Here is a 288,358-nt window from a genome sequence, read left to right on the forward strand (position 1 = left end):
TGCTTTGTCTAGTCTCACTGTTGATATTCCATCCCCTAACTAGAAATTTAATCAGGTACAAACATTTAACTATCAAACGATTTAAAGATACAGACAAATGCAGACTTTACCACATTTTCCAGTCCAGAAAAAATATTTTATGGCAAAAATAAATTAAAGTTTTTGATACAGTAAAGAAATGCAAAGTTAAATGTGACATTACCATGGAAGCCCTAGAGAAGTTTTTAAGGGTGAAAAGGATCTTTTAATTATGTTGGTGTCATGAGATTCTATGTACATTGGATTTATAGCTTGAGTACACACAATTCTAAATGCAAAGAGGTTCAAATAGCTCCATGTCCATCTTTCTGAAAGTATTGTTTTTTAAAGTCCACTTATTGTTGGGACAAGTATGAGTAATAGGAAGATGATGGTACTGCGGGTACAGTTAGATGCCCTTGATCTTAGACAAGACACTTACCAGCATTCTATTCAAAGTCATCTGAGTGGTGAGCTTCCTACTTTGGGAATAGGGAGTGACAGGCATAGCACTAGCTGTGGCACCAGATACTTTAGAAATAAGCCCCATACTACAGCCAATAAGAGTGCATCCGTCTACTCTCGAGGTGCCAATGGCATAGAGCAGGGGTCGGCAACCTACGGAACGCGTGCCAAACACGGCACGCGAGCCGATTTTGAGTGGCACGCTGCCTGCCCAGTGACAGGAGGGAGCGGAGGGGCTGGAATGCACCACGCTGTGGGAAGAAATGGGGGAGGGGGAAGCTTGGCTGCCGCAGGATCAAGCTTCTGCCCCCTGCCCCCGCAGGGGAGAGCGGTGGGGAGGGGGTCCCGGCCCCCCGCTGCACTCAGCCCCCCCGCCCACCGCTCTCCCCTGCGGGGGCAGGAGGCAGAAGCTTGGTCCTGCAGCAGCCAAGCTTCCCTCCTCCCCCGCTTCTTCGCACAACGTGGTGCATTCCGGCCCCTCCTCCTCCCAGAGGAGCAGAGCCGAGCGCAGCGTGCTCGCTGCTCCGTAGAGGACGCAAAGAGAGGTAGGGACGGGCCTGGGGGAAGGGGGTGGAACAGGGCATATCCCTCCCAGCCCCCTGCCATGAGCCGCTCAGGGCAGGGGGCTGGGAGCACCCCCACGAGCCGAGCACCCCAGCCCTCTGCCCTGCACCCCCCCCAGCCCTCTGCCCTGACCTTGAGTTGCCCCCAACACCCAGCCTTCTGCCCTGCATCTCCACACACACCCCAGCCCTCTGCTCTGAACCCCCCCACACACCCAGCCTTCTGTCCTGCACCTCCACACACACCCCAGCCCTCTGCCCTGACCTCGAGTCCCCCCCCCAACACCCAGCCTTCTGCCCTGCACCTCCACACACCCCCAGCCCTCTGCCCTGAACGCCCCCCACACCCAGCCTTGTGCCCTGCACCTCCACACACCCCAGCCCTCTGCCCTGAACCCCCCCCACACCCAGCCTTGTGCCCTGCACGTCCACACACCCCAGCCCTCTGCCCTGACCTCGAGTCCCCCCAACACCCAGCCCTCTGCCCTGAACCCCCCCACACACCCAGCCTTGTGCCCTGCACCTCCACACACCCCAGCCCTCTGACCTGACCTCGAGTCCCGCCCCACACCCAGGCCTCTGCCCTGAACCCCCCCCACCCAGCCTTGTGCCCTGCACCCCCACACACCCCAGCCCTATGCCCTGACCTCGAGTGCCCCCCCAACACCCAGCCCTCTGCCCTGAACCCCCCCACCCCCCACCCAGGGGGCAGAGCAGGCTGGCGGCGTAAGATCAGCATTTTAATTTAATTTTAAATGAAGCTTCTTAAACATTTTGAAAACCTTGTTTACTTTACATACAACAATAGTTTAGTTATATAATATAGACTTAGAGAGAGACCCCTTCTAAAAAAACGTTAAAATGTATTTACCGGCACGCGAAACCTTAAATTAAAGTGAATAAATGAAGACTCGGCACACCACTTCTGAAAGGTTGCCTACCCCTGCTGTATCTTTAAGAGCAGAAAGCACTAAAACAGGATTTGATACTAAACAAGAGTCAGTAGTTCCCTTTTAGCTGTTCAAGTTTCATCTTCGCTTATAAGAACTGTTTTAGGGGACAGTAATTTCCAAGTGCAATACTGGGTTTGTGGGGTAAAGAATTTCTAGAGATGAATATTCTTTTTCTTTCTTTTTTACTGTAAATGACCATGCTATGTAGTGCTAAAAAATTCCCCATGTGAATTCTGGTCATCCCATGTATTCACTAGGTTCCAGTATGGACTCAGGACTTGCTCTGTCAATATATAGAGGAGTTATGCTCCATCACTAGGGCCCTACCAAATTCACGGTCCATTTTGGTCAATTTCACAGTCATAGGATTTTAAAAATAATAAATTTCATGATTTCAGCTATTTAAATCTAAAATTTCACAGTGTTGTAATTGTAGGGATCCTGACCCAAAAAGGAGTTGTGGGGGGTGATTGCAAGACTATTGTAGGGGGTGTTGCAGTACTGCTATCCTTGATTTCATAAATGTTATTTATGGCTAAAGATAAGAAAGCTCTCTTTGCTTGAATGCATGCTTAGCTAGGAATATAAATATTTTCTGACGCAAGCGAGTAAAACTCAAGTCTCATTCCATTAGGGCCAAAACTTCCTTCCCTACCATTTCACCTGCACATGGTGACCACTGACAAAAGTTATGAGAATAGAGGCAAGATGCATCCAGGTACTAACAATTTCAGCAAAGATTAACGAGTGTTCTGATTAATTGGTGCTCTACAATATTCAAGTCACACTTAAGTATTGCATATGCTGATTCTGTGCAAGACATAATTATGATCAAATCAATATTGTGTTGAATTAGTCTGATTTTATGGAAAACAATTGCCATCAATATTCTTTAGAGCAGCAGATCATGAGTAAACAGCTCTTATTTGGGCATGAAAGACAGAGAAAGACACACAGCTATACCTGGGTATCTGCGTGTGTATTAGAAACATTTCACTTTCTATATGTGCCTATGTTTTCTAACCACACAAGATTATAAGATATATGACGTGCGGCAAGACCTGTGCCCAGAGAGTAAACTTAGTAGAGCGGAGGGCTGGTTTACTTCCATTTTCAGCCTTAGGATGAACATGCCAGTCTACCATTGCATTCGGCATTTTTAAGTTTAGATTAGTCACTTTTCCAGCAGACAGTAACCTAGTGGATCAGACACTCAATAGCTCTGCTAGCCTGGGCACATTGTGCCCATGATGGGCTCCTTCCATCCCCCTCATGGGCACCGTGTGCTCAGGCTACCACTGCTCTCCATTCTGTTACCCCCTCTCCCCGGTGGACAATCTGTGTGGCTCCTCCATTTCCCCCTTCCCATCTCTCTTACACAGTGACCCTGATATGGGGGTGGGGGAGTATCACCCATTTTCCATCTCATTTCACCCACCTCTGGTTCCATGCCATTCCTGGGACCCTGCTTTTCTCTATCCATCTCCACTTCCCACCCCCTTCATCTGCACCTCCCCCAACTCCAGCTCCCCACTGCTACGTCTGCCTACCCATCCACCCCTGGGGTGCCTGCTTTCTTCATCATCATCATCACCATTCCCCCTGCTCCCAGTCCTTTGCAGGTTCCAGCTCTGTTCCCTTTGGGATCCTGCTTCCACTGACAAACACTTTCCCCCTCTGGATCCCTGCTCATATTACTCTCCCTCCCAGTAAGGCTTTCCTATTTCTGTTAGAGTCTAGGCTACGGACAATATCTCCACACAGGAAGTTAAGCTGCTGCCTCTGGTATGTGTAGGCAGCAGCAGGGGGCAGCAGAAAGATTCCTCTGCTTGCAGCACAAGGCGGCCTTGGCCCCCCAATTTTCCTGTCAATCAGGCTTTTCTGTGTTCTGATTTGCACGAAAAATCAATAAGGTTGTGCCCATTGATGCCTAGAAATTTCCCTGACATTTCTGAATTGGTCAGACGCAGCATGACAGGCAAACAGGAGTCAGTGAGTTGAGTGTTAGACCACGCTTCACCTGGCTAGTAATTAAATTTCACTTGCCCAGATCAGATTTCTGTAGTCTAGGGATGTGTGGAAAAAAGGATTTTTCCTAGCTTGACCCTATCTCATGGCTAATAGAAACTTACTCTTCTCAGATGGAATGCTTATCATTAACAGCTACATTTCTGATGACAATCACCATTCATTCATTTTACCTACACAAGATCAAAACAGACATCTCATTGGCCAAGCTTGCAAAGGCCTAATATTCAATTCAATGGCATTTCAGTGTTTGTCTGCCTGTAACACCATACCTTTTGAATGCCGCAGCCAATCAGTTCCCAAATTTCAGGCAATGTTACAGGCATCAATGAGCAGAACCCTATTGATTTGGGGGGAAATGGGAGACACATGGAGTCCTTGACATCGGAGTAGTACAGCCAAGGCCTCAAGCACCTCTGCAGTTGTCTACAGAATAAACAACTGGTTGATGACCCCTATGGCTTCCAGCATAACAATATTCCTATATCATCTCGCTCTGCCTAGCCTCCCAAAGTGGACACCCTGAATGATTTCTCCCCCGGACAGAAAATATAATAATGGGTTGGAGGAGTGCACACAGCCTCTGGTATGGTGGAGAATAGGGGACCCTGCTATGGGGGGGGGGGGGGGAGAGGATAATGGGGAGCACACAAGCCATGGGAGGAGGGAAGCATGAAGGGAAAAGGGGAGAATATGGGTGCACAAAGAACCCCTGCCATGTAGGGGGAGAATGGGGAACCCTGGAATGGATGAGGGGGGTATGGGGGACACTCAGAACCCTGATGGAGGGGAGATTGGGGGAACCTGGTACAGGGGATACGGGGAACATCCCCTGCTATGGGGAGAAAGCGGTGGCATAGGGGTGCTAGTATGGGGGAGAGTTGTGGACCTCTGTATGGGAGGAAAGGGTAATGGGGGGGGGACACAGAGTCACAGACAGAGGTGAGATTGAGGGTAGTTGCAGGGAGTCCCTAGAAAAAGGGGGAGGGGGAACGAGAGATTGGCTCACAGGGAGTTTGTGGGGTAGAACAGAAGAATACAAAGAGCCCATCTTATGTGTAATAAGATCAGTCTACCCAACCCACGAAGCATGCAAACCTGCGACCCTAAGAGCACTCCAGTGCTAATTGGTACACTGTTGTCATGATATATACAAAAAAGGTCGCATGTAATAAATCACTGCTGGAAAACTAATAATTCACTGATCATTAATATTCTTGCATGATGTATGAACAGTAAACTCACAAAGGGCGTTATAGAGATGTGCTGCAAATAGGTTATTAAAACGTATTTACCAAGCCGTGCCTACCCCTGTTCCAAACAAAGGAATGTGTCTCTGATGTGAATTAAGCAAGATGTGACCAAAGAGAAAGAAAAGCGCATTTACATGCAAGATAAATAAAGTCATCAAGAGAGCAAGTGGGGAAAAATGACTAACTATCTTGATGGGGGAGGGAGACTGCATCTTCCAGAAGCCTTCCTGCCTCTTGAAGCAGGGCCACTAAACTTTGGGAAGATATAAGGAGAGAGAAAAAGCCATTTTGGCATCCATCACTTGAGGGACTAAAGGGGCCAGGGCTGTTCAAATCACAGAATGATTGATCCTTCAACTAAGGGGACTGAATATAGGTGAAAAACCTGTTTAGGAAAAGATTGTAACTTGCTGAAATTCAGTTTTAGTGTTAGATGCATATTTTTGCTTTTGTTTGTAACCTTTTCTATCCTTATACTTGTTGTCACTTAAACCTACAACATTCTGTTTAATAAACTTGTTTTACTTTTACTGTAAGCCAGTTCAGTACTTTGATTGAAATAAGAGCGTTTGACAAACCCCAGCTAAATTAATGAGTTGCTGTTTACTGTCTCTTTAAAGGAGCAGTAAATTTAACTTCTAAGAGTGTTCAAGGAGAGGGCTGGACACAACAGGGCAGATGGTTTTGGGGAAACTCAGGACTCGGGGATGGGGTCATGCTGCAAAAAGTAACTGGATGGTGGAAGCCAGGATGTGACCTACGTCCTTGTAAGGCTGACTGTTGGTGTCCGGGCTGTGAGCCACAGTAGCATAGCATTTAAGATATCCAGAATTGCAGGGCAGGTGGTGAAAAACCCTTAGTGGTCTGGTTGAACCCCAAAGCATCACAGACCCCCTCTCTAAACTTGAATAAAGACTGTTAATCTTGTTTTTTTAGCATATGGTTATGGAATTAATACTTTCTCTAGTCTAAAGAAAGACTGAGGGCTCCCCTGTTGGCTTCATATTGCCCTTCTATAGGACAGATGGGAGGGGTTAAACAGTTAGGTGTGAAGTAGCACTTAATATATTAAGAGCTGTTCAGGATTTTATCCCACGTGCATTTTATCTAAGTAGCCTCTTTCCCGAAGAGTGAAATTTACTATATGTCATCAATGACTAAAGTGTAACTCAGATATTTTTCAGATCTTCATTATTATTATTTCTACAAAATATCTCAAATATATTTTAGTCAAACTGATTAAAGTGAAATATTTAGCTTTTATAATAAAGTTTCCTCACTCCTCAGATATTTAATCGTTCATTTTGCATAACTCCATGTAATTTCAAAGCTGTGTCAGAGACAGCAAGCTAAAGTAAAAATAGCATTAACTGTCTTCCCAATTAGCATCTACAGTCACACCCTTTTCAGGTTACTATAACCACAAAATTTAGAATGTGCATCCATAAAATTCTGTTCCAATTCTAGTCAAGAGACAATGTTAAATTGTAAGTGACAAAGGAATTAGAAGTGTATTAATTTACAGACTTCATGAGAAAGATCATTTAAGAGGGCAAACTATTAGAACCGAAAAGCGTCCAAAGCTTAAAAATAAGTTATGAAATATTTTACTTACTGCTGAAGAGGGATTCTGTCATGCAACTTTTTGATAATAAGCACTTAACATCTTCAAAGTGTTACACATGCAGTAGTAATTAATGCTTAGTGCTGAAATGCTTAAAAAATTATTATAATCTTGTTGGAAATAGCCTTCTTAATCTACTCTTATGCTGCAAACTGAAAATTATCTGTTCATATAGGACTTAGCCAAAAAAGTGCTTTTACTCCCACTTATAGGTGCAGCAAAAGTTAAACGCTATTACCAAAGAACAGCGGACATTCTAAAAACTGGTCCCAGGCAAGCAAGTCACACTAAATGTTAGAAATCCTATACGTTCACTGAACTAGAGAATAATAGCAGTTGCTAAACCAAATGAATGCTATTGATCAATTCAAAGAGAGATCTCTGTATTTTATTATTTTTGCATTTTATTGAAATGACCACTAAATTTAATGTTCAACAATATTAACAACTCAGATGTCTGATTAACTCTACAACCTTATCACAGTTTTAAGGGTTTGGCGGAAAAGGAGTGCATACTACTCAGACCTACAGTTAACATATGAGAAACATTACTGAGAGTCATTCAGCAGCCTCCTCATGGGAAAGGGTAACATTATGAGAACTGTAAGTGTTTGCATATGTTGTTTTAGCTTTGTTCTTTTATTGTCTTATTTCTCACCTCTTACAAGTTAAGAGTTTTGGGAACTACTAATTTGACTGCCTTCTCTTTCTTCCTGGGGCCCTCTGGGATCACCCCCTTCATTTCACTCTCTTTTGTTCCTGCTACAGTGACCCTCCCACCAGTCAAGGAGAGCCAGACATGCCATTCTCTGGGGACATTGATAGCCACCAAAGAGCTGGTCATGGCAGGGGTTTGGAAAGGACAAGGTGAAAGAAGAGAAAGAGAGGGCAACGAAAACAGATACATAGTTCAATTTCCCTCCCCACACCAACAGGCTCCCAACTCACACTCAATCATCCAGGGAGCAGAAGCATAACCTTGATATTGAAATCACATTTCTTGTATACCTCTACCCCAATATAACGCTGTCCTCGGGAGCCAAAAAAAAAAAAAAAAAAAAAAATCTTACTGCGTTATAGGTGAAACCGCGTTATAACTAACTTGCTTTGATCCGCCGGAGTGCGCAGCCCCGCCCCGCTGGAGCGCTTCTTTTACCGTGTTATATCCGAATTCAGGTTATATCGGGTCGCATTATATTGGGGTAGAGGTGTATTATGTAGAGCTGGCCAAAATTTAGGGGGTTTTATTCGCAGGAGATTTTGATACTTACAAATTTGCTTTCCTTCTGATTTAGAATGAAACCAAATTTACCAAAATTTCCCATCAAAACCAAAGATCCCCAAAAATTTTATTTTAGAAACATTGAAATATGGTGTTCTTGAAACAAAACATGAAATTTATTTCTTGTCAATTTCACAGCTGCTATTCAGGCTCCCAGGGCTGCTTGCTGGAGTGAGGGGAGTCTGCCAGCACCCAGAGTCCCAGCTCTAGACAGGGCTCCAGGAGTTGGCAGGTTTTCTGCCATTGCTGCAGACCCTGAAACCTGCCTTTGTTTCAGCAAAAGTTTAGTAAAGTCTGTAGTAGATTCATCAAAACATTTCTCTACAATGAATTGGCATTTTCTGAATAAATGTTTTGCTGGAAAATTTCTGATCAGCTCTAGTATTAAGAGAGCTAAAAAAAAAAACCCCACTCACACCTTTTACATAAGTAATGGCTGCTGCTATGCTACAACAAAAATTTGAGCGTTTAAGGTAGAAATTAACAGCTAGCGGAGGAGAGGCATACATTCAAATACAATCACAGCTCATAGTCTTTTAATTATCACATTGCAAAATGCAAAACCAAACTTAACTCTGCTCCCATAGCCACATCCAATCTCAAAACTACAGATAAGAAACCCTGGCATCTTATTCTCCATATAGAAACAATATTTTCATCCCATCCATCAGAAAGTAGAAAGATTTCATATCATTCTCTTCATATACTCTCAAAGTCCCATTATATGATCCATATTTCACACCCTTATTGTATAGGACCTCACTTTCCACCTGTCCATCCACCTCCAACCAGCTCCTAGTCACCCGCCTCAGTGTAACATCATCCAGAGTCAGGACAACCTAAAGGGGATGTAGAGGTGATTATCTATCTCGCCCCAGATTCACCCCACTAACCCCTCCAAAACCACATAAGCACATCCAAGGCACAGCAAAGCCAGACCAGGAACATACTTTCCAACTCCATCCCTGCCCCAGCCACACAGCATATGAAGCATAGACAACAAACCCACAGCACACACCACTTACCCAGTCTCGGGGAATCCTCAGGACGGAAGAATCTCAAGGAGGTAAAGGCAGAAATGCATGTAAAAAAAAGTTATCAGAGCCTCCCTAGACTAGGAACAATAACTGCCTTTTTTTTTTTTTTTTAAATATATAATGTCCCCACAGCAATGACACCTGCATGGGACAGACTCAAGGACAGGGCCCTTATCAACAGCAGAATGGCTGGCAAACCTGAGGGGGAGAAAGCTTATGATAAAATGTTTGTGGCATCATTACAGAGGCCCCCCCCAAAAAAGCCCAAAATGCAGAGAGTTGGAAGCAGTATCTGAGGACTGAGAGATTGTTGCAGTGGCAAAGGACAGCATGGCCGTTGCCAGGGAAAGCACTGCCATGTCCAAAAATAGCATAGAAAGAGGGAGGTGCAGAGGCAACTCCAGGGGGCAATACAAAGCCAAAATGCCCTACTGCAGTGCTCCCAGGCCATTCCCCTCTCAGACCCAAGCTGAGGGCACTGAGAACAATGGCAATTGGGATCCCAGCTCATTTGAGCCCTCTATTGCCCCTTGTAACTTCAAACATCAGCATGCCACACCAGAAGGCCCACAAACCAGAAGAGGTTGAGCAAAGACATATACTCGCCTGTAAATTTAACCCTTGCCCCTTTGTGTTGTGCCTGCATTGCACTGTTGCACTTGACTGTTTTGTTTCACTGGTGATATAATGAAAGGGTTCTTTGTAGTTAGATAATAGATTGCTGTTTAATATATTGTGTCATAATTAAAAGCTGTTTTTCAGCTTTGTTTCAGTTGAATGTTCAGTTCTGCTTGTTATATAATAGATTAATAAAAACCTTCATCTGGAGTTGACGACAGTTCCTTTTACACAGAAAATTATGTTGGCATTAATTTATAGGGCTTTACAAACATGTAGGCAAAGACAGTAGGTGCAATAGGGGCTGCTGGCTCTGTTGCACTTCCACCACCCATAAACTACACTGAACTGAACAAAAGACTTCAACCCCCCCCCTCCTCTCCAGGATTTAGTAGCTGGATGTACAAGCTGCACAATTCAGGCCCGAGCCTCCAAATAAGAGCAACAGGCATCCCTGATAACACTGTCCCGGCTGTTTGCATTTTGTATTGGATGCTTTGCTGGTTGCTCAAATCACGGAGCAAGTCTCTGCACCTCAGCCTCCCACCCATCATTATGGCTTTCTCCTTTATTCTCACAAATATTGTGCAAAATACAACATGATGCTATAATCGCTGATGTGTTTTTCTGTTGCTTCCAACCTATTCAACAAATAGCACTAACTCCCTTTGAAACAATGTAAAACTTTAGAGCCTACAAGTCCAATCAGTCCTACTTCTTGTTTAGTCAATCACTCAGATAAACACATTTGTTTACATTTCCAGAACATAATGCTGCCTGCTTCTTGTTTAGAATGTCACCTGAAAGTGAGAACAGGCGTTCGCATGGCACTGTTGTAGCCAGCGTCGCAAGATATTTACATGCCAGATACGCTAAAGATTCATATGTCCCTTTATGCTTCAACCACCATTCCAGAGGACGTGTACATGTTGATGACAGGTTCTGCTCGATAACAATCGAGAGCAGTGCGGACCAATGCATGTTCATTTTCATCATCGAGTCAGATGCCAGAAGCAAAAGGTTGATTTTCTTTTTATTGGTGGCTTGGGTTCTGTAGTTTCCACATCAGAGTGTGGCTCTTTTAAGACTTCCGAAAGCATGCTCCACACCTCATCCCTCTCAGATTTTGGAAGGCACTTCAGATTCTTAAGTCTTGGGTCGAGTGCTGTAGCTAACTTTAGAAATTTCATATTGGTATCTTCTTTGCATTTTGTCAAATTTGCAGTGAAAGTGTTCTTAAAATGAACAACATGCTGGGTCATCACCCGAAACTGCTATAACATGAAATATATGGCAGAATGAGGGTAAAACAGAGCAGGAGACACACAATTTTCCTCCAAGGAGTTCAAATACAAATTTAATTAACACATTTTTTTAACGAGTGTCATCAGCATGGAAGCATGTTCTCTGGAATGATGGCCGAAGCATGAAGAGGCATATGAATCTTTAGCACGTCTGGCACGTAAATATCTTGCAACACCAGCTATAACGGTGCCATGTGAATGCCTGTTCTCACTTTCAGGTGCATTGTAATTAAGAAGTGGGCAGCATTATCTCCCATAAATATAAACAAGCTTGTTTCTCTTAGCGATTGGCTGATCAAGAAGTAGGACTGAGTGGACTTATAGACTAGACTAAAGTTTTACACTGTTTTGTTTTTGAGTGCAGTTACATAATAAAAAAACCTACATTTGTAAGTTGCGCTTTCATGATAAAGAGATTGCACTACAGTACTTGTATGAGGTGAATTGAAAAATACTATTTCTTTTGTTTACAAATATTTGCACTGTAAAAATGATAAAAATAATACAAGTGAGCACTGTACACTTTGTATTCTGTGTTGTAATTGAAACTGATTATATTTGAAAATGTAGAAGAACATCCCAAAATATTTAATAAATTTCAATTGGTATTCTATTGTTTAACAGGGCAATCAATCGCGATTAATTTTTTTGAGTTAATCGCATGAGTTAACTGCGATTAATTGACAGCCCTAATTTAAAGTGAAGCATGTGTGAGAGTACTGTAGTCCCATTGACCGCCCAGGTGCTTAGAGTGTTAGCATTTGCTGGTCTAGTGCTTGTAGCAGTATTTTTGCCATAACTAAAGATGTTAACCTGCTTTACAACCTGTATCTAGAACAGCAGTGCAGTGTTTTAGAGAAAAATGACTTATATACCTAAAGGCTAATATAAGATTCCCGCCAAGAGTCCAGGAACAATAGGAATCCTAGCACCCTTTCCCTTCCTCTTCTCAGCAGAGGACGGAAGGGAGAACAGGTTGTTCTTTCCATCAGGACATCATCCTTTAACACTGCCCCTACTCCATCTTTCATGTTTGCTCCTAACTAGCAGGTGCCTGAAGTTTTTCAAGCCCTGCTTTTACACATGAGAAGGATGTCATGAGAAACTATTACACAAGAGAAGAAATATGATGTGCCCCTAAATGAAGCAGCCTGCCAAATTATACACAGTTTCTAATTCCTTCATGCGGCCTCACAACCACATTGTCTCCTGGAATATAAACTGGGGGAAAAGGATCAGGAGGTAGCCGTGTTAGTCTGTATCCACAACTTGTTTTGGGGGGAAAGGAGAGTAACTTTTCAAAATATAACCAGCATCCAAAAGCATGTTCAAGTCTCATCAGATTTCAGTACTATCCACGTTATATGAATGCTAAAGACTAAATTCTAAATGTACACACATATTTAGGAATGAATGCAAAAATCAAGTCACTTCTTACGCATGGCTTTTTAGATAAGGGACAGCCTTGGTTCTTTCTTCTATTCATTTAACACTGCTTTAAACATAGTAATATTTGCTGTGTCCTATCTTAGGCCCAGGTGGTTGTCAGGTAAGTTCCCCCCTCCCCATCACCTGACAAGCACTAAGTATTCAGTACTTCACACATACACAAGAGGTCTCCATCGCTCCCATCAGTGACTAACTTGATGCTAGAATCACTGCAATGATAGAAATATTACTTTTCCTACAGCAGTGACAGCTCCAATTAAAGTATCATTCAGAGGCATTGCTAATGTCTTCCCAAGCTAGAATTTCAACCTATTTGGGAAGAGGGTTACAAAAGGACGAGGAGACTAGGCAAACGAATGGAAAATCTTATCAATGGGATTACTATCCACAGAAAATCTCTCTCAGAAGTACTTCTAAATCCATGACAAACCCAAGTATCCTAGTATTATTACCGGTACGGAGATGGGGGAGAAAGGGAGAAGAGATCTGATAAGGCCAAGGCCACACCTATTGCTACCCCAAGTCTAGAGGCACTTGCACCGACACATGAAACAGATACTCCAGCACACACAGTGAAGGAGCCATGAAGCCAACAAAACACCACATATGCCGGTTTCAAGACACATCCACACACGTTGCTTACACGCCGTTGCTACAAGAAACACCTGGGGTTGTGTCCGGGTTCCTGACCCGGGACCAGCGCAGGGGGACGCTCTCAAACCCAGCTCGGAGCCGAACTCGCGGTCACGGGACGGGGTGACCGGGGACGGCACAGCCACCCCCCTCCCCTCGGCCCGGCTGTCCCCACGCAGGGCGGTGCAGGGACCGGGGCGGGGCACATCCCACAACCGGGCAGCGAGTCACGCGCGGCGGAATAAGCCCACGAAACAGGAGCCGGGGGACCGGGCGGCTCGGCCAGGCCTACGCCGGGCAGGGCTCAGGGCCAGGGACCAGCCCGCCCCCGACCCGCCGCAGCGGGGCACACGGCTCGGGCAGCCCTGGCCCCACCACACCGAGGAGGCGCGGGCAGCCCCGCGAGACCCCCCCATCCCGCCCGAGAGGAGCCCCCAGGGTGGGAGTGAGGGGGTGACACACGCCCCCCCAGCCGGGCAATGCAGCTAGGGGGCGTCTCGCTCTCAGCCCCGCCGGGCGGGGGCGGGGTGCACCTGGCATCTGCCCGGGGCGGGGCCCCCCGGGGGGGGCGGGGGCCCTCCTTTCTCTCTCTTACCCCCGCCCCGCTCCGTGGTTGTCTCTGTGCGGCAGGAAGCGTGTGAGCGGCCCCGGTAGCGTCCCCAGCGCGGCGCAGTTACCATGGGACGGGCGCCCGCTCTCTCTCCGGAAGTCACTGCCGGGAACGGGGAGGGAGAGATGCGGGGCGAGCCGCCATCTTGAGTGTGGCGCAGCGGGGCCTCTCGGCTCTGGCAGGCCCGGCCCGCCAGGGGCGTGAAGGGATTTGATGGCGCAGCCCGCCCGCCGGTCCTGCCCTGCGCTCGGGGAAGGGGCCCAGCAGCGCGGATCCACAGGCCCCGGGGCCCTAAGCCTGAGCTCCAGGCGCCCCTGTCCGCATGCCCAGGAGGCTGGGGAGCCGAAGGCCACAGGGCTGCGCTGCAGCAAAGGGCCATTGGCTGCAGGGGGCTGGTGAGGATGGAGGCTCAGCCCCACCCGCGCTAGCTGTGGCACAGGGCACAAGCCAGAGAGAGCAGCGTAGCCCCTGATCCTTAACTCCCACCCTGCCTGAGCCTGGGCAACTGCAGACAGGCTCTTCTCACCCCTTCAGCCACCCTCCCCACCCGTGAGAGTTGCTGACCCTAACAGCATCCCCCTGCAAGCGGCTCCCTGGCATCTGGTTAGGGTGACCAGAGAGCAAGCGTGAAAAATCAGGACACGGGGTGGGGGGTAATAGGCATTCATAGAAGACAAAGCCTCAAATATCAGGACTGTCCCTATAAAATCGGGATTTCTGGTCACCCTACATCGGGTAGTGAGTTTCAGCTGGCCTGCTGCTTTCTGTGCACTCAAGTTGATTAATGTCATCAACTGCATCTGATGTGTGTCATCATTGGAAAGCTGATAACATACTCATCAATATTTTGCATAGTGCATGTATCGTAAATACCCAAGGGGACCATACACAGGAAATACGGTACTAAAAGGTGTTTGTGAGACAAATCTGGGGAGTGGGAAAACAGGTTTCTCCCAGAGAAAAGGTAAGTCAATAGTTCCAGTCCGGTGCTTCTATATCCTGGGAAATTTCCCCAAAGCTAGGAATTTGTGAGTAAAATGTTTCAACTTGGGAAATTGGGAATTTTCATTCAAAACATTTTACTCAAAAATTCCCAGATTTTGGGAAATTTCCCAGGATATAGAAGCACTGTAAAAGAACTTTATCTGGGAATTTTTCACCAGATTTGGGAAATTTTTAGCACTAGGTTGGGAAAAGTTGGCATCACGCTATAGAAGCACTGTTCCAGTCCGGTGTTCATCAGAATCAATCAGCAATTACATGTCAAGCAGTAATTCGTTTGAATCAGAGGGCAGAAACAGCTCAATTTGCATTTTAGCAAACAGGAGGCAGGAAGAAGCCACCCCCACAGAATTTCCTTCAGCCCCAGCCTCTGTCCTTACAGCTTGAATGAACTTTCCTTTGGAGGGTAATCTTCAGAAGGATCCATTTCAAAGGTTCACTGGACTATAAAAGACAAATGGCAAAGAGCCCCATGTTATCTTTTCACCTAAGATGACAAAGAAACTGAGAACTTTAGTCTTTGAGGAGAGATCTTCACCATAGGGGCAGTCAGCTGTCTTGCTGTAAGAAGTTTGTGGTAAAAATCTTACCTGATACCTAGACAATTCTTGTTAAAGTTTTAGCATCAGAAAATGTATTTTTACTTTTGTTTGTAACCCTTTCTAACTTAATTCCTTCTACATGGTATCACTTAAAATCTGGTCTCCTTTTGTTAATAAGCTTGCTTTACTTTTTATCTGAACCAACCCAGTGCTATGTTTGAATGGTAGGCCACTTGAAATGATAAAGCTGGGCATTTTGTCTCTTCAGAGGACCAAACAAACGATTGTTCCTCTGCATGGTCCAAGAAAGGGCTGGAAACGGCAAACCACACAGTTTTGTGAAAATGAGAGACTGGGGCATGTTGTGGTCCTCTTGCTGGGTGTAACCAAAGCTGGTGGATACTGGAGTGTAACAAGGAGGCTGCCAGAATCAGAATTGCTGAACCACAGCTGGTTAACTCAGTCCTTGCTGGTCTACTGGTATTCAGGCTGTGAGCTACAGCAGCAGAGCATTTATGGCACCCAGGTTTACAGGCACTAACACAACCACTTACTGGTGTGGATTGCACCCCACAATGTGAGTATACATATCCCTGCAACTAGAGTCTCTGGAAACAAGAGTGTTTTGTCAGAGTTTTTTAATTGTTAGTTTCCCCAAGAGCGCTTCCTTGTTTGCTTTTTGAGTTTGGGCACTAGAAGAGAAGGAGATTAGGATTATTTGAAGGACAGCAGGGTAGTCCGCTGGTTAGAAAAGATAAGGAATCAGGACTCTTGAGTTAATTTACTTTGATCATAGGGAAGTCAAATAAACTCTTTATGCTTCTGTTTCACAAACAGTCAAATAAGGCCTCAAAGAAATCCTGTGAGGATTAACACATTCAACAAGCAGGTTTGTAAGGCTCTTTGAGATCCTTCAATGAAGGGCGCTACTTAGAGTATTGGTGATCAGGCCCACTGCCTCCCAACCACCCTCTCCTTGCCTGGGGTCACCCTACAGCCAGTCTGCCTCATTTCCCTCACCTTCCCCCAAAGGACTTCTTAACAAATTCCACATCCTTTTGTCCACTCACAACATCCCTTCTTGAGGTCTGGGTTTATTCAGATAAAATATACTAAAAAAAAATTCAAATTGCTGAAGCAATCTATTCATTTTATCTTCTTGTCAGATCACTCCCCAGCCTTTCCCACCTGTAGCCTCAGCCCCACACCCCAGGACTCTATGCTGGAGCCTGATCACTCCTAGCAGTCTCTGATCATTGTGCTCCCAGGCCTTCCCTGCTTTAGTAGGCTACTCCCAGACCCTACCTGGCTGAGTTCAGCTTCCTGGCCCAAACCCAGTCAGGATTTCCTACTAGACCCTCATACTCACTAGGTTCTAGCCTCAAAACTCCACTGACATCAGGATCTTTGCTACAGGAGCCTCTCTCTTTCTTTGCAATTTCCTGCTGATCAATAAAGGAAACCACCTGATCCAACCCAGGTGTGCCTTTTGAGTAATCAGGGTTGGCTAGCCCCAGTACCTCTAGCCTTTAAGAGTCAAGCTACCCTGTTGTTCAATGGTATTGTTGGCTTTGCTGATGGTGTTTCTCTTCTTTGCACTTGCTGACATACTACTGGTCAGTTATTTCAAGATTGCATGTGCCTGAGATAATTCAGTCTGGGTAACAAGTTTTTCATAGTACTCACACTTATCGTAAAGATAGCAAATAGCACTGGATGTATGTCGCTATGTCAAATTACAAACAGCAGTTGACTTTGAGGGATTTTAGACATTTTAAGTTCAAACAGTGAAATGGGAAGAGGAGTGTGGGGCTCTGTTCTTTAATGGCTTTTGGAGGCTGTTAATCGAGTTGCGCTTCAAGAGGGTCTCTTTAGTTAGCACCCCAGCAACACTAGGCATGACAGCAACATTTACAGAAGTAATAATGCTAGTTTCTAAACCAAGATTGGGCCTTAACCTACAGATAGTGTAAGTAGGATACCTAGGAGTACACTTTTTTAGACTTGTTTCATGGATCTAAACTGGTGATTTATGGGCTTAAATGGGTGAATAAACCAGAAGAAACCATTGCTATAATTTTCTGCAATAGACACTCAAGCGCAGTGCAGTTCAAACTACATCTTTCAAAAAGTAAGGCATGCAGGACATGATTTGTAGGTTGAGCACGTAATTGACATTTTCTGTCATTTAATCTTAGGAGCAATTGCTGTAACCAGATGCCACAGTTAAGTCACTTACTGTTTATATTCATGTAATTGTCTGACAGCTATACAAACAAAGATCTGGAAAAAGGTTTGTTTCTTTAGATTCTGGACTGCAAGTCTGAAACAAGAGCTGAATTTTCCTTGGCCAAGAGGCAAGTGTAAATCCAAAAATATTGTCAATTTATATTTTGAGATGCTGGAAAGAGATATGGTGCAATTATGCAGCCCATAGAATACACAGAAGTGGATCCTGTTTTCTTTAACTCTGTAAAGAACAAGTATTTCTGCGATACATGTTAGAGATAAACAGACATTTATAGCTGTGTGTGGAATTAAAGGGGGGAATTAGAGTCACATAAACAGAAGTTATACCACATCTGGTATTAAAATTACTGTTTTCAATTTAAAGATTTTTAAAAGTACAGCGATGTTTTAAAAAGAAAATATCTCAGGGGTGGAGGGGGGGGGGCTCTGCACTGGGAACGGTAGGGAGCTGTTAGAGGAGTTGTTGCAAGGGTGGTGGTAGGGGGAGAGAAATAGGCTGGGCTCCCCATGACCACTCCACCAACAACCACGCTGGAATGGTTCATGGCCCCAATGGTCTAACCACATGGGGCAGGAACTACTCCATCCTAGGGGGCTGAGGAAACAGCAGGAAGAGAGAGAACCATACTGGGCTCCCTCCAGTCACCCCTCTTGGCCATTGTACATGGCTCCAGCAGCCCATCCCTCCAATTGGAGCACCACATGGGGTAGACACCCCACACTCCTGGAAGGGGGGAGAAAGAGAGACAGATCAGTCTCCCCCATCCACCTCTGGACCCAGTACACAGTCTCTGGGCCAACAGCCTTCTCTGGCTGCCTGCTAATGTGAGTTCTGGAGCTAAACTTGTTCTGCAATACTGAAGATTCAGTGTGCATTATGTGGGGGTTGTTTCATCGCACAGAATAGAAATTGTTTTAAAACTTTTTCCAATTAAAAAAATACATAAAATTACACACAAAAACTACACTAGAAGAACATGACTTAGATTGCAAAGTCAAACACTAAAAATGTTAAGCAATGCCAGATTTGCAGTTGTCCATGCAACCTTAGTTCAGCCTCCTTGTACATATGCCTTATGACAGTCTTTAATTACATGGTCACATACTGTTTTTTCCATAGGACCCCTCCTTCATTCAGTGCACACAATGGTCACACAAGAGGGCAGAGCTTAGATTGCACTGACCTCTATTAATCCGACTACATTTCCCAGACCTGAAGAAGAGCTCGGTGTAAGCTCAAAAGCTTATCTCTCACTCACCAACAGAAATTGGTCCAATAAAAGGTATTGCCTCACCCACCTTGTCTCTCTAATATCCATAAATCTGGCATTTCCAAATTAAGTACTTGACTTTATAACTTAAAGTTCTTTTGACATATTTTTGTATGTTATATATTAATAGATGGTATGCAGTGTTGTAGCCATGTCAGTCCCAGGATATTAGAGAGACAAGGCGGGTGAGGCAATATCTTTTATTGGGCCAGCTTCTGTTGGAGAGAAAGACATGCTTTCAAACTACACAGAGTTCTTCTTCAGGTCTGGGAAAGGCACTAAGGCCATGTCTACACTAGCGAGCTTACAGTGGCACAGCTGTGATGCAGCTGCGCTGCTGTAAGATCACTTGTGTAGCCGCTCTATGCCGATGGGCGAGAGCTTCTCCTGTTGATATAGCGCTGTGCACACTACCACTTATGCCGGCGAAACTTACGTTTTTTTCATACCCTGGAGTGAAATAAATTTTGCCGACATAAGTGGTAGTGTAGACATAATCCAAGAGTGGCACGCTAAACTATCTGTTCCATCTTGTATTTAGCTGTAAGTAGTTAGCACATATTCTAAGGGACCATTCAAGGTGAAGTGGCCCATTAACATGTGACTACAGGGTGGTCAATGGGCCACTTCACCTTGAATGATCCCTTAGAATATACACTATCTGTTCCATCTTGTGTTTTAGTGGTGGGCATGGCTACACTAGAGAGTTTACAGTATCATGCAGCTGCGCCGCTGTAAGCTCTCTGCCAATGGGAGAGAGCTCTCCCGTCAGCTTAATTAATCCACCCCCAACGAGAGGCAGTAGCTATGACAGTGGGAGAAGCTCTCCCACCACCACAGAGCTGTCCACACCGGGGCTTAGGTTGGTGTAACATATGTCGCTCGGGTTGGTTTATTCACACCCTTAAGCAATATAAGTTATGCCGACATAAGCTGTAGTGTAGACATAACATCAGTATCTTTCCCAGACCTGAAGAATTGCTGTGTGTAGCTCGAAAGCTTGTCTCTCTCACCAACAGAAGTTGGTCCAATAAAATATATTAACTCACCCACCTTGTCTCATATATTCATAGAGTTTAAGGCCAGAAGGGACCATCAGATCATCTAGCCTGACCTGTATATAACAGGCTGTTAAATTTCACCCTGTTGCACCTGTTGTTGAGCCCAGTAACTTGTGTTTGACATACTAGTCATTAAGTTAGGCAAATAAGACTTTGAATACATCCAGGAAGTAGAATTGCTGCAGAAGAAAGTTACATTTTAATGTAGTCACTTTTTGGGGTGGAGCTACACTTGAAGAGTGTGGAGGTAAATTAGAAAAAGCAAGTGAATTTAGAAAGCCATAATTCAATTAATTTGAGGTGAATAAGGAGAATTCCAGTTTTGTCTGGTTCTACAGAAACTTTGCCCACCAAAGTTTCTCAGAAGGATAACCAGTTACATCATGAGAACAATGTTTCATTGGCTAATTACAGCCAGAGGGTGGGATGCTGTTACTCTCCGATCTTCCTAGATATCTCCAGCTGTTCTTACAGATTGGAGTCTGTTTCCCCCTACCTATCACAATCATTTTAATAGATTATGTAATTCTCATTGCCTTTTCACTAAATTTAATTAAGTGTATCTAGTGAATATAACTTGGGCTTCAGTGTCTTTCTTTTGCTAACTCTTTGTGGCAGAACACGTCACATTTTTGGAAATTTAAAATGGTCTGTTAAGAAATATTTATCTCCTATCAGACAGTGCCATCTAGTGACTAGATGTAGAAACGGATATAAGTATAATGAACAGGAGTACTTGTGGCACCTTAGGCCTGGTCCACACTAACCCCCCACTTCGGACTAAGGTACGCAAATTCAGCTACGTTAATAACGTAGCTGAATTCGAAGTACCTTAGTCCGAATTTACCGCGGGTCCAGACGCGGCAGGCAGGCTCCCCCGTCGATGCCGCGTCCTCCTCTCGCCGAGCTGGAGTACCGGCGTCGACGGCGAGCACTTCCGGGATCGATTTATCGCGTCTAGACAAGACGCGATAAATCGATCCCAGAAGATCGATCGCTTACATCCGGACCAGAAAGTAAGTATAGACGTACCCTTAGAGACTAACAAATTTATTAGAGCATAAGCTTTCGTGGGCTACAGCCCACTTCTTCGGATGCATCCGAAGAAGTGGGCTGTAGCCCACAAAAGCTTATGCTCTAATAAATTTGTTAGTCTCTAAGGTGCCACAAGTACTCCTGTTCTTTTTGCGGATACAGACTAACACGGCTGCTACTCTGAAACCTATAAGTATAATGTAACTAATGGAGCTTCTTGTCAGATAAAGAAGTAGTTTCAGGATAAATAAGTAACATTTTGGAAATGAATGAGTTTTACAAATTGAGTTTATCATTGTAAGTTAATAGCGTTTTGGCAGACGCAAAAATGTTATGCTTGTGCATACAGTGTTGCTCGTATGGGGATCATCAATGGGTAGTAACATTTACTTATTTAGATTTTTATGGCACTAATTTCTGACACTGACACTTTGCAATATTTGAAATCAATTCTAGTAATGTATCAAATGTGTATATCGATAATTTGCTTCTGGCTCCACCATTATCAGTAGTTAAGCAACCTGTTCCATAGCAGAGGCAACGATCACAAAAGAAACCCACCACCTCAAGCCTGTCACCAAACTTCACCCTGAAGCCCCTGAAAAGATTGGGGTCATCAAGGTCAAAGGCCCAACCCAAGGCTTTATTGCACATATAGGCCCTAAACTAGTATAGAAGAAGTTGATTGTAAATGTTAATGTCTTCATAATGATCTCATTTCATCTGGCCATGCTCTGCCTATCCCTCCTTCTGCACTACTTCTATTGTTGTGCCACACCCCAGGCTGCCCTTTCATGCCTGACACAAAATGCTGCCATTCTCTCTTCATTCAAATCCCTCCGTAAAATACAATGCTTCCTCCATTCCCACCCCGAGTTAGCACACCCAACTTGTATGTGCTGCTACACACACAATACCAGGGGTTCTCAAACTGGGGGTCGGGATCCCTCAAGGGGTTGTGAGGCTATTACATGGGGGGTTGTGAGCTGTCAGCCTCTACCCCAAACCCCGCTTTGCCTCCAGCATTTACAATGGTGTTAAATATATTTAAAAAGTGTTTTTAATTTATAAAGGGGGGGGAGGTGTCACACTCCGACGCTTGCTATGGGAAAGGAGTCACCAGTACAAAAGTTTGAGAACCACTGCACAATACTTTTTATTTTCCAGTTAAACCACTCTGATAAAATTCCACTGGTGATCCAAGGGAATTTGTATTGTTCTGCTTATCCATTTAGATGCTGATCTCCATAAGTAGGGACCGTGTCTTCCCGTGGCTTTTATGGCACCACACATGGAATAAGAATTTAACAAATATTAATATTTGTATTTAAAAGCGACAATAAAGGGACATTATTTCTCCTGTACCTTATAGTTGCATTCAGCATTAATCAATGGGAAAAGATGCTCCCCTTTAGGCCCAAAGCTATTTCTGCTTTTTTCCCCCTTCTTTCTTCACCACGTTCCTTTCTTGTTTCTCTCTGCACCTTAGCTGAGGCTATGTCTACACTACCACTTATGTCGGGATAACTTATGTCGCTCAGGGCTATGAATAAGCCACCCCCTGAGCAATATAAGTGACACCGACCTAAGCGCCAATGTGGGCAGCGCTATGTCAGCGGGAGAGCTTCTCTTGTGTACACAGCTACTGCCGCTCATTGGGGGAGGATTAATTCAGTTGACGGAAGAGAGCTCTCCCATCAGCTTAGAGTGGCTACACTTGAGAGCTTGCAGCGGCACAGCTGCATCAGTGCAGCCATTGTGCTGCTGTAGTGCTTCAGTATAGCCACTCACTGCAGAGATGGGAGGGGTCCTCCCATTGCTCTAATTAATCCACCTCCCCACAAGTCAGGAGCTAGGTTGACAGCAGAATTCTCCCGCTGACCTAGTGCTGTCTACACCGGGGGGTGGGGTGGGGGAGGTTAGATCAGCTTAACTACGTCACTCAGGGGTGTGGTTTTGTCACACCCCTACGCGATGTAGATGGGTATACTTAACTTTTTATTGGCCTTAGTTTTCTCTATTTCCTTCCCTGCAGCAACTCCCAGCTCCTGTCCCCATCCCCAGTCCTATTTCATCCACTAAATGACCAGCAATGAAATAGTTCATGCTTACATTAAAGTGTCCTTGTTGGACCTTAACATTAACACTTCATCGAGATTACTTGGTGCGGAGAATCTGAAGATGTTCATACCTCCCAGCCTCATTGTTTCAAGCTGGCTGCAGACTCGGGAAGACAACACTACTTTGTTTACCCTTATATTTAGAAAGAAGGTTCTCTCTCTGACCATAAGGCCTAGTAACATCTTTTTTGTTTTATTTAAAACTTAAATTCCAAACATTATATGGGTCCCATCTAGCCTGCACACCAAGCGTTTGACACCACTGACACAGAGGGAGAGTCCCTACCCTGAAGAGTTTGTAACCTTGATTAAGATATAAAACATGAATGTATTAAATAAATGAAGAGAAAGAGAGGATGAAAGTAAAAGTGAAAGGAACACTTGGCTCCATCAGTAGCTTTGTGAACAATTAGATCATCTCAACACAAAAAAAATTAATTATAAGGAATAAACAAAAACCAAAATAGATTTCACTAATGGCTGCTGGCCCCCTGCCTAGCCATGGAAGAAAAAGTCATTATCATTTGAGTTATTCTGGTTACAAAAAATAGACTACAAGGTGCACAGCTACTCTCATTCCAGTGGGAATTTAATTTAATTAGTGTCTAATTTCAGATCACATTTCTGGCAGCTGTGTTTATTGCACATTCTTTAAAGCCAGAAATTAGCATGCATTGAAGTTACCATCAAAGCTCATTTATCCGTATGTCTACATCCTGCCGGCTTGTAGCAATCTGGGCTTGTGTGTTTATTTAGCACTTTATTAAAGTTACAGTAAATAAGATTTCAGTAGATATTCTGGGTTTGTCACAGTATTTTATGGACTTGTTACACTGTCATGTTACAGCCTTTATTGGAAGTTTGATCAGTGAAATGCTGTTCAGTATAGTAGATGGTATATTAATATGGTGGCATATTGGCAACAAGAATATGCTCCAATCTTGATAACAGCGTGCTCGCTCTCTCACACACCCCTCTCCTGCTCTCTCATTAACAATAAAAGCTCTAGTTGACCTTTCACTCCTAAAGCTACTGAAAACTTTATGAAACTGTAAGTTGATCACGTTGTTGGTCTTTTTAACTTCTTAAGGTTTAGGAGAAAGATGTGCTCTGTAGTGAACTCAGCAGTCCCTGTCATAGCTGCTTGGTCTATATGCCAGCACTTGCAGAGGCACTATCTGATGAAACAAGGCAGTGTGACAGACAAGGAACTGATATATATTAATTTATGAATATTGATATGGAATAATGGTTTGAATATTGTAAATGACCTAGTCAATCAGGTAAAATTATTGTATAACTATGTTGGGTTATTAGAATTACCTGTATGGATCTAACTTAATAGGGGGTAGTGGGAAAAGCAAACAAGAAAGCAACACAATATATCTAGATAAGAACACACCACCAGCACACATTTTAAACTCTGCGACAAACTATCATCTCCAAGGATGCTGTCTCCATCAAGTTGCAAGCCTTTTTTTGCCAAAGCTAGGAGCCTTGAAATGAAATAAACACTAAAGAGTTTAAAAGCACTTCTCAAGGGAAGAAAGGAGTGTCAGCAGCTGTTTAGGAAGACAGGTAGAGAGAGAAAGATGCTGTAGAGGGAGCCTAAAGAAGTTTTCCTTCCCAGATCCAGGGAACGGTAAGACTTAGGGAAAAGCCAGAAATGCTTTCAGTATATTTGTTGTTTTAAGACCCATTTTCTCTTAAATGTTTTTGTTCAAAATAAATAATACTTTGCTCTAAGGAGGCTGTTCACTCCCAGTCACTGCTGTCATTGCTCGTGGAGAGAACAAAACTGCAGAGTCTGAGCCTAAGTCAGACCTGCTGAGGTCTGGTTAATGCCTGGGGACTGCAGCCAAGGCCCAGTCTCGGAGTGGGGGAATTGCATGACTCCACTCAAAGCCAGGTGACAGCTGGAGGCCTAAAAGCATGAAGGGGATGCACTCGACAAGACAAGAGGTCAGGGATGCAGTTTGCCTGGGAACTGTGACAGACAGCGTAAGCTGTATTAGGCTAGCAGGGTTAGGGAGAAATATAGCTTTCTGTCTGCTGTAAACAGTAATCTTCATTGAGGTAGTAAAGAACTCCCCATAGCTTCATTACAGCTGAGTCCTGTCTCTTCTTTTACAAGAGGGATGCTCCAGGCCCAAATAGAAACACCAAATCCAGTTCTCCTTGAATCCTGAGGAAGTCCCAATTTGGGTCTACATCTGAAAATAACTGTTCTAGCCAGGAATGGCGCTAATGGAGGAACATGAGAGTGTCCAACAACCCAATCCCAAATATGTATCTATAGGGGGATGTGACAGGGAGGCATCACACCCTCCACATTATAAAGTTTGCTGGCACATCAGTGATTGTGTTGGTACACAGAGAAATCCTCCAGAGGGAAACAAAATCAGTTACCAGTATTGTGCATTCCAGATTTTTGTATAGATTTATATTTGTTGTATTGTCCAGAACCACTGTTCGACAAACAAGGCTCAGGACCTTGTGTTTATTTGTGGCCTGCTCCTCTCTGCATAGTAGGCCCCTGTTGACACACAAACATTCCAGTGAAAAGAGGGGGGGAAATGAAGATGTTCTGTGTTATCAAGGGGCTTATAAAGGGGATGGGTGGAGAAGAGGAAATCAGTACTTTTACAGATGAAGTCTGCATCTGACCCACTAACCTCCTGTCTCACCACACTCAGCACCTTGTTTAACTTGCAATCCTGGATTAAGCTCTTACCCTCTGTAACACACTGCTGGGGATACGCAGAACTGTGAGTCACTGTGTTACCTCTCTGCCTCAGCAAGAATGAGTTTTGCTGGCAACTAGAGTGCGTGTCAGCTCCCTGCCACACCAGCCTGTCTTCCTCAGTAGCAAACTCCTCAAGGTTCGCCCAGCCCAGACCTTGCCTAGCAGATAACAATCAGTGAACTCCAGCCCCCCAAGCTCCTCAAAGATGTTTCTCTGCAATGCACAGCCCCTGCTGCTGTTCATTCACAGAAGAGATTGTTTGCTGCTCAGTTAAAGAGTCAGTACGTCACAGCTTATTAATTTAACTGAGGTAAATACTCCCTTCCCTTCAAACACAGCACTGAATTGGTTTATAGTAAAAGTGAAAAGTTTATTAACAGAAGAGCATGGATTAAGTGATATCAAGTAAAAGAGATAAAGGTAGAAATGGTTACAAGCAAATAAAAGTGAAAACACACATCTAAAAGTCAAAAACTTAATCTAGCAAGATAGTTTCTCTTACCCCCAGTCTCCTTTCCAGCTTTTTACTGGTTGGCCTGGCCAGGACCCATCACAGAGATCAAATCACTTTGTTTAATTGTCTCCTTAAGGCGCAGGATCAAGATGGAGAGTCTCTCCGTTCTTTCTATTCCCAAAGGGACGTCTTCGTTTTACAGGTCAGAAAGGTGTCCTAGGGACTCAGTCACCTGTGTCCCTCTGGGGTGCAAGAGCCAGGTTCATTCTCTGTCTTTCAAGTTCAGGCTCAAGATAACCCCCACTGCTTTAGCTGGGTAGTTTTGTTTATAGCTAATATGTAAAAACTGAGATAAACCCACATTCATTTGTCCAGGATGCACCTGTTTATCACCTTTACCTAGGCTAACCTGTCTTTGTCTTAAACGTCTAGTAACATTATACAGATGGAATTCTAACTTCACACAAGGTTAACACGCATTTTACGATGATATTGATAACCAGTGTGGCTTTAGCTTTCAGATGAGATCTCACAAGGCATATTTTGTTCAAATATTATTGCAGTGGTGTGTAGGGTGAATACAGGGTGCCTTTGCTCACACTCTCCACTGCTGAACTCCCTTGTCTGATATCACATTGTCTCTGGTATTGCTCACTTGCTCCTTCTTTCTCCTCTCACCATCCAGTCCTTCTGTGATTTCTAGTCCATCAATGTCCATGACTTCTCCTCTGCTCTCCCCTCCTTCCTGCACTGTTGCCAGTTCTCACATTTTATCATGAATCTGGCAATATTTGGTGTTTTTCTTAAAGCTTCAGCTCCTGGAGTCAGGTGATTAGTACCTCAGCTTTCTAGCCTTCATGGTTGTGGGGGGAAATCTGAAAACTTAAAGGCTCAAAAACCAGAAGGCAAATAAAAACAAGATTTTATTTTTTTACCATTTCAAGATTGTAATGCATGGGATTGGTAATAGAGCTGGCCACTCTTCTCCATTGTCTGTCGTTGACCCTGTCTCCCATGGCAAGGTCTTCCACATCCCCAGCTCACCCCCCTCTATCCCTTGCTTATTTACATTAACATGAATGTTTTACTGGTACCTTCTGTCACAGTTCAGGGCAACTGCACCTATGTTTCTCCTCAGTGGTCTAGCACAACACCAACTCTTGGCTTTCAGCTCCCCAGCTGTTGTCTCTCTTGGGTGTAGACCTGTGTCTTTTTCCCTTCTGACCAGGGGATTTCCAAACTACACAATTCCTTGCTTTCATAGGTTGCCCAAGGACACGTGCTTGCTTTCTCTTTAGAGACCGTTAAAATAGGTGTAATTGCTAATTATAGGTACCACACAATTCTTTCTATATAAGCCTACTTTATATCTTAGGTTTCTTAAGGTAAAAAGCACTACAGAGAAAACATATTAAAAATAATAAAGAATCTACATGCATGCTATTAAGCCTACCAAAATTAACCCCATCCCTAATATGGATTCCGGCTGGCCCAGTCCTTCCAACCATACTCTAAGGCTTGGGGCCCTCCATGGATCAGGGGTCCTTTCCACTTGCTGGATCAGAAAGGCGGCCTTAAGCCAGTTTAAAACAAGGCTATTTATCCAAAAACCCTTTCTTTGTCTGTTGGTCCTTGGACTAATAAATGTGCCACCTATCTAGGGGGGTAGTTTCTCTGGAGATGTTACAACCTGAGTGAATTTGCCTAATCATCCCCTGCTGTTCTCCTACTTACTCTTCCCAGGGAAATACATACAATTCCAAAACAACACATACACAATTGCATTTTTAATACAATGAACTCCAGAGAAGTTAAAACTAATTCAATAGATTTAACTTAATTCAGTAAAGTTTATTCAGGATATAATTGTCAGTCTGTCACACCTTGTCCTCCGCCTCTTCATTTGTTTGCTGTACATACTTGTTTTTCAACATATGCTAAGATGTAAACTCTGGAGCAGGGACTGCCTTTTTAAATGACATGTGTAACAGTATCTAGCACAACTGGGGCATTATTCTTCAGAAAGGTCCCAATAATTCAGCCTGGAGTAAGTCTGACATAATTAGATGCAGTTCTCATGAGTCTTCAGGTCAAATTCAGCAGTGAGAGAAGTGGTGCCTTTAACACTAAATGGAGGCTTAAAGATGAGGTGTAGGATAAAGCCACTGTTTACATCACTGTTTGCTCTACACAGGATAGAATCCTGTGCATACCAGGAAGAAGTACCTTGAAAGGGCAGCAGAGCCTCTCTGAAGGGAGACAGATCTAATCACAGCCACAGCAGACGTTCCTTTTTGCTTCCTTGCAAGTCTCTAGGGAGGAATGTAGGAAGCCCCCCAGTACTAATAAAACACCTACTGCTTGAGGGCTGAATGGTGTGGAAAATAAGCTGCTTTGTGTAAAAGAGTTCCGCACTCCTGTTGAGGTTTCCTGTTCAATCTACTACTTCTCCAGTTCTCTACCCACAGACAAAGCAGTGCCAAACCCATTCTATGTTCTGCTATTCCCATCCTTCATTCATTCCCACCCCTTCCCGCGGACATGGCATTGGAGCATGGGTCTCACAGGGCAGGGGGAAGAAGAGCTGAAATCATGTAATTATACATGTGTGTATCTTGGCAAGTGATACCCAACTCACAGTGTGAAATTAGAGACTGGCCCATTCCCTGGAATTCTGATCCAATTGGGAACTACCTTAGAATGCAGGGAGGTGTTCATACCTGGTTCAGGCTCATGTCTCCACACAAACATTAACTCTATAGATACTAGGACATGCACCAAAATAAGACCATGACAAGATACCACACAAATGAAATCAATCAACTAGGCTTGGGGTGAAGTAACTTTTGTTTTTACTAGGGCTGTCAAGTGATTAAAAAAATGAATCGTGATTAATTGTGCTGTTAAACTATAATAAAATACCATTTCTTTAAATACTTTGGATGTTTTCTACATTTTCAAATATATTGATTTCAATTACAATAGAGAATACAAAGTGTACAGTGCTCACTTTATATTTATTTTTATTACAAATATTTGCACTGTAAAAAACTAAAGAAATAGTATTTTTCAGTTCACCTAATACAAGTACTGTAGTGCAATCTCTTTGTCATGAAAGTTGAACTTACAAATGTAAAGTTATGTAATAATAATAATAATTTTTTTTTAATTAATGGAGATATCCTATCTCCTAGAACTGGAAGGGACCTTGAAAGGTCATCAAGTCCAGCCCCCTGCCTTCACTAGCAGGACCAAGTACTGATTTTGCCCCAGATCCCTAAGTGGCCCCCCCAAGGATTGAACTCACAACCCTGGGTTTAGCAGGCCAATGCTCAAACCACTGAGCTATCCCTCCCCCCCAAAATACAAAAATACCTGCATTCACAAATAAAACAATGTGAAACTGTAGAGCCTACAAGACCACTCAGTCCTACTTCTTGTTCAGCCAATTGCTCAGACAAACAAGTTTGTTTACATTTGCACCTGAAAGTAAGAATAGACATTTGCATGGCACTGTTGTAGCTGGCGTCGCAAGATACTTACATGCCAGATGCGCTGAAGATTCATATGTCCCTTATTGCTTCGGCCACCATTCCAGGGGCCATCATGCATCCATGCTGATGACGGGTTCTGCTCGATAACGATCCAAAGCAGTGCAGACCGACACATGTTCATTTTCATCATCTGAGTCAGATGCCACCAGCAGAAGGTTGATTTTCTCTTTTGGTGATTTGGGTTCTGCAGTTTCCACATCAGAGTTTTGCTCTTTTAAGACTTCTCAAAGCATGTTCCACACCTCGTCCCTCTCAGATTTTGGACGGCACTTCAGATTCTTAAACCTTGGGTCGAGTGCTGTAGCTATCTTTAGAAATTTCACATTGGTACCGTCTTTGCATTTTGTCAAATTTTCAGTGAAAGTGTTCTTAAAATGAACAACATGTGCTGGGTCATCATCCAAGACTGCTATCACAGAAATATATGGCAGAATGTGGGTAAAACAGAGCAGGAGACATACAATTCTCCCCCAAGGAGTTCAGTCACAAATTTAATTAACGCATTATTTTTTTAATGAGCGTCATCAGCATGGAAGCATGTCCTCTGGAATGGTGGCCGAAGCATGAAGAGGCATACGAATCTTTAGCGCATCTGGCACAAATATCTTGTGACACCAGCTACAACAGTGCCATGCGAATGCCTGTTCTCACTTTGAGATGACATTGTAAGTGGGCAGCATTATTTCCCATAAGTGTAAACAAACTTGTTTCTCTTAGCAATTGGCTGAACAAGAAGTAGGACTGAGTGGACTTGTAGCCTCTGAAGTTTTACATTGTTTTGTTTTTGAGTGCAGTTATGTAACAAAAAAAATCTACATTTTTAAGTTGCACTTTCACGATAAAGAGATTGCATTATGATACTTGTATGAGGTGAATTGAAAAATACTATTTCTTTTGTTTATCATTTTTACTGTGCAAATATTTGTAATAAAAATAATATAAAGTGAGCACTGTACACTTTGTATTCTGTGTTGTAATTGAAATTGATATATTTGAAAATGTAGAAAAATATCCAAAATATTTAATAAATTCCAGTTAGTATTCTATTGTTTAACAGTGCGATTAATCACGATTAATTTTTGAGTTAATCACATGAGTTAACTGCGATTAATCGACAGCCCTAGTTTTTATACAAAAGGATCCATTCCTTTAGCAACTTACGGTCTAGGAATAGAACAATAAAAACTAAAAATACAAGAACATGGGAATCCATAAAGTGACTATTAGTTTTCTTAGTGTTCACTTATTCACTTAAAACAAAAAGGCAAGTTTTACATCATTCTTATTTTGATTAGGAAGCATCTGTAGCTACCCAGAATAGACTATGATTCAGCAGGCTGCTTTAGATATCCTAGCATATCAAATTCCATTGCATAGTCCCAAACGGATGTTTTCCACTTTCAAAAGTAACCATCTAATGTCAAGTCCATGATTCATACATCAGAATGTAAGGGCTCCAGTTCATTGCTCATAAAAACATAGGGAACCAGGTGGCAGATGCGCCATCAACCTACTTAGCTCAAATAGTAAAGAGTCAGATGTTACAGAAGGCAGCATTAAATCTTCACCATCTCCTTTCTCCATCACAGAGCTATTTTGGCTCTATCTAGCTGGCTATTAGACACTTGAATAACACTTCTGGACAAAGGAATGTGATATGTTAGGCCCAGAGCATGGTAATGATATATTCATGTCCTATTATAGAGTTATTTCAGTATCAGAAGAGACCACACTGACAATGTTGCCATCATTTCTTAACAGCTGAGATACAGTTTGGACTTTGTAGGTCATGTTTTGAAGCCTCATTAATGTTTGCAAAAGTGCTTCTTTGAGAAAACTCCATAGCATCCTTGAGTCTAATAGATCCGTATTCTACACTCTGTACCTCAAGGTGGTGTTTTTCATTCAGAGATTCTGCCTCATTTGTCTCAGAGATCTTTTCACCATCTTCATCATCTTCACTTTCCTGCAATGAAGACAAGACAATAAGAAAAATTAACTGGACAAAATGAAACCTATTCTGATATCTCCTATAAGGAGACACTGACACTGATAGCAATGCGAGTTTTCTGTTACCTTGGGCTGAGTAGCTCCATTACATAAGGTTGGGTTACTGTCTAACTGGCTGTAACTGTTATACACAGAAGTAACAGGAACTCTGAGAAAGGCCAGCACTATAGCTTGGAACTTGTTTTAAGTAAAATCACCACCCTCTTACTGCTCTGCTCCATGAGTTTATTCAGAAATAGGGTTACCAGATAGCAACTGTGAAAAAACGGGACAGAAGGGTGGAGGGTAATAGGCACCATATAAGAAAAAGTCCCAAAAAACAGGACTGTCCCTTTAAAAACAGGACATCTGGTCATCCTATTCAGAAAGGGATCTATTTGCTTTAGTGAAAAAAAAGTAATTTTTACTACGTTTTTTTTTTAGCTGTGCCAGTTCTGCAGAACATACAGCTCTGGCAAGGTGAGCTGGATTTTTTGGAGGGGTTGGGAGGGCACCCTCATGGGTCAGAATTGTTATGTTCCAGTTGCAAAGCCTCCTATGCAATCCTATTGTCCTCAAATTATGCCCTCAGTTTCCCTTATCAAGCTCACTAATAGGAATTAAATAGGTCTGCAGAGATGTACCTGAGGGCTTAAATTTGAGGACAAATGGGGTTGCACAGATGGAAAGCACAGTGTTTGACTAGTGAAGAGCCAGAAAGAACCAACTTGAATGGAAGATCTCAGGCTGAATTTGCAGAGCTGGAGATGAGATTTTTATATTTTTAACACCTGTAAAAACATATTTAATATGGAAATTATTGGTCTACAAACTGAAAACCCACAATGCCATTTTCACACAAAGTAGGAGTGTAGCCTATAGGGATAGGTATTTGCTAGGTAAGGCATAGACATAAGTTAAGGCAGTAAAGCAAGGAGTTTATGGGCCACAGCCCGTAAGACAATAGCTTAGCTAAACAAGGAATAAGGCACCAAATCCTTAGCCTATGCAGTTAACCAGGAGTAACCCCAGATCATAAGAGAATGCTGTAATGACTAAACTGCTAACAGGTAACCATAAGATTCTAGTTTATACTGGTTTGGGATATTTTAAATTAGGAACATTCGCAGATGTCTGATCACAAGAGTGCCATGGTAACCAATTGATGTATATTCTAATTAAGCTTGAGGTAAAAGGCCTACTGACTTGTGGGACAAGGGCCCCCCAACATTAGTAGGGTGAGGAAATACAAATAAGGACAAGGAAAGAAATCCCTACTGAATATGTGTTAGGCATAGTGGTGTCAGTGTAACACATTATAAAAGTTGTCTCCCAGCCTGTGTGCTTAGGAGGGGAGAGATGTAGCTCTTGGGCGGTGCCAGGATGATGACCACTGGAAATGGTGATGAGGAAGAAGATGATGGTGAGGCAGATAATGACTAACATTTCAGGTTGTTCTGCAACGGATGATGTGAGTATATGGATGCTCAGATGCACATTCTGTATTATCTCTATCTTGCTGGGTTGGAATGTTTGTGACTTTGCTTACTGTATTAATAAAACTATCACATATACAGAAGATTTTCCATAAGTGTGAGTGTTGCAACCGTGTACATCAGGGTTCCCAACTGAACAGTAATTCTAATACTACTGGCCTTGATCTTGAGACAAGAACCTATCAAAGCTTGGGGTGCTAACTAGGAATTCTTAAGTAATCAAATTAATACACAATCCATAGATCAGGCAACAGGACCATCTTTTAAAGAATAAAGCTGACCCCAAGCAAGTATTTCAGATTTGTGGGGGTCTGTGGTGGGTTTAGAATAAAAAAAAATTGTGACTAGTCCTTCTCTCTAAAAGGACCAAACTCAAATTCTATATAAGGAAATCTCTGAAATTTGGGGGAGATTCAAAATACAGACCCAGGTCAAAATTTTGCAGCTTGGGCTCATCTCTGTTTACAAGCAGCCTTCAACCATGCAAAATTGTCTGAAAATGTGGTGGTGTCCTTATACATCCATTTCCACCATAATTCGAAAGGTTGTTTCTTGTAAAACTTTGTTGCCAGAACTCATCCAATTTCTGTGTCCTTAGCTGAATATAACATTTCATCTGCATGCTCGTTTGTACACAGCAGTTTCCTCAAGAAACAGACATGCCTTTGATCAATTTAACCTACAACAAAACAGCCATATATCACGGTGATCAGTAACCAGTTTTTCAACATATCAGGGCAGGGCAGGTCCTTTTGTTCCAAGTTTTGGAAGGAATGAGTAAGAGAACAATTGGAATTACACCACATTATTCAGTTGGAACAGTCTTCTGGACCACAAGCCAGCAATGCTAAGAGAAATATTTCAGTAGAGTAGACCTCTAGTGCCTTGTAAATAGCTGAGGACAGAAAAAATAATACTAAAAATAGGAAGTTTTTGAAGGAGTTTGTGTTGTTCACACCCCAAGGCTTCTCCATGGTTTTGCTGAGTCCTCATGGAATTTTCATTTACTTCTCTATTCTAGGACCACCATTCAAACTTCTTCTGTTTAGGTGTTGCCAATACAGCACCTTGACTCAGTCCAGACAGGTGTGGCAACATTTTTCTCCAACACCCATCCCAACAGTGGTTTCTGAATCCGCTAACATGGAGTGATGTTAGAATGAATGACCAAACTTTCCTGCCACTACCAGGAAACATATCCAGATTGTCTTCGCAATGGAGCTCAACCGTGTCAACTCACAGAGTAAGACTCCGAAAGTCACTCTGGAAGAGAACTAATCCACAATACAAACGTTTAAAATCAAAACCCTGCAGCCTGAAAGTTTAATCACAGCCACTTCAATGTATATAGTTCATTCTGATGCCAGCACATCTCAAAGCTTTTCATAGGACCTGTATAGATCTAGTGACCTTAGTAAAGCTTCGAGGATCCCACAAGTGATCCACTGAAAAGATTTTAAATTACATATACAGAGAGAAAAAAAGAGAACACACATACACACAGGTTTGCTTAGATTGTAAATTCTGGGGGGGGGGGGAGAGTCTTTGTTTTCTGTCTTGTTTGGAAGGAAGACTGTTGGTTCTTAATAATAAAACATGATAAATTAAGTGCCATATTTTTTGTTCTCCACTTGTTAAAAAGCTATGTATGCATTTCATTTACCTTCTTCTGTGTTCTGTAGTATTCATCTATTGCATATTGATATTTAGGTTCATTGAGTCCAAAGAGCATGGCAAGCTTCCCACCGAGGAATTCGCAAGCTGAAAAGACAGGGAGGAGAAAGAATAACAGCAATTCTATCCCTTACATAAGAAAGAAGCTTGTATAGAGAGACACTTTATGTGGTGGGAGAAAAGAAATAGTTGTACACACTGACGTATATATGAACAAAAGGACAAGGGCTGTCTTCATCAGCTCAGGAAATACAAGTCCACTTTCAGTATGTCTAGTCCTCACTCCAGAAAACTACTTAATGGCTACCCATTTCAATCCTTTTCCAAAGAGCTGGCCAGCATTCCTGGAAATGATGTATGTCACTTATACCAGTTGCAGTCTGAGGCAGTTTCTTCCATACTGTATTTCAACTACACTTTGTGTAAACAAATTCAGCCTGGGTTGTTTTACATGTCAATTCACTCTCAAATAGTAACGAGGTCATGTCTTCTTTCCTTTCAGGATCTTCTTTCGACTTACGAAAGTCTCCCTTCCTCTTTATCAGAGAGAAGAGATGGACTTTATACCTCTTGTGTTTAGGAGGCTATTGATTTTTGAAGGGAAAAAAAAAGTCATTGTGACTGCTTTCAGGTTCCACTTTTTCAGACTTAGCACTGGCTGCCTGGAGAATCACAATTTATCAAAATTGTATGTAATAATGTCAGTTGGCAGAGCTAGATTGTCCTAATCCAGCTTTCTGCAGTATTATGCTTGTTAACCTGTCTTCACTCTGACCCATTTCTTTTCCTGATGGCTTCAGTTTCTTGTCCCTCTGACAATTTCTAATCTGCTTCAGTAGTTCTACCTTTATTTGTGCCCTGATTTTCAGTTGGTTATATCAGTCTGATCTGGAACGCTTAAGTATTTTTCTAAAGCCCAGGTAGATTTTGTCCACCCATTCTTTTACCTCCTGCCTTAAACTTAAACTGCTGGGGCTGAAATTTTCCATGCCTGGTATCTGTCTCAAGCTGAAATTTTTGCAGAAGTTTCAACTAACATTATTGTCATTTCCAAGAATAAGGTTAGGAAAAAAATGGTTACAGCTGTTTTATTGAGGAAGCTGTAGCACCTCCATGATTTAGAGCAGGGACTTGAGATTTGGCTTTGCCCTGGTGTCAGGATGCACCTTTTGCCAACCCTATGAAAATTTGCCCAGATTTGGTCAAGTTATAAGCCATAGTATAAGAACATAAGAATGGCCATACTGAGTCAGACATCAGTGGTCCATCTAGTCCAATAACCTGTCTTTTGACATCTATCAATGCCATATGCTTCAAAGGGAATGAACAGAACAGGGCAATCATCAAGTAATCCATCCCACCGTCCAGTCTAGCCATCTGGCAGTCAAAGGCCTAGAGACACCCAGAACATGGGGTTGCACCCCTGATCATCTTGGCTAATAGCCATTGATGAACCTATTCTCCATGAATTTATGTAATTCTCCTTTGAATCCAGTTCTAGTTTTGGTCTTTACAACATCCCTGAAAAAAATCTGTTAGCATGTGCTCAGTAGAGATTTGTTAAAAGCTGGAAGCCACGTGCTCAGAAGATTCCAGCTGCACTGAGCATGCTCCATCCCTCACCGCTCCTATATGCTGACCAGACTGTGCATGCACCATCCCCAAAGAGCGGCTGAGCATACATCATCCCTAGCTGAGCAGCTCTTTCCCTTCAACTGTTTTGGCCAGTTCCCAGGAGCCACTGTAACCGAGACCAGGGAGACTGTATCTCCTGTACCCTCAATGCTCCCCTTGCTGGTACCCAGAAAGCACAGAGGAGCAAGCAGCATGACTAGAATGTAGAGGTATGAGCAGGAGAGACAGGAAAGAGAAGTGCAGGGCAGGGCAACTGGAACAGAGAATGTGATGGATAGGAGCAGAAGGGGACAGGGCCAGTGGTTATAAACCACTAGAGTACACATTCCTCCACAACCCGGAACTGAACCCATTATTCCCAAGACTCACTATTCCTTTGCTGTGTAGCAAATAGCTGTGAAACCCATGCCCAAAGTTTGCATCTTATCTTTTATGTTGACCTGCCACTAGAAGGGGTAACAGCATTCTACTGCTACTGGTTAATCTTTTAACTCAAGTGGCAGAGGAGTCAACTGTGCTGTGGATCTAAATATCCAAAACCTGGTGACAGGGGCGGCTCTATGTATTTTGCCACCCCAAGCACGGCAGTCAGGCAGCTTTCGGCGGCGCACCTGAGGGAGGTCCGCTGGTAATGCGGATTCGGCGGCATGCCTGCGGGAGGTCCCACGGTCCCGTGCCTTTGGCGTACCTGCCGCCGAATTGCCGCTGAAACCGCAGGACCGGCGGACCTCCCGCAGGCATGCCGCTGAAGGCTGCCTGACTGCTGTTGTCACGGCGGCCGGCAGGCCGCCCCCCGTGGCTTGCCGCCCCAGGCACACACTTGGAGCGCTGGTGCCTGGAGCCACCCCTGCCTGGTGATGACCCGGGTATGTATGTGTAGGTCAATATAGTTTCACATGATTGTTTTTTCCTTTTTTTAAATATGCAGGAAATTACATTTTTTTAAAACTAAGTTAAAAGAACATTAAGGTGCCAAAGTCAAGCGATGCCAGAATTAAGATTGCCTTGTATATATGCATTGTGGTAGTCTTTAATTATCACTTTTTTCCACAGGACCTCTGCCTAATTCAGGACACAGGACAGACTGTAAATGGATCCTGGGAATGGATCGTGATTGTGCAGTGAAGGAGATTGTTGTCTGCAGGATCCCTTCCTCATTTGTTGCACATTTTGGAAAGTGTGCAGTGAATGAGGCAAGGATTGCAGGAACAGAAAGGACGGTGTCATGATTAAGATAGTTGAATGCTGCCCCGGAGTAAAGGATTCAATCCCAGCCTCTGCTGCAAAGTTCCTATGTGGCGTCGGGCAATAACAAAAGTTTTCACAGTTGGTCACTGTGTGCGCGCATCTCATTTTCTGAGTCCCAGATTGACACACATGGGATCTGAACTGTAGAAATGCTGACCTCACAGCTGCAATAGAAGTCAACACGAGCTTTGCTTAGAGCATTAAGCACCTTAATATGCTATGTAGTAACAAAAAACGCATCTCAAATAGGGCACCCAAAATTAGTTGACACTTGACAATTTTGGCTCTAATTTCTGTGCCAAACATCAGTTCTCAGTGTGTAAAAGGGAGGTAATATCCCCATACCATAGAACAGTGTTGTGAAAATAACTCCATTGTGTTTGTGAAACACTCCAATGACAGCACTATGATGACAGCATCATAGAGACACTCAAGAGGAAAGTAATAATTCTAGAGTTTTGATGGTGTGCAGTAAATAACACATGGGGCACACATGGAATGGCGGATAAAATCAGATACTGAATAGCTAACCATTCAGTGAGCACCATCCCTTGTGTGTACTGAATGAGGCAAGGGTTTTGTGGGGCAAAGTAGTACACCTCTACCCCAATATAACGCGGTCCTCGGGAGCCAAAAAATCTTACCACGTTATAGGTGAAACCGCATTATATCAAACTTGCTTTGGCCTTCGATTGGCAGACATCAATCCCCAGCTCTCTGGTCCCCAGCTAGTTTTCAGAGCTCTTACAACCCCTACTCTAGACTGAGGGGTCAGCGTGGCGGCAGCTGTGACCACAGCGGCTCTGAGTTACACAGCGGCTACCCCCCGGGCTGTTTGCTGCAATCTCGCTCTAGGCAGGGAACAGGGAAGTCCTGTTTTCCCGCCCCTGGCGATCCCCCCACACAAGGTATCGGTCTCTGTCCTCTCTCCTCTCCCTGCTGGGTGAGGTGTCTCCTCAGTCCTGCCTCTCTGCTGAGGGCCGTGCCGGCTGGCTGCAGCCTTTGCTATGTGGGCAGCAGGGACCGTGTAGCCTGACTCCTCGATGGGGGAGTTGGGCCCTGTGGGGTGGGGTGAGGCTCGGGCAGGGCGCTGCGCAGGTGGCTCCCACTTCTCTCCTCTATGCCCTTCTGCTGCGCCCTGCCGCCGCCGCCGCGGATCGCCAGTAGATGCGGCAGCCGGGTGAGGCTGGCCCTGTGGGTGGCCGCTCCGGAAGCGTGTCTGATGTGGTGGCAAAATAACGCGCTCTGTGCAGGTAGAGACAGGTCCGCTCGCGTGTGCCAGAGCCTTGCCAAGGGGGGCTGATGGGCTGTTACCTAGAGGACTCCTCTCCCGGCCGTCTCGGGCTGGCCGGTGTGTCCTGTACCTGTTCCCGCCTCTGATCGCTCACTGGGGGGGATAGAGGGGGGTTGTTGGTTTGCGCACTGGGAGTTGTTAGCTGAACTGTGCTGCCAAGCAGTGCGGTTGTCTTTCTCTTAGCCAACAGTGGCGCAGCCCGGCCCCCCAGAGCGCTGCTTTACCGCGTTATATCCTAATTCGTGTTATATCAGGTCGCATTATATCGGGGTAGAGGTGTATGTGATCATGTAATTAAGAAGATTATATAATTCCTATGCACAAGGGGGCTAAATTAAAATTGCTCAGGCACCCTTAATGCTGGATTTCCTAGCTTTTGAGTGCTTGACTTTGAAACTTTAATGTTCTTTTAAGGTAGTTATTTTGGATGCAGTATTTGATATACTGTCACCCTAGAAATGAAAAGGATACCTAGCATCTGCCAACTAAAATGACATACACAGAGGCTAGTGTTGGTTAAAACCATCACTGTGACAATGAAAAGCTGATTTAGTATTAGAGGGCTGAATGAAAGTGAGACCAGCTTCCTGGCAGCAGACGCACAGGAAATCATCTGCCGTGGAGGTCATTTCCAATGAAACCTGCTCTTCTTCAGTAGCTGCAGCATGGCACATGGTGCTAGACATGTGGGTAGTACAAAAGTCAGAGTCCCCGAGGCTGCATAGCCAGATCATGACATACTGGTACAGCCACCAGGCTCCTGCCACTGAATTCAGGTTGCTCCATTAAGCATGCTGAGGCTGTCCCCACACTGGTGGGAGCTTCTTTCTTGTTGCTGTAAGAAACTTATTTTTTAAAACGACAATGGCCTGATCCCAAATAATCTAACCTAAAGTATTTCATATTTAACAGTGTTACCTGGATGTCTATCTCCTTGAAAGAAAATACCGATATATCGAGAGAGAGAGAGAGAGATTTTTTATAGCATAGCAACACCCAGTTTTGAGAGAATACATGAAACAAATAAGATGGAGGAAAATGTTCTGGTTGTGGTCTTATATTTTAATAATATTTAACGGTAATTATATTCAACTCATCTAAAATAACCCTCCCATTGATGCCAAAAAATATACCTACTAAAAAGTGAAGTTGTTGCGATTCGAACTGCCCACAGCCGCAGATAGAGCCCCCAGGAGAGTTTGGACTACAAAACAAGAACAAAAGAAAAACTTTAATTTTAGACATACAGAGCTGAACTAATCCATGGGGTCGTATCAGAGATTAATTTGGTCCATAATATTTGCCATATGCAAGGGCTCTCCCATTGTGTAGGGGAGAAAGCTAATTGTTTTCTTCAGTCTTTACAAAGGGTGCTGTTCAAGCTAGCTAGTCTCAGCTGATTTACAGCAAGTCTCTGTCTATTTACACTAGGGATACCAGTCTCATTTACCAAGCCAACAAGAATCATCAGTACAATGAACATGAGGAACATCTATACAATAGAACACAAAGGGTCCAATCCTGCAAAATACATAAACCTCTGAGGAACTTTGAACTCAATGGGACTTCCTCATGTGAATAAAGTTGTTCACAGGTTTAAGTATTTGCAGGATGAGACCAAAATACTAAAAATATTTAGAGATTTTTGACAGAAATAGACACATATGTAAATGTCAATACTTAGCCTAATACATAATACATTACATTTTCAGAGATGTTTACAAACATTACTTATCCTCACTGTATCCCTGGGAGGTCAGTAACTTAAGGCTTGTCTACATGGGGATGAATTAAAACAAATTAACTAAGGCCTTGTGTACATTCAGAAATTAGGTCCGTATAACTTCATTGGTCTGGGGTATGAAAAATCAACCTCCCTGAATGACACAATTAAACCGACCTAACCCCTGGTGTAAGTGCCCTACTACACCAACATAACTCCACCTCCACGAGAGGGGTAGGGCTTATGTCGGTATAATTAGGGCGATGTAGTGTCCGTGTAGACAGCGTGTTCCTTACATGGGCTGTTCGCTGGCTTTCTTATCAATTTCATGGCTCCTTGCTGGAGCCGTGAAATTGACCAGAAAGTCCTCCCTGCTCCCACATAGGCTGCTGCCTGCTGGCGCTGCCAAGGCCCCCACTCCAAGCCAGGCTGCTCCTGGGGTCCCAGTTCACAGCTGGGAGGCAAGAGCCTGGGCGGGCTCCTGCCAGGGAGGTGAAAGCTGGGGGAACAGGGGAGCAGCCAGGCTCCCAGCAGGGAGCAGGGAACAGAGAGCTGGGTGGGAGGGGGGCAGCTGCAGGGAGTCTGTGGGGCAGCCGGGCTCCCGGCAGGGAGCTGCGAGCAGAGAATGATTCTTGGTCAGTGGACGTAGTGTGGACATGAACCACCACAGTAATATATATATATATATATATATAAGTTGACTTCAGAATTTTTAGTGTAGACATGCCCTAAGGCTACTTTTCTTCTGAAGTAGTGTGCAAACAAGGGTTTAATATGCTTTAACTTCATATCTTTATTTAATTAGTCTTAACTTTCCCCAAGTGTCCACATGTAGACTAGCCCTCAGTCTTGTTCTCATTTTAGAGATGAGGAAATAGATGTATGGCATTTAGGAATGGGTCACGGAGTGCCAGGAGACATGCTCCTGCATGTTTTTGCTTGGGGACATGAATTCCTTTTGGGTAAGTTTCTTCTCATCTCCTTGCTGCATCGTCACCACAAGATGCAGCTATCATTAGGTAGGGGTATAGCATAAGAGCCATGAATTTTTCCTCCTATTTTGATCTGCTTAACCACTACTCTCACATCAGCAGTCAGTCCCATGGGCATCGGGAATAAAGCACGTTAGCAGGAGAACTTGAAGAAGCTTGTACTGTTGCTATCCAAATTGTACTAAATCTGTTCTGTGACTGGTTAGAGAAGTCACAATATTTACAGAGAAAAAAAAAAAGAGGTAAGTGATTATCTACAGAGCTAGCTATTATGGCTGTGAAGGGTGCAGTGTTCTCTAACGTGCATAGAGCAGAAACACTCTTCCCCTCTTCCAGTCACCCCAGAGTTTCCTAAAAGCCAATAACGGGGCTCACTGTGTCAAGTGGCTGCTGCTCCTCCTCCTCCTCTTCTTCCGTACTGTACTCTTCCATGGTTTCACCATTTGCAAAGTAAATGATCCTCCTTGGAGACTTTGTTTCTCCCCTGTCTTTATCCTCCATCTCATTGTGCTGGAAGCCATCCTCCTCCTGCTCATCAGAAAACACCCACCAGGAGTGCCCTCTTAGTACACTGAATGGACAATGGACTGCATAGTGTTCAGCTTCACCTTAACTCTTAGGCTAAGGAATGTCAGGACTGGGTTTGAGAATCTTATTTAAGCCCTCAAAAGGTATAAAGAGTCCGGCATATTTCAGTTTGGGGAAGAAGAAAGAGGTCCAGGGCATAGGCGGAGCTACAGCAACATGGCCTGTGTCATGACTGCTTCCAGCTCTTACAAGAACAGGTACAATTGTTGGTGTCTCAAACAGCTCTTCCATGGGTCTTCAAATGTCTGTACATGTTTTCTGTCATTGACTCAGAGTATACTACTACGATCTAATATGAGACACACTTCACCACAGCAAAACAAACAAAAAGTGTCAGAAGGGCCAAATCATGGGACATGAATGGCGCTCAGCACCTTGCAAGATCACAGCCTAAATCAGAGGTGGGCAAACTACAGCCCCTGGGACCGTCTTGCCCGATCCTTGCACTCCCGGCCGGGGAGGCTAGCCCCTGGCCCCTCCCCCACAGCCTCAGCTCGCTGTGCCGCCAGTGCTCTGGGTGGCGGGGCTGCGAGAGCCGCTGGCTGTAGTGTATTAAATTGCTCCCCGTAGGAATGTGCTACTTATGGAGCACCAGACCCGCAGCCATTAGTAGCACATTCCTATGGGGAGCAATTTAATACACTACACCCACCCTCCATACACTTTTGGAACCTTGATACGGCCCTCAGGCCAAAAAGTTTGCCCACCCCTGGCCTAAATGAACAATTTGCAACTTACTACTGTGCAATTGAATAACAAGGCAATACTATTTATATAGCACCAAAAAGTGCACTGAGGGCTTCAAAAATAGGGATGACAGGTCCCCCCCCCCTCTCCAAAGAGCATCACAGATCCAATGGGGGAGAATCATGATTTCCTTTTTCCACAATTCCTATCCTTTTTTTCTTTCCTTTCCCCTTCTGCCCAATTTTTATTCGCGTTTGCCTTTTAAATTGCTTAACTTGGGCCCATTTGGGTTTTGTCTGGGTAAGGACTACAGCAAAACGGACAATGCATACATCTTTTTAAAGTTTATCCTTTCATAATTTCAAATTTCAACAACAGCCATATAAAATATAATCTAGAGTTAAGAAGGCAAATAAGTATGAAGTAACTATGGAGAAACCCTTAAGATAATAAATTTCTTAAACTACTTATGCTCTTAGCCCAATGGTGTACCATAATTTTATTTTTAATTTCTTTGATATTTTCTCTTCCAATATATAGCATTCTTCAAAATAAATATCTTACTTCAAGTCAGACAGGAAAAGTTAGTTATATATGCTACCTGCTACTATGTTTTCCCCATTCCATTCCACTAATCAATTTCAAATCAGTCATAACCAACAAGACAATAAGATCATTACTTTAACATTCCAAAGACAGAATAAATATTAGTTTACAGTGTTCTCCTTATGCTTGAAGGAGAACACTGGTGGGATCAAATACTGTAAATACATTGCTGAAATATATAAATGTGTGAAATCTCTAGCCAACAATAGATCAAAAGCAAATTCACCTGTAGAATCTCTCTGGTATCTTCCATCACTTGAAGTTGTAGTGCAAAAGCTGATTAAGTTGTTTCCAAGACACGTAAGGAAAAAAACCTAGAACCATGACACTTAGTGATCATGTATGTAATTTGTGCATGGAAAAAAACCCCACTCTGTAGCATTGGCAGCAGCTCAGGTCTAGAGGCAAGTCAAGGAAGGTAAACTCAGTGCTCCAGGATGCAACTATCTGAAAGGACTGGGCTGTGTTTGAATTGTGGGCAGGACCTTTTTATTTGCATGTTCAGCAGAGTTAAGATGACTGGTTGGGGTGGCAAAAGGAATGTGGGCAAGGACATGGACATTTGCTCGTAGATACCCCGGAGGGGGGGCAGGGGGTGTTGAAAACCCTGCAAGCTGGTTGTTTTTAAAGCATATCACATTTCTTGAGGACATTTTCAGCATTCTGCTTCCCTTGGGTTTTGCTTAATTTATGAAATGAACTTTGACTTTACTAAGGCTAAGTCACAGGTGTAATATTTACTTTTTCCAGCGAAGTGAAGGAACCAAACACGCACCCGCAAACACAAATATTTCCTGCAACTGGTATGACACCTACTGGCAGTTTGGAGGAATAGGTCCATACATCAGCAACTACTAAACAACTTCTTAGCAGAACTAGCCAATCATCAAAGGAAAGCTAATAAACCAGATCAATGCAACTTATCTGGCATCTTTGGTATTGGAACAACAGAGGAGGCTGCAGATGTGGGTGAAACTGGTCCTACTACTAGTTAGGAAGTACAATTTCTTCCCCTGCTCCAGGTACCTACTGACGTAACCTGCCCAATAGCAATACTGAAGTACCAAATCACCTTATCAGTTAGGCGTATGCACGTGGCATTCTTTATCTTCTCAGAGTGTTAAGAATGTTCTGTATGTTTTCAATTTAGTGCAAATGCAATAACAATACTCATTTTAATTTATTCAAAGAGAAATATTCCCTACTACTATAATTATTTGAAATGCAAAGTCAAAAAAGGGACAAGTCTTAGATGGACAAAAGTTAGAATACAAATTAGAACATTGAGTAGTTTATCGAGTGTGCAGTCACAATTTTCAGACCAAATATGTGGTTGGTAAGTGTCTTTTTTTTTTTTTTTTTTTTTTTTAAAGTGAAGTACCCAACTCTTTCCTCAATTTACTCTATTCAGAGATCAACCAGTGAGTCTCACCTCAAATATTAGGCCATAGCCCCTGAAGGTACTAATATCAAGCAGGGGAGAGATTGTGCACATGAAAGACCACAGTCCTGGGTCCCTCAGATGCCCAGTGGAATCCGCAGACAGACATTCTCAAGAGCATGATTGGCACTGAGAGGGAATACGTGAAATCAGAATATACCCTAGAGGCTATTGTGAGCTACTTACACCAAAAATGGCATGAATAGTCTCAAGATGAGTACTGAAAGATAGGGACTTTGCACAGCAACTGTAGGCTAACGGTCATCTTGAATTTATGTTCCATAAGTTTCTCATCCTATTCTCTCAATGCCAAAAACACCTCATGTTGGCATTTCGCCCCAGCAATGCAAATCATTAGGGACAGAGTAGAAATGCAAGGAATAAGCATTAGCAGGATCTATGTTAACTCTTCAGCTTCAGAGACTTTAGATTCCTTCTATCCCCATGTTTGGTATCACCACAAATATCCTCCAGCCTAGAGGGGCAGAATAAGTCTTCCTCCAGATCCCCCCTGAGCCGCATTAAGATAGGTCAGGAGTAGCAGGTAATAATGTTAAAAGCATATGAACCTCTGCTCTCTCCCCTGCTCCCAACTCAGAATTGAAAAGGGAAAACAAGACAAGAAAATTTGGGTAGTAACGGAACTGGGTCTTTGTGATCTTGCAAGAAGGCTCTAGATAGGACCACATCAAGAGCAGAGACTCCATTTGGACGCAGACCAGGACCTGGCTGAGATTACATCTTCAAAGCACCTAGCTAGAATGGTTCCCAATAACCTATTACGTAAAGCAGAGGCAGGCAAACTTTTTGGCCTGAGGGCCGCATTGGGTTTCAGAAATTGTATGGAGGGCTGGTTAGGAGAGGCTGTGCCTCCCCAAACAGCCAGGCGTGGCCCGGCCTCCGACCCCTATCCGACCCCCCCCCCGCTTCTTGCCCCCTGAAAGCCCCCCCGGACTCCTGCCCCATCCAACCCCCCCGTTCCCTGACGGCACCACGGGACCCCTGCCCCATCCAACCACCCCTTTTCCCTGTCCCCTGACTGCCCCCCGCCAGCCCATCCAACCCCCCCTCTCCTTCCTGACTGCCCCCTCCGGGACCCTGCCCCCATTCAACCCCTGTGGTCCCCGCCCTCTGACCACCCCGACCCCTATCCACAGGGCTGACGAGAGGGGGGGGAAGCCAGTACAAATTACCGGGGCCCGGCGGTCCGGAAGGGGGCCCGGCTTCCCCCCCCCCCCGTCACCTTACCTGCACCCGGCGGTCCAGAAGGGGGCCCGGTTCCCCCTCCCCCCCCCATCAGCCCTGTTTAGCCGGTCCGCCCTTGCTGGGGGGCCCAACATTTTTTTCTCACCGGGGCCCGAACCCACTCTCGGCGGCCCTGCCTATCCACACTCCCACCCCTGACCACAACCCCGAACTCCTCTGCCCTCTCTCCAACACCCCCTGCTCCCTGCCCCCTTACCGCGCTACCTGGAGCACCAGGACAGGCAGCCACGCCACCACGTAGCACAGAGCACCGGGTCAGGCCGGGCTCTGCAGCTGCGCTGCCCGGCAAGAGCTCGCAGCCCTGGCGCCCAGAGCATTGCACCAGCGGCGGAGCGAGCTGAGGCTACAGGGGAGGGGGAACAGTAGGGGAGGGGCCGGGGGCTCGCCTCCCGGGGCAGGAGCTCAGGGGCCGGGCAGGAGGGTCCCGCGGGCTGGATGTGGCCCGCGGGCAGTAGTTTGCCCACCTCTGGTGTAAAGGATCAGAACAGTCCATGTCATAGACATTACTGCCATGATTAATAAAAGGCAACCTGGAACCTTGTCTGCTTCTGAGGGTACGTCTATACTTACCTCCGGGTTTGGCAGTAAGCAATCGATCTTCTGGGATCGATTTATCGCGTCTTGTCTTGACACGATAAATCGATCCCGTAAGTGCTCGCCATCGACGCCGGTACTCCTGCTCCACGAGAGGAGTACGCGGAGTCGACGGGGGAGCCTGCCTGCCGCGTGTGGACCCGCGGTAAGTACCTTGTAGTTCGAACTAAGGTACTTCGACTTCAGCTACGTTATTCACGTAGTTGCGTATCTTAGTTCGAACTGGGGGGTTAGTGTGGACCAGCCCTTAGAGACAATTAGGTATCAGTATGTAAGAACCTGAGAGCCTAATCAGGAACTTTAACATCCTAGTCCAAATGCTAAGTTAAAGCCTTACAACTTTTCTGCTTTTGCCACTGCTGGCACCAGAAGTGGGGGAAAAAATCAAGTGTGGAATTTGGAAAGCATGCAATGTACATTTATGCCTGTTAAGAAATGAAGCAGCATATCAAGAATTGCATTAACAGTTTATTTTATACATACAGTGGACAATACATTTTAATTTTAATGTTTTCCCATGAAATCTCACTAGTATCAGACTGCAGCAATCAGTACAACAGAAACAAAAATAAAGGAGTATTTACAAGCACATTGTACAGTACTGAAAATGAATGACTAGAGTTTCTAAAGTGCAAAGTTGGCTATACAATACTGTACATAAACAAGTGTCTGCTTTCTTTCTTAGATTATGCACAGGTATTGTATTGTCATGGTATATCAGCCAATTAGTCATACTAAATACATAAATGGACCAAATCCTGCACTTGGATGCACATACAAGACTCCAATAGAAGCCCATGAGAGATGGGCATGCACATTCAAGGACCTGATTTAGTCCTTTGGATGTGAAGAGTGTTACGTGCTAAATCATTACATTTCATATTAACCTAGTAACGTGGACCATGGAGTGAGACACACATCATAAGTGTATTAATTGCATTTAGAATTATTTTTCTATAAAGGACATGTTTTGCTTTAATTATTAAGCTATTATGAGCCCTCGTGTTAAATATTTTAAAAGGACAAAAACACCAAGAGCTAGTTCAGCTAGTACTCTAGTGTCTGCCTTCTTTGTGGCTGCAAATTTTGCCTCCACTGTGAAGTGCAAGCACACGTATCAAGTCAGATATCAGACGTTTACATCAACTTTTTTTTCTGGGTGTAATTAAATGTAAAATTGCACCCACAGACGGAGGCCATCACTAAACCATGTCCTCACTGTAAGAAGGGAGAGGCCTACTAATGCTGATGTTAATAAATATTAAAAAGTCACCTTATGAAATACATTATCTTTTAAAAAATTACTAAAGGAAACCTTAGCAGAAGGAAATTTATTATATACACATATATGTGCAGATCGACTGAAGCCCCCCAATTAGGCTTTCTAAATGCTTAAGCAAATGGAATAGTTAACTCAAAGAATGGAGTGTCTGTATTTAAATACCTTAACAAAATCGCCCGCTTCATAAGAACTCAAAAGGGAATCACCCGTTACAGAATAGCATCCTCTACTTATTTTCAGACTAAAATGTCTATATTCCTTGCCAAGGTAGGCGAGCTAATATCTTTTATTGGACCAACTTCCGTTGGTGAGAGAGACAAGCTTTCAAGCTACACAGAGCTCTTCAGGCTGGTAAAGGTACTAAGAGCGTCACAGTATTTAGCTATGACACTCTTACTTTCTGAAGAAGAGCTCTGTGTAAGCTCAAAAGCTTTGTCTCTCTCACCAATGGAAGTTGGTCCAATAAACGATATTACCTCACCCACCTTGTCTCATTATCCCGGGACCGACATGGCTATAACAATATTCCTTGCCCACAAGCAAGACTAATTGTATTTTAAAGCCTATGGTATGTAGTGAGTAAACAAAAGTAAATCCTGAGAAGCAACAAAGTTTAAGAGCACAAACTCATTCTTTTAATCAGTTTTTAAAGCAACTATCTTGTGGTTACTGAAAACAGCTACAGCCTGGGACCAGCACAAGGTTACAACCTGGCTTACGTAATGCCATTATTTAACACTTGAGTTGTACACAGCCAGCAAACATTTACAGTGAATTTAAATCAAACAAGCCACTTAGTTCCAGAAAGTAGGGGATAATACAATGCCAGGGTCCAAATGCCAGTAAATATGCAAGTTCATAAAATAAGCTTTTGGAAGGTTTTTTGGGGAAGATCTGGTCAATGGTTACACAAAAACTAGAGATTTGGATTTTAGGAAGAAACTTATATGCTACAGTATACACAGGTCAAATGCACCAATGCAGGTGCATGAACACACATGTGCAAGAAAATAAAAACAGTTAGGCGAATCTGTGCAATAGTCAGCAGCAGGGATTAAGAGAAAACTGTGTTTTATTAAATCTTAACTTTAATTAGAGGAGATAAAATTGTCAGTCAGTAGAAAAATGCCTCCGTACAGGTTATTAAGAATAAAAGAGTAAGAGTACATACTGCAAATTTAGGACTGGGAGCATGGAGCTACATCAGCTTCTTATCCTTTAGTAAAATGAAAGCCACGTAACTGCAAGGATAGAATATACTTTAAAAGAACAGGATTTTGTGGCAACAATACATACTTCCTACCTCCATTCTCCACCTTCAACTCCTTCACCACTACCAGTGTGGGAAATCCTAAAATGGCCCCTATAATTATTCAGGAGGCCAGAAGTTTCTCATCAGTAAATCAACACTTGGTGAAACCTTGGCCAAATCAACACTTGGTGAAACCTTGGCCAAACATACTCAGTTCCCTTCCTTCAAAACGTGGGATGCAACAAGAAAAAAGTGGAGAAGTTGTGAGAGAGAAATATCTATCCAGGTACTTACAGCCCTGCCCCCCACCCCAAAACATCTAAACACCTCAAATAGTTAAAAACATAAATGATCTTGTCCTTTACAACCTGTAAGAGAAATAGTTTGATTAGTTTATAGGGACGTGTGTATAGAACTGATTAGGAGAAAGGTAAATTGAAGAAACGAGTTTTGCATCTGATCTGTCCATAGTGGTTAGCACCACAATCATTCCTATCTCTTGTGGCAATGAGTTGCCTGGTCCAGTCCAGTTTCTGTGAAAGTTCGGTTTCCCAACTTCATAAATTGCCTCTTATTGGCCAACAGCTTCTTTGTTCCAGCTGTTGTGGAAAGTCACGATCTGCCAGGTAGCTACATCCAGTCTCACAGAAGATTCTGAATATCAAGACAGAGTCATTGAACCGGTCTCTGTACTGAATGGAGACAGCAGAGCACTGGAGCATACTTTCCTTGTAACCTGCGATGCTAACCACATGGGTTGCTGTGCTTATTATCAGCTGATGCTTTTTCAAGGTGTGTAGCTTTATTCTTAGGTGTAATGACTTGCAAAGCTCAAGCCTAGAAGACATACATACAACACGTGGATCACTGTGACTAGTTGTTTGCCAGACAATCTTCTGACCAGTTACAAATGAAAATAGATGTTTTTGTTGTCACAGTTCTATTGAACTCATTACTGCTGAATGCCCATAGGACACCAAGGCTGCAAACTAACTTGTCTGAGAGTGTAAGTCCTCAATAGTGGGGAAAGTTATAGAAACACCAAGTTCTTCAGAGCACTTCCCTCTTCCAATCAGCCTCAGTCTTGCCTGGGGTCATTTTTTCCACAGCTGCTCTTTATCAAGGTGCTGTTTTCAGCTAGCAATTAAGGAAGCTGGGAGAAGATGCCATTTATGTTTGAGGTAAAGGAGACCTAGAGCTGGGTCTCCTTTGTGCTGAAACGCCAGCAATACTCATTGTCTTAGTTATATGATGCCATTGACAGAGCAGGTATTACCCAACTGAAAATACAGCACATTAATTACAGCTAAATGCATTCATCTGAGTTCTACGAAGCCACTGAATTTTAAGTACCCATAATTCACTCATTCTGGACCCTGCACAGTATTAAACTCTGAAAAAGTCTGGAAGTCTGATACCATGATATATTCATTTTAAGATCTTTTCCACTTACTTGCTTACTCACACTCCCATGCCACCACCAGACTCCCAGTTTGAGATTAAAAGGCTTCAAAGTAAGCAGATGGATAAAATAAAAAAAGCTACAGAGGAAGCAGGTTACTATGAATTTGGGTATAGGGAAACCTGATTTAAAGTGAAGTAGAATGGAGTGTCCAGTTGTTTCAACTGAGTATAAACTGCATTCTGATTATGGAGAAATTCTGCTTCTGAAGAAGTATAGTGAATTGACTTCACTATAGAAGTTTCCACATGGATAAAGCCCAGCTGAGAATTACTTTTCTCATTTATCAGAAACAGAATGGGAATGAGACAGGGTTTTAAGCCTTTGTGACAAACATGACTAAAAGATTGCTTCTGGCAAATTTCCATTTGTATCTTTTTTGTTCTGGGCACTTAACACTATAAGTAGTATGTAAAGAATTAAAATCTCATGGAAAGAAACCGTATCTTTAACTTTACCACCCTTTCCTATGGTGGGAAATACTAACTTCAGTATGCTATTCTCGGTATAGAAGCTAACCTGAGAACCACCACCTAAACTTAAAACACTTTCTATAAGCATGTGGACATTTGAGCTCATTCTGAGGTCCCAACTAAAACAACAAAAAGCATGGCTATAAATAATTTCATTTATAAATCCAGCCACATTCTCAATGAAGAGACTTCTACTAAACATAAATCAGTAAATTAATCTTTAGGATTAAGAAGAATTAGAAAAGGGGATCTGAAATGAAAGCCCCAGAGTTCATTAAATACAACTTGTAAAAGGAATTCAAAGCACTTATGGTGTTTAAGAGATCTGGCATCCACTGTCTTTTTGAGGCTTTATATCTGGTTCTTTCAGAGGTTTCACTTCTTCCTCTGGTTTTGGCTTAGCCTGCAGACAAAAAAAGAGTTTGAAAAAGATGAATTAAAAGAATCATGGGGTCCACACAATGTTCATATTATAGGTTTCAGCAGCGAGGCCATGCAGAGTTTAGATATACTTGTCCACTAGTCTTCTCTATTCTGCCAGCTCAGGGCTTTCTGGCTTCTCTAACACAAAAATGTTAAATCTGCTGTATTTCATGATGGCTTGAAATGGACAGCAGAGAATGGACTAAACTAAGTTCATCCAATTTACTGCACCTACTTTAGAAGTACAGCTGCAGTGAGTTTGAAGGCCATTGCCTTCTTAACGACATGACCCTTAAATTCTATCTTAAGAAATGCAGACAGGCAGATTAATACTACCACCTAACTCCTATATTGCACTTTTCATTCAGAGACATCAAAGTACTTTACAAAGAAGGTCAATGTCATTATATGAGCCAAAGACAACCAGGAAACAATGTGGCTTCTAGGCTCTGGACTAACAGAAGTTGTTCAATGAGGAGAGCAGGTAGCTGGGAGCTTGGATTGTTGACCTATGACTGATTCACGGTGTGCCTTTTTTGAAGTGGGAATTCCACCATCTACCTCACAGGGGTGTGGCAAGCCTCAAATGAAGAGTACTATAAAAATGCAAAATAGTAAGGACTGGCGGAAGGGTATGTTAGATAGTTGGTACCATCCTGTCCTATGATGCTCTTTAGCAATACCTCAAGCTACTAAAAGCAGATGCATTAACATTCTGTGCCCACATATACAATTTTTATTTATTTAATTACATTAGACTGTCCCATGGCATTAGCTCCTAAAGTACCTCAGTACCTCACCAACTTCACTGAATTTAACCTCAACACTCCTGAGGTGTCCCAGCATTACTCCAGATTTACTGATGGGGACGCTATGGCACAGTGATTTGCCTAGTCACATAGTAGAACCAGGAATAGAACCCAGGTTTCCCAATTCCCCTGCACAGAGCCTACACCTCAAGACCATCTGTGTTTGCTCTATTGAGCAGGATATGGCAGAAGGCACTGGTGGAAAAGAAGAGTGCCAACTCTCTACTACGTGTGGGATAAAGCTGATGGGAGGGAGAGGAGGAAAAATGTTAAGTAAAATATTCTTACACTGTCATCCTTTGGCCTCTTGGTGAGATCAAATGCAGCAAGTGTTTCAGGGGTCCAGTGTGCATGCAAGGCAGGAAATTCAAAAAGGATGGGTTCGACCAGGCCATAGTTCGCCTTCAGCTCCAGCTGAGGAGCCTCAGGTGGCACTTTCTGAAAGTAACTAAGACAGAATTTAATATTTTAAAAACACAGTAAACAAAGATTTGCAGTTAGTTTATTTTTCTTCACTTTTGGGAGTAATCTGGCCACTCCCAAAGGCACCACACTATTACTGCTGAAGTAGTCCCATTTTATTTAAGGGTCTTAATGCTGGTATTATGAAAACGTGTTCAGTGCAGCAGGTTTCCGTGATGCTTCACAAGAACAGACAATTTCCTATTTGTGCTTCCTCCCATCTCATAGAACTGGAAGGGACCATTGGCTACCTTCGTCATTTCCATCTGATAACAGATTGGTTTTCTTCCCTTTGTTTTGGCGGAAGCAGAGATAAATGCTGTTGTTTCAATTTACAGATACTTAAAATAAAAATCCAGATTAGGGTTAGCAACGCTTTAGGAGAAAAGGGAAGAGGCAGAGGCAACAATTTTCCTCAATCTCCCTGTCAGATGCTTGGCATGTCAGCATGCACTGATGCTGGCAACACTGCAACCACCAGAGAGCCCTGCTAGATCACAAAACCTGAAACACAATATTTTTATATATATCTTTTGCAAAGTCACACCACGCAATAGAAACTGCCACTTACCTTATGCTCAACACATATCGTGTTTATGCTCGAGCAGAGTTCTGTGACTATTTCTCTGTCATCAGTATGGCATGAACAACATCTCAGGGAACAGACCCTGGGCATCTGACTTTGGGTTTTGTTGTTTTTTTAAAGGGACATGCCATCAGACTTCTATGAATCTTTTTATATACTACTGTTACAAGTCAGAAATACAATTCATGTAATTGAAGTTGATTAGCAAAAAACATTTCTCTATTTTTAGTTTACTGTGTTATTTGACAGTACTTGTGTTCTATGATTGGCAAGGGGATTCAGGGGCTGGTGTAGTTCTTGTAACTATTCTGAACTCACTAGATTCAAAGTTGATGTCCCTTCAAGAGTAAGTTTATAAATCAGTTAACTGAATGCCCTATTTACCATAGTTACTTGGGGCACTTAGCAATTAACAGGCCACACAGCTCAGGCAATATTACTGATTTACTTTAGAAAAGCCAGCAAAGGAAGTACAAATATAGATTTTTATGTAGGTCCTACAAAAACAATGGCTAAGTTTAAGAAAGTCACAAGCAAAGACAAGATTCAAAGTTTACTTATATTACAGACACATGAAGAAAGTAGACACTCTTCCAGTTTCTTTAACACACTGAAGCAAATTCTTTATTAAGGGAAAAATTGTTCTTTGTAAAGTTTACAATCTAACCTTAAAAGTAATAATAAATGAAGGATTTAAAAAAAAACAAAAAACCCCACATCTGTGTAAAGTAGTGTACCAAGTAAGGAATATATACTTACATGAATCCATTTTCTCTCTGGCATTTTTCTAGGGTATTCTTAACCAGACTTCCCAGTTTCCTAAAGAAGAGGTGGCCAGAGGGTTTGGCAGTAGTCCCAGGCCCTTTTGTTTCACCATATTCTTTGCATAATGCTTCAGCCTTGACAAAAACTTCACAAGAAAGCAATGTGAAAGTTACAATTGTCATAAAACTGCACTTATCTCTTACTTTAATTGTAACAGACCCAGTAATCCCTCCAGGATTCTGATTAGATAAAGCAGAAGCAGCTGGTTTCAGGGTGACTCCTCCAACCATGGCCAAACATCGGTATAGTCAGTAAAAGAGGTAGACAACTTTTTGGGTGGGGAGGACAGAGAAGTATTCTTATTTGCAGAAACAAGTAGAAGTGGGACTGTAAAACAAGAACTGGAACTACATAGCCACGGAACTGAACATAGTCCTGAAAGAATTCAGGGACAGACTAAGGGGAACACCACTGTGGGTGTCTGGTATCATAATAAGCCAAGCACATTAAAGAAGCCTGAAATGTACAGTTGTGCCCTGAGGGACCAAGGGAAAATTCCAAGAAGGATGCTTTTCTATGACTCTCTTGTCTGCTTAGCCTGTCAGAGGGGAAGAAAGTGCTCTCTAGAAATGCAAGACTCACTTTAATAAAGCTAATCCAAAGTGAAATTGCTCTCTCCAGCTTAAATAAGCTTAAATAATGCCTTCATTTATATGACTGAGTATTAACTCACATTTTTATAATATTACCATTAGTCCCTTGATACAAATATTTAAGATCATAGAATCATAGAAGTGTAAGGCTGGAAGGGACCTTGGGAAGTCATCAAATCCAGCCCCCTACGCTGTGGAAGGACTTAGTAAACCTAGACCATCCCTGACAGGTACTTGTCCAACCTGTTCTTAAAAACCTCTAGTGATGGGGATACCACAACCTCCCTTGGAAGCCTCGTTCAGAGCTGAACTACCCTTATAGTTAGAATTTTTTTCCTAATATCTAACCTAAGTCTCTCTTGATACAAATTAAGCCCATTACAGTTCTTGTCCTAGCTTCTGTGGACATGGAGAACAATTGCTCACAGTCCTCTTTAGAATAGTCAACATATTTGAAGACAATTATCAGGTCCCCCCCTGCCCTCAGCCTTCCTTTCTGAAGACTAAACCAGTTTAACCCTTCCTAAACCTTTTATCATTTTTGTTGCTTTCCTTTAGAGTCTCTCCAATTTGTTCCCATCTTTCCTTAAGTGTGGTGCCCAGAGCTGGACACAGTACTCCAGCTGAGGCTGCACCAGTGCTGAGTAGAGCAGGATAATTACCTCCTGTGTCTTACAAAAGACACTCCTGTTAATTCACCCCAGAATGATATTAGTCTTTTTCACAGCTGCATCACACTGTGGACTCATATTCAAATTGTGATCCACTATGCCACCCCTCCTAAACGATCCTTTTCAGCAGTACCATGACCTAGCCAGTTACTTCCCATGGTGTAACTGTGCATTTCCTTCCTAAGTAAAGTACTTTGCAATTGTCTTTGTTAAATTTCATCTTGTTGATTTCAGACCAATTCTCTACTTTGTCAAGGTCATTTCGAATTCTAATCCTGTCCTCCAAAATTCTAACAACTCCTCCCAGTTTGATGTCATCTTCAAATTTTATATGTGGATTCTCCTCTCCATTGTCCAAGTCATTAATGAAAATATTAAATAGTACTAAACCCAGGCCTCGCCCCTGCAGGACCCCTCTAGATACACCCTCCCAGCTTGACAGCAAACCATTGATAACTACACTTTGTGTATGGTCTTTCAGCCAGCTGTGCACCCACCTCATAGTAATGTCATCTAGACCACATTTCCCTACTTCCCTTATGAGATTGTCATGTGGGACTGTGACAGAAGCCTTACTAAAAATCAAGATATATCCCATCTACTGCTTCCCCCATCCGCTAGGCCAGTAACCCTGCCAAAGAAGAAAATTAGGTTGGTTTGAAATGATTTGTTCTTTACAAATCTATGCTGGATATTTCTTATAATCCTATTATCCTTCAGGTGCTTACAAACTGATTGTTTAATAATTTGTTCCAGTATCTTTCCAGATATCTAAGTTAGGCTGACTGGTCTATAATTCCCTGGATCCTCTTTGTTCCCTTTTAAAGATAGGTATTATGTTTGCCCTTCTCCAGTCCTCTGGGACCTCAACTGTCCTCCATTCTGAGATTGCTTCAGCTAGTTCCTTAACGACCCTAAGATGAATTTTATCAGGCCCTGACAACTTGAATACATCTAACTCAGTGGTTCTCAACCTGTGGCCCATGGGCCGCTTGCAGCCCAATCGGCACACAGCTGCAGCCCATATGACATCCTCAGGGCCATATAGGTAGTATTGGATGTAGCCCACAATGGTAAATAGGTTGAGAACCACTGATCTAACTTATCTAAATGTTCTTTACCGTGTTCTTCCCCTATTTTGCTTTGTGTTCCTTCCCCCTTGTTCTTAATATTAACTGTGTGAGGATCCGGTCACCATTAACCTTTTTAGTGAAGACTAAAGCAAAATAGGTATTAAACACCTCAGCCTTCTTGATGTCATCAGTTATTAGCTCTTTTTCCCCACCAAGTAGAGGACCTATACAGTAACTCCTCAGTTTAAGTCGTCCCGGTTAACGTTGTTTCGTTGTTACGTTGCTGATCAATTAGGGAACATGCTCATTTAAAGTTGTGCAATGCTCCACTCTTACGTTGTTTGGCTGCCTGCTTTCTCCACAGCTGGCAGCCTCCCTACGCCCCCCCCCCCCCCAGCGCTCCCCACCCACTGGCAGACCCTGCGGATCAGCGCCTTCCCCCTCCTCTGCAAGCACCAGGGGCGGGCTCAACCCTCAGCCCGCCCCCTCCCCTCAAACCCCCATCCTTGACCTGCCTCTTCTCCCCCCCACCTCCTCCCCCTTTACTTCCCACGCTGCGTCCTCGCTCCTCCCCTCCCCTTTAAATGCCGCAAGCCAGCTGATTGCCCTGGGCAGAAGGGAGGGGGGAGGAGCGAGGACTCGGTGTGCAGATTCCCCCTCCTTCCCCTGGCAGGAGGCAATCAACTGGCTTGCGGTGTTTAGAAGGGGAGGGGAGGAGCGAGGACGCAGCATGGGAAGTAAAGGGGGAGGAGGTGGGGGGGAGAAGAGGCAGGTCAAGGATGGGGGCTTAGGGGAAGGGGGGAGTGAGCGGGCTGAGGGTTGAGCCTCCCCTACCCACCCCGACCCTGGTGCTTGCAGAGTAGGGGAAGCTGCCGCTGCTGCGCAACGTGCTTCTCCTAGCCTACAGCACCTTCAGCCTCTTTGCCTGCCTCATCTCCAGTGCCAGTGGGCTGTGCCTGTGTAGGGTAAGGCAGGGGCACCTCCCAACTATAGTACTGTATTGTATGTACACTATGTTGGTAAACACACAGCACGTGCACACTACTCCCCCCCCAGCGTAGTATTAAATTGCTTGTTTAAAAATTGTTTAAAATGTATATAATGCCTTTTGTCTGGCAAAAAAAAAATTCCATGGAACCTAATCCTCCCCCCCCCCCCATTTACATTAATTCTTATGGGGAAATTGGATTCGCTTAACATCCCGTTTCACTTAAAGTCACATTTTTCAGGAACATAACTACAACGTTAAGTACTTTCCTTCATCTTTCTCTTGCTCCTAATGTATTTAAAGAACCTCTTCTTAATGCCTTTTATGTCCCTTGCTAGGTGTAACTCATTTTGTTCTTTCACCTTTCTGATTTTGTCCCTACATGCTTGTGCTATTCTTTTGTTACTCTTTCTTAGCAATTAATCCATGCTTCCACTTTTTGTGCGATTCCCTTATGATTTTCAGGTAATTAAAGAGCTCCTGATGGTGTCATCTTTAAGACACACTTTTTTAAAGCCTGCCAAAAGCTTCCATTTATCTGGTGTTTTTAGGCTAATGGGACAAAGTACATTATAATAAAATGGAATATTGCATTACCAGATGTAACAAGGAGTTGGACCCTGCCTCTGTTTCCCTTTCTTGGGCTTTCCAATAACTGCACCCAGACTGTCATGCAAGTCACACAACATCCCTTTTTGAGGTCAGGTTTATTAAAAGATCAGAATACAAATGTCAACTTAAAACAAGTCTTCCCAACACCAAAGTTCTTCAGACCTTTAATGGGCTCAGAGTTTGTTTCAAACCCAGGTCCTGCCTGGCATTTCCTCAAGTCCCTTCCCTCTTAAGGCTTCTGCCCCCCAGTGCAGGTTGCTCCATCCAGGCCTTTTTACCTGGCTAGCATGGACAGTTCATTCCACAGTCCTCTGTGATCCTGGTCCTCTAAAGATCTCTTTCCTCTCTGGATCCCCTGACAGAGTCTTCCTGCAGATCCCTCTCCTTCCCCAAACTGACAGAACTCCCTCTCATAGGAACTCCAGTCTTTAACTGCATCTTATTAAGACATTCAATACCACCATGCACACTCAGTCTGCCCAGGCCAAAATGTGGGTGCAGAACCTGTAATATTAGGTAAGTCTGAACTAAAGAAAGTAAGTTTTCTACACCCTGATTTTTGAGTCAGAAATTCTAATACAAGTTTACAACACCATCAAGAAGAGAGCCACAGGTTCACAGAAGACAACATTAGAAGTAGGATCAAATAAGTGCAAAGAAATACATTTAAACTGCTCTTGAACTCACTAGAACCCAAGTACTGTACCTTTCAATATGGGTATTCATATCTCTACTTTATCCTTTATCGCAAGTAACTCATGTAATATTAAATAGACCCATTCGTTCTATCACCGGACCACAGCAGTTGGAAATGGAAGAGTTTTAGAATGTGGAAAACAAACTGTCTTCAGCCTCACTAAGCAACATCTAGTAGCCCAGCACTTGTAACACCTACAGGTTTAGTAAGAACGTGCCTAATTCTGCTTCAGTACAATGTGCAGCCAATCCATCAGGAACATGACTTACCACAGTGTTTATATCCTCCTCCCAAAATAGGGGTGTAGCAGATTAAGTGGACATTGGTCTCCTTGTTGCATATTTTCTTTGTATCACACATTTGTGGACTTTGGACACACTAAGGACTCTAAAGGTCTTCTAGAGAGCTAGTATGCATTGATTGCCTACTCTAATACAACCTTGATAATGTGTTTGTTTGGCTTTAATACAAATATTTGGATATTTTGTGAGCTACTCTGAAGTATGAAAACTAAAGATTTTTAAATATTCTCTAAACAGTACAACAGCAGATGTTCCATGAGGGATTTGAGAATGTGGCAACCGCACTTACATTTTTCTGATTCCTGCAGAGATCTGATTGCTTCTCCACATTTATCGCTGGCCAGCAGAGTTTGACCATGGTAGCAGTATGACTGATGAGAGAGAATGATATAGGTACAGGCATCAATTGCACATTTCCTGTCAACACATCAGTTTTGCTATATTTCCTCCTCACTGGATGGGGATCGTGTACAGCTGAACACAATCCAAAATGGCAAGATCTGCATCTCTCTGAGGCTGCTGTCAGTTGCACAGTCAACCAGCAGGGGGTCCAGGGAAGTAACAGGAAGCAGCACTAACTGGTGCACAAGTCCCTTCAGCAGGGAAGAAACCCAGTTGTTTTCATGGTGAGAATCAGGTACCACGTGTGTTTAGGTTTTTTAAATATATGAAAAAACTTCACTCAATTCAGAAAGGCAACAAACATTCCAGCTTTTCTGAATTGTTATGGCAAGGTCTAAGTGGGACTTCACCACACTCCCATTTTCTCCCTTTCATAAGACTATTTTGGGCTCTTATGCTCAAATAGGGCTCCTACTGAAGTGCAATATCAAATGCTCCCTTTCATTTATAAAAGCCCACTCCACTTAGATTAGGCCCAATATAAATATTCTCAAGATGCAACATATATATTCCCTGCTGTACTGTGAAACCAAATCCGACAGCATTACCTTATTCCATCATTGTCCATATTACAAGAATTACACACAGATGGTCTTAACAAATAGCACAAATCAAACCCAGCCCAGCCTTAATTTTCTCACCCATTCACGAGATAAACAGCCTCTGGCTACAGACCCAAACTAAGAGAAAGTCAAAGTATTTTTCTTTTTAAAACTAAAATATGGTCTGACTGCAAGCAGCAACTAATTACAGAGCTGCTGATCGTTGATGGAGAATGTTATGCCAGGAGATCAACCAGGCTCTAGCAGAACACGCATCCTACAAGAAGGCTTGGGGGTGGCAACTGATATTATCAGGTCCTATCTCATCCATAAATTCAGAGATGTGATCAACTCTGAATTACACCTGGAAGTAGATTGGGAATCAGTGCAGAGAATAGAGCACAAGTATTAAATGCTCAAACTGACCTGTCCCACTTGTGGAGGTGAGTAACTACACTAAATTCTACAGGACACAAATTGCATCTTATTCTAGAACAGCGTATTTTTAAGTACTACAGGGACTGCAATATCTCATTTTGTTATGTGGTGACAAGGACAAATGATAATTGACTCCCATTCCCCATCTAACTCCTAGATAACCTTTAGAAACCCTTTTTAAGTGTTCACAGATTGGTTAGAGAGTACTCACATAAGCCATATAGAAACATGCCTTCAACTGTAAGTACTTTCTCCATTTAATAGTGTACGCTGGATCCAAACTGGATAACATTTGATCTAGAATTACATAAACAATTTTTTTTTCTAAATCATTAAAAAAAAACATTCAAAGCAGCACTCTGGTCTAGTTAAGTGTATCTATAGATCATAAGTATGAAATAGCTATAATCTCAATGAAGTGCACCAATTATACCTGCAGCTGCAAAGAAACTTAAGCTGCATGAAAGCATCAAGTTCAAAAACAACTAAAAAACCCATTTTAAAAAAAAATCTGGGAATTCCCTTTTGTTTGCTAAACAAACATGTAATTTCATTGCTAAACAAAGGGTACGTCTACACTTACCTCCGGGTCCGACGGCAGGCAATCGATGTTCTGGGATCGACCCAGGAAGGGCTCGCCGTCGACGCCAGTACTCCAGCTCAGCGAGAGGAGTACGCGGCATCGCCGGGGAGCCTGCCTGCCGCGTCTGGACCCGCGGTAAGTTCGGACTAAGGTACTTCGAATTCAGCTACGTTATTAACGTAGCTGAATTTGCATACCTTAGTCCGAAGTGGGGGTGTAGTGTGGACCAGGCCAAAGACTAGGAATTCCCAGATTCAAAAGTTTCAGTTTGAGGTAGCCAAGGCAAAAGAATACAGCTTTAGGTTGAAGCTTTTCTCTATTTCCTTTAATTAAAATTAAACAGACCATATTACTGCAAAACTATTATAAAACTTTTAAATATTTTTCAGTAATTTTCATTAGTATATTCTAATACTAATTTTATTTTTCCCAATTTAAACCAGTATTTACCAGTGCCCTATCAGAAACTAATTTTTCCTCGGAAATAGTCAGCCCTGCCCTGAGGAGCTCCATCCACCCCCTTGTCTACTAACTTACTATCCTAGCTAGCTGAAGAACAGAACCAGAACAAAATCACCCACAGAGCTAGTAGGACACTGCCTCTAGACCCACCCACTATAAATCTGTTATATTGAGAAGTGACACTTGATGATTGTCTGTTAGAACATGATTTCAAATTACTGACTGGAAGCACAGACATGCTGTTAACGCTGTCCACAGAGAAATTGCAGCAGGGTTACCGCTCGATTGCAATGTTAGTGGTTTGTTTGTTTTTCTGCAAGACATGCAAACTAAATCACTAAGGACTCAAATGACATTGTAATTTAACTTACCAGCTTTTTGGTAGAAATTGGCTGTTTCATAGGCTAGAGCAGCTATCAGACCAGGATTGTGTTTCAGCTCAATAGCTCGGGCAATTGTCACTAAAACCATTAATAAAATGTAATTGCAGACAGTCACATCAAACCTAATTAGGGATTTAGCAGTTTGAATACTTGAGTTCTATTAGCATAGAAATAACGGTGTGCTCTGACAATTGATGCAAGCCTTATAGACAAAATTAAGGCATAACTACTGTCGGAATAGAATAGCTCGAAATGAGTACAAAAGAAAACTTGACAAAATGGGCAATGGTACGCTGCAGTGAGATTAGTTTTCAATTTTTTTATTTCAAAATATTTGGACCTTTAGTTTATTAGACGTTTTCATATTGTATTAAGCAAGGGTGCCTGAGAAGGGTGGAAACGAGAATCTCCTAGAGAACGTCTCTAAAACCGATCAACAAATATTTGTAATGTTTTATTGCTATTTGTTTAACAAAAGTGAAGAGTTTGATTCTGGTTATGCAATCAACCCCAAACCACAGTACTTTGGGAGAACACTGGCTGTCACTATCCAGGAGACATTATGAACCACAAAAGAAATCCACAGATGAATACCCCCATTATTTTTTTACCTTCTTGAGCTTCAGCTTGGCATTGGATGATGTAGGAGTCTATAAGTCGAGCTTCTAAATCCCTTCCCTTTTCTACAGGTGTAATCAGTTTGGGGATATGGCTGTCCTAAGGGTAGAGAGACAGTCAGTTTCAAGGTTAGTTCAAATCTAAGACACCACTACTAAATGTCAGGGTTTTTTCCAAGATACATTTTCTATTACTAAATGGGTATAAATTACAAGTGAAGGAGTCAAGGTGATGGCTGGCCATGTCACTATAATACACTATTGCCATTGCCTTTCTACCTTGATTAACGGCCAGCCATAGCAACTGACTAGTAGCATGACTCATTGATGGTACATTATTTTCCGCAGCATTCAAAAGCTCCACTATGACTGCATAAATCCTCTGCATATGAACCAAAAAAGTCTCTTAAAAGTCTTTTGTAATGCACTGACAATTCACTGAGTGTTGTACAGGACAAGGAGTAGACAAAGTCTCTGTACAGAGAAACTTACAACTTAAGAAATAGGAATAAAGGTATGTTTTCTACCTTCAAATGTTTAAAAATCCCAGCTGCTATCTTCAAGCTTCTGTGAACATCTTTTGCTTCATCTTCTGTTATACTGAAAGATTGTTAATGAAATATGTAATTCTGCATTCAAGTTAATATTACACAGCTGAGTTATGTACCAGCTCATAATCTTACAAAACTCACTACTCATACATTGGTTAATCGCCTTATATCTAAAAGCCCAAAGACCTGGGATTTTGTCCATACATTACTCTTGTAGAGTAGTTCTACTTGTTCACTATTCTTAGTTTTATTGCCTGACCTTTATCAGCATTGCTTGGCTGTACTTTTTCCTCAGCAAAATGCTACTTATGAGGACACTGTAGTGGCTGTGTTTATATCTGCACTTAAACCAGAATTACAATCCCTCTATTTCACACTTAAATTTCAAAACTAAATCCAGTCATTAAACACGCTCATTGTAGGAGAACTGAATTTTCTATATTTTCAGTCCAATATTTAATAGTTTGCATAGAAAACGCTAAGATTTCCCTTCACATTAATGTTTTTCAGGCTTCTCCAAGTGAAGAGCCACAGTAACTAGAAACTTCCCACACACATTCATTTAGAGAATGTCTCAGCCAGGGACGGCTCCAGGCACCAGTGCAGCAAGCGCGTGCCTGGGGCAGCAAGCCGCTGGGGGCGGCGTGCTGGCCGCCGTGAGGGCAGCAGTCAGGCAGCCTTCGGTGGCATGCCTGCGGGAGGTCCGCCGGTCCTGCGGCTTCGGTGGCAATTCGGTGGCAGGTACGCGTGTGACCGGCAGATCACTCGCAGAAATGCCGCCGAATCTGTGTAACCAGTGGACCGAAGGCTGCCTGACTGCCGTGCTTGGGGCGGCAAAAAACATAGAGCTGCCCCTGGTCTCAGCCAGGCTACTTTTCAATCTTGAGTTGCAAAAAGTTATTTCCTTTGTTTGCTATAACTTATTTTACCTCTGTAAAGAAAAGCCAATAAATTGTCAAGTTCTGAAAGTTACTTTTGTTCATCGATGCTGCTAGCCCAATTCCCTTATGTTCACCTCTGCCCAGTCAACAGACCTTGGGGAGCCAGGGAGGCAGACTTGGCAGCAAGAGGTGTTGGAGGAGCTATGTGAGCATGGGGAAAACTAGCCTCCACGCCAATGTGACTTATCTATGCAGAAATAAAATATTCTAGATTTCAGTGGAGAATAGGTTTATAAAAATATGTTAGATCTAGGTATGGCTGAAGTTTAACTTGTACATCTGAGTGTGATGTAGAGAAATTTGGTGTGTGCATTGTGGTTGGTTACATTTTGCAAGTGCAAGGAAGTTTCTTGGGGAGGCAAGGAGCCAGAGTGCATCTGAATGTTAAAGCACGTGAATGAAGTCTGCTTTAACTGAGGATTTCCTTTTTGTTGGGATATTATTGCAATAGAGTTGCTAAAGGAGGAAAAAACACTTACTCTTCTTTCCCGGCCAGTCTCGATGCATATTTTGTGTACCAGAGAGCCACGTTAAATCCCATGGAAACCAGTTCGAACACAGCATCCTGCTGGGCACTAAAAATAAACAAATATATATATATATATATATATATATATAAAAAGGCAAAACAAGCAATTTCATGCTTTCCAATTTGTTTAGACAAGTTCTCTAATTTGTACTTCTGCAACATAACAAATGGCAGCTACCTGCATAAAGTAGGTTTGGTTTTCATTTAAAATGTCAGAAACGTCCAATTTATAGCTTTTCTATTTCTTGGATTTTCTAATAATGATTTAATCTTTTGCTTATCCCCCAAGAAGTCAGGTGAACAAATCCCACAGGGTGTTCAAATATGTGCCTTTCACATGGATTTTTTCTGGGGTTGGGAAGAGAGTTTAGTAGTAGAATTTTTATATTAACAGGGTAACATACTTTATTGAGCTTTCAGTGAGGTTAACATTTCTCTTTCATTTATTTTTAAAATGCTTGTTTTGTGGAAAACCTAGGTCTGGGATAACTAGTTTAAATAAACAAAAAGATGTAGTCTTAGACCTGTTAACTTGGCAGCTATTTTGAAGTGCTTTCTACAGCATGCAGTTACTAACTACAAATAAGAGAATAGAATGTAAGAATAGAAAGTTGCATAGATGTTAAAATGCTCTTATGATAAGTTCATCCCACTTAAAGGGTAACTTATTCAGCTTGGTTTAAGGATGTGGCAATAGGAAAACACAGAAAAAACATCTTCCTATTAAAGTCTCTGTTTACAGTTTATCTACAACACCCAAAAGAGTGCTATATGCTTCAGAAGACAGGGAGAGAGAAAGACCCTGACCAGAACAGTTTTGTCTACATTTCAGGTGAGACACAATAGGGGAGGGAGGATATCACCAGAAAGTAAGACTTAATTTCAGATTTCCAGCACCAGAAACCACTACAATTATATACATGCTAATTCTTATTTTATATTATTAATTGTGTATGGTTATTTCCCATTTTGCACTATAATAGTTATTCTGTCTTCAGTTGTAAATAGAGGCTGTAGAAAGCCCCAACAGACTGGATCCACCATTTCAATGTAGTGTCTTAACCTCAAATAAATGAAAGAGAGGCAATTTGGCATCTCCAGAACAACACTGTAATAGCTATAAAGCAGAAGAGCAAGGCAATTATTAGAACACTAATGTAATCAGCCTCTTGGAAACTACTTAATGATCAGCATGGTGCAACATTTACTATAGTGACAGATCTATACTATAATCTAAAGAACCTGGTCACAGACATTGCAGACTCCATATAACATATACCTTGGAACTTGTCCTTGTAATGTGTCTGTCCACTTAAAATTCTGAATATATCGCAACTTGCAGTCTTGAGAAGAGTTATCCAGTGAGACTATAAAGCCTGTCCAAAAAAAAAAAAAAAAAAAACCAAAAAACAAAACACTCCAACAGGCAATTTAAACATTAGAAGGCAGCAATGTAAAGATGCAAGTAGAGATGTAGGCAGGTGGAACAGCAAAAAGAGTCTCTCAGGCCATTCATGTTACTCCTTAAAGCTTTTGTTCTTCAGAATGTTCAGAGAACAAGATTTACAACAGACAAGACCAACTGGTCTTATCAGACACTCCCTGCTCAGACAAGCTATTGCTTCAGCCCTGTGAGCCGCTGCTGAAGATTTCACTGTTGCGAAGCATGATTCGGCCCCAGCTCCTGGTGTAAATGGACTGCTGGTAGTTTAAACACCTTGTCATCTAACTATACTCAGGAGAGGTCCAATCAACATGGTGCTTGAAAGAGTCATCATCTACAGTAGGGTTCTTAATACTGGTAGGAAATATTTGAAAAATGTATTTGACGCAGAAAAGGTTTTAGGCCTCGTCTTCACTGCAGTGTTAGCTCAATTTATAATTTGAATTTTGCCCCTAACCTGATTCCTGTCCACATACACAAATCTCTTAGACGGTGCTTTAAGCTTGAGTTAGTTGGCCTGTCAGGGGAGTGGTTGAAGCTTCAGTACTGCCAACACTTGTTCACATTAGTAATGTAGTGGGGAAGCAACAACTCAGATGCGAACCCAATCACCCTAGGTAGCTTGAGTGTTGTTTTCACGCTCACTCAGAGTAGGCTAACTTGAGTGGAATAAACCAAGTGAACTAACTCAAACTAACTGTGAAGACAAGCCCCAGTGAATGGGTATGGATTCCTCTTTATTGAAGGCATCCTCCTCCACCTGTCTTCTCTGCAACAGCTCGGACAGTACCCGCTCCTCTATCCGGGGAACCTGATTTGTCTGCAGTCTCAAGACCCTTGTGTGACACAGAGGAATATTTACTATAGATAATAATTTTTTTTAAAATGAGTGATTAAACACACGGGGGGGGGGGGGGAGGGTTTAAGGCTGATAGAGAGAATAAGCAATTGTCATTTAAGCCAAAGTTAACTTGATTTGAAAGATTCACACGTCAGGCTGGGACACAGAAGGCTATAAGCATACTAATGAATCATCACGACAGACAGCAAATCATTGTTTGTGGAAAAGGCAAGCTATTATGTATGTAATTTCAAAACTGTTTCAAATCAATGTAGGAAAGAACTGAATGGAGGTGGACAAGGAAGCAGAGGTTCATATAATATTGAATAAACTTATAAGGTACAATAGAGCTGGAAGGGGGGCAGATTTCAAATGAAGACAGCTGCAAAAAAAGGGTAATTGTCCATAGGCCAATCTAGCCTAGACATCCATAAGTAATGTGTTTCATTTAAGCTCAGCTCTGCCCATTGCACAGAATTCAAGGATGTTACTTGACGGGCCTGTAGAGCAATTTGGACACAGAGAAAATGCTGACTCAGAGTGGGTTACTGAGCTCTTGGCATGCTGAGGGGCGAGAAAGAGCCTGAGGAAGCATGACAGACATCTGAGCCATAAAATGTAAGTGAATATCTACTGAAAACTCAGATACCAAAGTGATGAAAGCCATATCAGCACCTGGATAACTGTAGTTGCAAGACTGCTTTATTTAGCTAAACTATTACCTAATGTTAGACCTGAGACTATTTTACACTTTCGATTTGGTATCCTCTCCATTCTGAGAGAAGTCATAGACCTGTTTTTAGGAGTAACGCAGTCTATTCTCAGAGACAAGGAAAATCAACTTCTCTCCTCCCCAGAAAGCAGAAGGCGGCTGAGATACCTAACCTGGAACACTTGGTTAAAAGGCAGAGAGCAAAGGACTGTCCATGCTCCGAGTACTGCCAGGATGCTGACTGAGGCTTCTAAGGCTATGGGTGACAGGAACAGGAGACACCGTATTTCCTGGTGATCAGATAATGCCCCTACAGAAATTGGTATAACAAATTATTATGAGTTTTATTAAACCTAAGATTATTATACAAAATCTTTTATTTGCAGCTTGCAAAGTTCTTACCTTGCAAGAGTGAAAAGTACAAATCAGTTGCATTCTTCATCATTTCTGGATTACAACTCAAATCAGTAAACAGCTCCAAGAGTCGTACCCTGGATGATCTTAAGTCACTATGTTTAAAAAAAATATATATATATACAAAAGGTGATCCTTTTATACACCCTCACACTATTTCTTATCCTTCTAGCTAAGTGCAGTATCAATTTAATATCTGAGATAACCACTGGAAAAAAGACACATCAAACACTTCTCAGGGAGGGATCAGATTTAAGAAGTCTTTTAATCTCTTATAGGACCCAACATTCACTTCAGCATTGGTATTTTCAGTTTAAAGTATGGCTCATTTTGGACACATTATATGTAGTAGTTATCAATGTCAGTAAATGAACAATTTTAACTGCTTTTTAATCCAAATTTTAACCCAACTAACAGAAATATTTGTTATCCACCCAAAACTTCAGAGGTAGATCACTGCATCAGTGGTGCACTACTAGAGTACATTATAATTAAAAGAAAATCCATAATAGCGTGTTCCAATAGTCACTTTTTATAATTGCGTTTATGCAATGATCTCAAATTACATCACTGACATGAATTAAGCCTCACAATACACATGAAATAGAACAGTGTTGTACTCATTTCAGATCCATAAACGGAGGCAAAGAAGGTAAGTATCTTGCTGTGTGGCCTTGGGCAAGTGTGTGACAGAAGTTAAGGATAATACCCAGGAGCCCTGACTCAAAGTCTCTTAATCAAAGATATATGCACACACTGTGTAATTGATTCTCATGCTTTTGTAAACGAAGCCATGTGTTTGTATACTAGAATGCATAGGAACTGCTGTTCATCCTCTCCAGAGAAGTTAACATGGCGGGAGCAATATCAGCATTGAGATTTTACACTACGTGAATAGATAGAATTGTAATCATGTCTCTGTATTTATAAGCTTGACTTAAATGCTTTTTCAGAGCCACTCTTATCTCTACAATAGAACACTTTTGGTTTATTAATTTATGTACATTACTTACACTAATCCTTCCGCAATAGGATACACACACACAGCAAAAAAGTGATGGAACGTCTAGTCCTTTTAGCCTCTGTTTTGTTACAATAGGTTTTGCTATGTAGCATCAGATTTGTAAGATTAGATTAATCATTCTCTAGAACTGGACGCTGAAAATGCTATCAGTGCTTTATTGTCTCCCAGCCTACAAATCTCTAGTCTCTTCAAACAATACTAAAAAGATGTCCATGGTACACCCTGAACACTGGAAAAGAAGTTAGTGTTAGTCTGAAACACACTTACTTGCAAATCTTTGTTGCAGCAGGACTGCTGGCTACCCCATAGAAATTGAATGTGACAGGAGCTGTAGCCTTTAAAGGGTTGCGATGAAACCAGTGGGTCATTTCTCTCAAGTACTGTTTGTGATTCTATTTATTGGAAACCTAAAGTTTGGAAGAAATCAGTTACATGAGGGTAACTGGGGTGCTCCTCTTTCTCTAGTGCATTTGATGCTCCACTTGGGTCTATAAAGTGCATGTGAGCTACATTTTTCTTTTATGAAATGAATTTGCAAAGCTCTATAAGTAATTTTAAGGGGGTGGGGGAGAGAGACTTGTTGGAGATCCTAGACCTGTTACAGATATATTGATATGTACTTACGTACTTTTTGAAACTCTGAACTCACCACTGTAGGGCACTATTCTACAGCTCCTTTACAGGCTTAGCTCACAGTGAAGAAATGGGAGATTGCACAGGAAGGCTCACAACAGCAAGCCCTTACTACACCTCTACCCCGCTATAACGCGGTCGTAGGGAGCCAAAAATCCCTACCACGTTATAGCTGAAACCCTGTCATATCGGGGTAGGGGCGGCAGGGCTCCGGCGGTGATTTAAAGAGCTCCGGGCTCCAGCCACTGCGGGGAGCCTGGGCCCTTTAAATCGTCGGCCGAGCCCTGCTGCCACAGCTCTGCGGTAGGGGCAGCAGGGCTCCAGCGGTGATTTAAAGGGCCCAGGGCTCCCCGCAGCAGCCGGAGCCCCGGACCCCTTAAAGCACCGCTGGAGCCCCGCTGCTACCTCGCTATACGGGAACCCGTGTTATATCGGATCGCGTTATAGCGGGGTAGAGGTGTATAGTACAAGAGAAACTGTTTAAGGTGGTAGGCCATAAAGCCTCCTCAGCACCAAGAGGTCTTCCACTCTTCACAATGACTTTCCCTTTAACAGAGGGCTGGATGCTCAACCACAAAGAATGCTCAACCACAATCAAGGCAGTTTGCAATCTGATTGGTGTTTACATACAGCAACATACTTTTAGGAGACATCAGTAGTTAGAAGTGCCTTTTTTCACCTATGTCTGGTAAGGCAATAGTTTGTCTGATGTGGCCTGTGGCACAATTATCCATGCCTTTTTGATATCCATACTTGATTATTCCAATGCCTGCTACTTGAACCTACATTTGGAGACTGGAAGACTGCCTTCCTATAGCATCAGCAGAAAGAGATTCTTCTGAAGACTGTCCTGACTTCTGGGTAGGGTGCATCACTGATTTAGAAAGCTCTTTTATGGAGAGGATCCTGACTACATGAGAGACCTTCTTTTCATTTTTCTATGTGTACAGTGCCTAGCACAGTGGCTCCTGGTCCATGACTAGGGCTCCTAAGCAATTCAGTAATACAAATAATAATAATCATTCTAACAGTCCTTAGAGTGAACTGTCCGGGGTCTAACAGAACAGAATATGCAGCACAGGCCCCTTGACATCAGAATTTGTTTCTTCCAGACAGTTCTAAAGTCAATTACTGTTTAGAGCCATGGTGTGTGGCTGTTCTATTTTTCCAGATCTTTCTGGAGTAGAGGTGGAGAGAGGCAAAAGAACAGATTGTGGGCCTAGATAATTAGTCAACTTTCTCCTGGCGTGTGGAAGAGAGGAGAATCTTTCTGTGGACAGCAAATGCCTCATTGTATTTTTCCCCAAGGCATAATGCACCTAGTAACATTTGCAAGAGGGAAGATTTTAGAGGCTTCAAAATAAGATGAACTAGAGGAAGATATCAGACTATATCTAGAGAGCTCTCTTTCTTGTTCTGAACCCCGTCCTCAATATGGCAGCACATTGACAACCATGGTGATCAAGTGTCTGAACAAACTGTCATTTTAACAACGTTGGATAACGCAATCTCTTGTTTGGGCATTACAAGGAAGCAGTTGGCCAAAGCAAGTACTCAGAGCAATTATGAATAACTATGTCTTTTTACAAGTATGTACAATCCCTGTACAATAATTCTTGTATTAGATTACTCTGCTAAGCAGGGACCCTGAATATTTAAAGAACTGGGACTAGTCACCTGGACAATTTTAAAGATCTTGTAAATCCGCCAAGTCAAGAGCTGGGTGAGTCTGTCCTGCACTTGGTAGCATCACTATCACGTTTGGTGGTGTATTGCATATAATACACACACGAACGCGGAGAGCTACTGGGAGAGTTAGGGCGCCTCCTGCTCGTGCATCACCAGCTGCTTGGGGAACGCGAGGGGCTGCGGGCCGCCTGCCACTGCTACAACAGTGGGGCGCAGCTTTGTCTAGACCCCGGAGACCCCTCTCCCAACGCGCTCCCGACCCCATCCCCCCATCTCTGGTCCCCAGCTTGGGAGCCAGGATTTAGCCCACCCAGCGAGCCAAGGCAGGAGGGCCGCACTTCTCAGCACCCTCAAAGGCCAAGAAACCCAGCGCGACCGTCAGGCCAAGCTCACAGCAACGGAGTCCCGTCCCGTCCCGTCCCACCCACCCCCGGCCAGGCTCACTCACGAGCGGACAGGCCCGCACCACCCAGCCGCCACCTCGCTCTCTTACACTGTGGGCGGGGGCTGCTGTTTACCTCCGCGGACGAGCCTGCTGCTGATGCGGAAACCGCCCCTCTACCCGCTGGCGGAGCAGCCTCAGCTCACAGCGGAACCGCTTCCGCCCTCACTGTCCCCAGATTCCCCCTCCAGGCAGCCCTGCTTCCGCCCGCATCGCTTGCGCCGGCGCAGTACGGAGCCCACACCAGTCCGTGCGCAAAATGGCCGCTGCCACGCAGGCACGGGTAGAAGAGAGCCGATCTCATTGAGAGCCTGCTGGCTGCAGACGACCGGGTGCATTGATCCCTGCCAGCTGTCCTAGAGAACTGGTTCCCCCAAATCTCTGGCAACTAAGCGTGCAGACCTGCTTCTCCCGCACCCCAAGGAAGGTGGTGGAGTGGAGGCTGCTGCTCCCCCCACCACCCCCCCGGGCTCTAGATCTCTGTGGATCTGCTCATACAGAGAGGTGGCGAGTGTCTGGCTGAAATATCCAGCCAGGCCCACCCTTCCCGAGGCTGCGTGTATCACACTCTGCCCGCAGCCAGCCCGCCCCTCTCTCTCTCACACACACACACAAAATCTCGGCACCTTTGACAGGGCAAGTCGTGTCTTTCCTCCGCTACCCCACCCGCAGCGAGTGACATATGGAGCCAGCTCTATGCTGCAGGCGATGTAGAGGTTACAAACTGGTCCCTCCACTCGAGCCCCAGAGGATGCTGTTAGGAGACTGATTTGATGACAAGTTGAAGTCCTGACTTGAGCCTCCCATTACGGCTAATGCGCAGCCAGTCCGAAGGAAAAGAAAGCAGATCTCATTGTTTCCCAAAACTGCTGCTCCCTTCAAACAGGATACACCTTATTAACGTAACCCCCATCAAATTCAGAAATCCTGAATCCACCCACATCCTTAACATCTATCCAGGCACAATGTTCCGAGTTTTAGTCCCCGTGTAGGTGATATTTATACTCGGTTAGTACTCCCACCAGGTGTATGCGCCTGGAATGCTCCTCCTCCTCCACACAGATGGCCTCCTATTATCATTACAATTGCACTAGTTCCAAGCAAGACTTGACAAGTACAACACCTTCACCCAGACCAGCTAGTCTGAACCGTTCCCTCTCTAGCACTACAGATAAGAAGCGCATAAAACACGGCTCGATTGGTTCTCCAAGTCAGTCCCACCCTTCAGGGACCACTTAAGGGAAGACTCCTTAGCACGTAGTGTTTGCTCCTCATGACATCCTGGGGGAGCAACTGTATCGGCCTATGGGGGCAGTCTGATTGAGACCTTTAACAACTAAAATATACATAGCAACAGAGAGTCCTGTGGCACCTTTAAGACTAACAGATGTATTGGAGCATAAGCTTTTGTGGGTGAATACATGCATCCGACAAAGTGGGCATTCACCCACGAAAGCTTATGCTCCAATACATCTGTTAGTCTTAAAGGTGCCACAGGACTCTCTGTGCTTTTTACAGAACCAGACTAACTCGGCTACCCCTCTGATACTAAAATATACATAGATCTGGGAAAGCCTAGTGGGTCTCCGAAATGCAGGCAGGGAAACACACCTGTCTCAAGAGAGGAGTCTAAACACAGCCTGAAAATAGACCCCAGTGAGGAAAGGGGAGTGCGTGAAACGAGGGTTATTAAATACATTCCTCTGTAGCGTGGAAACAAAGGAAGATGAAAGGGAAAAAATGACAGCGAGGAGACTGGTTTCCTACTGCAAGGAGACTCGCCCTCTAATAGCAACGAACAGCCCCCTACTCACATACACAGGACACTTCCCCCCATAACCACCACAACGCAACCCTTGCTCTGAGCAGCACTGGGAGCTGGGGTGGCTCGTTACTGCCTAAAGGCGCAGGCCAACCCCAGCGAAGGCTGCGGGAGATGTGGGGAGGCACCGGCCGCTCACCTGGCACTGGGGAGTTCCCGCACAGGAACAGCTGGAGCAGCCCCGCTCAGAAGAACGGTGCAGGACGCTGCTACCAGCAACCAGACACCAAACTTGAGGCCGGCCAGGACGAGCAGAGTTGCCTACTGACCCCGTGACCTCCCGTCCCATGACACGCACCGAGGCGGAAGGGTCTGCGCCGTCTTCCTGGAGCCGTGGACTAGGGCGAGGTTGCTTCGCTAGCAACGGCACCCGCCCGTTGGGGCCGAGGGTGTGGCCGGCGCAGACTAGCTCGCTGGGAGGGGGCGGGGCTGAGTGGAGGCGGCCGCCAGGTTCGGTTGAAGCCGCAAATGGGCTTGGTCGGCGGCTGGTGCTGCTGCTGGGCTGGAGGGAGCGGCTCGCCCGTGTGATGGCCGGCCCCGGGCTGAGCATGCTGCCCTAGTGCGGGGGCCATGTCGGAGGCGGCTCGGAGCCTCCTGCAGCGCTGGGGCGCCAGCTTCAGGAAGGGAACGGACTTCGACTCGTGGGGGCAGCTGGTGGAGGCGATAGACGAGTATCAGATGTGAGTGCGGGGCGGCGCCGGGACACGGGCGGGGGGCCAGGAGCGGAGCCGGGCAGGGATGGAAGGGGAGAGGGGGCTGGGATACTGGCTGGGGGTTGAGAACGGGGAGGGGCCGGGCCGGGACACCGGCTGGGAGTCGGGCGGCGGGACGTTGGCTGGGGCTGGGGCCGGCATGGGCTGGGGGCGGGAAGGGGCCTTGGGCGCGGGCACTGGGGCTGGAGAAGGGACTGGTTCAGTAGTGCCCGGCCCCGGCGTGCCAGGCGCTGTACACCCCAAGCAAGGTCTTGTCGCTCGCAGTCCAAGAAGTCAGGTGCCCTGTGAGGGACGTGGGCAGAGAGACAGCTCCCATCTGAGCAGCGCCCCTCCCTGCCCTGGCAATGGATAACATACCCACCTGATGCTGTCTGCTGACCCTGCTGTCTCGGGGGCTGGCACTTGCGGCTGGTCTCTCCCAGTTGTGGTGGCAGAGGTGGGGCTGTGGTCAGGCTGGGTGGCTGCTGGGGACAGTGATTACCTCAGTGGTTCTCAAACTTTTGTACTGGTGACCCCTTTCAGCTAGCAAGCCTCTGAGTGCCCCTTATAAATTAAAAACACTTTTTTAATATATATTTAACACCTTAATAAATGCTGGAGGCACAGTGGGGTTTGGGGTGGAGGCTGACAGCTCATGACCCCCCATGTAATAACCTAGTGATCCCTTGAGGGGTCCTGACCTCCAGTTTGAGAACCTGGGGATTAGAGTATGGGTGGTGTGTGGGATTTTTGGGGGGGGGGGGAGTTAAGGGTCTGTCTTCTGGAGTTGGGGATCTGGGGAAGTTAGGGAGGCTGTCGACTTGCTTTGGATGTTAGTCTGTTAATATGGTGGAGTCTCTGGATATGGTGGAGTCTGTGTGGGCAGCTGAAGGTGACACCTGAGCATGGGACTTGGGGATGGCCTGGAGCAGCTGTTGGAAGCAATAGTTAAGTATGAGATGTGGGTACCAGGCCTGGGAGGAAGCAGATGGGGCATCTCTGGGCCTAGTCCCTGCTCTTTGGCAGGTCTGAGCCACTGTTGACTTGGCAGGGGACAGAGCCCAATCTTCATGGGCAAAGGGCTTACTGTCCAATTTGCATCATGGAGGCTCCCCCATAAAAGAAGAGGAACTACCCTTGGGGTGGGAGACAGATACTGGCTGCAGTTGTTAATGCCTCTCTTGAGAGGGCAAGCTGCCAAGCACACACAGCAACACTGGTTAGACCTTTGATCATCGTGTGTGTGTGTATATATGTATGTCAAACAAACAAACAAAAACCCCCAAAAATAATCTTTGCCAAATACTGCTCTGTCTCTAACTTCCTTTTGGGGGATGGAGGTGGATAGAAAGGTTATCAAGGTAATTATGAGACAATTCCAGCTATATTCTGAGTCTGTAGATTTCCTTGATCCCTTTTTCTGGGTATAGAACAGACTGCAGTGACATCAGTTGTTGATCTCCTCCTACTGATGGAAAAAACTCAACTGGTTGTTAATATTGGTTCCATCAGCAACTTTTTGATGCACCATTGATCTAATGGTGGTGACTGCCTGTGAAATCCTGCAGGGGTGGACAACAGCGACTCTTCGATGAGTTAATTCCTTAAACTTGGAGAGGTCTCAGTGCTGGGCAAGTTCATCCTGCCACTAAAAGCCCCCCTCTCTTTTGCTCTATATTGTATTTTAAAGCACTCCATACAGTAACAGTATCTGGACAGTTGATTGGTTGGGCTGCACCACAGTTTGGCTGTTAGGAAAATGCCTACCAAAAGAGAAGAATCTTGCACTGTGATTTGAAGGTTGGAGACCTTGGGCTCAGTTTGATCATGGGATGGTGAATTTCCTAAGAGGCCTGTTGCCTAGAAAATCCTTCAGGTTCACATTTGTGCTCCATCATTCATAGTATTCTCAGAGAAAGATCACAAAAGAGGTGGTTTCTGAGATAGCCTGATCAAAATCCTAAATGAGTTAGGAAGACAAGGGCCAAGACTCTGAATCTGAAATTAGGCTTGTAAATCAGAATAAGTTATAAAACACTGATGTTTTGTGCTGTCATCACCTCTCTCCACTTAGCAATTGGGGTGACACAAGTTGAACTGTTTGGTTTGCTGTTGGCCTTCTGAATAATGACAGGGTATTGTAATAATCAAACCTTGGGATGGGAAGGAAAATAAGGAGCTCTGGGGCTAGCGCAGTACTTGAAAAGGGGTAGAGTTCCTTCACCTGGTGAAAGTAAAAGAAGGTGTTTCTAATAGTTATTGTTATGTGGACATCCATAAGGAAAAAAGAGTCAACCATAACCTGAAAGTTTGAAATCATCTTGGCAATCTGAGAACAGAAAATCTCAGTAGAGGGTGGTATCACACTTCCTATCAGTTTCCCTAAGTGAAGGTTTCTCCAGGCTTTTTCACTCTGAGGTCGCTTTATGAGGGTGCAGGGTCTGAGAGTACCTATCTTCCTACTGCTTGGGTTGTAAAATAATTAATTCTGCAGACCAATCCAGTTTGAGAACCTCACCTCTAATTACTACTCCCTTCTCACCAGCTTCACTTTTTGATCAGGACTGAGCTGAAGCAGGTGTCTTCCACATGCACTCTTATTTCTTTCTGATTTGTAACAGGAGACTCATTTTCTAACACAAGTGTACAAACATACAGCTGGGTGTCATCAACATGTTGGTGACAGTGCAGTCCACATCTGCGGATGATCTCTCAGTGCTTTTATGTGCTGAATAAGAGAAGTGACAGGCATGAGCCTTGAAGAACCCCAAAGAGGGGACCTTTCATGAGGAGGAAAAGGGTCCCATTGCAGTCCTCTGATCTTTCATAGGAAAGATCAAAGCCAGTTTAACAAGAGACTTCACCTCTTCTAGGCACTACAGGCAGGTTAGTAGCATCTCTTGATCAGTCCCATGCAGGCTGCTAATAAATAACAGCACTAGATGGATATTTGGACCTGTTTTTAGCCTAAGGAGATATCAGCATGGTTTAATGCTGTTGCATGTCAAACCCTAGTCTGAAGCCAGATTAGAAGGGGTCTATCTAAGTTGTCGCAGTTGGCTGAAGTTGACTAGCTCCGATGGTATCAATTTACCCAGGAAGTGGAGGTTGGAGATGGGGTGGTCACTGGCAAGCTTTCTGGCATTGCATAATGGCTTCCTGAGTACAAGCTGGCTCATAGCATGGTTTTAGTGCTGTTGGTGGGTTCAGAAAAGAACTAGAGAAGTTCATGGACTTGTTAATGACTATTAGCCAACATGGTCAGGGACACAGCCCTATGCTCAGGGTGTCCCTAAACCTCCAACTGCCAGAAGTTGGGAGTGGACAACAGGGGATGGATCCCTTGAAATTGCCCTGTTCTGTTCATTCCCTCTGAAGCATTTGGCACTGGCTGCGTTTGGAAGACAGGATACTGGGTTAGGTGGTCCATTGGTCTGATCCAGTATGGCCATTCTTATGGGGCAAAACAACTGCTTGCCTCCTGCAAGTGTCTGTGAACATGTGGTCAGGTCTTTGCGTGGACTTCCTGCACTTCCAAAAGCAATGCAAAGTGTTGGTAGGGCCCTGAATGGACAAGGACAGGCTGTCTGAGTGACCATCTCTTGAACCATCCCAGCAGTTCAGGTAGGCTGGAAGACCTGTGCATTGTCATCAGGGCCTTCTCAATTAAAGACCCCTTATCCTTGGAATCCTCTTCCCTGGGCAGCTCAAATAGAGCAAACTTTAGAGTATGATGCAAGATGCTTTTACTTATTTTCTTTCTTAAATTTCTGACAAATGGAAAGATGGTTGTGCTGATACTTCTATAATCAACAGCAGTGGTTCTACAATGCTGCCTGTTGTGGGTGGCTTAGTGCCTAGCAGCTATGGGGATAAATTCTTTATAAATCATTACAATTAGTACTACAGTGCATCTTCACACTGGTTAAAGCACAGCACGGGGACAGTAGATCTGGGCTCTATTTCTGCCATGTGTGACCTTGAGTAAGTCACATGACTTCTCTTTGCCTCCATTTCCTTGTCTATAAAAGGGGGATTAAAACCACTGTGTTGTGTGGCTGTGCTATTTTTCCCTCCTCTAGTTGGAAGGTGCTATAAGAACTTAATAACTACTCCAACTCCACATGTCCTCTTGCTGGGTTTTTGATTTGTAGCATCTTGAGCCTAAGACACAGAACTGGGAGTTCAGACTTCCAGTGGCAAGTTACCTAATTTCTGTGCCTCTGTTTCTACCTCTGTAGAATGGCATAATGTATATCTCACAAGTGCTGTAAAGCTGGATTCATTCAATAGTGTAAGTTATGGGAAAATCCCAGATGGAAGGAGCTGGAAAAATGTTGAGTACTGTTGTTGTTTTGGTGCCCTTTTATTTATAGGGAATCACAACAATTGACACCGAAGCTCCATTTGTTTAATTTTTTCCTTCCTTACTGGAAGGAAATTGTAGCTCTTCCCATGGATTCTCTTCAAAATGCCCTTTAGTTTCCTTTCACTTTCTTGGGCTGTTTGCTTACTGTAACTTTCCAATCCAACCCCTTGATGCTCCTCTCTCTTTGATTATGGGTGGAGTCTCCACTCAGCATGTGATGATGAGAGGAGCAAATGTCAACTAAGCTATCCAATACAGTTTCAGCCCATCCTTGCCTGCATTTAATCTCCAACATCAGAGAACATGTAGTTACTACTTACTGCACCAGCTGCTACTCTCCTCCTAGCCCCATCACCTTTGCGGGGGAGGGAGGGGGTCTGATTGCTGCTATAAAGCCTGCATTGACTTTCATTAAGCCAGGTTTCCTCTACTGGCAGTATAGCCTAGAGCTAGTTTTTGTTGTTTTTTTTGTTTTGTTTTTTTAAACACAAAAGTTTAGTACTGGTTTGTGAAAGTGGCTCCAGGTTGTGAAGGGCATTAATTTCCCAGTTTGCTTAGAGCAAAAATTAAAGCCCCATGTACCTTGCTTGCTTCATTTTTAAAAAAGAGGTTAATATGTTTGGTGCTGCTCTGAGTATATTTTGCCCCTCCACCTCCCCATCCAACTTGAGTGAGCATCTCTGTGAATCCCTGTTCCAGTGACGTTTGTATAATGATTAAGGATCTGGTAGTCTACCCCTTATGCATGGTGGTGCCTAGGGGTCAGCCCAACCCGTGTCACCTGAAATGGCCCATTAAGATTTTGGAAGGTTTTGATGATTGCAAAGACCTAGGAAAGAAGAGGGTGTTGGTAGAGAGGAAGCAGTCCCGGGAATTAAGTGTTTTGGAGAAAATCAGTTATTTCTTTAAGGACCCAAGGCCAGGAGCATTGGAGTGTGTGTGGGGGGGGGGGGGGAGGGAGGAAGGGGACAAGGCTCCCCTCACCAATTGGGGATAAGCTGGAAGAAGGAAGATAGTGTATATGCTGCCTCTTCCTTCACAGCATGGCACATACCAGCAGGAGAAGGCTGGTGCTGAATTCTCTGAGAACTGAGGACTAATTGAGGAAAAGAAGGCAGCTGAAGAAGAAACTTGCTAATGCCCTACAGCTGACCTAAGTTACACCTCACCTCCAGGGAGGAAAGCAGGGGATTCCTGGCATAAGAGAGTAACTGTTTAGAGTACAACCCCAACTCCATAAAGGGGCCTCCTGAACAGGGGCAAGAAAGCTGACCAGGACTGTTATATGGACCTGGAATGGGTGTGAACTGGGTCGACTACTAAACTGAGTTACACTTTGTAGAAAGACTTAATTAATCGGACCCCACAAGGGATTCTGTGGCATTACCCAAGGTATAATCTGGATTGTTGAACAGCTGTCCCCTCAATTCTCTAACCCGGGGTGCCTTTTACACTGCTTCACTGTGAGAGCAACCACTCCTGGTCCACTCATACACAACCTACAGCATGTAAGTACTCCCAGCTATACTATGAGATATGGCCAGCCACTCTTTAATTACATTGCAGAGCAAACCAGCAAATTCTCAGTCCCAGACTTGCCCCTAGAAATGTGTCTCTTGTACTGCCCGGCCCTCTCCTGGACGACAACAGGCTCATATAAAGTCCATCATTTTATCAATAGAAAATGATATGCACAAATCCCGTTATGTCAAATGGAGTTTCGCAAACCCTTCAATCCAAGCACATTGGTTTAGATAAACAAAGTTTAGCTACAGAAAGATAGATTTTAAGTGATTACAAGTAATGAGGCATAAAAGTCACAATTGGTTACAAAGAAATTAAAGGTAAATTAATCTCACTTAGAAAGCAAAAGGTCTCTCTCACCACATGCTTCAGTAGTCCTACTGGCAGAATTCCTTTCAGACAGGATCCCTCCATGAGTCCAAAGCTGTTACTTTTCCCCCTCAGATGTTGTGGCTGCTGTGGATTGAGAAAGGGAGGAAATTTTGGGGCATCTGTTCCCCATTCTTATACCTCTTCCTCTTCTTTGAGAATCGTCTCCAGATGGGGTTCAGGAGACAGTCTGTGGGAATGGGAAAGATGTAAATTTTTTGCTCACCCCCTTTTTCCTGCCAAAGAATGGCCACTTAACCAGGTGATGGTCCATTTGATTTCATTGACACCTGGCTGAGGCGTCAGTTTGCTTTTTGTCTCTGAGGAACTGGTTTGTGGCTGCTTCCCCAGATTTGGAATATGTCTTAGGGCTTGTCTACACTTGCAAGTTTTGTCGCCAAAAACTGGCTTTTGGCGACAAAACAGTGATAGCGTACACACTGCAAGGTCACTTTTTTTCGAAAAAACCCCCTACTTTTGGCAACAAAAAACTTCCACCCCTGCGAGAGACTTGTCTTTTCCCCTCCCTTTGTTGACAAACAGCCAGTGTAGACATGATTTTATTGGCCTCCAGAAAGTATCCCACAATTCCCATGATGCCGCTCTGGTCAGCGGTTTGAATTCCACTGCCCTGCAGCCAACCTGCCCCTCCCCCTTGCAAGGCCCGGGCCTTTTAAATCTCATTTCCTGCTTGCTGGCTTCCCAGAGGAGCTTCCCAGGTGAGCATGGCTGGCTATCACACCAACGTGCTCCCGCTTGGACCACCGCTGAGTTGTTGGATCTGATCAGTATATGGGGAGAGGAGTCTGTTCAGTAGCAGCTGCGAGTGACCCGCAGGAATTGGGACACATGGGCAAATTTCTTGAGGCTTGTGTGAAAAGGGCTATGATCGGGACATGCAGCAGTGCAGAGCGAACATAAAGGAGCTGAGGCAGGTGTACCATAAGACGCAGGAAGCAAACCATTGCTCCGGTGGTGCACGTAAGACGTGCCGTTTCTATAAGGAGCTGAATGCCATCCTCGTTGGTGACCCCCACCTCCATCACGGATTGCCCTGTGGATACTTTGCATGCAGCTGAAAGAGGGAGTAACCCGGAGGCTGAAATTGTGATTGAAGATGTGGTGCTCCCAGTGGGGTCGCCTGGTGGGCCAGGCAGCCAGGAACTTTTCTCCACTCCAGAAGTGCTCAGCGGGGAGCGAGAAGCAGATGAGACTCCGGGTAAGTTGCTGTGGCTTGTGTAGGGAATTTAAAAGTGGGAGGCAGGTAATGTTTTCTGTGAGCTGGACATTGCCCTGTGTACCTAATCTGCATGGCCAATCAGGATGTCGATGGACATCGAGACCTGCAGGGAATCCTCCAGAGAGAGGCTCTGGAAAGTTTCCAAGAGGTACTTGCTAATCCTTTGCCGCAGATTCCAAGGGATTGCAGCCTTGTTAATTCCCCCATTGTAGGAAACTATACCATGCCATTTAGCAATCACTGGAGCTGGGACCAACGTGGTGCACAGCTGAGCTGCGTATAGACCGGGGTGAAAGCCGCAACCATTCAGCAGCTGAGTCCTGGTTTCTCTGGTCAGCCTCAGCAGGGAGATGTCAGCCAGCAGGTTGGCCGCTTGCGAAAAAGTGTGGGATAACTTTAGGATGAGTTCCCTGCAAAGCTGCCCTGCAAGCTGTGACCTTTTTGTCCGTACGCACAACCGCCTTCCCCCCATTCCCGAAACTCATCATGATTGGGGTGCTCGCGGAGCTGTGTTCCTGCATAGAGTCTCAGAGAGAAAGTGATTTCTATTAGCAAAATGCCCTTTTTACTAAAATGTTTCAGTCGTTTGCCTGAATGTAACAATCCCTCTTCTGTTCAGCACAGACCTTGAAGAACACATCACGCACCCCTGTGGACTGGCTGCGGCAGATAAGAAAAAAACCTAGGCTCAGCAAAGAACACATGTTCCGCGAGGTTCTACAGCGCGATGACAGACAGACCAGGGAACGGAAAGGGTGTTGGGAAGCCGAAAGGCAGGACAGAAAAGAGAGTGCTGCTTTTGCTAGGCAAGTGACAGAGCGGATGATAAAAGTTATGGCGGATCAGACAGAGATGCTCAAGTCATTGATACAGCTGCAGACTGAGCAGATCCGAGTTGGAGCGCCACTGCAGCAGATGCACAATTCTTTCCCACCCCCCTCTATGCCCACACATTCCTTTTCACTTCACAGCACTCCTGAGTTTCCCCATCACTCCACCCCCTCAGAGCTTGCACAATGATAGCTGGAGCTACACACAGTTGTGTGGTTTTATCCTTTAACAATAAATAAAGGCTAAGGTATTTAAAGGTACAGTGTTTTTATTCTGTGTTCTACAAAAGTGTATCCCAATAAATTCACTCTCGGGAACAGGCTTCTAAAGCATTGTGTTGCACGGATCTTGGGCCCCAAAATTGTACATGGATGCAACAGGGAGGTAACTCCAAAGCAGACGTGTTACTGCCCCTCATTGTCAAAGTGGTTCCTCAAAGCCTCTCTGATGTTAATAGCAGCCCTCTGGGTTCCTCTGACAACCCTAGCATCTGGCTGTTCAAACTGTGCAGCCAAGCGCTCTGCCTCAGTGCTCCACACCTGAGCAGACATTTCACTCTTAGATTCACACAGATTATGCAAAGTGCAGCATGTGGCTATGACCACAGGAATATTATCCTCAGTAAGGTCTAGCCTGCCATTGAGACCCCTCCAGCGAGCTTTCAAACAGTCAAAGGCACATTTGACTACCATGTGGCACTTGCTCAGCCTGTTGTTAAAACGCTCCTTGCTGCTGTCCAGGTGCCCTGTGTAACGTTTCATGAGCCAGGGCTGTAAGGGATAAGCCGGGTCTCCCCATATTACTATGGGCATTTCCACATCCCCCCCACTGTGAACTCGTGGTCTGGAAAGAAAGTCCCCACCTGCAGCTTTCTGTACAGGCCATTGTTCCTGAAGATGCGTGTGTCATGCACCTTTCCAGACCAGCCTGCATTTATGTCTGTGAAATGCCCCTGGTGATCCACAAGCGCCTGCAACACCATGGAGAAGTATCCCTTCCTATTGATGTATTCAGAGGCAAGGTGGTCTGGTGCTAAAATTGGAATGTGTTGATTTGCAACTGACTGGTAGCAGTCTGGATTCACAAGCTTCCACACAGCAATTGCAACACGCTTCTCTACCGGAAGGGCAGCTCTCAATCTGGTGTCCTTGCACTGCAGGTCTGGAGACAGCTCAGCACAACTCCATGAAGGCTGCTTTGCGCATCCTAAAGTTCTGTACCCACTGGTCGTCATTCCACACCTGCATGACAGTGCAATCCCACCAATCAGTGCTTGTTTCCCTAGCCCAAAAGCGACTGTCTACCATATGTAGCTGCTCTGTGAATGCACAAAGCACGGATAAGTTGCTGCCGTCCATATTGCACTCGGGTGCCTGCAATTCATCCTCTGCTAACCCTAACTGTGCTGCCATGCGCGATGTCCTCACGACAGCTAACAGCGCATAGGAGAGAAGTGCGGGATCCATCCTCTCATATTGTAGATGCTGGCGCGCACTACAAAAAAATGACAGTTGGAAAAACGCCGCGAAAGGAAGACAGAGGGGTGGGACAAAGCGGTGCATGATGGTACATTTTGCACATCCCAGGATGCGCCGCGCTCTGTTTCCGCATTCCCATAACACCTAGCGACGGATGGTGTCGCCAGGCACTGTGGGATACATACCCACAGTCCATTGCTCTCGCTGTCGACAAAGGTGCCTCAAATACGGACACGATATGTCGACAGAGGGAGCAAATGTAGACCTGGTTTGGCGACTTCGCTTTTGTCGATTTCCTCCCCCCCCCCCCCCCTTGGCAATATTAGTTTCATCAAAAAAACTTGCAAGTGTAGACAAGCCCTTAATAACATCATACAGTAGACATCTTAACTTTACATACAATGTTGCCACACATTTTACCAGGACAATAAAGATTAGCAAATTATGAGTTTTCAGATTAGTTTACAAGGCACAGATTTCATTGTACAAAATTTATCATACCCTTGAAAAAGGAGTGGATATAGGGATAAAGACTGTTATAGGTACATGTTTTGAACCACTTTAGTCTGGGTGATTGAAACAATGCACCTCAAGGGCCACAAGGATGTGTGTTGCAGGCCAGTGTCCCATAGCAAGATCTGAAGGTGCTTTGTAACAATGCAATCTTTAGGAGTTGTACCTTAATTCTCATCGTTCCTCATGAGCTGAAATGTGGTGTAGAATCATTGAACAAATAGGTTTTTTCCATCTCTAGCTTCTATCAGTCCATCTCCCGATGCAGAATCATTCCCTAGAGCACACCTTCAAATTGTAAGGGGTTGGACTTACCCCTGCGGCGCCTCCTGCTGGTCGTCCTCAGGGAATTAGCTCTCCCAGCATCTGGAGCGCCCTCTGCAGGCCGGTGATCCACTTACTGCTGGCCCCGTGTCCCCCCCCCCGGGGTCCCCGTTTACCTGGGGTGCTGCCCCTCTGGCAGTAACCCCTCACAGCCTCAGGGTCTTCCCCCTCCCGGGGAACCCCCACCCACTATCCCCACTTCGCCTCAGTGTTCGGCTACTGCCATTCCCCATCTAGCCTCCCCACTCACTGGGGCGGATTGCAGTGTAAGCCACTCATCATAGGCAAAGGGGGTTCGGACCTGCTGCCTCTGCCTACCCATGGGCTGCCCCCTGCAACCCAATACCTAATGGGCCTTACCAGGCCTGCAGCCTGGGGCTTTCCTAGGCTGGAGCTCCCCGGCTCCCTAGGCCTTTCCCCAGCCCTGCTCCAATCTAGGTTTCCTTCTTGGCACCTTGCAGCCAGGCCCTTCTCTCTCTACAGGCAGAGGGAGACTGCCTGGGCCTCTGGCTCACAGCCTTTTATAGGGGCCAGCTGGGCCTGATTGGGGCATGGCCCCAGCTGAGCTTTCCCCCAATCAGGCTTCTTACCCCAGCCACAGCCCTCTCCTAGGCAGTTTCAAGCCCCACAGGGCAGGAGCGGGTAACCACCCCGCTACAAAATGCTTTGTCAAATTTCCATGATCTAATTGTCAGGACTCTTTTCCTCCTGCTATGCAACAAGGGAAAACGTGTAGTGTTCCTCTTTAAAATTTCATCCCACTACATTTAGTTATACCTCAAGTAGTACCCTTAAATAAATACTCTGCCTCTGTAACATTTACATCCCTCACATATTTGTGGAATCCTTATTTCCTCCTTTGTTTTTATTTTGTCAATGAGCAGTGTAAATTAAATTACCTTCTGACTGCTGGAAAATGGCCCCTTCTGGGTGACCTGGGCTTGGGAAAATCTGCGTTTCCACAGTTCATGTTATCAGTCAGACACCTTACATGAGCACTACATTAACATCCTAAAAACAAAAAATTGGGGTGGTAAGAAAATGCCCAGTTTTTTCTACTGGAATGCTCTTGCTGTCATCAAATGCTGAAGTCTGGCATGTGACCATTGCATTATTTTTCATTTATAAAGGTCCACTGGGACACTCAATGCTACACAGAGGACATCAGTCCCCGCCTCAAGAAGCTTATACTCCTAAATTAAATACTCTGCATCCAATCTCTCTCTCAAATTGTATGTTCTTGATTCAGGAAAGTAGATGCTGAATGGGGGAGAAGGACAATGTGGCTTATAGACCTATTCCTTTCTTTTTGGCAATTAAAATTTTAAAGGTAATCCAAGAATAACTAACAAACCACATTTGCAGTGTTCAGGTATGTTCCGTGTGTGTTAGTGTTTGGACTAACAGCCCAAGTCTCTATTCCTAGAACAGGACCAATACAATAAGCAAAAGTGCAAGCTTCGTCCACACATTCTCCTGCCAATGTATCTCAACCCTGTTCTGAAAGGACCATGTCTAGGAGTGTGAGGATCCAGGGCCCATTCAGTCCTTGGATATTTTTTTACTGAGACTGCCAACAAGAGTGTCTTGGTATAAATTGCAGGGTGTTTTGTGTTAAACTGATTCACTGGGAGTCTGACTGAGATGATCAGACTCTTTGCTGAACAGCCATTTAATGCTGGCAATTTTTGGTCACAAATGACCTAAGCCAAGGTTGGAAGGACAATGAAAGTCACTACATCCCAATTCTAATCTCCTGAGTCATCCATTCTCCCCCTCCTCCCAAATACAGTTTTTAAATTGGAACTTGTAGAAGGATTGGTGTTTACCCTAAAAACTAGGTTTTGCCTTTTCAATATTATGTTTCTTACTGAGGAAGATACACTTTACAAAAACTAAGGTTTTTGGAATCTGGTACCAATGAAGTCTTCCTTACTAGCAAGTACAGTATGCATGTGAGAGATGAATCAAGAATGAGCTTTTGAATTTCTCTAGGTTTTTCTCCTCCAAAAAGTTTCCTAAATGACCTTTCAGAATGATAAGCAGTTGTGGGGAGATATTTCTTTCCCTTTCATATACCCAATTCTGTAATTCTACTTCTACAGAAACTTCAGAAGAGCTGATATATTGGATTTTTTTAAAAGAAAGTTTGTGATTCTATTTCAAGTTCACGTGGAATGCAATCCCAATAATTCCTTGTCAGTAACTTATTGCAAATTTGTAATGAGTTTTTGTTCTCCCATAGATCTTTGAGGAAACTGCCTCTAAAAGCTTTTTCATGCATCTTGTTTCCAAATTGAAATTATAAACCTGTGCTCTAATACCTCTTACCTCATTAGAATGGAGGGATGTCAGTTGCTGTGTTAGAACAGGATTAAAAGTTTAACCTCTGAAAAGATTTTGGAAAGTAACAGTTCATCCATATAAAAATAATACTTCGCTCTTATAGAGTTTTTCATCCATAGATTTCAGTGTTTTATAAAGGAGGGTAGGTATCATTGTCCCCATTTCACAGATGAGAAAACTGAGCTGCAGAGAGAGTAAGGGTCTTGTTAACATGTGACATCTGTAAAAACAGCCACATTAGAAAAGCATTAAGTTAAACAAAAAGACCATTAGGATTAATGTTGGCACCCTCTCTCCAATAGTAAATGAATAGAGCTGTGCAAATAATAGATTTTTAAGTTTTCTGGCTGAACTGGAAAAAAAAATCATTCCAGATTGACCCAAAACAAAAATATTTTGATTTTCCTAGCAAAAAGAAATGCCCCCCCCCCCCTCCCCTCCAACCACCTTGTTTCGGGTCAAACAGAATGTTTTGTTCTCACTTTGGGTATCTTTAACTTTTTTTTTTTTTTTAAATTAACAAAGGAAATTTAGAAATGCCACTCACAAAACTGGAGAGGGAACAAGTTCAAAATGTGCTCCCTTGTTCAAAGAATCAAGTCCTCCTGTGTATGGTATTGTCAGGGCTATACCCCAGATTCCTAGAAGTTCTCTTCTATATAAGTAACAATGCTTTTTTTCTTCCTTGGCTTAATTAAATTCCATGACTCTCATGCTTTATGATAGCGGATAGACCTGTTAATGTTTCTTGCCCATTAGCAGATGGCATTGGCTTTTATGAGCCTTACTCTATCAGTTTTATCAAGAAAATTAGCATTTTAAACAATATCCAATTTGTTAAAATATGATGAAATCAAATAAATGCATATTTTGCACTTGGTGCTTTCCAACCAAGGGTCAAAGTGCTTTACAGAGACTGGTAATTACCGCCCTTGCTTGATAAATGGGGAAACTGAGGTCCAGAGAAGTTAAATGACTTAGCCAATGTGTCACAATGAGTCAGTCGTCAATTCAAGAGAAGAACTCTGGTCTCCTAATTTCTGATAGTGCATTCTGAGGGGCTACACAGTTGTATCTGCACTGAAGTGTGACAGTCTTTTGATTGTATGATAGATATTAATATTAAACTTGTTTTAATACTTGATATTTAAAGTACAATGAAACCTATCCAAGTGACCACCTTCATTGGAGGGCTCTCAAGGCAGGAGTTTGTCTAAAGTATCCCCAAATGTAACCAGTCCAGTTCTGCTCCAGCTTCATGAGAAGACCACTTCTGTTAAGCAAGTGATTTTGCCAGTCCCTTCTACTATGACATGCACAAATCCTCATTTTGCTCCTTTATTATATATAGGAGGCCTGAAAGGTGCTTCTGAAAAGTGTTTGCTTGTTTTTACTTTAGACCTCTCAGGGATGTAAAATCTGCTTTTTCTGGAAGACCTCTTGTGTCTTGATAATCAGTCATCTTAACTGAGGGAGTTGGCATATTGAATCTTCAACAGACATCTCTTCTCCAGAATGTCTGTAATTAGAGTTAAATAGGTGTTAATAAAGTTAGAGTAAAAATTGTTACTTTGACTCTTGTGATGCTTTAGTTTCAGGAGTTTTCTAGTCATTACAGAATTATCCAGGGTAAACAAAACCTGTATTTCTAAATAAAAGTTGTGCTTGTTTTTCATATTAGAAAGTTTTAGGTGGTCCTTATACATCATAAAAAGATGCAATCCCACTCTTACCTTTTGTAGATCTCCTGTACGTCTTGTTTAACTGTCTGGTGTGATCATGTGTTTGTCAATACAATGTCCACAGTTAAGGGTTTTGAATATTAGGAATATGCAAGCACAACAGTCTACAAAACTTCTAGCTAACATGTTTTCTGAAGACAGCACCATGGGATTCAGTATGTTGTTCCCAATCTACAGAAAATATTTAATACTCCTCCCCCCTCTTTCCCCATCCAGATTAGCAAGACATCTCCAGAAAGAGGCCCAGTCTCAACACAACAACTCGGAGTTCACAGAAGATCAAAAGGTACGTTACTGTTCGTTCAGTCCATGGGGGCTTGATCCTGCAAGGTCCTGGTCGCCTGAGTCCTCTTGAAGGCTCTCAGAGGACTGAGCCCTCTGTTTTTCTTCTCCCTTGAAGTATAAGGTATTGTGAAAACAGAAAATAGCATGGCTGAAATGTTTATCGTTAGATGTGACAGATATTCTGATGTGCATATTCATGTCTTACAGTCTGTCCAGAATCCTTCATAACCAGAGTTTTTCTTTTTGGGTGACCTTTTAATAACTTATAGAACTTTGGCAAGGAATTAATTTAATTTTGTAAAGTCCAAATGTAAAATGTCTTGAACTGCAGATGTGTCTAGTGCGTGGGGGAGGATGTTAATTTAACATGTAACACCTGATGGGAAGTCAGACTGCCAAAGTCTTCTAGAGCCGGGGTTCTCAAACTTTTTCTTTCTGAGGCCCTCCCAACATGCTATAAAAACTCCCCGGCCCATGTGTGCCACAACTACTGTTTTTCTGCATATAAAAGCCAGGATGAGCGTTGGGGGCTAGCAAGCAGGACAACTGCCCGGTCTCCATGCCACAGGGCGCCCCATGAAGCTAAGTTGTTCAGGCTTTAGCCCTGGGTGACAAGGCTCGCGGCCCTGGGCTTCAGCCCCCTGCGGCAAGTCAATGCTGGCCCTGCTTAGTGGACCCCCTGAAACCTGCTCGTGGCCCCCCAGGGGGGCCCCGGACCCCTGGTTGAGAACCACTGATCTAGAGTCTTCAATCTTTGCAGTCTTTCGACTGAACAAGGTTGTAGTGTGTATTTGGTGTGTGTTCTGTTGTTTTTTGTCGGCATCATGTTGGTGTAATTCTGGAAGGGGGTTTGTTAAAAAGGGAAACTCCAACAGACTTTCTCAGCACTGAAAACCAATTTTAGTGAGGTGTATTCAGTATAATAAACCTCCCCAACCCTGCTGCTGGTAATACATGTGACTTTGCTACCCTTGTGATATTTTGTGAAGGGACAGGGTTTTATTAGGAGTGATGGCCATGTGGAGAAGACTTGTGATTACAGGTATTGTTTATGGGAGCAATAGCTTATTTAGGAATGGAATTTTCTAGTACACAACTCAATTCAGTATACAAGTTACAGAATTATGTGTGGATTAGAGAAAAAGAACCTAGTAAGAGATGCTTTATGATCTGCTGTGGACTGAGAACTTCAAGGTGGATAAATAATCTGAGAAATGAATGTGCTGCCGTGGCTGCCGTTTTAAAAAGTCAGCATTTGCCTTCAGTTACTACATGGAGAGACATGCCAGGACAGTGGTTCTCAACCTTTTCCATACCACGTATTAAAACAAAAAAGCTTCAGGACTCTTCTCCCCTTTATCTAGTCATAAAGACAGGGTGTTCATGACCTCCCCTTAACTTGTTTTGGGCCCCCATGGGGATTGTGACCATCATCTTCCTACCCCCCACCCTCCCAACATCCCCGCGCCACACACAGAACCCATGGACTAAGGAGATCTCTTTGGTAAGTCAGCAAATTTTGATTCTTTATTGGCTTCTGTTGTCATTGCAGATAGTTTTTAGTTTTTTGTTATAGTTTCACTCCCCCCCCCCCCCCCAATTTTGATTGTATATCCCCCCCATTGTTGGAAGTAGAGTTGGAAGGTGTGGTTGGTTAGCAGGTGGTGTTAATCTCACTTATGGCAGGCTGTGATTAACAGCGTGCTGTCCTTTATGCTGTGTGTCAGTATGAACTTCACTGTTTCAAGATGATTGCAAAATTGGGTTCTTTGAACTTTGTGGATAGTGCCTTGCCCCAGATAAGGGGCGGGGTGTGTGTGTGTGTGTCATGGGGAGGGGAAGGCTGCTCCCTGTGGAGCATCTCTCTTGGAGGGCCTGGTACGGTTGCCAGGTGTCTGGTTTTTGACTGGAACAGGGACCCTGGTGGCTCCGGTCAGCACTGCCGACCGGGCCGTTAAAAATCTGGTTGGCAGTGCTACGGGGCTAAGGCAAGCTAGTCCCTACCTATCCTGGCACCGCGCTGCACCCCAGAAGTGGCCAGCAGGTCCGGTTCCTAGGTGGGGGAGCCATGGGGCTCTGTGTGCTGCCCCCGCCCCGTGCACCGGCTCCACACTCCCATTGGTTAGGGTTATGTCTACATTGCAAAAGAACAAAGCAAAACAAAAAAGGGCAGGGGGTGGTAACTCAGGTTAAAATAGCAGTGAAGAGACAGCAACTCTGCCTTTAACTCAGTTTAGCAGCTTGAGTTAAAGCCTGTTAGGGGATTGAATTTGAGCTGCTAACCTGAGTTAAGAGCAGAGTTGCTGTGTCTTCACTGCTATTTTAATGTGAGTTAGCCAACAAGCTAACTCACATTAAGATCCCACCTTTCTTTGCAGTGCAGACATACCTATAGTGAGCAAGCATAGCTTATTACTATACGTATATACACCTCTACCCCGATATAACACGAATTCGGATATAACGCGGTAAAGCAGCGCTCCAGGGGGGCAGGGCTGCGTGCACTGGCGGATCAAAGCAAGTTCGATATAATGCGGTTTCACCTATAACGCGGTAAGATTTTTTTTTGGCTCCCAAGGACAGCGTTATATCAGGGTAGAGGTGTACATTCTATCTATCTATCTATCTATATCACACACACACACACACACACACACACACACACACACACACACTGATGGAGTCTAAATTAGCTGTTACCACTCAAAAAAGAGATCTTGGAGTCATGGTGGATAGTTCTCATCCACTCAATGTGCAGCGGCAGTCAAAAAAGCGAACAGAATGTTGGGAATCATTAAGAAACTGATAGATGAGAAGACAGAAAATATCTTATTGCCTCTGTATAAATCCATGGTACACCCACATCTTGAATACTGTGTGCAGATGTGGTCGCCCCATCTCAAAAAAAGATATATTGCAATTGGAAAAAGTTCAGAAAAGGGCAACAAAAATGATTAGGGCTATGGAACGGCTTCCGTATGAGGAGAGATTAATAAGACTGGAACTTTTCAGCTTGGAAAAGAGACAACTAAGGGGGGATATGACAGAGGTCTATAAAATCATGACTGGTGTGGAGAGAGTAAATAAGGAAGTGTTGTTTACTCCTTCTCATAACACAAGAACTAGGGGTCACCAAATGAAATTAATAGGCAGCAGGTTTAAAACAAACAAAAGGAAGTATTTTTTCACACAGTGCACAGTCAGTCTGTGGAACTCCTTGTCAGAGGATGTTGTGAAGGCCAAGACTATAATAAGGTTCAAAAAAGAACTAGATAAATAAATGAAGGATAGGTCCATCAATGGCTATTAGCCAGGGTGGGCAGCGATGATGTCCCTAGCCTCTGTTTGCCAGAAGCTGAGAATGGGCGACAAGGAATGGAACACTTGATGATTACCTGTTCTGTTCATTCCCTCTGGGGCACTTGGCATTGGCCACTGTCAGAAGACAGGATACTGGGCTAGATGGACCTTTAGTCTGACCCAGTATGGCCGTTCTTATTACATTAATTGATCTCTTTAGTTTTGGCCATGTCTGTCAGCCTGCCCTTCTGCACAGGGTGCACCCAGATCTCCACACAATGCATGTGACCTTTCAAGTTTCTGACTAAAAAGTGTTTGCATGAGCCTTTTAAAAAATTATTCTTGGCTTTATTCAGTGTTGAAAAATCTTATTTTTTGTGTGCTGATAACTTGCTGAAACACTTGCACAGCTGTATAATCTTAGCATGCCTCATTAAACTACTGGTCTGCTAACAACTTGGACCTTTCTTGAAAACCAAACTTCACTTAGGCTCTCTATTTATGCAAACATCTCAAACTGCATTACAGTTAGCACAGTCATTACTCACACAACAGTACAGAAGAAGCCTTGACTACTAGATCAACTGACTTTTTCCCTTCTAAACACTAGTTTACATTGAAACTGGATCTTTAATAGCTCTAACTAGCAGAGTTTGTTGCAGCTTCAGTACTGCTAATAAGATATTAAGTGTTTTCATTGCTGTAAAAGAAGCCCCTGCATGGGATAGTTGCAGCTGAAAACGATAGTGTTTAGCTGCATTTTGTACTTTCGGGTTGGGTGTGGTCCCTTAAAAATAGTTATGAATAATGGCTGCTGGTATCTTGCCATAATTCAATAGATTCCATATAAAACCTGTTCTTTTCTATTTTAAACTCCAAATCTCTCCAAAGTTAATCTGTTCCTAGTGCTGTGTTATCATTCTTCAACTCCCAAGAGCCTAATGACACACACTTTGCAGTTTCATCTGCCCCACTGCAAGGAGTTAGCTGGTTAGTCCAGGCAGCTGTAAGAATCTAACTTCTGGATGGGCTCTGCTAAGCATATCAGTAGGGTGGGGAGAAGGAATTAAAACTGTGTGTGTGAGACTGAGGAAGAGCAGAAGTTAAATTACGTTTACATGTCTTGCCTACCTCACACAGTGCTGGAGATTCTTAGTGTACCAATCCTCTTGATAATTGGGAGAGCAATTGCTCTCAGTCTCTAGAAGCATAATTGGGGGATCTGTTCTATCTGTTGCATTTTCTTAACACTCAGTTGGCATGTTCACTGCTCCTTTGCACTGATATTAGAATTACATTTTATATGTAGAGATTCTGCCTCCCTAGGGGAGCTCTGTCCTCTGTCTTCCTCCTCCACTTCAGACCTCCCCATCCCTGGAGGTCCTCTTTCCAGTTGTTTTCAACAATAAAGAACTCCCAGTGCTGTTGCTTAACTGGCTAGAGAAAATACCAGACATTCCCTTCTGGGGGTTGAGCATGCTGCATCTGTAGCACTACTATCTTTGATTTCCCCCCCTTCCCAACCCTGACCGTGGGACTAGGCCATGCATTAATGAATGTGTGGAACGTGGGTACTCAGTCTTTTTAACTCTAAGGTATTCAAATGTACTCCAGAGCAGGAGGTACATGATTTCTAATGTGTATTGGTTGAGGGCAGAGAAGCATAGTTTTCCAATCTGTTTACCCTCTTACATGAGGCAGATGTCATTCAAGCACAAAAGAGAGAGAGCTTTCTCAGGGGCCAGCCCAAGACTGGAATGAACTCCCATAAGAACTAAGGACCATCACAAACCTCACCAGCTTCCAGTGGAAGTGCAAGGCACGCGTCTTTGATTTTGCCTTCTCTAATGTAATCACGTAGCAATGTGTTTGTATATATGTTATAAACAAAAAAATCCAAAACATAACACTCCCCTGCACACACTTCTCTGCCAGGGAGAGAAGACAACGAACAAACGTGACAGATGTTAGGCCAGAGGTTCCCAAACTGCTGGTCCACCCTGGTTCCAAGCCCCCACCAGCTAGTTGCAACGGGCTGCTCTTCCAGCAAGCAGTGGACAAAGCAGGCAGCTGCCAAACAACATTATAAGGGAGCATTGCGCAACTTTAAACGAGCATGTTCCCTAATTGATCAGCAACGAAACAACGTTAACCAGGATGACTTTAAGTGAGGAGTTACTGTATAAATTACAAGGAAGATATGCCTAGATTAGCATGATCTCATGAGGCAATGTTTAAAACCAAGAAGGCAGGATCACTGTGTAGTAGGTATTGGCTTTTGGCTGACATGCATGGCTTGGGAATTGACCTAAATACTGTTGGACTCAGTAGTAGATCAGCCCATTACCTCTTTTCTGTTTTTAGGTAGTAGAATTGCTATATCAGGAACCCAAACTATTTTTTTTTTTTAACTAGGCAATAACAGATGCATTTATTGGACTTTCACCTGAGAAGCTTTATCACCCATTATATTTAACTTGCTTTTCTCTATAGTTTTATCATAGTCACCATTTTTGTCCTATTGGCCATATTGCACTTTTCTGTTTGTCTTTTGTTAACCTATTGCTAGTTAGTTTATCCCCATCATTACCAAGACATTCTCTTCTAGGTGCTGAATAATCTTGTGATTTTCAAAACTGTAGCCCTTGCACCAAAATGCTTCTAATGGGTAGTCTTGACTATTAGTGCCTACCTGAGTGGAAGCTTCGTTCTTCATGAAAGCTTTTATACTGGTGGCACTGAAGATTATCTGCATCATTGCTTGTAAGCCTTCTACCGTTGTCAGTTTCTCTAGCTGGCCACTTGAAAGGCCTTTATGCGAGCTGTAATATATTGAAAGACTCCTCTTTGCTGATGGTGTCTTGTCTAGGGCTCCGGCTCTCTCCTCCACAACTAGATGAACTGAGGTCTTTTAGGGATTCCACCTGCGGTAATCTCGCCACAGCATCTCGCGCATCACTTCTGTATATGAAGGGAGAAATTACAACCTACCCTTGATCAATGGCAATCTTACATGGCTAACGAGCTTTAACTGAAGAGTTCTCTCCTATTTGGGTGAAATTGTTAACCCATTTGAAATTGTTAACAATGTTTAAGTACCCTAAAAAGTTTTACAAGACTTGCTTCGAATTCATATCGACTGCTATTCCTAGAATATGTTAGCTGTTGCAATTATATTGACCAGTATGTTGTTGTTGTTTTTGTTGTTCAAGGGAGTCCTCTTCTATTCTTCCCCACAACACACAGAGCAAAACACAGCCAAACCTATGCTTAGGTACAATAGGACCTGCTTCTGAGAGATTCTGAGCATCCACAACTTCCATTGAAGGGTGATCAGTATACATCTCTGGATCGGGTCCTCATTTAGTTTTGTAATCGAGAGGGGGGGATCTACAAATGGGAACAAGTAATTTCACATTCTCAAAGTAATTGATCTTATTCTCAGGCATGTCCCCCATCACTCCCAGAGTAATCATCAGGTTTATAAGCAATTTATGGTGTGGGAGGCAGTGCCCCGGTCTGCAGTTCATTCACTGACACATTTGTACCGATGAGCTATGTGGAAGGAGTTCAATTGCCAATGGTTATGTAATATTGTCCATTGCACTTTCAATCTCTGACTTGTATATATTGTTTCTAGATGCAAATATTAAAATAATGTTTGATATTAATATTGCTGTGCAATCAAATGTTGGGGTGTGTGAAAAAGTGTTTGTAAGCTTTTTTAAAGAAGGCGGCTCTTTTCTTGAATGTAGTTGTAGGCAGCTTTAATTGGCAAACAAATGAAATAATTTCCTTCTCTTCCTTACAGAAAACCATAGCTAAAATTGCAACATGCCTAGAATTGCGGAGTGCAGCTTTGCAGGTATAGTGACTTAATGTATTCCCCTACCATATCCTGTTCTGCTCTCTTTTTCTTTTGAGTTTTAATGAGTGTCCACCAAAAACATGGGAAGACGATTCTATATGGAAATCTGATTTGTGCAGTCAGGGAAGTGACTTTGCTTCTATTCCTCTCTCTGTTAAGTTTCAATGGAATGAAGTGGGGAAGCAGGTAATGTGTAAGTCTTTCCAGATGTAGACATGATTTCTGGCTGACAAAGTTAGCAATCTCTTTGAATGCTGGGACTTCTACCACCAGGTAGTTGCCTGAAAGCCTCTGAATGCTTAAGGGCATTTGCGTGCAATGGGGTTTAAATGGGCACGAAACTGCAGGCTTCCTGTTTCCTGTTCCTTGTCACTTCAGATTCCTTCCACAGAAAATGACAGTGCTGGTGGTTTGCACAGAGGCTATACAGACAGGAGCAGAATAGCACTGGAGTGAACTTTACACAAGCCTAGCTGTTTTCACGCTGTCCCTGCTAGACCTCAAGGAAGCACTTCAGCAATTTTCACTCTGCATAGATTCATGTCCTCACTCCTCCTCCTCCTCCAATGGAAGCTGTGCAGATACAAATGTTGGGGGGCGAAGGGAAGAGAGTTAACTTTAAAAATGAGATGAGGGGGACTTCTAAAAATGGGAGACGGGGTGACAGAAAATGAATTTAGGCGCTGAGCTGCGGTGTAGGTTTTATTTCTTCCATTATTCATCTAAATAAGGTCTTGTAGAAATCAATTTAAGATGTTTCTTCCTGCATTTTGACCTTGGCTTTTATTCTGTATACCTTTTCACCCCTTTTAGTAGCTAATGAGCAAGTTATTTAAAATCCCCTTCTGTTATCCTGGCTGCTTGTGAAACAATAATTAATAGTTACAGTCACAGAAAATACAGGTAGGGGCTGTACTTCATGATGGTTTATGGACTGTGTGTTTTAAATATGATTTGGTTTATAAGAAATTCCTCAAACTCAGTCTTGCCAGGAAAGTAGCTCTGGCCTTTGTCAAAATTACAGCAGAAAAATCTTGCTTTTAAAATTTTAAAATATAAGCTCTGTTTGCTTTTTGTGACTTTAAACATAATCTAGTGTCCAATATGTGTTAAGACTACAAGGTTTTGATTTAATTTCTGCCTGTGTTAATGCCACATACTTTTTAAGATGGCTGAAGATCTGGGAAGTCTCTTATCTACCTAATCAACAGTGAAGGCTAGCTGTATTGATATCCAAAAGAGAGCGCATCCCCACCAATTGAGGAGGAGGCAGGCTCCATGGTACACTTGACCGCACAAGTCTGGGAGTCAGGAGCCCTGGGTTTTGTTCCCAGCTCTCCGTTGATTTTCTGTGTTACCTTAACCTCTCTGTTCCTCAGTTTACCAGTCTGTAAACTGAGGGAAATACATACTCACCACTCAAGTGCTTTGAGATCTGTTGATGAAAAGTCCTAAGTATTTTCCTCATCCTCCATTGGCTGAAGAGCCAAGTGGAAGCAGAGCTGACATTTTATTTTTCCATAGCTGCAGGGAGCTGAGGGTGAAGTGGAATCAGAAACCACTCCCACCCTCTGACCATCTAGTGGATAAGCTCAACGAGTGCAGGTCCTTTCTCCCAGCAGCCATTCCAGTAGGACAGAGGGTGAATTCAGAAGCTGCATGCCTGACCCTGAACTGCAGCTGGCCAAAGAGCTAAGTGAGGAGCACAGCACAGACTGCAACCAGCCTATTCTCCCGGGGTGCAACTTCCTTACAGGGGAAGGGAAATAGCAAGGAGCATCCCAAAGCTGCGTGATCTGATGTGTGCTTTCAGCTTAGAATGGGTTTTGTAATGGTGTTGGCTGCTATTTATAATCTGCAACATTAGCTGCTTCATGTTACTCTGCAATTTACCACAGTTCCAATGTGTCTTCCTTGTAACTGCTTATATGGGTGGTAAAGGGAGATCTTCGAACACTAGTCAGAGCCAAATGCAGCATGGGCAGGGACTGAGCTGTTTGGGGTAGTTAGCAGTATTCAGGCACTTGGGTCTTGGTTGGCTCATCTTTATTTTTTAACCTAGTCACAGGCCTTTGAACAGAAACTGCCACTTGTCCCAAATCGTGTGATCACCAGCCAACCCACTCATTTGTGACCCATACCAGGTTAAATGTAGAGTGAGACCTGAATGACAAGTGCCTGAACCCACTCTGTGGCCAAACTCAGAACATAACTAGTCTATCGAGAGAACTGATAATCCCTGCTGGCTTTAGCTCTGTAACCTTAGTTCAGAGGGTTATAACCTCATCATTAAAATCTACACCAACATGAAATTTGAAGCCCCTTTAAACAAATACAAATTTTAGTTGTTTTGTGATGCTGTCCTCCAGCCTCCAAACACTGGTGTTTCCCGACTCATCCTTTCCTGAGCTACAGCTTATGCCAAGCAAGCCACACTTCTCTAGTCAGTAACTCAGGGATTTTATAGTGTTTTAGGTTAGGGTCATGGGATTTTTCATCCATTTTCTCATTTTGGGAAGCCATACACACACTACAGTTACATTGTGGCATCCTGTCTGGGACCAAAGTGGCTGATCAGCCTGGTCAGCCCATCCCTTCTGCTGGCATGGTATATAACCCCACTACACTAGCCTCTCTCCTGTGACATGCCCAGTCGCTGTTGACACTTGCACAGCAACAAGTGGATCCTTAAACTTGGGCCCCATTTGGCCTTATGGAAGGTTTAAGAACAGTGGGTGACCTGGCATTCTGTGGGCGCTCTCCTGCAAGGTGTTGAGTATTTTCCACTCCCCGACTGTAAGTGGAATTGAAGGTACATGCAGGAGCACTCCATACTGTGCAGGACCAAACCCCATCTGAGCCACAGTTCCTAACCCTAGACCTGATCCTTGCTTCAGAACACCTAGAGTTTGGAGGGTTTAAGACAGACCTCCCTTGTCGTCTTAGCACTCATGTCTGAAAGTATAAATGAGTATAATTAGGCTGTTTTGAAATTTTCTCATTTCCAGGTTCACAATATGGAATAAACTTGTTCTCTTCAGGATCATTAAAATGACATTGAAATAATAGGGACAAAATTAATGAAAGGTTTGTACTAAAAACCCTCTCGCATAGAGACCCCATAGAGAAAACAGCTCAGAACAGATGGACAAAAGCTAGAACAACGCTGCATGCCCATTTTGAAATAGCAATAGCAACAGACGGTGCATAATGAAACCTAATACTATCTTCCTTTGTGACCTCCTAGTCCACACAGTCGCAGGAGGAATTTAAGCTGGAGGATCTGAAGAAGCTAGAACCAAGTAAGTAGTATCTGACATTTTAAGTGGGTGATTTTTATAATTACAGTGGAAAGTCTGATAGTCGCAGTAATGCTGACTGGCCTAAATGTGGGTAGACAGCAATGCTGTTAAGATTATTCCTCCAAATGTTTGCTACCACATACATTCTTTAATAACCAGGCTTTAGTGTAGTGCTGGAAGATTTAAATATGGATGTCCTTACACTTCAGTAGTCTAGGAATTTGTCTTCCCTTGAATGGACAGTGCTCTTTAGGGTCAATAATAGTATTATAGCACAGCAGAATCCATCCAGTATAGCAGTGGTTTTCAAACTTTTTTTTCTGGCGACACAGTTGAAGAAAATTGTTGATGCCCGCGACCCAACGGAGCTGGAGATAAGGGATTTGGGGTGCGGGAGGGGGCTCTGGGCTGGGGCAGGGGTGCGGGAGGGGGTCAGGGCTCTGGGCTGGGGGTGCAGGCTCTGGGATGAGGGATTTGGGGTGCAGGAGGGGGCTCTGGGTTTTGGGGGGGCTCGGAGCTGGGCAGGGGATTGGGGCACAGGCTTACCTCGGGCGGCTCCGTGTCAGCGGCGCAGTAGGGGTACTAAGGCAGGCTTCCTACCTGTCCTAGCACCGCAGACCACGCTGCATCCTGGAAGTGGCCAGCAGCTGGTCTGGCTCTTGTCTGCAGGCACTGCCCTACTCAGCTCCCATTGGCTTCCCTGCCAATGGGAGTGCAGAGCCAGTGCTCGGGGCGGGGGCAGGGCATGGCCTAGGAGTCAGACCTGTTGCTGGCAACTTCCGGGGCGCAGCACGGTGTCAGAACTGGTAGGAACTAGCCTGCCTTAGCTGGGCAGCACCGCCGATGGGACTTTTAATGGCCCGGTCAGTGGTGCTGACCAGCGCCGCTGCGACCCAGTTCCTTACATTCTGCGGCCCAGTACTGGGTCACGACCCGCAGTCTGAAAACCATTGCAGTATAGAATACATGTATTTTAAAAATTCTACACTGCTTAGTTGATTCTTCAACCTGTATGTATCATTTTGAACATTATTGTATTTGAACTGTAAGTTCAGTGGGGTAGGAAACACGTCTTTCTCTGTACTGTGCCAAGTACACCAGGCCTCAGCAAATGATTCAGAATATATCCTGATACCAAATTAACTATTACCCAACACACTGATGGTATTGTTGTAATGTTGTCAAATCCTGCTGAGGAAAATAGAAGGAAGATAAACTCTGGCAAGTCAAGTGTAAAAGTATAGTTAGGCAAGCCTAGTTGCTCTTCAAATTCTAACAGCAAACTTTTTTTTAAGCACATCAGAAGCAGGAAGCCTGCCAAACAATCAGTGGGGCCACTGGACGATCGAGGTGCTAAAGGAGCACTGAAGGAAAACAAGTCTGTTGTAAAGAAGCTAAATGAATTCTTTAGATTGGTCTTCTCTGTAGAGGATGTGAGGGAGATTCCCACACCTGAGACGTTCTTTTTAGGTGGCAAATCTGAGGAACTGTCCTAGATTGAAGTGTCAGTTGAGGAGGTTTTAGAATTAATTTATCAATTTAACAGTAATAAGACACCAGGACTTTGATATTCAACCAAGGATTCTGAAGGACCTCAGATATGAAATTGCAGAACTATTGATTAAATCAGCCTCTGTACTAGTTGACTGGTGGTTAGCTAATGCTCCAGAGGTGATCCTGGTAAGTACAGGTCAGGAAATCTAACTTCTTTACTATAGTTACAGTTTACCTGGTAATAAACAGAATTATCAGACACCTAAATGAACACTATGTTGGGGAAGAGTCAACACAACTTTTGTAAAGGGAAAACATGTCTCACTAATCTAGTAGAATTCTTTGAGGGGGTCGTCAAACATGCACAAGCATGATCTTGTTGATATAGTGTACTTGGACTTTCAGAAAGCCTTTGAGAAGGTCCCTCACCAAAGGCTCTTAAGCAAAGTGGGCCATCATAGAGTAAGAGGGAAGGTCCTCTCATGGATCAGTAATTGGTTAAAATATAGGAAACAAAGAGTAGGAATAAATGGTCAGTTTTCAGAAGGAAGAGAGGTAAATAGTGGGATCCCTCAAAGATCTGTACTGGTACCAGTGGTGTTCAATGTGTTCGTAAATATTCTGAAAAAAAGGGATAAACAGTGAGGAGACTAAGTTTGCAGATGATACAAAATTACTCAAGACAGTTAAGTCCGAAGCCGAATGTGAAGATTTACAGAGAGATCTCAAAAAATGGGCGATTGGTCAACAAAATGGAAGATGCAATGTTGATAAATGCAAAGTAATGCAGGTTGAAAAACATAATTCCAACAATATATACATACCAAATGATGGGGTCTAAATTAGCTGTTACCACTCAAGAAAGAGATCGTGGAATCATTGTGGATAGTTCTCTGAAAACATCCACTCAATGTGCAATGACAGTCAAAAAAGCTAACAGAATTTTAGGAAACATTAGGAAAGGGGTAGATAATACGACAGAAAATGTCATAATGCCGCCATATAAATCCATTGTACACCTACCCCTTGAATACTGCATGCAGTTCTGGTTGCCCCATCTCAAAAAAGATATGTAAAAATTGGAAAAAGTACAGAGAAGGGGTATGGAAAAGCTTCCGTATGAGGAGAGATTAAAAAGACTGAGACTGTTCAACTTAGATGACCAAGCAGGGATATGTAGAGGTCTATAAAATCATGAATAGTGTGGAGAAGGTGAATAAGGAAGTTTTATTTAGCTTGTCACATAACACAAGAACCAGAGGTCACCCAATGAAATTAAGTCAGCAGATTTAAAACAAACATAAGGAAGTATTTCTTCACACAGTGAACAGACCGCTCATGGAAATCATTGCCATGTGGCAGTGTGAAGGCCAAAAGTATAAATGAGTTCCAAAAAGAATTAGATAAGTTAATGGAGGATAGGTCCATCAGTGGTTGTTAGCCAAAATGGGATGTAACCACATGCTCTAGTGTCCTTAAATCTCTTGACCATCAGGCTTGGACTGAATGGTAGGATGTATCCACTCGATAAATTGCCCTGTTCTGTCCTTTCCCTCTGAAGCATCTGGCACGGGCCAAAGTCGGAAGACAGGATACTGTGCTAGATGGACCATTGGTCTGACCCAGTATGGCCATGCCTGTGTTCTTATGATGTCAGGTAAATCTCAAACCCTTATGTCCTTAGTCTAATTCAGTAATTACCTGGATCAAATGTTGATATCTCTCAATTCAGAAGTCATTTTTCCATTTCAGAAATAAGCCAAATTTGTGTGCTCCATTCTCCCTCTGGTAATATTAGCTATTGACTTAACACCATATATGTCTTTGAAGTCACAGGATCTGCAGCCATGCAAAGTACCATGAATGTCTACAAGATTGTCAGCTTCTAACACTTCCTTCATAAACAAATACATTTTTCCTTTTCCCCAAAAGAGCGAAAACTAGCAAGACCAGGCCACTTACTCTAACATGCCTGTCAGTCATATCTCCTACTGGACCGATCTGATATTTCATTATTATCATGTGATGTCATTGGCATGAGACTAAGCCGAGGTGATACATTGTCACATGGTTGTCTGACGTTCTGCTCAGATGTCAGACTGTGCATCACTTGAATTATTGCTTTGGCCAGCCAAAGAACCATTTCATACTTTCGCTGATGAAAATATGGAGTCTGGATATTTCAGGGTGTTTCCTTGAGACCAAGAAGGGTATAAAAGCATGCTCTCCTGCTGAGGAGAAACAGCAATTTCTCTCTATCATATGACCCCCATTCCTGTAGTGTGTGAGCACCTCAGAATCTTTAATGTGTTTGTCCTTGCAACACCACTGTGAGACAGGGAAAGATATTTGGGTGTTGCCCTGCTCAGCGTTAAGGTGCCAAAGTCTCATTTGAAAAGTGACATAGGTGTCTAAGTCTAAGTGACTTGCCCAAGGCCATGTATGAAGTCTGTGGCAGAGCAGGGAATTGAACCCAGGTCTCAAGTCCTGGCCAAAAGCCCTAACCACTGGGCCATCCTGCCTCCATCTCTGTGCGCACAATTTGCAGCAGTCACAATGCATTTGAAGTCCCTGTGCTTCGGTGGAGATAGGTTATTAAGACCTTAATTGAGAAAAGCATCCTTACTGAGGAATACTTAAGTACTTAAGCATGTGCTTAAAGTTATGCTTTAAAGAGCTTTCCTGAATTGGGGCCTAAATGCCATTCTTAGAAATGGAAGGCCATATTTTGATCTCTGCTACTCCACCTCCCCTGTCTGGCATCCTGGCATCCACAACAGTAGATTTGGGATTAGACTGTGGTCTGAAATATATATTTCTCCCAGTTATTTACAAAAATAATAAATGTTTCATCAACTACTGATTATAACCTCCATTGTACTTTCAGTGTTTGAGTCTGTAGCAGGCTGTAGTCCTTCAGGCAGCTTCTCTGAGCTGGCCCCTTTAAATTGCCTTCAGCTGGTTCCACCCAGGCGGCCTTTCAAAAAAACAAACTGAACACAAACCTTCATAGCAAAAGTCCTTTCCTCCCAGGCATCTCTGTTGGGTTCAGTCTTCCAGCCTTGCTCTGCCACTTGGAGGCCAGGTCACACCACCTCTGTCCCTTCTCCCGTGGGTGGGAAGAGTCAGCAGGCAGACAGTCCTTCCCTGAGAGTGTCCCTGTGTAAGGAAAGAGGCAGGTTATATGTTGACCTCTTTTGCAGAATTTATCCTGGGTGGCTGAGAGAGGGGAGCTTTGTCTGACCCTATGCTGCAAGGCTCTCCATCCTGAGCCTGTAAAGAACAATAGCCTGGGTTTTCCCAGACATTATCACCCCAGGACCACATCCTCTCTTCTGTCACCTTCCTCTGCCATTTCCTAGGCCCTCCTCTGCTTCAGAATTCCTGGAACAGGGTATCCTGGCCTCTCAGACTTCCCCCTCTGGCCGTAAAGGAAAAGTATTCTCCCTTCAAGTCTTTCGTTGTCAGTGTGATCATTTGTGAAGTTAGTGTATTAATATTTTGTTTAGCTTTCTGCTCAGCATATTCTATAAATCAGAAGTTCTCAAAGTGAAGGATGGGTCCTGGGGGGGGAGGGAAGCACGGAATGTATTTTGGGAAGAATACATGAGGAGCTTCAGGGGAGGGGAGGGGTACGTACTGCTCACATTTTACCTACAGCAATGAATGAGCAAAGCTGATTCCTCCAGACATATCAGGTCCTCAGATAGCGCTGTGCATTTGACTCTAGAAGGCACTATGTGTTTTGATGGATTTCTGTTAAGCTTGCATAGCATTAAACAAAGTTGTTGCCATCTGTACGTTAATCTATTTGCTATGATGCGATCTGCACATTTAATTGTAAGCATGGACCAATAGTGAGGTTTTCAAACGCATTCAGCATTGGCAAGTAGTTAGACCAATGCTGAATGTCTCTGAAAATCCCCTCCTCAGCATTCTACAGTGGTCCAAAAGAATGCTGTGTAAAAGATTTATAGTGGAATTTTCAAAATTACACCTCTACCCCAATATAACGCGACCCGATATAACATGAATTCGGATATAACGCGGTAAAGCCGCGCTCCGGGGGGGCAGGGCTGCGCACTCTGGCGGATCAAAGCAAGTTCAATATAATGCGGTTTCACCTATAACGTGGTAAGATTTTTTGGCTCCCGAGGACAGCGTTATATCGGGGTAGAGGTGTACCTGTTAGGAAAATAAATCCATTGACTTTCAATGGGCTATGTGTTCCTAACTTCCTTGGATGCTTTCAAAAATCCCACCATTAGCGGGTGTGTGACACAGCTGATGTAAATCAGTATAGTTCAAATCAATGGAGCAACGTTAGGTAAGAATCTCACCTGAAATGTAGAACAGAAGTCACTTAGTAATTTAATTTAAAGATAGACAATATTGTGGTATCTTGTTAAAAAGGCTCTGTCATGAGAAACATGTTTAAGATATTAAATTACATATTTTGCCTGTGAAGCCATATGCTGTTTCTAACTTTAATTCAGTTATTTTACTTACATTTTACTCATATAGCATAGTACTTTACAATATCTGAAATTGTGATCGTCAGAGCTATAATTTTTTCTATTTACAACTGATAACTGTTGTCTGTCCTCCAGTGGCAGTAGAGGTGAATTACTAAATAATTCTTTCGGAGTGTTGTGTATTCATAGTAACAAGTCTGTTTCTCTCTGAGAACAGAGAAGAATCTAATGCTGCTTATACATGAAAAATTAAGTGTAAACATTTTTTTTTTTTTTTTTTTTGGATACTGGGTTAATATAAAAGTCTCATCTAGTTTCTTTCTGTCTTTAGGCTGTGTTCCCTCTTGCAATTCACTAAGTTTGGATGGTTTCACTTTCAGTGTCTCATACACATTACTGCTTAGCTATGTTTTCCAGCACTGTAGGGGAATTTTGAAATTCATAAAAACCTCTTCTGTTCCTCACCCAAACTGTTTGTACTGTTTGTGTGCTATTAAAAACTGCTTTCCTCCCAAGAAGCAATAGCTATATCTCCCTTATTGACCTTTCAGGGATTAAGGCACTGGAGTGAGGCTCCAGAGATCTAGGTACACTTCTCAGCCTGCCATAGATTCCCTGTGGGACTGTGGGCAAATCTCTTAATCTCACTGTGCCTCAGTTCCTTATCTGAAAAATGGTGATACCCACTTTACTCACAAAGATGAGTGAGTTAAGATGAATTCATTAGTGTTTGAGGTACTCAGCTACTGTGATGATGAGGGGGTTATCCTCACCTAGGTAGATAATATCTGTAAAGTGATGAGAGTCTCAGATTAAATATACAAAATCCAAATTATTCTTTCCATTGAACATTTAAGAGTATTAAACAATTATCAGGTTTTGCAAAAATTTTATACTACAAAACTTAGTTCTGGGCCTAAGCTTAGGTGTACAATGTTTTTAAAGCGCTCTATGCTGTTAGTATTGAAAGCAAAATGTTTGGGGGTTTTTAATAGTTCAGTACCAGACCTCCTAAAAAAGGCTGGAACAATACTAGCCCTAATTTTCAAATGGGCAAGTCCTCAGCGATTGTAGAATATCCCTTTTTAAAAGAATTCCAGGCAAATATGAATCATTACAGAAGAACCTCACTCACTTACATCAGTGACTGGGAAACTGGTTGTAAATGGTTGGTTGAATTTTCAAATTGGTGAATGAGTGAGCAGACTTCAAAAAGAGAGGCTAATGTGTCATAGAAGGTACTTTTGGTCACTTACAGTAACACTCATTGGATACTTTATAAAATACTTACTAATAAAGTGTTCTGTAGTACATTTGGTAAAAATAATTAAGTCTTTGTAATACAAGCCCTCCCTACAGTCCTCTGTTATGTAAATCTAAGCTGGGAAGTGGAGAATGTCTCACTTTCTATATTACAAGTCATATTAGATTAGTGAGGTTTTTTTCTGTAGCAAAAATTGTAAGGGAAAGATTTTTATATGCTGTGCTCTGTAACATACATACATTTGAGAGGATATACCCTCAGATGCTTTCAGGTGTCATATGGCAGAGTTAATAACTAAAAGATGTACTTGCAATGGACTGGGAGCCTGACTCCTCTATGCTAAACAGCCATCATCAGGCTTTTGTCTTTGAAAAGGAAGGATAACACATCCATTGCTAATTTAGATGCATTCTGGGTGATAGGGGAATTTTCCACACACTGCTTTGATGATGATCCTAGCCAACAAAAGTTAATGGATAATTATAGGTGATGCAGGTAGTAATGTCTATAGTTAAGGAAGCCTAATGGTTTTCCATCATTAGACTTTTTCTGTTGCTTTATAATTTTGTCAGACTTAAACCATTAGGGCTGAAATTCTCCATGCTATGTGTCTGCCACAGGTTGAATTTTTTTTTTTTTTTTTAAAGGAAATTTCAGCTAACACAGTTAAGGTTCTCAGCAACATTGGCTACTGGGAACACATCAAACTTGTTCTATCTTACGGATTTGTACTGCCACTCATTACCATAGTATCTGAGACCCTCCCACGTAAAATCAATAGAAAGAATAAAGTATCTAGTGGACATCATGGAGTCACTGGGGTAGAACTTTTTGGTGGGGGCAAAGAGGCAGTTGGGAAGTTTGTAGGGGTCAGGGCTGGCTCCAGGCACCAGCTGAGCAAGCTTGTGCTTGGGGCGGCAGATTGTTGGAGGCGGCATTCCGCCCAATCCTAGGGCGGCACGGCCGCTTTTTTTTTTTTTTTTTTTTTTTTGGTTCTTCTTGTTCCGGCCGCCCTGTAGGGGGTGGCGGCGCGGAGAACCAGAGCGCCCTGCAGGGCAGTCCTCTTCCTTCCCTCCCCGCCGACCAGAGCGGAGCCCTGGAGGCAGCGCAGCGGGAGGGGCCGCGTGGCAGTGCCCCTGCTGTAGCCCTGGCCGCCCCCTTCTCTCTCTCTCTCCCGCCTGCTCCCACTCCCTCCCCCTCTCCCCCCCCCCCCCCCCAGACGGTCCCCCTGCACCTGCACTCCGGCTGCGCTGCAGTTTTTTGGTTTTTTTTTTGCTTTGCTGTTCTGGCCGCTCCGGGTTGTGGTTTTTTTTTTTTTTTTTTTTTTTTTTTTGCTTGGGGCGGCCAAAAAGCCAGAGCCGGCCCTGGTAGGGGTTTGAAAATAAAAGGGGTATTCAACGTGAGTATCACATATGGTCAGTGCTTAATTTGTAATGAAAGATGTGCCGGGGCTCAAGCAATTTTTTTACATTCATAACTGATGCAGCGCTAGAGGTGCTGGGGCTATGAACTGCCAAGTCCAGAGGTGCTAGGGCCCAGCCCTAGCAAGCCCTGCCACAAATTAAGCACTGCATATGGTGGAAAGGCTTTCTCAAAGAAGAAAGCTTTGCACCACTTTCTAAAGAGGGTCAGACTTGGGATTCACTGGGTCTCCTCTGGAAGGTTGTCCCAGAGCTGGGTCCCCTTCATAGAGAATGCTTCTCTGAACTCTCATGATTCATCCTGGTCTTAGTGATCTGAATGGTCCTGGAGGAGCGCAGCTGTCATGGAGGTTCACAGATCAAAGTTCGGTCATTGATGTAGCTGGGGCTTGATCCATTCATTGCCTTGAAAATTAGGACCAAGGCCCTAAACTGGCATTGGATGCCAACTGGGAGCCAGGGCAGGGAGCTTAGCCCAAGCATGATGTGCTTACGGAAGCCTGAGTCATGGAGAATGGGGGCAGCTGCATTCTGTACCAGATGGATGCTGTGAGTCAGTTTCACATTCAGCTTCAGATAAAATGATTTACAATAATCCAGCTTGAGCCAGCTGCTCTTCAGCCAAGAGTTAATTTCCTGTAGGCAATCTGACATTTTAGAAGTGGCAGTGGCTGCATCAGTGAATGCCAGAGAATGTCAAATCAGGTTCAAGGTTTCAGTCCTTATCTTCAAGGCCTTAGTGGCCTGGGCCCAGGGTATCTAAAATATCACCTAAAGATCCAGGATACATACACAGACTCTGGTCATCAGCTCTTATCTTTGGTACAGTGGAACTTCCTACCATAAGAATTAAGCTCACTTCCAGGAGATGGAGCTTTCCTGGGGGATGGAGACTGTGGCGTGAACTCCAGGAGCTAAGGACCATGACACACCTCACCACCTTCCACTCTAAGGTGAAAGGTGCACTTTGATCTAGTCTTCTCTAGTAAATCCATAGCAATATGTGCATTTAAAAAAAATTCCCCAAATCAAAACGCTCCCCTGCAGCCACACTTCTCTTCCTGGGGGGAGGATGAGAGAATGCATGAACAACGCACACAACAGATGTTAATTATGTTGCTGAAGGCATTCAGATACTGTGGTGAATAGGTTCTTCTACTGCGATTATGTAGAATAGTGTAGGTTTGAGAAAAATGTTATGTCAGAGTAAAATTCTTACAGCTGTTTAGTTGGGAAACTCTGTTACTTCCATTCTTTGGTTGGTGAAGGGATGTTACCCTAGTGTCAGAGATGTGCCCTCTGTGGTTCCCATGAAAATTTATCCAAATCTGGGCAAGTTATGAGCTTCTGAAATCTTGGAGTTAGCACATGCTCATTAGACTTATTGGAATTTGGCAGCTAAGTTCTCTGAAGATTTGGTCTGTACTCTGGGCCTTCTCCATCCTCTCACCATTCATATCTGTCATATCGCCACATGTGCCATCCACTCAGAAGGACCAAGCAGCACATTCCTGGCATTTTTCTCCCCACAGCCATAGGCTGATGTGGTATCAGGCAAAAGAGCTGAGAGCAGGAGCATCCTGCCTGTGCTCCCTCCTACCAGTACCCAGGCAGCATGGAGGAGGAAGCTGCCTGACCCTGATCAAATGATATGTGGTGGACGATGGGCACAGGAACTCAGCAGGGGCTGCAGCTGGGGAGTGGGTGTGGAGGAAGGGAACTGGGGATGTAGTAAGGGGTTTTCTGGGTATCTATCTTGAGATACCTGGGGTCTGATTTGCAGACATGCTGAGTAGTGTCAGCTGCAAATGAGGTCAATGGGAGCTGTGCTCTGGACATATAAAGTGTGTTAAAATGCCAAATGCTCTTAAAAATCAAGCCCTAGGCTTCTCAAATTGGTTTTAAGTTCTGTGCTTCAGTTGCCCAAGTGTAAAATTGGTATAATAAATACCACCTCACAGGGGTGTTGTGAAGATTAAATCATTGATATTTATGAAGAACAAAGATGTGACAAATCATAGAAAACCCCATGAGTAATTAATAGGTCTTTATTTACTGTAGGGTTTGGATGGTGTGCACAGTGACAGATAGGGATAAAAAGTATTGACTAGCTACCCTTTCCATGAGCACCATCCATTCTGTGCACAGAATGAGGCAGGGGTGCTGTGGAAGGAAATAGTATGTGGCCATGTAAGTAAAGACCGTATCATAATGCATACGGTCACAAGGCCAGGCTTCTCCCCAGCTTCCGAAGGATTCACTGCCACTCCCACAGTCCGAGTCTTTTCATACTTAACCAGTCTACCAGAAAACAATTCCTCAGCTCATCCTTCACATCTCTGGTCTCACGGCCTTCTCTCTCAGGGGACACTGGCAGCCCTGCTGCTCCTGCTTTGTAACTCTCAGCCAGTTCTGTTCTCACAGCCAGTCCTCCCTCACTGGAATTCCCTCTGTAGTCCCAGGTGCTGCCCCACCCTCTTAAGTGACCAAATGCTCTGACACACGGGAGGTGGACTGACTTCAGTTACCGGGGCCGGTTACTCTGTGACCTATACAGTCAAGTAGGCCAAACTAAGGTTGCATATGCAACCGTAACTCTGGCACCTCCTAATTTTTGAGTGCTTGACTTTACAACCTTAACATAGTTTTTTGGCTGGAATGTAGATTTAGGGGGAGAATTTCAGAAGCACAAAGAGCAGTTAGGCACCCAAGACCCATGGGGAGTCATTAGCTGTTAGGCACCTAACTGCCATTTGTGCCTTTGAAACTGACTTGGCTGGATCTTGAACTGGACCCCCGCCATACAAACTGACAGATTTAAATTGGAGAGTTTCATCTGGGTTTTCTGTTGATAATATCGGAGGGTGGGTGATGAAGGGAGGTAGGTTCCCAGTTGAGGTGCTTCTGAAAATCCCACTTTCAGTTTTTGAATCCACTGATTTTAAAAAAAATGCATGAGAGAGAGAGAATAAGACCCCCATAATTGAAATGGGTAAGTTTCCTGTACTAAGCGCAGAGCTGCAAATTTGCTGCTACTTTCCTGGGAGCAGCTACAGCCTTCAGTATCCACTGGTTTCCTAAGGATCTCATATTAATCTTTGTTCTGCTTTGAATTTTCCTGGCTCTTCATGTTAGCCTGCCTCGTATGCCTACGTGGGTTAGCAAGTCTCAACCATATTACACTTCAACAGCAGCATAGTAAGACTTTAATATAGTACCTGTTCTAGATGTACTTAATCTGTATTTGCTGTAAATGTACCCTAGGTGTTTGTTAAGGAATGTCAGTTCTGGGGAATTGTCAGTCTGATTGGAGCTGATGCCCGTAATGCTAACATTCCTTTTGAGAACTCCTGCCAAGTATTGCCAGTACCAAAGTTATTGTCCCTGGATTGCTCCCACTACACTTAGGCCCATTGTTTCTCTTCATACTCCTTTTGTTATGAACATGGCTTTGCTGACAATGTAAATGTGGCTAAACCCTCTCCTTTCTGGGTAGCTGTATCATTTTGAGCTAAGCTATTACGTGGAAGTGACCATTATTGTGATGATGTAATTCTAGTTGTACTGTCACTGGCTCTTTGGTGCATTTTGATGTATCTGTCACGAGTGCACCATGATAATGGACACAGCACTATTAAGTTGTGCAGGGTGTTTTTTTTGGAGGGGGGGGGTAAACTTGGTTTTCTTAGCAAATAAAGTCTGCTTTTTTTTCTTTATAGTCTTAAAGAATATCCTCACCTATAATAAAGAATTCCCCTTTGATGTTCAGCCTGTCCCACTGAGGTAAGGAAAATTGTGGATTTGTACATGTAAAAACTGAATTGGTATGAAAGGCAGCATGGTCTAGTAGTTAGAGCAAAAAAGTGGGCGGCATGAACTCCTTGGATCACATACTTGCCATGTTGCCTTGGTAAGACAATTTTTTTAAAAGCAGCCTCTAATTTTGGGGTACCTAAACTGTAGATGCCCATAGCCTTTTTTCGTGCCTCAGATTTGCTAAACATTCAATGTCACTTGAAATTAGTGGAAAAATCAGGCCCTTGGTATCCAAATTTAGAGTCCACTGAAATTTGGCACATAATCTCTGTCTGTCTGTCTAATTTGATTGCTAGCTTTGCAGGCTCAATTTGGTTAGTGCGTATAGCATTCAGATGATCAAAAGTACTAAGTGTGTTTTGGGACAATGTGTTTGTTCTGCACTAAACCTGGGGATGGTGACTTTTTTTCCATTGATAAACTTTATTTTAAGACAAGTCACTAGGTTTTGTGTGTTTGTCTTACAGGAAGATTTTAGCACCTGGAGAAGAGGAGAACTTGGAATTTGAGGAAGATGATGAGGAAGGTGGAGCTGGAGCAGGGTCTCCAGATTCTTTTCCTGCTAGAGTTCCAGGTAGGGTGACCAGCTTCATCATCTGAAATATTTCATACACCAAGGAAGGGGCATGAGACTTGTTTAGAAGCTGTTATAAGGGGAAGCCATTTCCAGTCACTCCTTGATCACCTTCAACAGTACTTCTCGAATGGTTAGACACGAAAGCAATAAATATCTGATAGGAATCTTGGACTAGCGGCTGAACCAGATGGAGTTAATCAGTGAGAGCAATATTCCTCCCTTCAGTGAGGAGATGGAAATTATAGCTGGGTATTTTCTGTCTTGCTTTCATGGTGCATCATTTGTGTGAGAGACTAGTTTGAATTAAACCATTGTGGGGGTGTTGCTTTGGTTTTGCTATCCAAAGGATAAATCACTATCCATATGAAAGCATGTGGAGCAGTTGATACATCTACAGGTCCTAGTGAGGACACAGCTTGTTAATTACATTTTTGTCTGCTGAAGATTCATGGGGATAAGAGAGTGGAAAATTAGAATCAGAGGGACGTTGTTCTCCTTATTGTTTCTCATTTCTTCAGAGCAAATTACCAAATTTAAGTTCTGGGAAGGGGGAAAAATTTTGGTACTAGAATTGTAGGCAGCATAATTGGGGCAGGGACTCTCTTCATCTGTGCAGATAGTGCCAAGCATGATAGGTCCCTGATATTGATTTATTTGGGCCTCTGGATGCCACTAGAATATAAATGATTCATATATGCAACTGCTGATTTTAGTGTAAGTATGAAAGCTTAATGCTAGTGTGCAGACTACACACGACTAGCTTTGTGGTACAGTATATAACTGCAGTTTCTGAATGCTGTTGTCTTGCTGTACATCTGTTATCATGAGAAACTGTAAATATGAGTTCTGTCAGTTTCAAACAAGCATCTCCCAGGGTATTGCTTTTGTCTTCCCCTCTGCGTGGCTGTGTTGTCTTTGTTGTTTGTCACCTCTGACGTTCTATTAATGAGAAGTAACATGAAAAATTGTAGTTGAAGATATCCTTAGCGAATCTAAGGATTAAATTCTACACATAGTAAGGGGACTTCTTTTGTAGCCAAATGATCTTACCTTAGTAAGAAGCAAAATGGCCACAGTGGTTTGGGGTAGAGGGAGATGCTTAAATAAAACAGGATGTCTAACATTCAACACACTGGCTACTTAGAATACTTAAAGTAGGTAAAGAGCTGGAAGGGGCCCTGGGCAACTCGGAGAAATGTGCAACTCTATTGCATTTAGGTCACCCGTTTTGAGTCCTGCCCATATTGGCAGCAGTTGAAAGATACCACCATTTAGTGGGTGATGCTCACTAAGAATTGAGCTGAGGCCTCCAGTTCAATTCACAGGTGTTTCCAGTGCAAAACTACCACAATTAAAAATACACCGATGCCAATTTTAGACACCAAGAATGAACCACAGAGACTGAATTAACATCTCATTCCAAGAGGTGGCATCTTCATTTTAGAGTTGGTGAAGGTACAATGGCAGAGCAGTGTGGAGAAGCTTATACTGGCCTCCCAGTGATGCACCTGTTCTGAAGGTAAATAGATAGAGCTCTGAACCCTCTAGCTCTCTGAACCCACCACCTCTTAAAGAAGTGTTCAGTTCACATGACCAGAACACAGCTCTGTTCTGAAAAGTAATGAGGTACAAATGGTACCTTCTTATTTAGCAGATGTGCTCTCGGGGTGTGGTCACATCTGCTGATTGTTGTTACAGAAATGTGTTTACTGCTTTTGGTCCTCCTTGCGCATCATGAACAGCACTGTTACTAAGCTGCAAACAAATACACCTTTGCAACCCCACTGAAGGCAATGGAGCTGTGCAGGTGCCACTAATTAGAAACCTGTAGAACCTTTAGTTCAAGTGATGTGCAAGAAGGGAAGAACCTAGCTTGACATTGAAGCCAAATTGGGTTTGCAGGGTTGACTGTTAGAAAAGACAAATGTTTATTGGTAAACCCAATTGGTAAACCCAGCACACTAGATGTAAAATCAGAGTGAGATAATACACATTAGGCCCCACAGAGCCATTCGTACCGAATCACTTTTCAGGATAGGACCACACTTCAAGAGTAGGTAAGGGCACCCTATAAACTTAGTATTAACACATTTAGTTTGTTGCCCAACTTGCAGCATGAATTGCACGCCCTGCTTTCACTTAGTTTGAAGTTGCCTTCAAAAAGGAAGTCAGCCTTAATGCAAACAATCTAACAGCCTTGAATTGTCTTGCCACTTGGTACAATCTGGGTTTCTTTTGCCTTCTGTACAGGAATATTTGTGTGGCATGATGTTTGACGATTCGGTGACCTAATTACTTAACCTTGGATGGTGGACAATAAGGCTCAAACTAAAATAAACTATTCACAGAACCTTCTGATCTGAGGCTTATAAATCTAAGCAACAGACTGACCCAGTTGATTCAGTAGGTTACATTGTACTTTCCTCACTTATAGACTTTGCTTCTGTATGCTTTTAATTCACATTAGATTACTATATTGTCTAATTGTCCATGGTCTTGTCTTCTACATGCATGGCTTCATCATGTTAACACATGCTAAACCATTCTAACATCTGCTAACTCAGGAGTCATTGAAGGTATGATAACATTTTAATGTGTATAGTCATTGCTGTGGCATCTTTCATTTATATCTTAATTCCAAGTGTCAAAGTATAATTGTTTTCATAATGAAAGAATTGGGGGCTTCTCTGTGTATAAGTAACCGGTGAGCTGACTTGCAGCTACAGAGAAAAGAAGGATCATGTTTTAGTGTAGCACCTTAGATGGCTCTCTAGAAATTTGCTTGTCTTGATTTCTCTTGCTCTCTGTCTTGCAGGATTGCTGGTTGCATGTATAGCTGGGTTTCTTTCAATGGGGTGCATGCCTAGCTGGCTTTGCATTGCTAACCGGAAATGCTTTGGGACAGAAGTTGGGCTACAGAGTGACCTAGCAAATACACTATTTCATTCTTGCATGTTACCCCAATCTGTTCTATGTCCTGCATGGAAATAAGTAGGGCTCCCTGTTGCTTAGGCTAAAGTGACTGAAGTTTATCTCCTGGGTAGCTTCACTCACTGTTAAAACTAACAGGCCCATTCTGATGTCTAGTCTTCTCCACTAGGCCGCAGGTTCTAATTCTTTTCAAAGGTTGCTACCAACTGATTGGTGCCTGTGTGAGATGGATCCAGTAGTCTCAATCCAAATCCTGACTGTCATACATGGTGGCTTGTATGACACGGACATACATAACTGCCACATTCTTAAGCGGTCTTAGAAGTGCTAGGGATTAAAATGGTAAGGAGACCTGGGCTGCCTTAGAGATCCAGGAGGGGGAGAGGACCATTTGATGGAAGCTTGAATCGCTACTCCTTATCTACCCGATGGGCAAATAAGGGACTTCACACAGTCAATCCGGCACTCTCCAGGAGCAGTAAATTAACATGGGGAAAAAATAAAATTCTTAAAACAAACCCAAGGAAAAGGCCCAAGTCTGCCCCCTTCCTAAAGTGCCTTTTTTTTTTTTTTTTTACTTATTAAATATCCCACTGATAACAAAAACCCTCTGTCCTCCCAAGCAATAGCTGGCGAAGACTTGAAATCACAGGTTTTATATTATGCCCCTGGCCGGATTCCCTGCTCTTTGGAGATGGCTTTGGCATGCCTCCTTCATTTTTGTGTTTGATATAGGATAGGCAGGGCGCATCTACAAGCCCATAGGGAGCACAGGAAAGGGCTGGTTGAGGTACAAGCCCTCATTTTAAGCACATGTCTAATAAACTTGGCAGGAAAACTCATGGCAAACCACAGTGCCAGAGAAATGGCTCCGTGTTGAAGCAGGATGTGTCAGCAATTTCCCCCAACATGAAAAGTACCCGTTTTCATTGATATTGTGGACTATCCAATTCAATCTTTAGTTTTTATTCATCTGTTCCCAACTCTACAGTTAGCAGTCTTTGTCCCATCAACATTAAATGCTGGGGGCCAAATCCTGTCTTTAGGTATCTGAGTGCAGCTATGACCCACTCTACTGTGAGATGTGGTCCCCTGTGGTGGCTGGTGCATAGAGGCCATGAGTCTATTACAGCTGTCAGCTAAGGCCATAGAGACTCATGCTTCTGTTACTGAAGGTTCTGGGTTCCAATCTTGTTAACGACCCCAATGAGGTGGTGGGAATAGTCATACAACCCCTATAGAAGTCCTGGTTGCTGGGGGTGCAGTTCTATGGGCAGAATATTTGGTCCTTTATTTTGAAGCCTGTCTCTCTGTCATAATATAGTGAAGAAAACTTAAATCTGTGGAGGGGATGACTGACTCCATTTGCCAAGGGAAATTATGTCTTTTCACTTCTGGAGTCATAAAACTTGCAATCAAAAAGAAGGCTTTACATCAGACTTGCTCATGAGTTTACTTTCTCTTACACCGTTTGTGAATCTAGCACCACTAACACCAGATTCTGTCTTAAAACCTCCCAGCTTTCTCTAAAATCAGCCTGGAGGAAATATCCTATAGTTGATTTCAAGGGTATTTGACTTATTGGACAACAGGGGATGAATCACTCGATAATTGCCCTGTTCTGTTCCTTCCCCCTGAAGCACCTGGCATTGGTCATTGTCAGAAGACAGGATACTGGGCTAGATGGACCATTGGTCTGACCCATATTGCCATTCGTATGTTTCTTACATGCTACTGATATCTCAAACTACCAGCTGTGCTACAGTGTACCTCAATGTTCCAGGGATTCTCCTACATTAACATCAGTCTGTGTCTGAGCGTAAGAACATCTTTGATTTTCTTGATTTTCTTTAATTTAGCTACAACGAGTCAGGAAAAAGATCTTGGCGTCATCGTGGATAGTTCTCTAAAGATGTCCACGCAGTGTGCAGAGGCGGTCAAAAAAGCAAACAGGATGTTAGGAATCATTAAAAAGGGGATAGAGAATAAGACTGAGAATATATTATTGCCCTTATATAAATCCATGGTACGCCCACATCTCGAATACTGTGTACAGATGTGGTCTCCTCACCTCAAAAAAGATATTCTAGCACTAGAAAAGGTTCAGAAAAGAGCAACTAAAATGATTAAGGGTTTAGAGAGGGTCCCATATGAGGAAAGATTAAAGAGGCTAGGACTCTTCAGTTTGGAAAAGAGAAGACTAAGGGGGGACATGATAGAGGTATATAAAATCATGAGTGATGTTGAGAAAGTGGATAAGGAAAAGTTATTTACTTATTCCCATAATACAAGAACTAGGGGTCACCAAATGAAATTAATAGGCAGCAGGTTTAAAACAAATAAAAGGAAGTTCTTCTTCACGCAGCGCACAGTCAACTTGTGGAACTCCTTACCTGAGGAGGTTGTGAAGGCTAGGACTATAACAATGTTTAAAAGGGGACTGGATAAATTCATGGTGGCTAAGTCCATAAATGGCTATTAGCCAGGATGGGTAAGAATGGTGTCCCTAGCCTCTGTTCGTCAGAGGATGGAGATGGATGGCAGGAGAGAGATCACTTGATCATTGCCTGTTAGGTTCACTCCCTCTGGGGCACCTGGCATTGGCCACTGTCGGTAGACAGATACTGGGCTAGATGGACCTTTGGTCTGACCCAGTACGGCCTTTCTTATGTTCTTATGTTTAGTTGGAAATGACTTGGCGTCCCTCACGTTCTCTCAGTTCTGGCAAATACTTTTTTATTTTTTTATACTGCTGCCTTTTGATGTCTAATGCCAATAGATGCTAAACACTCTAGACCAGTGTTTCTCAACCTTTTTGATACCAGGAACCGGCTTGCTGCCTTCCTAAACTGTCAGGGAGATCTCAGGGACCAGCACTCGTCCACAGACTGGTCGTTGAGAAACACTGCTCTAGAAGAACCCTGCTGATCTGGTATTTCTCTTACCTCCCCAGGAGTGGGGTTCATACCAATGGAACATTCCCTTCTCTATTGCTCCCATCTCTTTTACTAGTTGTAAATGATCAGCATGAAGCTGGTGGATGGATGCCTGGACTCCCTGCAACCACAAGTTCTAATCCTAGCAGGGTGATCTCTGCCCTTAAGAGCTATAGAAATGGAATTCTATTGCAATTTACAATGCGTGCATATCCGAGACCTGAAAACCAAAGGTCCTGTCTGCTCTGCTTGACGTTAAAGATCCCACAGCACTTCCTGTAAATAGATGCTTACCCCTATGTCTCTCAATGTTGTTCAATATGTTATGCACTGACTTGCCACTCTTCACTCCAGAGCTGGTGACTGCATTTCTTTGCACCTATAAATGTGTAAGCCACTTTGAGATTCGTTGGTGTTAGATGACTCTATGTGTCGTGAGGCTGCAAATCCTGGGCCTTAGGACTAATCCCTATCCCTTCTCATTATCCACTATAGTTTGTGGTGAACAAAGGCTTCCATGAGCAATGACGATGGGGGAAGGACTGAAGTAGGGCCCTAGCTGTAAGAGTCCCAAAGGGTTAATGTTTTGGTTTGCTCTCTGTTGCCAGGTACTTTATTACCCAGGTTGCCGTCGGAACCCGGGATGACGTTACTCACTATCAAAATAGAGAAAATTGGTCTGAAAGATGCTGGGCAGTGCATTGATCCTTATATCACAGTTAGTGTAAAGGGTAAGTATTGCTCTTTCTGCTGTGTTCTGACTTCTACTCTCTGTGAAGGGACGTGTGTGTTTTAGGGAAATAGAATCCCTCTTCCCCATATAGGGAAGCACTCTTGTTGGCACTCAGAGCCCCTCTCTCTCTCTCTGTACAATCATTTTGTGGCTTTACGAGGTGCTATCTTAGTCAAGGATGAGAAGATTCTGATTGTGCTTCTGAGTAGGGTCCTGCATCTCCTCCACTATCCCTCAGCCAAAACAAGTGGATATGAACCTTCCTCCACTCTCTTGATTCCTGTGACTATATTCAACGTTCAGACCCCTGCTTCTCTGGATATGTCTACTGTACAATTAGACACCCGTGGCTGGCCCTTGCCAGCTGACTCAGCCTTGCGGGGCTGTTTAATTGCAATGTCGATGTTCAAACTCGGGCTGGGATCCAGGCTGTAGGACCCTGCAAGGTTGGGGGGTCCCAGAGCTTGGGTTCCAGCCTGAGCTTGAATGACTACACCACAATTAAACAGCCCCTTAGCCTGAGCCCGAGTCAGCTAGCATGGCCAGCCGCGGGTTTTTAAGTGCGGTGTTAGATGTACCCTGTGTCTCTGAGCTTGTCTACATGAACATTTAGTTTGTGGCAAGCTGGGGTGTGAATCTCCCCTCACGAGCCTGCTGCACTCGCTGTGCGTGTCTGTGTGGACCCTGCTGACTTGTGTTAACAGTTTGTTAAGAGTGTTTTGATCTAGTCTTGCCTCAGAGAGAGTACTAGACCAAAGTGCATTAACAAACTGCTAGTGCATGTCAGCGGGGCGCACATGGACACTAGGTCCACGTCAGTCTAGTGCGGCGCAGATTCACACCCCAGCTTGCAGCAAAGTCATTGTTTGTATAGAGAAGCCCTCAGTCTGAAGCCTCTTCCCTCTGATGGAAAACTGGAGCCTGAATCCTGCTCTCTCGGGACCTACACATTCACCTTGCATTTCTCTCAGTGAGACACTGAAGATGCAAAAGGTTTATTTTTAATAATGTTGCTGTGGTTCTTCAGCATTGTTTTTAGACTCTTTAATTACACATCATTCCTCGCATCCCTCCCAAGTATTCCTTGTCAGTCATTTGGCTTTTTTTGTTCTGTTCTTTTGCCCCCCAGCTGGCTTAGAGATCTAAATTTGTGGGACCAGGGGTTACAATTCTCGTTGGAGTCCAACATCCGATCTGGGTCAAGTCAAGCATGAAGGAATGCATTTCATTTTTGGCTATTAGTAAAGTACCAATTTTTAACACCATTCTAATATTGGGTACTGAAATTTCAGAGTTCAAAAGCAAATATCCTATAAACTGCTACGCTGTTCTGTTGTTTGAAATGTGTTAAATTTTCCCTTTGCTAGTTATATATTGTAAAAACACAAATGCTAGTAGCTGCAGGCAGGAGGCAGGGTAGTGTGCGCAAGTGCTATGCAAGCTTTCCCCATACATCCCTGCCCTTCAGTCCTGACCTACAGTACATGTGGTATTCTTCTGAGAAGCAGAAGTTACCAAGCAATGCTGTTATTAAATTGTATGATAGTCTGACTCAGCTTTCCACTTACCTATTAAACTCTTAACTCCCCAGTGGGAGACTGCACAACCTATTTGAAATGAGAAGGGGTGTACTTTAATTCCCCTCCCAAGTTTTTAAAGTGAGTCTACTCAGAAAAGTGACTGTTTAATTTTTTTTTAAAAGGCATTGTGAGACCGTGTTCATTGTCTCAGTGACTCCATACCAAACCTGTGTGGGATTTTTTTCTTCTTTTAAACTTACTATCCTTAAAATCTGTCTGGAATCTGAACGTTGGTGGCTAACTCTTCAACCATAATAGTTCTGCCACTATTTGTTAATGTATTTCAGCAGCCCCCAGATGCCTTCATCGGGGTCCACGTGCTAGGCCCTGCCAGACACATGCCCACACCATAAAAAAGACAGCCTCTGCCCCAAAGAGCTCATGATCTTACCATATGCTGAGGCACAACAGATGGATGAAACAAACTGGTGAGGGGAGGAGGGCGGAAGTGGGAGAGGACAAAGTAACAGTCAAACCACCATAAGTAGAATAAGCAGCAATCTTGCTTGTTCTGGCTTATGCTGGAGCAAAACAGTTGTTAATCTGTGCTCGCATAACTGAATCCAGTTCCCTCCCCCATACCTGTGCTGGCTCTAGAGTGAAAAGTAGTGAGCACTGTTTCTAGCCAGGAAAGCAAGCATATCTGCATCTGGACATTCAGAGGTAATGGGTTACGACTGTATTTTTCCATAGCCTTTTCTCAGAATAGACCTTTAAGCTCTATGTGAAAACTTCCCTCAAAAGGGAATTTGATACTTCACTGGCAAGCATAAAAATCACCCTTTTTGAAAATAAAATTGACTAGTTCTGGCCTGTCGCTAATAGGAAGGTGACAGAGCAGTGACTCTGACATTTCAGGGGGTTCTCTTTGGAGCAGAAGAAAGAGGATGCAGTGCTGGTTTTGGAATTTGAACCCAATGAACTGATGATAGGATGTAATAAATATGGATTATGGATAAGATTTGTTAATACTAGGATGGAAAGTGCATGTATGCTAATGATAAAATGACAAGTTTCTTTAAAAGATGTTTGACCTTAAAAGGGGCTAATTTTTTATATCCTCCAGATGTGAATGGGGTAGACCTGACCCCTGTGCAGGATACTCCAGTGGCTTCAAGGAAAGAGGACACCTATGTTCATTTTAATGTGGACATTGAGATTCAGAAACATGTTGAAAAACTAACAAAAGGTGGGTAATTTTAGCCTTCTGAAATGGGGTCCATGAATCTTCAGGGCAGTAGTCTTGACACTGCTCCTACTCTGAGGCAGCTTGGGCCTGGCTGCTCCTCAGAGTAGGAGCAGTGTCAAAACTACTGCCATGAAGATTCTTGGGGCTCAAGACCCCAGGGTTGTCTGCGTGGCAAGCCTGGGTGTGAATCTACAGTGCAGTAGCAACTTTGAGGACACTGCGACAGCTCACTGCAAGTCCTAGAGTAGTGGCTTGGCATATTTTGCTTTCAAGTAGTACACTCTCTGTTACACTTGTTTGGACCAGTCACACTGTCCTGCTGTGGTTCTGTCATTCATGAGTAATAGAGTGGGGCTACAAGCTCAGGGGGGAGTAATTCTAACATTTCAAGAAACATGATTTTTCTTATTGATTCAGGAGATTTAGAGAAATAATAGAAGCCATTGTCTCTGATATATGTAGAACAGGTTATGATGACAGTCATATTTCCATGTCAAGGAATCTGTTTTAGGCAACATTTGACTGGTTTTTCTCTAACTTCCCCCCCTTTAGGTGCAGCTATTTTCTTTGAATTCAAACACTATAAGCCCAAGAAGAGATTTACCAGCACCAAGTGCTTTGCTTTCATGGAGATGGATGAAATTAAACCTGGGACAATTGTTATAGAACTGTAAGTGGCCTAGCATATAATCTTATATATAGATGATATATAAATATACACGGTAGATTCCAGTGACATGATACAAAGGAACTAATCTAGAGCTTGGTATTGTCTGCTGATGCTTTGTGTTAGATATAGGAAACTGTTTACTGTCAAACTTACCACTTTGTCGTCTCCTGGTTTTCTTGCTACTTTATTCCTATGATCCTGAAAATACAATTACAAACCACAGCATTTGGTTTGGAAGGAACTTTGAACAGACCAGCATAAAGGTGTCAGGTTATATAGGAGTTCTGCATTTTGATCCTTAACTAAAGTAATCAGATCTGCTACTAAAAAAAAACAAACATCTTCCTGACTACCAAGCAGGCTTTCTTTTAGAATGAAACCCCTGTGGCTTGCCACACACTCAAGGGACACGATCAGGTCAAAAATAGCTTTCAAAAACAAATTACGTACTACAGTAAGTTGGAATATTAAAACTGAAAATGTTAAACCCCTTCAGAGTTATAGGCTCACTACTTGTACGGTCTTCTGATTGGAAAAAGACAAACCAGCCAGTTTACTTTCATTCTTTAATCGGTATGGATTTCTGACTCTCTTGGTGCCACTATTGTAGTGCTGTAATATGAGTTGCAAACATTGAGGGGCATGACAATTTGTCTCATCTCCTTAACTTTATTTTCTTTCTTATTGCTATTTATCAGCTGGAAGAGAAGGGCTGGGAGTTGTGAGCTGTCAGTTGCAAAATGGCCATTTTAGGGCTGCAGCTATTTGACTCTCCCAAATTTAAAGGGCCAGTCCCAGAAAGGCATGCAGGTAGTCCCAACTACTTTGTCATATGGGGACGTGTTTTAATCCAAAGTAACTTTAGTGGGAAACATCTAATGAAAAAGGCTCCTGATAATAGTAACAATTTTGTAAGATCTGGTGGGGTTTTTTTTTTTTTTTTTTTTAACAAATCTAAATATTGTCAGAATTACACCTGCAGTAATAGGTTGCAAGTGTGTGTGAGGCAAAGCAAGATAACCTGAATGTCTTGCAACTGAATTCTCTTCTACTCAGGCTGGTATGCGTTTGAAAGTTTAACTTGCCATGCCTTGAAAATAATATTCCAAAGAAAAGAAAATAACAGTTTTTCCTGTGTAACCTACTTTTCATTATTGTTCCCTTGTACGAATCCTAAATTCATACCTGAAGCACTTTCATAGATAGTGTCAATGGGGTCTGGGTACTGTCGGAACACAAGCATTTGAGCCTGGGTTTATTCAGATGCATTTAGTCATCCTTAGCATTCGCCTTCAATTTTATTTCTTGTGGTTACAGATACAAAAAACCCACTGACTTTAAAAGGAAGAAACTGCAATTGTTGACCAAGAAACCACTTTATCTTCACCTCCATCAAACATTGCACAAGGAATGACCCTTTTGTGAGACTTCTGTGAACTAAACCACTTGTCACAAATCATGGTAGCTGCGTGTGTAGCACCCCCATCCTTCAACAGGCAGGAAAATGGCTGTACTCATGCCAGTAGGTCAGATGAGACCATCACACACTGCACAGCAATATCACAGGGTCAGAGGTTAAGCCTACCATTCAGGTGCAAGTTTCTTCCAGTACCTTTTGGATACCAGTTTTATCACAAGCGGGCTGAAGTATTTTGTGACAATTTCTCTTCATAATTGAGCTGTTTCTAAAATTTCAATTTTGTAACTTACCTCTTGTTTTTACCCTTGCTTCAAAAACCCTGCTAGAGGGTGGGAAGTGCCCCATTCACCAAGCCTGATGCAGCAAAATGTCGTGGCAGGTTTGCTAGCTTGTTTACTCTTGCTATGCTTGCTATTGCAGTCCCTCACATTTTAGAATCCTTCACTCTGTCTTGTTGGGAGGGTGGGGGAAGGTGATAGAAAAGGGATTTTACAGAAAGAAAGTGTCTGTGAGTGGTTTAAGAAGCAGTAGGAGGATGGTGGTTAGAGAGAGAGAGATTCAATCCAAAGTTGAAATGCTGCTCTAGAACATCTTGTCAGCCTGCTCTTTTGTCTTATCTGGCTAAGTGGCAGAGGAAAGGAGGGAGGAGTGTTGAGGGTAAAAGGGAAGGTGCTGATGAGACAACCAAATTGTCAATTGTTTATCTCAATCCCATTCGGATAGTTCCCAGACTTGCAGCATCTAGTGTATCGTGTGATTTCAGGTAGAACTCGTCTATTATTACAAGTGTTGGAATCCCTTAAAAATCATGAATACTTAAGGGAACAACCTTCTTACATTCTTTTTTCTATACTTTGTATTTCCTACCCACTTTCCCAGACAGTGGTGTACAAAGGGGCATGTGTGGGACAGCTTTGGGGGCCCATCCTACTGCCTTTGCTGTCAGTGGGAGTTTTACCATTGATTTCACAGGTGGTAGGATCGGGCCCTTACTACTCAATGTTTTTGGTGGGGGCTTTATGCTAACAGCTTGGAAATGCTCTGGCTATCTCAGGCTGTCGACTGAAGACAGACGCCTGCCCATGAAAAACTGTTTTCATAAAATCTGATTGTGGATCTTTGCATACCTCTATTTGTATGCAAGTCTGGAAACTTAATCTAAAATAACCTGGTTTTTATGTAGGTAGATAGGATTATCATTTATTTTCTATATTATTGAGATGCATAGTGGGTAATAAGCTGCAGGGCATTGGCTTATTATAACATGAATATTTGCATCCACCTTTTAACTTAATAAAGGGACCGAAGTAGAACCCATTCGAACTTTTCATATATTCAATGAGTGGAATATTTAATACAGTTCTTCAAGGTCTGATGTGCTTCATGTGTATCTTAAATAGTGCCTACATACACACTGCTATGCTAACAAGGACCAGCTCCAGGAGAATGCAGTGTCAAGTGTTAGCTTTTCTAATAGCTTGGATGTAAATGTACCATTAACGCCTTTCTTTCTGCACCATGTAATAGTAACGCACTCCAGAACACTGTTTAAAAAAGTGAGGGAAAAGGATTTTTTCACTTTTCACAGCAGTCTGTTTATGGAGTGTATCAGGGGTGTTCCTTTCTGCCTCTCGTACAGTGATTTGAAGGGAACTGTAATGGGGATAAAATGAGGCCTTTTGGAAGTTGGAAGCTGAATTTATTCTCCCCTTCTTTCCTCTCCTCGGGCTTAATTGTGGATGAGTTCACCTCTGTGAGCAATTATTTGGCTAATGGCTGAAGAACTGTATTTTCCTGTTAACAGTTCTAAAAGGGATCCAATTACATTATAACCTTTTACAACAATGTCATGCCTGAAACAAACACTAAATATCTTGATTAGTTTTGTTAAAATAAATGTAAATAGAATCGGCCATCGTGTTCCTCCATTGTGTCTGCTGGTGTTGTACAAAGGAAGGAAACATTCATTAAATAAACTGACAATATCTTATAGGTACAAAACCACAATTTTTCACCACTGCAAAAGGTGTAGTGTATGACCTTGATCATCCAAAGCACTTGCTTAAAGTTAAAGTCAGTGGGTCTCTCTGTATGCACCAGTGCTTTGCTGAATAAGGTTCTAGGCCTCACGTAGCCTTTTTAAAGTTCATTCTAAGAGGCTTCCATGTTTTCTGATGTGTACATTTGTCCTACTAAATAAATAAATATTTTGTGGCTATGTACTTGTCTACATATGAAGTACTCAAATACATCTCCATATAAACTGTCCTGTTAGGTGATCAGGAGTCAGTAATGGGGAAAGTTAAAACCTACTCGTACCCTCTGTATGTTATACTGACTCCTAGGGATAATCCTTTCAAAGTTAAGAACTATTTAAGATGTTAATTTAGGGGAGTTAAATGAAATGGAATACACTTGCTTTGGGGGGGGAATATAATAGGTTAAACTTTAACTTGAGGGATCTGATTTTCAAAGATGGGTGTCCTTAAAATGCATATGTAATAGATGTATACAATTAACCAGTTACATGTCTACTGGTGAATGTTTATGAGCCAATGTGTACACTAGTGCCTACAAATTAAACATGTTTTCATGTGAAACAGATCCAGGTGTTTTAAACTATCACCCTCAACGTCCTTCCTTAGCTCTTGAAGTCCCTATTAACTGCAATTGTATGGAATGTCAAGTGCAGTACAGTTTGAAACCTTGTTTGTTTCAATATACAAGTAGAGCTTTGTATTTAACTAATTGTAGATGAATGTTTGTAGAATGTTTTTTAAAGTCCATTCTCTCTACATTTTTTCATCCTTCATGATGTAGCGATCCCTGAAAGACTTTCCCAAGAGTGAAACATAGGGTGCTGCTTGTATAGCTATGCACAGTGGCGATCTACAATTCTGCTATATCAGTCAGAGCTTGAGTTTAGCTAAAAGGTCATTTCTTATAGTATTTGAATAACCTACCTACAGTTACAAATCAAATAAATGGCTGCTTGTATGTGGAAGTAAAGATGTTGTTTCTGAAATTGGCCCTGCACTAGATTTTTTTTTGCTATCCCTCTCCCCAAAAGAGAAACTATTCAAAGCTTTATATGGCAGAGGGTTCAACTTTGCTCCCCAGAACAGTAGAACCTCAGAATTATGAACAAGGAATGGAGGTTGTTCGTAACTTTAAACAAAAGTTCACAACTGAATATTGACTTAAGCTTGGAAACTTTACTATACAGAAGAAAAATGCTGCTTTATTTTTTAGTAGTTTAAGACAATACAGTATTTTTGTCTCTAGTGCTGCCTGATTGTTTATTTCTGGTTCCAAATGAGGTGTGGGGTTGACTGGTCTGTTTAACTCTGAGGTTCTACTATTCATACCTCTATTTTAAGAGTATGAGGATTTCACTTGAGCTATTTCCTATCTTCCCTTGTAGCTGTTTAACCACCTCACCCAAAGCCCAGTAGAGGCTACTGATGCTTGCAGACTAGCACCCCTTCAGCCTACAGGAAACTTACTTTTTCCCTCCCAAACCATTTGCCAGGGGGAAATCCTGTAAGCTTAAAATATACCTTCCCTGAAGTTTCATTTTGTAGAGTATAGTTCCATGTGTTTAAACAATTTGCTAAACTCCATGATTACATAAGATAGATGTAGGTGCTTTGTAAAGGGCACTTTACTTACTATTCATAATCTGAATTCAGCCCACTAATTGAAGTTCTAGCCTTTATTATATTTTTGAAACTCCCAGGTAGACCGGTGATGCAACACTGAAGAGCTCAAACTATACAAACTTTGAGATACAGAGTTGTGCTTTTGGGAGATTTTTTTTTTTTTAAACTGCATTGGACCCAAACTTCTCTGTACTGCAGTTAAGCAAATGGGTCACAGGCTAGCCTGGCTTTCACTGCAATATATATGTCAGTTTAAGGCTGCCTACATGGGCAGAAGTGATGTAAGATCCAATTACAGTTCCATAAAACCCAAGTGACTTACATCTCTTAATCAGGGGTTTGCTAGAGCCTCATCTTAAAAAGGTTGTACTACTGCTTGTCTGAGTAGCTCAAGTCTTACACAAGGAGTGTAGAGCATTTAAGGTTACTGTTAACTTCTCACAAGTGGCTTATATTAACTCCAATCACAATGATTAAGTGTCTTTTTAAAGAACCAACTGGCTCAAGTTGCTTCCATGATAGATTCACTTGCATGCTCAAACAAGATCTAGCAAATTGATTTTGCTCTTTATTAGTAGAATTTTCCTTCAAGTACAGGGTAGCTTGTGTTTGATCTTTTTGACCAGACATCTTAAAAAGGTAAATAATTTTACAGTCTTTCTGTAGACCCTTGGTCTACAATAACTGCAGGTTAATGTAAGGGAGAAGACAAGTTGGGTAACATTTTACTTACAAAAATATTTCCACAGGAAATGTTTTGATTACATTTTTCATGAAATTTTAAGTCATTCAACAACTGGTTACATAGGCTACATTAATTAAAACCAACCACACAGGTACTTTTGTATTGCACATTTAAAGAGCTGCAGGTAGCCCACAGCTGTAAGAAGCAGGCTTCAAGTCCATCATAGCATATGATTTTTGCATCCCCAGTGGGTGAGTGTTCTTTAAGGTGATCTCAAATGCACATGGCTAGGGAAATTTGAAGGAAAAGTAATTCTGCAAAAACTAATATACTGAAACCAAACCTAAGAATAAAATTGAAAGATGGTTGTCTTTTGAAGCCATTTAAAGTCCTAACTGCATGAAATGTGCTAGAGTCCATTCCACAGAGCTGCCATCCAACAGCTGAAGTTATGGTTTTTGTTCAGGAGGATGTGTGTAGTCCCTGGGGCCTGCTGGTGATGGTGGACAAGGAGGGGCTGGTGGGTAGTCTCTAGATCCTGGTGGAGGCAAGTCTCTACTTGGAGGAGCTGGATAGTCCCTTAAACCTTGTGGGGGTAGCCGTGGACCAGGAGGATAATCTCGTGGGCCAAGAGGGCCTCCAGGTCGAAAAGGAGGGGGGAAACGTACATATCCTCTTGGATCAGGAGGCGGTAATGGGCCAGGAGGCACATCTCTCATTCCTAATGGTGGGCCAGGTAAATAGTCTCTTGCAGCTGGAGGTGGTGGCGGAGGACCACGAACTGAAAGGAAAGCGGGGAAAGACTGAGTGATGATGGAAGTGCCACCTACATTGAAGTAGTGACTACACCCATTTAAGGAAAATGATACAGAAGTTTCCCAATGTCAGCCTGTTCACAGCCTGGCCCAAAGCATTTCAGCTAAAGAAAGATATGCACCAGTCAGAAAGAGGTGCCCATAGAAACTGCAACCACACACTGAAACGTTCAAGGCCACAAATGCCTGCCAGGGAGATTTTTGGGAGCTAGAGTTTTTTTTCCACACTATTACTACTGTACAATAAACAAAGGAGCCATATTCAATGATGCTCAGCAAAGTGATACCCTGTGAGTTCCTGTATGTCTACATAATTCAAGTGTAGACATTGAGGGCTGGGCTCTTGGACCCTCCCCCGTTACATTTAATTGCAGTGTAGACATGCCCACAAGGTGTTTAAAGGAGAGACTCTTACTGCTTCAATGGGATATGGAGGAGCTACTGGAAGGTAAAGAGGCATAGCTGAAAAAAGTTAAGTTAAACTCAAGCATAAGGTAATCATACCTAAGGGTAGAGGAAGGGGCCGAGACCCATAGTGCCCACGCAGTGGAGGTGGCAGTGCTCCAAATCGAATTGGAGGTGGCGGCGGTCCGGTCACTGGAGAGGTCATTATGGGTGTCCCAGGAAAAGATGGAGGACCTTTAGGACCTAGGTTCACCTGTTCAAGACATTGGTTTGAAACTTTAGTGAAGAATATGATTTGTGACAATAGGCAAATATACTGATGCTAAAACACCAGAACTAACCCGAGTGCCAAGAGGTAAGAAAACACAAGTAAGGGCAAAACAGCCAAAGAGCAGCAAGTTGTCAAACCTTTGCAGAGCATGGAGTGTGCTGCCTTTTGAAGAATCCGGTTTAGGCCACTCAAATGCATACAAATTAAACATACCTTTGGGATGACCGCTCCTCTGGTACAGCACAGTCATGAGTAACCCCAGCTCCCAGATGCTTACCCCTTTAAAATGCCAGTAGGCCCATACAACATTGCTGGATGTTAAATGCTAAAAAACAACTCCTTTCTTCCTGTAGTACGGGGTTGAGAGATAATCTAAATCCTTCTGTACTACACATATTTAGAGGCAACAAATATCACATTTCATTGGATTACTCTTACAAGTTCTCCTCAAAGACAAATGTTTGCATGCAGTCTTTGACAAAAGCAATAGGGTTTTCATCATATTGCAATAAAAATCAGACATAGTTACGCTAACTGAGCCATCAACAGGAGTAAAGAAACCTTTAAAAACAGAGCACCCATGGTTAGTTTTGCAGAGCATTTAGCTATTCAGCAATTTGAAACACCATGCCCTTGATTCCTCGCCATCAAAGCAAGGAGTGCACCAGCACCATATCCAGCTGCCAAATACTCACTGCTGCTGCTTCAGAAGATGAAGGCGGAACAGTAGATACACACGGGGCTTCAGAGTCTTTGGGAGGGTTTTGCTTTTGTTTTTGGCAGTAAATGACGGACAAGGGATACAGACAAGATAGAACATGATACACAATTAAGAAGAGAAGCAGCAGGTACAGTGGGTCACAAGAAATGCTGCCTAAAGTGTTCTTGTGGCAGAAGAAAAGTTTTCCGCTTACCACTCCGTCCATGGATGTGGAAGGTGAGGAGGTTCTTGGCCCACTATTGACCAGGGCTGCTACAGCAGGGCCGAGATCTGTAAGAAAAGCAGAAGTTTCATATGACTTTACTCAGCTTTGGAAGAGGAACCTGGGCCTTCAATTACACGTTTCCAGTCAATAAACAGCTTACTGAAGGGGTTGGAGGCTACAGCTCACGTAACTCACCTGGGACAGATGATCTTCCAGACAGCTCAGGTGGCCTCCTTGGAGCTGAAGGGCCATCCACTACTGTACATTAAAAGAAATATAAAACACAGAGCTCAGACACAGACTTGTTAATTCAGCTAGCTACTTCTATAACAAATCCATATCTTCTGTACACTAGCCCCTACACATCACTAATTGCATACAGGTTCAGTGGCACCACTAGGGGTAGAGAGAGAAAACTAAACTTTGGGAGCAGTTTCCTTTTGAACCCTTTGATAGAGACAGAATTTCCCAGCACTATCCCCCTATGAGCCAGCAGTGGAAGTGCAGGAAATCCTTCCTTAGGCAAGGGGTTGACACTTCAGCACCTCCAGAAATAAAACAGCATAGATTTCGAAGCATTTTCATAAGGTGTAGCATTTTGGATTACTTGAGTAAGAAATGGATTTATTTTTTTTAAACAAATGAACCCTTACAGTGAAGGTAAGCTCATTACTTAATCTAATGTGGACCGATGCAGTCTCTCCAACCACTCTTTTGCATGTGAAAAACTCAGAGGTGTAAATGCATCTATGTACAAGTATAACTGATGGAATCTCTAGCTGAAACCAAGCTGATTAAAAACAAAAACAAAAAAGTCAAATGCTCTACCAGGCCCCCCCTTGATCTCAGTAGTACTGAGACTTTCAGACTACAGTTTCTTTTCAACAATTTGAACTTGCATTTGGACTAACCCATACGTTAAACAATAAGCTTCAAAGCTAAAATGAAAATTAACATGCACCCGTAAACTTGTGCTGAATGAGTTTCTGACCCTTTCTGGTTTGCCAGGGACATCCCAGAATGCACTGTTCTGCAACAACACAGATACGATTAACCCTATCCAGAGAATTTCACAAGACGAAAAAAATAATTTCAAGAACGTGAGTCACACAATGCCTTTTTGTGCTGACTGCCCCTCTCAACGTGGTTAAAGTGAGGGCATTCAGTGTATATGCCAGCTTTACTCAAGTTCTCTCTTGCAGTTCACTGGTAATACTGTCTAGGAACAATAAGCACTAGTAAAAGGCAATATTTAGCATTTGAGTATTTCTCCAAGAGCTCCACCAACGATAATACATTCTCAACACCTCTCTCAAATAAGGATAGACAGGCACAGAAGTCAATTGACTTGTTCAAGGGCACAAGTGGGAACTGAGATTAGACCTCTGAATTCTTGTGTTCATTGCTTCCTCCCATAAATGTCTATGGCTGCAGGAGAAGTTTCACTCCTTACCAAATTCACTTCTTGAACCTTCCCTTCGTGTGGCAGAGAGGGGCTGACCAGGAGCTTCCATCATCAATGGCGGGGAAGGACCTCCTCCACTCACAGGCGATGGCCCAAAAGAGCCATCACGGCTCAGTGGACCTGTGTAAAGGGTGCAACAGTACTTCATTAATCCAGCAGTTATTTCACTCTAAATATTTAGAGCAAATACACCCAGGACTTCACAATCTTTAGAAGAAGGGTGCAGGCGAAGGAGGGAAGAGCAGTATTTACCTCTCCGTGCTGGGACTTGACGGTCAGGTCTGCCTGCAGTCGGTTTTACAATTAATGGTCTTTGAAGCATTGCAATTTTTTGGTTCACTTCTATTAATCTAAAAAATAAGCACGAATTAAAAAATAATTATTTTGAGTATGCTTTGTCTGTTATTCAGGCCACCTGCATTGTAAAAGCTTACTAATGTCTTTCAGCATGAAGATATATTTAATAGTCAAGTGAATTTTAAAAAGGTGCATCACTGACTCAAATTAATGGTATGGCTGACCTGCTTGTTTAATCTAGAAAGTGTAAGCTACTTGGGACAGGACTGCGGCTTCCTTTCGTTTGTGCCCAAATAGTGCAGAGCACACTTGACTGAGCTCCACGAATAGCTTGTCACATGCTTACTTTTGCCTCAGGTTGGCAGCTTCTCTCTTTTCTTCAGCCAAAGCTCTCTCTGCAGAGCGGGCAATGAGCTGTTCAGGGAAAGAGAAAAACAGGTACTGTGGAAACTGAATGCACTTGGGACCAAAAAATAAGCCACCAAAGTTTCAATCTGTTTTGCCAACTGCATGAACTGCTCCATTCAGGAAGCTAAATGCAAATTAAATAAATCTAACATTGCAGACTATTTAGAAACTGTAGTACAAGGGTCAGAAAAAGGAACACGCTCTTACCCAATTGTCATGGGCCTTCTTCTCATGACCAGCAATCTTAGATTTAAGAAAAAGGAAAAAAAGTGGTTTTAGCTTGGTTTATCCAATATTTACTCTATCCCACACTCATCACCATATATCAGAATATATAATAATAATTAATAATAAAAAGATGTAATACAATATAGAAAAGCCAACTTAACCAATGAGCAGGAATATCTTTTACCTGGTTTTTATAAGACCTCTCTGTTTTTTTCAGTTCTTCCTCCATTTCCAGAATTCTTTGCCTATAAAACATGAAAGATTAAAAAGAAAAATTCCCCCAATATCCAAAGTTAGAACACTCTGAACCTCCAGTAACTGAAATTACTTGTAAACTTTCACTTCCTCAACAGCCAACACTGCTTTTTCATCTGCAGCAGACAATTTCTGCTCCTTCTCTTGACGCTCGTACTCCTCCTGGGTCAGCTTTCTGGACGGAAGAGAGAGAAAGTTACTTCACTATGCTACACATCTAAGATCTTACAGTTGAAAACTAGAAACCCAGCTGGCTGTATCTCATGCCTTCTACCTACAAGAAGAAAGGAGACACTAGAGAAGTGGTGGGCAACCTGCGGCCCACCAGGGTAATCTGCTGGTGGGCTGCGAGACAGTTTGTTTACATTTGCACCGCTGCCTGCAGCTCCCATTGGCCGGGAACAGCAAACCAAGGCCACTGGGAGCTGCGGGCGGCTGTGCAAATGTAAACAAACTGCCTGGCGGCCCGCCAGCGGATTAACCTGACATTTGCCCACCACTGCACTAGAGAAATGTGTACAAAAGAGGAGAAAAATGTTCAGGACCCAGAATATTCACAGCCTTCTGAGCCAGACAAGCAAACCAAATCTATATCCTGAGAACCCAAAATCTCAGGTGCAGAGCTGACCAGGAGTGAGAGCGCCTCAGAGGTCTGTTACTAGTAGGTAGCTCAGCTCTACAACTCCCAATTTCTCTGTTTGTGGGAGAGTTTTCCCTATCTAGAGCTGTGCAGATGACAGATGTTAATTCAACTCTATAGAAAGACACTGATAAGGAGATGGACAGATTCTACACTTGACATCCAAATGGCTCAAGAAGTGCAAGAGTGTGTGTAAGTACAAGCAAACGGGGATTTGGGGGGTCTGGGAACAGAGCAGAGAGAAAACATCCTCTCTCTGCAACAGTTATTGAAGGGAACTGAAGCCTCTGGTAAACAGTCTCCCTGCCAATTACTATTATTATGTGACCAATTACCAGCGCCCCTTGTTCACCTTGTGTTTAGTTCCCACTCGCCTTCTTTCTGACTCCTTTGCAATCAGTCTGAAGTATCCAAGTTACAGGCAACTCTAAAAGTAACTCTCTCAAAAAAGCAGCATTAGCATTTAAACTGACAGTAACTCTAAACCTAATTACTACTAGCAGCTGCTTTCGGGTGGGTGATTTACTTATTAGTAAGGCTAAGATGTTATCACAGAGGTCATGGAAATCACAGAATCAGTGACTTCCCAAGACCTCGGTGACATTTTCACTTCAGCCCCGGGGCAGCGGGACTGGAGCTGTCAGCCAGCAGGGCCCCCCCACACACACACATCTCCCAGCTGCTGCAGGCAGTGGGCCCCTCCCACATTCCCCAGGGGGGATGCCGCCCCCAGCGGCAGCAGGAGGCCCCCACGGCTCCCAGCCAGCGTGGGCAACTTCCTGCAGCTCCTAGCCATCACAGGCAGATCCCACAGCTCCAAGCTGCTGGTGGTGGGGGGGAACCCTATGCTCTGAGCCACCATAGGTGGGGGGAACCTTGGAGCCCCCAGCAGCAGTGGGGGCTGGACCCTCCTCCCTTCCCGTTTTGTCATAGTTATTTTTATGAAGGGACAGGTCACAGGCTTCCGTGAATTTCTGGTTATTGCGGTCGTGACTTTTACTAAAAATAACCACGATAAAATCTTTGCCTTACTTATTAGCTATATTTGGAAAGACTTCCCAGAGGATGAGCATTGTCCACTGGAAGTGTTTCATTCAAATCAGTTTTGCAAAGAGAGTATTAAATGGATGAGAGGATTATCCTGAGTTAACAGTAAATTCATTTTAAAAAATCAGTTTTGGAAAGGATCTGAATCCTCATGCTTCAGGGCACGAGCCAACCTTGAACTACTGGGGGCTAGAAGGAAACTTTCCCTGAGGGCAAGCTGTCCCATAACTGCCTCCTGCAGGGTTTCCTACACCCTCCTCTGAAAGAACTGATGTTGGCCATTGTCAGTTACAGGACTCTGGACCAGGGTCCATCTACTCCAATCAGGTAAGGCAATTTCTTTGGTACTATGTCCTGTTTGTGACGGCCTTATAGTACCTTAAGCTTCCATCCCTTACTGATTTTCTTCCACATAAACAGAGTTTTAAACATTTGTCTCTTCCAGAACCGGGTTATTCTTAGTCACATTTGCCCTTTAGCTGAAAGTGTGGCTCAGAGTCCAGCTCATGTCCCCCTACCAAAGAAGCAGGTTTGTACTTTTAACAACATTTCTGCAACTTTAAAACAAATCCAAACATTAACAAATGGGGAATGAACAGTTAAGGGATCTAACTAACTTCCCAGTGCTGCTTAAGGGCATATCTACACTGTAGCACTTCAGCGAAGACGCTACTACACTGACAGGAGAGCTTCTCCTTTTGGAGTAGTTAATCCATCTCTGCAAGAAGTGGAAGCTATGTCAATGAGAGAAGCCCTCCGATTGACAAAGAACTGTCTACACCGGGGGGCTAGGTTGGAGTAACTGCGTTGCTCAGGAGTGTGGATTTTTCACATCCCTCGGTGACGTAATAACACCGATGTACGTTTATAGTGTAGACCTGGTCTAATCCTTCACCACTCACTCTACCAGACATTGCCTACCCATCTTAACTTTCCCCCTAGAACTGCAAAAATAGATGCAAAAGGCAAAATGCAATGTTGAAAAGTTATTGGAAAAACTGATCCCCTGATTATGAATAGAAATGTATTTACTTTTCTCTCTGCAAGATACTAAAAAGGAAGTTCTCAGTAAGAACACCATCACAAATAAGGAGTTTGTAAGACAAACTGTTTAGAGATAAGGTAAATCAAAAGTTTTCAGCAAAACTTCCCCCCCAAAAGCTTCTACTCTAGGAGCAGATATGTGAAAATTTCAAGAAAGTCAAGTTTCTGGGGAAGCTGTGGTCATATACTGGGCTTACAACCAGAAGCTAGCTTCAACCTTATCTAAGCAGTGTCTATCACCACTCCATGAGAGTTTTGTATATAAAAATTTAACCAAGCAACTCAAAGTGAGGATAGAACAGAGAAGAAACAGTTAGATGGTGCACTTATATAGGCAGATGGGAAAGAGTAACTACTCCACCTTTAGGAAAGGAAACAAAGCTTACTTTTGAAGCGCCATCTCCTTCTGCTGATAGAGCTCATTGAGAATTTCCACCTTCTGTTGCAGAGTTTTACATTCATTTTCAAATCGAGCTTTGGCTGTCTGTAGTGAACAGGAATCATGTTCCAGCTTTTTTATTTGCTCTGCAGGAGACAAAGAGGCACATAAGGCAGTGACAGGAACTGCTATCAAGCAAATTTATAAATCACACAAAGAGTATTTCACACTAAGTGGCTCTTTTGCAGAGCTCACCTTCTAGCTCATGCCTTGCTGCTATTTCATCACTCAGTTTGGACTGCAAAAGATCTCTATCTTCTTCAACTATAGATAATGTTGTTTTTACCTGTAAAGAGGGAAACGAGTATTTTATAAACTTAAATAGTTCCCACATAACTTTTAATTCTATTTGTTAAACAACATAATGGGGTATACCCTTGAGACATCCATCATCTGCTTAATCTGACTCTTCATCTTCTCACTCCGGTTATCTAGAAGAGAAAAGGAAAACAACTACTTGCTTTGTAGTCTCTTCTCTCTAATATTGTTTAGAAAATACAGAGTTTTAAAAAAATTATCTGACAAATATTTTAATACTGAAACAAGAACAGAATCAAGACTTTAAATCTCTCATATCACTGTTCCAGGACCATCATTTGGGACAAGTTATTAGTCCTTAAAGACATTTTACTGATCCAAAGAGTGAGTTCTGATTACAATTCCCCTCACCCCCAACACCCTTTAGTTCTAACATGAATTTGGTAGCTGTTCTTGTGGACAGATTTTTTTTTTTCCCCCTAGCACCTGAAAACCTGGTATTCCAGCCTCCAAATTGCATAGGATGCCCAGGTTAAGATTTCAATGACACACTGGGGATTTGGAAACCAGTGGGGCATCCAAATCCCCAATGCTGCTTTGAACAATCTCAGTCTAAATCTCTAAATTGAAGTTGCAAGATCTCAGCTGCTAAACAGTTGGAAGTGAACAGATTAAAATAACTCATTTCAATTAACATCTTGATTTTTTTTAAAAAGGTCTACTATCTTGAAGTACTCACATTAGAAATAAATGCAGCATACTATTACAAAGCTGAGATCTTAGTTTTCTGAAAGTTATTAATTGATAGTCTTGTTACACTAGCCTTTAAACATGCCCCTCACTCAGGCAACTCCTCTTAGTGATTATAAGAAATCCTATACTCTGACCAGTGACCATTTTAGTCCTGAAATTAGGAGACAGATTTAATCTCAAAGCAGAACATAAAACAGATGCTCATAACACATTATCTATTACCTAAACATATTCTGTAACTCTCCCCTGATATGATTTGAGAGCACTACCTCATCATCTATATATGTTTAATTACTGCATGCACAAGCCAGCCATTATTTAAGATCTCTATACCTGGCAGTTCTCCATTGGCCAGATCGTCTCCTGTGTCCCATCCATTTCCTTCTCCATCCTTCTTGCCCTCAGAATCTGCATCAAATTGCTTTAGCTGCATAATGCAGTTAGTCAAAACCTAATGAAGAAATCAAACGAACAATAAATAGAAGCCACTCTACTTTTGCAGAGTAGTTCAGCCATTTAACATATGGAATATTTAAGATGGTTGCTCTTTAACAAGAACATACTTCGATTTCATTTTCCTTGTAGGCGAGTGCTTCTTCTATGTCCTTCTGAGACTTCTGATACAGTTTGATCTGTTCACTGAGCTCAGTGTGTCTCTCACTCCAGCCTTCTGCTTCTTGTAGCAGCTAAAAAAGCAACAAGTCAGCATGATTTTTGGCTTTATTTTTTAGTACTATGTATGTAGAGTGTATTGCCAACTTTGAAATGGTAACTGATCACCAGTGACTATGGAGAGTGTGTGCTTAAATTAACTTGACATTTAACTTGAGAGGATAGATCATCCTCGGACTACTTGAAAATCTGGGTGCTAGAAAATTTTCTTCAACTTGTATTGTTACATAGTTCTACGAATTTTAGTTTTCTTCACACATCTAATATTCAACACTAGAGTCAAAGTGCTCATTTGCTTCTAAATAGTAGAAATTAACTGAAGGTTACCAGCATCCCAGCCACACCCCTAACATAGTAATCAATCTAAAGAGGGGCAGAAGACAGACACACAACACAAGAGGTAGCTTTTGCTACAAAGATGGGTCACTGTACAAAATGGGTCATGTTTCAGTACCAAGGAAAAGACATAGCTTCAGAATGGCCTCTTGCATTCCAATATCTAGCAAGAGTAGCAATTCTTCACAATGGCTTCACTCGGCCCTGACTGTAAGTGGTAACATTAGCGTCTGAAATATTGCTTCTGATCAGACACCGGCCATCACATCAACATAGCAACAATTTCATAGAAGGGTTAGCAGCTGGCTCACTGGAACTGGTGAAGCTTTCACAACATACAAATGGGAATCAACCTGCCTGCAAAGCTTTGTAAGACATCTGTCAATCAGGGCTAACTCTGAAATAGTGGACTTGAGTTTTATCACACCTCTGACTCATACCAGGATGATCCAATCAACATAAGATACTAGTATTAGGATGATAGGAAGGAATGTGCTAAGACCACAAAGTGTGGAAAGGCTTGGTGTATCAGTGTATAAATACTTGAAAAGCAACCATTTAAGATCTGCATGTGCTGTGGAAACCTCCTTAAAAATCCCATAGGTTTATTTATTCTAGTATTTGACAACAAGAATTAATTGCAGGAGAAATAATTGTGGGACAATTTTTTTTTTTTTTTTAAACAAAATACTCAGTTTTCCAACAGACCTAGTGCACAGTGTAAAATATTACAGAATTCAAGGAAGAAACACAGGTAATGTCAAAAGACTAGTGATGCTTACTTGCTCCTTTCTCTTTTTGAGTCTAGCATTCTCTTCCTGTACATGACGAAGCTCAGACTTCACCTTTTCTTCACTTAGTTTAGCTTCATTGAGGACTATTTGAACCTAAAAAATTTCAAGATGTCATTTAAGAATTGTATGTTACGGATTATAGTATATAAAAAAAAAATGTTAAAAGCAACCCACCCCCCTCCAAAAAATCTGGTAGGTTAAGGTTTGTTATCAGATATTTGTGACGGTGCAATCGAGTGGGGGTGCAATTGAGACTGGTGAGGGGTCGTGTCACTGCTTGCCCTGCAACCCTGGGTGCCTCACAATGCTTTGCTGTTGTAGTTCCCAACCTGGGATGCTTACAACCAAACTACAAGCATTCAGTTTAAAGTGTCCGTGTGGTAGACAGCCCTGGTTCAGCAGCTCTGACCCCAAGAGCCTGTCTACGGTCCCACTCTGGCTTCCACCCACCTTTTTTTTTTTTTTTTTTTAAATAACCAGCAAGGTGACACCAACACACTCAATATCCTGAATTTTCCCCAAACCATTTGCTCTGTAATGTCCAGTCACTTCCTGGATAGTTCAGAGAAATAATAAAGGTTTGTTTGTTCCTCTAAAGACACAAAGCACATCACACTTAACTGGGATAAATACACCCTTCCATTTAAACACAGCACTGAGTTGGTTTATAGTAAGAATAAAACACATTTATTAGCATTAGAACATAGTTTAAGTGATGCCATGTAAAAGAATAAAGTTAAAAAGGGTTACAAGTAAAACAAAAGTGAACACATGCATCTAAAAGTCTAAAGCTTAATCTAGCAAGGTACAATCTTTGCCTAAGCAAGTTTCTCACCTATATTTAGTTCCCAGAGATGTCAAACACCCGCCTCCTCCAAGGACTCCTTTTTCTCAGCTTGCAAAAGCTGTGTTCCCTTATGTCTGTCTAGTGATAGATGCCAAAGATGGCTTCTCTCCTTACTTATCTTCCAAAGTTCAATTACTTTGTTTGAAGAGGAATGGTAACCTCATGCAGTTCTTCCCTTCCTGTGGGTTTCCCATCCCCCTGCATGTAAATGGGGCATCTACTGTTTTGTTTCCACTATGCTTAATTTACACAGAAGACAGGTAAATAGCTGCCTTCTCTCTGGTCTAGTAAAGGGAACCTGTTTCTTCCTGTTTTGCCACAGTCTTTAAAACATCAAGTATCCATATTTCCTCATATAGTGTTAATATATATATATATTTCACAATTCTATCACCCACCAGTGTCTCATTAGCATCTAGAAAAGACCTCACTCTATGCACTTTGTATACATTACTGTATTATAAATCAGTTGATTTAATTGTTTATCACTTGCGGTTCAACCCCCACCTTTATACCCCAGAAAAACTTTGAAATGAATTCTTCTGAGGGTTACTCTTCAAAGTAAAGTTTATTCAAGCTGTGAGAAAGATGACATGGAGCCTGGTGGTAAAGGAAGCTCCATGCTCTTTCTTCCCCACTTGTTAGCTTAATAGCTATGTTTACTTAATATGTAAAAATGGACCTTCATTGTCTTTACCTGAAGACTGGACTGGTCAGAAAATCAAATACACATTTCTTTGTCTGAGGTTGACTTGTTTACTATCTCTCCCTGACTGGCCTGGTTTAAACACACTTTAATCATAATTCCAGTATATATCCATAACTCTTAATAACCACTGTGTACATACATCACACCAGAACATTAACCATCAGCGAGTTACTAGATTTGAAAAGGATATTTCAGAAAGCATATTCTGTACAAAGATTATTAAAACAATGTGTAAGATGCAGTGTTCCCTCTAATCTTTCCCACCCATGTGGGGAATGAATTTTGATATGTGCACCAATGTGGAGGTGATGTGTGACATCTCCATATTGGTGCACGTAACAAAGTTATTTTGGCGGGGTGGGGGCAGAGGGGTTCAGATTGTGAGAGGGGGCTCAGGGCTGGGGCAGAGAGTTGGGGTGCAGCGGGGGTGAGGGCTCCAGCTGGGGGTGAGGGCTCCGGGATGAGAGGCTCAGGGCTGAGGCAGAGGCTTGGGGTGTGGGGGGGTGATGGCTCCGGCTGGGGGTGCAGGCTCTGGGGATGAGGGGCTTAGGGTGCAGTGGGGCTCCTGGGGGCTACGGTGGGGAGAGAGGATTCCCCCACAGCTCTCTCCCCCAGCAGTAGCACCTGGGCTGGGAGGGAAAGGCGCCTCTTCCCCGGTCGCGGCAGGTCCAGGGCTTGAGGAGGGGCATCTCTCCCCACCACAACCCTAAGCATCTGTGCGGTGCTTATTAGGCAGCTGCGCAGCTTAGAGGGAATTTAGGTAAGGTGTGAATACAGGAGTGCTTAAGGTCACAATCTTAATACATGAAGATAGCTGGTACAAAAACCAGCTTCTGTGAATGACTCTGAAGGAAGATCTAGAAAGTGCTTTACCTCCGAAAGCTCTGCAGAATGCAGCATGATAACTTCTTGGAGTTTCTCCAAAGACTTCTGCATTTCAAATATCTGCATAAGAAAGAATTAAAGGCGACTCCATTTTAGCTTCACAATTGAAATTTAATTTCAGTTACCATTAAAGAATATATTTTCGAGGTATTTGAACATACCTGAAACTCCAACCAAACTAGAATTTCAGAGCCAGCCCTCAGACTAATTGGAGCACAAGACGTTGCCACACCAGGGGCAGGGGAATTAAAAAAAAGTATCAGTTTGGGTTCCAAGCTATGCCCCTTGCTTTCTAGACTAATAGTGTTTCAGGATCAGTTTCTCCAGCCTGAAGTAAAAGGTGCAGTTTGCTGCTGCCACCTAGCAACAACTTTTGACCAAATGAAAAAGTAACACTGAAACTCAATGAAATCTGAGTTTAGTCATCGTTGGGTACGTCTACATTGCAGCTGGGGGCATGCCTCCCAGGAGGCACCGAGACACACTAGCTCTGCTCAAGCTAGCACGCTAAAAATAGCGATGCGGATATTGAGAAACAGGCTAGCTGCTGAGTACATGCCCACCCTACTCCCACGGTTCGTACTCAGGTGGGTAGCTCATGCTGCAACATCCAGGCTGCTGCTTTGAATATGCTAGTTCAGGGGTTCTCAAACTTCATTGCACTGCAACCCCCTTCTGACAACAAAAATTACTACATGACGGGGGGGGACGGGACTGAAGCCTGAGCCCGATCACCCCGGGGGGTGGGGAGGCAAAGCCAAGCCTGAAGACCTGGGTGGTGGGGCTCGGGCTTTGGCCCGAGCACGTGTAATGCCAGCCCTGGCAACCCCAAGACCAGAGCTAGGGCACGTCTGTCTCCCCAGGCATGGAGACATATCCTTTGTGTTAGGAGGATCAACATGAAAAGACTTGGATAAGGGCAAGGGAGACCTTAGAAAACTTCATCCTCGGAACAAAATTGAGGTTCCTAGGGAGGTGGTGAAATTTCAGATCAATAGTTAGGATAACTATTGGAACATAGTCCGAAACCAATATTGCCAGGAAATCCCAGAAAGCAATCTTTCTCTTTGGATTTCAGTGTTTCTACTTTTGGTTGAGACAAGGAAGTGCAGAATCATGTGAATAAAAAGTCAGACAAAACTCTACTTTGAATTTTGGGAGAAGGTTTACCTCAGTTCTTTTTCTGAACTAGTTCACTCAGCCCTCCTCACCTTGACAATTCAGGCACAGTGACCCCGAGCTAAACCCCTTTAGGGCACCACCAGCCATTATTGATATCTTACTTTGTCCTCTTTCTTCACATTCTGCTGTCTCTCTGTTTCTAGCATTGTGTGCAGATTTCTCAATCTGTCATCTAGGAGATGGTTTGTTTCTTCAAGCCCCTTGATAACGTCCTGTAATAGAAACAATTCCCAACCAACTAAAGAACGGTATTTGTATATTTTCAGGCACATCATAGAAAGCATGAGCTGCTCTTTACCTTAAGTCCTGCAGCTTCATCTGAGAGACTAGTGTTCTGTTTCTGGGCCACCTTCACAGATTCCTTGGCTTCCTTAATCTAGGTGCACAGAAAGAATAAGATTATAACACAGGAGGTACAAACAACAAATAGTAATACAATACAAGTTTTCTGCATGTTATTTGCAAACTGTGTCCCAAATGCCAAACAGAGAAACATGACAGAAGACAATATGCCATGTAGGTTACAGAAATAATGCTAAGACATTAGCTGTTTATTCACTGTACAGTAAACCAACAACAGAAAATTAAGAGGCATGAAGTAGGCAAATAGTGCAATACCTTTTGGTCATATTCTGACATCTTCTCTAAGATTTCTGTTTTTTCTTGTAGGAGATTTTTAATCTTTTCAGCAAGTTGCTTTTCAGTCACTAAGGGAAAAAGAATAAATCTAATAATTGTACTCCACGTCCTGAGAGAAAACTCAAAGCAGCTAGCACCACTTTGTAGACTGTTTTCAAGTGAGGACTATATCACAAAGCAGGGTCTTGTGCATGCCGCCTTTCCATAGCACTCACTCCTTCCTGCACAACTGTGCTATAGAACTTAAGCTTTCATTTACATAAAAGGGTTGGAAAGCAACTGGACACAGAGTTAAGAATTCCCCTGCCATGGGGAAACTTCAGTTGGTGCAGAGCTGGTGTACCTGGCTCCTGTGCATCCTTCCTCACAGAGCACAGGAAGCCTGGTCAGAGAGGGACACATTCTGCTTATGCCCAGACAGCGCATGTTTCCTTGGGAACCACTGCAACCTCAGACAGCTCTAGCTTATGTGGGGGTTGAGGTGGGGGCACAGATCTGCCCTGAGACTCAGGGAGCTGCAACTGGCTCCCTGATAGCTGGCTCTCTCTACTGCACCAAAAGTAAAATCTGTGCAGCAGAGAATCTAGGCCAAGGTTTCTACCTCTCATGGCTGTGAAGGAAACACTGAGAACATGAGCAGATCCTAAACTGGTGAGCCGTGCTGATGAGCTTGATGGAGCTGTGTTTAGTTCTCATAGGGAGTATTTCTCTGATGAAGCAATAGCCTGGAGAGGTGTGAACTTGCTCTTCCATCTAAATAGCTTGCTAAAATTATCATCTTGAGGTTTCAGTGTCAATATTATTTTGATGTTAACCTTTGTCACAGAAACATCCAGCTAGTATGCTTATCCAAGTCCCAAATTGCCTCCCACATCTCCCTAGGTGTCATAAGCGCCAATTCTCCCGTTTCCAGTTTTCAAAACCTCCAGCTTCCTCCGTGACAATTTCTGCAAGGAAGTTATGCATCCTACCCCTCCATGGCATGGGGCACCAGTTATTGCTCCAGTAACCCATAAACTGCAGTGCAACTGCTGCCTCTCTCCTCCCCACTACACATAGGGTTTTGACAGCCAACCTCCGCCCTACTGAGGGTGGTATTTGAAGTGTTGCTTGTGGCTGCCGCCTTTATCCTTAACTTGGAGGTGTGGGCTGTAGCAATCAGAAGCCCTAGTATCCAATGTTTCATCTTAATCCAGGCAGCCAATCCACGCGGCACCTTAATATTAAAAGCTAAGCACTGCCACAGCACAGCACACATGGCTCATGCTGGCTTCCCCTAGCATATACAATGATCTTAGCTATGTGTTCTCTTGAAAAGGAAAAGAAGACTAATACTTAGCCCTCATAACATGTGTTCAAAGTGTTTAAACAACAGTAAGAACACTGAAAAGCATAAAGCATCTTACCTTGATACATTCTACTCTTTACCTACAGGAGAAAACAAGAATAAAAGGAACTGGTCACAAAGAGTTATTCAAAGGCTTCTATGAATCCCTCCCCAAAGGGGGGAAAACAACTGTGAGAGGGAGATAGTTAGCCTTAAGTGTATGTGGCCTGAATTAGCATATTGAAAGATCTACATATCTATCTCTGTCAATTAAAGTGTCAAGTAACATTGAATAAACAAGCTTAGCTAATAAAAGCTTCTAGGCTAATGCCCTATTTCAGAGCCTGGATAAAGGACTGTTTATTCAACCATTAGGAGGGCACAAATAACCCAAATTAGAATAAATTAATAAAAAATTAGCCAACTGTACATCAAATGATCATCCCGAATTTGCAGATGTTGGGGGGGGGGGGGGGGCACACAAACCTAGCTGCAATCAACTAGTTAAAATGAACTACATTTGTATGGAAATTACTATTTTCCAAGCAACTACTACTAAAAAAAACAGACATAAAACTCTCCTTCTTATGCCCTTATAAATTAAGACGACTTTGCGTGAGATCCAGAATCAGTGCATTAAGCAACAAAGCTAGAGTGATGAAAAAAATCAATGCTGTCCCAAAACATGTTTGTTTTCCATATTATTCTACTTTACACAGTAAGAGGCGTAGCCAAATGTATAGAATTTTTAAGTGTTTATTCTCATTTAATTTAAAGGTTGCAAAATAAATTGTCACTTTAGCAATCTAACTTTAAATACTAATTCCCAAATGGATGACACTGGAAAAGAAAGTACATCTGAAGGCTGGTCAGGGATAAATACATTGCCCAGGCATTTGTTTGTGGAAAAGGGAAATGTGAAACATTCTGTGTGGAGTGGGCAAGAAGTGGGTTATGGAGGGGCTCTGCAGCTGCAATGAAGACTAGATCTCCTACCAGGGAACTGAAAATGGTCAGCTGAGTGGTCAAATGCTTGTTATGTAGTTGGTTGGGGATTGGATCAGGCACTTAGGAGGCACAATTACCATAGACAATTTTACTCTTCCTCAACATTCTAAGGTTTCCATAACAACTCCCTGCAATCTTGGAACTATACATTGACTGTTACTGAAATTTTCACTGTGATAGTTTGATAGACTCACTCCACAAATTAAAGAATATTGGTTTCAGTTTTAAAAGAAACTGTTAAACACTAAATTAATGTTAATGATCTAAATGGGAAAGGAAAGAAAAATATTGCTTTGATACTCGTAGCATTACAAGTATTCAGCCATAAGGGCCCAACATCACAAAATACTAAACATCAGTATGCTCATAAACTTAAAGTGTACTCACTGAAAGGCAGGTTCTCCAGAACAGTATACCTAGAGTAGCAATTCCCACCAAGGCAGTGATAATGATGGGCTCCCATGGAAGTCCATGGAAGTCAGGCCCAGGCCGAATGTCCTCAGGCAGTGTGGCAACCAACTAAAACAACAGGGTTGACAACCATGAACAATTTTTTTTTTTAAAAAGACCTTTTAATAAAATACACAGGAAGAGCAAAAGAAGGAAAACTCCATCTTCTAGTCATAAAACCAGAGAGGACTATCCAAAACCTTCTAGGGTAGTCATAACTGTCTCAAATGGCCTGCAAAGAGCTCAGTGCTAGAACATGCCAAGGAAATGTAATTAGCCTAAAGAAGCATCTGTGGAGCCATGAAGAAGCTTGATGGTTGAGTTTGGCAACACAGATGCAAGCAATCCGATCACATTTCTACTTGAAAAAAAATTTCTGAATATCTGAAGAACCTGGAAGTTAGGGGCTTCTATACAATTTAACCAACAAACACTCCCTAGAAGCCACCAACTTCTTTTTAAAAACAAGGCCAAGTGGATCACATTTATAGTTATAGATAACTAATCAATTAGCTCTTCAGCACATGAAGTCATTCCTTTTTACATTTCCTGTCATTAGCACAATACTGAACCCATAAGAAAATATAAGCTTGATAGTCTGAACATTTTCTCACTCCCCTAGCTTCATCCTTGCCAAATGGTCTCTTCCCATCCCTGATATAAGTTAGGTTGGATAAGACAATTTTATTTTAACACATTTAGCCACTGAGTCCTCTTTTTAGCCACACAACTAAAACATGCAATCTTCCATAACCTTTGAAAAATTAAATGTTAAAGGCCAAAGATCCAGCTCATCCAGAGATCTGTCTTGTTTCAACAGTCTTTTTGAATATACAATGCACTTATGTGCAAAAAAATCATACCACCAACCCACAAGCCCAAACGAAAGACAATATATCCCAAAATAGTCCATCTAATGTTACAGCGACAAAAACCTCTACCGATTTTCCTACTTTGTTTCTCATACCTACAAGCTTTAGGTAAAAGTAATTTGTGAAATTCTGGGAGAACAGGAGTGACCTAACAGAAAGCGGAAATCCATGACAGCATTATAATGGGATATATGTAGCCAACGGTGATAACATAAACCGCAGTAAAATGGAAAGAACAAGTAATCGCAAGAGAATTTATTCCCTGGCTGGGAAGTTACTGAATATTGAGGAAACGAAGATTCTCTTACTCCCCCAAGGCACCCAAGGCCTAGCTCTCAATAACCAGCCATCTTCTCCTTCCCACCCCCCAGCGACAACGGACCCACCGCCCCCACGCGAGGAGGGGCCAGCCCCACTCCGTGCCCCACCCCAGGCCAGGCTTCCGTGCCGGCTCGCTGCCCCGCCGCGTCAGTGGGTTATGACGGGAAAGGGGAGGGGAACAGGCCGGCGGGTGTAGCGGTGACTACGGCCCAAGCTCACAGCGCTCGCTACCCCGGCGGCCCCCGCAGCGCGGGACAGGCTCCCGCCCCCTGGGAGGCGCCGTGCAAAGGGGGGGGGGGGGGGGTCGGGCCCCGGCTCGCGTTCAGGGGAATCCACGCGAGCCGCCCGGGGAAGGGGAGGTGCCAGGAGGCCGGGGGCTCCCACCCCGGCGCCCCCCTCCCCGGCTGCCCGCAAGCCCGCACCCCGCTCCCACCTGCAGCAGCCGGCCCGTGAGGGCGGCGTATCCGCGGGACATGGGCCCCAGCAGGAGCGCGGCGGGGCCGGTGGCGGCTGCCCCGGGCGGGCTGGAGGGGGCCGCGGGCTCCATGGGGAGGGGGGCCGCGGGTCGGCGGCGCTGAGCGAACTTCGCCTCCTTCGCTCGCCTACAATAACACGTCACCTCACGGTGACCCCGGCGCCGGCCTCTCGCGTCATCGCCCGGCGCCGGCAGGGGAGGCGCGGGAACCCGGAAGCGGCCCCGAATCTACGCCGCCTTCCCCCCCCGGGCGGAGCGGGGCCGTGCGCGAGCCGCGATCCATTGTGCTCCGCGCGCAGCCGGGCCTGGGGCCGCCATTCCCCAGCCGTCGCCCGGGCCCGTCAGATGCTGCGCCGGAGGAGAGACGGCTCCGTGTCCTGAGCTGCCGGGCGTGTCTGCAATCACAGTCCGCTCCCGCTGCCTAGCCTACGCAGGTGCGAGAGAGCCCCAGCCAGCTCTTCGACCGGGCTGACCTGTCCCGCTATCCCCGGCTACCCCCAGCGGGCACCGAGCACTAAGGGGGATGATTTTATATCATTTTAATTACCCGGTACAACTTGCGTGGGGGCACATGCCAAGTTTAGCTTGTGCCAGTAGATATACAAATCCAAGCTAAATAGAGACAGTTTTCAAGCGATGTGAGACCATACCCAAAAGTAGTTGGCATAACTAAACCCATTCAAGCTAAAGTGGTGCAACTTCTCTGTTTATACGAGCCCTCAGAACTCTCACACCGAATTTAATTTCATGTATTCCTACAATACAATCATCTTTATAAACAATTTTCAATTTGGATTGGGTCATTTTAATGCCGCAGGTATCTGTTTTTCTGAAGCCAGTCTATAGTCCCCCGCTCCCTAAACAGCTTTCTTTGCAACCAACCCAATTTTCATTTTATACATTTTTCATACGTTTCACAAAATTGTTTTGGAGATGCCTCAGTAGGCCAACTATGAATGCTCATTTTTTAAAAAAATCAACATAAAATTAAATAAATTTTAAAAAGTACATTCCATACTGTACTTACAATATCTGTGAATGGTCGCATGTTTTCTTTAGCTAAAACAGCCACATCATTGAGAGTTATATGCGGTACAGCAGGATCTGCTTCTAAGTGAGGACTTTCAATCTTCACAGTATCATCCGCAGTAGTAACTATACCTTAATTAAAAGGAGGAAAATGTTAATTTCAGAAATATTTTAAGTAAACCTACAGTACCGCCTACAGTACACCTTAGTATTTATTCCTAGGCCCTGTCTACAATATGGAAGTTTTCTAAAATTAGTGTTCATGTGGTTGTGACCAAGGATTGTACCTCAGAAGTACCTGGCTCATAGACTTCTAATCTAACAATGCTTCACCATGGAATTGTTGCTGTGGCAAGAGATGCATGTGCAAATTCTTTCTCCACCATTACCCGGAATTCCTACTAATAGCACTTGAAAGTGATGTTTGACCACTCCTGATTTAAAATTAGGCTATCATGCATATATACTCACATTCAGCTTTATGTCAGCCAAAAACTCGGGCTGATTTTTTTGGAGTGGTTGTCTTATATCAAAGTCAGATTGGAAAGAGCGGATGATAGAAATTAACGCTGCAGAAGTTGAATGGCAGAGTACTGGGTAGACTGGATAGCGATCTGCGGTTGATTTGGCGGGTCTTCACTAGACCTGCTAAATCGAGCCGAGTGCATCGATCCCCGGAGGGTGGATGGGGGGGGTAGTGTAAACAGAGGCTCAGGGTTGGTGATCTCAGGCAGGACTTGCTGCCAGCCCTACTACTGTATATACTCATTTCTAAGCTTACTTTGCTTACAAGCAAATAAATGATTTTTAACTTAATTTTACATGGAAGAGAGTTGAGGAGAAATCTCTGCTAAGTTCTTTCAGAAAATGGTGATACTTCTGTAGGTGAAAAAGCAGGATTCCGAGGGATTTAGTGTTCTTAGAAGGCAATGTTAATATACTAAATTTAGATGAGTCTGGCCTGAATCTGCTTTAGTTTTAGGACCTTTCACTCTGGATCCAAACTTAACGATTCTGACCCATCTCATAGAAATATGGGAATTTTCAGACTAGCAATCTGGTACATCTAGTCCAGTACCAGAGGCTTCAGAGGAAGGTGCAAGAAACCCATATAGCAGACAACTATGGAATCAGCAGGCCATTAGCACATTTTTTTCCTAACCCCTTTAAATAAGAGGTTAGTTTATGCCCTAAAGCATAAGCATTTATATTTTTACATTTTTCTCTCCAACATACCTCTGGCTGATCTTTAACTAAAATACCTAACATGATTTTTTTACTCTTACTGTCATTACATCATATATATCATTAGGCCCTAAGCAAAATAAGCAGTCATGAGATAAGAGGAAAGGTCCTCTCATGGATCATCAGTAACTGGTTAAAAGATAGGAAACAAAGGGTAGGAATAAATGCTCAGATTTCACAATGGAGAGAGGTAAATAGTGAGGTTCCCCAGAAATCTGCACTAGGACTGTGCTGTTCAACATATTCAGAAATGATCTGGAAAAGGGAGTGAACATGAGGTAGCAAAATTTGCAGATGATACAAAAATCACTGAACATAGTTAAGACCAAAGCGGAATGCAAAGAGTTACAAAGAGATTTCACAGAACGGGGTGACTGGGCAACAAAAAAAATGGCAGATGAAATTCAATACTGATAAGTGCAAAGTAATGCACACTGGAAAACATATAATCCCAACAATACATACAAAGTGATGGGGTCTAAATTAGCCATTACCACTCAAGAAACAGATCTCTTGAGTCATTGTGGATAGTTCTCTGAAATTTCTGGCCCAGCAGACTGAAATTTCTGGCCCTCTGTCTAGCCACAAATAAGATAAAGGCACAGATGGTACTATTGCAATTTACTCTACAGTGCTCAGCCATTGTGACTCAGTTCTAACCTGGACTCACTTGTAGGAGTAAAAAGACAGCTCCAGGCCTATTCAAGCCTTAGCCTCTCCACTGAGACTGCAAACAACAGGCTTGGGAATGTGGACATTTTGTCCACTGGGAATTGAATAGTTGCCACCACATTTCACATATGCCAAACAGTCATTGGACGGTCCTGTGAGCCTGGGCTGAATTCAGAAAAGGACAGGCTCCATTCCCTAATGTGAAAATTTTATTGTATGCAGGACTGGGTAGATTTTTACAGCGCTGTATACATTTTTTTTAAAACAACCAGCTACCAACCCTCTGAGTCATATCGTTCCCATTGCCTCTTTTTTGTTAGCTTGTGACTATTTGAAATTCCTATAGTGTGTTGATATATCATAGAAGTTTTATACTGGGTAACTGGAGATTAATGTGAATCACTTTCTCTCAATCATGTGTAATAGTAAAGTGAGAAGAAAGGATGGTCTAGTGCAGGGGTGGGCAAACTATGGCCCAGGGGTCACATCCGGCCCTCCAGACGTTTTAATATGGCCCTCGAGCTCCCGCCGGTGTTGTGAGGATAAATACATTAAAGATTGGGAGGTACTCTCAAATACATGGTAATGGGAGCCATATAGGTACCTAAGATAGAAAGTTAGATTGTCCATCAGGTTCGGCACACCATTCTGAGTATTAATATTAGAAACTGCGTTTGTGCTATTTTTGTAGTGCACAAACACAGCAGAAGACTCTTTCCATTGACTTCAACAGGAGCTGAATTGTGCAATTATCAGAATCATTGAAAGATTTAGGCAGGATTTGCAAGGCATAGCATATTAATGTCAATTCAACCATACTCCTCTTTAAAAAAAATTTAAACATCAAGAAAATTACCTGCAGCCAAATCTTCTCTGTTACTTTGAATTGGCCCAAGGGACGTATCCGCCAGTGGCAATCCCTTCTCAGTATCAAGGATTTCCTGGGTTTCCTTTTTATCCAAGAGCCCCACCTCTTCCAAAATATTCATATCTGGCTCAGGCTCCCTGAGTTTAAGAGCCTCCTCCTCCTCTTCAGTATGCTGTACTGGCCTCTCATCTTCAACTTGTGGGAACTTCTGACCAATTTCTTCAGCTGAACTTGGGCTTCCCACAAGATGGCTGTCATATTCAGTTTCTTTTACAGTATCTATAGTAGAGAGAAAAGCATAGATGTGGCATAATTGGCTTGTCTTTCTCACTGGCAGCTGTATTGAGTGAAAGTTATTCAAAGACTGTGATTGACAAAGCCTTACCGATATCCTCCAGTAAATATATTCTTCCAGATGGCTATTTTTTTGTTCCAGCATATTTTTAGGCAAATTTCAGTGACACCCAATTAAATATTTGCATGGAAATTATGCAAGGTAAAAACACCGACCAGATGGAAGTTTTACGGAATCTCAGTAACAAGAATGTATCAGAAAATAAATGGCTAACTATTTGCTTCTGTTAAAAGTGCCCTATTTATACTAGGGTTTTGTACTGCCCTTCATCTTTGTCCCCATCACTATTATCTGACTAATCAGGCAGGCATCAGCAAGTCTCTGGTGGACTTCATGAAGCCTATGGCTCATCTTCCTTGCCAAGGTTGGCATGCTCAGTATTTCCTCCACTCATTCACTGTGTTTTGATGATATTGTGGTGATGGGATTCTTATCTAGATATTTTTTCAGTGCCTAAGTTTAATATAAAATCATTGCACATATCAGATAAAGGCACACTAGTTACAGGCAGCTGCTGTGGAAGTTCAGCACCTACTACATATTTCTAAAAATTCACTGCATGCCTGTAATTTTTTTTTCAAAACGAGGCCCTGTGTGGATGGGTCTTTCCTGACACATCCAATCACTTCAGTCTCATATGCAGGAGGCCTGTTCATCAGAATGAAGCAGATGGTTGCGGCTCAATAGCCGTCATCTCTCTCTCTCAGGGTTTATACGGCCAACCATCAGCACAATATCTGAGCCCTTCAACATAAAAATTGATTAGCAATAGTGAAGTCCCAAATGTAGTCTGGGTTTCTTTCCTCCCCCCGCCCCGCCCCACCCAATTATGCTATAAAAACTCTACTCGGAGTAGGGTTATATGTTTGTTTTAGGGGTTTTTTTCCTCCATAGGCAAGCAAAAACAACCCTCAACTTCCTCTGAGCAATTGTCAAACTTAAGATCCTACCTGTACCATGCATGCTATAATCCTTCTCATGTTCTGGAACGGACACAAGAGGTTCACTCTCACTAACAGATGAGTATTTGTGCCTTAACGAATATATTAATTCCTGAACATCATCCATCAGTGCAGCTTCTTCATCCCACAAATCTATTTCTTTCACCACCTCTTCTTTATTTTCTGCTTGCCTTGCATCTAAAACATGTTCCACAATTTCCATTATCCTAGATTCTGAAAATGTAAGGATCTGGTCCAAAGCTTGTTCAATATCCTCATAATCACGATTACCCTTTTGAGCAAGATCCAGCTTCAACTTCATGTTGTGAAACATGGCTTCTACCCTGACAATGTGCTGGGGCCCAAGATACTTTTGTAAACGTGCCACTCGCTTTTCATCAAGAAATTCTTTTATTATAGTGAGCTGCTTCACAGCCTCTCTGTATCCTGGCTCCACAGCTTCATTTGTGGTTACAGAAGTATCAGCAGGCCCTGTCTGCTCTATTACGTTCTGAATATCTTTCAGGTCTTTCTGCACAAGATCCTCTAGGAGAGGATCTTCCGTTTGATTAAAGTCATTTTTGCTGTCCACTGTTTCAAGGGACTTGTCATTTGGCAAAGTCCTTTCATCCTCTTCTTCCACTTCAGGTGCTACTAATCTTTCTTCTGTTTCTGGAGACTCCTCGTCTTCTTCCATCTCATTCAGTTTAGCTCCACTGAATTGTATATCCTCCTCTTCATTCTTGGTCTCACTCAAATCTTGCATGCTGTTCTTTCTGGCATGCTTAAATGTTGTGTTTGCTTCCTCTCCTGATTCATCGATTTCATAAACAGGATTAGCAGTTCCTGAAATAGCTCCATCTGGTATTTCCAATTCTGGGTTTGTACTTTCTCCATCTAATTTATTACCCTGTCTATTTGCAAGCCTCTCTTTTGACAATTTTGCACTCGCAGCATTGTCATCTTCTAATAGTTCTTCCTCTGCTTGACTTAGGAGGTCATCATCTTCTTCAGCTTCCAACTCTTCAGACTGAAATTCTGGTTTTACTGTTTTTTCTCCAACTATATCGGTTCCAAGAGCTTTGTCTTTATTTTCATCCCCACTATGAGCAGTGTCTTGTTGGGTCAGCCTCTCTATCTCAACATCCTGTGTAGTGTCTGTGGATATTTCTTCAGTTGCTATTTCACCAATACTTTTTTCTAATGTCTTCTTGCCTGTGTTTCTGGAAAACTCTTGTTCTGCATCTTCCTCTGAATACCTGGTCTTGTTTTCTTGTTGCTTAGATTGCTCAACAGCTGCTTTACTTGTATGCTGATTGTTCAGGTCTTCTTCCTTTTTTCCCCTTAGTATTTCAGTTTCTTCCTTAATAGCAACATTTGTTTGATTCTCATTCTCAGGCACCCTTGTTTGTTCAAAATCCTCTCCATTTTGTTGAATATCTTGTTTCTCTGTAGCAGATGTTTCATGCTCTCTTTTGCCTTCTAAGAGGTCAATATCCCCCAGGTCACTTTGGGATGCACTTTTTCGCTCCTCCAGTGGTTCTGGTAGAAAATTGATGGATTGCTGGTCCCCAGATGCTTTTTTTCCCTTTATTTTCTTCCATAATGTTTTGGGTTTTGTATCATTTTCCAAGCTGTCCTCCAAAATCTCCTCCTCTGCCTTTTCTTTATCTTTCAATATTTTATGAAGAGTAATTCCTTCTGGATCATCTTTGATGTTGTCTACAGGTGGTTTTAAAGCTTCTTGCTTTTCTTCAATGGATAGTTTAGACTCCAGGCTAAGAATAGCGCTAGGATCATGCACAGATGTGCTGTGCAGTTCTTCAGTAAATGATTCTGTCTTATCATCCATGAACTCTTCCTCATACTGTTTAGTTTTGTTTGTTTTTTCCTTTGGATCTTGGCCATCTACAACATGTTTTTCCTTTTTGAGAAGGTCTTCTTCTGTTAGATCTTCAAGCTGAACTGTTGCTGCTGTTTTATCCTCCTTACTAACTGGGATCACCTCATCCTCTTCCTCTTTTTCTTCCGTTGAATCAGACTTGCCCACATCTGTATCATCATTTGTTCTTGCACCCCCTCTGCGAGTTGGAAAGATAGTGTCCTCTACAGTTGTTAATAAACCCGGATAGTCTTTTTTCTCATTATTTCTTTGGGTAATTAACTCTGCAGCATCCTCAATGGTTTCATAGGGTTTATTCTTTTCTGACTCACGGTCAGCATATTTACCAGCTTCTGAGTCCACTGGAGTTTCTTCTTTTGTAAATGACAGCAAAGGAATTTCTTCAGATTGTTCCTTAAGATCTTCTAGCAACTCTGTGTCATGAGAATCAGTATTCAAATCTTCATTAAAATCATCCTCCAGTGATGTCACAAGGCTAGTCATCTCATCATCAGACACAAGGGCATCTGCAGTTGAGCCAAATTTTGTTTTCAAGTCCATAGATAGTTCTCTGTTTAAAAGTGTATAGGCATCAATCTCTTCACTCTCCTTATCTGATTCTTTGGCTGTACCCTGAGGATTATTAGAATTTTTGGCATTTTCACTTTCTAGCACTTTTAATTTTTCTTGTAGCATTCCTTCTGAGTGAGGATGTGCAATTTGGTCTCCCTGAGACTTTTTTTCATGGCTATATATGTTGAGGTCATCCCTCTCAGATTTGAAGAGTCCCTGTACATTCTCAGTATTTTCAGAAAGAAAACTGCCTTTTTCTTCTGTTTTGGTGAAGACTTTCTTGTTTTCTTCTGGACCTGGCTCAAGAACATCAGTCTCAGAAACATCAAGGGGCTTTACAGTATTGGACCCTTCTGTCTCCTCCTCCTCTTTGGTTTCTTCAACAACTTCTGTCCCTGGAGCATTCAATTCAGCTTTGCCCCTGTTCACCACAGTTTCTTCCGAAGATTTTAAAAGCTCATCCACATTATAGTTATCAAAATCATCTTTTCCTCCATCAAAACAAACAAAATCAGTTTCCTGGAGCAAAGGGGGAAAAAGCATTGTCAGTTGTCAGAGAGTTTTTTCTATTACACTGATGTAAAAGGTTCAAACAATTTTCTTTACCATTACACATGTCTACACTTTTCCATTAACTGGGGACTAAATCTTGAAGTCTGTAATCAAAACTTCCATTGACTCAATGGGAGTTTTCTTGAGTAAGGACTGAGTAGAAAAACCAAGTAAGGACCTTAGGATTCCAAGCAGTGGGCTAAATCCTAAGAAGTCATGAACAGATAGGGAGTCAATGGCAGAGTTGGATATATTTTAAATAATCTATCATGTGCATCTTTGAAATTGGAGCTATTGTCAGTAAAATGGCAAGGACAAGTTCTTCTTTATCAAGTGGTTAGCATATAGCGGGTGCCACCATAAATAAATAGTGATACAAACTAAAGGTTTGTACTTACACGATACACATGGGCCAAAATTCAGTCTGATCCTGCAACCTTACTCACATATGTATTTCCAGTATTCCTTACTCACATATGTATTTCCAGTAATTACAGTGGCGTTACCCATGTGAATAAGAGTTGCCGAATCAGACTGATAACCTATATGCTAATAGAGTTAAGCAAACAAAGAGGCTTACACAGTTTCAAAGTTTTTCTCTACGTTCCAGAAGTTCTGGGAAACAAACCTATTCATTCAGAGTTTGTATGAAACAGCCTCCATACAACCCAGCCAGTAACATTTCTTTGGGGATTTTGAGACCATTCTATGTATAGTTATTTAGTCACTTTTTGTCAGAAGAAAGAATGTTCATTTAAGACAAGTCCAGTGTTCAAATTATGGTGGATATAGACATATATACACACAATATTAGTTCACTGACTGAAAAGTAATTACAGTTTTTTCCTCCTAGGGTTATTGAGGTCCCAGTTCCCTCTCTCTCTCTCACTGATTTCACTCACAGTTCAGGAATGAGCCCTAAGTGTAATAAAGCCAGTCAAAAAAGTCACAATCAAAACTTACATCTGTTGGTAGTTCTAGCTCATCACTGGTATTATAAATATAATTTATTTCAAGTAAATCCTTTGGAAAATATCCAAATTCACTGCCAACCTGCCAGAAAAAAACCAACAAAACAAAAAGAAAAGTTTCAGTGTAAAGAAGCTTGTAAAGCCACATTAGAAAAAAAGTGACTTTAAAAATTACAATTAGTAGTTAAGAATACATCAAGTTAGATATTAAATCTAAATATTTCTAGATATACAGGTTGTTACCACAATAAATTGGAGAAACGGAACAGTAATACATTACACTTGAATGTTTAATTTGAGATTCTAAACCAGGGATCGGCAACCTTTGGCACGCGGCTCGCCAGGGTAAGCCCCCTGGTGGGCCAGGCCACCTGCCGTATCCGCAGGTTCGGCCAATCGCGGCTCCCACTGGCCACGGTTCGCTGCTCCAGGCCAATGGGGGCTGCGGGAAGCTTACCCTGGCGAGCCGTGTGCCAAAGGTTGCCGATCCCTGTTCTAAACATTAATTAAGCCTCACCACACCTTTGTGAAGTAGGGAAGTATTTCTACTCCCCTTTCAAAGACAGGGCCAACTAAGGCATAGGGCCACATAGCAAGTTATAGGAAGAGTTTGGAATGAAACCCAGGAGTCATGGCTCATAGCACACTCTCACTGACTTCACAAATGCTCCGACCCCTTTCTTGTGCACAATTAGCAAAAATATCTTTTTGTGATAAGGCCTGCAAAAATGTCACATTTTTAAAGCAGACAACCAACCTCCTCCATAACTTTATACTTCTCCCCTCACATTTTGAAAAGATTTCTTAAAGCCAGCTTTTAGAAAACACAAAATTGCACCTGAGTTATTGTAAATTGCTGAACAGTAGCCTTTTATCACACTAATATTATCTACCTTAGTATCAGTGTGTAAAATGTGACCCTCTTTGCAAACACACTTGTTCTTCAGTAGCTACTGTTTCCAGGTGAGCAATAGCTGCAGGTGGTCAGTAAAGAGTAAGGTGATGTGGTGATCAAATGCAAACAGTAGGAGACAAAAGCTCTCTTATCACTCACTAGTTAAAGATCCACAGAATAATGCTCTCACTTGGGAGCTCTGATAACTGCTGTCAGGAAGCCAATATGAATAGCACAGTATTGCTTCAAAGATTAGATAGCCAAAGCAATGAGAAACTGGCAGACACCCTATTAAGAGTACAGAGTCCCTAGAAAGCCAAAATATGTTCAAGAATAAAACACTGCTCATTTCCTTGATATCTTGATGTTTTTATTGTAGGAGCAAGAAGGCAATTGCCAATATTCTTGGAGAGTCTGAGTGAAGATCGTTCAATTAAGGATCAAAATAAAAAAAGAACATAGTTCACTCTATCAAAATAATTAGATGGGACACATTCTGATATCAATTACACTGGTTTATAAATCCAGAGTAGTTTCCAACAGTTCAGTGAAGCTCTCTGGATTTGCCACAGTGCAAATAATAATTAGAACTTGGTCTAGGTGTGTAATACATAGATATAGTAATACACACATAAATGAATAAAATTCTGAAGGGATATGGAGTTTCCTTTGTTAAATATTTACCATTCAAATCCTAAATTAAATAGCTGTGGAAACTAGTTACATAACAGTAATGTTTACAGAATTGATATCATTTTTTTGTATACGCTACAGGGAGAAGTAACTGCTACTATATTTAAAAAAATCCTGTGTATTATATTTGCGATAGGAGCAAGCCAAGCAATTAGCCTAGAAAAGCTAGTTCTAAATCCCTTCCCCTTTATTCCCATAGAATAATACTATCTTTTTCTTCACCAGTTAATATTCCATTTTTCAAAGACTCTTTCAAGTGCAAAAGCCGAAGCCTCAAAGTAGCTTCCTTATAGACTAATCTTAATGACAACAATTAGGCATCACAATTTCACACTACTTTATTATAATCCAAGCTTCCAAGCATACAAGTCCCTTGCCATGACCCAGTTTGCAATTTAACTTGGCCTATGACAGAAAAACTTACTCCTATATATTGCCATGCATGCAAAGAAAAATATTCTTTATTCTATTCAGTAGTGATTGAGGCTTGAAAGGAAAATAGAATGTCACGGCAGAGAATGGAGGAGAAAAAATGTATCCTGCAGCCTATCTGGGAGATGCTCCCAATTAATTGGCAGCTGAACTGATCTGCAAATGAGACATGGGTTTAAACACACTTGCATCTAGAATTAAAGAACTGGCAGTCTCTGAAGTCTGTATATGTCTGAGGTAATTGTGCTTGTAGTGTCTCCCTATGACAGCAACCTCCAGTAGCTGATTCACAAAATGATACTGACATCTTTATACCACAGAAAGCAATCGCTTCACACCACCTGCTGAATACCACAATGACAGAAGCCAGAAAGAGGAAATATTCTCCTGCTATGTCTGAGTTACAAGGTTCAGCTATTATTTAAAAATAAAATCCACAAAAGCACAAACATCATCAGGAATATTCTCACTTACAAGGATCCAATACAGCAGGAGAGTTGGTGCAAAGAGACGGTTAGATTGCTCTACCTTTTTGTGTAGCCTTTGTATATCATTCAGAAAGATCAGAATCAAATGTTAAGAGCAATTCCTGAACTCCATCTGGATCTTCCAGAAATCAATTCTCTCTCACACACTTTGTTTTTAAAGTAACTCCATCCACAACCATGAGTCCAGAGAAAGGTGGCCACAAGCCAAGTCCTTTTTTTGGTGTGAGGCATGGAAACAGAAGGAAACATTTATCTGGTGCAGGACTGAATAATGTTCCATCCTGCACCTCAGAGTACCGTATATACTCGATCATAAGCCGGTTCGTTTATAAGCCGACCTTCCCCCCCCACCCCCCAAGATGGATAAGTAAAAATGGAAAATTTTTACAACCCTTTCATAAGCCAACCCTATAATTCAGGGGTCAGCAAACGTTGGCTCCCGGGCCATCAGGATAAGCAGCTGGTGGGCCGAGATGGTTTGTTTACCTCAAGCGTCCGCAGGCATGGAGGTAAATCTAAGTAAACAAAGTGTTCCGGTGAGCCAGCTCCTTACCCTGACGGGCCAGAACAGCAACTGGTGGGGAAATTTTTTTGGGGGGAGAAGCTAGGAGTCAGGGGAGTAACCCCTGTGACCACCTCCCACATGACCCCACCCCTAGCCCGGGACCCCCACACTCTCCCCATCCCATCCCTTACCATCTTATCTGGGGAGGGCCAGAGGAGGCAGTCTCTGGCGTGGCTGGAGCTGCTCCAGCAGGCGGGGCAGCGTGGCCGCAGCCTGCTCCGGCAGGCCAGACCAGGCGGCATGGCCGCAGCATGGTCCAGCGGGCTGGGCTGGGCGGCACAGCTGCAGCATGCTCCGGCAGGCCGGGCGGCATGGCAACAGCCTGCTCTGGGGGGTGGGGCCGAGCGGCACGGCTACAGCCTACCAGCCCCGGAGCTGCAGCTGCTTCGGAGGCTGGGGGGAGAGCAGCATAGCCAAAAGCAGAGAGACTCTGGCCCCGCCTCTTCCCTTCTGGCTTTGCTGCCTCTCCTTGCTCCCTCTGTTGGGGGAGGGGCTGTGTCCCACCTCTCCCTCTCTATACCCGTTCATAAGCCGACCCCCTTCTCTGGTGCTTCCCTTTTTTACTAAAAAAATTCGGCTTATGAACGAGTATATACGGTAATATATATTTTTGTGGGGTAGAAATCAGAAGTCTAACACTGAAAAACTGTTATTTTAAAAAGTGGCAGCTATTTGAAGCTGCTCAGAGATTTGGGATATTAGAGATTCTGATAAAAATGTGGGCATGATTATAAATGTGGGGTGTTTTTTATTTTGGTGATATGGACTGTTCATGGGGCAGGGGGAGTGGTAGAGGATACCTTACAGAGACAGTAATATATAGAGTTAAAAAAGTATGACATATGAAGTATGACATGGCCATCAACTCTTCGTGCTTTGAGGAAAACCTGGCAGCAATATTTTCTCTGAACTGATGTTTCAATGGAATTAAAAACAGAATTATTCTTTAACACTCTGAGCATCTTCCATTGTACTAACAACAGAGTAGATCCTGCAAACCCTCCGCATGCAGAATTCCCCTTGACTTCAATGAGAAATCCGCGTACAGAGGGCATCCAAGAATGAACTCAAGACTAAGATGCTATTCTTGCAACAGCTTGAAGGATTTTTGCAATCATCAACAACAGCTTGAATAGAGGGATGAATTAATAGGCAAGTAAAGGAGCATGTAAAGCAGTGAAAAACTGCTTTAGATTTTCCAACCTGCATTAACCCTTGCTCATCTGATCATGGTCCTTCAAGTCACCCATATTTATTATGGCCCTGATCTTACAAATGACTCCACTTGGGCACAGTCACTTGCAGGATGGGGACTATATGTATAAATTTTGTTTTGGAACGAGCCCAGTTCTTTAGTAATTCTGATCCTTAAATACAGTTTCATCTGGTGGCCCAAAGCAAGGACAGAATAACTATAAGTGGGTTAGAAATAGCTATAAATTCTTCTAACAAATCAAATTCCCCATATTTAAGAGCCAATAAAATTAAAGTTTATGGTGGAAATGTGTAGTAATACATTTCAGATGATAAACTGTTTATGCAGGTTGCAATATAATCAGCTTAACTCCTTGTATGATAAATAAGTACAGTATCCCTGTAGTTACTTCTTGGTTTTATAACTCCCTCTTATCCCTACATAAAAGGGCACTGAAATCAAATTTGTCCCAAAATTTAGTAGTTGTTTTTGAAGGCACATTTACAAAGCCCTAATATGAACAGAAAAGGTTCTATTTACATATATTAATTGACATTTTAAAAACATATATAAATAAGTATCCCTCTGAAAAGCTTGCAACCTAATTATTGCAGCATTGTGTTATCAGGAGAAGCTGAAAGTGAAACTGACTAGAAACTAAAAATACAAAAATTAAACTGATTAGTCTTTTTTCATTGTTGGCTAGACATGCAGAAAGTCGCCTAAATAGTGAAAAATAAATTGGATTTTTAAAATTCTTTCAAATCTAATAATGTAAGGTGTTATTTTTTAAACACAAATTAGGACTTTTGATTTGGGTTTTTTAAAATATATTACCTTAAGCTTGACAATGTGCCTTTAAGATACTGGTGCTAGCTCTGTTAATGAATATAGTTAAAATGTTGATTCTGCAATTTCTTGTCTGTTGAATAATCTGTGTGCCTGATCTTGCAACCCTTGCTAGCTTGTGAGTAGGAGCTGCAGGATTGGGCCCATGTGTTAGCTTTTTGTGTTTGTGGAGAGCTGGCAGCCCTGGAAACTGGTGCCATCTAATTATCCAGGTTATTTATGGCACAGTACGTGTCAGAAGGGAATTGCCAGCATGATATAATTATAAATTCTGCTTCTTTCACCACATGGCACAGCTTTCCACTTTCTTCTATGCTATTTTAATTGGATCCTACTATTACTATGAGGCTGCCTGTCCCCACCCTAAGCAACACCTCCTGCCAGTGCATGAAGCCAGTAGTCACACAATAAGAGCAGGCATGGCTTTGTTAAGGTCCAGTCCAGCTCACTGAGGCACAAGGACTTAGTTGTCAACAGCAGCATTCATCTTTGGGAGCAAAACAGTAAAGACATGAAGAAGAGCAGGGGAAAGACAGGAATAAAGAATTTAAGGGCATAACCCCGCAAGATGCTGAGCATCATTAACTGCCAGAGATACTAGTGAAATCTGAGGCTGATCAGCACCTTGCAAGGTTAGACTTTTTGTATTTTTTAATAATCTTCTTTCCTCCTCCCTGTGAGTGCCCCCATTCCGCAGATCTCATGTAAGCAAAACTATTTCCCACTGAAGTCAACAGGAGTTTGCCATGTAATGACTTCAGGATCAGGGTCTGAGAGGGTTTGCTGAAGGGGTCTTCTTTTCCTACTCAAGTGACCTATCATCTTTCAACAGAATAAAACAAGACGACAGCCTTGTCTAAAGGTCTGTCACAGTCTGATTATGAAAAAATTACTATCGTGAGTAGTCCCCCGGAGGACCCTAAGTTTTACAAACACTTCCTTATTAAAACTGAAATAATTTTCAAAGTCCAATTTACTTTTCACTCTTTATGCCTTTTTTTTTCTTTACTTAATTTGGACAATAACAATACCTAGTCAATTGAACGATAGGATGAGGAGTACATAAAAAGCCATAGGCCACCGTCCTGCAAAGATTTAGTCACTTGCTTAAGTTTATGCAGTGTGTGTTGTGTCACTGAAGCCAATGAGACCACACACAGCGTGCAAAGTTAAACAGATGCTTTGCAGGACTGGGACCTTAGTTTCTAGTCACTTTCAGGTTCTCGTGTACTAGCACAATGTTCAGTCCGCAAAAACTGCAGGGGAATTTTAAAAAAATGGAAAAATAGTTCTCTTGCTTTATTTAATATATGAAAAGTTAATTCTTACAAAACCTAATGTATGATCCAAATATGACCCAATAGCATCCCTTCAAAATAAAAGTGTGTGTTAAAATCTTGTCTCAAGTGAAAATTACATCTGTTACACTATCTCTTCTATGTAAAAAAGTGAAGTGTTTTCAGATTTTTGAAAAGGAGCAAAAGAAATAAAGATGATTGAAATGTACAGTGCTAAAATGGCCAATACAACTGAAATAAAATATGTGTTTTGCAGTACTTACACTTCCAGCCCAAAGCTCAGTTGATTTTCCTATTAATTTGTAATACACATACACTGCTTCTCCTTCTTTCAAATTTATAAATCGACAGTCTGGACCTTTAAAATCCTGCTTTGCTTTCCCTCGATACATCAACACTGTACAAAGAAAACAAAAACAAAATATAGCATTTTAAATAAAGCACAGTTCCCTGAGCAGTAGCTGTATTAATTAGCAGGAAAGAAGGCCTTGTTGTATGCAGAATATGGCTAATATATTTATGGGCATCTGGTCAAGGGATAAGAATATATGACTGATTTAAGGGACAAAAACTTATATGGTAATATTAAGATTGTTTCATGATGTGATGTTAAAAGTTACAACCTTTATAAAGAACTTTTGAAAATGTTAAAAGCACAATAAAAAAGAAGTATTATTATTAATAATAATTTTAAATTAGATGGATCCAAAGATGCCACGTGCTTCATGACTAATCAGCTTTCATGTTATTCAGTTCAGAAATTATACCTGTAGAGGGTGGAGGTTTGTTTTGTTTTTGAAGAGGGTTTTTGCAGGAGGAAGAGAGCTGGGGAAGCTAAAAAAACTGGTCAAGATCATCAATTTATGAAATGCAAGTTCATCAAGGTAAGTCTTTAGGAAGTCTGTGCAGCAAGGCAAAGACTTTTTGTGGTACAATTATTTAAAATTGTATGATTATTTTTTGTATAAAAGTAAAAAAAAATCAGATTCTTGCAGCTTATGCCACAACAATTCATTTTCTAAGTATTTTGGAATGCTTATTCTTGCAAATCTGTGTCAAAGATGATGGAAAATTATTTCTGCTGGACTGTCAATATGCCAAGTGTCAGGTACCTTTTCAGACTGAACTCTGGAGCATAGCATTCTCTGTCAGACAAAAGAAATACAGTAAGTCCCCTAGGGAGACAGGAAATGCCTGAATATTTGTATATTTCCAAGAATTCAGGTTGCTCTGGGTTTACTTGATGTAGGGAAAGAAATAACAAACACACACATAAAGAGGATGAGTTCAAGTGTTGCTTGTTCCTGTGAAATCCATTTTCTTTGCTCTTTGTTTAAAAAAATATTAAGAAAAAGAATGGATCCTCTCTGCCTGGAAGACACGGTTTTGTTTACATGGAAGGGGAATTCAAACATTTGATGTTTACTAAAAATCTAAAACACAAACAATGTAATACACCAGGAAACTGGGAGGGAGACTTGGCCACCCTCAGACCAACAAGGTTAGCAAACCACTAGAAAGGGTAATAACCCGAACGCAGGAGCTTTTTACCAGCACCGAGCTCCGCTTTGACACCGGGCCTCCAAAAACCGGAGTAGTTTTTAAACACATTTCTTCCCATAAGAAGAGGCAAAAGCTTAGACAGAAAACAAGAGAATGTCTCCCTCCCTAGCCAGATCCCCCAATAACCAGCCAGGGTCCTTGTCCCTCTCCCTTTACACGACACACCAGGCGGGGAAGGCAGGCGGCGTACTTGCAAACAACTATTTGTAATAAACTAAGCAACAAGTTTCCAAGCAATCTTTAGGAAGCCGTGGGCAGAGGGAAGGGCACCAGGCATCCCTCTCTCCCTCGACAAGAGAGAGGCAGCGCCGGGAGAGAGGTAACCTCAGCATCTCCCTCCCCACAAGAGGGCGCTTGGGGTAGAGCAGTGGTGTGGGGGCGCAGGGTGGTAAACCCAGCATCTCCCCCTCCCCGCAGCAGGGGTGACCCCAGCGGGCCCCCAATCACTGCCCCGTACTGGGAGAGGCCCCTGGAGATGCCAACAGGTCCTGGCCGCCGCCGAGCAGTCTCACCGGGACCGGACCCCCCGCGGGGACCCCAGCGCCCCGCACCCACTTACTACTGCACTCCGGGTCGGCGCAGCGCTTGCGCTCGGCGAAGCGCCGGTCCAGGTGCTTGGCGGCCAAGCAGAGGGGCTGCTGCGCGGGCAGGAGCAGGGCGACTAGGGCGAGGAGCAGGAGGGAGAAGCGCGGCCGCGCTGCAGCCATGTTAGCAGGGCTGGCGGCGGGGGGAGGAGGGAGCGGGGCCGACACGTCAGCAGAGCCGGGATGGAGGAGGATGTGGAGGGAGGAGGGACCCGGGTGGGAGGGGGAAGAGGAAGAAATCCACCGCCTGTCCCAGAGTAGAGGCGAGAAACCCCTCCCCTGCCATCCCAGCCCCAGAGGACAAGGACCCCTCCCCTGGCACCCTAACCCCAGAGGAATTTAGGGACCCCCTGGTGCCCCATCCAAGAGACTGGCTGCTTTCACGAGACTCCTACCACGTCCATCTAACCTCAGCCACGTCCCACCCCATTTCCCCTCCCTCCTTCCTACGAACACTTACCAGCCCATCTTGGAGAGCCTCCTGGCATGACGCACGATCCCTACATAGCTCCTACATGCAGATTTTAATAAGAAGGGAGCAGAGATATCATGGATATTGCATGGCAGAGAAGCTCCTTGCAGAACTTTTTTTCACTTTTGAAAGAGGTGGCAAGACGTTGCTTTTGTTCAGTGCCTGGGAGTTGGAGTGCAGTCATTACTTTTCCACTTTAAGGGCTGAATCTTTTCCACTTATGGAAAAAGTGAAGTCTTGGGGGTGGAGAACTTGTATACAGAAGTACAGAGTCCTGCTCGATTCCGAAGGGAAATTTGGTTGAAAGTACATGTAGTCTAATGCATTCCAAAAGCAAAATATTTTCTGTTCAGAAGTAGTATTGGGCTAAAGTCACTGTCTGGAGCAAGGCTGCGTTAACAGGATAAGAGGCCTGGAAGTGGGGAATTAACTCTTTCAGAAGTAGAGAGGTCTCCTTTAACCTTTCCCCTCCTTTTCAGTTCACTGTAAGAAGTAATCCTGCCTCCCTTGGCCAGGGGGACTGGATAACTTAACAGGTACTTTCCCTCTTTGAGTGTAAAGGTGAAATAGGTTCTATCTGTTGTACACATTTCTGGTGGGTAGTGATGCTCAAAATGAGGCAAGAAGTCAAGCAAAAATAATAGTAACTCTTCATATTATCGTTAAGTACATTGTATCTATATGCAAGATAGGTGTACCTATATAACTGTAACAAGAACACATTAACATTGGGAATATGGTATAGTAATGAAATGTAATTCTGAAAGGTTAACAGTAGCAATGGGGCTGAACCAAACACTGGATCTTAATACTCTCCCCATCAATCCTTGCGGAAGTTCAGATCTAGATCTGAGCTTCATAACTCCATCATTGGAAAAAAGCAGTATTATGCATTCTGTCCTCACCCAACTCCGGCTGATTAGGCTCCAATCTCACAAATGCTTAAGCACATAAATGTATGTGAGTAGTCCCATTGAACTAAATGCAGCTACTCATGGTAGAAGTTACTCAGGTAAGTGCTGGTAGGATTGAGCCCTGAAGGTGCTTATTATAACTGTTCTGTAAATTCTATTTGCATTTGCTACTACATATTAACGTGAATTACATTAGAGATGTTTTGTAAATAAAATACATGCTCCTTACATTTGTACCTGTACCTTGTATGCATTCTTACATTACATTATAGTTATTTAACAGTCTAGGGCAAGAGGGCTGCAAAGAAAGCCACGGGAATTGTCTGAAGGGTAAAGGTGGCTATGGAATGTCTTTTCCTCCCTCCATATACTTAGTTTATCTGTAAACATTCAACCTGGCTCCTAGGCTGCTAGCAGACAAAAGGATATAGTTCAGGGGGAATAGGTGATGGACAATAGATGCTTGTTGCTGATTCTATTGAAGTCAATGGCAAAACTCCCCTTAGCTTCAGTGGGAACAAATGGGGGGCAGGATTTAAAATCAGGGAGGGCAAATTCTGAACTGGATCCTGAAATGAGGGGGGCTACTGACCAAGTGGGGGGAAGTAGTAGATGTGATATCGCTTCATTTTAGTAAAGGTTCCGACAGTTTCACATGACATTTTCATAAGCAAACTAGGGAAATGGGGTCTAGATGAAATTACTATAAGGTGAGTGCACAACTGATTGAAACACTACACGCAGAGTAGTTATGAATGGTTTGCTGTCAAACTGGGAGGGCGTATCTAGTGATGTACTGCAGGAGTCAGTCCTGAGTCCAATATTTTCATTAATGACTTGGATAATGGAATGGAGAGTATGCTTATAAAATGTGCTAATGACAACAAGCTGGGAGGGATTGCAAATACTGTGGAGGACATGATCAGAATTCAAAATGACCTTGACAAATTGGAGAATTGGTCTGAATACAAAAAGATTAAATTCAGTAAAGACAAGTGCAGAGCAACTTATTCAGGAAGAAAAAATCAAATGCACAACTACAAATTGGAAAATAAGTGGCTAGGCAATACTGCTGAAAAGGATATGGGGGTTATAGTGGAACACAAATTGAATAAGTCAACCATGTGATGCAGCTGTGAAAAAGGCTAATATAATTCTGGGGTGTATTAAGTGGAGTGTCGTATGTGAGACATGAGAGGTAATTGTCCTACTGTACTTGGCATCAGTTAGGCCTTAGCTGCAATACTGTGTCCTGTTCTGGGCGCCACACTTTAGGAAAGATGGGGACAAATTGGAGAGAGTTCAGAGGAGAGCAACAAAAATGATAAAAACTTTAGAAAACCTGACCTATGAGGAAAGGTTAAAAAAATGGGTATGTTTAATCTTGAGAAAAGAAGACTGAGGGGGGACTTGATAACAGTCTTTAAATATATTAAGGGCTGCTATAAAGAGGATGGTGATCAATTGTTCTCTATGGCTACCACAATTAGGACAAGAAGTAATGGGCTTAATCTGTAGTAAGGGATATTTATATTTAGGTTAGATCATTATGAAAAACTGTAAGGGTAGTTAAGCTCTGGAATTGGCTCCCAAGGGAGGTTATGGAATCCCCATAATTGGAAATCTTTAAAAACAGGTTAGCTAAATACTTGTCAGGGATGGTCAAGTTTTACCTGGTCCTGCCACAACACAGATGTCTAGACTTGAGGACTTTTTAAAGTTCCCTCCAGCCCTACATTTCTATGATTCTATGAATGGGGATGCCTAGTGTCTGATGATCAAGGTGAAAGAGTTTTGTTTTTTTGTACATGTGGGAAAATGGAGTTGGCAAGCTGTGATTTAGAGTCCTTTTAAACTAATTAACATTTGCAAAACACTTTGAGATCATCACTGAAGCACAAAGGATTATTAATAATTAAATGCTCGGGGGGTTACTCTGTGACCACAGAAAGTGCAGTCCTTCGTGCTCTTCCATTTATTATCAGCTCTTATCTCAAACTATTAGCAATCACCAGTACTAATCACATTAGAATTACTGTTCATGTTCTTATCATATGCTCATGGTTATTGATTTTTGCTTTATATACCCATTTCTACATTCCCTTAGGAGGAGAACTGAGAGCACAAAGGATGTAGCAAAGTTAATACTACATATCCTTGGAAAAAAAATATCGATTCTATATTTTGCCCCACCCAAAAAAAAAAAAAAATCAGTTTGTTTTCATACCCCCAGACAACAGCAAGGTAAGAGAATTTAAAGTAGTTTATATTATATAAACTAACAATGCTAAGAAAAAATCTCTGATAAGTTTGGGTACAGGTATCTTTGAGCATCCTGTTAGTTCTCTGTACTTGGCGTGGAGATGATCAAAAAACACTCAGCTGCTGCAGGATGTATCAGTAGCTGGGGCCCTTCTCTCTAAGCAAGTACTTCCCAAGCATAGTGCCTGGACTGTACAACACAGTGCTGCTGATGGTGCCATGCAGTGTAAGTATCTCTGGAAATCAGTTCATTAACCTCTCTACTTCAGGTCCCTCATCTGTAGACTGCGGATACTGATACTCACCATCGTAAAGTGCTCGGAGTTCTATGGATGAAAACCCTAATAGGTTCTAAGTAGTATGAAGTTTACAAATGGATTTAGCCACACAACAGTTCTGATATTCAACTTGAATTTAAATTGTTATAGTCTGAAATTCTCTTTTGAAATATATCAGGGAGTAGCCGTGTTAGTCTGTATCCACAAAAACAACAAGGAGTCCGGTGGCACCTTAAAAACTAACAGATTTATTTGGAAATAAGCTTTCGTGGGTAAAAAAACTCACTTCTTCAGATGCATGGAGTGAAAGTTTGAAATATAGTTTTCCAAGATTTATATTTAAGTGACTGAAGACCCTGCCAAGAGTGAGTTAGCCATAAAATTAGATTTTATGGAAGAGCAAACAATATACATGTGAACGCTCTAAAATTAGAAGACATATACATATGTATAAAATATTTTAATATTAATGTGCTGCAATGTACATGGAGCTCACAAGTTCTACAATGTCAAAACAAAAGAATGAAGTTTAGCTGACTTTAGTTTGTCAGAATTTCTTGTAGCGTAATTCCCATTCTGATTTTTAGGTGTTCATTTCTGAAGACATAGCTGTTTGATAATGACCTCTCACTACTGGCTTCTAAAACAGAACAAAACAAAACAGGTAATGGTGACAGTTTAATGGACAAAAGCAAGGGGGAAATGAAACATGCCACTTTGACAAGTCTTTGCCATGGACAAAGAGAAGCAAGATCCCTTTTTTCTAGTAATCACCATCTCTCAAAGCCTCATGGCTTTTTGTTGGTTTACAAACATGGATTTACCACAAGTTCTCTCTGTTCATTACAGTTTAAAGTATTTACGGATACCTGTGTAACTTTTTTTCTCCTCTAAAGAAAGTTTTGCCCAAGTTACCCTGTAACTTCAGTTATCCATCCAGAGAATAGAAATGTTCTAGGTCATGGGTGGCCAATCTGCGCCTGAGAAGGAGCCAGAATTTACCAATGTACATTGTCAAAGAGCCACAGTAATACGTCAGCAGCCCCCCATCAGCTCTCCTCCCTCCCCCATTCCCAGCACCTCCCAACCACCAGCAGCCCCACAGATCAGTGCCTCCCCCTCCCTCCTGATCAGCTGGTTTGTGGCATGCAAGAGGCTCGGGGGGGGGGGGGGGGAGAAAGGGAGGAATGAGGGCACGGCAGGCTCAGGGGAGGGCATGGGAAGAGGTGGAGTGGGGACAGGGCCTCTGTCAGAGCCAGGGGTTGAACAGTAAGCACCCCCTGGCACACTGGAAAGTTGGCACCTGTAGCTCCAGCCCCGGAGTCGGTGCCTGTACAAGGAGCTGCATATTAACTTCTGAAGAGCCGCATTTGGCTCTGGAGCCACAGGTTGGCCACCCCTGTTCTAGGTAATTGAACTTACTGGATGGCTTGGGCAAAAGTTCCTTGAGAGAAAATATCTCTGGTCCTGTGCTTAATTTTTATATACACAAGTAGCCCCATGAAGTTAATGGGACTTTTTGCATACTAAAATTAGATACATGAGTACATCTTTGCAAGATTAGGGACTGTATTATAATAACCTGTTTGTTTCGGTCCTCCTGAGCAGGGGACTATACCAGATCAAATACTTACTAGTATGATTACTAAGCTATATTTTCATATTTATATTATTTGAGTGTATGAATACAGTAGAAAATCTGCAAACTATTCTTCAGGAAAAAAACCCATAAAAAATATGCAAACATTGCAAGCAACACTGGATCAAGCCCAACACTTTTGAAAGTGGTTTAGTGAAACAAGTTCCTTGATAGTTTATATCAGGGGTGGGCAAACTACGGCCTGGGGGCCGCATCCAGCCCTCGAGCTTCTGCAAGGGGAGCGGGGTCTGAGGCTTACCCTGCTCCGGCGCTCCAGCCGGGGAGCAGTATCAAGGGCTTGCCCCGCTCCGCGCGGCTTCCGCAAGCAGCAGCATGTCCCCCCTCCAGCTCCTACGTGTAGGGGCAGCCGAGGGACTCCGCACACTGCCCCTGCCCCAAGAGCTGCCCCCGCAGCTCCCATTGGCCAGGAACCGCAGCCAATGGGGGCTGCAGGGGCGGTGCCTGCAGATGGGGCAGCACGCAGAGCCACCTGGCTGTGGCTCCGTGTAGGAGCTGGAAGGGGGACATGCTGCTGTTTCCGGGAGCTGCTTGAGGTAAGCACCGCCTGGAGCCTGCACCCCGACTCCCCCTATGCCCCTGCCCCAGCCCTGATCCCCTTTCTGCCCTCCAAACCCCTTAGTCCCAGCCCGGAGCACCCTCCTGCATCCCCAACCCCTCATGCCCAGTCCCACCCCAGAGCCCACACCCCCAGCCGGAGCCCTCACTCCATCCCACACCCCAACACCCAATTTCGTGAGCATTCATGGCCCGCCATACAATTTCCATACCCCGATGTGGCCCTCGGGCCAAAAAGTTTGCCCACCCCTGGTTTACATACTCCTCATTGTTGCTTATTGTGTTCGGACCTCAAGAAACTGGCTATTGCTGCTATGGAATACTGTAGTGTATATGTAGTCCTTTACTGCCAGCTCAGATAAACTGAGATTTTATTTCAATCCAGGCTACTGGTTCAGATATCTCATTGTCAACTGGAACCCACAGGGTGTATTCCTAGTTCTGATATAGTCAGGGCCGTAGCAACAAAGAACGTTGCCCCCTCCGAACATATGTCCGGGCAGGGCCCTTTACAATGCAAAAACTGGAATGCGGTATTTATTTTGCCACTTTTAGGGGCCCCCTTCCTTGCGGGGCCCCCTCCGGTCGGAGGGTACGGAGGGCGCTCGCTACGCCTCTGGATGTTGTTTTCTATTCTCTGGTCAGCAAAAAGTTGCTGCTTCAGAAGTTCTTTACTGAAATCTACAAGATCAACTGTGCCTCTAACCCAGAAGTCTTCTTCCTTCTCTGTGCCTCTCTTTTTTCATGGCTTTAGGTTTACCATAAAGTGTATATAACTGAGATCCAAGTATTTAAACTTATTTGTGTTATGGATACGAATATCCAGAGTCACACTACTAAAAAAAAAAAAAAAGTCAGAAGGAATATATAACCACATTTCAGGTTTTAAGACAATCTCTAACTATTATGAGGTTAGGGAGATACTCTTTTGGGAGGTAGATTATCTTACATCTGCTTATTGTGGCATTTCTTACACCTTCCTCTGAAGCATGTGGTGCTGGCCATTGTCAGAGATGGGATTCTGGATTAGATGAACCAGGTGTCTGATCCAGTATGGCATTTGCTATGCGTCCAGAGCTTCAAATTTTTCATCAGTGATGTTTTGTATTTTATCTGATTTTGCTGTTAGTTCCTCCAACATGTTTGGACTTCTCTGGAAGTATTGGAAAAGCCATTATGACACATTCCTCCAGCTTCTTCACTACGGTGGCATGCATACAGAAGTCTGATTTTGCCAGCCTCTTCCCTTTTGGCATTTTGTACACAAGCACATTGGCCAGTGTCAAATATTTCTGGGATAAAAAATGTTTTAGGATTTGGACAAACACACAGCCCAGCAGAGCTGTTTAGCAAATGGGTTATAGTAGCTTTCGAGCACTGCTTTCTGTTTCAATTCTCAGACCTCCTCCAATATTTCAAGTAAACTCAAATCAACAAGTATCAAAACAAGACTTGTTAACCGGACTAAGTACGTCATCCATTTTATGAGATCTTGTAGTCAACTTTTCTTTTACTTGGGAAAAAAAAATCTACAAAAAATATAACAGTAGTCATCTTCACATGGCCACAAGAAACACATATGTAATTATCAATCAATTGGTTAAGTTAATCAGGCAATAAACCAAACATACAGATAGCAGCGAGAAAGTCCAGCTCTAAGAGCTCAAGTTCATTGTGGTACATCATTTTGTTATGAACTGATCAAATTGTACTATAGTCTCACAATAAAAGATCAGCATCATTTCAAAATAAAAAATTATTAGTTTTTCAAAAGGTGGGGATTAACACCTGACTGTATCCTCCACACACTGTGTGACTGTTCACAGGGTGCCCAGGACTGCGAGTCACCTTGTTACCCTCCTGTCTCCAGTGAGAGGGAGACTTGCTTGTGCTTAACTGGGTGTCGTGTCAGCACCCTGACACTACCAGCCTATTATACCACCCAAACAATCTCTGGGCTTTGCCAGCCCTTACGTTGCCTTGCAGGTTAACAACAGATGCACCCCAGTCACCGAGCCCTTTGAAGCATTCCCCTGTAGCGTTCAGCTCCTCATACACTGAACACTCAGAGTAATACCAGGTATGCTGCCCCAAGGGAATACTGTACACATTAGCTTGAATAATTCAGCTCCAGTTTAGCTCCTTGTACTATACCACAGCACTTAGGTATATTTTTAGTGAAAACAAGAATAGGTTTATTAACAAAGAACAGAGATTCAAAGATTCAAGTGAACAGTGATTAAGGATAATGGAAACAGAAGGGTTACATATACAACAAAATCAATACATGCTTTCTAGGGACCACACCTTAATAGGCTAACCTCCTGTCTAGAGCAGTCTTATCTCACACATAGCCCTTTTTGCAATGCTTCCAACCAAGACTGCCTGGAGTCCTGTTTTTGTAAAGGTAAACATACTGTCCATTTACTTCCTAGGTGCAGGATTACAGGGTGCTTTCGTTGTCCCCCAGGTATAGTCCCGTAAATCTTTGAGGTGCACCTCCGATTATGCTCTTTTCTCCCTGCTGTTCTTCTGTTAAATTTCACAATTCTTCACCTGCATTTAGCTCAAACTGCTGATCGTGAATGAGACATTACTCAATTTTCATTTCATCAGCTAGATAAACATCTCTGGTCTGGCAGGAAGCCAGTTTTTCACCTCTGCTGGGGATTAACACCTTGATACAAACTGTAGGAACATTTTCAGTAAATATACATCACTCCTTACATAGTAGCAATACATATTTTACAACAACATTTATAACTAGGGTGACACTGGTTTTCCTTTGATTCCTTATACAATATTCTTTGGTGAACCAGAATGTACATACCAGAATCACGATATTCTTGTAACCCCCTTTACCGGTTGCCATTCAGGAGTTCTTAGGGTCACAATCACTTACCTACAAACTCTGCTTCCCTGCCTGTCCCCATATACAGACACCTGTTCCTACAACCAAAGGCCCTCTGTTTCCAACCCTCAGCTGCATTACTAATCCCTACAAATCCATGGACTCACTTCACCCAACCCTCTTTCCTTAAACTGTGCACAGACCTATCCCTGACTTTAACATCCTCTGCTGTATCCCTGAACAGACTATCTTCCCCTCTGCCTCTTCCCTACTGATCCATGCTTCAGAGAGCTCCCCCATTCCAGTCTGCTGCACTCCTGTTATACTCCCTACATATATACAGAAACTGTTCTCTTTCCCCTACCTGCATCCCCCTATGCACTACCCCCACCCCATTCCAATCATACACAGACCTTCTCCCCTGATCATTTCAGTCCTCCACAGTATTCATACAAAAGCCCACTTTCACTATCATTCTTATCCACTTCTGCTTCCTTGTCTGTCCCCCACGCTGCCTCTTCCCCATCTTCACCTCCTAACAAGGACAAACACATTTAATCTGCAGCAGCAGGCACTAACAAAACTCTCTGTCTAGCAAACAGCCCCACTCACTTCCTGTGGGACGGACAATGAAACTCTGAAAGTTTTTAGTGTTGTACTCTGTAGTAATAGAACGAACCTTTAAACCTGCTCACCCCCCCCCCTTTTTTTTTAAACTACTATTCCTGTCTTTAAAAAGGACTATTGGACCCCTCAAGGTAAAATGTTACATTTGTAGAATTTGCTTTTTACTGAAATATGATAGACACCTTTAAAAGGAAGCCCATGCCATCTACACACTTGTATCATCCCATTAAAATCCTGACCTGTCCCCCCAATTCAGCCCTGTCCAATGCTCTCAAATAAAGCTGAATTTTGTTAAAATCTTTAACTAATCTGATCTTCTCAAGAGTTTGTAATCCCAATTTTGTCAACCATTCTGTTTATCATATAATACACTTGCAGAAACTTATCCATATGTAATACTAGATCAGGGGTGGGCAAACTATGGCCCAGGGGCCGCATCCAGCGCTCCAGACATTTTAATCTGGCCCTCGAGCTCCCGCCGGGGAGCAGGGTCCAGGCCTTGCCCTGCTCCGGTGCTCCAGCCAGGGAATGGGGTCGGGGGCTTGCCCCATTCTGCGCAGCTCCTGGAAGCAGCAGCATGTCCCCCCTCCGGCTCCTACGCATAGGGGCAGCCAGGGGGCTCCACATGCTGCCCCCACCCTAAGCGCCGCCCCCGCAGCTCCCATTGGCTGGAAACTGTGGCCAATGGGAGCTGCAGGGGCGGCGCCTGCGGATGGGGCAGTGCGTAGAGCTGCCTGACTACGCCTCCACATAGGAGCTGGATGGTGGACAAGCCGTTGCTTCTGGGAGCTGCTTGAGGTAAGCGTCGCCTGGAGCCTGCACCCATGACCCCCTCCCGGACCCCAACCCCCTGCCCCAGCCCTGATCTTCCTCCTGCCCTCTAACCCTTCGGTCCCAGCCCAGAGCACCCTCCTGCACACCCAACCCCTCATCTCCAGCCCCGTCCCAGAGCTCACCCCCCCAGCTGGAGCCCTCACCCCCTCCCACACCCCAACCCCCAATTTTGTGAGCATTCATGGCCCACTATACAATTTCCACACCCAGATGTGGCCCTTGGGTCAAAAAGTTTGCCCACCCCTGTACTAGATACTCTATATCAAGCTATTCCAACGCAGTGGAAAGGTAAGAAGAGCCACAGGAGGCCAACGTGGTTGCATGAGGAGCTTTTTAGCGATCTAAAAAACAAAAGCGACACATACAGGAAATGGAAGGAGGGTCACATCACCAAGGAAGTATATATGGGGATAGTGTGAGTGTGTGGGGACAAAAAAATCAGGAAAGTCAAGGTAAAGAATGAGTTACAGCTGACAAGAAACATTAGAGACAACAAGAAGGGGTTCTTCAAATATGTCAGACAAAAAAAGAAAGATCAGGGACAGTGTGGGTCCGTTCCTCAATGGAGAAGGTGAGCTGGTAACAGAAGATGATAGAAAGGCAGAGCTGCTCAATGCCTACTTTGCTTCAGTCTTCTCACAAAAAATAAAATGACCGGACGACTAGTGAAGATATCAGAGACAATGAAGGGGAAGGGATGCAGATCAGGATAAGTAAAGAACACATCAGAGAGCTTTTGACCAAGTTGAAAGAATTCAAATCAGCAGGGCCTGATTCTATTCTCCCAAGCATACTAACGGAATTGGCTGAATAAATCTTGGAGTCACTGGCAATAATATTTACAAACTCATGGATGACAGGAGAGGTCCCAGAAGACTGGAGAAGGGCTAACCTAGTGCCCATCTTTAAAAAGAGGAGCTGGGGAACTATAGTCAGTCTGACTTCAGTACCTGGGAAGCTACTAGAGCAATGTATAAAATATTAAATTAGCAAATACCTGGAGAGTGAAGGGGTAATCACTAGCAGCCAGCATGCATTTACAAAGTACAAATCATGCTAAACCATTCTGATTTCCTTCTTGACAGGGTAACTGGTTTGGTGGATGAGGGAATACAGTGGACATAATATACCTGGACTTTGTCAAGGCTTTTAACACAGTCCTACATCACATTCTCATAAGCAAGCTGAAGCAATGTGGGCTCGGCAGAACTACCATTAAGCAGATACATCATTGGTTAAATAACCGCAAACAAAGAGTAACTACTAATGGAATTATGTCAGATTGGAAGGAGGTCTCAGGTGGTGTTCCACAAGGATCTGTTCTGTGTCCGGTGTTGTTTAACATCTTTATTAATTACCTGGATGTAAGAAGACAGCGCATACTGATCAGATTTGCAGATGACATAAAGCTGGGGGGAGAGGGGGCTGCCAACACTTTGGAGGATACAGCTAAAATTCAGAGGGATCTTGATAAATTGGAGAACAAAATGAAATTCAACAAAGACAAATATAACGTGCTACAGTTAGGCAAAAAACCAATGCACAAATACAGAATGGCGGATAACTGGCACGGCAGCGGCACTGCTGAGAAGGATCTGGGAGTTGTGGTGTATTACAACCTCAACATGAATCAGCAATGCGATGCTGTTGCAAAAAAAGCAAATGCAATTTTAGGTTGCATTAACAGAGGCATAGCATGCAAGTCAGGGGAGGGAATAGTACCACTCTGCTTGGCGTTGGCATTGATTAGACCTCAGCTGGAGTACTGCATCCAATTTTGGTCACCAATGTATAGAAAGGATATGAAGAAACTGGGAAGGATCCAGAGGCGAGCAACAAAGATGGGCAAAGGGATAGAATGCAAGCCATAGGAATAAAGGCTGAAGGAACTGGGTATATTTAGTTTGGAAAAGAGGAGATTAAGGGTCGGGGGACATGATAACAGTGTTCAGTACATGAAAGGCTGCCATAAAAAAGATGGAGAAAAATTGTTCTCTCTTGCCACAGAGGGCAGGACAAGAAGCAATGGGTCCAAACTACAGCATATAGCAGATTTAGATTAACTCTCAGAAAAAACTTCCTAACCGTAAGAGCAGTAGAACAATGGAACAGACTGCCTAGGGAGATTGTGGAGGCTCCTTATACAGAGGTTTTCAAAAGGTGGCCGGACAGCCATCTGTCTTGGATGGTTTAGACGAGGGGTTCTCAAACGTCTTTGCACGACAACCCCCTTCTGACAACAAAAATTACTACACGACCCCAGGAGGGGGAAACTGAAGCCTGAGCCTGCCCGAGCCCTGCCGCCCCAAGCAGGGGGGCCAGGGCCAAAGCCCCACTGCTCTTGGCGGTGGGAAAGCCGAATCCCAAGGGCTTCAGCCCCAGGCGGGGAGCCTGTAAGCTGAGCCTCCCCACCCCCTACACTCAGGGCTGAAGTCCTTGGGCTTTGGCTCTGGGCAGTGGGGCTCGGGCTTCGGCCTTGGGCCCCAGCAAGGCTAATGCCAGCCCTTGGCAATCCCATTAAAATGGAGTCCTGACCCAGAGTTTGAGAACTGCTGGTTTATACACAACAAATCCTGCATCTTGGAAGGGGGTTAGACTAGATCAGTGATTCTCAAACTTTTGTACTGGTGACCCCTTTCACATAGCAAGCTTCTGAGCGTGACACCTCCCCCTTATAAATTAAAAACACTTTTTTACATATTTAACACCATTATAAATGCTGGAAGCAAAGCAGGATTTGGAGTAGAGGCTGACAGCTCACAACCCCCCATGTAATAAGCTCACAACCCCCTGAGAGGTCCTGACCCCGAGTCTGAGAACCACTGGATTATATGACCCTTGCAGTCTCTTTTAACTCTATGATTCTATACTGAATGCATCTATTTCCACAGTTAATGAAATTATTCACATGTGTAAAGTTAAGTGCATGTACATTTTCAGTATTGGGGCCTCACTTAGGCCATGTCTACACTAGCACTTATGTCAGCAAACCTTTTGTCGCTCAGGGGTGTGAAAAACACCCCCCCCCTCCCCAAGCAACACAAGTTTTGCTAGCATAAGCACTCAATTCCACAGCACTATGTCGCTGGGAGATGCTCTCCCACCACCAAAGCTACTGCCACTCATTGAGCTGTTTTTATTATGTCCATGGAAGAGATCTCTCCCATCGACATGGTCTCAGGGTAAGTCTACACTTTGGACTTATCCACACTTAAAATGCCACAGCTAAGCTGCAGTGCTTCAGTATAGACACTACCTACAACACCAACAGGAGAATCCGCGTAGGTAATCCACCTCCCTGAGAGGCAGTAGCTAGGTTGAGGGACGAATTCTTCAGTTGACCTACTACTGGCTACAGAAGGTTAGTCAGCTTAGCTATATGTCACAGGGGTATGGACTGCTGATAGACTAAGGCTAGGTCTACACTACTGCGGGGGGGTCGACCTAAGATACGCAACTTCAGCTACGTGAATAGCATAGCTGAAGTTGCGTATTTTAGGTCGACTTACCTGGCTGTGAGGATGGCGGCAAGTCGACTGCTGCTGCGCCACCGTCGACTCTGCTGCCGCCTCTTGCCGCGGTGGATTTCCGGAGTTGACGGCAGAGTGATCAGGGATCGATTTTATCACGTCTTCACTAGACGCAATAAGTCAATCCCCAATAGACCGATTGCTATCCGCCGATCCGGCGGGTAGTGAAGACGTGCCCTTAGCTATGCCAATATAAGTTCTCAATGTAGACCAGCCCTTACCCTGTACTGTACACACTCCAGTTTAACTACATGCTGCTACTGTATTTTGGCTTTTTACCATTTAATTTGGTTTTATATTACTTATTATCATACTTATAGGACAATCACTTATCGTAGGCCAGGTCTACACTACCGCGGTAGTTCGACAGCTGGCAATCGAACTTCCGGGTTCGATTTATCGCGTCTGGTCTGGACGCGATATATCGATCCCGGAAGCGCTCGCCGTCGACTGCGGTACTCCAGCTCGGCGAGAGGAGTACCGCGGAGTCGACGGGGAGCCTGCCTGCCGCGTGTGGACCGCGTCTGAACCGCGGTAAGTTCGAACTAAGGTATGTCGACTTCAGCTACGTTATTCACGTAGCTGAAGTTGCGTACCTTAGTTCGAATTTGGGGGTTAGTGTAGACCAGGCCTAAGTGAGCTGAGTAATCCTACTTTGCAAATCCAAGCCACTAGGTTCCTGAATAGCTCCCTGCTAATAAATAAAGGATGTTTATACCTGTTTTTAAAGAAATTACAGAGTTATATCATAGCACATGAAAACAGCCGCCTAACCTGAAGAAGAGCTCTGTGTAGCTCGAAAGCTTGTCTCTCTCACCAACAGCAGTGGGTCCAATAAAAGCTATAACCTCACCCACTTTGCCTCTCTCATATCCTGGGACGGACATGGCTACAAACAACGCCACATACAACCTTGCGGTAACCCTTGTTCCCTCTCTCCCCCAGGGTCAGCTCTGGCATTAGCTCCCCTTTCTCGTAGACTCTCCATAACGCGAAGTGGGTTTTTTCCTTATCTCACAAACCAGACCCTGGCCCTAGCTCTGTACGAGGCAATAGATCCAGGCTCAGGTAGGAGTCCAGGGCTGGCTCTGTGTTACCCAGTGCGAGCGTCTGCGGTCACAGCCGGCTCCGCAACACACCGCCCCGCAGCGCGGAGCCGCAGGGCGGGGTTGTCCGGCGCCAGCCACACCGGAGCCCAGTTCCGCGTCCTCTCGGCAGAGGGCGGCGGCGCCCGCAGAGCAGCGTTCAGCGGGGATGCGCTTGACACACACCACACGGCAGCTAGGACCGGACCGGCCCCGCCCCGCTTCACCCTGCGGGAGCGACCACGCAGCCTGGCTCTTGTGGCGGGGGCTCCTTGGGCCCCGCGCAGGGCGCCGAGGTCGGACTGACCCCTCCCCCATTCACTGAGGGAGCAGGCCCCGCCACAAGGGAGGCAGCAGGAGGGGCCCTTACGCACCGGCCGCTCCTCTCCGCGCGCGAACATCCAGGCGCACGCGCCGAACTATCCGTCAATCACGGGCAGATTCACCACTCCTGACTCAGCCGTCGGACCCAACAATGCGCATGCGCATCAACTCGGTTGCTCCGCCCTGTGGGTCAAAGGTCACGCCTGAGCAAGTGTTCAGACTATCCTTTCGGAACCCAATTTTAAACCGCGATTCAGCCGAAACAGCGCACGGTCATGTGAGTAACCCCCAGCTAGACTCGGTTGCCCACACAATATATGGCTGCCTCCCTGGAGCAGTGCGGAAACGTCCGTTGGGAGCGTACCAACGTCCGGCACGTGCCGCGTGTGTAGGAGCTGGGTTCGTTCACCCCTGGCGGGGCCTGGCCTTGGGCTGGCCCACGTGACAGGTGGGCGGGGGACCTCCAGCACCGGCTCATGCAGGTGGGGGGGGGGGGCTTGGGTCGGTTAGGGAGCGGGGACGCCTGGCGTCAGGGCCAGGCTGGGTGCAGCCCGGGCCGGGCTAGCTCTGCAGGGCTCGTGGGGGGCGCTGCCCCGGGGCCCCGGGAGGGTGATGGGGCGTCTCGTGCCCTTTGCCCTGTGGGGCCAGGGGTGAAAGGGCCGGGCTTGGGCGAATCCCTGGCTCTGGTTTAGTGGGCTCAGCGGCAGTGGCTCTGCACAGCCCCAGGCTGAAAGTGGAGCTGGGGAGTTAAGACCAGTGAAAAAACCACGAGTTGGCAACAGTGGGGTGGCCTTGGGCATTAGGCACTGGCCTGGGACTCAGGAGATCTGGATTCAGCTACTGGCTCTGACGTGAACCCCCTGGTGTGGTTGGGATAAGGCAGTCTCTGTGCCTCAGTTTCCTATCTGTAAAATGGTGCCACTGTAATAAAACTACTCTGCCTTCCCATCCTACAGCCTTCTCCATCCCCTCTCCTATGGGACTTTAAAGAAACAGTACACATCTTCATTTCATGTGTGTTAATTTTTTTTCAGGTGTAAAAGTTTTCCTCTCACTTTAAAGACATGGACAGTTTTGTTGAACAACTGAAAAGGGGGACAGAGGAAGAGTTTACAGAAGAGTCTGCGTGGGATGGGTCTGTGGTAAACACCACAAGCAGTTCACTTCCAGCTATCTATTTACCTTTACTCCCACGGTACCTTCGGCATCCAAGTAATTGTATTTCTCTGTTGACTGCTTATCCTTACTAGCACATGCTGGTAACTAACCTAGTAGCATTAGAGATGTCACTGCCACTGAACTCACTGAGAGTTGAGGGCTCTCCCACAGTACTGGATGGGGGGGAGTGCCATAAAGATGCTATCACTGCTTTCTGTGTCTTGACACAGACCTCACTGTACCCAATTAAAAAAAAAAAAGCCCTATTGCAAACTTCTAACATCTCTAATGCTATTATGTTAATGTATATCTGTATATACAGTATCTGGCTCCATTGGGCCCCAGTCTTGGTTGAGGCTTTTGTTAGCTTCTAATACAAATGCTTAGTAAAAATAGAGAATGGGTCAAAAACAAAACTTTAGTACAGAAATCCTCTATATTTTGAGAGAGCCTGGATCTAAATTTTGTAGCATGGACCCATCTCAAGGGCGGTAGTGTACAGTGAATGACCCTTGTATAATTCCCAAATTTCCTTAACTCTAATTGCCCCACAGGTGATAATGCCATTTAACTTTGCATTTATAGCCCTTGCTATGGTCTTTTGCTCCTCTGCTGTTTTTCAGACAATACGTTTCTCTGGGTAACTTCAGATCCACACAGGTGAAGATCACTTTCCATAGCTTCCAAGGCAGGTATAGTTTGTTAAGAACAAAACATAAGGTTGGCCGTACTGGGTCAGACCAATGGTTCATTCAACCCAGTAGCCTGTCTTCTGACAGTGGCTGGTGCCAGATAGTTCAGAGGGAGTGAACAGAACAGGTGAATCCTGTTAAATTGAGTGAGCCATCCCCTGTCATCCAGTCAAAGGTATCGGGACACCTAGATCATGGGGTTCAGTCCCTGATCATCTTGGCAAATAGGCATTGATGGACCTATCCTCCATGAACTTTTTTTGAACCCAGTTATGCTTCTGGCCTTCACAGTGCTCCCTGGCAACGAGTTCCACAGGTTGATTGTGCATTCCTTATTTTTGTTTTAAACCTGCTGCATATTGATTTCAGTGGTTGGCTGCTGGTTCTTGTATTATGGGCAGGGGTAAATAACACTTCCCTATTCACTTTCTCCACTCCATTCATGATTTTACAGACCTCTACTGTATCCCCTTTAGTTATTTCTTTTCTAAGATGAATAGTGCCAGTCATTTTAATCTCTCTTGACATAAAAGCTATTCCATACCCCTAGTCATTTTTTTTATTGCCCTTCTCTGCACTTTTTCCAATTCTAATATATCTTTTTTGAGATAGGGCAACCAGAACTGAATGCAGTATTCCAGGTGTGGATGACTGACAGATTTTTGTAGTTGCATTATAATATTTTCTGCCTTATCTATCCCTTTCTTAATGATTTCTAACATTCTGTTTGCTTTTTTTAACTGCTGCTGCATATTGAGCAGATGTTTTCAGAGAACTATCTACGATGCCTCCAAGATCTCTTTCTTGAGTGGTAACAGCTAATTTAGACCCCTTCATTTTGTGTGTGTAGTTGGGATTATATTTTTCCAATGTGCATTACTTTGCACTTATCAACATTGAATTTTATCTGCCGTTTTGTTGCCCGGTCACCCAGTTTTGTGAGATCCCTTTTGTAACACTTCACAGTCAGCTTTGGACTTTAACTATCTTTAGTAATTTTGAATCATTGGAAAATTTGCCACCTCACTGTTTACCCCCTTTTCCAGATAATTTATGAGTATGTTGAACAGCACTGGTCACAATACAAATCTTTTGGGATCCTGCTGTTTACCTCTCTCCATTGTTAAAACTGACAATTTATTCCTACCCTTTGTTTCCTGTCTTTTAACTAGTTACTGATCCATGAGAGGATCTTTCATCTTATCGCACGGCTGCTTACTTTGCTTATGAGCCTTTGGTGTGGGACCTTGTCAAAGGCTTTCTGAAAGTCCAAGTACACTGGCTTTACATGTTTGTTGACCCACTGAAAGAATTCTAATAGATTGATGAGGCATGATTTCCCTTACAAAAGCTGTATTGACTCTTCCCCAGCATATGAGTTCATCTATGTGTCTGATAATTCTGTTCTTTACCATACTTTTAACAAATTTGCATGGTTCTAAAGCTAGGCATGCTGACTGTAATTTCCAGGATTGCCTCTGGAGCCTTTTTTAAAAATCATTATTACATTAGCTCACCACCAGGCAGCAGGTATAGCGGCTTATTTAAGCCATATGTTACATACTACAGTTAGTAGTTCTTAAATTTCATATTTGAGTTCCTTCGGAACTCTTGGGTGAATACCATCTGGTCCTGGCGACTTATTACAGTTTAATTTATCAATTTGTTCCAAAACCTCCTCTACTGATGCCTCAATCTGGATCAATTCCTCAGATTTGTCACCTAACAAGAATGGCTCAGGTGTGGGAATCTCCCTCGCATTCTCTGCAGTGAAGACCAATGCAAAGAATTTGTTTAGCTTCTTTGCAACAGCCTTGTTTTCCTTGACTGCTCCCTTAGCACCTTGATCATCCAATGGCCCTACTGATTGTTTGGCAGGCTTCTGATGGACTTAAAACAAATTTTGCTGTTAGTTTTTGTCTTTTCCTAGTTGCTCTTCAAATGTTTATTTTTTTTGGCCTGCCTAATTATATTTTTATACTTGACTTGCCAGCGTTTATGCTCCTTTCTATCTTCCTCAGTAGGATTTGATTTCCAATTTTTAAAGGATGTCTTTTTGCCTCTAACTGCCTTTTTTATTTTGTTGTTTAGCCATGGTGACTTTTTTTTTATTTTTTTTATTTGGGATATACATTTAGTTTGAGCCTTTATTATGGTGTTTTTAAATAGTTTCCATGCAACTTGCAGGCATTTCATTCTTGTGACCATTCCTTTTAATTTCCGTTTAACTAGCTTCCTTATTTTTGTGTCATTTCCCTTTTTGAAGTTACTTGCTACTGTGATGGGTTTCTTTGGTATTTTCCCCTCTACCAGCATGTAAATTTAACTTCATTTTGGTTGCTATTATTGATCGGTTCAGTACCAGATCCTGTGCTCCACTTAGGACTTTCCCCTTGTGGGTTCCAGGACTAGCTGCTCCAAGAAGCAGTCGTTAATGGTGTCTAGAAATTTGATCTCACATCTTTTTATCTTGCATCCCATCCTGAGGTGACATATATCCAGTCAGTAGGGGATAGTTGAAATCCCCCATTACTATTGGTTTTTCTGTTTTTGTAGCCTCTCTAATCTCCCTGAGCATTTCACAATGCTCAATAACGATCAGATGGTGAGTAGTATGTTCCTACTGTACTCTCATTATTTAAGCATGGAATTGTTATCCACAGAGATTCTATGGTACTGTTTGATTCATTTAAGATTTTTACTGTATTTGAGTCTATGCTTTATTTCATAGATAGTGCCACTCCCACACCAGTATGATCTACTATGTCATTCCCATATGTTTTGTACCCTGGTATTACCATGTCCCATTGATTATCATCATTCCACCAAGTTTCCTTGATGCCTTATATCAATATCTTTCTTTACAGCCGGGCATTCAGTTTCACCCAGCCTAATATTTAGACTTCTAGCATTTGTATACAAGCACTTATAAAATTTGTCAATATTTAGTTGTCTGCCTTCATGTGACATAATTGAAGGGGACGCTGTTTTTGACTGTTTCTCTTCATTTCCCACCTGTACTTTATCAACTTCTATTCTCTCCTCTTTATTAGGATACAGAGCATCCCCTTTAATAAATCCTCCCCTAAGGTATGTCTCTGTCCAAACCTGGTGCTCCATACCTCCGCACCTGTTGGTTTCCCCCCAGCCCTTCATTTAAAAACTCCTTCACAACCTTTTTAATTTTACATGCCAGCAATCTGGTTCCATTTTAGTTTAGATGGAGCCCATCCTTCCTGTATAGGCTCCTCCTTTCCCCAAAAGTTCTCCTGTTCCTAATAAACCTAAATCCCTCCTCTGAACACCATTGTCTCATCCACGCATAGAGACCCTGCAGTTCTGCATGTCTAACTGGCCTTGCATATGGAACTGGAAGCATTTCAGAGAATACTACCTTTAAGGTCTTGGACTTCAATCTCTTACCTAGCAGACTAAATTTGGCCTCTAGGACCTCTGTCCTACCTTTCCTTATGTCAGTGGTACCTACATGTACAATGACCACTGGCTCCTCCCCAGCGCTGCTCATATATCTATCTAGAGGTCTCCAGAGGTCCACAACCTCCGCCCCTGGCAGGCATTTCACCATGCAGTTCTCCTGGTGCATCACAAAGCCATCTATGTTTCTAATAATTGAATCCCCCATGACTGTTATCTGCCTCTCCTTATAACTGAGGTTCCCTGCCCTTGAAGGGGTATCCTCAGTGTGAGAGGATAACATTACATCATCTGGAAGGAGGATCCCAACTATGGGATCATTTCTCTCCACTCCAGCTTGATGTTCTCCTTCCTCAAGACTTTCATCCTCAGCACAGAGGCTGTCAGACTAGGAGTGGGACTGCTTTATTGGGTCCCTGAAATTCTCACCTGTGTATCTCCCTGTCTCCCTTAGCTCCTTCAGTTCAGCCACACTAGTCTCAAGAGCCCGTACTCCGTCTCTGAGGGCCATGAGCTGCTTGCTCTGAATGCACATATATGCCACCAGTCCATAAGGCAGGTAATCATACATGCTGCATTCAGTGCAGTATAGTGGATAGCCCTCACTGTGCTGCTGGACTTCTGTCTGCATTATTTCTACTCTTGCAGGGTTTTTGTTTGTTCTGTGTCATTTTAAAAAAAAAAATTGGGGGGGGGGGGGGTTATTAACCTCAGTTTAGCAAATGTTAGGTGTATCTGGCTTTCATGCTCCTTCTCTAAACTCCTTTGTTTGCTGCTTCTGTTCACTAGCTTCTCTATTCGTTTAGGAGCTGTTTTTTTTTTTTTTTTTTTTTTTAAACCCCTGTTCTCCCTGAGTTCGTCCTACCCCCTTGTCAAGGGATACTAAAGGGATTAAGGATCAAAGGATGGAAGACTAGAGCCTTGTTATTGGCAAAGATATAGATACTAAAGTAACAGCTGTGTTTTTGTTTTGTTTTTTTAAGAAGATCACAGTCAGTAGTTATCCACTAACCTTATTTTTCAGCAACCAGAGGTCGAAAGGCAACAGAATTTCAGGAGACTAAGAAAGCTTGTTTAAATTACATTCAGGATGCCCTGCTACAACACCAGTGGCAGAGGGCTGCAGAATTCATGACTAACTATTTGGAGACATTAGAGAATACTTCTGCTGAAAAACGGATGGCTGCCCCAGAGGTAAGTAGAAAGGAAAAATCAGTACTCTCTCCCTCAGTTGATGGAAATAATTTAAAGAGGCATCTGAGATAATTCAGGACCCATACTTATGCTTTGTTTATGTAAAATATAAATCCCTAAAACTTCACAAAAATCTAATTGTGTTAGATGTTTTCATAATTTTCAGGTGTCACCTCTCATCTGTTTGCACAACAGATAAGAACGTGGCCCAAATATGAATAAATATGCCACAAATCACACCAGTAGCATGTTCTACTTAAAATATAGGTTTTCATAATCTCAGTCTGAAACAGAGAAATAAGCACATTTGCCACTGGTTCCCTTACATGTTGGTGTCCATTTGAAAACTGCATCTTGTTTTTAGTTCTCCACCATCTTTCTCCAGTACTGCATGAACTTTCTTGCTAGTCCCTTCCCTGCTTCCTCTATGCATCTCAACAGATGGAAAGGGTAGTAAACTACATTGACAAACAGCCGTTTAAAAAAATAAATTCAGTGCAGAGAACATTGGCTACTGCCAGTTAGTTGGAATTGCTGATCTAACTGTGTAGACAAATCTTGATCACAAAGATATTTGGGGGCGGGGTAGGATGCCTCTGGACAGAGGGGATGTATTTCAGTTTGCAATTTCATCTAATTATCCTCACCTTTGTATTAAGGTAACGTGAGCTACCTATACCCTACATTTTAGTGGGGTAACATGAAAGGAAAATTTCTTGTTTGCTTGAGTTATCAGTCCATGGTAGGCACCTTCTGGCTTCTATATACGGTTTTGGTGCGTTTTGTTGAAGTATGAGATTTTGATGACCACTTGTGAAGTTTCCATTGCATTTAAGCTTTATTTTCACTTATACTACATGCTGGTATATTTTACTATAGCAGCAAATAATACACAATAGTTTTCTATTTGCAATTTAAGCCACACATAATATGGTTAAATATAACAGCCATAGTTTAGTGATGAGAGACTAATGCTGTTCTGGCTGCTGTGTGCAGAGTTTTCACTTCTGACATTTTAATTCTTTTGGGATTTTTTTTTTTTTTTCTCCATTGGCAGATGATTTGGAGAATAGGAACTGAAATTTTGTGCCATCATTCCAAGAGCAGCATTGAAGAGTTCAACTATTTTGCTGAGCGGATGAAAAATCTAGGAGTAAAAAGGTATTTAAAGGTGAGGATACCCTTAAAGGGATACTTCGGAAAGAAGTATGATTTAAGTCTGTAAATTTTACCTACTGGTGTTACAAGCAACACTTAAGAAACTCTTAAGAATATTATCTCTGATAGTTAGTATCACTGATTATAGAATCAAGAGACTGCACCTTAGACTTATGTAATGGCATCATTATTTTTCCATCCCATTCCCTATATAGCCTATCGTCTTGTTTGCTTTTTTGACTGTAGCTGCACATTCTGCTGAAGTCTTCATTGAGCTGTCCACAGGTCCCTTTCCTAAGTTGATAGTTAATTTAGAACCATGTCATGTATATGGATAGCCTGTATTTTTTTTTTTTCTCTTCCAATGTGTATTACTTTGCAGTTACCAATATTGAGCTTCCGTTATCATCATGTTGCCTGTTCACCTGGCTTGGTCAGGTCTCATTGTAGCTCCTCACAGTCTGCTGTGATCCTGGTTAATCTACATAACTTTGTCATCTACAAATTTTGCTGCCTAACTCCTTTCCCCCCTTTCCAGATTCATAATACTTATACAAAACACTAGACTAGTCAGGAACTTTGATGTACTCTTCTGTAAATCTTTTGGCATGATTACATTTTTCCATTTAATCCTACTCTTTGCTTTCTGTCTCTTTGCCAATTTTTGATTCACGACAATATTATTTTTTATTATTTGTATTGCCATACCACTGAGGAGCCCTAGTCATAGAACAGGACCCAATTATGTTAAGTGCTGTATAAACACAGAACTTCAAGAGAATCCCTGCCGCCAAAGGTTTACTTTGACTCCCATCCCATTTCTAATTAGTTTCTTTACTAGACTTTTGTTAAGGACTTTTAAAAGTCTAAATAAACTAGCATCTGATTCTCCTCTATATACTACTTTATCAACCTGTTAAAAGAATTGTAATAGATTAGTGAGACATGATTTTCCTTTGTTGAATCTGTGCTGGTTAGGCCCCCATCATATTGTGATCTTACAGATGTTTTCTTGTTTTAGTTTATCGTTTTAAACCAATTTGCCAATTTACTGGTACGATTCACCAGATCGCCACCATTTCCTTTTTTAAAAAAAAACTATATATTTTTTAAATTACAGCACTTGCAATCTCCTGCATTTTCAGGTTTTTATTTTGTTTATCATTTCCCAAGAATTTATCAGAGTTTATTACAGAAATTAAAAAGTGGGTGAAAATCAGTGCAAAAATTAACCTCAGTTTTCTGGGGAAATACAGGGTTAATATTGGGACGGAGGACAGAAAAAAATCAACTAATAGAGAAACATCAGGATATTGTAAGTAAAAGCAGTTTAATGCTGTGGCTTATTTTGTGAACTGTACATTACCAGTACATAAACACATGCATGCACGTGTGTGTGTCTCTCTGTCTGTATCTTCCCCAACATTGCCTTACTTTAACAGACAGCTTCTCATTTACATGTAGACAAATTTATTAACAAAAACACATTGACCTAATGTAATGTATTGGATTTGCTTAACATAATTAGTATTTTCATGTATTTGGTCAAAATTCAGGTGAAAAGCAATTTACAAAAAAAAATAGCATTTATAAAACCTGGGAAACTTTTTTGGTAAAAATCGGTAAACTGAAAATGAAGGGCCTTATATACTTGCTATCTTCTAATTCTCTGGAATAGTGGCTGTTTTTAGTGAGGGACTGCATATTTTTGCTAGCAGCTCAGCCACTTCATATTTAAGCTCCTTCAGAAGTGTTGGATGTATACCATCTCGCTTGTGACTTATTGCTTTATAAACTGCTTGTACTAGCATTACTTCTTTTGACACCGCCATCGCTGATAGTACCTCATATTTATTACCACAAAAGAGCAGGTCTGGGATATGTATCTTCCACAGCATCATCTATGGTGAAGACTGATGCAAAAAATCATTTAGCTTCTCAGCAATGTCCACACTTACCTATATCCATGCATTTTTCTTTCTCCTTTTCCTAATATTGTATGCATCTCAAACACTTTCTGCAGATACATCATTTGAATGAAAGAATCTATGCAAAATAACTAGGGCTGTCAATCGCAGTTAATTCACGTGATAACTCAAAAAAATTAATCACAATTTAATCGCGATTAATTTTTTAATCCCACTTATAACAATAGAATACCATTTGAAATTTACTAAATATTTTTGGATGTTTTTCTACATTCTCAATTGATTTCAATTACAACACAGAATATAAAGTGTACAGTGCTCACTTTATATTATTAGTTTTGATTACAAATATTTGCACTGTAAAAATGATAAGACATAGTATTTTTCAATTCACCTCATACAAGTACTGTAGAGCAATCTCTTTATTGTGAAAGTGTAACTTACAAATGCAGATTTTTTTGGGTTACATAACTGCACTCAAAAACAAAACAGTGTAAAACTTCAGAGCCTACAAGTCCACTCAGTCCTATGTCTTATTCTGCCAATCGCTAAGACAAACAAGTTTGTTTACATTGACAGTAGATACTGCTGCCTGCTTCTTATTTACAATGTCACCTGAAAATTAGCATGGCACTTTTGTAGCCGGCGTTGCAAGGTATTTACATGCCAGATATGCTAAACATTTGTGTGCCCCTTCCATGCTTCGGCCACCATTCCAGAGAACATGCTTCCATGCTGATGAGGCTCCTTTTTGGGGTGGGGGGGGGGAAGTGTCAATTAAATTGGTGACTGTACTCTTTGGGGGGAGAATTGTATGTCTCCTGCTCTCTTTTACCCACATTCTGCATATATTTCATGTTATAGCAGTCTCTGATGATGACCCAGCAAATGTTTGTTTTAAGAACACTCTCACAGCACATTTGACGAAACGCAAAGAAGGTACCAATGTGAGATTTCTAAAAATAGTTACAGCACTCGACCCAAGGTTTAAGAATCTGAAGTGCCGTCCAAAATCTGAGAGGGACGAGGTGTGGAGCATGCTTTTAGAAGTCTTAAAATAGCAACACTCTGATGCGGAAACTACAGAACCGAAACCATCAAAAAAGAAAATGAACGTTTGCTGGTGGCATCTGACTCAGATGATGAAAATGAACATGCATCAGTCCGCGCTACTTTGGATCGTTATCAAGCAGAACCCATCATCAGCATGGAAGCACGTCCTCTGGAATGGTGGTTGAAGCATGAAGGGACATATGAATCTTTAGCGCATCTGGCACGTAAATATCTTGCAACGCCAGCTACAACAGTGCCATGTGAACGCCTGTTCTCGCTTTCAGGTGACGTAAACAAGAAGCAGGCAGCATTATCTCCTGCAAATTGTAACCAACCTTGTTTGTCTGAGTGATTGGCTGACCAAGAAGTAGGACTGAGTGGACTTGTAGGCTCTAAAATTTTACATTGTTTTCTTTTTGAATGCAGTTTTTTTGTACATAATTCTACATTTGTAAGTTCAACTTTCATGATAAAGAGATTGCACTACAGTACTTGTATGAGGTGAATTGAAAAATACATTTTTTGTTTGTTTTTTACAGTGCAAATATTTGTAATAAAAATAAATATAAAGTGAGCACTGCACACTTCGTATTCTGTGTTGTAATTGAAATTAATATATTTGAAAATGTAGTAAACATACAAAAATATTTAAAATAAATGGTATTCTATTGTTGAGTAAAAGCGCTATTAATTGCAATTAATTATTTGAATCGCTTGACAGCCCTAAAAATAACCTAATTAAAATATTCCAGTTCTGTCACAGTTCTAATTAAAATGTATTTAGGCTATGTTGTATTGATGCCAATAATGTGGCTCTTTTTTTGCAGGTGTATAGTAGGAGGTAAAATTGCAGTGTGCTGTCAGGATAGTCTGATCTGTATGACATAAAATTAAGTATTGTAAATTGTGTAAATTGTTGTAGGTCTGTTTAGAGCATGTCTTTCACCTCCTGTGTAATGGACTGATAGATGATGCATACCAAAACCTGTCCCTGGCAGAAGGCTGGAGGTATGGAGAACAAACAGCTGCTCAGGATAAAGAATTGAAACTCATTCAAGCTTACAAGGGGCTGCTGGACTACTATAACTGGGACAAAAAAAGAAAAGCTATGTTGGAGCTTGGTGAGTACCAGTGCTGCCTTCTTTAGATAAGAGGAGCTGTTCAGCTCAGTCATTCTCATAAGTCACCATGGCTTGTAGCTGATTCTTGAAGGAGGGAACATGGACATAGGTTAGAATATTGGTGGTGAAAGCTGCATTCAGTCTGATTACTTGCAGCACAGAGAACTTCTAAAATTCTGATGCATGCTTTTTATTTTTAAAAAAAAAAGTGTTTATCCATTGGATCTGCAAGGTCTCCTCCAAAAGAACTGTTCTGAGTGGAGGACAAGAACCTGACTGCCTTCTCAGTGAGAGAAATCTGAATGTCTGGGTGTAATTTTCGCTCTACTTCATGATAAACGCGATCTGATTGAGGCCAGGTTTATAGTGGCAGTGTCTTGGCTTCCTGAGAAATCACCTCCATGTACCACCATAGCCGTGGAGATCAGTTGGGACATAGGAGCTAACAGTCCCCACGTTTAAATGAAGAAGAGGGGAAGGTGGCTCTTGTTCTCAAGGGCAAGCCCTTGACTCTGGAATTCCTTTCTCATGCTTTTTCATGCCAGATAGTTGCAGGAGGAGGTGGAAAGTCACACTGGAATCTTGTTTGACATTTGTTTAAGAAGTCATTTGTTATATCTATGTGCCCTGAAACTTTTGCAAGAAGGCATATTTATTATAAGCCAAATAAAAATAAAGGTAGAAAATCCCAGCTCAGGATCCTTGTCATTTAAAAAAGTTGTTTGAACCCTTAATTCCTCTTACATTCAGCAACCAAGAGTTTTATATGAATGAAAATTATAAGTATTACCTATAAGAAACACCATTTATTTTAGATTTTTTACCAGTAGACATTAAAAATCACCTACTTGAAGCTCTGTGTCCTTGAAAATATTCTAAAACTATACTACTAAAGAGACTTGTCAATTAGCCTGAGTTCAGATAATCTGGCAACAGCATAAATGATTTTTGGTTCCTATTGGAGAATGCTTAATCAAAGGAGTTCCATCAGAGAACTTTTGTTTATAGGTAGTCTTTTCAGCTGCCTGCCATATATGCATATTTAGAAACTGACTTTAATATTTAATTGTTAATTCTTTAGTTTACCTTTGTAGAGTTGATGGGATTAAATATATTATTTGAATAAAATGGACATTTCTTTAGATTTATTTTATTTACCTATTTTGCTGTAACAGAAAATGAAGCCTCAGATAATTTAGTCAGAATGTGATGTCTATAAGGCAAGATCCGTAAGATTCAGATATAATTTGATAATTAACTTAATTGCCAGAAAACCCACACCACAAGACTAGTTAGCTCTACGGTTCATTTAACTGTTGGTGGGTGGGGGGAGGTGAGGCAGGAAGATGGTTACTAGTATTTTTCAGCTAAGATCTAATCCTCCCACACCTAGCTCCTTAAATCTCTATACAGTATAAAAATATTTCTTATCTTCTGCACTTGTTTTATAAAGCTACTAACTCTTCCTTTGTCCCTCTCATTTTTAGCTCTCACTGAGCTCCATTCTCTTGTGTTAAGGTGCTTTTTGAAATGGGATTCAAGGTGTTGACTTTTTTTCTGTAAAGCCCACTATGGCTTGAGTCCTGACTTTGTGAGACTATCACTCATGTAAATTTAAAAAAAAACCCTTCTATCTTTTGGCAGATGGTAATTTTGCAGACTCTGTTGAACAGGAAATGCACAGTTTCTTTCGGCAGGCAGCAGTGAATCTCAAGGAGATAATTAAAATACCTGGAGTTTGGGACCCTTTTGTGAAGTGCTATGTGGACGTAAGAGCCCTTTTTTTTGCAAATATTACTTAAATGCTCCTTTGTCTAATCTTAGACAAAATGGTTAGATGAAAGTAGGGTTACCATATTTCAGCAAGCAAAAAAGAGGACGGGAGGAGCCCCGCCCCATCCTGCCCTAGCCCCGCCCCATCCTGCCCTAGCCCTGCCCCTCCCACTCCCCCCCTCAGAACCCCCAACCTTCCCCCCCGCTCCTTGTCCCCTGACTGCCCCCTCCTGGGACCCCTGCCCCTAACTGCCCCCCAGGACTCCGCCCCCTCCCTGCCTTTTGTCCCCCTGCCTGAGACCCTCCCCCATCCTAACTGGCCCCCTAGGACCCTACCCCCTACCTGTACCCTGACTTCCCCAACCCTTATCCACACCCCCAGACAGACCCCTGGGACTCCTACGCCCCATCCAACCACTCTCCACCCCCTGACAGCCCCCCCCCCGAACTCCCGACCCATCTAAACCCCTCTGCTCCCTGTCCCCTGACTGCTCCGATCCCTCTCCCCACCCCTGCCACCTGACAGCCCCCCCCCCAGAACTCCCAAACACCCCCTAACTGCCCCCTCCTAAGACCCCCCCCCAACTGCCCCCCAGGACCCTACCCCTTACCTGTACCCTGACTGCCCAAAATCTTATCCACGCCTCCCCCAGAAAGCCCCCCCCAAACTCCCGCCCCGCCCCCCCGTCTCTTGACTGCCCCCTCCAAAACCTCCCTGCCCCTTCTCCGACCCCCTGGCCCTCTTGTTGGCCTTCGCCTAATGTCTCTGTGAACTTGCTCAGGAACGGCCTGAGCCGCTCGTCCCGGCACGCTGGGCAGCGGGGGAGGAGCTCCAGACTGCCGGAGGCGATCTGCGAATGCAGGGAGGGAGGGAGTGATCTCTGCTGCAGGGGAGAGGAGGAGGGGCTCTCTCTGGCTGTCGGAGCCCCATGTAAGTGGCACCATCCGGCCGGCTGCCCTGTTAGCCGTGCGCGCTCTGCATGGGGGGGGGGGGGGGGAAGTCCGGACATTTACAAATTCTCCCCGGAAGCTATTTTTAGCTCAAAAAGCCGGACATGTCCGGGGGAATCCGGACGAATGGTAACCCTAAAAAGTGAAAGGTTTTCTGATGTTTGACCACTTGCAATTAAGTTATAGTTAGGAAAGGGACACTGTGAAAATGCTACCTTTTTAAAACAATATATGTAGTGTCTTCATGTCATATCTGCTTACATGACTTATGAAAGCAAGTTTTTATTCCTGGTGGCACTGCGAGACCAACATAACTATGAGAATACAAGCAGGAGTCTACTAGTAAAATCACTAGGTACACTGATTGCAGACTTTTTTGTTACTGGTGATGGTGCCAAAATTAGAGCATGGCTTGATATTTTTTTTTTTTTTCAGATCACAGGTTGTATTTGCTGCACAAACGGATCAATCCTCTTTTAATTATCAGCTGATTGTAGTTGGATACTGAAGTCACAGAACAAATATGGAATCTCACAGTCTGATTTTCTGATTATAACTGCTAAATCAACTAATTTTTAAAATTGAATTAAACTTAAAATAGCTTTGAAACCGTTTGATTTTTCTAGAGTTGCTAATGGCACTTGATTTTCTTTGGTGCTTGCCTGCTCACATGATTCTACCTCCTCCTGGGGTCTTCTATGCTGTCTCATTAAGTTGACCACTCTCATGGAGAGACAGCAGTCCTGTTCACTGAAAAGAAGTACTGAAACAGTGACAGCAATTACACCTCTACCTCGATATAACGCTGTCCTCGGGAGCCGAAAAATCTTACCGCGTTATATCGAACTTGCTTTGATCCACCGGAGTGCGCAGCTCCTCCCCCCCCCCCCCCGGAGCACGGCTTTGCCGCATTATATCCAAATTCGTGTTATATCTGGTCGCGTTATATCGGGGTAGACGTGTATTTAATATATAAATATTTAGCTGTTTAATGTATCTGTAGTGCTTTTAATGACTTCTAGATATGAATATTTTTATGTGTCGTGGAAAGTGAATTGCATGTAAGAGGAGCATTATTAAGAGACATTAGATTTAAATGGAAATCTATTAGCATTGTTAAGTACTAGTCCAGAAGCATCTAGTGTTGCTGGGCTTACTGTATTGTGCACTGTAAAATCAAAAATTTGGTGCCTCACACAGTTACAGAAAAGCGTCACCGCATTTTTCCTTAATTTTCGCTAGTCTCAGTCCAATTCCTATTTAAATCTAAGAGAGTATTTCCTTTGCCTCCAGTAGGATTTGGATCGGAGTCTTTGTTTTCAGAGGTGCAAAGACGTCAAGGATAGAATTAGTCATTGGGAGAACTAACTTCATGCTTAGAGAGGATCTCTCCAGGTTAAAGTTGGGATGCATTAGGGGTTGTGTGGGGCAAGAGTATGGGGAAGCTTGCAGTGGAGTTACTTCTATCTGACCTGTAGAGGACTTAATTCTTCAGGGTTGTAAAACAAGGACCTTTCAGAAACACTAAAATGGATTTAAGAGTAACATTTTGAACTACTTTGTGTAATGATAGCAAAAGGCTCCTTTCCATCCTAGTGGTGTTACTTACAGGATTGTTATAACAGTACAGTTTGTGACAATCGAAAACTAGTTGTGGATATTTCTGATCGTTATTACGCTGACAGGCACCAACAATGTGCTCACATTTTCTTTTCCATAGCTATTGGAATTCTATGAGGATTATGATGAAGTCCGGCAGGTGTTAAGCGAGTATGCTTACAATTCGAAGTTTCCTCCCAATCCCAATGCTCATGTTTATTACTATCAGTTCCTAAAGAGACAGGGTGAATCAAAGAAGACACGGATGTCTGTGCTCAAGGTACAAATTTTGGACTGTTTTAATATTTTTGTAACTATATTTACTGAACATAAATTAATTAAATTAAAAATTGTTTTTTAAAGTCTATCTCAGCTTTATTCTTGATAACCTGTATCAGCTGTTACAGATTTTGTCCAACATTTTTAACACACTTGTACAGAAATTCTACCCTCAAAATATTGTGAGCCTCCTACCACCACATAGCAAATGGTGGAAAAAGTTTAAAATAAACCCTTAAATTTCCCCCCCCACACACGTTTGGTATCACCTTCTACAGCCCTGTAAGTCTTATATTTGTGTTTAACTGAAATGTCAGGAAATTTCTGGATCAACCTGTTCCAGGGAAGGAGATGTTGATGTTTCATTTAATGTATGTCATAGTTATGGTCTGCTTTGTTAGTTTTAAAAAGCACACGGGCAATTACTTAGGCAGCATGCTGGATTGAGAATTTGTCTCACGGTAGTTCTCCTTTTAGATTATTTGTATTTACCATATAACAATAACAGAGGTATTCCTTTGAGATTAAACATACAAATTATTTCTGAAGAGCAGAGTACCTGCCATTGTAAACACAGAGAGTTGTTGGGGAAAGAAACTCTCTACATCTCTAGAACTAACATTGATCTGCCTGTAACTTAACAAAGGTTGTCAGAAAAAAAAGGGGGGGGGGCATTGTGTCTGTGTTTGCAAGGCATTTGAGGGTGAAAGATAGGTATCTGTCTGCAGACAGATACCTGAGGGTTGATGGGACGTACTTGCACACAATAAGTTCAACACATACACATTCTTTTCCCTTTGTTAATACCCTTACAGATCTCTCATAGTGAAGAGGTGTATACTGCAGCTGGTGGTGTAATTTTCAGCTCCGGTAGATGTATGTACGCTAGCTCTGATCGAGTTAGTGTGCTAAAAATAGCAGTGTAGCTGTGGCTGGCAGCTCAGGCTAACTGCCCGAGTACATATCTGGAATCCTGGGTGTGATTATACTCAGGCAGCTAGCCTACGCCGCTGCTCGTGCCAGGGCAGCTACGCTGCAATTTTTAGTGTGCTAGCCCAAGCTAGAAATTACACCTCCAGCTGCAGTCTAGACATGCCCTGATGCAGTAAAACACTCAAGCATGTGCTCAACTTTACATATATGCTTAAGGGCTTTGCAGGATCACAATCTTAGTCTCTGAAAAAATTAATCCTTTTTTTTTTTGGTTTTTACAGCCCAGAGCATCATCTGCTTCTGGTTCTGTTCTTTCTCTCAACTGTTTCACTCCATTATGTTCAACCGATCACACCGTTCTCACATGAGAACTCTTGACTATCTTGTTTTATTTCTTTGTATAGTGTGCACATGCTGCTGTTGCAAAGTAGAACTTATCCAATCATTTTGGTAAGTTTGTATTTTGCAGTCTGCACTGATCATAAAGGAAGTGGGATGCCACTTTGACAGGACACCAAAATGCAGACTCAAACTTGGAATTGATAGAGTGCAGAGCAAATAATGTCTTCTACTGTCTTACTTTCACACAACATGTCTAAATTCAAATCTGTGTGTTTAGTCTTGATCAGTTTTGGGACTGATTCTCCATTTTATATGTTAACCGTTTCCAGTTAGTTCAGAAAAGGTGTTGGTATAGCTTTCTGGAGCTACGTAAATAGGCTTGTATACAACATACATTGCTTTTGTCCTAGTTTTATCTTTAAATTTAATTTACTGAAGAAAACAGTTTGGTGTTTGCTCTGTTTCTGCACACTGATTTCAGTCATCCTGCCTAGCAGTTGGTTTCTCTGACATTTTCAGTGAACTGTGGAACTAAGATACAGTAAAACTTGCTATTACTGCTGTCCATTGGTAGTTGTGCCCTCTCTACACTAAGCTAATTTTGTTCCCTTTGGGTAATTATGAATTGATTTGCCCTTGCTCCCCAAACTTCAGTAAATTTTTTTGCTTACCATGTTTATAATATTTTTAACCACTTGGTGGCACCGAAACACTTTCATTAGTGTTCAGAGTGGTAGCCGTGTTAGTCTGTATCGGCAAAAACAACAAGGAGTCCTTGTGGCACCTTAGAGCAGAGGTGGGCAAACTTCGGCCCGTGGGCCACATCTGGCCTGCGGGACCCTCCTGCCTGGCCCCTGAGCTCCTGCCCCGGGAGGCTCGCCCCGGCCCCTCCCCTGCTGTTTTCCCTCCCCCGCAGCCTCAGCTCACTCCACCGCCGGCGCAATGCTCTGGGCGGCAGGGCTGGGAGCTCCTGGGGCAGCGCCGCTGCAGAGCCCAGCCTGACCCGGTGCTCTGTGGTGCGTGGCTGGCTCCAGCCGGGTGGCACAGCTGTAGTGCCGCCAGCCACTGGTGCTCCAGGCAGCATGGTAAGGGAGCGGGGAAGGGGGGTTGGATAGAGGGCAGGGGAGTTTGGGGAGTTGTCAGGGGCCGGGGGTGTGGATAGGGGTTGGGGCGGTCAGAGTGTGGGGAACAGGGGGGTTGAATGGGGGCATGCGTTCCGGGGGCAGTCAGGAAGAAGGGGGGGGGTGGATGGGGCAGGAGTCCCGGGGGAGGGGGCAGTCAGGAAGGAGAGGAGGGGTTGGATGGGTCGGCAGTTAGGGGTGGGGAGTCCGGGGCGGTCAGGGAGAAGGGGTGGTTGGATGAGGCAGGGGTCCTGGGGGGCAGTCAGGAAGGAGGGGGAGTTGGATGGGGTGGCGGGGGGCAGTTAGGGGCAGGAGGTCCGGGGGCGGTCAGGGGACAGAGAGTGGGGGGGTGGATGGGGGAGGGGGGGGTGCTGTCACGGGGTTAGAAGCGGGGGGGGCAGGTAAGGGGGCGGGTCCCGCCTGGCTGTTTGGGGAGGCACAGCCTCCCCTAACCGGCCCTCCATACAATTTCTGAAACCTGATGTGGCCCTCAGGCCAAAAAGTTTGCCCGCCCCTGCCTTAGAGACTAACAAATTTATTTGGGCATAAGCTTTCGTGGGCTAGAACCCACTTTATCAGATGCATGAAGTGAAAAATACAGGAGCAGATATAAATACATGTAAGGATGGGGGTTGCTTTACCAAGTGTGAGGTCAATCTAATGAGATAAATTAATTAACAGCAGGATACCAAGGGAGGAAAAATAACTTTTGAAGTGGTAAGAGAGTGGCCCATTACAGACAGTTGACAAGAAGGTGTGAGTAACAGTAGGGAGAAATTAGTATTGGGGAAATTAAGTTTAGGTTCTGTAATAACCCAACCACTCCCAGTCTTTATTCAGGCCTAATCTGATGGTATCCAGTTTGCAAATTAATTCCAGTTCTGCAGCTTCACATTGGAGTCTGTTTTTGAAGTTTTTTTGTTGAAGAATTGCCACTTTGAAGTCTCTTATTGAGTGACCAGAGAGATTGAAGTGTTCTTCTACTGGTTTTTGAATGTTCTGATTCCTGATGTCAGATTTTTGTCCATTTATTCTACACAAGAGCCCACAGTCAGTGACTGGTTAGGAAATAGAAAACAGATATCTCTTTCCAGTCCCTCACTAACTAAAAGGCAATGTGGTCTAGTAATCACAATGCCCCTTTGAGGACAATGGTTTATAGACACTTTTATAGCTAGTAAGATGAAGTTACTTGTCCTGAATTCCCCAATTAGTCAATGGCCATTTTTAGTCTTTGTTATGCATTTTGAAGTTTATTTCTGTTCACCATGTGTTTGAGATGCTGAGATACTATGGTACCGAGGGCCATAAAAGTACCTAATGAGGGGAAAGCTGTTTACCACTGTACCTGAAGTCTTTGATTTAGACTATTTCCATATACTATTCTTTCTATTAACAATGCATTTTTCTGTAGTCGAATGATCAAATATCAGATAAGTACAAGATATACCTCTTAAAGCTCACCATCTGGATAAACGTTTAAAGAATCTAGTTCTCTCCGGCTGTTGGATGATGTCTTTTCTGGTCCTAGTAGATTTCTTTACTTCAGTCATTAAAATAAATGCATTTTGCTTTTCTCTCCATTCCTTTCTGATTGCTGATTGGTTCCACTCCTTGTGCTATTGGAGGTGGGAGGGTGGGGTCATTGTCACTGGTTAATAATGAATCTTGTGGAACATCTGACTGGGTCAATCATAATGGAGAAGACTGTGCAGAGCTAGTGTACTAAGGAAACCCTGAGGGAAGAGTGAAATTAATGCAAAAGAGGGAAGTAATGAACACTATGAGCTAGGTTGTGCCGAGTCCTATGTGGGTGCATAAAAGGGAGGGCAGCAGGCACAAGGAACACATCTTGCCCATCTGCAGCAAATTCTCAGTCCGTGCGCTCCTGCTATGCAAGGATTGTGGACTAGCACCAACTGTTGCATTAGAAACTCCAGAGAGAATGAGTGTGGGAGAAAATGGGACGATCGCCCAGCACTAGTGCACCACCAGCCAGTGGAATTGGGTCTGTCCAAGAGGAGCGCACACAGCACTTTGCTAAAGGATGTATTGGATGCTTCCTCAGGCGGCTCCTGATAAATGTTGTGCCTGCATTGGACACAACGCCTCTGTGAACTGCCTGCCACCAAGATACTGCGCCTCCCCGTCATAGGAAGTATCTTAAAACTGCAATCTAGCCCTAAGTGTTATTTGTTGAAGTTGTTCTGTATGACCGAATTAAAGGACCAAATTGTTTATTTTAATAAAAAACAGATATCGTGGTGAAGCAGAAATGTAGACTCTGCAAATCTTTTTGAAGATTCTATAACAGAAACATTTTTTTTTCCAGATTTTGCACGAGATTGTTCCCTCTCATGAATTAATGTTAGAATATAATGCCATGCTTCAAAAATCAAGTAAGTCTTTGGATACCCGTGTTCTTTTCCTTAAAGTTATTCTAAGTACAAGTTTCCTAGAATGGCTGTTGGCTTTTCCCTGTTTAAAGTAGTTTTAGTATATTTTAAAGGGGGGGGGGGGGGGGAAAAAGGTGCAAGGAGAACAGGAATCTAGAAGACAGATGCATTGCCAGATAGTTACAAACCTCTGCAAACAAATGCTTGTCTACATAAAAATGTGCAGACACTAATTGTCAGAGTATGTAGGCAACACAGCCCAGATTTCAATATTAACTAGTGATTTGGGGTACCTCAGTGTCAGGTGCCCAACGTGATAATGAGGCCTCTGACTTTCAGAAAGGATTGATGTGCAGCACTCTGCCTGAATTCAGTATGTATTATTCATTAGCTCCAAGAACAAAACCCACATCTCCTCCAAATGGATCTTATCTTTGTCTATCTGAAAATAATCTCCAGAATTGGCATAGCCCCCATCTTGATGTGCTAGTCACTTACAATGTAAGTCAGACTCTACTCTTGAATTAATCCTCTGAAATGTAGTATATTGTAGAATGTAGGCAGTGTAGTGACAGTTCTTTAATTCCAAGTTCTTTTCTTCCCTTTCCCCTGGCCTCACTTGTCTTCCTGAAAAAGTTCCCCTTTAGGCTGAAGTATCTCTTGTGTTATCAGCACACACGTGATATTTTTGGAAAATCCATTTAGCTGTTTTGAATGATCAGAGTTTGGCAGGGAACATCTCGTATATTAGGATAATTTTTCAGATCCTTTTTTCTGCTCTGATAACTCAGATAGCCTTGTTTAAAAATCCAAACTTGGCAAATATGTTGTTTTCAGTGAGGAATGCCTGCTATATCAAGCCTGGGAACAAAATAAATACATTGTTCCTTTCCAATTCAAGTGAGCATTAAGGACCTGATCCTGTGTAGTTCTAAGCATGCTCAACCCTAGCCTGGACTTAAATTAAAGGAGATGGGGGGACAGCAATGAGGATACACTGCACTTTTCAGGGGGTGTGCCACATCAATCAGGAGGAAGCCTATAAAGTGAACTCCTGGTTCTGCTGAAGTTCAATTCCAAAACTGTCATTGGCTTTTGGGACCAGGATTTGGGCTCAGTGTTTATCAGAGCAGAAAGGTTGGTGCTTTTAAATTAGTGTGCTACCTAGCCTCCATGTGTGCTAAGATTTATTGTTCATTATTGTATTTTACCGTGAGTAGTGGTGAGTCACTTTAAATGAGGAACAAACATTGCTTCCTAGATCGTTTACTCTGACATGCTGCAAGTGAAATTTAAGAACTGTATTAATAGCATGGGTCTGACTGTAAGAGAAAAGTATCATATCTAGTAAACAGTAGTAAATGTTGTCTTGTTGGACTAGCCTGGAGGTCTGTGGGTTATTGTGGGGATTTGTGATTGAGTCAGTTTTTTCTCTATGGGCTTGTGGGAACTTGGAACAAACCAGAAGCAGTGTGTTCAGTCCCCTCGAGAAGGGCAGATGATCTTTGGTAGCAACCACTACTGACCAGTCAGGAGCATCATTAGTGAGCTCTAGGGATCTGCTGACCAGAGGCAGCAGCCACACTGTAAGACAGTCAGTCTAGGATGAGTGAGTGAACTTGGTTCTGCTGGATGGTTGCTCTTGAAGCCTCTTCAATCAACAGTCATTAAGCAGGATTAAAAGGACAGAGAGCAGCTCCAATATAAGCTGTGTTCCAAAAACGAAGCAGCTGTTCTTGAGTACAGATATACCTTGCCAGGTTTCCAGTAGGAGGAGGAAGAACCGGGTCTGGAATTGTGAAGAGGGCATCACCACGGCCAGCAGAATGAAGGCAATCTAGATCTTGTTGCTGCTTGTCTTATGAATGAATGCAGGATTGTTCATTAACTTGACCTATTCTAATTCCAGAAAAAAGGAAAAACCATAGACTGGGGCTGGAGATTATTTTCACACTCCTGGATTTTGCTGGGTGGAAGGAGCATGTAAAAGCTTGGAGCTGTTTAGCAAAACAGATTAAACAGATCCTGGAGAAGTAAGTATAGTATATCTGGTATTGCCATACTAGGGGAATTAAACATTACATTGGGTCAGTCCACATGGAAACTAGGATATATGCACTTTGGTAACAAGAACATTGTCCTCTTATGTCCTCTCACATGCTTGCTGTGTTACTGAACAGAAGAGTAAACTGGCAAGTCCTGTAGTCTGGGCACTGTCAGTGAACTACATCAGGGTGCTCTTTTAATAAAATGTCCTATAGCACTCTGCATTCCCAAACACTGCATCTTTCAGTGGCGATACTACAGTGTTTGGTCTGCTACTGTTAGAATACTGCAAGAATTTTATTTTTAAAAGGTGATCATTGTGTGGATAGTGAGTTTCTGAGCCAGCACTGAGTGACATTAACTACAACTCCAAAGGAAGCCATCTCCAAGCAGCCCACCCTGGTTAGAAGTTTACTGTGATGAGTAGACTTCAGAGGAGTGGTGAATGAAGGCGTTCAAAGGGGTGATCTTGGAGGCTTCTCTACTTCCTCAAAGGCAAACTGTGCACCTGAACCATTCATAATATTGGCTGAGTGTGTCAGTGGTGCCCTTTAACATAGTATGCACGTTTTGTATGTAGAAGGTGCTCCAGGTTGTTTTCTAGCTCCACTTTTAAAAAACACTTCTCAAATAGTAAGCTCTATGAGACCAGGATTATATCTTACTATGTAAAATACCCTGTAAATGTAATGCTTTTTTACGAATAGATCTGGTGTTGAGTAAAAGTAGTGTTTGAAAAGCATGTAGGCCCATGTTCAATGATTTTAGGAGGCCTTTATTTAAAGATCAACCAATGTTGCTAGTCTCGTGGATGAACAATTAAGGTATTTTCACTGTTGACTTATTAAACCAGAAGTGTCTTGGTGGTGTTTCTGTTTAGTGAAATCTGTTCAAAAGACCAGGCTTATCTGCAATCTCCTGGCCTGTGAGCCAACCCCAGAGTATAACCAAATGATCTGGGAACAGTTCTTATATTTATTGAAAAATTACCTCCATAAAACAGCCAGTTTGTCAGTCCCTTAAGTGGCAACTGGGACAAATTCATCCCTGGCGTCACTTCAAATTTACACACCCCTTTAAATTGAAACAACTTCACTATCAGATTTCTCGCAAATGTAGTTATTAAATTTTCTTACTACTATTGTACTAAACTGGCGCACAAGCTAAAATGTCACTCCATTTTCTGTATAAAATTTAGTTTAGTTCTCATTTCAAACCCTAACTAGTGCCAGCATGCAGACTTTAAATGAGATGGTGCTGCATTCTGTAGTGTAACTCTTTCTTTTCAGCTGGCAGTGCCACTCAGCCCTACGGTGGCCACTACCACTTTTTTCTATCAAATGTGTGTTGGATTGAATACCACATGCATTCCAGGTCCCTGTAAGCAACATATGAAATGTGCAGCACTCAGAGCAATGCTTTGGTAACTTCCACTTTATTTAAAAAAAAAAAAAAAAAAAAAAGATTCCTCCCACCCAACTCAAGTTTAGCTGTAACCTATTAACTCTCTCCAGCTCTAGCAAGCATCTTGACTGGGTCACGGAGGAGTGGAACTCCAGAAAGGACTGGTGGCCAGCCTTCCACTTTAGCCACTACTTGGCGAAAAGAAATTGGCAGGAAAATGAAAGTCTTGCTTGTGAAAAAGCATTGGTGGCTGGAATCTTGTTGGGAAAAGGTAATTTTAAATCTTCTTCTTTACTCCGTGGAATAGAAATATTGGCTAGTTCAAGCTTTAATGGCAGGGGACGTGTCTGATTTGTGTTCTGGAAGAATTTTCAGCCTCATGATTTCAAGAAAGAGGCTGGCTTGATCCTGCAAGGGTGAATACAAGAGAGGCTCTAAAATGCTTGGTATTTGCCACTGAGGTGTAGTTCACATCTCACAGGTCTTGCTGCAGCCATCGTTCCCTTGAAATGACACTGAGCTACATTCATCGTGGTTTGAATGATTGATTTATCTGCCCCTTGTTGAGTCGTTGACAGTCAAAATAAGAACGAGCTAATAAACAGAATAAAATTAGAAGATTAGGAACACAAGAAGAAATATTAGCAGGTGACGCATTAGTGTTAGTACCCCTGAAGCCGTCATTCCAGAAATACTATGAGGAAGCAACTTCCTGAGTGAGTGTTGTCTATTATTAGTGTCTAGGGAGCTACTCAGTACTTAAGAACTATATTCTTATCTCAATAGGACCCCAAGGAAGCTAGGCCTGTGTTGGGTGTGGTTTGCCTGGAAACTGTCTTCAGGGGCATGGTTGTTTAGTTGGATGTCTGACTCTCATAACAGAACAGATCTGTGGTGACCACTAGGATATCAGTAAGGTCTCCAGTATAGAAAGATGTGTATGCTTGAGAGATACCATCCTGTCATTATTCAAACAAACTTCCTAGTGCTTGAAAATAAGCTGTGCATTTAGTGCTTTCCTGCTTAATGTTGTATGTCCAAACTTGCATATAAGGAGAATGATTTGATTTATAAGCCTTGACGCTGGAGTATAGTAGTCCTCTGTCTATTGAGCCAAGGCAAGCAGAGCTATGTGAGGTGGGTAGCTTGATGGCAGTTCATGGGGCACACATGGGAGAAGGGGAATTGAAACAGGGAGGATGGAGAAGTGGAATGGAGTGGAGCTGTGTTTGGGTGAATCACTTGTGGCTCATCAGAGCACAGCTCTGATTTGCTTCACTAGCCCTAGGTTCTTCCAGTTCAAGTCCCACTTCTCCCCATCGTCCCCACAAATAGGCCTGTATTCAAGAGGCGCAGAGTCCTCGTGGCTGTGAGGAGCTGCAGACAGCATAAGCTCCTAATCAGACTTCCAGGTAAAAATCCATGCTGTCAGGAGGGGGGATGACTGTAGTGGAAATGGCTGGTCCCTTGCTCCCGCAGAGCACTCTCACTCTGGAACTCTGGCAGAGGACCTTCTGTGGATTCCCAAGGAGGGCTGCACAATGCCATGGAGGCAGCACTGCACTTTCTTCCCTGCCCCCCAGAGTGCGACCTGTCTGAGTAAGGTCCCTCCTGCCCATAGTAGTAGAGTAGATGATTGAGGCATTAGTCTGAAGTTTGTGAAGTAGCTGGGATTTTCCAGTGAAAGGCAATGTCATTCATCCTTTAGTGGGTCAGCTTTTCCATTACTAACACCTTCCAGACTTACTTTTAATATCAGGAGCCCACTTTTACGTCCAACAAGCGGCCACTGAACACTTGGCTGTTACCAGTAAGTGGGCAGTTAACTAATTTAGTTCCAGATGTAGGATGACTTTCTTGAAGCCCTTTAAGCTAAGGAAACAATATGCACATGTTGAAGAGAGACTAGGGCACGTTAGTTTTACTAAATATTTGGACTTGTGTATATATACTTACTTTCTGGGGGTAAATAAACTTTTTTTGCACTCTTAAGTCCTAATATATCCGAAGGGTATTACAAAATTAGACTTGCCAGAAAAACCCAATGAAATGTACAATTACCTACACCTAACTTATCACTGTCTTTGAGGACGTGTGGGAGACTTTCTTGGTCTAAATATTATAACTGCTTATTTGGTAGTGGTGATATACCTTATGCATGCACATCTTATACCAGTGACTTCTATTATAGAAACTTTTCTTTTAAGGGAACATTTGTGCTCAGGGAAATGCCTCTTGTGTAAATTAAAAGCATTTTGTGTTCTTCAGTTTGTATCACAGTGTGGTTTATAACGTCTGTGACGGGTTGGATCACAGAAACCCCCTTGAGAGCTGCCACCTGATGTGCAAAGACTACCCCTGCTTCTGTTTTCTCTGCCAGCTCAGGACTCTAGCACCCTGTCTTGCTGAGCCAGACACTCCCGTCTGCTCCAACACAGACCCAGGGTCTGAATCACTTGTCCCAAAGCTGCAAGTTTACCTGAAAACAGCTCACAAAAGTGTGCTTGTTCTTAGCACTCAGATGCCCAACTCCCAATGGGGTCTAAACCCAAATAAATCCATTTTACCCTGTATAAAGCTTATACAGGGTAAACTCATAAATTGTTCGCCCTCTATAACACTGATAGAGAGAGATGCACAGTTGTTTGCTCCCCCAGGTATTAATACATACTCTGAGTTAATTACTAAGTAGAAAGTGATTTTATTAAATACAGAAAGTAGGATTTAAGTGGTCCCAAGTAGCAACAGACAGAACAAAGTAAGTCACCAAGCAAAATAAAATAAAATGCGCAAATCTATGTCTAATCAAACTAAATACAGATAAGATCCTCACCAGTTCCAGAATGCTCCCTTTTACAGGCTAATCTCCTTTTAGCCTGGGTCCAGCAATCACTCACACCCCCTGAAGGAAACTGGAACAAAGGACAGTAACTACAAGTATACTGGGGGGGTGGAGAGGCTCCTCCTTTAGCCAGCTGAAGACAAAATGGAGGGGTCTCCCCCGGGTTTAAATAGACTTTCTCTTGTGGGTGGAGACCCCCCTCCTCTCTCCTATGCAAGTGCAGCTCCAAGATGGAGTTCTGGAGTCACCTGGGCAAGTCACATGTCCCTGCATGACTCAGTCTTTACAGGCCAAAGCCATTGTCCACATGGTATCTTGTATGTCTCCAGGAAGACTTCTTATGTGGATTGGAGCATTCCAAGATGCATTGTTCCCCAAGTGCTTCCTGATCAGGTACTTAACCTTGCAAATTCCTTCCTAAAGAAACTGATCAAATGCCTCACAAAGCTTACTTAGAAACCAAGCAAGTATACAGCCCATATTCTTAACCTCAAGTAGAAAATGATATATGTGTACAGATAGGATGAATAGATTTAGTAGACCATAACCTTTACGGAGATATGTTACATGGCACAGGCAGCAAAAAACATATTCCAGTTATGTCATACATACATTTATAAGCACACCGCCCCCATAAAGCCTTATGGGGTACACTGTCACAACGTCATTTCATTTTTGTTTTAGATTGCAAATATTTTAAATATGTTTCACACCGAGGCTGCAAAGCCAAGAAGGAAAAGTTTCAGACAATGAAGAAATTTGTGAAGAAACACAGCTCTACCCATTTGAGAGCATCTGGTGTTTTGGATTCCTGCACGCCCCTATGATGTTTACAAGATGTCTTTAAGGTCCTCCTATTAAAAATGCTAAATTATTTTCCCAGCTTTTCTGTGAGGCTTTTCTTTACAGGTTCTCACTACAAAGAAATTTGAGAGTAGATTGCTAGCTCAGTACTAGACTCAGTATATTGCTGGCCATATTCTTTGGTTTGTATTCTTATTTATAATAAAAGGGGAGTAAATCCATTGGTAAGAGAATCTGCTTTCTTTAATATTTTAGTCCATATTTGTTTGTGTGAGACTTAATAAGCAGAGCTGATGCCTCAAGAACATATTTTAAAGGTATTTAGTTGTGGAAAAGTAATGGTGGAGCACTGTACCTATGGCTTGCTGATATTGAGACTGATTCTCCTCCCATTTAAGTCAAAACGAGTTTTGACATTGCCTTAATTGGGAGCGGAGCAAGGCCATGTTTCAAATCCAGTCAAATTGACAGTGACACAAAATAGTTAATGTCTGGCTGCAGCTGGAGTTTTCCAAGTCATGTGTTCCCATAGGGGAACTTCCCACCCTCTCACTTGTTATGCTGCAAGAAATGCAGTCTGAGAAATACTTAAACAACTAACCAAGACATGTTGCTAGTTGACACCATCTAGGGATTATCGTCTAGACTGAGAAATCTGTGGAATCAATTACTAGGAAAAAAGTGTGTGGAGTACATAGGCTTAATTAATAGTGGCTTATGGTTAGGCTTGGCAGAATTGGTGTGTGTCCTTTTTTTTTTTTTTTTTAATAATGTCACAGGCTAATATCTATTTTGAAGCATATTTTTTCCTATTTTTATTGATTTAAATTTTCACAGTTGCAGGAAATTTGGGGCGGGGGGGTTGGACTTGAATAATAGGAGACAGGTCAGACTATTATTTAATAACTAGACACTGATTTAAAAAGTTAAAGCTTTATAACAATGAAAATACAAATAGTCAAAATATACAAAATAAATAACCATAAATCAAACTCTAATAGGTTTTCAAGTAGCATTTTTCTTACTTTGCACATCTGTAAGTTTCCATTATCATTAAGGCTAAGATTTTGTCGGTTATTTTTAGTAAAAGTCATGGACAGGTCACGGGGAGTAAACAAAAATTCACAGAGCCTGTGACCTGTCCGTGACTTTACTAAAAATAATTGGGGGGGGGGGGGGGGAGGGGAGAGGAATGGAGTCTCATGAGGGGAGGGAGGATTGACAGGCTGAGCCCCCCACCATGGCGGGGGCACAGCATGGTCCCCGCTGCAGCCCCCAGCTGAGTTGTGGGGCTGGGGCGCAGCCACTGTATTGAGGACCCAGCGGTCTGAAGTTATAGCTATCAATGCGGGGAGGAAAAAAGAAAGGCGGTTGGAGAACAGCAGGACAGACGGATCTGGGGTAAAGTCTGGTAGGTTGCCCTTGAGCGCACCCTCAAAACGCTTGCTTGCCCCTCTGCTTATTGTGGGTTGAGCCCGACTGGGCAGAGGGAGGAGGTGGGTGGCTCGGGCAGCGCTTGTAGCCCCTACTCTTCTTTTGGGGGGGCTCCTGGTGGGGTTGACTCCCTTGGCCCTGAGTTTGCTGCGGTTTGAACCGCTTACGGGCTGGACCTGGAACATACAGCCCCAGAGTTTTCAGGATAGTGTGGGAGTCCTTAAGGCCATGCAGTTTACTGTCCGTCTGTTCTGCAAACAGGGCCTGGCTGTCGAAGGGGAGGTCCTGCATCAATTGCTGAGCCTCCATTTACAGACCCGAGAGGAGCAGCCAGGACGCCCTTCGCATGGAGATGGCCGAGGCCATGGGGTGAGCCGCGGAGTCTGCTGCATCCAAGGCTGCTTGGAGGGTCGCGCTCACTGCAGCCATGCCCTCTTCAAGGATCACCTGGAATTCCTTCTTGGACCCTTCAGGCAGCGAGACCTCGAATTTGGCCATAAACTGCCAAGTATTGTAGTCATAGCGGCCAAGGAGGGCTTTGGTGGTTGGCCACTCTCAAATGAAGACTGGAAGACGAATAAATTTTTCGCCCAAACAGATCCAGTCTCTTAGAGTCTTTATTCTTGGGTGTAGCCCCGGGCTGACCCTGCCTCTCCCTCTGGTTAACGGCCTCAACTATGAGGGAGTTTGGGGCTGGGTGAGTATAGAGATACTCATGGCCTTTAGCTGGCACAAAATATTTGCGCTCAGCCCTTTTTGAGATGGGTGGCAGGGAGGAGGGGTTTGTCATAGGGCACTAATTATTTTCGATACCCCCTCGTGTAGGGGTAAAGCCACTCTAGTGGGTGCTGTGGAGCAAAGGATGTTGAACAAGTTCCTCTGCCTGGAGCCCCAGGTTAGAGGCGACCCTCTTCAAAAGCTCCTGATGACCCTTGACGTCATCTGGCGGAACTGGGTGAGGGGGACCTGTAATCGCTTTATCCAGTGATGCTGAGGACGAAGCCAGTGCCGAGGGATCCACCACATCCCCTGGTGGTCCAACTGGCTGCTCCCCTAGGTCCTCATGGGCCTGGGAGGGGGGTGTCTTCCCCTGTGGGGCCTCCACCTCCGGCGGAGGGCGAGATGCTGTGGCCGATGGCCTATCTGAGGCCCCCACCACTGATTGGGCAGCCTGGGAAGGCTGAGTGAACCCCCATGGATTCCAGGGGTACCACGCTGCTGGCCATTGGCCCGGAGGCCATGAGGTCAGTTGCAGTGCCAATGAGGTCGACAGTACCACTGGTATTGGGGCCTGTCCTGCTACCAGGGACTTCTGATCAGCACCGGAGTTGTAAGAGGAACAGACGCTGCAGAGTGACCTCACTGCGGTGCTGGCCACTGTGCTTCGACGCTGACCTGTCCGACCCGACAAGTTCCTTCCTTGGGACCCCAGGGATCTTTGGCGTTCGGTGGATCTGCATTGGTAGACCGACGATCTATGCCTTGCGCTGCTTGACCTGTACCGGGATCTAGAGCGGGCTCATTGTCTATAGAATCTCCCCGATTGAGGGGATTTGTGTCTCGGTGCCAGTGGCCGGGTGACCGGTGACCCCGTTCTGTCGATTAGTCGCAGGACCAGTGCCGAGACGTTGGAGACGCGATGGGTCTGTCTCGACGCTCATGCCAGGGGCCGCATGGCTCCGCAGGTCTGTGCCAGGTTACCGGCGAGCCGCACCTCAAATCCCGCTGTCGGTGCCCAGGATCCGGAGTCCGAAGAGGGCATCTCTGAGCCTACCTCCCAAAGTCCGAGGCATGACTGCTCCGTGCAGGTGAGTGCTGGCGGGATGTCCCCCGCAATGGGGAGCAGCACTGCTGAGGCGGGGACACTAGAAAAGGTCACAAGGTGGGTTTACCCCGGGGCTTGGGTACCGCCGGAGCCGGCGTGGGCGGCACCGGTAGCGTCAGGATCTCCTGCGCTGCCTGCAGGGCTTCGGGCGTCGATGGGACTTCGCGTTGACAGAGGCCCTCGTCACTATCCAGTGTGGCAGGCATAGTATGGGAGGGGGTCGACCACTCAACATGAGTTGGGGCCCAACTCCCTGACAGAGGTGTTGAGCTGCCCAGTATCGGTCTTGGCTCTCCTCCGGCCCTCTCCTTTCTCTTATGGGAAGTGGGAGATCTTCCCCTCGCGGACCTCGTGGACTTCTTGGCCAGGGAGGGGGATCAGTGCTGGCTCGTAGACAGCACAGGTGGGGCGCACCGTACCAACGCTATGGTGCTCGGCGCCAAGTCGGACCTCTGCTCCAGGGCCGGGGTCAGCGCCGACTCGATCAGGAGTGCCCTGAGATGGATGTCTTTCTCCTTTTTCGTTCTGGGTTTGAACGACTTACACATGCGACACTTGTCACTTATGTGTCCTTCTCCTAGAGACCTTAAACTGCCACATGTCACTGATGGCAAGAAGGAACTGAGGGTGGGGGGAGCCAGTGGCGCCCCTTATATCGCAACATGTGCGCGCCACTCTAGAGGGCTCCAGAGCTGGTCCCCTACGGATACTGCTAAGGGGACCAGCAGTAATCTTCTGGCACCAGTACATGTGGCGAGCACACATACCCACCTCATATGGAATGGACATGAGCAAGCACTTGAAGAAGAACCCCCATATTCCTCATTTTTATATAATCGTGATCTTACCTTACAAGGCATGCTTTATATGTATCGGGGAAAGATTATGTTCTGCTGAAAGTCATTTCTCTATCCATATATGTATATCCTTAATGCATATGAAGTTATGAGAATTGTATTGTATGGTTGTCACTGTGGGGAAATAGAGCAGGGGGGCCTTCTTTTTGATAGCCAGAGCTTTGAATCTGTGGGCCCCTAAATAATACTCTCCAACAGAGATCTGTTATGCTAACTACCCTTACACAAAGCAGGGCCTAGGCCAGGGCCTGAACTAGACTAAAAAACACAGTTTTCTGCCAAACTCGGTCAAGTGTCATGTCCAGAGGAGGGGGGAGGGGCAAGGAGGGAAAGAATAAAAAGCCCCAGCAGCAGCACTAATGAAATATGTTCATGACTAATGAAATATAATAACCACTTGTGTGAAGCAATAGGTAACTTTAGCTAAATGCAATTTCTTAACTCATGCAGCTTCTCCTATAGGTGATCTGTGACCCACTCCGTGATTCCAGCTATCTGCAAAAATAGCCAATCATAGATCTTCTTTAAGCGTCCCATGGTAACCCGCCTTAACCCTTCACCGAAAACCCCCGGAAAATGTGTCTTGAGAAATGTACCCAAACTGGTGCCAAGCGCCACCCCTGAGGAAAACCGCCAAGCGCCCCTCCACCGAAATAAACACCCACTTCTCGGAAAATGATGAGGAAGGTGCCGGGGGGGCTGACCCCAACCCCAGTTTCTTAACTCATGACCGACTCATGACTAACCCCAACCCCAGTTCCTCAACTCATGACTGACCCCAACCCTAATTTCTTAACTCATGACTATTGTTTGTACTTTGCTTGCGGTTTGACGAAATAAAGTAGCCTGCGAGCTGCTGCTCGGGGTGTCAGTCTTCGGACTGCACCCCAGTGCACTGGTATGTATGTCAATAAACTGGCCTCAGGCTTGAGTCTTTGAACTAAAATGACTGCGTGGGGGTCTTTGACCACAACATCACTAAAGCATGCTGTAAGTTGGGGAATCAGACAGATATTCGCTCCCCAGAGGCAACAGCAAGGAAAGTAACCAACGCCCAGCAGGGTGTCAAACAACCACCAACAGCCATTGTCCAGCAAGGAGCTACAATTCAATGACTCACCTGCATGAGGCCACACCAGGGGAATTGCTCAACCTTGCCTGGAGACTCAGCAATGCCCCCAGACATGCCTGGACTTGTGTGTTCCCCAAGCACATAGGACTGAGGGTATAAAACAGACACAGGGGCCACATGCTGGGCCTTTCTTCTTCACCCACCTACGCTGCAAGCAACAAGGACACTGAAGACTCCAACTGAAGGGACTTGCCCAGATTTCAAGGGTAAAATCTGTGTACTATGAACAGCAATATCCAGTGGGGTGAAAAAATTGCTTAATCTAGTTGTTGCCCAGTCTAATAGAGTTGAGAGTTTAGACTGCGTGCTCATATTTTATTTCTTTTGGTAACTAACTCTGACTCTTTGTCTATCACTGAAAATCTATCTTTTGTAGTCAATAACATTTTTAAACTGTTTATCTTTACCAGTGAGTTTGTATGAAGTGCGTGGCAAATCTGCTCAGGTTTTGCAAAGGCTGGTGTATATCTACTTTCCATTGATGAAGTGGTGAACCTATTAATAAATCTGCATTGCTTGTCTTGAGCAGTGCAAGACAATATATTCCTGAGGTGCAAGGCTGGGAGCTGGGGGGATTTGGCTGGTGCCTTTCTCTGTGTGATTCATGAGTGGCTCTGGGAGCATTCATGCAGTCTAGCTGGGTGTGGGGCTCCACATGCAGTTGTGCTGAGTGATAACAGCGCATGGAGGGGTTTGCTGATGGTCACTAGCAAGGCATTGTGAGAGACAGCGCAAGCTGGGGAAAGTTCAGGGGGCACCACGGTCCCACAGTCCCAGGCTGCACCCCGGGGATTCCTTCACAGACCCCTGTTAGGACCCAAGTAGTAATAGCATATGGTCTTGAACTATATGTGAAATCCGCCATGATACAACCTTGTTACAACTTGGTAAAGGTGTTATATTCACATATTGTTTATATTAAGATAAAACTCATACAATTACCTTTCACACAGTAGTTACTTAGAACTGTTATTGCTAACAACCAGTTCTTACAACTTACAGGAGTATAGGGTCTTTCCTCTATATATAACTTGTAAAGCGTTTTTTGGTGAATCGCCTCCCCCACCCCTGGGGTGGAAGGAAGAAGTTCTTTAACAATGCAATAGCAAGTGAATAATGATAGAACAGTATGTCCAACTGAAACTGCATGGTGAGTGTAGATAGGCAGAATGTAATTATCCAAGTGAGAATTTGGCCAGGAGTAATATTGGCTCGTGGGAAATGTACTAGCTGATCTTTAATAACATCAAATGGTCAGGACCTTAGCTTTACATTTCAACTGAAAGACATTCCATCCCTGCCAAATCCAGCACTAAAGTGGACATTAATTCAATTGTGACTTAGCAGTAAGAATGCTAACACCACTTTTTGCAATACCCTGGGTTTTTGTTTTTTCTTATATCAGAGGGGTAGCCGTGTTAGTCTGAATCTGTAAAAAGCAACAGAGGGTCCTGTGGCACCTTTAAGACTAACAGAAGTATTGGGAGCATAAGCTTTCGTGGGTAAGAACCTCACTTCTTCAGATGTTTTTTCTTGGCAGTCTCCAAATCAAGATTTGATCAGGCCTTATTTGTGAAATCTGACAAGATTACAGGTCAAGGTTATATGCATTGCTAGCATTAGACTTTCATCAGAAGAGCAGAACTTCTGAAAGACAAAGTTTAGGTTCATTCTACATATCCTAGCTAGGGTGAACTTCTTAATGTACAAGATTCATAGAAGTTATGCTTGATTTTTTTCTTTAGAAATCACAGGTAACAGTAGTCAAACTGGATAGACTTGAAGAGAGGATTTGCAAAATTCCCTGGGGTTAGGCTCCATTTCTCCCTCAGGATCTCATCAGCATTGTCTTTCAGGGTTAGCATGCTTCTGGAATGGTCCACACAAAGGTACTTGCTTCCCTTAAGGCTAGTTTGTCAGCCTGTTCTTTTTCTGGTCTGTGCTTTCTTCTGGGGTCTTGCACATCAGGATGGCTCCATCTTTCTTTGGCTCAACAAGAATTGAGAGGTGCATATCACCCTTTGGAAGAGACTGGGTTTCCTATAATCTTTCTGACTAGTAATTGTCTCCTGAAATGAAAAGTGGGGGGAGGAGGGTTTAAAGAGCTGAGATGTTAAACAACTTAAGCCCAGTAATTTCCAAAGAAAAGGAAAAATGGCATTTGATTTTAGGCTAATCTTTAAAAAAAAAAAAAAAAAAAAAAGGCTAAACCTTTCTAGAATATTTTTAAAAAAGTCAATTCTTGTAGAACCTGCTGTCTGACCTGTTTGGCGAGTGATGGAGTTCTTAACTAACAACCACAAACCCTTCAAAGCTCTAGCATCAGCCACCTGGGGGGAAATATGTGCGCTACATGGTCTACTAATTTAGGAAAATGAAACAAAGCATCAAGGAGTGGGGTGGAGGTGAGGGAAATAAGAGGGTAGAGAACAGCTTGATGGCTTTGAAGTATCTCTGCACTAAAGTCATTAGTTACACCAGTGTGAAACCAGGCTAACTGAGAGGAGAATTTGGCCCTACCTCTGTCCTCATTATTTAGGCCTGATTTTCATCTCAATTACAACAATGCAAATCCAGAGTAACTCATAATGGCCATACTGGGTCACACCAATGGTCCATTTAGCCCAACATCCTGTCTTTGGACAGTGGCCAATGCCAGATGCTTCAGAAGGAATGAGCAGAACAGGGCAATTATCGAGTGATCCATCCCAGCATCTGGCTAATAGCCATTGATGGACTTATCCTCCATGAACTTACCTAATTCTTTTTTTGAACCCAATTATACTTTTGGCATCCACAACATCTGCTGGCAACAAGTTCCACAGGTTGACTCTGCGTTGTGTGAAGTACTTTCTTTTGTTTGTTTTAAACCTGCTGCCTATTAAGTTAATCAGGTGACCCTTGGTTCTTGTGTTAGGGGAAAAGGTAAATAATACCTTTTCTCCACACCATTCATGATTTTATAGACCTTTATCAAAGCTCTTTCTCCCCCTCCTCCCCCCCCCCCCCACTCGTCTCTTTTCCAAGCTGAACAGTCCCAGTCTTTTTAACCTTTCCTCGTACGGAAGCTGTTCCATATCCCTAATCACTTTTGTTGCCCTTCTCTGTAGCTTTTCCAATCCTAATATATCTCTTTTTTTGAGATGGGGCGTGCATATAGTGGCATTGTGATACTTACTATCTTATTATCTGTCGTTTTCCTAACAGTTCCTAACATTGTTAGCTTTGGCTGCCCCTGCACATTGAGCAGATGTTTTCAAGGAATTATCCATGATGAGTCCAAGATCTTTCTTGAGTGGTAACAGCTAATTTAGACCCCTTCATTTTGTATGTATAGTTGGGATTACATTTTTCAATGTGCATTACTTTGCATTTATCAACACGGAATTGCATCTGCCGTTTTGTTGCCCAGTTTTGTGAGATCTTTGTAACTCTTCACAGTCCCCTTTGGACTTAACTATCTTGAGTAATTTTGTATCATCTGCAAACGTTGGCACCTCACTTTTTACCCATTTTTCTAGATCATTTATTAATATGTTGAACAGCACAGGTCCCTGTGCAGATCCTTGGGGGACCTCACTATTTGCCTCTGTTCACTCTGAAAACTGACCATTTATTCCTACACTTCATTTCCTGTCTTTTAAGCAGGTATTGATAAATGAGAAGACCTTTCCTCTTATCCCATGACTGCTTATTTTGCTTAAGAGCCTTTGGTGAGGGATTGTCAAAGGCTTTCTGAAAGTCCAAATACAATTTACTTCAGCGAATATACCTTTTGTAAATGAAATCAGAATTCATCCTTTTTGCTTTCAGTAATAACTCACTGTTGCAACAATCACCCTTGTATCTGTTTGTTCTCAGATTTTCTAAGGTGCTTAGAATAATGTTTTTTTCCTAATAAAAGTTTCTCTAATCACTAGCTGCTCCTAGCTCAAGTTTTGGAAAGATTGCATTTTTTGAGGGGTGGGAGAGAGGGCAGAATTTTCTTTTAGAAGAGAGCTTGCTGTTTTTGAACGTTGGAGTAGAAAGAATCAGAGGGGTAGCTGTGTTAGTCTGGATCCGTAAAAGCAGCAAAGAGTCCTGTGGCACCTTATAGACTAACAGACGTATTGGAGTATGAGCTTTCGTGGGTGAATACCCACTTCGTCGAATGCATGCACCCACGAAAGCTCATGCTCCAATACGTCTGTTAGTCTATACGGTGCCACAGGACTCTCTACTCTGTAAAAGCAGCAAAAAGAGGGCCTGAAGCATGGGCCTGGTGCAAGACCTAAGGCCTGAACCAACGTTAGCAAAAGTTAGGCTATGAGCAAGACTTAGGCCTTGTCATAAAACAGATGCTTGCCTGCAAGTTCACTGTCCGGTACATGAACTTGGCACTGGTATTGCTAACATTGCTAAAACACACTGAATGTGTAAACACATTCCAGCAAGCTAGGACAAGAACACCCCAACCTAGCAGATGATCAGATGGTTTGATAGAAGTGATGAATAGTGATGTTTTGCCTGAAACAGCAGGAGTAAAAGTACAAAGACAGGTGCCGAATAGGGATGGTTAGTCTGAAGCATCAGGAGAGAGTTACAAGGGGAGGTAACAAATATGTCATGGAACACGTAAGGTGATACATAAATTGTTTCATCTCAATCCATAAATGGTGGGATGCCTCAACTTAACCCTTGGTCCGGCCTGGGGAGGATTGGAAAGTCCTGCCACTTACTGAGCTGAGTCCATTGTCACGGGCATACATGTATTAAGTGTACCTGTAGCACTTATAGGGCACTAATACCGTGCCTTGTCGGTAATAAACCGGGCCGAGGACCTTTGCCGCCACTGAACTGAATCTTGTGGTTGTCTGGGGCAGTTTGATCGACGTTTGCTGCCTCAGCTATCTGCACGGAGCTGGTTCGGGCCAAAGTGAGAACACACACATGCAGCCAACAACTGACACGTGGTGTGAAGAAATCTCTATGTTCTGAGAAGAAAATATGGTGATATCTCTTCCTTGCATCATGTTTTATCTGGCCTTTTCTTCTAGGAATCTTATACCATTGTCAAAATATCATAATTAGAATAATTACAGATAAGACCAAGCTGCCAATTTCAGATCTGGAGCAGCCCTTACCGAATGATGGGGGTATTCAGATCAATGATATACTGAATAAATTGTGAATCTGAACACTGTGTTGAAGAACACAGGGGAAGTGTTGAAAATTTGCAACCTGGACCTGTGATGGGTTTCCCCTAGGATGCCACCTGGAACTCTGGGTACCACTGAGCCTCCCCAACCCACCAACCTGGGATCCCTTTACCCTGTACTGCCGTGACGAGCTGCCCAGCCCACATACAGATAGGGACACACCCAGCTGCAGTTACACGCAGATGCTGTGACTAGCCCTGCGTGGGAAGGTTCCAGCTAGGGAACTTCCCAGCTACTCAGGCGCGCACCTACTCTGGAGTATAAACCCAAAGTTATACTGTCTTGCACTGCACAGGGAACTGTACAGCATAAGCTCGTGAAATGTGCCCCCTCCCTTAATGTGGAGAGGAATACACAACAGCTTTCTGCCCCAAGTTATGACTCCCACACACACTGGTTTTAAACAAAGCAAAAACAAGTTTATAAACTACAAAAGAGGGATTTTAAGTGATTATAAGGGATAGCAAACAAATCAAAGCAGATTACCTAGCAAATAAACAAAAACATAATGTAAGCTTACTATACTAAAGAGATTGGATATGAACAGCAGATCCTCACCCTAAGAGATGATACAAGCAGGCTACAGATTCTTAAGGGGCTAGCTGCACTTGCTTACCGCTTAGAATCCCCCAGGTGTTCCATTCACAGGCTAAAAATCCCTTTAGCCGGGGTCCAGCACTTCCCCCAGTTCAGTCTTTGTTTCCAGGAGTCCCTTTGGGTGAGGAGTCAGTGAAGAACCATGATGATATCACTCCTCTGCCTTATATAGCTTTTGCATATGGCAGGAACCCTTTGTTTCAAAGTTTGGTTCCCACGCCAGCCAGTGGAAAAATACTGCTGTCCCAAGATGGAGTCCAGCACCAGGTGACCTGGTCACATATCCCTGTAGTGTCATAGCAGCCATTTCTCAGAGGTTGTCTGCAGAGTCCTCAGGAAGGCTCCCCTGGTGGGAAATAAGCTTCTTCTAAGGCCTATTGTTCTCCCTAATAGTTCATTAACTTGCTGAGAGCCGTTTGCCTAGTGGGCATTCCCCATTTGTAAACACATTTGTAATACAGATACATAGTCAATATTCCTAACTCAGATACAAAAATGATACATGCAGACAAACAGGATAATCATATTCAGTAAATCATAACCTTTCCAATTATATCTCATATTACCTATATTGCATAAAATACATCATAATTATACCATGATCATATAATAATATCTCTAGGAAGAATATGGGGTGCAGTGTCACAGGACCTATCCAATTTTTCTTCTGTATGATAATACATTTATGAAGTGTTCCCGCCAAGGTACTTCCAGTGTTGCAAAATGAGCTAAAATGAAACGACAGTAAAATAGATCCTGTAAAACTCAGTTGCTCTGAAGAAGCCCTTCCTTCACAAATAGGCCATATAATAGCAAAACCAACTCGGCCAGGGAATCCCCATCTTCTGAACAACTCCTTTGCAGCCAGAGATCCAGTACATGTCAACAAATATTCCATTTTCCTTCCCATATTTTTAAAATGGTAATCTGATAAACCTGATCACTATCTAAGTAGAGATTTAAATTTGTGACGTTTAGCTGCAGTCTCTGCATTTTTCTGCTCTGCATGATGTTATCCCATCCCCATGTGCCAAGCCACTGCCCTCACTTCTGAGTCCCTCATAAAAATCCATCTCCTCTTCTATAAAGCCCACGAGCAATGAGCTTATAGTAAGTTAACATATTATTAAGTACATTAAGCCTCCTCCACTTGCCCCTCCTTCACTTCTACACTTTCTAAGGGCACGTCTACACCGGCAAAGTTACAGCGCTGCTCAGAGAGCACAGAAGGAAAACCGCTGTTGTGTGTTCACACTGACAGCTGCCTGCACAATAGCGTGTTCACACTTGCGGCACTTGCAGCGCTACTTGGAGCGGTGCACTCTGGGCAGCTATCCCACAGAGCACCTCTTTCTCTTTTGCTGCTAAGAGTTGTGGGAAGGCGGAGGAGGTCGCGGGGCATCCTGGGTGCAGTCCCAATGCCCCGTGATGCATTGCTTCACATCCCAGCAATCCCTGTGCTTCCATCCACATTTGGCACCGTCTTTCAATGGTTTGTGTACTGCGCACCCTGCCTCTTTCAGGCTGCAGGAATGGATCCCGAACTGCTGATGATAATGCTGCTCACTCTGACCAACACGTCACGAGTGGCAGTGGAGTTATTCCTTAAACTACAAAGTCAAGAGGAGTGCAACATTTATCTCGCCACGCGTAGTAGCTACAACACGAGATTGCTTGTGGCTTTCACGGAGGTGCTGACCACAGTGAAACGCCGCTTTTGGGCTCTGGAAACAAGCACTGAGTGGTGGGATCACATCGTCATGCACGTCTGGGATGACGAGCAGTGGCTGCAGAACTTTCGCATGAGGAAAGCCACATTCATGGGACTGTGTGATGAGCTCACCCCAGCCCTGCGGCGCAAGGACATGAGAATGAGAGCTGCCCTGTCATTGGAGAAGTGTGTGGCAATTGAACTGTGGAAGCTGGCTACTTCAGACTGCTACCAATCGGTCGCTAATCAGTTCAGAGTGGGAAAGTTGACCATTGAACTTGTGTTGATGGAAGCGTGCAGGACCATTAATCGCATCCTACTTCGAAAGACCGTGACTCTGAGCAATGTACGTGCTATTGTGGATGGCTTTGCACAAATGGGCTTCCCTAACTGCGGAGGGGCAATAGATGGCACGCACATTCCAATTCTGGCACCAGACCACCTAGCCACCGAGTACATTAATTGCAAGGGGTATTTCTCTATGGTTCTCCAGGCGCTTGTGGATCACCATGGGCGTTTCACGGACATTAATGCAGGCTGGTCCGGAAAGGTGCATGACGCACGCATCTTTCAGAACACTGGCCTCTTCAAGAAGCTGCAAGCAGGGACTTTCTTCCCAGACCAGAAGATCACCGTAGGGGAAGTCAAAATGCCCATTGTGATCCCGGGAGACCCCGCCTACCCTTTAAAGCCGTGGCTTATGAAGCCGTACATGGGGCAACTTGACAACAGCAAGGAACGGTTCAACAACAGGCTGAGCAAATGCAGAATGACTGTTGAGTGTGCATTTGGCCGTTTAAAAGCCTGCTGGCGATGCCTGTGTGGGAAGCTGGACATGGCTGATGACCATATTCCTATGCTTATAGCTGCATGCTGTACGCTCCATAGCAGGGCCGGCTTTAGGCCAATTCCCCGGAATCGGGCCCCGTGCCTAAGAGGGCCCCGCTCCCCTGGCCAGAGCACGGCAAGCCCCGCGGCCCCGCTCCCCCGGCCGGAGCACTGGCCCGAGCCCGGCAAGCCCCACGGCCCCACTCCCCCGGCCGGAGTGCCGGCCCAAGCTGGGCAAGCCCCGCTCCCCTGGCCGGAGCGCCGGCCGGAGCACCAGCCCAAGCCCGGCAAGCCCCGCGGCCCCACTCCCCCGGCCGGAGCGCCAGCCCGAGCCCTGCAAGTCCCGCGGCGCCGCTCCCCGGTCAGAGCGCCGTCCGGAGCCCAGCAACCCCGTGGCCCCACAACCCCGGCCGGAGCACGGCAATCCAAAGTGCCGCTGAAGACTCGGAGCGCCGCCCAGTGAGTACAAGCCCCACGAATCGGGCCCCGCACTTGCTAAAGCCGGCCCTGCTCCATAGTATTTGTGTAGGGAAGGGTGAAAGATTCACTCAGGGCTGGACCACAGAGGCTCAGCGCCTGGAGGCTGAGTTTGAACAGTCAGAGATCAGGGCTATTAGCGGGGCACAGCATGGGGCCATAAGGATCAGGGATGCCTTGAGGCAGCAATTTGAGGCTGAAAGCCACTAATATTTGTTGCTATGCTTGGGATTGCAGTGCTTGTAATGCTAGGAGGTGGTGGTTCACATGATGCAAGAAGGGGCCTTAACATAATTGTATGTTGCTTTGCTGTGCTCTTTTTGCTTTCACTTAATAGAATAAAGATTGCTTTCAAACCAACACAATTCTTTTATTAAAAGATAACAACTGGAGGAGAGAGTCAAACGACAAAAATACATCAGCAGGGAGGGGAATGGGGAAAGGGAAGGTCTCCAGAGGAGGAGGGGTCCCAGGATCGCTACAGATATGTGTATGTCCAGGGATCATATCCAACCTTCTCCTTTGGAGTACAATGCAGCGGGTGATGTACTTCAGCAGGGCCAAACTGCAGAGGGATGGGTGTGTTGAGTGCAGTGGGTATTGGGAGTCCACAGTGTTGGACTGTGAGGAGGGAGGAGTGGAATGCTGCGGGTAGAAACTGGAGCCAGGAGGTTGATAAGAGTGTGTTGGTGGTGTGTAGGATGACCAGACGTCCCAATAAAATCGGGACTGTCCCGATTTTGAGGAGTTTGTCCCGCGTCCCAACCGAAGTACGGTCGGGACGCCATTTGTCCCGATATTTTGTTTCGGGCGTTTTTTTTTTTTTTTAACTCACCCATCCAGGTCTTTGGCGGCATTTCGGCGGCGGGTAATAAACCTTGCCACCAAAGGAAGCACCCGCCGCCGAAATGCCGCCAAAGACCATCAGCGACTGAAGGACCCTCCACCGAATTGCCGCCGAAGACCCGGATGGGTGACTGTAACAATTAAAAAGGCACCCCCCCCTGCGGCGGTCCCGATATTTTCCACTTAGCATCTGGTCACCCTAGTGGTGTGTGTGTGTGCGGGGGCGCATGGGCAAGAGTTTTGTGAAAGTGACTGCAGGGAAGGGCGGGTGTGAAGCCGCTCGGTTTGAAGAGCTAGTATCGCCTGGCGCGTGTCCACTTGGCGCTCCATAACGTTTAAGAGCCGCTCTGTGGCTTTATTTTGGCGTGCCGCATTCTCCTTTCAGTCCCTCTTTTTGCAGTCTCGCCACTCCAATTTCTGTTTCTCAGCGGCGGAGTGCATCATAACCTCACGCATAAAGTCCTCCTTAGTTCTTCTTGGACACTTTCTAATTCTGCTCAGCCATTCTGCTGCCGATAAGAGAGGCTGGCCTCCCAAGGTCATCTCTGTAAAGTTTAAATGCAACATTTTACAGAAGCAGTATTGTTTGCAACACAGACAACACGGATTCACTACTTTAAAACACAGTCAGTACTCACACACCCGTCACTAACTGGCTGACCCCAGGCAAGCACACATGAGCCACAAGACCCTCAAAATGGTGAGTAGCCACAGGGGCAGGGTAAATCACTGTTCCTGGACCCTGCTGTACACTGGGCATGTGGCTCTTGTGGAGAGCCAGCACTGTAGGGGGGGCCTGATAATTATTCCTGTCCCCACACTTTCCACAGGATGTGATATCATTATGGAAGATATCTCGCTGCTGAGGGTGAGCAGGGAATCAAGGGAGGGTCTTCTCCAAGCCTGCATCTTCTGCCCTGGCCTCTATGTGGCTCGCCTGTGTGCAGCAATGGTCCCCCTCCTTCCCCCGACGGCACAGTGGCGCGTGAAAGTTACCGTTAATGGGGCAAGAAACAAAGCAGCTCTGCCGAGGAACATGTGATAGCGGATTACCCAGTATCTCCACGAGAGTTTCCTGGAGATCTCTGAGGGAGATTCCTGTGAAGTGAGGGAGTCTATCAACATCCTGTTCCGCCGCTCAGAATAGGCATGCAGTGGGAGACAAGCCTGCTTTCTGCAACCCTCCTACCCCCAACAAATCGCTTCAGCAATTCCCAAAATCAGATCCACTTACCAGGGGCCTCCTCTCCTGTTTGTGCTTCGCCAACATCCAACTGCTGTGACTGGCTAGGCTCCTTCGGGGTAGAAAAGAGCTCCTGACTGCATGCATCTCTGCCTCTGGGTCCCCGCCCCCTCTTCGTCCAAGATTTCCTCCTCCTGGCTTGGTCCACTCTTGACTGGCACGTGAGCCAACAAAGTATCCACAGGGGCCTTCACAGTGGAGGTGGGGTCGTCACTGAGTATTGCGTCCAGCTCTTTGTAGAACCGGCAGCTCGTGGGCGCAGCACCAGAGCGGCAGTTTGCCTCCCGCGCCTTATGGTAGGCATTCTGCAGCTCCTTCACTTTTACCCTACACTGCAATGTGTCCTGGTCATGGTCCCTTTCTATCATGCATCATGAAATCTGTCCGTAGGTATAATTCCTACAGCTGGAGCGCAGCTAGGACTGGACAGCTTCCTCTCCCCTAATGCCGATGAGGTCCAGCAGCTTGGCATCGCTCCAAGCAGGGGATCGCCTGGTGCATAGAGCAGGCATGGCCACCTGGAAAGATGCGCTGAGACCACTGCACGCAGCAGCGAGCAAACGGGAAGCGGAATTTCAAATTTGCAAAGGAATGTACGGGGTGGGGATGATGGTGGGTCACCTGAGGGCAGGGCAGTAGAGTTCAAACCGATGACCAGATAAGTGAGAACAGGCATTGTGGGACACCTCCTGGAGGCCAATTGCAGCACTGTAATCGACCACGGTGTCTACACTGGCACCGCAGCGCTGTAGCCCCGGCACAGAAAGCTGTACGCCTCTCATCGGCGTGGTTGTTTTAGAGCAGGGGTAGACAACCTTTCAGAAGTGGTGTGCCAAGTCTTCATTTATTCACTCTAATTTAAGGTTTCGCGTGCTGGTAATACATTTTAACGTTTTTAGAAGGTCTCTTTCTATAAGTCTATATTATATAACTAAACTATTGTATGTAAAGTAAACAAGGTTTTCAAAATGTTTAAGAAGCGTCATTTAAAATTAAATTAAAATGCTGATCTTATGCCACCAGCCTGCTCAGCTCGCTGCCGGCCTGGGGTTCTGTTCACCTAGGCTGGCAGCGGGCTGAGCAGGGCCTATGGCCGGGACCCCAGACCTGGGGGAGGGGGGGGTGTTTCAGGGGTCAGGGCAGAGGGCTGGGGGAGGGGGTTCAGGGCAGAAGGCTGGTGTGTGTGTGGGGGGGGGGTTCAGGGATCAGGGCAGAGGGCTGGGGTGTGTGTGGGGGGGTTCAGGGATCAGGGCAGAGGGCTGGGGTGTGTGGGGGTGTAGGGCAGAAGGCTGGGTGTGCGGGGGTTCAAGGGTCAGGGCAGAGGGCTGGGGGTGTGGGGGGGGTACAGGGCAGAAGGCTGTGTGTGTGTGGGGTTCAAGGGTCAGGGCAGAGGGCTGGGGGTTTGGAGGGTGCAGGGCAGAAGGCTGAGTGTGTGTGGGGATGGGGGGGTTCAGGGCAGAGGGCTGGGTGTGTGTTGGGGTGTGGGGGTTCAGGGCAGAGGGCTGGGGGGAGTGGGGGGTGCAGGGCAGAAGGCTGAGTGGGGGTGGGGGTGGGGGGGTGCAGGGCAGAAGGCTGGGGGTGTGGGGGTTCAGGGCAGAGGGCTGGGGGGAGTGGTGGGTGCAGGGCAGAAGGCTGGGTGTGTGGGGGGGTTCAAGGGTCAGGGCAGAGGACTGAGGGTTTGGGGGGTGCAGGGCAGAAGGCTGAGTGTGTGTGGAGGGTTCAGGGCAGAGGGATGGGGCTGTGGGGGTGCAGGGCAGAAGGCTGGGTGTGTGTTGGGGTGGGGGGGTTCAAGGCAGAGGGCTGGGTGTGTGTTGGGGTGGGGGGGTTCAGGGCAGAAGGCTGGGGTGCTCGGCTCGTGGGGGTGCTCCCAGCCCCCTTCCCTGACCGGCTCATGGCAGGGGGCTTGAAGGGATATGCCCTGTTCCACCCCCTTTCCCCAGGCTCCGTCCCTACCTCTCTCTGCCTCCTCTACGGAGCTGTGTGCACGCTGCCGCTCTTCCCCCTCCCCCTCGCTAGGGCCTTCAGCTGATTGGAGCAGGGACGGAGAGGAGGAGGGGCAGGAAAGCACCACGCTGGGGGAAGAAGCGGGGGGGGGGGGGGGGGGAAGCTTGGCTGCCGCAGAACCAAGCTTCTGCCTCCTACCCCCGCAGGGGAGAGCGGTGGGCTGGGGGGCTGAGTGGGGCCGGGACCACGGCAGGGAGCTGCGTGCCACTCAGAATCGGCTCGCGTGCCGTGTTTGGCACGCATGCCGTAGGTTGCCGATCCCTGTTTTAGAGTGTTACAACTGCACAGCTTCTGCGCACTAAGTGGCTTGGCAGTGTGTACACCTCGGGAGTTTCAGTGCAGAAAGCTGCTTTACTGTGCAGAAACCTGCCAGTGTAGACGGGGCGTCAGTGTAGCCATCTTCTGAGTGTCCGTCTGTCACATTGTAAATGGTCTAAGGCAGAGCTTGTCTTTATTTTTGACATCTGGTGCAGCCCTCAGCACATTGTGAGCACTAAACAAATAATGATACTCAATAAATCTGGAGATCTCAGCTAAGTACTGATTCCACAGTTGCGGTTTTCCTTTTAATGCTTTTCATTACCAGAGCCTCATTTTCATAATATAAACAGTTGGTGCATTTACTTTTGGTCCTGTTTTGTTGCCTTCAGACAACATTTGCTTTTTTTTGGTTAAGAAAAAAAGCCTAGTTTAAAAAGTCTTTGGTGGCTGGGCCATGGGGGTGAGGATTTGCTTAATAGTATTCTCTGTGGTGTATTATGTAGTCTCTGAGCACCCAACATTCTCATTCTCTCAGCCCAGACTTGCATAAAGCCACACTAGCTTTTTCCTACTCAAAGGAGAGACAGGGAAAGCTCTTGTCTACAAATAGAGATATTAAGTAACTCAGTAGTTGCAATTTTCTACACGGCTGATTCTGTAGCATTTGAATTTGTGAGGCTGGAGGCAGCACTTCTTGCACAAGGGCAGAGATGGGCTTGAATTGAAATGCTCTTGCCACTTAGAAAAAGGAGAGTGCATCAGCAGGAAGGATATTGCACATAGAAGAACCCAGTAGCACTAAAAGAACAAAAGCCACAGAAAACCCCTTGTAGGGCCTGATTTTCAGAGACAGCCTATGTTTGCACCTGCAAATTGAGTAATTAGGTGTCTATTAATATTTATACCCGCAGTTCATTGTGGATGCAAAAATGAGGGTGCAATTATTTGTAGATGCAAAAGCAACAATGAGATGTTGCCGTGACTGGTGCTATGCAAAGATAATAGATATGTTAGGGAAGGCAGGCCAGGGTGAAGCCTGGCTGAAAACTGGGCCCTGAATATTTAAATCTGTTCAAGGTACTTTAGACCATGGTAGCATTGAATCTTCTGGTTGTGTTGTATTTGCAATGGGTTGGCAGTCTAACCAAAGCTGGTAGATTGTGGGTACTGAGGAGTCGGCTGACGCAGTCAAAACTCTCCAAGCTGTGGCAGCAACAAAAGTTTGCCACTATTTAACATAGGAATAGTTTCCTAGTACGGATTATGGTATCAGTGACCATCATAGTGCAGCTGTGCATTGTTTCATCTGGTACTTAAAATTTGTCACTTTGCAGAGGTACTGTGCAGACAATGAACTTTGGCTGTAGGGCCAGAGTTTCAATATTCTCAGGGTGAGACACACGAAAATAGATTGTGGAAGCAGATAGTAAATGGGGTTTTCTAAAGGGAGGAGGTTGAAGATATCCCAAGGGCAGGGACCAAGAACTCTTCTTTCATAGCGAGGCAGAGGTCAGCTGGGGCTCAGGGTAAGTCACAGCAAATTGTGGGAGAGCTTCAGTGGGTCGGGGCAGCACAGAACCAAAGACCTTAACACAGGAAGCTGTGGTGGATTCCCCAAGATCTGTGGGGGTCTGAACTCCTGCCTATTCTGCAGGGCATAAATTGCCTCCCAAAAGATGATCTGTTGGAAACACACTTCTCAGGGGAACTTTGTGGAGTTTCCTGTCCCCTGCACAAGTTTTTCTATGTAGAAGACCAACTGGGGCCATGAATTCTGATTACAAGAGATTTTCACTTGAGTTGGTTGGTTGCCAATGGATTTGAGGGAGTTAATCCCTTTGTAAAAGCTAATCTGGACGCTTCCCAAACATTTGTTCCGGGATATAGATATTTGAGAGTTTACCCAAAGAATCAGTTCAATTTTTCATTTCAATTTGAAATTAAAATTTTAATTTTGAAGAAAAATCGAAGCATCTTAAACTATATGAAAATCTTCTACAAGACGTTAGCATTTAAAAGCCATTTTTCATCAAAAAAAAATTCTGATCACAAAAATGTTGACCTGCTCTGGTGATAATACTCTGTCCTCCATCAGCATCTTCTACCCAAGAAGCTCAAAGCGCTTTACCAACTTCAATGGACTCCTTGGAAGGGAGGTCTCATTTCAGCTAGCATCATCTCTAAAAAAACTGTCCCAGGCTGAGATATGGGAACTCTCCTGCTCCCTACTAACACTTCCCCATGTTATGTGATAGGATATGGAAACAACTGTAAACATTTTCCACAAATGTTGATTTTTTTCAACCAGCTTTGCATTGTAATGAACTGGTGGGTGGGTGTGGACATACATGTGCACACCACTGTCTGGCATGGAATCAGAACTACTCAGCCCTGTGTCATTGGCCCTACACTGCTAATAGGTTAACAGAGATTCTCCTTTACCTCAAGTGATAGGGGCCTGTAGTTTGAAACAGCAAGTTTGCATGGTGTTGGTCTGATGTTCTGAGTGGCCTGTGGCGTGTAGCATAATGGCAATTGTCAAGTTCTGAGTGGCCATGGATTTGTTAGTGTTATAAACCACATACGCTGCATGAATATTACTGTACCATTTTCTGATTGGCAGCAAATGAGCAAGGAAAACTTTGCGGGAGAAGCTGTGACAAAGCTGGAGTGTGGTTGAGGTAGCCTCAATCTGCTTGCCATGTTTGCTCATGCACTGGAGTCCAGGACAAATGACTTGAGTCGTCAGCAGTGAGCACAGCACACACAGAACCTAGCACATCCTTGGTGGATATGAGAACTAGTTTGCTAAGAAGTAGAGTCTCAAAAGGCCACTGTCTAGCAGTGCACACTGGGAAGGAAAAATGCAAAAATCTAATGGGTCTTTAAAAAACAATTTAAACTAATCTGAGCTCACACATTAGTCCTAAAAGTGTGGTTGTTGCATGGCATCATTACAGGGTAGAGTTAAGGTTGTTTGTGTGCCTTAATTTACATTTCCTACCTTCACATGTTTGGATTTCTTTTAAGTTTAACTCTAGCTCTGAATTTGTAGAATACCTCGTTTGGCAATAGCATCTCTCTAAAGATTTTTATCCTTACATACACTCAACATTTATTTAAGATGGGATTATTAAGTGAATCTTAAACAGGGTGGAGGACTCCCTGCTTCCATCCCTGTAGAATCTGATCCAAGTTTGACCCAGCTCTTGAAAATTAAATAGAGGGTAGGTACTGATTGAAAGTGATTCATTCATTTTCCTTCCCTGATATTTTCACAGCTGCAGCATGCTTTGCATTGTAAATAGGGAAAGCAGATCAGGTTGGATATATTTGGATCACACGCATTGTACTGTTTACCTGTTATACATATTCAATGAATGATTTTGGAACCTGTTTAAAGTAAGTTGTAGGGACTAGATGTGTGAGTGCTCTTGGGGGCATGAGAAATGTGCAGAGGGGAGGGAGGCTTCTTGCAATGTGACGTGTGAAATACCAAAGAAGCAGCATGCAGGGTTTCTCCCCAGCCCACAAATAGTAAACTTCAGAGGGAGAGAGAGAGAGCGAGCGCGGGGAGAGCCCCAGCGAGCAAGCAAACCTGAGCAAACATTGAGTTCTGCAGCTGGCAATTTGTAAAGCTCAGAGGATGAATGGGCCTTATCTTAAAGATGGCCAGGATTCCTATACATCTGACCTCAGGAAACCTCCAGTGAAGAAGGTTAATGTTTGGCCACACAGCAGCAGGTCTGGAGTTAGCAACTTGTCCCCAAACTTTATCTTTTGCCTCTCTGTTGCCTTGCTCGGCCAAGCAGGCATGCTCTGGGGGCACCCCCAGTGCCTGGACTACGGACCCCCTTTCCAGCCCCCTTTCCACCTGGAGTTCTGCTCTGCCTATGAGACCTTTGGCTGCTGTGACCAGGATAAGGACAACAGCATTGCAGTTAAATACTGGGAGATCATGGATTACATTGATCCCCAGGGCCACGAGCTGTGTGGAGGGTATATCAAGGATATCCTGTGTCAGGTAGGGCAGAGGGTTTCAACCTGTAGTTTACACTACGTTTGTGCATTTGTTTGTGTGCATGCTCATGTGCTATAGGTTTTTATTAAAAGGTGATTTCTCCCTGTCATCCCTTTTACATTTGTGATGCTGTGGGGATGTGTGGATTTGGGGGAGGGGGGACAGTGGGGGTAATGTTACTGGATAACGGTTATTGCATAGTTTGCATTGGGTTCAAAGTGTGGCCAGGTACCACAGGGATAGATGTCCTATAAATGCATGTAACAGCATCAGTAACTATAGTTAATAATGAATTGCTATTTTTTGATAGCTGTAGTGCTGATGAAATGAAGGAGTGTATCCTGCTGTTAGGAGGGGGACAATACTAGCCCCTTTGAAACTAAGGGAGGATTAAAAAGATCAATATTTATTTTTCATTCTGCTCATAAATACAGGGTGACTTGGATGGCAGATTATACAGGACATGAAACACAGTGTTTGCATTCCCAGGTCTCATGACGAATGTGTTTAGATTGTGCTCCTGCCTAGTACACTGCAAACGCTGTGGTTATTAAAGTAGAACAACATTAAGAAACAGCCAGAAGATTCATGCAGCTGAAAGATCCTGAAGTTTCAGCTGTTGCAGTTCCCCTGTGCTTTCTTCCCACTGCCCATCTGGCTCATGGAAGCAGACAGTTCAGTAGTAAAAGCTCTTCTTGGGTTCCTGCCTGCACAATGATTTGTGAGTAGAAAGGATCTGACTTTTTAACAGGTATGCTGGTCATGATTTACTGCATGCCAACACAAAGCAGCCAAAAAAACATATTTTTGCTTATCACATAGGTATAAAATTCTTCCAGCTAATCCTTCTTAGCTCTCAAATATTATCCATGTTTACTAAATACTTCCACTTTTATAGTCTCATTGGTCAGAGTCTGGAGTCACCTTGGAGAAACCAACTTTCAGAAAAACAACATCAACATTTCATCAGTCACTTACAGCCAATAAACTAAGAAAAAAATTAATGTGGCCATGGCAGAACATAATTCACACTAATGTTTAATGATTGAGCGGCCTATGGAGGATTTCCTATATGTGACGGCTAGAAAATAAGCACACACATTAATAATAACAATTAAGACTGTTGCATCTTTATACTTTGATCATAAGTCCTGACATAAGTCCTAGCTTAGTTTGAAATAATTGTAATCATATTATAAAAATACTGGTGTATATTTTTAAAAATAATTGTCTTAGTAACCTTAGAGATTCTATAATAATGACTTATCTATTAACTCTTTGATGAGAAGTGGTTCGTGACTGCTAGTTTTTAATGACTTGCTTCTGCTCCTATTGATGTTAATGTCAACACGCTGGGAACAGGCTAGGTTACTTGGTGAGATTCAATTGTTTATTGGATTAACACAGTCAGCAAGGTTCTACTGCATAATGCTTTTTTCCCCTCAAGTGAAGTCAGCTGTAGCTCTTTGATCCAATAAGTAGTAAGGACAGATCATCATTCCACCAAATCAAGGACATATTAATAATTAGTAATGATTGTTAAATGTTGACACATGTGATGAGTACTGCACATGATACAAAACAGACTCTGAGAAACTTGGGGTATGTCTACACTACAGGATTAATTCGAATTTATATAATTCGAATTTAGGAAACCGATTTTATAAATTCGAATGTATTCGGCCACACTAGGCACCATTAATTCGGTGGTTTGCGTCCAAGCTACCATAGTAGCATCGATTTCCAGAGCGTTGCATTGTGGGTAGCTTTTACATAGCTATCCCATAGTTCCCGCAGTCTCCACCCCCCTTGGAATTCTGGGTTGAGACCCCAGTGCATGATGGGGCAAAAAACATTGTCGCAGGTAGTTCTGGGTACAGCCTCCCCCTCCCTCCCTGAAAGCAACGGCAGACAACCATTTCGCGCCTTTTTTCCTGAGTGAACTCTGCAGACTCCATTCTGCATCAAGCATGGATCCCGTTGTGCTCCAGAACGCAGTCTCGAACATTATAAACACCTCGCGCTTTCTCGTGGAGTTTATGCTTACACAGGACCAGAAAAAAGAGGCGAGGAGGAGGAGGAGGCGGCGATTGCAGCGCAGCGACCAGCGTGATGAGGACATGGACACGGACACAGAATTCTCTGAGACCGCGGGCCCCGGTGCTTTGGAGATTATGATGTTAATGGGCCAGGTTATAGGCTTTGAACGCCGATTCTGGGCCCGGGAAACAAGCACAGACTGGTGGGACCGCATAGTGTTGCAGGTGTGGGACGATTCCCAGTGGCTGAGAAACTTTCGCATGCGTAAGGGCACTTTCATGGAACTTTGTGACTTGCTTTCCCCTGCCCTGAAGCGCCAGAATACCAAGATGAGAGCAGCCCTCACAGTTGAGAAGCGAGTGGCGATAGCCCTGTGGAAGCTTGCAACGCCAGACAGCTACCGGTCAGTCGGGAATCAATTTGGAGTGGGCAAATCTACTGTGGGGGCTGCTGTGATGCAAGTAGCCAAAGCAATCACGGAGGTGCTGCTACGAAAGGTAGTGACTCTGGGAAATGTGCAGGTCATAGTGGATGGCTTTGCTGCAATGGGATTCCCTAACTGTGGTGGGGCAATAGATGGAACCCATATTCCTATCTTGGCACCGGAGCACCAGGGTACCCAGTACATAAACCGCAAGGGGTACTTCTCAATGGTGCTGCAAGCACTTGTGGATCACAAGGGACGTTTCACCAACATCCATGTGGGCTGGCCGGGAAGGGTTCATGACGCTCGCGTCTTCAGGAACACCAATCTGTTTAAACGGCTGCAGCAAGGGACTTACTTTCCGGACCAGAAAATAACCGTGGGGGATGTTGAAATGCCAATTGTTATTCTTGGGGACCCAGCCTACCCCTTAATGCCATGGCTCATGAAGCCATACACAGGCAGCCTGGACAGGAGTCAGGAGTTGTTCAACTACAGGCTGAGCAAGTGCAGAATGGTGGTAGAATGTGCATTTGGCCGTTTAAAAGGTCGCTGGCGATCCTTATTGACTCGCTCAGACCTCAGCCAAACCAATATCCCCATTGTTATTACTGCTTGCTGTGTGCTTCACAATCTCTGTGAGAGCAAGGGGGAGACCTTTATGGCAGGGTGGGAGGCTGAGGCAAATCGCCTGGCTGCTGATTACTCGCAGCCAGACACCAGGGCGATTAGAAGAGCACACGATGAAGCGCTGCGCATTAGGGAAGCTTTGAAAACCAGTTTCATGACTGGCCAGGCTACAGTGTGAAATTTATGTTTGTTTATCCTTCCTGAAAACCCGCTCCCTTTATTGACTCATTCTCTGTAAGGAACCCACCCTCCCCCTTCCCCCAGCTTGCTTTCAAAGGAAATAAAGTCACCATTGTTTAAAAATCATTTATTCTTTATTAATTGATTATAAAAAGAGGGAGAGAACCTGAGTGGGGTTTGGGAGGAGGATCAGCGGGAAGGAAAAGCCCAGTAAAAAAAGGTTAAGAAAATGGCAGCCTTTTGCTTGGGCTGTCCACTGGGGTGGAATGGGAGGGTGTACGGAGCCTTCCCCCCCGTGTTCTTACACGTCTGGGTGTGGAGGCTATGGAACATGGTGAGGAGGTAGGGGGGTTATACAGGGGCTGTAGCGGCACAGAACCTGAGTGGGGTTTGGGAGGAGGATCTGCGGGAAGGAAAAGCCCAGTAAAAAAAGGTTAAAAAAATGGCAGCCTTTTGCTTGGGCTGTCCACTGGGGTGGAATGGGAGGGTGTACGGAGCCTTCCCCCCCGTGTTCTTACACGTCTGGGTGTGGAGGCTATGGAACATGGTGAGGAGGTAGGGGGGTTATACAGGGGCTGTAGCGGCACTCGGTTCTCCAGCAGCCGTTCCTGAAGCTCCACCAGACGCCGGAGCATGTCTGTTTGCTCACGCAGCAGCCCCAGCGTTGCTTCCCGACTCCTCTGATCTTCCTGCCGCCACCTCTCATCTCGAGCGTCTCTCCTCTCCTCACGTTGGTCCCTTCTGTCCTCACGTTGGTCCCTCATGTCCTCACGTTGGTCCCTCCTGTCCTCACGGTCACTGGCTTCTTTCCTATACTTGCAAACCGTCTCCTTCCACTCATTCAGATGAGCTCTTTCATTCCTGGTGGATTGCATGATTTCGGAAAACATCTCTTCTCTCGTCTTTTTTTTACGACGCCTTATCTGGGATAGCCTTCGGGAAGGAGGAGGGAGGCTTGAAACATTTGCACCTGCTGGAGGGAGTGAAAAAAGGAGAGAATTTTTTTAAAAGATACATTTTTCAGAACAATGCTTATACTCTTTCACGGTGTATACTATTCACATTACATAGCACATGTGATTTCTGTGCAAGGTCGCATTTTGCCTCTTAATATTGAGTGCCTGTGGCTTTGCTGCTAGAGATCACAGACGCAGGTCGGGGCAACAGAATTCACCTTGCATGCTGCCATGGTAAGCCACTGTCTTTAGGCTTCTGCGCCCTGCTTTCCCACATACCAAGCAAAGCCCGTTGTGCTGCAGTTTTCCTGTTAGCTTGTTTTCTGCTGCTGAAGGTTAACACCCCCCCCCCCCATCCAATTCTCTGGGATGATTGCTTTCTCCCTCCCCCCACCGCGTGGCTGGTATCAGGGAAGATCCCTGCAGGAACCAAACTAACACCACCCCCCCCCCACCCGCCATGAATTCTCTGGGATGATTGCTTTCTCCCTCCCCCCACCGCGTGGCTGGTATCAGGGAAGATCCCTGCAGGAACCAAACTAACACCACCCCCCCCCACCCGCCATGAATTCTCTGGGATGATTGCTTTCTCCCTCCCCCCACCGCGTGGCTGGTATCAGGGAAGATCCCTGCAGGAACCAAACTAACACCCCCCCACCCCCACCCGCCATGAATTCTCTGGGATGATTGCTTTCTCCCTCCCCCCACCGCGTGGCTGGTATCAGGGAAGATCCCTGCTAGCAAAACGCGAAAAGCTCTGGGCCAATCCTCCCCCCCCCCCTTGCACTTGGCTAAATGCAGGGAAGGATTTCTTTTCAGCCACAGGCAAACAGCCCAGTAGGAACGGCCACCTCAGTCCCCTTAATTAAATTCCCTTATTTCAACCAGGTTACCCTAAGCGATATCACTCTCCTGAGGATTACACAGCAAGATAAAGAACGGATGTTGCTTGAATGCCAGCAAACACCGGGACCATACGCTGCCAGGCTGTGTCAGGCAATGATACCAGATTACTTGCTACTAGCATGGCGTGGTCAAGTGTCCTACCATGGAGGACGGAATAAGGCTGCACTGCCCAGAAACCTTGTGGCAAGGCTTTTGGAGTACCTCCAGGAGAGCTTCATGGAGATGTCCCTGGAGGATTTCCGCTCCATCCCCAGACATGTTAACAGACTTTTCCAGTAGCTGTACTGGCTGCGAATGCATCCCAAGTGCTCAGGGCAAATTAATCATTAAAAATGCTTGCTTTTAAACCATGTTTTCTATTTTAAAAGGTAAACTCACCTGAGGTCCCTTCCATGGGGTCATGGTCTTGGGTGCTGGCTTGGGAGGCTTGGGAGGGTACTTCAGTCAGGGTGAGAAACAGTTCCTGGCTGTTGGGGAGAACGGAGAGCTGGGTGCTCTCTGCCAGCTCGTCCTCCTCCTCCTCCTCCTCTTCCCCTTCCACGGAATCATCAGGTGTACCTGATGAGATTATCCCCAGCTCGGAATCCACAGTCAGAGGTGGGGTAGTGGTGGCGCCCCCCCCTAGAAATGCATTTAGCTCAGCGTAGAAGCGGCATGTCCGCGGCTCTGACCCGGAGCGACCGTTTGCCTCCTTTGCTTTTTGATAGGCTTGTCTGAGCTCCTTGACTTTCACGCGGCACTGATCTGTGTCCCTATTGTGGCCTCTCTCCATCATGCCCTTGGAAATTTTTTCATAAGTTTTGGCATTTCGTCTTTTCGAACGCAGTTCAGCTAGCACTGAATCCTCTCCCCATATAGAGATCAAATCCAGTACCTCCTGTACGGTCCATGCTGGTGCTCTTTTTCGATTATCAGCCTGCATGGTTACCTGTGCTGATGAGCTCTCTGTGGTCACCTGTGCTCTCCACGCTGTGCAAACAGGAAATGAAATTCAAATGTTCCCGGGTCTTTTCCTGTCCACCTGGCCAGTGCATGCGAGTTCAGATTGCTGGCCAGAGCGGTCACAATGGTGCACTGTGGGATAGCTCCTGGAGGCCAATAACATCGAATTGCGGCCACACTAACGCTAATTCGAATTGACAAATTCGATTTTGGCGCTACTCCGCTCGTCGGGGTGGAGTACAGAAATCGAATTAAAGGGCTCTTTAATTCGAATTAAATGGCTTCGTTGTGTGGACGGGTCAAGCGTTAATTCGAATTAAGGCAGCTAAATCCGAATTAAAGTCGTAGTGTAGACCAGGCCTTGCAGTGTGAGGATCCAATCTTGCACACAGCTAAGTTAAGGTTTCCAGTTGGGAACCTGCTGGGAGACCATGCTGCACAAAGGGGCACTTGGGCATGGGAGCATGCTGCATATGTGCTGCCTACTCCCTCTCTTCTGTGCTCCCTGCCTCAGTGCCAACCACGTCTACAAGTGGAGGGGAAAATGGAGTCCCTAGGTTGTGACCATTCCTCTGCGGTCACCCCACAGGTCAGACCCCTGCTTTGCCTCGGCCCCCTATTGTATTTTAAAAGCCTGAACTATAATGTCAGTATAATGATGATTTAGTTGGGAATTGGTCCTGCTTTGAGCAGAGGGTTGGACTAGATGACCTCCTGAGGTCCCTTCCAACCCTGATACTCTATGATTCTATGATAAGTTGATGAAAGACTGCTTCTGCCTCCCCAAGGTGAAGTTCCTACAGCGATAGAAAAAACGTTTGTATCACTATAGTCTGCATCTACACGATGGGGTTATAGCAGCACAGCTATGGCATCCTAGCTATGCCACCACTGTATCACTTGTAGTAGAGACATGGCCAAAGCCCTTTCAGACAGGTGCGTGGAAGCCAATGCATCCATTCTATGCAAGAAATAGTGGAGAGCAAACAGGCCTGCTTTTGATAGTCGTCCTGGTATGGTAGCAAATTGGTGTTAAGAGCTGATGTAATGTGCTGCAAAGAGGAAGCTATTTGTAGTGCACAACAACTTTTATTGGTCCTACAAAACCTAGGAGCCATGCTACACATTCCTGAGTGCCATCTCCTGTCACCTTATCGATATCTATTTACATACATACAGACAGAGAGCACTCTTGTAACGAGTGGTTTAGAAAGTATTTTTAACAGCTTTGCCTCTGTCACAGCCTAGATCTCCTGCAAAAATAACAGGAGTACTTGTGGCACCTTAGAGACTAACAAATTTATTAGAGCATAAGCTTTCGTGGGCTACAACCCACTTCTTCAGATGCATATAGAGTGAAACATATATTGAGGAGATATATATACACACACATACAGAGAGCATGAACAGGTGGGAGTTGTCTTACCAACTCTGAGAGGCCAATTAAGTAAGAGAACAAAAACTTTTGAAGTGATATATATATATACACTGTATGTGTGTGTATATATATCTCCTCAATATATGGTTCACTCTATATGCATCCGAAGAAGTGGGTTGTAGCCCACGAAAGCTTATGCTCTAATAAATTTGTTAGTCTCTAAGGTGCCACAAGTACTCCTGTTATTTTTGCGGATACAGACTAACACGGCTGCTACTCTAGATCTCCTGCGTTTCTCTTTATAATTTTAGCTGAAATGAAAGCAAAAGATCAACTCATCAGATTGCGTAAAGTGACATGACTCCACTGACATCAGTGGAGCTGCTCTGATTTACACCCGCTGACAGTCGGGCCGTATTTGCTAATTATTTGATTGACTGATTGAAAACATCTCGGGCTAGAAAGGCCAGATCCTCAGAGGCTGTAAAAGGGTAGCTAGTCTGAGATATGCCAGCTGAGGATCTGGTCCATACAGTCCAGGTGAAGCCCTGGTCAAGACCTGCCCTTGATGTCCTTAAGAAAGAGCACTGATGGCAGCTGATGCCCTAGGAGGCAATCCCTGGTAGCACACACTAGAATGGCAGCTTCGTCAGCCTTTGAGAGGATGTAAGGTTTCCCTGTTCAGCTGGCTGGTGCAGGGGGAATGTGAATTAAACCTTGTTTAGACTAGGATTGAAAGGTGTGATATTAGCATGTGCTAGCTAACGTCGTAATTGGCATGTTTTAAAACTCTGGTATAGATCAGGCACACTGCCTGTAACTTGGCATGTGCTAGGAGGAAGCCTAAAGGCTCAAAAACCAGAATACAAATAAAAAGGACACAATATTTATTCTTTTTGTAACCACCCTCCCCCAAATCCCCTCCAACCCGTAAGCCAGTATCATGATTGGGGTGGGGGCTGACTCATGATTTCTGAACGAGTGGGGTTAGCAAATACTGTGAATGAGAACTCAGTGTCACAGGGCCTGTCTGTTAAGAGTTAATGGAGATTCTCCTTTAGTTCAAGTGGTAGGGGCCTGTGCTCTTTGAAGCAGAAGCATTAGAGTTCTAGCCCCACTGTCTCCAGGAAGGTCTGTGTGACATGAATGAGACAACTGTGACATGCTAAAAGGCCCCAGATTTGTCACAATTAATTTCATTGTGTTATGCTCACAATTGCAATTTGTTACACTTAGTGAGAAATCGGTCATTTGTCTTGAAGATGACAGACAAGTGACATCTGGATCTGACAGGTTTCAGAGTAGCCGCTGTGTTAGTCTGTATCCGCAAAAAGAACAGGAGTACTTGTGGCACCTTAGAGACTAACAAATTTATTTGAGCATAAGCTTTTGTGGGCTACAGCCCACTTCAGATGCATAGAATGGAACATATAGAAAGAAAATATATATACATACAGAACATGAAAAGGTGGAAGTAGCCATATCAACTCTAAGAGGCTAATTAATTAAGAGGAGGTATTATCAGCAGGAGAAAAAAAAAGCTTTTGTAATGATAATCAAGATGGCCCATTTCAGACAGTTGACAAGAGGTATGAGGATACTTAACATGGGGAAATAGATTCAATCTGTGTAATAACTCAGCCATTCCCAGGCTCTATTCAAGCCTAAATTAATGGTATATAGTTTGCATATTAATTCAAGTTCAGCAGTTTCTCATTGGAGTCTGTTTTTGAAGCTTTTCTGTTGCAAAATTGCCACCTTTAAGGATTCTGAGGATCTTCTTATTTCTTCAGCTCTATTAATTAGTTGAAATAATAATCCATTCCCTCTCCCCATCCCCCACTGTCCCCTTCCTCCACAGAGGAGGGAAATGACCAGCGAGTAGTGTGAGACTGCTTAATCCTGGTGGTTTTACATAGACCCTAAGGAATGCCTTCACCTCAGACATTTAGCCAAAACAATGGCGGTTGTCTGCATTCCTTGCAACACAGACAATGAGTTGGAAATGTGAATAGTTTAGAAACAGGGAAGGCTACTAAGTGAATGGCTGGAAAAGAATGTCCCCTGCTTAGAGGGTACGCTTTGTTCAATACCTTAAACTGTAGAAGACCTAGCACCACAGTGATAAGGAGTAGAGGCTGGAGGGAGTTCATTAAGGTTAGAGGTGCTGAGGTTGCTTCTTGCTTCAATGAGAAATGCATTTCTCCCTCACATGCAAGCACATTTGCCATAGCAGTTGCCATAGTTCTTAGTCTCCTGAACACCTCACATAGGTACAGCAGAGAGAACTCCTGAAGCCAATGGAATGACACCAGTGCAAAACCAGGGTGAGAGGAGCACCAGGGTTTAACTGATTGTGTTTTCGTTTCTATAGAGCTTGCACCAACAAATATACAGGTCAAGTATTAATAGAAACATTATTTTCTGAAGGGTCCAACACAGAAACCCAGCTGGGTGAAAGGCTAGTGGAATTTTGCAAAATTGGGTAGGTAAGTGTTAATATCCCCATTACACAGATGGGGAAACTGAAGCACAGAGCTGTGTGCACCCAAATGTTCAAACTTGGGTGCCTAATGTTAGGCACTTAACCTAAATCTTGCACAGCTAAACATTTGATTTAAGGTGCAGAACTTTAGGCACATAAATGTGAAAATGCTGACCTCCGTGATTTATCCGAGATCACACAGAGAGTCAGTTCGGGATCCAGGAATACAACGCAAGAGTTTAAAATCTCAGTCCAAGCTCAATTGGATCATAATTCAAAGTTATGCATTGACTTCAATGGGACTCCACACATGCTCAAAGCTAGGTATGTGCTTAAATGCTCTGTTGAATCAAGACCTTAAAGAGATCTGAAAAATGCAGTGGCAATGTTATTCCAAGATTGTTTAATTGGGGCTATTTATCTTATTAATGATTTGCATGTTACTGACCAGTTTGCTTGGATGAAGGCTACTCAGTGCATCAGGGATCTGTACACACAGACAGACATGTAATTAGTTTGTATTTATTTTCATAGGAGTGCTCCCCATATGCGGCACATCTCTATGATGCAGAAAACCCCCAGACACCTCTTAGGAACCTCCCAGGACTTTGCTTTGACTACTGCTCTGAGTTCCATTTCAATTGCCGCTCTGCTATCACACTGCTGACTAATGATAAACACATTCAAGAATGCTGTGAGAGGAACAAAACCCGCTTCTGTAACCTCCTTAACATACAGGACCAAGACTATTGCTACCCCAATGTGCTAAAAAACACAGACCTCAATCGCAACCTGGGGTCAGTAGTGGAGGACCCCAAGGGCTGCCTTCAGCTGTGCCTGACAGAGGTTGCTAATGGGCTGAGGAATCCGGTACTGATGCTCCATGCTAATGACAACACCCATCGCATGTTCGTAGCTGAACAGGTGGGGATCATCTGGGTCTACTTGCCTGATGGGAGCCGATTGGAGGAGCCCTTTCTAGATATTAAGAAAATAGTGCTGGCTAGCCCATGGATAGGGGATGAGAGGGGTTTCCTAGGGATGGCTTTTCACCCCAAGCACAGACACAACAGAAAATTTTACATCTATTATTCGTACATGGACAAGAAGAAAGCGGAGAAGATCCGGATCAGTGAATTCAAAGTTTTAGCATCTGATGTCAACAAAGCTGATCCACGCTCAGAAAGGTAAAGCTTATTCAGAGCCATTTTGAATGTATCAATTTCTCATATGACCACATAGGAACCTGCCCAACTGCAACATCTGGATCTGAATGCTGAGCTCATGACCATTCTAAGTTGCGCAGATCCAGGTGTTTGGATGGGCCCATTAAGGAGATTGCTAAACAGAGACAGAAAGAGATGTGAGTGCTGGTTCAAGGTCACACGGTGAGCCCAAAGCAGAATGGAAAATAGCACCAAATTCTCCTCTAACCATTAGACACACTGCCTCCTGTCCCTGCCCTGTGAAATGTAGCAGTACATTGGCAGCCTCAAACACACCAACTTTTCAAACTGTGAACCCTCTAGAGAATTAACTCCTGCTCTGAAATTGCTTTATAGACAATAATGTTAAATAGGCTCCGTGTTTTTATTGCCCACTGCAAAGGTATTTTATTGCAATGATAATATAAATATCACACACATATCACAGGGCTAAAGGCACTACAGAAGTTCTTAGTGGCACCAGCTTGGTTTCACCTCTAATAAAAGTTAAATTGCTCAGAACGAGAACATCTTTTCTGGGGAGGCTGATTCTGTCCCTTTCACTCATAGAAAAGGATTTAGTAATAATTTTGTTGCTTGTGAGCTTCACAGTCATGCTGAAAGACGTATATAAAACAAAAACCCAGTGCCCATTTCTCACAGTGAACGTTTAAAAGGCAAGAAACAGTTTTCACCCAGAATAAACTTTGAAATGTGTTGGAAGATTCCTGTTTTTGAATGAGCACTGGTATTTTATTTCTGTGCCGATGGTTGGTGGTCAGGGGTGCAATTAAGGGAGAGCTGGGGGACCCAGGGCCCCCCCTTGGCCCCTGACCGGAGCTGGAAATTTGGCCCAGCCACTTTGGGATGGCTGGGCCAAATCTGAGTAGGGTTGTGCCTGCTTGGGGCCCCCACCTCTGCAGTCCATCTGGTGCTCATGAGCACTGGGCATCCCCAGCTCCTAAGGAGAAGTATAGCAGGGAGACTGGGAACCCCCAGTGCCCAAGAGGGTGGGAGGACTGGATCTGGGCTTTTTTGGTGCTTCTTGGGGAAGCAGAGATGCAGGACGAGGGGATTAGCCTGTCCCCTGCTGGGGATGTTACTCTTGAGCTTGATCACCTCTCTGGGTAAGAGCTCGGGACTGAGTGTGGGGTGTGGAGACCATGAAGCTGGGTGTGGGGTGGGGAGCTCAGAGCTGGGTGCTGAGGCAGTGTGGATGGGTTGGACTGGGTGCAGGGGGAAAGTGTGGGGCAGAGAGCTTGGGCTGAGTGCAGGGGAGGGGAGAGCTCTAGGCCCCCTCCTGAGGAAAATTCTGGTTGCGCCCCAGTTGTGGTGGATTCTGTGCCACAAGGGGCACAGATGACATCACATTTTTAAGCCCCAACCAGTAGCAGGTTAAAAAACTCTAATGGTGTTCGATCACCTGACTGAAACCATTCCATCTGGTAGTGGATGAAATGGGTAGTGGCTGATAGCTGCAGAGCAGCCCAGGAGAAATAAAGCTGATGGGTCTCATTCCTATTCCCAGTGGCAAGTGTCCATATTACAGAACCCCCCAGCATGATGGGCACTCTGCTACTAATAAATAATACTAATGAAGTTTTTGCATTTCTGTAATGCCTTTCCTAGAGGGAATCTAAAGTGATTTCCAAAGGAAATAAGCTTCCGAAGAACCCTCTGAAGGAAGTACTATTGTCCACATTTTACAGATGGGAAAACTGAGGCACTCGTTAGTATCCTTGTTGGTAGTCTGAGCAGAGCGGTCAAGGATTGAATGGACACTGGGGCCTGAAGTGTCCTTTCACTTCTAGAGGTGGCTCTTCTATGTTAAGATGGAAGTACAATGGTGGGGTAGTGTGGGTGGAGCTTGCACTGCCACAGCCATGCTGCACATGTTCTGTGGCTCAACAGAAAACTTCAGCCCCAAGGCCTTGATGTCTGGCCCATTTCCCTGGTCACTAACACACCCCTGACACCTTCAGCATCAAGTGCTAGAAAATGCACCCAACAAAATTAGATTTTAAAAATCCAATTGTAAATATAGATAGAAACATGTTGAACACATTTCACACTTTGTTATGGCTGAAAAGTGCCTTTGGACTGTCAAACTTTCGGGGAGCTCTGCCTTTACAGAAAGAAAAGAACAAGATCCACTGAGCTATTTGATTTTACCATTTGCTGAAAGGGCAAGATGAAATCAATGGGAACAATCGGTGCCCACCTGCTAGTTATGCACTTATCATTACCAGGCTGCCATGTGCCTTGCAGACCCAGGGTATGTCTCTACATTTGAGCTGGGAGGTGTAAGATGTACCTGCATTAGCTCCGCTCAAGCTAGTGCCTAAAAATAGCAATGTGTCCCCAGCAGCACAGGCGGCAGCTTGGGTTAGCCACATACCCAGGTCAGGCAGGATTGTACTCAAGATGGCTAGCCCGAGAGGCCATCTGTGCTGCCACGGAGACAATGCTACTTGTATGTCCACGCAAGGTGGGAATCACACCTCCCAGCTCAAACGTAGACATACCCATAAATGGAGGGATGTGATTAGCAAAGGACATGAAAGGTCCTTGCTTAGCCTGGAAACAGTAAGATACCTTGGAAAGATACGTTATGCAGATAAGCAGTTCTGCTTATCGTGCAGACTGAATAGTAACGCATTTCTCTAACCCAACAAGACACCGAATCTTGTCCAGGGGCTACATCTGTGGTTATTTCTCTTTCCTTTCTTTTTAGGAGTCTTTTGGAGCTTGATGAACCAGCTGCAAATCATAACGGGGGGCAGCTCCTCTTTGGCCTGGATGGCTGTCTGTATCTGTTCATCGGGGACGGAGGGAAAGCTGGGGACCCTTTTGGAAAATTTGGGAATGCTCAGAACAAGTAAGCTGGAGGACAGGTTTATGCATCTCTCATGCTAGTGCAATGCATTGGCTTAGTGCATGATGAGACAGAATTTGGACTTTTAGCAAAACAAGAGAATGGACTGATACAACAAAAATGCTGCTTGACTAGTCATTGCAAACCAGGATTACCCCCAATTTACAGTATCAGTGTACTTTTAGGATGAGATTTTCAAAGCCTGAAAATTCAAAAGCCTAGGAGATCCAGATGTCCAAATCCTGTTGGGTATTGGAATCCGAATCCCCTACGTGGTTTTGAAGATCTTAGCCTTAATATCTTGGAAGAACTGCATACTAGTACTGGCTACAAGGGAAATGAAGAGCAATTTTACATGACAGTTGAAAACCAGTTAAATTGATGTTGTTTCCTATTCAGCGACTGCAGACAGCATCTTGTTTTCCATGCCAAACAGCATGAGTGAGTCATTTACACTGGATGTCTATATTAGTCCAGTCCTTCTGTCCTTACAAGGGACATTTTGTGAATCCAGTTTTAATGTAAGCTATTTTTGCAGCTGAATATACCTATATAAATAACACATTGCTTTTGACAAAAACTTGAAAGTGAAGTTAGTGCCCATGGTACAGATTGATGGTTCCTGAAAATGAAGTCTTCTCCACACACCTAGAACCAGTACAGCCCATCGAGCAGCAGTGCAGGCTTCCCCCATGCTGCCCCGTGCCTCAGCCCTGACCTGGTGGAACCACCTCTAAGGGCTGGTTTTGCTACCATGGTCCATCCATTCTTTTGCCCCTCTGCTGAGACAAGGGTGCCAATGAGTATCATTTGTGACGGTAGTTTTTGTGTTGATTGAAGAATATTGTAACGGGGCTTCATGGCTGTCGCACTGTGGCCACGTGGAGCTTCATGGGGAAAGCAGAGAGAGAGACCTCATATCTCCCTTCTCCAGAAAAACACAGATCCTATGTGAGTTAAAGGAGAAACTCCATTAGCTGTGTGCAGCAGAGGGCCTATCTCACACAGCCAAGCAGTTCTGATTCCTTTCAGCAGAGGGCAGTGGTGCTTGTGTACTCCCTCCACCTCCCACCCCCAATCCAGTTCATTACAATATTTATGAGAGCTGGTTGAAATTTTTTTAAATTTTAAATATTTTTTGATGAAAAAAGGGGCAAATTTTTCATGAAAATTTTCAGTGTTCCCATTTTCCCACCAACTCTGAGATTAACATCTATAAGCCTTGATTTACCTGACAGTCTCATTAACCTATTGCTTATGCCTTGCCTTACTTTCAGGAGTACGTTACTAGGAAAAGTTTTACGGATAGATGTGAATGGAAAAAGCCCAGATGGAAAGCCATATCGCATCCCACCAGATAACCCCTTTGTCTCGGACCCCAAGGCTCTCCCTGAGGTCTATGCCTACGGAGTCAGGAATATGTGGCGCTGTGCTGTTGACAGAGGGGACCCAGTCACTCACAAGGGACGAGGGAGAATATTCTGTGGTGATGTTGGACAGAACAGGTTTGAAGAAGTTGACATCATTGTTAAAGGAGGGAACTACGGCTGGAGAGCTAAGGAGGGATTTGAATGTTATGACATAAAGCTTTGCTATAATTCCTCCTTAGGTAAGCCAATCGCTTCTTGTGGGAGCTTTGCTTGAAAGAGCACACACCATGCAATATGTACTTAGTTAACGACTATACTGCTGCTTTTCCAGTGAACCTCTGTAATCTGAATTCATGTACGGCAGGATGGGGAATATGTTCCTGTCTGATAAGAAAACATACAGCCCCCCAGCTTTCCAATCCAGAGGCATCAAAATACAAAACATCCTGGCATCCCTGTTGTGCACCGCATTGCACAAATGGCAAAGGACCAGTGCCAGTGCCCATTGCAGTCAACAGAAGTCTTCTATGGAGTCCAGTGGGCACTGGATTGGGGCCTAAGTGCATTATCGGGAATAGTTGCCTTCCTCTGAAACATCAGGTAGTGGCCAAGCTTGGTGACATGATCTTGTAGCAAATCCTATATAGGAGGCAGTGCTGCCTACTGGATAGAGCACTGGAGTGGGCCTCAGAAGACCTGGGTTCTACTCCTGGCTGACTTTGTCTTTGATAAGTCATTTCACCTTTCTGTGCCTCAGTTTCCCCATCTGTAAAATGGGCATAATGATACCGATCATCTTTGTAAAGTGCTTTGATACTGACTGATGAAAAGCACAATATAAGAGCTGGGTGTAATTATGTTCCTTAAGGATTTTGTTGACAAACACCACTCTTAAGATAATAAAATGTAAATGACTCTGGGAACTAAGCTTGGCATACAAGCGTACGTATGCAGTATCTGTCTACACGCCACATATGTGCTGGTGATTGCCATATGGTGCCATTACTGCTGAATGTGCCAGTAGTTTTTAACAAGGTCCAGCACTGTGGCATAAGGACCAGAAAGTTTACCATGTGCCTGTGTTAGGCTTGGCTGCTAGGCTTCAGATTTTAACTCATTACATTTTTCTATCTGTGCTGTTCAGCATAAACAGACAATCTCAGTCATATTAAAAAAGTGCGGACAGGACTAAAAGTTTTCAGGAGCAGAATGTCAGCCCCTCCCCAGAAGGGCTGGAACCACCTTTCCTGGTGCCAGGCAGAAAGGGTGGCAGTAACTTACATTTCTGGTAATATTTGTGATCCAGCAGAATGATTTTCAGTTGCCGGCATGGTTAGCATTTACTGTACTGGGAGCAGTTGCAATGTATAAATCTGTTGAGCTGAGCTGCAACTTCCTGCTTCCGTATTTGGTCTTTTCAGTAGAAAACAACAGAATGTTTAATGTTAATCTTTGTTAAAATGCTTGCTACACTTGGCCACATGTAACGTTTCATGAACTCTCTCTGCAGCATTTACCTGATGTAAAGAATATTGGTCCAGCATGATAATGAAGTTCACTGGCTGAGTCTTGTTAAGCCACGTAGGAAGCTCTTTAAAGCCTCAGGGCCAAATTCTCTGCTGGTGTAAATGGATGAAACCTCATTGAAATGAACCAAGCTACTCCCATGTGCACTAGCCCTTTTGGCCTCCATTGCATACATCAATATTGTTGACCAGTTGCTCTTTGATCAGCGAGTCCATGAAAGCTATTCTGTTTTTTTGTGTGTGTGTGTTTAACAGATGACATTCTTCCGATATTTGCCTATGGCCACACTGTGGGGAAGTCAGTCACTGGAGGATACGTGTACCGGGGATGTGAATCCCCAAACCTGAATGGCCTCTACATTTTTGGTGATTTCATGAGTGGGTGAGGGAGACAACAGTTTCCATTCTTTTCTATCTGGCTATCCTTATATTTATACGGCTTCCATGTCTGAGCATTCTGAAACCCTCTGGCCCACAGTCAGTGAAAGTCCAAGACAGTGAAAGTCCCAGACATTCAGCATATTTAGATCAATGGTTTGGTTTGGTCCATTACAGAGATAGCACCTGTAAAGTTCTGATCTGGATCTGAACTTCACCCAAGTTAGAGCTTTCAGGATTGGGGTTTTTATTCAGGCCCATCTTATACAAAAGAAAATTAAACCCACTTTAAGGATCAGGGTTCCAACTAACCTTTTACTTCCAGTAATGCATGATTTTTGCAGGAATTAACCCTGAGAATGGAAAAATTGAATCCTACAACATAAGGTTTTATTTTTCATCCAGTCGACTTATGGCTTTGCAGGAAGATGAGAGGGAAAATAAATGGAAGAAACAAGATATTTGTATTGGTAGCACTAAAGCCTGTGCTTTCCCTGGGCTGATCAGCTCTTATAACAAATTCATCATCTCCTTTGCTGAAGACGAGGCAGGTAATGCATCTCCCTAACCACATTTGTATAGGAAACTGGGTTCTGTGTTTCAGGGCGAATATATGGGGTTTGGCTGCCCTTGGGAAATGTTAGTGAAGATTGACTGTGCAGGGGTGATGAAACATCTCAGCATTGCAGCTGGGGTTGGCAGATGGTTCAGACATTTCAGAAATATGCCCAGTCATGAGACCTTGTGAGTTTTTTCCCACCTACCCCAGACACCCGTGATGCAGAACTCAAGACATCTCATGATAGAGCTCACTACCCACTTGAAATTTGAATCCGGATCTGAACTCACTCAAAGTTGGGTGGGGTGGTTGGATTTATGTTTTGATTCATGCCCATATACATTGTTTGTTCACTTGTTTAAATTTAAAAATGTAAAAGTATGGGTCACTGCAATGGGATCCTCTTCACTACAGTTCTTGCAGCCAGCTGAATCTCTACCCCCATCAAGACACCATTCTCATTCACAATGGCAACACTAGGAGCTCTGGTCTGAAGAGACCTTGGTTTGGAGAGAGAGAGGAAAAACAATTCCTTTTTCTGTATCTGGTAGGAGTGTCTCAAAGCTTGGTCAAGGATTTAAAATGTCATCATGGCTATAACAAAAGTGAAATTACTAACAGATCCATCGGTCATGCCTTTGGGGCTTCCTGAGTACAAAGAGCTCTCCAATGCATAATGCAAAATTGATCTCAAAGCTTCAGATAGCAGCCAGCTGTGCTCTGGCAGAGTTTGGAAGAAGAGGAAGCCCTCTGATAATATCTTATGGTTCAGCAGAATATGGATATCATCCTGTGCTTGTAATGGAAAAGATCCTGGATGATCTCAGGCTGGGGAATACTAGTTTCTTACGCAACTGGCTGCCGTTTCTAGAAAATGAAAAATAAGGCAGAAGACACAGAGAGACCTGGGGAATACATAAATGTTGCTTTAGTGTAAAACACTGACAGGCTTTAGCCTCTGTTCTAGTAATAAGTGGCAGAGATGGATGTTAAACTCCGGTATCAACTCTTCCTCTAAAAATTGTCACAGTGCTGTAATGTAATTTGAACTACAACAATAGTTTCTCCTGGTATTTGCTCAAACTACAATAACCTCCCTAGATATGTATCAGAGGGGTAGCCGTGTTAGTCTGGATCAGTAAAAAGCAACAGAGAGTCCTGTGGCACCTTTAAGACTAACAGATGTATTGGAGCATAAGCTTTCGTGGGTGAATGCCCACTTCGTCGGATGCATGTAATGGAAATTTCCAGGGGCAGGTATAAATATGCTGGCAAGAATCAGCCTGGAGATAACGAGGTTATCTTGCCAGCATATTTATACCTGCCCCTGGAAATTTCCATTACATGCATCCGACGAAGTGGGCATTCACCCACGAAAGCTTATGCTCCAATACATCTGTTAGTCTTAAAGATGCCACAGGACTCTCTGTTGCTCCCTAGATATTATACTGATGACTAATGAAAAGATACGTATTCTAGGGATGGTAGTCAATTTCTCCAATTATGAACCTGAACAGCCCAGTAACAAAAGACTTTTGTCCTAAATGATTAGCCATTCTAGAGCCTGTTTGATTTTTTTTTGGTAGTTTATAAGTCAGCTAAATATTTTGTTTTTGTGTGTGTGTTTCCTCTATTTATAATTGCTGGCTGCTTTACTGGATAAAAACAAGTCTTTTAGAAAGTACACTTATAAGATATACCCAATAAAATAATATTTTGGAGTGTCCTCCACAGGGGGACACAATAGCCCTGATGTGGCATTGTGATTGGCACAGGACTGCTATGCCTGCATGAAGCCCCACTGAAATCAGTGGATCCGTGTGTGGGCATTGCAATCTGCCCATATGGATCACGCTGTGAGACCATGGCCCAAGGTGTGAAGAAGGATTTTGAATGAAACAAATAGGATTGTGTCTTCCTTTCCAATTATGTGATTATAATGGGGGGCAAAGGAAGGGGGAAATGGTAGTGCACCAAATCTGCAATAATTCTATGCATTTGCATCTGAAACAGCTTATATTCTTTTTTTCTCTCTCTCTGTTTGTTTAGGGGAGCTTTATTTTATGGCTACTTCTTATCCCAGTGCCTATGCACCCCATGGATCTATCTACAAATTTGTTGATCCTGCAAGGTTAGCATTAAGATCTGGTTTTCCCTTGCATACTGCTTTATAATCAACACAAATTATCTAGTTGGCTCAATAGATGTGGAATATCTTGAGCAACTCCCCTGGCTTGAGTGAAGTTAATTCTAGAATTAGACTGACATTTGTATTCATTTACATTACTTCAGACTTAGGCTGATACAACTGAAAATAGAATCAGGCCCAAAATCTGTTAAAAGTTTGGGGACAATAAGGTTAAAAACTGTTCACTTTCTTACAAGTCAAAGATACAACACAAACTTGCTTTAATAGTACAAAGTAATAATCAGTACCCTTCAGGTTCACGACAAAGACAGCCTTTTTCTGTCTATACGTCAGCCAAGGACCCTGTAAAATAGACATTAATTTTGTAATGCCAAAAAGGCCTTTCACCAAAAATTTTCTTTCTTACTCAATGTAATTTTAACTTGGCTGCCATGCAGACAAAAATGCCCTTTCACCATGCAAGGTGGTCTTTCCAGAATACAGCTGAGGCACATTGTGTGGGGAGCTTGCATCGCCACGCCTCCTGCTGCATCAGTTCTGTGCTTAAAGGATTTGAGTGTTTAGCATCGTCATGCCAACATTGTTCACTACTTCATAGTGTCCTGGAGCCCGGGCGGTGGGTAAATGCCCGCTTTGGGGAGGCTAGCCCACTAGCCCTGTCCCTTCTGCCCAAGGCCCTGCCCCCCCACAACCTGGAGTCCACAAGTGCTGGGCCAGCCTCAGTACTGGGCCGAACTGCCAGCCCCCCGCCCCTGAAGGCCCTCCCCTGCCTGAGCTGCTGGCCCCTACCACCAGCGCCAGGCCGTCGGCCCCCTGAGCACCAGGCTGGCCCAGCGCTGGGTTGGCCCCCTTGAGCACCAGCCCCTCCCACCCCTGAAGGCCCTCCCCAGGATGAGCCACTGGCCCCCTGAGCCTCCTGCCCCTGAAAGCCCCGCCAGCCCCAGAGCGCCCGGCCGAGCCTCCTCACTCGGCCAGCTGCTGGCTCTCCCCGCCCCGAGGAGGAGGGATGCAGCGAGCAGCAGGGACCTGGGGGAGGTGGGGGTGGAGTGGAGGAGGCAGTGGGGATCTCAGGGAAGGGGCGGGGCCACCGCAGCCCAGGTGTCCAGTGGCGGATCAGTGGCAGCACCAGGGAAGGCTAAGCCTATTATACCCACCAGAAGGGACCATTTAGATCATCTAGTCCAGAGATGCTCCAACTCTTTTTGCTGGGCTCCCCTTTGAAAATATTTCAGGCTGTAATGACCCCCTCTCAAAAAAGTGACGACCCGCGCCTCATAGCATACCACCCTTACTTCTGCGCTGCTGCTGGCGGTGGCGCTGCCTTCAGAGGTGGGCTCTCTGGCCACGACCCTCCTGCAATAGCCTTGTGACCTCCTTTTGGGTTGGGACCCTCAGTTTGAGAAACACTAATCTAGTCTGACCCCCTGCATATCACAGGCCATTACATTTCACCCAAATTCCCCTATGTTGAGCCCAATGACTTCAGTTAAACCAAAGCATGTTAGTCGTGAGGAGACTGAACAGTTGTGTGCCACAGGCAGAGAACAGGAGAGACCCAGGTGCCACCAATGCCTGACTGATGAGGTGAACTATGTCCAGGCAAGTCATGCCCCATACTGCAGAGAAAGGTGAAAAAACCCAATTAAACAAATTTAAATTGAAAACAGATTAAAAATGCTTTGTAATCTCTAAGTCTCCTGTGAATTCCAGTGTTATGAACTGAGGTTAATAGGGTTTAGCAGGGTCAGCTATGAATCAGTTCTCCAGGGTGGGTCTATTAGGCTACATTTTGATAATCTTAGGAGGCTGTTCAAAAGCAGTGATATGCTGGCACTTTCCTGAATTGTTGCTATCTATGACTAGGCAAATGTACTGTAGGGATTTCTTCTGGATTTGCACACAAGGAAAGCTGGCTTGCAGGACTCTACCGCATGTGTTCTTAGGTGTTCGTAACTCTGAGGTTCTACTGTATGAATGGAGAAACCCAGCTTTACATTTTCCAAGAAGCCTGAAGAGAGTTTCCAGGTGGCCAGCTTCCTGCAAGCGGGCAAGGAGGCAGCTCACTAATGAACAGCATTACTGCACAGGAGGGCTTGCTGCTTGCTCTACAAGTTTTCCTGAAATGAACCAATTTTCTTTGCTGAGTTTCAGAAGCTTCTCCCCTCACCCTATCACCTGCCTTCTAGAGCATGACTGTATGTTTAATCTTTCCCTTGGTCCTTTGCAAGGGCGGTGAACCGCTGGCTGAGGGAGGCTAGCCCCCACCCCCTCCGCACATACACCCTGCCGGAGCCCAGAGCTCCCCCCCACCGCAGCCGCCAGCCCCAAGCCTGAGGCTAGCTCCCCAGAGCGCTGGGAGGGTGGGCGGCGTGGCCCCAGCCCCGGGAGGGCAGGTGGCACAGCCTGAGCCAGGGCCACCCCACAGGGAGACTGGAGCTGCGGCAAGTGGGAAGCAGGGGGAGGAGGGTCTGGGGGCAGAGTGTGGGCAGGGCCACGCCTGGCTGTTTGGGGAGGCACAGCCTCCCCCAGCCTATGATGCCCATGGTCCTTTGGAGATTTTTTTTTTCTTTCTGCACCTCATCTGGGTTCCCTGATAACTAGGTCTCATTGCTTATCTGTTCAGCTTTGGTCTTGTCTGTTTGATTAAGCATCTAACTTTAGTAAAGGTCTGACTTTCAGGAGAGCTCAGTATCCACAATTCCAGTGAAAGCTGAGATTGCTCAGCACCTCAGAAAATCAGGGCCTTAGGGCTTCACACACTCGGGCATCTCAACAGAGAGGGGCAGCGAGTGAGTTGGGTAGCAGTCTAGCTCTCTCAGTTGTGTCACAATCATAGCTCTTCTATCCTGATTTTTCTTTCATTGCAATTTAACAGAGTTTTGTTTTATTCTACTTTTCTCTGTTGAAGGTGGCCAGATGTGAGGAGCTTGGTACATTGGTGATATTATAGAGCGAGGTAGCTAGCAAAGAACAGAGAATTTTATGTAGCACCTTTCATAATCGTATCACCAAAATATTACTCCACAATAATAAAACTTAGGTATTTTTCAGTGAGAAAAGGCACACTTTTTTGTGAAAAGCATTCCTAATTTTTGACCCTAGTCTCTAATTGCAAACGGTCTGGTTTCTCCTAAGGGCACATGACCTAACAGGGAGGATTGATGTGTGATCTCTGTCTCTGGAAAAAGTAAACTTCCTGATCATTTCCTAGATAGTCACATGTGCCTTTTTATCTTTAAATCTGTTTTGAAGGAGAGCTCCACCTGGGAAATGTAAACACAAGCCTATTCCAGTGAAAACAAAGAGTAAGCGTATCCCATTTGCTCCTCTAGCAAGTAAGTCCTTAGGTTTTCATTTTATTGTGTGGCACAACTGTATACAATCTCAAAGAGATGTCAGGTTGAAAGGTAAGCATTCGTTAAAGCCAAAGTACTATGCAACAACTGTTAATGTCGTACAATAAGTATGTTAACTCATGTTTCCGTTGCATATTAAATATGCTGCTGCTTCTTAGTGTCCTCAGAGGAGTTTGGAAGTGGTGAAAGTTAGTTTTTCGGTCTTCACAACAGCAACAGAGTGAGTAGAAAACATGTGAGGACAGATGGTGCTGTGGTTAAGGCACTAGATTGGGACTCTCAGGGGACCTGAGTGCAGTTTTGGGCTCTGCCAGACTCCCCATGTAGCCAAAGTCACTGCGGACTACATTCACAAAGCTATTTAGGCGCTTACCCCCCAGACTTAGGTGCCTATGTCCAGTTTTTTGGCACCACTGTGATTCACAAGACTCCTGCTTGGCTGCTACCAAACCCGGTAGGTGCCTAAACTCACTCGGTGGCTAGGTTTTTGTTGTAAAAGTTCCCTGAGCGCCTAAGTTTCTGCCTCTGAGCATGCACACTGCTGCCTCCCTCTAGGCATCCAAATGCCTATCTCCCACCTAGGCCCCCAAGTGATTCATGAGCCACAAGAAGACAGGCACTCCTACGCCTAAATTGCTTCAGGTTCCTAATCTGGTAGACATGCTCATGGGCCACCTAATTCCACACAAAACACCCAGGGAAGGGGAGAGGAGGAGGTCCACTTCCCTCATAATTTTTAGCCCACTGGTTAGTGCACTGACCTTTAATGCGTGAGACGCCTGGTTCACCTCTCATGTGAGTGGCCTAACCACTGGGCTATGGGAGGCTGTGGGTCTCCCTCAGTCTCTCCTGTTGAAGCTGTTCCACTGTAGAATCCCTTTTCCACCTCATGTGGAGGGGGGAACTTGAACTGGGGGTCTCCCACATCCCAGGCAATTACCCTAACCACTGGGCTAAAAGTTATGCACTCACTGGGCTAAAAGTTATGCATTCACAACACCTAACTCTAACTCTTAATCTCTCAGCACTTCAGTTTCCCCAGCTGTAAAACAGGGATAATAATACTTCAGTTCCCCTGCCCTTTGTCTGTCGTGCACATTTAGATTGTAATGTCTATGACTCAGGGATTGCCTCCCATTATCTAGGTTGAACAGTACCCAGCACCATGAGGCCCCACTGGGAGTTGTAGATGCTACTGTAATATAAATAATTAATACTAATGATAATAACGACCTGTCAACAAACTGGAGCTGCCAAAGAGAAACTTTATCTACCCTTTCATTAAAATCTGCTTGCAAATTCCATCTTACTCTTTATGCATTTTGGCCTTTTTCTAATCTAAACAAATGTTCCATCATCGTTTTTTATTCTAAGAGGAAAACAAACTTATTCTTAGCAACCCTACAAGAAGAAGCCAGGGTTCATATTTAATGGAGGAAGCAGAATCAAAATGAGAAAAGTGAGGCAGTGTTCAAGCATCACAGTTTTTAATGGTCTCTTTTGAAAGGCAAATATGTTTCTTGCCTGCCTGCCTGCTTGTCAGTCTGCTACGGCTCTTTTTCAGGGTTTTGTCTGAGTTAGTGTTTTGCCTTAAATCAGGAATGCTGAAGCATTTAATTATTTTTCAGAGACTGTCCTTGAACTGCTTAATGAACCCCCAACAACCAAGCCTCCCAACACATCCTCCATCTGGACAGGAGCCACCCCAGCAACTTCTTCCAAAAAAGCCAAGAAGCCAGCTTCCCCAAAAAGCTCCACCAAGCTGTCAGCAGTGAAGCCAACTGTGTCTGGCAAAAAGAGGCAGGCCAAAGGATCCAAGACTAAACTAGAGCTAGCAGAAGAGAAGACAAAGGCTCCAAAGGTATCCAAAGCATCACGTGTGACATCTTTGCCAGACAGGAAAGGTTCCCAGCTAACCAGAGCCAAGAAGAAACTTCTCCCCAAGAAAACAGCAGCAGCTAAGGAGAAAAAACAGAAGAAAAAAGGGGCCAGGTCAAGGAGCTCCCTCTGAACACAAGAGAACTCCCAAAGGGCCAAAAAGAAAGCAAGTGATTGAGAAAAAGACGACCAGTTTGCGGTGTGGACTGGAGTTTTCCAACACGGACCTTATTAGAAGAATCAGACCTGTGTGCAGTTTTTATGCCCATAACATGTTCATAAGATTATGTGGGGGAAAATTCAGTCTTGGTGAATGCATACTACTTCATGAGTTTAGCATGAGTGGACTATATGTCCTATTATGACTTTAACTGCAGCAAGGTTTTCCCCGCCTCATAAGTTTCACATTCTTTGCAAATCTTGCTCTGAAGGCCATTTCCTGACATTAGCAGTTATACAAAGCCTTCACTGACTTCAGTGACAGTCCCACAGGTGCAGTGAGGGTAGGATTTGGTTTCTGGGCATTTGGATTTTTAACCTCAAGGGGTGTTGCCTGAATAAGGATTGCAAGATTAGGCAGCAGGTATCTATCGGTGGGCTTAACTGGTTATGAGGGGGTTCATATTTTAATCACAGTATATGAAATAAATACATTGAAGTTGCCTGATTTTTTTTGGTCAGTATTTTATCATCCTTTGCCACTGAAATTCTTATCTGTCAAAATATATTTTTTAAAAATCACCTTCTATTAAATACTCCAAAAGAAAATCTGAATGTGTGTTTATTTTAGGCAGCTGTTTTAAATCACCAGAGGAACAGTCTACTTAGACATATTTGTTATTAGGTGCCTAATTTTCAAAGTTGCTGAGTACCTGCAGCTCCCATTGATTTCAAGGGAGGCTGGAGTTACTCAGCACATCTGAAAGTCAGGCCAGCTGTGGCTGGGCAATTGCTTTGAACAGAAATTCAAGCTGACCCAAACTACCCTATGGAATCAAACTGAACACCAAACACTGGGAAAAGAGTTTGGCAGACAACTGTGTCATGGCAACTTACACTCCCCAAATCACATAAACAGGGCCAAATCCTGACCCCTTTCACCAGACGCAGGATACAGATGCAGCAGAATCGGTTCAGTTCTAAGACATGGGATTTAGGCAGCCGAAGCAGGGGTCTGGACCACCGTGCATAATGGACCCATGCTCTGGTGCACAAGCGGATTAGGTGGTAAACCAAGGGTGCAGTGGAAACAGGCCCAGTTGATCTGTGAGTGAGAGGAGAAGAGAAGCATTCATGGCAGTCCTTGAGGCTGTAGTAATGACAACAGAGGGACAATACTGCTCCTCTATGGCCAGTGAGAGGGATTCCCTCTCTCCACTGTCAGTGAGTCTGTTCCTTGGATCTCCCCTGCACATAGTTTGGTTACTGCTGGTAACTCTGAGGTTGGATATTGTTCCTTATGCAAAACATCATGCAATGAGATAATTGAAAGCTGGGTGCTGTAGAAGCAGCAGCTGTTTTCTATAAACAGAAAGAACCATGAAAAGTCTCATAAAAACGTAGACTTATTAAAAACCCAATGAACAAAAGTATCTAGCTGATTTCATGAAGTGGGCCTAGGGTTTCACTGTGGTGGTGGTGTCTAGTTGAGCCGTGATTAAAAAAACAGACAGGGGCATCTCTGCAGTCCTGTGATGATGGGGCATATGCCCCACACGGCAAACCAACGGGAGAGTTATACCGACCTAAGTTGGTAGAGGTGCCAACCCTAGCCAGGGCGGGGCACGCAGTCCCTGCTCTCTGCCAGCAAAGCCGAGGCTGTGGGAACTCGCCCTGCTTTCCCCACGGCTTTGCTCTCCCTTCTGCCCGCAGCCCAGCCCAGCCCAGCCCCGCTCCTGGCACTGCTCCCCGCGGGGCCCCGCTACGGGAGCGGTGCGGCAGCGCGAGAAGGGCCCCAGTAGGCAAGGCAGGGGCTCAAGCCCTGCAGAACAGGACGGGGTCGCTGCGCGCTGCGCTAGCCCCCCGCGCTCCTCCCCCACACACACGTGCCACGGGCGGGAGTCGCAGGGCCCCAGGTCTCAGCGGCTCGGGCGGGGCGCCCAGAGGGGGGTTTCCGGGGTGAAACCGGCGCGCCGCGGCTTTGTCCTTCAGCGTCAGCTGCCGGTAGCGAAGGCGAAGAGCAGCGGCTGCAGCGTCCCGTGTGTCTCCCCTAGGCTCTGCCAGCCCGGCGTGCGGGGGTCCCGGTCCCGGTCCCACCCCAGTGCTGCCGGTGAAGCAAGCAGGGGCTAGATGCGTAACAACTTCCCTGCAAGCCTGCCGCGGGACTCGCCCTGCTGGGGCTTTGCCGCTCGTTGCTTTGGTCTCCGCTCCGGGGCTGTGCAAGGGGCGGGAGCGCCGCAGCCTCCGCGCTGGGCGCGTGCAACAGAGCAGAGCAGCTGGAGCTACCTGCGGCCCGGAGCTGCCCTCCTCCCCTTGCTGCCCTAAAATGATTGTATTTAGCACGTTCTCGCAAACAAAATAAGTTTAAGGCCCCAGCGAGGATCGAACTCGCGACCCCTGGTTTACAAGACCAGTGCTCTAACCACTGAGCTATGGAGCCACCTATCATTTCTGTTGATCTAAATGCGTGGTAATGTACTGTGTCTCCATCTCTAATACAACTATTACTGTATACCAGAACACTCTTTAATCCGAATTACCTCTTTTTTACTGCATCTGGAAACTCCTCTGGTTCAGTAGCGGGTATTTTACTATTATTTTTTAAAATCACGGACTTAAAAAAAAATATAATGAAAACTCTTTGTTGTCAGAGCTGAGTTAAAAATTCCCCAGGTCCTAACCTTCCCAAACTTTGATGTGGGGAGAACCTGGAGCCAACTTTTGTTGCAATAAATAGACTAATTTAAATGTCAGCAATAATATGGCCATTGATAGTAACTGAATAAAAATTAAGGTAAGTGTACAAGTATCTATATATTTACATTACACTCAATATGTTTATATCAGGCTCAGCCTAGTCCAAGTATGTAATCAGAGCACATGATCATCAGGTGTGGTATATACAGTATGCACCAGACAGTATAATGGACACTCCTAATTAGGATTTTCCTGCAGCTGACATAGGTAAAAAGTGTGCTAATGCATTATTTTCAGTAGATGAGCAGACTGAAGGAATCAAATCCACCAAACACTAACTCAGTGACCATTTCTGTGAGACAGCACCATCCCCACAGAAATAAGACTGGAAATAGAAATATAGCACAAAACAATATTTAAAAGGCAGCCCCAAAATGGGTTACCCTGAGTTTGCAGTGTTGTTGTAGCAGGGTTGGTCCCAGGATACTAGAGAGACAGGGTGGTGATATTTCTTATTGGATCAACATCTGTTGGTTCAAGCTTTCGAGCTGCACAGGGCGCTTCTTCAGGTCCGGGGAAGGTACTTGTTACAGCTAAATACAAGGTGGAACAGATTCTTTAGCATAAGTGGTTAGCACATATTCTAAGGCACCATTCAAGGTGAAGTGGCCTGTTAACATGCCGGCAGTCATAGGACAAAAAAAGGGAGCTAGTGGGTTACAGATTGCAGTAGTAAGCTATTAAAAATCATGGTCTTAATAAAGGCACTGTTCAGTTATGTAGCTTGGGAAAAGGGCTAAGATAAACAGCAGAAAGTCACTCTTATACCATCAATGTAGGCCCAGGGACTATATCAATATGACTGGTAAAACTTTTCCTCACAGACAATCCCCTAGCATCTACATTATTTGTAAAGTTTCAGAGTAGCAGCCGTGTTAGTCTGTATCCGCAAAAAGAACAGGAGTACTTGTGGCACCTTAGAGACTAACAAATTTATTCTTTTTTATTTGTTAGTCTCTAAGGTGCCACAAGTACTCCTATTATTTGTTAAGCCATAGCACCAGGATACATCATGAATAGGCCCAGAGAATGCTTTTTAGGAGATAAAAAGAAACTTGGCTATCTTCTGTCTAAACTGTGTGTATATGTATAACAAAAGCAATCATCTATTGGTCACAGATGTTTGTGATATTTTCAGACCATCCCACGCACCCCTTTCCCATTCCATTTTTGGCACATGCCAATCTGCCTGGGTGCTAACAGAGTCAGGCTGAAGTGCCTCTAACATCTATGCATACAGTTGCCCTTTAGCATGGGTTTACATGCCTGAATATCTAGCCCTCGGTGTGATATAGGGTATGTCTACACTACGGGATTACTCCGAATTTACAGAATTCGATTTTTGGTAACCAATTTTATAAAGTCGAGTGTATGCGGCCACACTAAGCACATTAATTCGGCGGTGTGCGTCCATGTACCGAGGCTAGCATCGACTTCTGGAGCGTTGCACTGTGGGTAGCTATCCCATAGCTATCCCATAGTTCCCGCAGTCTCCTCCGCCCATTGGAATTCTGGGTTGAGATCCCAATGCCTGATGGGGCCAAAAACATTGTCGCGGGTGGTTCTGGGTACATCCTCCCCCTCCCTCTGGGAAAGCAACGGCAGACAACTGTTTCGCACCTTTTTTCCTGGGTGAACAGTGCAGACGCCATACCATGGCAAGCCTAGAGCCCGCTCAGCTCAAGACAGCAGTCATGAACATTGTAAACACCTCGTGCGTTATCATGCATTTATGCTGAACCAGAACCTGCAAAACCAGGCGAGGAGGAGTAGGCTATGGCTGCGCGGCGACGAGAGTGATGAGGACATGGACATGGAATTCTATCAAACCGTGGGCCCCGGCGCTTTGGAGATCATGCTGTTAATGGGGCAGGTTATAGCCGTAGAACGCCGATTCGGGGCCTGGGAAACAAGCACAGACTGGTGGGACCGCATAGTGTTGCAGGTGTGGGACGATTCCCAATGGCTGCGAAACTTTCGCATGTGTAAGGGCACTTTCATGGAACTTTGTGACTTGTTTTCCCTTGCCCTGAAGTGCCAGAATACCAAGATGAGAGCAGCCCTCACAGTTGAGAAGCGAGTGGCGATAGCCCTGTGGAAGCTTGCAATGCCAGACAGCTACCGGTCAGTCGGGAATCAATTTGGAGTGGGCAAATCTACTGTGGGGGGCTGCTGTGATGCAAGTAGCCAAAGCAATCACTGAGCTGGTGCTACCAAAGGCAGTGACTCTGGGAAATGTGCAGGTCATAGTGGATGGCTTTGCTGCAATGGGATTCCCTAACTGTGGTGGGGCGATAGATGGAACCCACATCCCTATCTTGGCACCAGAGCACCAGGGTAGCCAGTACATAAACCGCAAGGGGTACTTTTCAATGGTGCTGCAAGCACTGGTGGATCACAAGGGACGTTTCACCAACATCAACATGGGATGGCCGGGAAGGGTTCATGACGCTCGCGTCTTCAGGAACACTACTCTGTTTAAACGGCTGCAGCAAGGGATTTACTTCCCAGACCAGAAAATAACCGTTGGGGATGTTGAAATGCCAATAGTTATCCTTGGGGACCCAGCCTACCCCTTAATGCCATGGGTCATGAAGCCATACACAGGCAGCCTGGACAGTAGTCAGGAGCTGTTCAACTACAGGCTGAGCAAGTGCAGAATGGTGGTAGAATGTGCATTTGGATGTTTAAAGGGTCGCTGGCACACGTTACTGACTCGCTCAGACCTCAGCCAAACCAATATCCCCATTGTTATTGCTGCTTGCTGTGTGCTCCACAATCTCTGTGAAAGTAAGGGGGAGACCTTTATGGCGGGGTGGGAGGCTGAGGCAAATCGCCTGGCTGCTGATTACGCGCAGCCAGACACCAGGGCGATTAGAAGAGCACACCAGGAAGCGCTGCGCATCAGAGAAGCTTTGAAAACCAGTTTCATGACTGGCCAGGCTACGGTGTGAAAGTTCTGTTTGTTGAAAACCCGCCCCCTTGATTGACTCATTCCCAGTAAGCAAACCACCCTCCCCCCTTCGATCACAACTTGCTTTCAAAGGAAATAAAGTCACTATCATTTAAAAATCATGTATTCTTTATTAATTGATTATAAACATAGGGAGAGAACTGCCCGGGTGGGGTTTGGGAGGAGGATAGGAGGGAAGGAAAAGGCCACTAAAAAAGTTCAAAGTAATGACAGCCTTTTGCTTGGGCTGTCCACTGGGGTGGAGTGGGAGGGTGCACGGAGCCTCCCCCCCGCCGCGTTCTTACACGTCTGGGTGAGGAGGCTATGGAACATGGTAAGGGGGTAGGTAGGTTATACAGCGCTGCAGCGGCACTCTGTGAACCTGCTGCCATTCCTGAAGCTCCACCAGACGCCAGAGCATGTCCGTTTGATCACGCAGCAGCCCCAGCGTTGCAGCCTGCCACCTCTCATCTTGAGCGTCCCTGCTGTCCTCACGTTCACTGGCATCTTTCCTGTACTTTGATACCGTGTCCTTACACTCATTCAGATGAGCTCTTTCATTGCGGGTGGATTCCGTGATTTCAGAGAAGATTTCGTCTCGCGTCCTTTTTTTTCGCCACCTTATCTGAGATAACCTTCAGGACGGAGGAGGGAGGCTTGAAAAATTTGCAGCTGCGGGAGGGAGGGAAAAAAGGTAGAGAAGTATTTAAAAAGTTACATTTTACAGAACAATGCTTATACTCTTTCATGGTGAACAACACTATTCACATTACATAGCACGTGATTTCAGTACAAGGTCGCATTTTGCATCTTAATATTGAGTGCCTGTGGCTTTGGTGTTAGGGAGCACAGACGCAGGTCTGGGCAACAGAATTCGGCTTGCATGTGGCCATGGTAAGCCATTGTCTTTCGGCTTCTGTAGCCTTCAGAAAAGCAGCGCCCTCCTTTCCCACTTCCACCCGTTGAGTGCTGCGGTTTTCCTGTTAACGTGCAGCAGCAGAAACCAAAATAACCTCCCCCCCATCCAATTCTCTGGGATGATCGCTTTATCCCTCCCCACACCGCGTGGCTGGTATCAGGGAAGATCCCTGCTAGCCAAACGGGAAAAGCTCAGCACCAATGATCCCCCACTTGGCTAACTGCAGGGAAGGATTTCTTTTCAGCCACAGGCAAACAGCCCAGTAGGAACAGCCACCTCTGTCCCCTTAATTAAATTCCCGTATTTCAACCAGGTTACCATGAACGATATCACTCTCCTGAGGATAACACAGTGAGATAAAGAACGGATGTTGCTTGAATGCCAGCAAACACCGGGACCATATGCTGCCAGGCTTTGTCATGCAATGATACCAGATTACTTGCTACTAGCATGACGTGGTCAAGTGTCCTACCATGGAGGACGGAATAAGGCTGCACTGCCCTGAAACCTTCTGGAAAGGCTTTTGGAGTACCTCCAGGAGAGCTTCATGGAGATGTCCCTGGAGGATTTCCGCTCCATCCCCTGACACGTTAACAGACTTTTCCAGTACTGGCCGCGAATGCATCCCAAGTCCTCAGGGCAAATTAATCATTAAAAAACGCTTGCTTTTAAACCATGTTTTATATTTACAAAGGTACACTCACCGGAGGTCCCTTGCATGGCCTCATTGTCTGGGGGTTGGGAGGGTACTTCAGTCAGGCTGAGAAAAAGATCCTGGCTGTTGGAGAGAACGGAGTGCTGTGTGCTCTCTGCAAGCTCGTCCTCCTCCTCCTCCTCCTCCTCCTCCTCCTCATCTTCCCTGTCCGCAGAATCCTCAGGCATGGTTGAGATTACCCCCTCCTCGGAATCCACGGTCAGGGGTGGGGTAGTGCTGGCGGCCCCCCCTAGAATTGCATGCAGCTCAGCATAGAAGCGGCATGTCTGCGGCTCTGCCCCGGACCTTCTGTTTGCTTCCTTGGTTTTCTGGTACGCTTGTCTGAGCTCCTTAACTTTCACGCGGCACTGTAGTGAGTCCCTGTTGTGGCCTCTCTCCATCATGCTCTTGGAGATTTTTTCAAATGTTTTGGCATTTCGTCTTTTGGAACGTAGTTCTGCTAGCACGGAATCCTCTCCCCATATAGTGATCAGATTGAGTACCTCCCGTACGGTCCATGCTGGTGCTCTTTTTCGATTCTCGGACTGCATGGTTACCTGTGCTGATGAGCTCTGTGTGGTCACCTGTGCTCTCCATGCTGGGCAAACAGGAAATGAAATTCAAAAGTTCGTGGGGCTTTTCCTGTCTACCTGGCCAGTGCATCCGAGTTCAGATTGCTGTCCAGAGCGGTCACAATGGTGCACTGTGGGATAGCTCCCGGAGGCCAATAGTGTGGAATTGCGGCCACACTAACTCTAATTCGAAATGGCAATGTCGATTTCGGCGCTACTCCCCTCGTTGGGGAGGAGTACAGAAATCGATTTTAAGAGCCCTTTATTTCGAAGTAAATGGCTTCGTTGTGTGGACGGGTGCAGGGTTAATTTGATTTAACGCTGCTAAATTCGAACTAAACTCATAGTGTAGACCAGGCCATAGATGTTACTGGAAGCCACTAGGTGGAACCTAAATACTGTATTAAAGAAGGGGGTGGGGTGGGGAAGGGGAGAAGCAGCATTAGCAGATTCAAAAGGCTAAAGAGGGTGAATTTCATACATTTAAAAAAAATCAATATAACAATTTAGTTTTTAAAATCTATTAGCCAGACAAGAAAAGACCAAACTCTAGATACTATATAAAATCTGTGGTGACTTACTGGAGGATTAAACATGTTTTATGTACTAACCCCCCTCAGTGCTTTCTTTAGCATTATTTCTTTTCAGGTGTTCAGTGAGATAGTGCTGATAAAAGTGAGGGATTAATAGCACCTGGCTAGAGACAGGCCCAGTTCAAAGCTCCATTATGTAACAGCACAATACACATTTAATATATATGGTATCATTCTTCATGCAGAGGGTCAGCTCACAAAAACCTTTTACGAGAGAATCTGTTGCAAGATAAAGAAATATAATGAAGGTTTTGTGGTGGCATTTGGAGAGGGACATGAAACTGTGAGCAGGAGGGTGTTATTCTTTTCTATGTGCTGCATCATGAGTCTGCTTCCTCTTCCTGGAGAGAGTCACAGCAGAGGGCAAGATTTGAGGAGCAAATCTTCAGACAAAACATCGAGCTAGAAAATGTGTTAACTAATACATAGTCAAACACAATTTTGCCTTTAGGGCACGTCTTCACTGGCAACGTTAAAGCGCTTTAACATGGCTTGTGTAGTCGCGGCATAGCAGTGGGAGAGAGCTCTCCCAGTGATCTAAAAAAACCACCTCCACAAGGGGAATAGCTACAACGGTCTACACTGGCATTTTACGGCGCTGAAACTTGCAGCGCTCAGGGGTGTTTTTTCACACCCCTGAGTGAGAAAGTTGCAGCGCCGTAAAGTGCCAGTGTAGACAAGCCCTTAGTGTGGACAAAGGCTGTTTAAATGTGATAGGATAACAAGTCTTGTGGATAAGGGAGAAGCTGTGGATGTGGTATACCTAGACTTTAGTAAGGCATTTGATACGGTCTCTCATGATATTCTTATCGATAAACTAGGCAAATACAATTTAGATGGGGCTACTATAAGCTGGGTGCATAACTGGCTGGATAATGTTACTCAGAGAGTTGGTATTAATGGTTCCCAATCCTGCTGGAAAGGCATAACAAGTGGGGTTCCGCAGGGATCTGTTTTGGGACCGGCTCTGTTCAATATCTTCATTAACGACTTAGATATTGGCATAGAAAGTACGCTTATTAAGTTTGCAGATGATACCAAACTGGGAGGGATTGCAACTGCTTTGGAGGACAGGGTCATAATTCAAAATGATCTGGACAAATTGGAGAAATGGTCTGAGGTAAACAGGATGAAGTTTAACAAAGACAAATGCAAAGTGCTCCACTTAGGAAGGAAAAATCAGTTTCACACATACAGAATGGGAAGAGACTGTCTAGGAAGGAGTATGGAGAAAGGGATCTAGGGGTTATAGTGGACCACAAGCTAAATATGAGTCAACAGTGTGATGCTGTTGCAAAAAAAGCAAACATGATTCTGGGATGTATTAACAGGTGTGTTGTGAGCAAGACACGAGAAGTCATTCTTCCGCTCTACTCTGCGCTAGTTAGGCCTCAACTGGAGTATTGTGTCCAGTTCTGGGCACCGCATTTCAAGAAAGATGTGGAGAAATTGGAGAGAGTCCAGAGAAGAGCAACAAGAATGATTAAAGGTTTGAGAACATGACCTATGAAGGAAGGCTGAAAGAATTGGGTTTGTTTAGTTTGGAAAAGAGAAGACTGAGAGGGGACATGATAGCAGTTTTCAGGTATCTAAAAGGGTGTCATAAGGAGGAGGGAGAAAACTTGTTCACCTTAGCCTCTAAGGATAGAACAAGAAGCAATGGGCTTAAACTGCAGCAAGGGAGGTTTAGGTTGGACATTAGGGAAAAGTTCCTAACTGTCAGGGTGGTTAAACACTGGAATAAATTGCCTAGGGAGGTTGTGGAATCTCCATCTCTGGAGATATTTAAGAGTAGGTTAGATAAATGTCTATCAGGGATGGTCTAGACAGTATTTGGTCCTGCCATGAGGGCAGGGGACTGGACTCGATGACCTCTCGAGGTCCCTTCCAGTCCTAGAATCTATGAATCTATGAAACTCATCCTGGTTAACCACTGGATTCCCCAAATGTCCTTCTCCACACTAAGGGCAAAACTTGTGATTCAATCTGGAGTTACTCTGAATTTACCCCAGTCTAATTGAGATCAGAGTCTGGCTCTTAGAATTCACATTCCATATGATCTTTCTGCATTGCTCTGAATTCAAATGCTAGCATGAGAAGTAAACCGCTGAAATGTCTCTTCAAGTAACTAGGCTTTAAACTATCCCTGAAATATCGATTACATGTTAAAATATTTCCAAACTTCTTTGCAAAGCTAATTATCCTGCTACTTGTCAAATTTTGTTGTTTTGTAAGATCACCCTCTGGTCACACAAATCCAGCTACCTGCTTTGGATGGCAGTAATCTGAAATAAATACCAGTGACGCCTCCCTTTACAAATGTGGCATGCCTCATAACAGGTTGTCGTGTCTCGTCTAGCTTTGTCCTCTTCATGTACACATCATTGTGCCGCAGGACAACCTTACGCACCAGTGATGAGCTCAGCATAAATACAGATCAGCAAAACAGGCCCACTTGCTTTTCCTTGGCAGCCTATATGTGAAAGGACTATGCACAACAGCTATCTTTTCACAGTCCCACTGGTTTTTTGTTTGAAGGATCTAGTATTGTTGACTAAAAACCAAATGAGCAGCCCCTCCCAACCCCTAAAACTCTCTAGTAACCTAATAATTCACAACCAAAATGTCAGTGAGTTTCATTTATTAATTATCAGTGGTTGAGTGAGGACTAATGGGGTACTTACTTGGTTCTATACAAACACAGAGCCTGTTTCAAAATCCATCGAAGTCAGTGGAATTCTTTCCATTGACTTCAGTGGGGCTTGGATCAGGCCCATGAGGCTGGTAGGCCAGGTGCTGAGTGTCCTCCACACCTACTGAAGTTATGGCTTCTGTTCTAACTTCTACCCTAGGTATGAGGGTTTATATTCTCATTTGGCCAAATCGTGAGGTCCTTACTCAATTTCTACTCATTTTCCTCAGGCCACACTGCCATTGACTTCAGAGGGAGTTGGCGAAGTGAGGTGCCTCAGTACTTGGCCCTTTGTTCTGTGTTTTCAGATGTGCACCTTTTTTTTTTAAAGTATTGTTCTTTCAGTTACAGACACGATCCATTTGAAGTATTGTTCTTTCAGTTACAGAAACGATCCATTTGGCCATTATACACAGAAGAACAAAACAAGGTGTAAGATACAGCCAGATAAGTGTCAACAAAAACAAATTACAATTGTTTTTCATTATCATGCGCCAAGTGGCATGGTGGACTGGTTATGAAGTCTTTCACCTGTAGCATGTTGGGGAGCAATCCTGGCCCCACTGAAGTCAATGGGAGTCTTGCTGTTGACTTCAATGGGTCCAGGATTGCACACCTGGGTCCAGTCTAGCCCAGGTTGGCAATGAGTGAAAGTTGTAAGCATCTGAAGGTTGGTCTGGAGGCCTTTGTGAAATGACTGGTGGTCTCAGTCCAGTTCCTAATGGACAAATGTCCTCATCTCACACACAAAAGAAGTACCACCACAGTAGGCAACCTTGTTGGCTGTCTCTGGAGTGAGACCAAGAATTGAATGAGTTATGAAGACTAAACTCCCCTCTTCCTCCAGAAAAGGGGGCCCTCTACAATTGGGTTACAAGACATTGGTAAAAGGAGTATGAAAAAGCTTGCACTATAGATTTGCTGTTTTGGGATTTCATTCTGCCACCTTTGACGGACTTAAAATTTAGGATATAGAAGGACAAAAGTCCAAAATCTTTAGGTTTAAGTAATAGAAGTGGGAGTGAAACAGAAGTTTGGGGAAATAATTACCAATAAAAATCTAATCTAAAAGGACACCAGCTATATTCATAGGTCTCTGTCTGTGAATGGGCCAGCTATATATTTAATCTAAATAGGTATTTCTAATGGGCCTGTCATTATTGTATCTGAGCATCAAAACTGTTCTCTAGAGAAACACAGCAATATGTTAGCATAATGCTACAAAAGGCTATCATTTACAATAGTATTACTGCCTTATTCTGGACCGTTATTGTGGAATATTGTAGTATTTTTTATTAGGGAGCTAACCTAAATCTTATGTACTATGGTTAATTTGGAGGATCCAAGTTGCTGAGAGAGTCTCTTGGTATGGTTACATAACTCAATCTTCCCTAAGATTTGAAAGGGCTAATTTAATTTTACTCACTTCAGAGATGCCACTTCGACATAGGTCGGATTAGTTTTTGTCATTCATAAGAGTCTTTAACTGTAATAGAGTATGGCCTGATGATAATGAGGATGCTGCAGGAACCAGGCTGAGTTGGCCGCAAGGAAAAGATGTTTTTATGTCAGCTACACAGCTTTAAAAAGGCTGGAACATTTCTTCCTTCATGCCTTGGGTGGAAAACATTCTGTGTCTCTTTATATTACAGCAAAAAAATTCTCCTCTCTGTTTTATACATCGAGAGGGCCTAATTCCTAGCTGAAGGACACAATAGTCTGCAAAGCACAGAGGCGGCTAGATTGTGGCTGGTCTTTGCAGGGCACTGGTAGGGAGAACATGAGGATTACTCACGGCTGGTGTCTCCAGAAGTGCAAACCACCTCAAAGAGTGGGCGTGGGGGAGGGTGATATAATGTCCATGTTCCTCTCTATACAAAAGCTGCAGCATCTTAAAGGTTGCAGTGCATGCTCTCTGGAACTAGTACACTCCCATCCAGAGCTCCCTGTATGCTGATATGGCTTCACACACCCCCTCAGTCTGGGCTGTGTATGAGGTCATGCCTACACTACAAAATTAAGTTGACCTAACTTACGTTGGCATACAGCTGCCACAGTAATTTCATCACTTGTGCGTGTCTACACTTTGTTCCTTGTGTCGGCAATGCACGTCCTCACCAGGAGCGCTTGTATCGATTGTACTGTCAGAATGGGGCATTGTGGGATGACTCCGGAAAGCCAGTAACAGTCAATGAAAGCAACACAGTGTCTACAATGACATGGCATCGACTTTGACTCTACGCCGCTTGTGGAGGTGGAGTTATTAAGTTGGCGTAGCGGGGCAGTTACGTCAACAGGAGTGAAATTTAAGTGGAGACACTTCCATAGTTAGGTTGACATAAGCTGCCTTGCGTTGTCCTAAGTCTGGAGTGTAGCTCAGACCTAAATTGATCACTACCCATTGAGCCCGATGATCTAGCCAGCTTTCTATCCACCTAATAGTTCATTCATCTAGCCCATAATTCTTTAACTTGCCGGCAAGAATACTGTGGGAGACCATATCAAAAGCTTTGCTAAAGTCAAGGAATAACACGTCCACTGCTTTCCCCTCATCCACAGAGCCAGTTATCTCATCACAGAAGGCAATTAGGTGAGTCAGGCATGACTTGCCCTTGGTGAATCCATGCTGACTGTTCCTGATCACTTTCCTCTCCTCGAAGTGCTTCAAAATTGATTCCTTGAGAACCTGCTCCATGATTTTTCCAGGGACTGAGGTGAGGCTGACTGGCCTGTAGTTCCCCGGATCCTCCTTCTTCCCTTTTTAAAAGATGGGCACTACATTAGCCTTTTCCCAGTCATCTGGGACCTCCCCCGATCACCATGAGTTTTCAAAGATAATGGCCAATGGCTCTGCAATCAAATTGGAGATGTTTGGATTATCCATTCCCAAATGCAGTGGCTGGTCTTTATGGACAGATTTTTGAAAGAGTTCAGGGCCAGTTTTCAAGTGCCCCACCCTTTTGGGGGGCAGATTTTCAAAAGAGGTCAGTTCCCATTTAAGGACTTTAATAAGGGCCACATTTTCAAAAATGCTCAGCAATCATAAGCTCCTATTGAGACACTTATGGATAGATTTCCAAAACACTGGATACTGCACTGTTTTGAAAATCTGGCCCTTTGTCTATAAAAGTCTAAACCAACACCTCACATTTGAACATCCCACTCTTTGAGGAAGTTTGGGCTTTGTCTCTTGGGCCCAGATCTAGTATACAATTCCTCCTCCTTCTGGTTGGGCTGAAAATACCCTGAGAATAGGCTTGCTCATAGTATTTTCCACTTCTCCTGGCAGTCCCAAATGGAACCAATCATTCAGAACTGAAAGAATAATGGGAAAAGAGCTAGCCAAATCTTTTTGAATCTCAGGGAAGATTTGGATTACATTTTGTGGAAAGTTTCAGATTGGTGCTTATTTCAATCAAATTGGCTCACCCTTTACTAGTGAAGATATAATATCATGGTCTCAGATGGATAATCAAGGTGGGGAGATCAGACAGGTGATATCATAGTTCAAACACTGGTTTCAAGTCTGAACTTTGATAGCTTTAACAAATCCCCTGAAGCAGAATTGTTGAGCTAATGCTGGGATCAAATGTGCCAAAAGCTTTAAAAGCACCACAGAGAATGTCAAAAGAGAATGATGAGGCTGCCTCACATTTGCATGTGGGTATAAATTGTTCTTGAGTCTAATCCATAAATCAGAACATTAAACTATTGTAATTAGACTCTGTGTGAGACTCTGTAGGGCATAAATATTAGCAGCTGCTCTTCATACATGACAGATCTTTTTTAAAGTTTATACATGCATATAAATTCCCCTTCTAAAATGAAAAGAAATCTATTTAAAGGAAGCTTTGACCTGCCAGAGGACATGTCAGAGAGATGTCTGATGAATAAACACGAGAACATCTTAATACATTTGAGTAACTGATGAATTAACACTTCACTTACTGTACTGATAAATGCTAATTTCAATGTAAATTATATAAACAAATTTAGAAGTGACTCATTCAGAATCTTCATTCGGGATTGTGACGGAGGCAATGAATATATAAAGTCATGACTTCCACAATATGATGTAGGCCTGATCTGACTCCCACTGGAGTCAATAGAAAGGCTCCCATAAATTTCACTGGGAGTTGGATCGGGGTCAGAATGCATCAGAACACTTGTCAAATAAATGTGGTGTTTAAATAAATGTACAAGTCAGATTTTATCATGGAGCCCCGTTTACCAGAATAGAATGGCCTGAACTTTTAGGTCTCAGTTCAGCAAAGCACATAAGCAGATGTTTACCTTTAAGCACAAGTTTAAGTTCCATTGAGTTCAGTGGGGATCAAGCATGTGCTTATGTGCTTTGCTGAATCGGGTCCTTCATGCCTTTTCTCACATTAATCTTCATGACATCTCCTATGCTACCCCTATGTCTGGAACAATCTTTTTGTACCCATCTGACAGATTTCATCTCTTCCATCTTTCCAGACCTACCTCTTTAAGCTATCCCTTCTTCTTTTTCTCATCATTAGTAATCCTCACACCCTCTCTCCTTCTCCTGAATAGTGGCCCCATGAGGAAAGGACATGTCATTTACATTCTGTATATCTTATACACTTATATGTTCCATACAAGTATGGAGTGTAATATATGATCTGGACCACTCATATTAGTTCATGTGAGATCATATACTAGCTCATATAAGTCCAATGTATAGGACATACACTAGTTATATATGATACAATTCAAATATAAATTGCATATAATTTTATTCCACATGTTATCCTATGTCTTATCATATGTTTGTCTTGTCTTGTTCAGACTGTAAGCTTTCTGAAGGCTGTCATCTGCTTCCTGCTCGGACTGGAACTGTTCCCTTGATGCTGGAGACATCAGTTCCTCCTTGGACTGTGGACTGGGGCTTGGTCCCTCTGGAAGCGATGCAGGTGCTGGGGCTGTTTCCATTGACTGTGAACCGCTGTCCGCTGGTGCACTATGTGGTATTTCAGGCTCTGGCTGAGCCTCTTGGGTAGGGTTATCTGCTGCTTCCACCAGTTCAGGCTCGCTGGTGCCCTCTGGCATTGGAGCTATAGACGGGTTTGCAAGCGCTGGACTCAGTGCTGGCAATGGTTCTGGTGCTGGCTGCGTTGCCAGTTCCGGTTCTGGGACTGGCTTTGGCTGGGTCTCTGGGATTGGATCCACTACGGCTGTTGCAGTCGTTGGCAGGGGATCCGGTTCCACCACCTTTGTTTGGGTCTCTGGTAACACAGACGGGGCCCTGGTGGACGGCTCAGAAACAGGGATGGGGGTGAAAGCTTGCTTAGCCTGGCTGCGGGTGACTATTCCCACCCTCTTGGCTAGCTTCACATGGTTGGCCAAGTCTTCCCTCAGCAGCATGGGAATGGGATAATTGTCATAGACTGCAAAAGTCCACATTCCTGACCAGCCCTTGTACTGGACATGCAACTTGGCTGTAGGCAAGGTTACCGACTGTGACACAAAGGGTTGAATTGTCACTGTAGCCTCCGGGTTGATGAGTTTGGGGTCCACTAGGGATTGGTGGATAGTTGACACTTGTGCCCCAGTGTCCCTCCAAGCGATAACCTTCTTTCCGCCCACTCTCAAGGTTTCCCTTCGCTCCGAGGGTATGAGAGAGGCATCTGGGTCTGGGGATCTTTGGTGTGATTGGGGTGTAATGAACTGTAATCGGTTGGGGTTCTTGGGGCAGTGAGCCTTTATATGCCCCAGTTCATTACATTTAAAACATCGCCCTGCTAAGGTATCACCGGGGCGATGTTGGTTGATGGAGACTGGTGTGGTGGGGTGAGAAGGCGTCTGGGGTTTCCCTTGGGATGTGGGTGGGGCCTTGGGTTGTCCCCGGTGGTAAGGTTTTGTTTCGGCTTGCCCCTTCTGATATTCGCTCCAACTGCTACTAGCTTTTTTCTTTTCTGTCACCTCCACCCACTTGGCTCCAATCTCCCCCGCCTCGGTTACAGTTTTGGGCTTCCCATCTAGGATGTACCTTTCTATTTCCTCAGGAACACCCTCTAAAAACTGCTCCATTTGCAATAGGAAGGGCAACTCTTCCGTAGATTTAACATTTGCTCCTGATATCCAGGCATCCCAATTTTTCCCAATGTGGTAGGCATGTCGGGTAAATGACACATCGGGTTTCCACCTTAGGGCTCTGAATCGCCGACGGGCATGCTCAGGTGTTAGCCCCATTCTGATTCTGGCCTTGTTTTTAAAAAGTTCATAACTGTTCATGTGTTCCTTAGGCATTTCAGCCGCCACCTCTGCTAAGGGTCCACTGAGCTGCGGCCTCAGCTCTACCATGTACTGGGTTGGAGTGATGCTGTATCCAAGGCAGGCCCTTTCAAAATTTTCTAAGAAGGCCTCAGTATCATCGCCTGCCTTGTAGGTGGGGAATTTCCTGGGATGGGAAGTGGCACCTGGAGTGGAGTTGCTAGGATGGTCTGATGCATCCTGCCTAGCACTTGCTGCTTCCAGTTCATGCTTCCTTTCTTTTTCTCTCGCCTCCTCTTTGGCTTTTTCCAGCTCCATCTCTCTCTTGTGGGCCTCCTCTTTGGCTTTCTCTTCTCTTTTATGGGCCTCCTCTTTGGCTTTTTCCAGCTCCATCTCTCTCTTGTGGGCCTCCTCTTTGGCTTTTTCTTCTCTTTTATGGGCCTCCTCTTTGGCCTCCTCTTCAAGTTTTTTAATTTGAAGCAGTCTTTGATGTTTTCTTTCATTTTCTTCTGCTTCTAGTTTGGCCAGTTCTATTTTGTTAGCTACTTCTTTGGTAGTCATTTTCCTGTTTTCTTGTGCTGGGTCACACCCCTCTGCAGTTGACTGAAACTGGGATGTACTTAGCTCTGGCTGCTGCTGAATTAACAGAGACTTTCTAACAAGCTACTCCCGAGGATGTAAAAAGAAAAAAAAAACAATTCAGCTTGTAAATTGCCTTTACCAGTCAAAGTTTGTTTGCTTATTTGAACACTTCTCTTAACAAAGGACCTTGTTAAAAAAAACTTAACACCTCTGCCTTCAGGCAAGGAGAGATAAGATATGCATCTACCTTCAGCTCTGCTTTCCAAGCAGCTAGAAGGAAAAAAAAAATCTCTTACTGGCTTTTGGGTTTAAAACGAATCCCACCGCTCTGCCACCATGTCAAGGCTGTATCCCCACTTTGAACTTTAGGGTACAAATGTAGGGGCCTGCATGAGGACTTCTAAGCTTAACTACCAGCTTAGTTCTGGTCCGCTGCCACCATTCCCTACCCTGGGAAGCTTTTAGAAACTTTTCACCAATTTCCTGGTGAATACAGATCCAAACCCCCTTGGATCTTAAAACAAGGAGAAATTGACCCTTCCCCCCTCCTTCCTTTCACCAACTCCTGGTGAATACAGATCCAAACCCCCTTGGATCTTAAGACAAGGAGAAATCAATCAGGTTCTTAAAAAGAAGGCTTTTAATTAAAGAAAAAGGTAAAAATCATCTCTGTAAAATCAGTATGGAAAATAACTTTACAGGGTAATCAAACTTAAAGAGCTCAAAGGACCCCCCTCTGTCTTAGGTTCAAAGTATAGCAAACAAAGATAAACACTCTAGTAAAAGGTACATTTACAAGTTGAGAAAACAAAGTAAATCTAAGACGCCTTACCTGGCTTTTACTTACAATTTTGAAAATAAGAGAGACTTGTTTAGAAAGATGGGGAGAACCTGGATTGATGTCTGGTCCCTCTCAGTCCCAAGAGCGAACCACCCCTTAAAACAAAGAGCACACACAAAAGCCTTCCCCCCCCCCAAGATTTGAAAGTATCTTGTCCCCTTATTGGCCCTTTGGGTCAGGTGTCAGCCAGGTTACCCGAGCTTCTTAACCCTTTACAGGTAAAAGGATTTTGGAGTCTCTGGCCAGGAGGGATTTTAGTACTGTACACAGGAGAGCTGTTACCCTTCCCTTTATAGTTATGACAGGAGCACATCTTAAATATATTTGCAAAGAGGGGTATAACAGTGGTGTATTTATTATATGCTCGTACATCTTAGTTCTATAGGCATTTAAATTACTCTGACCAGTCCAGGTATATTCTATGCCTGGTATGCATGTGAGGCACTCTTTTTTTTTTACTTCCTAACAGTACCTCCCTGACCCAGTGGGACAATTCTGTATTACTGATGTTCCAGGGACATGGTGTGAGAGAAGTGTATGTTTAATATGTAAAAGGCCAAACTCTGCTCTCATTTACACTAGTGCAATCCCAATGAATCCGTTTTACACAGAAGATTACTAATATTATCTGAACTGGCTGCTTCTTTAGATGATGATGATAATCTGGCTGTGTTGCTTCCAGTGGTGGACTGGCTTTTCTGTAAATTATGTTAATGACCTTTTCAAGTAGTCCTTCTTAAGCAGTATTGGAAACTGAAGTCAATATTATCCATCCATCACATGAGATTACCAAAATACACAGGGTCAGAAGGCTTCTCTTCCAGGCAGTTAAGCAAAATAGCGGTAACACTCTTAAGTAACCTAATTTAGTTTTGTACATATGCTAAATAAATATGATTTGATAAAACACACAATTTTAAGGAGCCCCAGATGCTTTTAAATAATCAACAAACTGTTGTATTTTGTAGGACACATGACTCAGACTTTCTTGAATTCTTCCCTGAATAAATATAAATGCTTTGATAATTATTTACAGGATAGAAAGAGTGCGGCAGAAACACCAATATGGGCCCCAGCCCTGCAAACACTTGAGTTACTATGCATATGAGTCATCTCAAACTACTGTCATGCATAAAGTTATTCACATGTGTCAACATTTTCAGATTTGGGGCCTTAGATTATAAGATCTTTGGGGCAGGGTTGCGTCTTTCTTTTATATTTGTGTAAGGTCTAGCACATTGTGGGCACTCTTGGAAACAGATAATAATAGGCAGAGCATTTAATACAAAAGATAGGTAATTCAATGCATAACAATGTTCATTGGAAGATAAATCAATCCATTACAGACTTTCAATTCCTTTCTGATCTTTTCTCCTTTCATCTGTAGGAAGAGGCTATATTTTGTTTTCTTAATGTCTGCTGAAAGTCTCGGATCTCTCTGCTTTCTTCATGAGACTTTCCAGTGCCGATTTTCATTTGAGCTTTTCTTTTAAAAAAAACCCACAACAAAACAGTGAGCAGTAAAAAATGTTAATTTAAAGAATAATTTTTTTTTATTGGATTGATGATCAGTTGTCCCAAATCACATGAGGTGGCTTTGTGAGAAGAACAAGCAGATTGTAGTCTCCTCTAAACCCTTTAATTTATAACAATGCTCACGTGACATAAACCTTTATGGGGTTATAAGAGAGCCCCCAGCTATTTCTCCCATACTTGTCTTCTTATGCTTGCTTGTTCTTAAGAGCTGAACTCAACACTGTGAAGTGATTCCTCTTGTACCCTACTGATTTATGCACATTTTTACTAATGCTGATCATATAAATCCCTGTCATATAGAATCATTGGGGTGGAGGGAGAGGAAAGAAAATTGTGAGCTAAAGAGAATATACTATAGTTGATTATCCACCCTTTCTTGAATAGTGTACCAGAGGCAAGTGTGTTTGCTTCAGTCTGATATAGCTAATACAGATGCCACAACTAAAATACATAAATTAAATCAAATCTATTAAGAATTTGTTAATTAACTTGCTTACAAGAACATTTAAGAAAACTCAGAGTTTCTGCAAGAGTTGATCAATGAAGTTTCACGTAAAGCAACCCCAGAGAAACACACTCTACTTGATGTTTTCTCTTGGGTTCAATAATCTAACATCAATTATTGGCTGGTAAAGTGGATGGAGTTCTCTGTATGTGTATGGGTTTTTGGGGGAAGAGGGTTTATTTTTCCCTCTATAGCCAAGCTATTCTTCCTTGCAAAAATGTATCTTTGCCATGAGAAATACCTGAAAACTTGCCAACTCAATAAATGTGAAGATTATGTAGATGAAAATCCCAGTGTCTTTGGCCTTGGTCACAGTGTTATTCAGATGAATTGGCAGAATCAAAAAAACCTTTATTCACTTTCCTCCAATTTTTGAGTTATTCCTTTAAAAGCCTTCTCCATTCTCATTCTCCCAATTCCTTTTTTAAAATTTATCTCTTGCACAGCAATAAAAAAAGACTTTAAACTCTTGTTCTATTTAAATGCTCTTTGGGAAAGTAGCAGTATCCCTCCTGCAAAGTTAGGTCTTTCAGTCGTCACACCTTGTGGCCTTGATTTTATTCATATAAGATTGATTTGCAGAACTGCCATACTGCTGTCTTGCTGGAGAATTTCTGCATTTATCCTCAATGGTGACTCTAGGTCAAAATGTTACATGAGCTGCTGTAATCCTTGTGTAGTGAGGTGGTGTGGTTCCCTGCCACCCCGGAGAGAGACGAACCCCTCCGGACACCAAAGTGGGCGGAGCTAGTGAGCTCTGAGCCCGCCCCCCAGAGGGTCAGGCGGTGCCCCGGAAGTATAAAGGCTCGACCTCAGAGCTCACTGGGGAAACTGTTTAGCTGCTGGAGAGGCCAGATGCCTCTGGCCTAGGCCGCAACTGGGAAGCACCAGTGGCCCACAGTACACGCAAGGACTGGCCCAGCCCGACCTGCCCTGCGCCCGCTACCCGGAGGAGTTGCCGGGCCTGCCCTGCGCCCGCTACCCGGAGGAGTTGCCGGGCCCGCCCTGCGCCAGCTACCCGGAGGAGTTGCCGCGCCTGCCTCTCGCCAGCTACCCCGAGGAGCCCATGGTGCTGGACCCTCCGGAGGACACCACCCTGACCCAGATACCACAAGAGGGGGAGGTAGGAAGTAGCCCGGGGGCAGCCGACCCTAGTCTGGCTGCAGCATTGCCAGAGCCTATGTCAGTGTGTTGCGGCCAGGATCCCCACTGACACAGCAGCAGGCCTTCTGCCACTGCTAGAGCCCGGGGCTGGGATGCAGTGGAGTGGGAGGGCCTGCGTCCCCCCTGCCACCCAACTCGTGGGTCGCAGTCTCCCCCCTCCCAGGCCTTTTGGAGGCTTGGGCCTACTGTTATTGCTCAGCCCTGCCTGAGGGCCTGAGCTCCTGACTCATTATTGTCCCGCCCTGACCTAGGGCCTGGGCTCACTACTGTTTATATTGCTACTGCTATAGCGTTATTGCTCAGCCCCTGCCTGAGGGCCTGAGCTCCTGACTCATTTTTGTCCCGCCCTGACCAAGGGCCTGGACTTATTACTACTGTTGTACTGATATTGCTCAGTCCCTGTCCGAGGACCTGAGCGCCTGACTCATTGTTGTCTCTCCCTGACCTAGGGCCCCGGCATAACTGTACTTATTTCTGCCGCCAGGGAAGACTCCCGCTGCCGAACTAATTCCCCAATACATCAACAGTGTATAGTGAGGCAGCGTGGTTCCCTGCTGCCCCGGAGAGAGACGAGCCCTGGCTAGCCTCTCTACACCTTGTTAGCTGTATATGTACAAGCTTTACTCATGCCGGTGAGCCCTCATTCATGCAAGCAGTTCCAGCAACTTCAATGGACTACTCATGTAAGTACTCACTGACACAAGTACAGGTTACAAAATTACGCCCTTACTATGGATATTTCTGAAAGTGCCCCAGACTATGTCCTTTGATGTGCTTGTCAGACTGTTCAAAAATGAACAAAGGTAGATCACCTTTCTCTTATTGCTACTGTTTTGAAGCCCTCTACTGGATTGTGTTCTATGAAATTGGGGGCTGTAGAGCCTCTGTGATTTTTCAGGGCCCGATTAAGACAATTTAGGGGCCTATGCACACTAACATGGCTCCCCCATGGTCCCACCCATGTACCATGGCCGGTCCCTAAACCATTGCCCCTCTCCTCCTTGTGGTGGCAGCGAGATTAGAAATAGCCAGGGAATCTATATCACTTTGGAAGCTGGAAAAAACTCTTCCTGAGATGATGTGGGCCAAATTTTCAAACGAGGGTCAGATGCTCAGCTGGTGTAACTTAATGCTTTCAATGATGCTAAGACAAATAAATCCTTTCAATTATGCTATGACAATTTACCAGTTCTGTGTCTTCCCCAGGAACTTTAATAGATATACAAATCCCAATTCTGGACATGCAAATCCTAAATTTGGACACACAAAATAGTAAATAGGTATGTAAACCTGGAACATAAGAATGGCCATACTGGGTCAGACCAAAGGTCCATCTAGCCCAGTATCCTGTCTTCTGACAGTGGCCAATGCCAGGTGCCCCAGAGAGAATGAACTGAACAGGTAATCATCAAGTGATCCATCCCCTGTCGCCCATTCCCAGCTTCTGGCAAACAGAAGCGAGGGACACCATCCCTGCCCATTCTGGCTAATAGCCATTAATAGACCTATCCTCCATGAATTTATCTAGTTCTATTTTATTAATTAAAAATAATATACTGTGCACTTTTGCCCAAGAATCTCAAAACTCTTTACAACTATAATAAATTAAATCTCAGAACCAGCCTGTGTATTAAGGACTGTAAAATAATTACTATCTTCTTTTACAAATGGGAGAATTGCCACAAAGAGTTTGAGTGACTTATCCAAGGTCACACAGCAAATCAGTGGTAAACTAGGGAAGAGAACCTAGAATTTCTTACTGCCAGGCCCCTGATCTAGTTGCCAGACCATATTTGCTCCTTATGGACCAGATCCTGACTACAGCTGATCTTCTCTAAATTACACCAACTGAGGATCTGGACCTACATTTTTGAGTGACAATTTGGTATGTAATTCAGGATTTGGACATCCTGTTAAGGTGCCCATGTGTAGGAACTGGGCTGCTTGTATCTGATATCTTTTCCATTTCTCTCTGTGATGGTTGTTGCAGACAAAAAAAATCATTTAACATGTGGGATGCCATTTACTAAAAATAATTCTTTTAAGTCTCAGTCTAAATGATGCAAGCAAAACAACAGGGAGAGCTGTAACCGATTACATCAGTAAAACCTCCATCAACTACTCCCTCAGGTTTTCATTTTTGCCTCCAGGGCAGGTTTTAAAAAAAAAGAGCGAAAGAAGCGAGACCTTTTCAGAGTTGTGATTTGCAATTGTTCAATGAAATGATAAGATTTGAATAATGCACTGAAGTTGAAAATGTCACTGTTGTGCAGGGAAAGGCACCATCCAAAGCTGTTGGAATCAGAATACATAAAACAGCACATATTGTAATTCATCCAAAGTTGCTATCAAAAGGAAAATAAAGGAGATATCTCTGTCAGCCAAAATGTCACACCTCAGAGATTTAGAGGATGAAGTGATTTGTCGACCTCCATACTATTCAGTGGGGGCATATATGTCTTCTCCTTGTATAATCCCTCCAGTCTTTCTTTGACATTCCAGCCAGGGCAAGGTAGCTGCTAATATATGGTGCCACTAATCCTCTGGGGCACATGCAGTGTGAAGCTCAGCATTTGGCAGGATGCTGTACGCCGTTGTAAGTAAGTCTGTGGAAGAATGCATGAATACATTCTGTTTGCTTTTTACTATTTATCTTCATCACCCACTGACTTTTATCAGTAGTTCTGTGGAATAACAGTAAGAAAATGTTATGGAAGTGTACCAGGGGACACTGACTCAGAATGACCCAGTTATCCCACCTAATAGATACATCTTTCTTCTGTGAATATAGGCTGTTGATCACAGACAGGAATTTTGTTGAACCAGCTGCCTCAAACAGGTGTTTCCGTGGGACCGATGCATGTAACATGTTGAGAGAGGCCCTGTAGAGGTGTGTGAATGAAAGGTCCTGTGAGCAGAGTTTGTGTATGAGACTGGTCAAGGGAGGAGTGTGTGGGTAAAAGAGAGGACCGCTGAGCAGAGTGTGGGGGAGAGACATCTGTGACAACGTGCATTAGTGAGAACTAGGAAAGCCGATCTCAAACTCTAAAGCGTAGCTGCTAAGTTTTGTGCAGATCTGTGTGCAACAGTTTATGAAAAATTATGTATTGAGCCAGGGCCGGCTCTGGCTTTTTTGCCGCCGCCCCAGGCAAAAAAGCCTCCGGCCGCCCCCCCCCTCCCCCCCCGCCCAGTGGGGGAGGGGGGGGAAGGGCGGCCGGAGCCCCGGGGGGAGGGCGGCGAGCCCCGGCGGAGGCTCCGCTCTCCCCCCGGCGGCCGGGGGGAGGGCGCCGAGGGGGAGGGCAGCCAGAGCCCTGGGAGGAGGGCGGTGAGCCCCGGCGGGGGCTCCACTCTCCCCCCGGCGGCCAGAGCGCCGGGGGCAGGGCGGCGAGCCCCGACCGGGGCTCCACTCTCCCCCCGGCGGCCGGGGGGAGGGCGCCGGGGGGAGGGCGGCCAGAGTGCCGGGGGGAGGGCGGCGAGCCCGGCCGTGGTCCCGCTCTCCCCGGCGGCCGGAGCGCCGCGCCGCCCCCCTCCAGGTGCCGCCCCAAGCACAAGCTTGGTGGGCTGGTGCCTGGAGCCGGCCCTGTATTGAGCTAATTTGCAAGTAATTTGCATTAACATTGTGCCATGTGCTGCTTGACAGCTCTGGTGAATGAAGTCCTCTGTTTATCTTGAAGGCAGCAGAAAGGCAAGCTTCCCCTGCCCTGCCCTGCCAGTGTGTACAACCCTGATCCAAGGAGAAAGGGGGGAACTTCCTCTAGTGGTTACAAGGGCAGTTCAGTCACCAGGGCTCGTGCGGTTCTTGACCCCTCTGCTGAGTCTGCCAATCAGTGCAAAAGTGTGGTGGTGAGTTTGTGATGTAGCAGCTGGAACTGAGATCCACCAAACTCAGCCCATACAGCCAGGGCTGGCTCCAGCTTTTTTGCTGCCCCAAGTGGCGAAGCGAAAAAAAAAAAAAATCCAACAGCAGCTCAATCGCGCCGCTTCATTCTTCAGCGGTGGGATAGTTCGCTCCCTCTCTTCCTCTTCAGCGGCAGCTCAAAGAGGAAGAGAGGAACTGAGGGACCCGCCGCCGAAGACCTGGACGTGCCGCCTCTTTCCATTGGCCTCCCCAAGCACCTGCGTCTTTCGCTGGTGCCGGCCCTGCATACAGCCTTTGGATGGGAAACACTTTTAATCCACACAGAGCAGAGTGGGCTTCAAACCGATAAACCTACACGTGAAAGGCTCTGGAGTTTATCAGCAATGCTACTGTTACATCTTTGAGGAGCTGGGTTGCTTTTTGCAGTATTACCAGCACCAAAAGTTCAAAACTCATCAGTCAGACCCTCCTCCTGCCCCCCACCTTCCAAAATCACAAGCAGCTTAAAAATCATGAGATTTATAAATTAGTAATAAATTTGGGAGTCTTTTTATTTGCCTTCTGGTTTTTGAGCCTTTAGGGTGCACTTGACTCATGTTTTCAAGCTCTCCTCTGCAACCAGGAGGGCTAAAAACTTATTTTTTTTAAATAAAATTAAAGCTGAAAGTCTCACATACTCACATGTCTCCAGGAGCTGGGGCTTATTGAATATTACAAGACTCATGATAAAATCATGAGAGTTGGAAACATTGGGTCTGGATAGATACCAAGTTTAGTAAATCAAGTTCTGACCTTTGTGGAGTGTACACAGGTGAGGTCTTTCCCTCACTCAATACAGACAAAAATCTCTCTCACACAACTCTCAGACTCTTTAAACACATTCTACAATCAAGTGGCCCAAGTTTTGTAGGTAAATGGGGAGGGTCTCTCTCTCTCTCTCTCTCTCTCTCTCTCTTTTCCAACCTCCAACTATGCTGCAGGCATAACAGAACTGCAAAGTACATTTTGGACGTCTCCTAAAGCACTATTGAAACTAGAGTACTCTTGTTGGCTAATACTATAGGACCGTATTTTCATGATTCAATTCATAGTCACTTAGAAATAAGAAGTGTGTGTGTGTGTGTGTGTGCGCGCACACATATACTTTTGCCTCCTTCTAAAGAGCCATCTATCTTTTTTGGTATCAAAGGCAGGCTGTCCTCTTTAGTTTGAAAACTGCCAGTCACTCTGGAGCTGCCAACTCAATAGAGTGGAAGAGCTGATTGGTGGCAGTTGGGAAAGAAAGGGAGGGTGTTTAGTGGTTAGAGCAAGAGCTAGGAAGGCAGGACTCCTGGGTTTTGTTCTCAGGTCTGCTGCTAACCCACTGTGTGACCTGGAAAAAATTAGTTAACCACTCTGTGCCTCAGTTTCCCCACTGCAAATTGGGTGTAATTGCAGCTCTCTCTGGGGTGTTGCGAGAATTAATGTTTGAGTTCCTTAGATAAAAGGTACTATAACTGCAAAGTATTTATTAATAATAATTGTTCATATTTCATTAATATTTATTAAAACAGTTACTGTTCTCTCGTCTCCATTCCCTGCACACCACATAGTAGTGAAGGAGTTAAGGGGCTTTATTTGCTTCCCTTAATGGTTGAATCTCTTGCTGTTGGCAAGAAATCACTAAGCTTATGCAAAAAGGGGGCTGCGCAGATTTGTTTTTGAAAGCTTTACAGAAATCATTGGACAAATTGTCTGAGCCCGGGGCATTTCCAGATTGCATATCCTTAATTGTATTAAACTCTTCAGAGCCATCTGATGGATTGTCTCACAGTTCAGCCATCTGTTCTGCAAATTTAGGCAAGCTTTACTTTACGGTACGGAGACACTCCAAGGCAATCGCTCTGGAGTTACATCTGAGGGCCCTGGGCTGCTCTTTGATGGAAAAGGGCTAGTGTTGTGTCACTGATGATAATACTCGGATTGAGAGAAACATAAGGTACTAGCGGCTCATTAGTTTTGATTAATTAGGCTAAAAATATAACAACTTTCTTGCCATATTTGTAACATTTCTGCCTGGCAAAAAAACCAAACCAAACCAGGGTATTATTTTGTTTGTACAGTAGTTATTAGGCGACAGAGGGGTTTCTGTCTGCTTTTGGGACAGTAGTTCTATCTATTAGGCCTCCATTACTGTAATATCTGAGCTTTTTACAGTCTCTAATGTATCAGCCTCATAATCCCTCTCTGAGTCAGGGTATTATCCACATTTCACAGCTGGGGGAACTGAAGCATGGAGAGATGAAGTCACACAGGAATTCTGTGACACAGGTAGGAATCAGACCAAGGTCTCCTGAAGCCCAGGCTGGATCATCTTTCCTTTCTCTCTAGCTTTTGTATCTGCCTGTCACATTTATGTGTTATATGCCAGATAACTCCCCGCTCAAGGTCTGCTAGTTTATGCATTCCGACTTTCTTTTCCAAGCAGATTGTCCATAAATAATATTCTAAAAAAATAGGCTCAAATGCCAGAAGGTCATTTTGTTCATAGAATAAGTATTGTTGCTGAATGGATTCTAAAATCCTACCTTTTCAATGAAAAGATGATTACAGGCCCATCTCCACATAGTGTGTCAGAGTGCTGGCCAGACCAAAGGATGCTGGCTCATGGTCCACTACAGGCATTTCATCAATCTTCCCATGTAATGCTCTACACTGACCACAGGGAGGTTGTCTGATGCTAAAGCGAAGAACAGGGAGCTAGGGAACAGTTACAATTACAATCTACAGCCATTTCAGACTGACTTTCAGGGACACTTTAAATGCAATGTAGATGTTCTGGATCAGGCTAGAGTCAAGGCTCTGGGATGTTCCCTGGGAACCCAGAGCCTGGGCTCCAGCCCAAACCCGAATGTCTACACCACCGTTAAATAGCCCCATAGTCCAAGCCCTGCAAGCCCAAGTCAGCTGACACGGGTCACCTGCGGGTGTTTAACTGCAGTGTAGACATACCTTATGTATATAAATAGTGCATGGCACAATGGAGCCATGATCTCAGTTGAGGGTCAAGGTGCTACCACAATACAAACAATAATACTTTCATAGATTAACATCCATTTCAATGCTCTAACCACTAAACAATTCTGCCTCCTGGCAAAGAAAAAAAATAGTGACAGCTGTTTTGCCTTTGTATTCCCACAGTCATTTACAAGCAGGACCACTTCCAAGGGAGACAGGAGGTTTGAAGAGAAAAAATACTATCTCATTTGATTTGTATTCCAATAGATTTTGGAGATCATCTCCACTTAAAACTTTCCAGGTGCTCTAGTGACTGTCCTTTCTTAGTGACTTTCTTCCCCTCCCTATGTGAAAAAAATACACCACTATTACCATGGAAGTGGTAGTGAAATTAAACTCCCTTGTCAATCTTTTGTGTACAGATTCCCTCAGTCATCTCCGTACAATCTTTGGTATATAAAAGTTGGGCAATTGCTTTTTTCCCTTTGCTCCCTACTCCCCCACCCAACTCTGTTAGTTGATGACACGCATTTTTAGTAAACAGCAATTTCATTTATGCAATCTATTGCACTGGGTGCTTATGCTATCAGGCGTTGATGCTCAGTGCTAATATTTTTAAAGAATATGAGTAAAGTTGCGTTTTTTTCAGCCCCTAGGGGAAAAGCTCCTGTCTCAGTGATTGCACTGAAAAATGTGGATGAACAGTTCAAGCTTAGATCAGTTATTGATGCTTAATGGGCTGGAGTATGCTCTTAGTTACACCGGTGTAAATCAAGTGTAATAGCCGCATGGAAGTTAATGATGGGACACTGTTGTAAAGCTAGGATAAGCTTTCAGCCATCTCTTTCCTCTGTTCCTCAAAGATTCTGGGCTGCTCTGGGGCCAGTGTAGCCAACAATGTAAATTAAAGCAGCCCCATGGGGTTTCTCAAATCGACACCAGCCTTACACAGCTGCCTATGGTGCTGGAGCACAGAATGCTCTGGCCATTGCCCCGTGAATACCCCTACTGCAGAGGACTGCAAGGGGGAGGATGGGAGCAGTAGAGTCACATATGCTGGCTCTTTGCTCCTCCTGCAGTGGTGGAATTCCCTGTGGGCTGCTCTGACCCCTTTACTACCACTGTTTGCTAATGAAGCAGCGGACAACAACTGGAGCGAGGGTCAAAATCTATTACAATCTTCGGTGAAATGGCTGTAATAATTACAATTGCCTACAGCATTTTGCTGGGATATTGTGAGGCTTAGAGCCTGTTAACTGCAATGGTGCAGAAATTGGTCTCTTATTGGTCTCAAATCCTGCCACCTATTGTGTGGCATCAGAAAGCTCCTGATGCAACAGAACTCATTCACTTCCAGCAGGATTTGAGCAGGATGTGCACTTGCCCTACTCAGTATGGAACTTAGCTGCTGAATAGGGACATGAAGCTACTGGCAGTCTCAGAGAGAGAAGGCAGCATTGATTGGTCT

General features: G+C 44.0%; 6 protein-coding genes and 1 non-coding gene across 7 annotated transcripts; 3 read left to right on the plus strand and 4 right to left on the minus strand.

Moving 5' to 3' along the window:
• Positions 1–31,619: 31,619 nt before the first annotated feature.
• Positions 31,620–44,057, minus strand: FAM177B (family with sequence similarity 177 member B). Its single transcript, XM_065400292.1, has 6 exons — positions 44,031–44,057; positions 42,299–42,451; positions 40,346–40,412; positions 40,127–40,156; positions 35,021–35,118; positions 31,620–31,838 (listed from the first exon to the last, which is right to left on the minus strand). The coding sequence occupies exons 1-6, from the start codon at positions 44,055–44,057 to the stop codon at positions 31,620–31,622; spliced, it is 594 nt and encodes a 197-aa protein (XP_065256364.1).
• Positions 44,058–51,890: 7,833 nt separating this feature from the next.
• BROX (BRO1 domain and CAAX motif containing) lies at positions 51,891–72,425 on the minus strand. Its single transcript, XM_065401348.1, has 13 exons — positions 72,314–72,425; positions 69,766–69,905; positions 68,463–68,569; positions 66,343–66,439; positions 65,014–65,109; positions 63,570–63,642; positions 63,037–63,142; positions 62,414–62,503; positions 61,209–61,294; positions 59,905–59,986; positions 54,614–54,764; positions 53,095–53,254; positions 51,891–51,977 (listed from the first exon to the last, which is right to left on the minus strand). The coding sequence occupies exons 2-13, from the start codon at positions 69,864–69,866 to the stop codon at positions 51,891–51,893; spliced, it is 1,236 nt and encodes a 411-aa protein (XP_065257420.1). The 5' UTR covers positions 69,867–69,905; positions 72,314–72,425.
• Positions 72,426–74,654: 2,229 nt separating this feature from the next.
• AIDA (axin interactor, dorsalization associated) lies at positions 74,655–124,767 on the plus strand. The gene is made up of 10 exons (XM_065401681.1): positions 74,655–74,764; positions 89,729–89,798; positions 96,909–96,962; positions 100,213–100,267; positions 112,641–112,704; positions 113,205–113,311; positions 119,790–119,912; positions 122,561–122,683; positions 123,236–123,353; positions 124,671–124,767. Exons 1-10 carry the CDS (start codon positions 74,655–74,657, stop codon positions 124,765–124,767), a joined length of 921 nt encoding a protein of 306 aa, XP_065257753.1.
• A 4,223-nt stretch (positions 124,768–128,990) lies between these two features.
• Positions 128,991–166,679, minus strand: MIA3 (MIA SH3 domain ER export factor 3). The gene is made up of 28 exons (XM_065400939.1): positions 166,514–166,679; positions 164,655–164,788; positions 157,969–158,058; positions 154,008–156,972; positions 152,691–152,981; positions 149,916–150,049; positions 147,158–147,289; positions 145,842–145,863; positions 144,415–144,503; positions 144,095–144,172; positions 143,898–144,008; positions 142,603–142,674; positions 140,162–140,266; positions 138,935–139,057; positions 138,705–138,822; positions 137,736–137,791; positions 137,556–137,646; positions 137,308–137,446; positions 134,264–134,365; positions 134,120–134,180; positions 133,915–133,950; positions 133,646–133,713; positions 133,255–133,352; positions 132,991–133,122; positions 131,733–131,795; positions 131,526–131,602; positions 130,440–130,593; positions 128,991–129,901 (listed from the first exon to the last, which is right to left on the minus strand). Exons 1-28 carry the CDS (start codon positions 166,659–166,661, stop codon positions 129,570–129,572), a joined length of 6,021 nt encoding a protein of 2,006 aa, XP_065257011.1. The 5' UTR covers positions 166,662–166,679; the 3' UTR covers positions 128,991–129,569.
• Positions 166,680–181,980: 15,301 nt separating this feature from the next.
• On the plus strand, positions 181,981–212,163 carry TAF1A (TATA-box binding protein associated factor, RNA polymerase I subunit A). Its single transcript, XM_065400977.1, has 12 exons — positions 181,981–182,207; positions 182,965–183,142; positions 188,240–188,409; positions 189,467–189,580; positions 193,471–193,669; positions 195,314–195,438; positions 198,114–198,272; positions 203,000–203,066; positions 204,973–205,096; positions 206,624–206,784; positions 210,040–210,203; positions 211,855–212,163. The coding sequence occupies exons 2-11, from the start codon at positions 182,995–182,997 to the stop codon at positions 210,180–210,182; spliced, it is 1,410 nt and encodes a 469-aa protein (XP_065257049.1). The 5' UTR covers positions 181,981–182,207; positions 182,965–182,994; the 3' UTR covers positions 210,183–210,203; positions 211,855–212,163.
• Positions 212,164–232,218: 20,055 nt separating this feature from the next.
• Positions 232,219–257,963, plus strand: HHIPL2 (HHIP like 2). The gene is made up of 9 exons (XM_065401780.1): positions 232,219–232,596; positions 243,069–243,721; positions 246,474–246,617; positions 247,892–248,223; positions 249,766–249,892; positions 250,294–250,439; positions 252,497–252,578; positions 255,849–255,931; positions 257,581–257,963. The coding sequence occupies exons 1-9, from the start codon at positions 232,219–232,221 to the stop codon at positions 257,961–257,963; spliced, it is 2,328 nt and encodes a 775-aa protein (XP_065257852.1).
• A 2,393-nt stretch (positions 257,964–260,356) lies between these two features.
• Positions 260,357–260,429, minus strand: TRNAT-UGU (transfer RNA threonine (anticodon UGU)). Its single transcript has one exon. It is a non-coding gene; the product is annotated as a tRNA-Thr (tRNA).
• Positions 260,430–288,358: the final 27,929 nt, after the last annotated feature.

The sequence above is a fragment of the Emys orbicularis genome, chromosome 3 (genome assembly GCF_028017835.1).
Source record: "Emys orbicularis isolate rEmyOrb1 chromosome 3, rEmyOrb1.hap1, whole genome shotgun sequence".
Taxonomy (NCBI): domain Eukaryota; kingdom Metazoa; phylum Chordata; order Testudines; family Emydidae; genus Emys; species Emys orbicularis.

What these genes read in the sequence shown, in the direction of transcription:
- AIDA (XM_065401681.1), top strand. Translation starts at nt 74,655, where the DNA reads ATGTCGGAGGCGGCTCGGAGCCTCCTGCAGCGCTGGGGCGCCAGCTTC. An exon ending in TCTGAAGAAGCTAGAACCAA is followed by an intron (nt 100,268 to 112,640) that starts GTAAGTAGTATC and finishes TTTTCTTTATAG; the next exon opens with TCTTAAAGAATATCCTCACC. An exon ending in GGGACAATTGTTATAGAACT is followed by an intron (nt 123,354 to 124,670) that starts GTAAGTGGCCTA and finishes TTGTGGTTACAG; the next exon opens with ATACAAAAAACCCACTGACT.
- TAF1A (XM_065400977.1), top strand. Translation starts at nt 182,995, where the DNA reads ATGGACAGTTTTGTTGAACAACTGAAAAGGGGGACAGAGGAAGAGTTT. An exon ending in GAGTAAAAAGGTATTTAAAG is followed by an intron (nt 189,581 to 193,470) that starts GTGAGGATACCC and finishes AAATTGTTGTAG; the next exon opens with GTCTGTTTAGAGCATGTCTT. An exon ending in ATTAAACAGATCCTGGAGAA is followed by an intron (nt 205,097 to 206,623) that starts GTAAGTATAGTA and finishes AACTCTCTCCAG; the next exon opens with CTCTAGCAAGCATCTTGACT.
- MIA3 (XM_065400939.1), bottom strand. Translation starts at nt 166,661, where the DNA reads ATGGCTGCAGCGCGGCCGCGCTTCTCCCTCCTGCTCCTCGCCCTAGTC. An exon ending in ATGTGAAGAAAGAGGACAAA is followed by an intron (nt 142,675 to 143,897) that starts GTAAGATATCAA and finishes TTTCTTATGCAG; the next exon opens with ATATTTGAAATGCAGAAGTC. An exon ending in AGAGGTCTTATAAAAACCAG is followed by an intron (nt 133,951 to 134,119) that starts GTAAAAGATATT and finishes CTTAAATCTAAG; the next exon opens with ATTGCTGGTCATGAGAAGAA.
- BROX (XM_065401348.1), bottom strand. Translation starts at nt 69,866, where the DNA reads ATGACCCACTGGTTTCATCGCAACCCTTTAAAGGCTACAGCTCCTGTC. An exon ending in GTACTTTTCACTCTTGCAAG is followed by an intron (nt 66,440 to 68,462) that starts GTAAGAACTTTG and finishes TTTTTTGGACAG; the next exon opens with GCTTTATAGTCTCACTGGAT. An exon ending in GGATTTTTAAACATTTGAAG is followed by an intron (nt 63,143 to 63,569) that starts GTAGAAAACATA and finishes CTCTACCCTTAG; the next exon opens with GACAGCCATATCCCCAAACT.
- FAM177B (XM_065400292.1), bottom strand. Translation starts at nt 44,057, where the DNA reads ATGGAAGATACCAGAGAGATTCTACAG. An exon ending in ATACCAGAGAGATTCTACAG is followed by an intron (nt 42,452 to 44,030) that starts GTGAATTTGCTT and finishes TCTGATGAGCAG; the next exon opens with GAGGAGGATGGCTTCCAGCA. An exon ending in AGCAGCAGCCACTTGACACA is followed by an intron (nt 40,413 to 42,298) that starts GTGAGCCCCGTT and finishes CTTGTTTTGTAG; the next exon opens with TCCAAACTCTCCTGGGGGCT.
- HHIPL2 (XM_065401780.1), top strand. Translation starts at nt 232,219, where the DNA reads ATGAATGGGCCTTATCTTAAAGATGGCCAGGATTCCTATACATCTGAC. An exon ending in TTGCTATAATTCCTCCTTAG is followed by an intron (nt 248,224 to 249,765) that starts GTAAGCCAATCG and finishes TGTGTTTAACAG; the next exon opens with ATGACATTCTTCCGATATTT. An exon ending in AAATTTGTTGATCCTGCAAG is followed by an intron (nt 252,579 to 255,848) that starts GTTAGCATTAAG and finishes TCTGTTTTGAAG; the next exon opens with GAGAGCTCCACCTGGGAAAT.